At 40.0% G+C, this 236,674-nt stretch overlaps 4 protein-coding genes and 1 long non-coding RNA gene across 10 annotated transcripts; 3 read left to right on the top strand and 2 right to left on the bottom strand.

Moving 5' to 3' along the window:
- Positions 1–16,226: 16,226 nt before the first annotated feature.
- USP6NL (USP6 N-terminal like) lies at positions 16,227–147,012 on the bottom strand. 4 transcript variants are annotated; one of them, XM_052789924.1, is made up of 15 exons: positions 146,796–147,012; positions 141,391–141,480; positions 88,968–89,041; positions 86,395–86,477; positions 67,308–67,347; positions 62,331–62,411; positions 50,458–50,565; positions 47,488–47,597; positions 44,719–44,767; positions 42,747–42,867; positions 37,857–37,951; positions 35,055–35,120; positions 34,867–34,966; positions 32,116–32,268; positions 16,227–19,837 (listed from the first exon to the last, which is right to left on the bottom strand). In XM_052789924.1, the coding sequence occupies exons 2-15, from the start codon at positions 141,392–141,394 to the stop codon at positions 18,396–18,398; spliced, it is 2,526 nt and encodes an 841-aa protein (XP_052645884.1). In that variant the 5' UTR covers positions 141,395–141,480; positions 146,796–147,012; the 3' UTR covers positions 16,227–18,395. The 4 variants fall into 4 exon arrangements, with proteins under 4 accessions (XP_052645884.1, XP_052645885.1, XP_052645886.1 ...); XM_052789925.1 differs by lacking the exon at positions 146,796–147,012 and adding an exon at positions 146,461–146,559; XM_052789926.1 differs by lacking the exon at positions 146,796–147,012 and adding an exon at positions 146,291–146,399.
- Positions 147,013–156,136: 9,124 nt separating this feature from the next.
- Positions 156,137–167,487, bottom strand: LOC128143167 (uncharacterized). The gene is made up of 3 exons (XR_008235662.1): positions 167,389–167,487; positions 166,471–166,668; positions 156,137–157,750 (listed from the first exon to the last, which is right to left on the bottom strand). It is a non-coding gene; the product is annotated as an uncharacterized LOC128143167 (long non-coding RNA).
- A 283-nt stretch (positions 167,488–167,770) lies between these two features.
- On the top strand, positions 167,771–176,898 carry ECHDC3 (enoyl-CoA hydratase domain containing 3). The gene is given in 6 exon segments (XM_052790129.1): positions 167,771–167,976; positions 167,979–168,261; positions 168,383–168,504; positions 170,768–170,865; positions 174,656–174,856; positions 176,405–176,898. Coding segments are annotated over 6 exon segments (1,230 nt in total). The 5' UTR covers positions 167,771–167,780; the 3' UTR covers positions 176,735–176,898.
- A 20,640-nt stretch (positions 176,899–197,538) lies between these two features.
- Positions 197,539–198,303, top strand: LOC128143595 (uncharacterized). Its single transcript, XM_052790956.1, has 2 exons — positions 197,539–197,599; positions 197,798–198,303. Exons 1-2 carry the CDS (start codon positions 197,539–197,541, stop codon positions 198,301–198,303), a joined length of 567 nt encoding a protein of 188 aa, XP_052646916.1.
- Positions 198,304–198,317: 14 nt separating this feature from the next.
- Positions 198,318–225,046, top strand: PROSER2 (proline and serine rich 2). 3 transcript variants are annotated; one of them, XR_008235699.1, is made up of 5 exons: positions 198,318–198,555; positions 208,099–208,314; positions 220,077–220,332; positions 221,243–224,056; positions 224,702–225,046. XR_008235699.1 is itself a non-coding variant. In XM_052790346.1 (4 exons), exons 2-4 carry the CDS (start codon positions 208,135–208,137, stop codon positions 222,226–222,228), a joined length of 1,422 nt encoding a protein of 473 aa, XP_052646306.1. In that variant the 5' UTR covers positions 198,318–198,555; positions 208,099–208,134; the 3' UTR covers positions 222,229–225,046. The 3 variants fall into 3 exon arrangements, 2 of the variants coding, with proteins under 2 accessions (XP_052646306.1, XP_052646308.1); XM_052790346.1 differs by having other exon boundaries at positions 221,243–225,046; XM_052790348.1 differs by having other exon boundaries at positions 198,319–198,555; positions 220,077–220,329; positions 221,243–225,046.
- The last annotated feature ends 11,628 nt before the right edge of the window (positions 225,047–236,674 follow it).

The following is a 236,674-nucleotide window of genomic DNA, read 5'->3' as shown; positions in this document are numbered from 1 at the left end:
ATTCGGAGACCAAAGAAAGCATTATATATCCTACCCAATGAATCACCTCACGGCGAATGATTTTACGTTCACATAAAGTGAAGTTTCCACTAAGGGCTGGAGGGAAAGGATGCGCAAACAGCTTGACTTCGCCAAGGTAGCACTAAGAGGCCAAAAGTTGTTGAAGCCAATAATAAACTGTTGATTTCAGCCAAGCCCCGTGTGACACAAAGAGGTTTCAGCAACGCAGGCAGCAAACTCAGATCCCCAGAAGCCACACCAGGGATGCTTCGTTAGAGGGAAGCTATCAGGCTAAACGCATTTCCAATTTCAGTGCTACCATCTTTAATTAAAATTAAGGATATTTAAACCGCCTAATTTATTCTTCCCTCCTTGCCCTGTACTTTTTTGAGGATGCTTTATGCAGCCACCTAAGCAGCTTAAAGACTTTGCCTTTCATGAGCTCACATTTTGGCTCTCCTACAATGTACAAATGTTGCACCATGAAAATACCATGCTGGAGAACAGCTGAGCAGAACTTTGTCTCGGATGACATTTTAAATCATTCAGGAAACATTGATTCCAACTAGATTTTTCCAGTAGTCTTTTAAATAAAATAAAATCATTGTCTCCGCCACAAATCATTTGTGTTCATCCATTAGTGGCTAATAACTCCAAAGTGTAATGATCAACCTGTAAGTGCGGTGTGATGGGAAGCACCGGTTTGGTAGCAAGAGATAGCGATAGGAGACAAAGTACTCAACTAATGTTTCTAAGAAACCAACCTGAAAGGCTTGTAAACTGTCACAATACTTATTTTTTCCGCTATCATACTTAAATTTACTTGCATTAAAAATTCATTGCTGAAGAGCACTGTAGACTTGGTGCTGGCTTTTTATAAAGCCATTCGTAAAAACATTTCACACAAGGTGAAACAGAAATTTAACAAAAATCGTAAGGCCCTGCATGTGATAGCACCCTTCCTGTTGATGCAGTCTCTCAGCCTGGATTTGGTCTGCTCTTGACGACAACGTATGCAATAATTTCTGCATGAGCCATGGGAGATAAAGACCCCATGGTTCTGAATTGCCGTCATGCTGGACTGCATGTGAGTGATAATTTAGCACTAGCATTTTGGGATAGAAAATTACTGTGTATTTTTACTCTCTTGCAACCTTGTCTTCATCTTAAACTGTCTTTCATATGCTAATGTGAATTATTTTCCCTAGACCTTCTATCTTTAATAAAACTTATTAGTTTTATTAACTAATAAAGCCTGAATCATCCTGCAAGTTTGGTAAATGTTTTGTTACAGATGCATTTTTAAATAAACAACTTATTTGAGGATCCCAGTGCACAGTGTTAAAAAGGGATATGCTACTGTAATTCTTCACATTTCTGCCCAAATATCTCACTACATCCACGATGTTGCTGCGTCACCTAATGTTAGCATGTGCAATTTATAGGCAAGAAATGGAGAGAGAAGGAACGTGCTGAAATAACTTGCCTATAGCAATATACAGAGAGAGACGATGCCAGGGCTGGGAATTAGAGCTCAATTGATTTCTGGTATCCAGCCCCTTGCATAATTCACTAGGTCAGAGTGACAAGATTTAAATATGGGACTAATTGAATGTTCATATAGGAACTGCTGCTCTTTCGGTCCAGCTTGATGCGAAGTTGGAGAGGGAGAAGGGTACAGAGAAGAAACTGAGGTCTCTCGAGATAAATCCGGGGGGGGGAGGGAAATAGCTGGAAGAGAGGGCTGCTCTGTCCCTCTCCCGTTATCTCAGTGGCAGGTTAATTCTGCATGACAATTTAAATGTCAAACACGGTCAATCTATTTCACCAGGGAAAATAAACCATCTCCTCAAATCCCCGGTGACAGGGGCGAGAACAGAAAGCACCTGGCCCTCCGGTGGGTTGCTATAGAGGAGCACGCTGAGCTACCCGAGAGCCGCAAAACCGCCTTCAACAGCGGGGCCATCTCCAGAGGGGTGCCACCACGCACCCTGGGGTCACGCTGGAGTCATCCTTGAGTCACCATGAATAATTACAAGCAAGAACACATGAGATGATAACAAATATAAACGTTAGGGTGAATGTCTCCAAAGGAAAATCCTCTGAAAAACAAAGACAAGTGGGCCAGGGGAATTACAGCTTCCTCCTTTCCTGGGCTGTCCATCACATCCAGCACAAGATTCCGCGTTCTATTTATTGGGCAGATGGTTTTAGTCCTACCTGCTTTTGCTTTCACCTAGCCCCTGAAGAGCGTGATGGTGCCGTTACGCTTGCTGGGAAGATGCTTTCTCTGAGCAGGACGCCTTACAAGCAGCTTGTGGTACGTAACACGGCTCCACTGAGCCGCTCAGGTTTTGCTGCACACATAAGCAGACATACTACAACTATCCCTATTCCTCCCTGCCAGAAAGCCAGGACCAGCCTTAGACTCCTGGGGATCTCCGTCATTCTGCCGGCACAGGAGAGGACTTGCATTGCTAACTACCCTAACCGTGTGCCTTGTCCCTGGGGATGGATCCCGAAGCAACTGCCCAGGTATCTTCCCTTACCTTGGCAGTATTACAGCATATTCTTCCCAGGACTTTCTCCTGCAAGCCAGCAAATGCCAGGAGCTTGGGGATAGGATGAAGCTTTAAATGTTTTGTAATCTCCAAAGCAAGCAATTCTTCCTCAACCACATGGTACCCCTCAACCTCCAATTAATGGAGGATATCTGACCTCCCCGGGACACTTGGAAAATGTTCTTCCAGGTATGTTTCCCACTGTAAGACCTGCAGCAATACCTGCTTTTCCTCCTATGCCATAAGTGCCACTCATTCTCCATCTGCTCCCCTCCCCAGGACCTCTGGGATCTGGGCTGTCCACCAGGTACTTCCAAAGGAGTGCAATGGTGGAAAGGTGAAGCGTACACCGAGGTCAAGTCAATGCAACACAGTCTGCTCTCCAAATGTGGTTGCTATCGATTCCGAATGGTTTTGTTTCCTAGTAGCTAAATTATCAGCCAGTCTTCCTGAAAGACCATCTAGACAAGCTCTCTCCAAAAAAATCCCTTTATTTTTGGACTGCCCCAGGGAAATATTTACTTTTCAGAGTTCATTCAGGAGCGGGAGCAAACCATGGTTGTTCCCATCAGCAAAGGTGAAGGCTGCTTAGCTGCAGGTCTACGAACCCTATTCCAATTCTGCAATCCCCATAAAGAGGGCTTTATTGAGCTTGGTAATATTTAAGATTAGGGTTAAAAATTAAAATCCTCCGAGTCCACTCCCATCCCCCAAAAACACCCAACCTGCCAGTAACTGTGACCAAAAGAAAGAAAAAAAAAAAACCCCTCCATTTAAAAAAAGAGAGAGAGAGAAAGAGAGAGGGGAGTTCTTAGTGTTTTAGTGTTTGCTTTTGTGGCCATAGTTGGTTGGTTGGTTGGTTGGGTTTTTTTCCAATTCATCCAGCCAAATATATCCAACAAAATTATTTCAGGAAAACTTCTGACCAAAACCCATTGTTGTTTTTAAAAAGCACAAACTATTTATCATGTATCAGCCAATGCTAGCAGGAGAGATAGGTGACCTGAAAGAAAGGAAATGCTTCGTGTTCTTTTTATATGTCACTACCTGGGGCGTCTTCCCTGTTCTCAGCTAGGCTGTACCAATTCCTGTGCTGGCCAACAGCGCTGGAAACTCTGGACATGCCAGTGGGGACATCCAGTTCTTCCAGATCCCTCCTGCTCTGATGCCTTCTGAAGGTGGGATCTGCTTCTAGAAATGTAAATCCCTTGGCTGGGCTCTGAAATAACTTCAAGCAGTTAAGCAGCTACTGACCAAAGTCATTACAAATCTTGCTCATCTTCACAGGGTAATTTGGAGATGAGCAGATACAACTCACCTTTGGGCTGTCACCAAAGCAATATTAATAATTATGAAAAATAACTTATGCTTTGCACAACATAGCAAATCTGCAGTGCCACGTCCGGAATTAGCCTTTCCTCGGTGACAAATTCTGAACAACAAACATTCATAATACAAGTCTATGAACTATTGACTGTAAGAGATAATAAATCCTTCGGCAATATGAGGAGGATAGGAAAAGCTTCCCGGTACAAATATTGTTAACTCTGTGTATGTATTCAAATGGCAAGCTGAGATAGCCCCGGTTAGCAAATACAATGAAAGCTTTTACAGAAAGGCTTTCAGAGAAAGGGAAATCCCAAAATGTAATGCAGGGCTTTTTTGTGACAATGCGGAAAGGTCAAACACTCGCAACCCACTCGGTGGAAACGCTGAGGGGATTGTTCGCCGAACCAGCCGAAGAAGAAAGAACAAGTGCCTCCATCCAAGCCTGGGACTGGAACTGCGTACAGGTAACCGCAGCAACGAAAAGTGGTGAATTAGCGCTTTCAGCCGTGCTCACGAGAGGAATGAATGCCGCAGAGGGTCTAGCGACACAGCCGGACAACGCACCGATGGCTGTCGTTTGTATTGAAACACTGATGAGGGTTAAAGGTCCTGACACGTGCCATCACTCCCAGTACAGAAACACACGATGCTTTCATGAGTGGTGGCTTCAAACACCATTGTCTACAAGCGGTTTCACAGCTCTGGAGGAGGATGTAAATAAGCCCAGCAATTATTATGCAAAATGTCTCAGATAAATGCTAGTTGAGCCACACATCCACCTACTGTTTTAAAAATATTTACACCTGTAATAGGTAAAGAGATAGATTCCCCCCCCCCCCCCCCAATATCCCATATATAAAGGCTTGCTAGCACTACTCAGCCAGCCAGAAGTCATCTTCTACCCAGGTACACAATCCTGGATAGGTAGGAATTTTTTTTAATACTGTTTGCCTCTCAAAATCATTATCGACTTTTAATTCAGCTCCTTGTGGGCAAGTGTCCACCCTATAGCTAGGTCCTCCGAGATATTCAGACTCAGCCTCCTAGGTGTTTGAATACTCAGTGTTACAAGCAGTAGAAGACTGGCATCTGTAATACACAAGCAAATGTTGTGAGACAACAGGGTGAATTATTCTTTAAAAATTGGTCTATGATGTAGAGAAAGGAAAGCTAATCTATCATGAGTGAGCATTGCTGGACATAGCCTGTGGCTACCTAACAAAATTTAGAGTTTCTGGGGAAAAAAAATAAGTTTCATGGCATGCAAAATCAAGGGACAGTTTGATCAGATTGAATTCCCAGGAGTAAATCATTTATCAAGAAATTGGCATTGGCCTCAGTGCTGGGAATTGTAACTCGGTGCAATTCACTGTGTAGCCAGGCATGCGGTCAACACAAGCTTATTGGGAATTTTTAAAGGGCAAATTTTTCAAAGCATAAGGGAATTGCTGGCGTACCTAACTGGGAACACCACATTTGGAGTGGGAAGTACATAAACAGTAAATTGTTCAAGGACTTCCACTTGACAGCAAAATAAAAACAAACCCAGCAGACACGTAAAAAGTTATGCTCTGCAAAAAATCCACCTAGTTAAAATGAACAAATACTTCAATAAAGAAAAATGATAAAAAGCAGAACAGGAAATGGCAGAGTTTCAATCAGCTTGATAATATAGACAAGTAATAATGGAGACTACAGAATTCAATGAAAACTTTATAAACTTCAAGAATTAAGAATAATAAAAAAGGCAACTTGAAACAAAGAAATCCCAAGTGCCAGGTAGAGCTTTATTGTTAGATGTTAATGTTAAAATTGTAAACACTGATATAAAAAGGCAACTTTACGTAATTGCATTAGTGGAAGATATGAACCGGTGGGGCTTTTTCCAGCAGATTCCCCTAGGGACTAATTCTTGGCTCAATATTATTTAATATTTTATCAATGTTCTAGATGTTCATATAAAAATCTCTGTAGATCACAAATAGACAGGATAGTAGCAAATGATCAGAACTTAGTTTTACAAAATAAACTGGTGTGGGGTTTGGTTCATTGGAGTGTTTTTGAAGGATCACAATACAAGCAAATCAATTCAAACATAACCAAACACAAGGAAATCCTTCTGGAAACCAGGAAGGGTGACTCTGGGATTTTATCAACAAGGAATCAGAAGCCAAAGCATTATGAATTCTCTTCTGTCACAGGGGTCTCAGTTCAACTGATCTTTGCTTCAGAAACACGCGTTTAGTTTCATGACTACTTCATATTAACACACTTATTTAGCCAAAGGATTTGAGTTTGGGATAAAAAAAAAAAACAAACAACAAAACTACTAAAGACCTGTGATATGTAGCACAAACTCACCAGTCTAACAGCCATTAATTACATTTCCAAACAAAGTAGTTTGCAGATATAGGACAGCAAATGTCCAAGGTCAAGGACAAGTAAGGGCTTGTCTACATCAAAAGCAGCCTGGCAGTCTGCAGAGCTGCTCCCAAGGAGCTCTGCATGGGCACTCCCAAGGCATATTAACAGTTTACTCTCTTCTAAAACATTTACACACTGGTATGAAAAGCACATGCACATCCTCAATTTTGCAAACCACAGAACTAAGAACAATAAACTCATTCACTCCACAGTGAAAAGATGTCACTTTTCTGTTCTTCTGTTTTAAAGAAGGAATAAGCCACTGTATACTTACCTGCACGTGGGGAGCGGCTCTTTGGAAGTTAGTGCATTTGTAAATCTGCTCTCTACTCTGGAAATTTATTCTCTTAGACAGTATCTAAGCGCTTCAGCTGTAAGTTCTAAGATGAGTCAACTAGAAGCTGAGAACTGGGAGATGTCTAAGTTCCCTTGATTTGTTCCCATTTTTACAGCCAAATAACAGGTATATTCCTGGAATTTTTTGTTACCCATAAAACACATCAAATATTGCTGAGAAAAAACTCATAGGAAAGGCAGGTCAATAATTTCTATGTATGCATATATAATGGGTACACCCAGCCAGATCCTGCCTGTCTAGTGGCAAGTGATGACCTTATTAGGCGACCAAAGTCACAAACACCGACTGTACCTCGTATGACAACTGTCTGTGACTATGTCTAATTATCAATGAAAAAGTTCTTTCAGTCTCATAGCCCAGAGACTTGTTCAGCCTTTGTGTTCAGAGGTGTTGCTGAGTGCTTTTTTTATTATTATTATTGTTATTTCTCTGAAAGAAGCCTGAGTGAACAAGTCTCACTTTCATAGGAGGTCTGGGTCCTCCATCTTCCACAAGTCTTTGTTGGCATCTTCGTCCTTGATTTCAATGCTCCTTTATATCCGAGACCTCTGAACCAAAGCTGTAAAGAACTTTCAGAGATATAATAAGTTTCTTGAAGTTTGTTAGAATTAATACAATTCATTTCCCTTCTGCTACATCTTTGCATTGGACTGCCACTTCAAACACAGAGCCCACTTAGCTTCTTCTGGAATACTTCAGATGTCAAGGCTATGAGGTTTTTGAGCCTCTTGGAGCAGTTACAATAAAAATCTCATTTCAAATACATGCTTTTAAACAACAACTTTACAGAAAAAAAACTCCCATTAAAAAAAAAATGTTTTTCAGGGTGAATTAATAAATGTGTTGCAGACCAACAGGTTCGTCTGAATTGAAGAGATGAAAATATTTGGTATCATGCACAGAAACTCAGAGAGAACCAACACTTAGTTCAGTACTTCTGAAAAGACATAAAAGCACTATCTCACATCTGTGTACGCAAAAAGAACTCTGAATGAAATTAATACTGAAGAAATGTAATTAAAAAGAAAAATGGAAATGGGATGAAGAAAGAGCTGTTTGCACAGTGCCAAGCCTGCATGAAATACATTACTAACAGGTATGAAGACCTCCCCAAAGTTTTCAGTCTCAGGCACCAAACATTCAAAGACTGATGGGTTTTTCACTTTGCATATGAAAAATCCTCTCACGCAGAAATATTGCGGTTCTGCCGAGCTCAGCGGGCTCATGCACTTCTGTATTTAGTCTTGGAGGACTGACCATCTGCCGTGGGAGGCTTTCCTCTCCAGGACAGAAAGACCTCTCCGGCCCCAAGCAAGCACAAGCTAAGAAGTAGGAAAGCTTGGGCAGATATCAGGCAACAAGAGCCGTCCAAATCCGTACCGACCTTTGCCGTGCCTCTGTCGCTGGTGGTTTCTCAGTTGGTACGGTGAAGAAGAGAGTGATCAGGGTGGGCAGGGCGCAGCGCAACAGAGGATGACGGTTCCTGGGCCGCCTGTAACCGAGCTTACGCAGAAGAGACCTTCACGAGTGGAGGGTGGGCTGGCAGCAGAAGGGGCTGAGAGCGAAAACTTGGCAAGGAAAGACTAGGCAGGGTTGCAGAGAGACTAAAAAACTGCTCAGAGGGGGAGGGAGAAGACATCCCACGGCAACAACTCTCTGTGGATAAGAGGGGGCTGCTCAGAGCTTGCAATAACCCAGAAAAACACGGCTGGGTTGACTTAAGTCCTGGAGGAAGAGACCTGCACAGGAAGAGACTTAATGGGCAAGGGCAGAGAGTGCTTAAATATTTAAGAATGCTCTTCGTCGCTTTGAATTCTAATTAAGGTAATTAAGTATTCTAGCTGACATTCTAATAAAGCTTTTTGAATTCAAAAAGCCATTCTCATTTCCTTTTGTAAGCTCGCTGTAGTGAGAGGTTCAGGTATACCCGCCTCAAAGCACCAACAGCATCCTCAAGGTCTAATTCAGTTCCTAGTTGGTAGAGAAACAAAGGAGCTAGTGACCGAGAAACAACGCAGCTAGTGACCGAGAAACAATGCCTCAAGCCAAAAATAAGTCCAAAAGGTCAGACTAGACTTATCGCAAAAAGATCAGATAAAAAATATTTGAGAAATTCTGTTCAGCAGAACAAAATGCCGTTACAAGGATACCTTAGGACTTAAATGTTGCGAAGTACGGGAGACACCTTACATCTTGTTAGGCTGACAAGCACTTACTATTTTTTCCCAGCAAAGGCAAAAAAGCAAAGAGGAAATTTCTCCCTAAGAGTTCCCATCTTTAACACATGGAGTTAAAAATAAAAGAGCTGTGGGTTTTTCTTATAAACAACGCTAGAAAAGAAGTGTCAGACAGAAGGTGCAGGCTGGGAAGGTTTTATAAAGTGGCTCAGCTATGGGCTAATGGTAAAACTGAGCATCTGTTAAATGCCAAGGATACGAAGATAGCATTTCTCCCTTGCCTTTGTAAGCAATTTTGACATTGGCTCCTCAAATTCTATGAAGAATAGCGGGTGCTAAGTCACTTGAAAAGTTGGACACAAGCTCTTTGACCTGCTTCATTCATTTAAAATAATTAGACCCAACTCCCTCACAGGAGTACCGTCACGGAGAGCGCTCTTTCAGTGCTGCATAAACGTTGAGCGTTTGCTTTTTGGATGGAAACAACTCCAACCCCACGGCAATTGACGGCTACTGTATTGCAAAGACAGGAGTTCAGGCAGTTCACCTTCCTTATTCTGAATATAAAACCCTTAAAAATTACTTATAGATCCCCAATGACCTCCACAACTTGTGGCTTAGGCTCGTGGACAGAAACACCGTCTTCAGTTTACCTCTGGAGACTTCTACTGAGGGGGCCAACTTGTCAACTAAGATTTTGCTGAACCCCCTCCAGCAACCACTGCACACAAGGATGAATCCTTCTGCGTACGGTACTCAGAGAACGATATACCAAAGGTAACTTAAAAAATAAGCAACTCCAGTTCAACTACTTTGTTAGTAGCTGACAAGTCCTTTCAAAGGTGCAGCTAACTCTCCATCTTTGGATGGGTAGTTAAGTAATTTTCCTTTATTAATCCAATCTGATGATAATTAGAGGTTATGGAAGTTTGGCTTCCCTCCCACAAGCCCCATTAGTCCAGCTGGAAAGGAAATTTGAGATCTCAGCTTAGGGTCATTCTAAATATCAGAACATGATTCACTCCTAAAAGGGGAGGTAGGCAAGGGAGTCTAGCCTTAGAGTTAATAATAAAGTAATTATCAGGGTTGCACGAATTGTTATTCTGGAACTTGAAGGCCTCTGTAAGAAACCACTTAAATGAACAGGGAAAAACACCACCTGACCAACCCTATTGAGCATAACAAGAGGGTTGTAATAAAAGTGATCTGCTTATGTGCCCAAAATCACAAGTTCTGAAAGCATTTCAAAGCCTTTCAGACATAACATTTACAATGATAAATGTGTGCACAGCGTGACACTCCACCCATTCACTGAAATCATGCTTTCTTTATAATGGCATTTAAAGAGCAAAACTATTTTCATCGTTGCTCGAAGTTTTGCCATCAGAACTTTTCTCTGTGGGGAGCAGATAGAGCTGCACAACTTCCAGCAGGCCGAGTCTGCAGATGTTTAAGCCAAGGAGAATTTATGATCTTCCCCTCTCCGTTAGTGTTTGGCATAATTTGGACAGAGAAGCGAGGACCAGGAGAAGACGATGTTGTGAAAATAGAATACATCCTTAAGCTTTGTCACAAAACAAACAAATGAACAAAAAAATCCCCACAACCAGCACCCAGGAGGAGCCACGAATACTTAGAGGAGACAAGGGGCTTATTTCTTTCACCGTGAGACTAGGCGTGCTCAACAGAAATTGAGCGCATCAGTAAAACGACTGCCGCAGGCAGGACGTGTGCTGCCAAACTAGCTGCACAACTGCACAGCAAAAAGAACACCTGAGGTTAATGCTACATTTGTACGCGTTATGTAGCAAAATTACAATTTACAGCACCAAAAAGGTTGAGGTATAGCTCTGCACAATAGATGAACTTCAGCAGCTACAAATGACTTTCTATAGCTGTAAGCGTACTAATTCTATGGCTAGGAGAGACTTCTCTTTCTTTACTCACTATATGTGATTAAATATTTACAAAGAGCGCTGCACTTAGCCACCCGGTAAAGGCTGGCTTGCTCCTTCGTGCTGGCCAGCATAAAGATCTCAAATCACGGACGTAACCTCCCACTCAAGCAAGGTATCACCGAGGGATAAAGCTCAGCAAGCCACCTATCATCCCAGTCCTTCCAATTAACTAGATAATATAAGCACTCATATCACTTTTCATGATATAGGTGCTGCGTACTGTAAAGCACAGCAGAACCACCAGATAAGTCTTTCTGAAGTGTCTGCGATTGGCTTTTATACTCATATGTGCCATTTTCTGTTTTATAGTCTCCAAATCAAGACTTTGAGACGGATCGGAAAATGCAATGAATTGATACAGAGCAAGTAGCCCATGACAAGGTGACATAAGAATTGGAAAGGAAACTCATTCACTGGAGTAGCAAACAGGTGGACATCTCTACTGGAACTGAAATAACTGTGAGGGAAACAATCTGACACAGTAAAACCTGGGGAACAGAAGGGGACAGAGCTGTGAAGGTTATCAGGAGTTACAGACACAAAGTTTGAACAAATGAAGGATGTCCAATGCCCGGAGCATCAGTTGACATCAAATAAAGATTTCTAACCCCGTCACTTTCTTTAGAGAGCAAAGGGTTAATCGGTGCGTTGCCTCTAAGGAAGACTGAAGCCAAAAGGACTGTTTTAAAACCACTTTAAAAAATACAATGATACCCAGTCTGTTCTAGGTTACCTTTACGGAGCACGTGTCCCATAATTTGAAACCCGTTGACTTGTAGAATGGACCCAACTCCTCCTTTTCTGAGAGTATGGGTTCTCCATGACGTGCTTCAGCCAGCGTATCGCTCGACTTTCAGAGGAAGAAAGCCCAGGCAGGGATTGCTAGAAACAGGCTTTCTACTGAACTCCAACTCCATTCCAAAACATGAAGGCAGCTAAGCATCACCACCTTTGAAAATCCAGCCCTTTTGCTTCTAAGCTTTGTGAGTTTTAGTATAAAACCACACATTACCGCTGGAGTCAAGTAGAGTCTTCAGCTGGTAAAGCTTTTCCACTTAAGCGCATTGCAAAAACCCAGTTTTGATAGCTGGGTGCCAACTTGCCTGAAAACACCATCCAACCTACCTGATGGTAGTACTGGAGATCACTTACTACCTCTGGTGTCACTCTCAGTGACACACAGCCCTCCCTATCAACCCAGTTATCTCCGGGGAAAAAAGTCTGGGAACAGGTAAGCTTAAAAAGAAGGCACAGAGCAGACAAAATAATCTAACAGAGATCTTTGTTGTAAAAAACAAGAGAGAGGTGTTTTTTCCTAAGGGATAATACTGCAAATGATTCTAGAAGATCCTGTTAAACTTGCAAACGCAATGCTCAAAGTGGATGGTTTGAACCAGAAACCAGCTCTAGGCCTCCAAAGTGAGGAGCACAGGTGTCCTAGTTCAAAGCACAGGCTTCAATTCTCTGCCTGTCTCATTTCGAGCAGAAAACCTGACAAAAGCAACATATTATCAGGAAACGAGGGGGTATTTACCTAACCAAATCAAGCATGTTGTAGCTACATCTGACCTACTGCCAGTCTGAGCTGGCATGTTTCTGTGGCACGATACAGCATTTTGCAAAAAATGCTTGATTGGCCCAGCATGTAATACAGCTTTTGTTGCTCAATACTGAGCAGAAGCAACCTATGACTTTGGATTGCAGAGACTATAAAGTGCCTCCACACTACAGCGTCCTTCACCAATTGCTAAATTAAATTGCTTTGTCAGAAAAAAAAAAACAAACCCCTCTCAGAGAATTTCTGACCAACTGTAATATTGAGAATATAAATGATTTTTTTTTTTTTTAATTTGCGCATTGTCTGAAGAGAGGAAAAGCCGGAGAGGCAAACAGTAACCTCTGATATTAACTGTTTTATCATGTTCCCAATGACCAGCAGAAACCGCAGCAAAAAGGCATCACAAAACCTCTGAAAAACACAAGTTGGCACATTATCAGACTAAGTGAGGAGACAGAAAAATCAAGCACAGCTCACCTTGACAAGGCTGACAATAAAATCATCAGTAAAAGAACCATACTAAAAAAAAAAAATTTAAAAAAAAAAAAAAAGAAAAAAGGAAGAAAGAAAAACCAGAACAAGACACGTTCACTTTCAGATTATTCACAATGTGTGGTTTTGGATCTTCTAAAAGCACAATTGATTTTCTACTAACATATTAACTCCATAAGCACAAAGAAAGGCAGTCGGTGTCAGCAGAGAGTTACTCAGGAGAGGGACCTACACGTTCCCTGTTGCAGTAAGAAGTCCTCTTGGCACAAAGAAGCCAGAAAACGGTGTCTTTCCCCAGCTCACCAGATTTGGCAACCACTTAAAGGCTATCCTGAAATGACTGCAATTATATTTCCAATTTCAGTTGCTGGCCTAGTCATCTCCTCATTGCAACTCTGCCATTAAAAGCATTTGGATTGTCTTAATATTGCCCAAAAGAAAAAAAAAAAAAAAAAACACCAAACCTGCAGCAAACTATGCAGTAGCTTCATGCCATCTAAAGAGGAGCCTAAATGATATTTGGTTAAGTAACTGTTAAACTGTAACTATGCTACATTTACAGAGCTTTACAAAAATGCAGTATTTAAAGGACTACAAAAAAGATTATATTTTCCTCTCACTGAAGTATTGAAAGCAGAATGTTCTCTGCTGGAAATGAAACGGTGGGCGTTTGATGGTGTATTTTAAATAGTATTCCTCTTTGTGGATGCAGTGTAATGCCACCCAAGGGGGAGATTAAAAAAAAAAAGTCTGTAATTTGCAAGTCCACTTCAAAGTCATATTGAGGATGATGTGAAATTCAGGATAGGATTCTTGAGAGAAATCTCCCTGGAAAATGTGTATGTACCTCAGGGAAGCTTTGGATTTGCTTCCAAACACTGGAAGACTGTTCTGTTTTTTGACACCTCAATGTTGTTTACTCTTGGCATCTAATTTCGGAATTATTGAGTGGTTTATTACAAAGGTCTATCTTTGACACAACAATAAGATATTTCTCTTCTGCCATCCCCAAGATTTCTAAAAATCCCTTACTATTCATCTTGAAACTTCTATCAGTAGTGAGGATATAGCAGTTACTTCTACAGTAAGGGATTGAACCTGCCGTCAGATATTATGGAGGTAACAGACATTTACACGTGTAAAGGACCTTCCTTCTTGGCCCTGGGAAAAACACGATTGCCCACGTTGGTCTGATCATTCTGAAACAATTGCAAACAATACCATGCTTTAAGGCTTTAGGTAGTCATCAACAGGGATTAGGAGGGAATAGTCTCCTTAATAGACTTCGGGCTAAATGGTTTTTCTCTTTCCTCTGTGTCACCTTCCCTGAAGCGTTACAGACTGGCCACAGATGGATCTGGGGAGAAGAAAAGGGTAAGATCATTTTCCTGGGATCAGATTCTCTTCCTTAGATGCCTGAGTGAGCAGATGCTTACTTTCAAGTTCATCACCAAATCTGACGTCAGAAAAAAATCTTCCCGTGCATCAGATGAAGAAGGAACAGGGATGGCTTCTGTCTTCACTTATAGGGCATAACATGGCTTGATTATAGAGATAAGCAATTCGATCATGTAATCACATCCCACTCATCAAGAAGGCTAGGAGTACCAGTGACACTGCGATCCTTCTTGTCTTTTTTTCCCATGGCCACAACAATTTGTACTACAGAAGACTTAAGTGCTTCAGTCCAACGCTGAAATCTTTAATCTAGCATGGCATCAGAGTGAAAGGAAAAGCAACCACAGAACACCACAGCATATATTCAAGTGATTTCCTTTTCCTCTTAAATTCTAGTTAGTTTAATTTCACTTAATTTTTGCCATACAGAAGCTGGACATCTATCCTTACTTAAGTCTTCTGTGTTCTTCTGCGTTAGTGGAGAGAGTGTGACATTAATCACTCTCCAAACCCCTACCCTGAACTTGTCTCACTAACCACAAGGAGAGCCATGACAACTAACTTGCACAAGAAACCTACAGTTCATATAGCTCAAAGCAGGCAAATTTTGGAAAATTACTAAACCATAGGAAGAAAAGGTCTCAAGTATTTTATGTTGATACTTACTTCTTGACTGTTTTCAGGTCAAAGGTAACAGTGACAGATAAGCTCTTGTGAGGACATCTAATCCATTACACTGAGATGATTCCCTCTACCAGCAAGACACTGACACAGCTGTGTCTCACTTTACTCTGCATCGAGAGGTTTTTTGTTACTGGTATGAATGACAGATTTGAATCTGGCAGTACCTTGAGTTTGGTTTGTCCAGTTAAATGAAGATAAAAGTGTATTTTGCACTACAAACAGATGACACAAGGCTTTTTTTTTTTTTTTTTAAAGTCCATACCATCCTCTAAACTTGAGACACACACAGCAGCCACAGTCAGACTATTATTTTGCACTTTGATCAATGCAACTTTGTAAGTCTCTCATGCCAATAATTCTCCTCTTTTGAATTGGTATTAGGTGAGATTACCAGAACAAAACCAGAAAATTATGATCAGTTTATACTCCTAGCTTTCACAAATGATACGTTAAGGTTTAGCAGTGTAGTAAACTATAAACAATGTGCTGGTTTTGGCTGGGGTAGAGTTAATTTTCTTCACAGTAGCTGGTATGGGGCTGTGTTTTGGGTTTGTGCTGGAAACAGCATTGATAACACAGGGATGTTTTCGTTACTGCTGAGCAGGGCTTACCCAGAGCCAAGGGCTTTTCTGCTTCTCACCCCACCAGCGAGGAGGCTGGGGGGGCACAAGGAGTTGGGAGGGGACACAGCCGGGACGCTGACCCAAACTGACCCGAGGGATATCCCAGACCATAACTGACCCAGACGTCATGCTCAGCAGATAAAGCTGGGGGAAGAAGAAGGAAGGGGGGACGTTCGGAGCGATGGCGTTTGTCTTCCCAAGTCACCATTACGCAAGATGGAGCCCTGCTTTCCTGGAGATGGCTGAATACCTGCCTGCCCATGGGAAGCAGTGACTGAACTCCTTGTTTTGCTTTGCTTGTGCGCAGCTTTTGCTTTACCTATTAAACTGTCTTTATCTCAACTCAGGTGTTTTCAAACTTTTACTCTTCCGATTCTTTCCCCCATCCCACTGAAGGGGGAGTGAGCGAGTTGCTGTGTAGGGCTGAGTTGCTGGCTGGAGTTAAATCACAACAAACAATAACCTTGCTGCTTCTGTAATAATGCAAAAGCACTATATAGATTGTATCCATATTGCTTAGTCTAAAAATAAACATGTACAAATTAAATAGGACATACATCAAGTAAATATACACGATTCATTCATGAAAAGCAATTATTTGTGCTGAGGAGCGAAAGTCCAGTTTTGAGCAGATCAAATAATTAAGAATAAAGACAAAACAACATAAGCTTAATTATTATTATTTTAACATGTTAAAAATACAGTCACATCAAAATAGGATACACAGTTATAAAACTGTTGCAGATGACATAAGAAAATAGTGTGTATATATTTTATATATAAAAATCTACAGTATTTACTAATGCTGATACATATTTTGGAGCCTCGTGTTGCTTGCACAAATAAATTGTACAGCTTTGTTATGAATTACAGAACCATCGTTAAACACAGATTATTACACTTAGCCACAATATTATATACATATATTCCTAAGCTGCTGTAACCAATTAGAACTAAGGTAAGCCCAAGTCATATTTATCTTCACAATTTTAGTTCAGAGTTTCAGTGTAGTGCTTTGCTACTGTTACTTTGCTGCAGTTTGCAATTTTTAAAATATAAAATTGCCCAGTTCATTAAAAATTACATCAAACACATTATATACACAAAAAAAGTTTTTGAAATATACTCAGTAAATGTTACTTCCATTTGTAAAAATTGTTTTACTTCTGTACCTTAAAACTTACAGAGCCAACCTGCAGCAATAATAGGCACTAAAGCTCATTCTTTAAAGGGGGGGGGGGGGGGGGGGGTGAACCCATTTCTATCAGTTAACAAATCTTACAACACAAAAGATAACAGGACAAGCTTCCAAACCATCCCAAACTGGTGTTGATACCAATGTTTGGTACTTAAGTATTAGAAAAATCTCTCTGTTAAGCGCTCCAAGGACCTCTTCTGGTGAGATGCTTATCTGCCTCAACTCCCATTGGTTTCAATGAGAGGTGAGCGCATTCAGCACTTACTACGTGGCACCCAGCAGCTCGCAGGACTGCATCCTACATGTGCCACTTAACCTGCATTTTTTTTCCACCCCAAATTCACAGTCAAGGAAAGGAAAACACAAAGTAGAAAAGGCTGCAAACACTAATTAAAAATACATTATCAGGAGTCTAAGCTTCCGATTAACAGTCAGGATCATTTTAGTGTAAAACACCGCACAGTCTCTCAGCAGCCTGATAGCACAGCAGCACATGTCCAATCACAGACATGAACCTACCGGCTCTTTGGGGTAAAAAAGGGCAAAACAAAATGGAATTGACATGACAAAGCTTAAGAGAAGGGACACTGCATACTCACACGGCTCAGGGAATATCAAGCCTTGATCAAATCTCAGACTCCTGCATGTACTTCACAAGAGCATCAAGGAGCTCTGATACCTGTGAGATTTGGCCCTGCAACCAGTTTGTTTAGTTTGACAGCACAGCATGACAAAAAGTGAAGAGTGCAGCACCATTTCTGTATCTGGCATTACTCTCACTGTGCTCCAATATTTTGCATATAGGACGACATTCTGAAGGTAGATTTGGGTGAGAAGGTAAAAATTCTCCACTTTCGATGCAACTAAAAAACTAAACACTGCCCTGAATTTTAAGCACCATTTCTTAGCCAGATTAGAGAGACATTTTTGGCTTTCTGCTTTTGCCTGCCTGGCTCCTTCTTGCTGAGGAAAACGACAAACAGTAGTCAAAGGAGAGGAAATTAACCCTCACATAAGATTAAATTAATAATCCCAAAGCATCTCTCCTGCCCAGAACAGATACTGGGATGCTGAGGCAGCTGTATAAAAACGACAGAAATTCCCATTCAAAATGAATGACTTCTCAAATAAATTACAAAGAAAAATTAATATGAAATAAAAGTACTTCACAAGCTTTGCCCAAAGTTACAACGCATTTACATTTAAACTCTAGCTCTTTGCCATATGCATTTGTGTATTGTAAGTGCACACTCACACGCGCGCACACACACATCTATACAGTGCATTAACAATGTCAGTCAAAATAAAACTTGTAAATGTGTTACAGGTTTTAGGCAGAAAGACTGTAACACAAATTATTTAAATGTAAGGAACAATGACAGTATTAACCACATTGTCTATATGATCTTATTGCTATGTCTATGTGCATCAGATCACCTTCAATAGCTTCAATGCAAGTCTAAGAACTCAACTAGCCTTCAATGAAAGTCTGAAACATCTTTGAAATAGTGTTGTTATTTTTGAGACCCATGTAAACTGTCCGCATTTCAGAGAAGAACTGAGGTGGACTACTACTAACACAGTAATGTTTAACTGGTTTTGGTTCTTGCCATTTTACTAAGTATAGACAGATTCTCAGAGAAGCACAGATTCATGCATAGACAATCCATCATTTCTATTTCGGTAGTGTTGGGCTTGAGTTGATGGGCTTGAAAATTGGTATTGTGGTGAACCAGGCTCTTCAAAGGTTGGTGAAGTCCTGTATCTTACTGGACTATCCACAGAAACAGGAGGAAGACTATGGTCTTGAAAAGGTGCTGACTGAAAATGCTGATATTTCTGGAAATTATCCAAGTGGCCTTTGTTAACATCTTGGCTCCAGGGCTGCCTGTAGGGTTCATGTCTGTAAATATATGCAGCATCTGGCCACTTTCTATCTTCTGGTAAATAATCCACTGGAGGGATTATGAATTTGACACCTGTGGGAGACCTTGAGTTGCTGGTATAAGCATCGACAGGGGCTACTTCTATCTGACCAGGGGTTGGTGAAAGGGGATTTTGGCGACTGGCAGGATAGGAATTCATTTGTAGTTTATCCGGAGAATAATCTACTGAAATAAAAGAACCATATGGCCTACCAGAAGAGCTGGTTCGATTCCCATGATAATGTAGAGGTACAGAACTTGTATTGCCTATACTGGAAACATGCTTTGGAGAATTTCCATGGTAAGTAGGTGGATTACTGTAACATGGCAGTGGCTGTTTTACATTCAATCCATGAGGTGGTCCATCAGATTGCAATGAATATTTTGGAGATCTGGGTTGTGAAGTGAAGGTGTAATTATTGGGTATTTTTAATGGAGTTGGTACTTTTTCAGTTTGCTTTCTTGGACTATTAGAGTATGTTACATGCCTAGGGCTCTGTGGACGAGCTCTCTCAAGTGTCTCTTCAACAAGATTCTCACTCTCATTATCAACTTCTGGAACATTGTCATACTGAGATGCATTAGACCCTCGCTTACCTTCATCAGCATCCAAAACCCTCATCTTTTGCTTTACATTCAAAGGCTGCGTTTCTCCAGGACTTTGTGGTGGGCCTGAAACCAAATGGTTTATTGGCCTTCCTTTCACCTCTGCAGTAAGTTTCATTGTCTTTTCAATTATTTTGATGTCAGACGGTTTATTCCACTTAGGTACAAATTCCTTTCTTGTATTTGAAGTAGCATTAGAATTTTGATTAGCAGCTGCATTATTATACTGTCTCGAGTTGTCTTGCTCTGTTGGCTGAGGCTTTCTTCTGGTATCTACCTCATTCTTAGGCATACTACTTTGTGTCTCTATTGGTCGAGTCTTCTGCTGTTTTAAGGAAGGTTTCTTTTCCAGCGAATTAATTATTTTTCGGTTATTTGGTGAACTTTCTGGTTCTTCTTCTGGGGATGGTCTCCTTTCTGTCCTTCTTGTCGTTTGTGTACCAGTGCTGTTCTGTCCATTAAGCACTGGAGTGGAGTTAAGCATAGCAGGCTGAGGTCCTGATGGAATCTGCCCCAATGGCTTCTTTGGAAATTCATCTTCTTTACCTAAAACAAGAACAGTAATAACATAAATTCACCTTTGTACAGAAGTCGTCTTTGATCTGCTGGTCATGCAAGCAAAAATAGCTACAACCTCTATTACCGGGGCCTCTCTCTGGGTCACCATTCTACTAAACACCTCAAAGGTTTTTCTGTGTACTGACATCGAACAAAGGTTTTGTTTAGGCTCTCATCTCAACGAGTTACTCTAGTCTTCCCTTCTACAGTTGATGCAATCTTGCCAAGCTTTTGCTCATTCATGACACTGCTGCAAAAAAATAATTTTCCTAGATGACATTTTGGTTACAGTACCTACTCTGTATGTAATCCTTCTCACATTGTCCCTGTCACATTCAGTAAACTACTTTCTTCACTTCAAAAATCCTTCCCAATATCCCTCTCCCAATCTATTGTCTTCCATTCATTCACCTTTTAATGTTCACTGCTGGTAAGCTATAGTATCAGCTCCTCACTCATGTACAAGCTTCCTATCAGACATCTCTGAACTTTCTCCCACTTCTTTTTTTGGGTGGAGCTCCTCATTAACATCTGCACAGTTAAGTCCTTGTTCCCCCTCAACCCCCGCCTACAAATTTCATTTTCAGTATTAAAAAGCTACAGTATAACTAAAAGACTCTATGCATAACCATATTTTTTTCAATTCAGTTTTTTATCAGTTATAGAACAATTAAAGTAGTTAATACTAATACTGGCTACGTCATGATTTCAACTGAGTGTTCAATAGACGAGTTTTGCCAAACACAAGGACATCATTTACAGAACTAGAATATGAGTGGAAAGTTCTACCAGACTGGAGCTCAATACATCACAACAGCCAGTGGTAAACATCAGTTATGTGAGGACCCAGAACAATCCACATTGCCACTACAGAAAGAATAAAGAAGTGTTTCATTGCTTGATGCTGCTCACAGAACAATTTACATTGAATTTTCCACTGCAGCCTTTCTCCTTAGCAGTCAACACCCTTCATATTCTCAGCCAAAGTCTTTTATCATATCCACTTGCATATAACTTATTTAATTACATAACACATTACTTTCCCATTATGAGCAGAAAAGGTCACCTACTTCTCATTAAATATAATAATCTAAGTTTAATTTATTTGATGTTCAGTATTTCCCAAAAAATAAAAAAAACCTTTTAAAGTCAGCATTACCAAACAACTCTTACTCACACTGTAACTATTTATTAAGCAAAAGCTCTGTTGTAAGGAGAAAAAAAAAGACTACCCTTGCTTAAATGTTATGCAAAATAAATTATATAAAATGACTGTCAGTAAAATAATTTTATTTAATCCCTGCTTCTTCCTAAAACAAGAACTGTAGAATCTTTCTCTATCATCAAAGATCAAAAAGTTAGCACCTCACTCTTTCTAGCTTCTTTTAATTTGTAATTAAAATTCCTTTTATGTGTCTATATGGGTTCACAGGAGCGAATACATACAAATGTCTCTACCCCTGACACAAGTGCTGTGGTTAGAAGTGAGCTATGTTCATTTTTACAGTCAATAGTATGAGTTCAATCTTTGATGACTGGTTCATGATAGAGATACACAGAGGAAAGCCAGCAGCCAAGGTCAGTATTATTTATTATAACAGCATTACAAACTACCATCACGGATCAGTTGCTATATAAACTAAATGAAAACTTACAGTTTGTGCCAGCTAGGACATAGCAGGAGGACAGCAGAGAAGAATACAATGATGCCATGTGTCATGACTAGATAACTAAATAAAAAGTAAACAATTAAACTAGCCTTTTCTTGATTTTCAAAGTCTTCATATGAGGCCAAAGGTCATATGGAAACCTACCCTTTCCTTTAGAAATACCTAACTTCAGAAACCTCAGTTGACATACAATAAACACAGCCTACCCAGGCTTTCTGTAGAAAACCCCTCCACTCTTATTTTCCCCTAGTTACCCTTCACTCAATTATGATCGTACAATTATTTAGATACACAAACCTATGCTCTTACAATGAAGGTACTCACTGTCTACCTTGCTACAACCTGGCAAAGGAAGATACTCATGCTGAACCCTCTCCTCAATTACTTGTCCCCAAAGGGGAGATTGCACACGTTAAATCATCTTACAGGATTATACACCTGGCACACTATACCTAGGCAAATGGTTGCAAGACAGCGCTGCAGGTTACACGGTGGGGTAGGGCCTCAGCGTTAGGCTCCAATGAGTGGCTCTTGGAATTACAAGTCTTGTGGTTTGTTCTCTTTCACTGTGGGGCCCCACTATTCACAAATCAGGCTAAAATCTGGCGCATAGATTTGTAGACTTGCGCTCCCCCGCAGCACACCATTGGAAGAACAGATGAGGGAAGAGAGGAATGAGTTGCATGGATGCTGCAAATGGATGATTTAACAGCTCTGCAATATACTGTCTGCTGCACCAGCACCTTCAAAATTGTTCTTTATTCTTTATGAACAGGAGTTCACTTTCTGAACTTGCTTCAGTTTGGCAAAAGGCATTTGTACCATCTAATTCCACTTGCATCCTCAAACAGTGTCAGGCAAAGCTGAAGATCTTGTCTTCTAAATAAAAGTGAATTTTGCCCATAATAAATATTCCTGATACTGGAACTATGTTATTACAGTGCTTTCAATCTTACTAATTTGAATGTTAAAATAGCAGGAAGTCTGAATGAAGAAACAATACTCAAAGTACATACCAAAAACTTGCCATCTAAATCATATAGAACTAGCCTTTTTATGCTGATAATCCATTTATAACCTCCAGGTGATCCATAGTAGTTATGAGATAGCATAAGAAAATGGCTCCAACATCTGTAAATTATTTCATTTCTGTCCTTGTATGCAATAAATGTTTTAGAAAAATTACTTTTCTTCCACGCTTGAAATTAAACTATTCAAGCTATATATAAAAAACCTGAAGACAAGTTCCTCTAGTAGCTGCAATGCTTCCTTCCTTTGTACAAAGACTTTAAAAGCATGAACTGATTTCCTTTCTTCCAGCTTTCACTCTAAGAAATGCATACAGAGCAAGATGAGATGCTTTGAAATATACTTGGTTGTACAATAAAGGTGGGTTTTGTGTGAGGTTTTTGTTTTTTTAATTTCACACACTTAAGGTTTCTTAATTACCATTAAGCTCTAATAAAACCCAAGTGAGAATACCGCAGACATTTTTATTGAATTCTATCTAGGCTGTTTTGAAGATTACTTTCTGTCATCTTTCCTTCACATTTCAGGGTAAAAGAACACACTACAACTAGGCATATGTGGGCTGCACTTTCTAGATGATGTATGCTATAATATGAATTACAGCTGTAAAATTAATATCAGAGAAATCTTACCGTGTCTGTTGTGAAACTGTTAAAACTCGACATTAATTCATGTACTGAGTAACAAGCAAAGCGTTCCAAGACAATAGTTCATTTAGAAGAAAACCTCTGCATTCTAACAGCATGATACCATGTTTATAGGCTGGTAATACCAGAGCTTAGTGCTTTCAGGGAAAACAAAAATATGGAACAATGAGTACGTGTGGAAGGAGGGTCAGCAGGGAAAAGAAGAAATACAGCTTTAAATCTTAGCCACAGGGCTTCCACAGAACTTGGTTTAACTTGACCTCAGACAGAAACAACTGACACAGCTTGCTTAATCAACCACATCTGCATGTGAAACTAAGAAAGGCCATACTCCTAGAGGTACTCAATTCAGTAATCAAAGCTACAAAGCACAGGCCTTGTTCTGGTTCAAAAATGCTTGAGCTGTAATCACCTCCTACCATAAAAAGCATTGGAAGGAAAGGGGTTGTATAAGGATCTATGATGCTGCAGCACAAAGACGTCCTGCAAACCGGTCACCTTCTAAAGGAAAATCAATTTGTTTTAAACTGCAAAACAGAAATTTAATTCTGATTTAAGTATACAGGTCATACATACATACACATACATACACACACAGAGCTGTCACTTTCAGTGGAACTACCAAGTACTTTAAAAACAAATAAAAACTCAAGTTCAAAAAAAAGTCCACAAAATTAAAGATGCAGAGGACAACTGAATCTATCACCATACACATTAATGCAATGCAACATTCCTCAAATGCACAAAATAGCATGCAAACTATGTCCATGAATGCTTTAAGCAGTCCACTATCAGCAATAGCAAGAAAACCATGATGCTGCATGCTGGCAAGAAAGAAAGAATGAAGATAATAAAAGCAAAAAGCTGAGGAGAAGAAACCACAATGCAAAAGGAAACAAAAGAAACCAAGTCACAACAAACATCTCTACCATTAAGAGGTACACAAATAGCTCACCAGAGAAGCATGCAAAAGCACTAGTTCTTCTTACTAGCCGCATATCTTTTATCTACCAATTTTCCACTCCAAATCTGCCTAAAGCCTCACACGCAGCTCTCAACCGTCATCTTTACTACTTCAGCTAAACTCACTGTTCAAACTCCTCAGATCTGAGCATGCAGAAATTTTATTTGGATGTTTTCAAGGACATTCAACTGAATATGTTTGTGCTGTTGATCCAAAGTCTGAGTTAATTCACTTTCTGGACATACCTGTCTGAGGAACAGAGAAGCTTTTGAATTCTACAAGAAGTATTTCTGGGGCAAGTGCTCTTCTATACAATCTATGATGTTCACACACCAGGTTTAAAAGCATTTTGAAACTAGAAGTTAAGACAAAGCTGTCCAGTTGAGCTGTGATTGTTTTGGCAGCGACCTCTACAATCATCAAATGTGCCTTTGTCTTCTGAAGCAAACCAGGCAATCAGATTTCTCCCAGGCTGCCAGTATTTGCATGAGATGCAGAACTGGGTAACTCTTATCTTTCTCTCCTTCTCTTCCTTCAACAGAACAAGTTCCTAGACAGAGTTTAGTTACTGGCTTTTCCCGAAGACAAACATAATAGCTTATATCAGAACTTACAGAGCTGGGACTATAGAATTTTCTATTTTTCCTTTACAAGAAAGGTAGTGATTTAGTTGGCTTATATGCAGTATAGCATAAAATAAGCAAACAACAAAGAAAAATGAGCGAGGAAGGAGAGAAATGGAAGTAGAGGGAGGCAATTTAAGCAAAACAAGAACAATCAGGTGCTTGTTTGCTGCTGGTAAACATATTACCTGACATGAAAAGGAGCAAAGCAAATATGAGCAGATCTGACTGTTCCCCAAAAGATAAGAAATTCAAGTCATATTAAAGAAAGTTTTAGTCTGTTGACTTGTTCCTGCTCTAACAAGTCTTGGTCACCACCCAGTGGAAGTCGATCTCAACTACAAGACTTCTACAGATAATTGCTTCAGGAGGCACTAACAGCCTCATGCATTGAATAGCAGACATGTAATTGGACTAAAGTGCTTTAAGTGCTCTCTCCGGTGAATAACAGTCTAGTCCTTAATTTCAGCACCAGAATACATGCACTTTGACTGTTCTAACACAATTTTCAAGGATGGTAATGGTCATAAAAACAACTCTTAAAATGACATCTTGATATTTTGTGTTTATTTTCCATCAGTGATGTCCCATCTTACTTCTTCAGTTTACAAGTCCAAGAGAATTTTAAAGAAATTTAAGTGCCTGCACTAGAAGCTCAAGCTGCTGTCTGAAAGTCAACCTCTGCTCCTCCTCCTTTATATGCCATCATCAACAAAGGAGTTACTAAAATGAAATCTTGCCTGACAACTTGAAGGTAGAACAAAATACACTGCTTGCCTTCCTCCTGCTATATCACTTCTGTAATACTGACAGTAAGGAAAACTTACTTTATAAACACCTGCATTTAGATAAACAATAGAAATGTTAACAAATTTGGTCATCAACCAGAAGATACAGGTGGCCAGCTCTATGTCTGTAAGCTGCTTTTGCAAAAAAAATTTCTAAAATTAACCACTCCACTTTACAACCCGAATTCCATGTTTCTTCCAGAAAATATACTTTCTTGAAAAGTCAGTTTAAAATAGGAATATGAACAAGGACCAATATAACTATCTGGATCATATTTTAAAAAAGCATGCAAGTTTTAAACGGTAAAGATTTTTAAATGATGCAAAGCCAATGTCTAAAACTGCTGAAAATAATACACTAATTATATTAGTATAATTCCATATATTAATTTCCTTCATAATATTGTAGTTATATCACACAAGAAACAAGGCATAAAAATTAGTTGATTAAAATATGAAGTGCATTATATGAAATAGCTACTTGTATATTCTTCAAGCACAAGTGAAAAATCCAAAATTCCTCTGAAACAAAACACAACCAAAAGAGAGACACCATCAGAAACAGGAAAGTCAAGCTGACTTACATATTTCTATTGTTTTGGCTGTCAAAAGGTGCATCAAAGGCAGAGAATAGACAATATTTAATAGGTTATCAACCTAGTATATACTTCTGCACTGTCACTGGTGAGTATTTAAAATAGGCAGATATTTGAATAAAAGATATTGATAAAAAATTTAATAACATATACCAGTAAAGATAAATAGCAGATAAACATTTAAAAGTTTATGGCAAATGCAAGATTCAAATTTTGCTAGTTTTCCCTGAATACAGAAAAGGCTGGCAGAACTAGAAGAACTGAGTCAGTTTAAAGCTGGTGTTAAAATGCACAAATATAGTTAAGATGATCACAAGGACAAGGGCAGATTCCAAATTTGCCAATACTGCTTTAAAATTAAGGTACAAGACCTTTATCTCTGATTTAAGGCCTTCTCAGCTTCTTAAGGTCTATTAAACTTTCAGTGATAAAAAAAATCCAACCCAGGACCCCTCTACCCTCCGTTTTCAGGACACCATATATCAAAACGCAGGTAAGAAATTGTCTCAAGAACAGACCTGAGAGCCTTCAGCCTTGAAGGTGGGCCTGTCTTGTTTATGAAGCACTAGATTAATAAACTATTTTCAGCAACATATTTTTAAGTAGAATATGAAACTTTCACTGGTAAGCACTTCTGTTTATTAAAGTCAGACACTATAAAAAAATATGTATTAATATATAAATATTGTTTATTAATCATTGCATTATTTACATAGGCCTACTGCAATAACTTAGAGCAAAGCTGGAAATTCTATCCATACCTTGTGAGTATTCAAAGAATTTTGCTGCTGTTTGGAGTAACAGCCAAGGAAAGAATCTGTATCAAGAAATTCTGGAAATCAATGGGGTGTACCAAGAAAATTCCTTTCACTATGCTCTAGACATCATCCTTGAGTTAAGAGATTGTCCACTCTGTCAAATCTGGTTCCTTGAGATGTAAACAGGAATCATACGGTTTTAGATGAGTGTGCTGTTTAAGAACCTGCCATGGTGTGGACACCCTTCATAATGTTCCAGGCAATCCAGAAAATACCAATTGTCTTTTCTACTAAATTTGCTTCAGGACATGTCAGAGAAGTACCTTAAAGGACAGTCTCTACCATAGAGCTGTCACAGCCTGCCTCTCTGAGGGCTTGATAACCAAGCGGCTCACCAATAAGTGTGCTTATCCACACAGCTTACTGTCTCCATAACGTCACTGAACAGGGATGCCTACTTTGGGTTTTGAGAACAGCACTTAAGTTCCAAGTCATCCTCTGAAGGTTGTAGTTGCTAAGTTCAGGCTATCCTATACTGGCCAGCAGTTAGACTAGAAATTACCACAAAGATGAATGAAAATCCATGGTCTGCTTTACGCAAATAGCCCTAGTATTGGCAAAAGCATTTCACCTGCATCCAAAATTAGCACGATCCCCTTAATGTCCATGTTCTGGCTGAGCATTTTAAGGGTTTTATCAGTGAGAAAGTGTTAAATTAAGTCCCTTCCTTCCTCTCTGCTCTGAAGGGAACAAGGAGCTCCTTAATTCAATGGAAGAAGCCATGGAGGAAGCAAGCCAGAGAAAGCTACATCAGACATAAGCAGACATCCACTTTAAAGTAACACAAAAGTTATTACCTCTTTTAATATCCTACTGCAGCTTACCCTACTAGGGCAGGAAAATCTATACTGCCTAGCAAAGGATGCCAGATGGAAAATTCCACTGAGCTTAATTAGCTCACTGCTATTCCTGGATGACTGATACTGATGCAACTGTAAGATGGAGATTTTTTAGTTTTTCCTAACATGCAGTTTTACTTTAGTTCTTAAAGGTGTATTGTTGCTCAGTAAGAGGGGAAAAAAAAAAAAAAAGTACAAGATAGGAAGTAGTGCTTTGATTTCAGCTGAGAAAACTAAAATAAACACTATCTTCTCAGGCTACAGTGGATACTTAAATGAACAGTCTAGTATTTTTTGTGTGTATTACTGCATGACATATAATGGTTTCATAAGTTTTACATGAAATCGGAAGAAAAATAGTAAAAAGAGACTGAAGGTATTAGAGCCAGACAGACACATATATTGGGTTTGCATGGCAAGGTTTTGGTAGCAGGGGGGCTACAGGGGTGGCTTCTGTGAGAAGCTTCTAGAAGCTTCCCCCATGTCCGATAGAGCCAATGCCAGCCGGCTCCAAGAAGGACCCGCTGCTGGCCAAGGCCGAGCCCATCAGTGGTGGTGGTAGTGCCTCTGGGAGAACAGATTTAAGAAGGGGAATAGTTGTGGCAGAACAGAAACTGCAGCCAGAGTGAGGAGTGAGAACATGGGAGAGAAACAGCCCTGCAGACCCCCAGGTCGGTGAAGAAGGAGGGGGAGGAGATGCTCCAGGCGCCGGAGCAGAGATTCCCCTGCAGCCCGTGGGGAAGACCATGGTGAGGCAGGCTGTCCCCCTGCAGCCCAGGGAGGTCCACGGGGGAGCAGATCTCCACCTGCAGCCCGGGGAGAGAGGACCCCACACCGGAGCAGGGGGATGCCCGAAGGAGGCTGTGACCCCGTGGGAAGCCAGCGCTGGAGCAGGCTCCTGGCAGGACCTGTGGCCCCGTGGAGAGAGGAGCCCAGGCTGGAGCAGGTTTGCTGGCAGGACTTGTGACCCTGCAGGGGACCCACGCTGGAGCAGTCTGTGCCTGAAGGACTGCAGCCCGGGGAAGGGACCCACGCTGGAGCAGTTCGTGAAGAACTACAGCCCATGGGAAAGACCCACATTGGAGAAGTTTATGGAGAACTGTCTCCCGTGGGAGGGACCCCAGGCTGGAGCAGGGGAAGAGTGAGGAGTCCTGCCCCTGAGGAGGAAGGAGCAGCAGAGACAACGTGTGATGAACTGACCCCAACCCCCATTCCCTGTCCCCCTGCACCACTGGACAGGGAAGAGGTAGAGAATTCGGGAGTGAAGTTGTGTCTGGAAAGAAGGGAGGGGTAGGAGGAAGGTGTTTTAAGATTTGGTTTTATTTCTCATCATCCTGCTCTGATTTGATTGGTCAAAAAATTAAACTAATCCCCCCAAGTCGAGTTTGTTTTGCCCATGACAGTAACTGGTGAATGATCTCTCCCTGTCCTTATCTTGACCCACGAGCCTTTTGCTATATTTTCTCTCTCCTGTCCAGCTGAGCAGGGGAGTGATAGAGCGGCTTTGGTGGGCACCTGGTGTCCAGCCAGGGTCAACCCACCACACAACACATGAGCAAAGCTGAATGTCCAGAGAATGCTCAGAACCTGTAGAAAAATACTATTGCCTGGAGACAGTGATTAGTAAAACCAAAATGAACATCAGAGTGGGAACATAAAAAAAAAAAATTTAAAAAAAAAAAAAATCAGAGGCTTGTCAAATTCATATGAAGAACAAATGAGGCAACCTCACTCAACTACAGATAACAGCAGACAAATCAGCTAGATTCCCAAGGATTAGGATGAAGGCATTTTATATTGATTTTGTGAAAGGTTAAGTAATGTTCCCATTTACCCCTGGCAAGAATATACCACACAGAGAGGCCTTCCCAGGCTACTTTGAAATTAAAAAGAAAAAAGCTCAATTCCTCATCCAGCACCAAAATATACTTCACTTTGGCTTTGCTTTTCCTATTTGCTTTTCCTATTTTAATTTTAAACCTCCCTCATTCATGGCGGGGGGGGGGGGGGGGGGGGGCAGGGAGACATGGACAGACAGACAACATTTTATTGTCATTGATGTTCCTTTAGCTATCCAAAAGAAAGAACCAATATGGCTCAAAACAATTACCGTCCTGTCAGCTAGCCATACCAGAAGTTACACTTGAGTGTACAAAGTATGAAACCAAACAACTTGCATTCCATTGCCAAACTGTCTCAGAAAGAAGATACATTCACTACCCTTTGCTGTTGGTCTCCACAAGAAGACTCCTTGTGTCTCACTTTCTGTTACTGCATTGCAAGGTAGATGGCTCTTACATCACCTAAAGCCTCCTTCAATTTTCTGTGAAAATCCAGAGCCTTCTCAAACAAAATTTCACTTGAAGGCATTTTACATTCTCCCAAAAGAAAAGCCTTAAAACATAAATAAGTTAGGAACAGACTGTTTGCCTTCATTTTTTTTTTTTCCCATCAAGAAAATTTCCAGTAAATTCTGTATTTTCCACAGAAACTCTCAACATGAGTTACATGCATGTGATTTTCTGGGCTGGAAGATACATTAACTCCATCATGTATCAAACTAGAAAAATCTTTCCCAACTCTTCAGCTACCACAGCTTCAAGTAGAAACTAGAAACTTCTCACTGATAAGATTTACTTTACTACATCCATGAAAAATCTACCCATCTACAAACAATTAAAAGTTTTGGGGGATAATCCCATCACCGTTCAAACATAATCACGGAGAACTCTGTATTTAAAATTTAACAGAAAGCACTCTCATGTTCTATCTTCCTTTAACATGATGGAGTGGAACTGATGCTAAAAGACAAACTTCCTCATTGACATATTTGCTTACATCTAGTCACCATGACCAAGCATCAGCTGTGACAAGATATCTGACAAAGCACACAGCTGAAGAGTAGTGCTGAAAAGAGCAACTTGCTCTGAAGAATAAGTCAAGACTGAAACCTAGCTTGTAGAAAAAGGATGGGGTAAAGGCAGGATGAGAGGGCTGGGATTAGAAAGGGGAAGCAGCAATGCACATAGTAACATGGAGAAGAAATGCAGACTCACAGAACACAGTCTGTAGATGAGAAGGACCAAGAAGACTGAGCAGACGAAAAGACAAGAGCAGGAACTAGACTTAGACCTATTGTGGGTGGGAGAAAGCGTACTGGAGAAATGTTATAGAAAGTCAGAAAAAGGGCAAACCACAGGAACAGGGAGCAAGAGAAATGAGAAACTCTGACAAGAAGCCAAGATGATAGGAAACAAATGTACAGAAAATGTTTGTACTCCAGAGGTACGGATCTGCTGAAGAAACAGATGAAACAGGTATCTATTTGTGATGAGTAGTCCTGAAACAGGCCAATACTACATGCAATAAATAAGGTCTACAGAAACAGAAGAATTAAGTTCATTAATGAAAGAACTTCAGGAAAAAAATATCACAACAATGCTACATAGGCAAGCTTTATTCTGACACTTCTTAACTTCTGAAAGCTAATCATAGCAACTTAATAAATATATTTTAAGGTAATTTCTGCCATACTTTTAAAATTTTAAAAGACATTCTTTTTGTCACATACTATTTTACAATTAGCAAGCATAAAGAAAAAGGACTCTGCATAATCACAAGAAAAATTCTAATTAAAGATTGTGGAGGTAGGCACAGAAAAGATAACAGAATCTTAATACAGGAAGAAGAGATCCTGTACACATTTCGTAAGTAGTGCCCCACGAAACAACCACCTCCACTCTGCAACCGAAAAGCACAAACACAAAGGCTGAGAAGAAACAAAGAAAATGATTCAGTTAAACACCCAGAAGGTCTATCACCTGCAAACAATTAAAAATCTGGATTTGACTAACAGAAGAAACTATTTGACCTGAAGTTTGTTCCATAGCTAATCAAGCTACAAAACAGACTGGATTCTCAGGCAACGCTGTTGCTTGAAATAATTTGAAAGCTTGATATTTAATCTCCTATCTTAAAGATTTTATAAATCCAAGTTAATAAAATTATCAAGACATGGGATGTTTTAAAGTGCTTTGCCATTAGCTTACAACCAGTAAACAAAACACCAAAAAAAGAGCAAACTCATGAAATGAAAGGTGTTGATTTTAAACTGTAAAATGGTTTTTCTGGAAAAAAAAAAAACCAAACAACCAAAAAAACCCCTAAAACCTACACAGTGATGAAGAGATAAATATTTGCACAATTTTTAACAGCATGAATTAACGCTTTAAAAATGGACAATGTGTGAATAGCTCCAAACATCTAAATCTGCATATGTTCAAGTTTCTTACCAGCTACTGGTAAATCCAGCTTTGCCCGTTTCAATTCTGATAGAGAATTTTGGAGCTGGTCTATTACAAAGTCATCTTCATAGAAGAAATCCTTGGCTAAAGACTCCTGCAGAAATTCTACAAGCTCTTCCATTTGTAATTTCATCAGATGCTCTATATAAGAAGAAATTATTATGCATTAAAATATCTTGATTATGGACATTGGAAAATGCACTTAAGACATTAGATGCTTTTGTTTTCAAAGTAGAATGAAAAACACTTAATTAAGCAGGTAACAGAATTTTACACCAGAAATCTATGAAATGCATTAAAAATTCACTTGCAAATCAGCACAGAAGTACTTTCTACTTATCATTCTCTACTTAGGACAATGTTTTCCAAGAAGGGGCATCTTCAGAAAACTAACTACAAGTCACCCTCCCTCAGCCTTATGTCCAACAGCTTCAGGTCTTTATTTTTCAGCCTGCATCCTTAGCTTACAAAATACTGCTGTAGATCTGTACAACATACATCATATCTCTTATTAAGCGCTTTGAAAAGCGGTAAAACATTTTAAAGATTTGTATTTACAGTATCTTCATTCACAACTGAATTAACTTCCAATGAAATGATGATGGCAATTCACACTTCAGAACCATTGCTTCAGGCTCTCTGAAAATTCAGGTACTTTTTGCTACTTCAATCAAATTCAGGTCATACTTTGAAAGTCATTTTACAGTTATCATATTATTTTTCTTTCCCCTTCTGCACAGCAGTAAGGCCATGTTTCCCACACAAACCTATGTGGCTTGCAAGTCTGCAACTGTGTAACTATGTAACTTCTTTAAGCATATGTATGCCATCAAAAGCTCCAGAATGTACAATTTCTATACAGAAACCATAAAAAAATGTTTTTGCACTGTAATAAAAATGCTCTTGGCATGTATTCCACAATGGCACTTCGACTGGATAGCTATACTATTAATGTTTTTAAGGGTAGACAAGAGACTGGAAAACAAATCAGAGTCGTCTTCTGCCACCTTCTCTGCCAGTCCTCTAATCTCTTCTCTGCTGCCATAAGGTACTCTCGGTGTTTTAATCGTGGAAGAAGTTGCTACGTACTTGCCAAGCAAGCAAACCTGCACTCAGACTTTTTCCTCAGGTCTTCTCATAAAAAGAGTGGTGAATAAAAAAAAATAAAAATAAAAATTCAAGCAGATGTCTATTTGCAAATAAAGAAAAGAAACCAAAATGCTAAGCCTAACAATTTGCCTCTAAATGTTTAGCTTTCTTAAGTACAATAATTAAAAAAGTAACCTTTTTCATTTTTCAAAGCAGTTTATGACACAAACTAATGAATACACCCTAGTGAGACAGTGAGGTAGTATCACCACAGTTCAAGGAGGGTAAACTAGCATGCAAATTAAGACGTCAATTCTGCAGGCTCCATGCAGACCTCTGAATTTACATAGAGTTAAACGACTTCACTAAGAAAGCCAAAGTCCCAGAGCAAGACTATCAAACTCGAGCTACAAGGTATCACCCTGAGAAATGCTCAAGTATATTTAGAAGCTAACATCCATCCTCAAAAGCTTTTTGGATCCTTCAGAACTTAAGGTGCTAAACCACTTTGGGGAACCAGGTGTAAATGCTTTGGGCAATTCTTCTGTTCAAAATCTCAAATTTTACTTTACCCAAAGGCAAGAGATGGAAGAGAAGGCCATCCAGGCAGACTACAGAAATTCTGAATTTTAATTACATTCTCGGACAAACAACAGCATAGAGAGACATGATTCCTCATTGCTGAATTGTTTGCTGATAAGAGTTTCAGGCACTTAGTGGCATACTCTGGATTCTTTGTGAGCTTTTCAGATTAATTTAAATCCTGTAGGGGCTAACAAGCCATTTCCAAAATGTGGAACTACAATATTTTTTCTCCATTGTTTAATCAGCAACACAGCTCACCTCATGTCGATGTTTAAAAAATTTCTTACTGTAATAAATATTTTTCTTTGGGAATCACACTGTATTGGGTCTGGCTGAGATGGAGTTAATTTTCCCCACAGCAGCCCTCATAGTGCTGTGCTCTGTATTGGTAGCTAGAAAGGTGTTGATAACACCCCAGTGTTTTGGCTACTGCTGAGCAGTGCTCGCACAGCATCGAGGCTGTCTCTCCAACGTTCCCCCCTCACCGGCAGGCTGGGGCTGGGCAAGATCTTGGGAGGGGACACAGCCAGGACAGCTGACCCAAACTGGCCAAAGGGATATTCCACACCATAGGGTGGCTGCTCAGCAATAAAAGCTGAGAGGAAGGAGGAGGAGGGAGGGACGTTTGTTATTACGACATTTGTCTTCCGGAGAAACCGCTACCTGTATTGAAGCTCTGCTTGCAGGGAAGTGGATGGGAAGTAGAGAATAAATCTTTTGTTTTCCTTTGTTTCCACATGCAGCTTTTGCTTTATTAAACTGCCTTTATCTTGACCCACAAGTTTTTTTTCCATCTTCTTTTCTCTCCCCACCCCATCTTGCTGAGCAGGGGAGTGATAGAGCGGCTTGGTGGGCACCTGGCATCCAGCCAGGGTCAGCCCACCACACACACATTAATAAAACAAAGATTTTTGATCTTTTTGTGCATAAGGAAAGAAAAATACCTGTCAGAAATAGCACAAGGCAAATGGGAAACTAAGATTTTCACACAAGGTCAAGCTACACAAAATAAGACCACCACCAGATGAATCTGTTTAGCATTCAGATGTTTGAGAGATTTCTTACTTCTGTGTAGTTTCAGAATTGTGTAAGACATAGCAGTGAGAATCCGCTCTCCTTCAAGTATGTAGATATCCCATATCCTGAGGCTTAATGTAAAGGGAGTCTGCAACGACATAATCAGGCAACACTGTGAAACAGTTTGTCCCAAGTCACAATTAAAAACAGAAATAGAAAATGAAAAACATACTCACACGATCAAGGAAACACTGGAAAAACCACTTTGTTGTGTAAAAGCTAGTGGACATATCCTGGGAGTCCTGTAAAAACCGCAGTTTAAAAATACTCACAAAAATCAAGTAATGCCTTGCACTGCCCATGAAAAAACATTTTCACCTTGTGGCCAATGTACCCAATACTCACCATAAAGAATTAATTTAACTACATGAAACACCGCTACTTCAATCCAACAAATACAATTTCTGTCTTTTATATTTTTTTGTCATCAGCTTCACCACCTGAAGAAACATGCATTCAGAGATGCAGAGGTATTAACACATCTTGGACCTCCATCTTATTCTTGGGACAGAGGTAGCAGAGGATTAAATCCTCTCTCAAGAAAAAAAAAAAAAAAAAAGATAGATATTCTGGAGCAACCAAAGTTCAGGCACTGAGTCCACTTAAGTCTTTTATTTCTCTACAGCAAGGCTGCCAATTCACACCAAAGGTTGAAAAGATTTTGTGACAAGAATATTTATCTACCAGAAATCAGCCTAAAACAATCAAATTCTTCAAACCCAGGACCTCAGAACAGCACTTAGACTGATAAGGAATTTCATTCCTTAATTAAGGGCCTAATTATCCCTACAGCATAGATGGTCCATCTGGTATGCCACCCCATTCAAAGATGGCTAAAGCTTCTTTGCAGTTTCATGGAGCTCTTCAAAGTTCTTTGCACAGTTAGAGGAAAAGCCACAGTAAAAGTTGAAAAGTTAAGAAATTCTGAATTTTAACTTTGGGATAACATCACATTCTATTGCTGGCCACGTTCATCTTTTCCAAAAATTTCCAGTTTACAAACCCTGAATAAGCAATGGACCAAATCTAAAAATTTCAATTATACAAACACTGAATAAACAATGGTCCAAATCCCTCTGGCTTATCTGCAGGCTTTACCTTCATCTTTCAGCAAGTTAAAATGGGCTCATCTTAGTGATACATTCACAGTAAGAAATGAGGAAAAATAATTCTTAATATAATTGAAATAATCTTTATGAGACTTTCATTTTGAGAGTCTTTAAAAAAAGCAGAACAAAAACCCACCTTATTTTGAGACTTTTCTAACCTGCAAGAATGGCCATCAGCCTACTGAAAGACAGATATAATGGACCATGCCTTTCCCTGATAAAAAAAACTGATTGCTATGAAATTTAATGCCACTAAAGTAATTCACACAAAAATAGAATTAAGTTCTGATTTAAAACTGAAAGGAAAAATATATAGTAAATATATAGAGAGAGTGAATGTTTTCTGGATCCCTCTAAACAAGTGGCCAAGAACTCCCTCAGAAGGGAGCTATCAAAGCATTTTATTTAAACTAGCTTTTTCAGTTACTAAAGCAACTTACTGCACTTTTCTGAAACTTTCTTTTTCAAGTGACCCAAGGCAGCGGGGGGGGGGGGGGGGGGGAATGAGTCACGGGGACGGATGACAGAAAAAAAGTTCTTGATTATTAAATGCAGTAATAAGAGGTATGTAAGCAATATATAAAATTTAATAACGTGCCAGCCTTACGTTTTATCACCTCAATCACATATAATTACTTTTGGATTTTTGGAAAATGTAAGGGCCATTTACCATTTACTGTTAAAACCACCCAATCTTCTTGGGATTATTTTGTATTTTGTTCCTAAAACACGAACCTCAAAAATGAGAATAAGACTGCATACAAGAATCATCATCTTGCATGTACTGTAAAAACTAAATCTGCAACTTTCATTTCAGAGTCAAGTTAGTTACAGAACTGGTCCTGATTTTTTTTTTTTTAATATGATAAGATAATCTTGCATGACTAATTTTGACTTGACCTTTTAATAGAAGAGTCGTTTTTTTCCTAACCAGATCTGCCTATTTCTATGTTATGAGCAGGTCTTACAGCATGTTGTTAAAAAAACACATGAAATTCTATTTTATAATACAACAGGCACACATTAGATGCAATTCATCATTGCCAAGGTGCTTGTCTGCTCCCAAATTGTCTTTTTTTTCTTTTTGTAAGGAGATAAAATACTAAACAGAAAATAATATAGTCCTGGGAAGGTAATGTTTGTAGAGCAGCTATCACTCTTAGATGATGTTGCTGCAACTGGGCATCATTTACGCTACCTTTTAAGTCTTGGAGATGGATTCTGGCAGAACCAACGTGATTGTAAAAGAAAATTCTTGAATGACTATTGGAAGGGCATTTTTCTCCCGTTCGAAAAATAAATTTGTTCCTTAGAATGAATACAGCCAATATTAGCAAAAAAATAAAGAGCATATTATTACCTATTTAAGAGCATTAGAAGGGACAACACTCAACGTTTAGCTTCGTGAAAATACTACTGAGTATGTGCAAATTTTAAAAGGACCATTAACTCCTTTATAAAGGTTATTTTTTTAAACAGAGATTAAAACTGGTTGGTTGCAAAGTCACCTCTGTCCAGAGATGAGCCACAAAGCTCTACACACAATAAACTCTTGATAAAATGTTTTAACATCAGCTTGCTATACAGCAGTTTGCTCAAGTCCAGGTAGGACCACATATTTTCCTCAACTCAGAGGTCAAAAGTGAGACAGACGCCCAATTTCATTACACTTAGGATCCAATTTTATCATAACTCTGCCAAGGTGCACCATAACATTGTCTATAATGAAAATAACAGCACTTTTGCCTCTTAGAGCTTTGCATTTTTTTCTGAGGTTTGAGGTATTCTTAACCTAGTGTGTTAACCTGAACTGAAACAAGGTAGCAAGCTGTAAATTACAATTGCTTTTATTGTGATATAAATACTTACCAAATGCTGCTTAAGTTTGGACAAAAATTTTTTCAGTATTTTGTCATGATGTTCTTGAAACCTCAACAGTTTTGGAAAACCAGGAATAAAAAAACCTAAGAAAAGAAGTTGACCATGTAACAGGTGTATGTATAATAAAAATGATATTAAAAAAAGGCATTTAGACATTTGAGAACATTATCCTTCTGTATGACCACTGGATCTGAACAGATATTCATAGCAGTATTATTATATCCACATACGGATATGCACATACTCCTGCCTAAATGACTACAGCAAAACATCAATACATTCCTTTAGTGACTATTATTAGTTTAGTAATGGTACATGACAGCAGATCCATCAGTCTTATGTTAGTCTACCCACTATAAGTTCATGGGGAAACCAAATTTATAATTATCCTTTAGAAAACAAAACAAAAACCCCACAACCACACCAACTAAAACTTTTAAAAGCCAAAAAGACATAAATCAGGATTATGCCCAGCAAATTCATGATAGAAGGGCAAAGAGCATAGGCAGCTACTAGAACCATCTACACTGAAGAAAAGGCCATAAAAAAAAGACAAGAGGGATATTCTACCAATACAAATATGAATATATAGTATAAAGTAAAGATTATGAGCTCATACAACTGAAACTAAGGGCACATTAAAAATCTTGAATAGCTTTAGTGATCATACACTGGAAAAGAAAAGCACTAAGATTCCCTTCCAATTGAGTTATCAGCAGAGTTAAAAAAAAAGGCTCAGAGCAAACATGTAATACTAGCCAAAAAACTTGAAATGTAAAGGAAAGCTAGTACAGCTACACAGCAGGAAAAGAAACCATTCAAAGAAGATCCTTCAAAAAGCTGAAGCTGTGTTCAGATCAGAAAAACAGATATGATCAAACACTGGCAGTAGAAAAATATGAAAAGCAAGCCTCCCCCAAAAAAACAACTTACAAAAGACATTAAAAAAATACTAATAGACCTATTTTCAAACACCTTGGAAACAGAAAGCCTGACAGAGAATTTGTAGGTTCAACAGTCTGTGAAGATTTTTAGAAGTGCTCAGAGAAGATAAAGTCAAGACTAAAAACAAGTTAAATTTTTGCATTGAAGATACTGGGAAGGTTCCCAAGTCAGAACCCTAAACAGCTCTAAAAGAACTCAAAGATCAACTAGCTGAAATACCGATTCTGTGAAACCTCTTGCTTAAAATACCAGGAGCCTGGAAAGTGGATGACATGATGTTAGCTTTTCTTAGACTAGTTTTCAGTCCAATATTGGTCCAACATTTAGGCCAATACTCTGAGAGGAAACTGACAGAAACCATAACAAATAAAGTTGTGGTAAGTGGACGTCCAGATGGATGCAATGCACCAGAGAAGACTCAACATGGTTTTTAGAAAGAGAGGTCATGTCTCTTAAATCTACTAGGCTTCCTGGAAGAAATCAGCGACCATGTAGGCACAAAGAGCAGTGGATATTGCCTGATTTGACTTACAAAAGTACTTAATAGAGCCTATCACTGAAGTAGATTCATCTCTTCAGTCCATCTCCTAAAGCAGCTAATCCAATGAGTTAAAAGATCATAAAATAAAAAAGACAAAAAGGCTTCACCTATGAATAAGAGTTTGTGCTGGGACCTAAGCTATTTGACACGTGCCATGTGTCTGCACTGTGAACAGTCAAGTCCTAGCCATCCTGAAGGAGTACTGGAAAATCTGGAAAAGGCAAGAAGTCAGAAATTATCAAAGTATACAACCACTTCTATGTCAAGAACAGATTAAAACACTATGGCTGATCAGCCTGCAGTAAAGAAACAGCTAAGGGGAAATACCACCAAGTGCCAGCAGTGTACAGGTTATGAATATTCACTGTCTTCTCTAAGGCAAAATCTAGAGGGCATCATCAAGAAACCATTGTGTGGCAGAGCCAAAACAAAAATGGAAGAACACAATCCACAGTCAAACACAATGAATTATTTAAGGAAGAAGAGTCTACTGGAGACTATTAAAGGCAAAACAAATTTCCATCTCAAGAAGCTCATCCAGAAATTCTTTCAGCCTCTAACACATTTTCCAGGCGGTGTTGATCCTTGGTTGCCTTATTCTCGACACTTCACTGACCATCTGTTGCTGGTCACTATCAGACACAGGACACTGAGTTAAATAGGTCTGGTACAGCAATCCCATATTCTTAGGATTAAAAAAGGCTACAAAAACCCCTCAACAGTTTTTACTTCTAAATGATAGACAGTATGGAAACTGGAAAAAAGTACGAACACAGAACACATGTCACTTCAAAAAAACCAAAAGAATCCCTAAAAAGTCCCAAACCAAAAAGAAAACTCTAGTTACCAAATATGTAATTCAGTACATGGTCACTAAGCTGCAAGATTTACTATCTCAATTTCACACAGGTTTAGTATTTCATAGATACAAATGCACATTCTATCATATTTAAATGTCAGGTTGCATATTACAAAATTTTGCTAATATAGGCGAGGTGTTTGGGGTTTTTTTCTTAATGTAAACAGTGAATTACTACATCAAAGCTAATTAGCCATCACTAAAAACATTCAAAGGTGCTTTTTCCATAGGAAGTTCTTTCAATTTATATATACCAACTCATTATCTTGAATTTTTAAGACTTTAAAAACCCCAAAGGAAAGAGCTTTCAAAAACCTAAATCATTTTCAAGGTCAGATACCTGTATTTTATCATTTAGAGACTTCACATTATCCATTCATTATGAAACACCACAGAGGCCAAATTCACCCCTTGATTTCAAGTGGTTTGTGCTAGAAGTTAGTCTGGCTATGTATCTGAGACACATGGGTTGCACCCAAAAAGCATTCCAGGTTTCCAGATCACAAGCAGAAGAGAAAAACAGATGAAAAACTTTGTCTATGAAGAACAAACAGTTGGCAAACAGTGCTTGAAACTACTTTCCCCAAAGAACACAGAAAAAGTGCAAACAGTTAGATGACACTGGTTAAGTCAGTTTTAAAGTTTCCCTTCCAGAATCTACAGTGATATTTACAGTAATTCTGCACTGTGGCATAAACTCATTTAAAACACATACATTCAAAGAATCATAGGAAATCTAGGTTGGAGGGGACTTCTGGAGATTATCTGGTCCAACTTGCTGAAAGCAGGACCTTAGATTATGTTGGTAACATTTAACAAATGATAAATTTGGAACATTTGAGTTATAATTAAGGTTTTGTCAGCATATCTATAAATGCAAACTTCCTTAACAGATGTTGCCAAGACAGCTTCAATGTGTGTATAAACCTACAGCATGATGGTTCGTATGCCCTGTGGAGGAACTCATCAAGCCTTAGGCTACTCAAAGCTCCCTCCTTCCTTCTCTAATCACTTAACAGGTGTGTGCCCTGTAACTCAGGGTGGAAAGAAGGGAAGGAACGAAGGAAGGAGAGAGGGAGGTCTGAATGGGGTATCCAGTAACAGTTACGCAGGCAGCGTGCTGACTCCCATAAGTACACAAGCACACATCTGCCTGCATAAGTCCATCACCAACTACCATATGAACCCTTTTGTTCATCACAGCAAGTTCAAATGATGACTACAAAAATCAGCCTGAGAAATTCATGTTAATAATTCTCCATTAGCATGACATTGCAAGGTTAGGACGCTCTCCTGTTTTTAAAAAAAAAAAAAAAAAGTGACATGGACAAAACACTGAGACATAAAAAACTGGAAAGTTTTAAAATCCTGTTTAACACTGTACGGCATCTTAAAAAGGCAACTATGCCTATGCGAAGCTCCCATGTATCAAAACCAGATCAACTGATTTGGTATATAATGACTTGATTTAGACTGACTCCCCCAAACACCTAAAATTTTCTATGACCTTTGAGGAGCTCAACATTCTACACAGTTGTAGTTGCATAGTTGATTATTATTAAATTTATAGAATTTTTTTTTGTAAGATGCTTTTAGTCCGTGTTATCATTGTGTAAAGCTCCAAGCAAGTCTTTGACTCGTGATGAATTCAGAATGTCACTTATGACACTGATCCTCATGTGAGATTGCACTTTTGGGGTTTTTTTAAAGGCGATAGCTTTGCAGAAGTATAAACAAAAAAAAATAACCAACTAGCACTTCATCTCGGGGGTGGAGAACATCCAAAACCACTGAAAAGCCAAATGATATCACAGTATGAAAAAGTCTTAAGCAGGGAAAAGGAGATAGAGCTTGTTGGAAATTTGCTAAAAAGCCTAAGTTCTAGATAATATTTACTTTTTCAGACTTCCAAGAAAGACAGCTTTTCTGAATCACCACATCACTAACATCTACAAAAGATGTTGGAATTCCTGGAGTTGTTCCATACCAATAGCCATGGAATATGCATAGATCATAGTAAATCTGGCATGGAAAGAGAGGACTATCAATAACATACAAGGAACAAGACTGTGAGAGCAGGAAATACTGTACGTGGCAGAGAAAACCAAAAAACCCAAACTTAATGCCTAGATACAAGTCCATTTTTTTACTATAGATTCCTGTCCTGCAAATTATAGCACAGCTGCAATATTATTTAACACATTCTGTATTAGGTTTCCACTACTATTTTATTGCTATGTAGATCTCTACATAACCAGCTTTCAATTGGTTACATTCCCTGAGAGATTAAGAGGAAAGGAAACCGTCTGATTTTCATTAAGAACTATTTGAAAGGTATCACATATTAAAAAAATTACTTACCATTATGGGTGAGAGCTCCAGTGACATCCAATAGCCCCCCCAATATAAAGCTCCCATTATGTCTTATTTTGACTATACAGACAGAACAGCATAGTTCCATTTTCAAATAATTTACAACTTCAATAGGGCAGGTTGAAACCTAATACATACTAAGTGACATGAAACTCCATACCATGCATAGCATGCTTTGGACCAGAGAGAAGTTTCACCAAGGCCCAGAAGGCATCTTCTTCATTCATGTACATAAGGAGTAAAGCTGTGATCTGGCTCATTCCCTGACAGTATCCAACTTCCTGAAAATCAGACAGTGAAAATGTTAAAACACAAGCCTCATAACTAAGGTTAACCTTAGCAATTAATTTTTCCTTGAGCTAGTGGAGGAAAGAGGATGCCTGTCCTGATGGCCTAAGTTCCCTAATTATGACACCACCAAGCACACTCAATATTTAAAATATTTATAGATAGAAGGGATGATGCATAACCCTCCAACTGAAAAATAAACTGGAAGTTTTGACTGTCCATTAGAACTCTCTACTGATGCACAAAATCCTTGTCAGTACTAATAATTTCAAGTAATGGCATCATCTTATTCTCCGAATGGATGCATTTTCCATTTCGTTGTAATTTGAGGGGTTTTGGGGGGACAGGGTCTTGCTTTGTTTTGCTTTACAGTCAGGGCACCATCTGAGAAACACAGGAGTTTTCAAGAGTAACCTATAACTATAAACCTGCTCAAGTTTAGCAGCCCATAGCAAGCAGATGTAATAAACCCAAAGAAAAAAATTTTATTGTTCCAAAACCGAACTTGAGTTTTTCCGCTGCTATTAATTTTGACTTTTATGGCAGGAACCAACTGTCACTATCATTTAGCTACTCAGATAACCCCACTGATAAAGTATTTGTAAGGACAATTACTTAATTGTGGAATGACTTTTTTCACGTTTACAAGTTCTTAGCAGAACTTTGCTCTAGAGATAAAACCAAAGCATAAGAATTGCTATACATTAAGAGGAAAAATGCAACAACATAAGTGCAAAATAAAAGCCTCACTGTAGTATTCCCATCATTACACTTTAACAGTTGATTTTAAACAGTATTTTTCACGCAACTTAAAAATACTAGTCCAATGTTCTATAGGAGATGTATAAAGGTCCTTCCAGAGTTTTATTTCTCAGTGTGTCAAGTCTGCTTACAAAGAAAAGCTTTGTAACATAAAACATAACAAGTGAAAGACAACAAATTCCAGCAACGTCAGTTCTTTTATAGGCCAACAATTGTGAGGAGAAAGAAACTGAAACAGGACAGAAAGGTTAAATTTCCTAGAACTTTGAAAAATGAAACAAAGTGGTATTTAATTAGGCTAACTGCTTAATTTCACTTTCTTCTTAACTTTACATACTTTTACATTGAATTCTAGGGAGCTGCTGATGGATATAAAATGAAAGATGTACAAAAATGGCCAAAATGGGCACAAGGAATGAGGGATAGTACATTAAAACCACAGTTAAATGCGGGCATGATAGCATTTCTGTTTCTTCTATTTTTAGCACGCAGCCAAAAGACATTACAAAATACGTTAAGTTTCTAACCCTTATGATATAGTCTGGAAACCCCACTCTAACTAATCCTCATCCAGGACTGCAGCCAAGACCGAGGGCTTAAGTAAAGATGATGCAACCTTTGAAACCATTTTCCATTTGGCATGGAAAGAAAGAACTACCAATAACATAATCCTCCAGGTTATAAAATATGCCTGTTTACTCCAACATGCATCTTTCTGCAGTGTGTTTTCCTTCCCGTCATTCAAATGAATGGGAGGCATATTCATATAACAGGGGGAAAATATCAGTAGTATAAAACTCCAGCACAGCACAAATTCATTATTCTTATTAGACACAATACTTGGTTTTAGTCAAACTGTATGCACAGTTCAGTCTTTCCAATAAGATACTTATAATCAAGATGCTTTATTTCAACTGCAGCTCAAAACATGTCAACAAACAATTTATTTCTATGTACTTCCAAAGGTCTCTGAAATATTTGGTTTGGTTTGTTTTAGGGAGAAAGAAGATACAGAATTGTAAGTTATTATCTTATGGTATGTTCAGAGAAACCATATTTAAGTGTGAAGGTATACAACTTACCGTATTATATATGGAATATGCAGCTAAAACATGGAATAAAGATTGTTGCCTGGAGAAATAAGAGTAGAAAAGGAAAATACTATAATATTGTCTTTTGTAAAAACAGAAAAACCTAAAAGTAGTGAACTATATTTTGGAAACCTGTTTCCCCAATTTGCCTTGTCTAGCACTAAAGAACAGGATAGACCACACCTTACAACGATACGCGCTTCTGTTTTCAGACCAACATTGTATTTAGCACTTTTCTGATGTTTTACACATTGAAAGGTTTCAGAAAAATACCTATAATACTTTGAGAAGGCAATGGTGTCAGATCATAATTTTTACAGACACGTAAAGTGAAACATAGGATGGGCTACATTTAAAACACTGATTTATTCTAAATGCCAAACTTTAAACACCCCAGACCTGATTTCTGTGCTTGCGGAACACTAACAGCTGTTACTAATTTCAAACATAGATGTAGAAGAGTTGAAATACACAAAGCAGCCACAAAGGTGTCTTAATCTTGGCACCCAAATTAAAGGCTGCTTTAGTGATTGCTACTGTCAAACTGAAGAAAAACAATACCAACTCTGATTCGGCATCCTATGCTCAGTCCTCCAGAGTGTACTGATCTCCATGTAGTTCAGAGTTAGACTTAAAAAGAGCTTTGTATAGGTCCTTTGCTTTCTGTAAAAACAGTCTGACTTGTGAAGGTACTAAGACCAAAAAAAAAACCCCACCTCAAAAACCAGCCAAAACAAAACTCTGATCTTCTCAAACTGGGTTATCAAAGTAATGATAGAGAGCTCTCATAATGAATTTTTAAACTCACACCTACTTTTTGTGATTTGTTGGGGAGAGAATTTGGAAACCTGAAACCCTACTTTCATCTACAACTAAAATTGCTAAAATTTAACTGCTGAGTTTCACATACTGTCCTTTTTCTGTCCAGTGAACTTCTCTCTATCTATCACTAATCAAATGTATAGAAATTCTCTCTATCACTAATCAAGTGTATAGAAATAGATATTACCAGGTTAAAAAAGAAAGCATAAGCAAAAAGTTGCGTATTTTCTATCAGAAAGAGGATGCATACTTGGAGAATTTTACCGTAACATCTAGATTATGACATTTTTCTTTGCCCTCTTGCAGAACTGAAGCTTAGCCATTCTTCAGTAGCCAAAGTAAAGTGTAACCTAAAGTACTAGATACTAAGCTGGAGTCTTATTTTACAAGGACGAACTAAAAGGACCCAAATGTATACAGGAACCTTCTATATCTTCAGCTGACCATATGAAACTGAGCATAAGAGCTCAATCTCATTCATAGTAAGATACAGAAAATGATGGTAGTTTTAGTACTATTTACACTAGATCATACCACTAAAGACATGTAAAAGAATGAACCCTCAAAGACATACAGTCTACTTAAAAGTCAAACAAGCTATTGATTTACCCAGGGGACTTTATTTTATTGCTATGTGAAATGATTTCTGAATTTTTCATTGAGGCATCACTGGAAATGCATAATATATGTACAGTAATTCCAAGATCTATTCCAAGTGTGAAATTGCTTTATGCAGCCAAAGGCTTTCCTGTGAAGTCTGAGGGCACGCTTACAACACAGCTACAGGGACTGGAGCTGGCTCTGCTTGTGTTAACCCCAAACTGACGAGGTAGCGAGCTTCTGGTAACACCTAAAATGTGTGCATAAAAACTAACTGGGGCCCAGAAACAACACAGTCATTTTTGTATGGTGCTGTGTCAGTACTACTGAGAGGCGAGGCACGTCAGCTCAAGTACAGATAACACTGCACAAATATATCTAAACTACAGTGGCTGCACAGAATAGCTCTCAGCTTGGGAATTTCTGCTTTGTACTCCACCCTGTGTTGCAGCCACCAGAGAAATTCCCCATATTTAGAATTTGTCCACAAAATACCTAGAAAAATAATATAAGAAAATGTTTGTTTTATTATCACATTAAAGTCCACAGCTCTTGAGTATTGCTTTTTGAAAACAGCAGACTACTGTAGAATCTGCCTTGGAAAGAAAAGGAGATTAAAAACTGAACTAATACAGTCACAGAAGGGAAAAAATACCCTCTTCATCTCAGCAGGGTGCTGATGCTGCAAGCTAGCAACAATACTGATGTTTGTATCGTCACTTATTTCACTATTAAGCATTTTTAAAGATGACAGCTGCCTAATATTCCTCATCCAATGGCAGTAAAAAAAAAAAAAAATTTTTGAAGAAATCCAAAAGCATTAAGGCCTACATTTGTAAATAATTAAATGCTAACATAAAATACTGCTTTATTTGGTTCTGAATTAGATACTAGAAGAGCAATATAAAATCCAAAGGAAGGCTAAAATCTCTGGGAAGATAAAAGTTATTAGAGATGCAACAAGTTATTTTGGTTTTGAAGATACACAGTTAAATAAAATGATTGCATAATAAATTTTAATTTATTAGTTTGGAATTCCCATGCTTTTGTATTTACAATATGTGAGACTTTTTATTAAATATGAAACAAAATGAGAACAGTTGAGAAATGGTTTTCTTTGGAATGTTACTGGCCACCTCATAGTGAGGGAAAACTAGTTGGTTGGAAGTGACCATCTGGTTTTGTGGTAGTAACGGTAATTACATCATTGCACATAGACAATCCTGCTTTGAAAGTTTGGAGCTTATATTCAACATGCTTGCATAAGTTGAAGAGGCTTGAGGCCTGATCGGAAGCCAGTTTTAAGACAAGCAAAACAAAGCCTTTTAATTTACTTACTTCACACCGTATCTGTCTCGAAACATGATATGATCTCTATATGTTCGATTTACATCAAGATCAATTTGCCTAATATCTGGCGAAGACCCTCGTGCTTGACACTTCAATTTCTGGGAAAACAGTAAAGAACAGAAATTAAGTTTAAAACTGTGAACTCTAAAATAGCAGAAACCTGCCTGACTGTACACCTATACTGAGGTATTTGCAATCTCATGACTTAAAACACTTAATATAGAATAGCAACTCACAAGATGACAATTTTAACGTATGCATGTATATGCATATTTTAGACAAGTCAGGCACATTCACACAGTATTGATGTAAAAACACCAATCCCATAACACACATTTTTGTGACACGCCATTCACTACCCATATTCAAGGCTATGTTTCAGCATTTCAAATTTATAATTGCTATTTCTCAGGTAGGCACATCACTGGAGAAAAACAGAAAGTGAATTTTACTACTCAGGAACAAGAACCTAAGATGCAAGTTCTCCAGACTGGACATCCAAATGATTTAGTGTGGTTTTCATACTTTTCCTGTGTTTTTCTTGAAGCAGAAGTAATAACTACATAGCTGCCAGTTACTATCTAAGTATAGATAATGGACATTTCTCCAGTCTTTTCCTCTGTCTTTCTGTTCTAATCTAATTTAGTTGTAGAATACCTCCACTTTAGCACTTGCTTTAACATTTTATAATTAAATCCAATTTTGCAATTGATTACTTGGGAAGCCTGCACAGGTTAGATTGCCACCTTTTTTTTTGCACTTAGAATAATTTTCTCTTGACACTCATTCATTCATTCTCACTTCTGTCCCTAGAAGTTGAGTTTGCAAGACATTTCAAACTGGATTCAACATGGTATTTTCAAAACATTACTTCTGAGTAGGCAGGCATTATTAGAGAATACCACAGACAATCAAAAGGCAGAACTCTACAGACTGTGGTTGCAAGAAAACAAAAAGGTTTGAAGACAAAAATAAGAAAAACAAAGGGATCAAACAGGGAACAATAACATCCATTAAGTCTGCTGAGCACAACCAGAAGCTTCAGGCACATCGGGAATTACCTGTAAGTCATTGAACTAACTGGTATCGACCATTAACCAGCACAACACTAACCACAATCTCAGCTACGTGCACCTTCCAGTATAATTTAAAGTACTAACATCCAGAACGATTTGTCCCCAGACCCAAAGCCTATCATTTGCTGGAATATAAAAAAAGAAGCACTCTGAGTCTTTGCCATCATGGGAGCCTCTAGCATGAGTGAAAAGAAAGGGTACCTAGAGTTTGAGAAACGGAAAGGACAGAAGATTAAGAACTGGTAATTGCCCTGCACATAGAGCTGAAAGAAGTTGTTTGACCTACAGCAAATGCGCATATTTTCCTTCTAATTTTAAGGTGTGAAATTTGTAAGTGATATGTGAATTAGGAGTGTTAATATCACTTCAGGAAATGGGAAAAAAGGAGAGCAGTAAAATGAGCCTATCACAAATAAATAAGCTAGGATAATGATGGAAGAAACTCTTTCTACTTCTATATCTGAGCTACAAACACTTTTTTGTTTTGCATTGAGCACTAGATGGCATTAATCATTTCTGAAGACGAATTCACCTATTTTTAAATGCTTCTAGTTTTACTCAGTATTCTTTCCCACAACTACATTATTCAGCATGAACTCTGTTTTATCCCTTTTGGATCTGCCACTAGTCTTACTGATGAAGTTAAACAAAATATAATAGCCAGAAAGAACAGCCTGTCAGACTAAAGAGTGATAAATAATTTAAGAGGAAGATCACAAACACCAAAATTTAGATAACATCAGTGCCAACATCGACCTTCTTTCAGGACCTTACAAGATTCCTTGTCTACTCAGACACAAACTCTCAGCTCCAAAAAAGTGCTATTAGAAAATGCCAAAATCAAACAAGCAAAGCATTTCCTTGAAACTCTGGACATTATTTCTTTAAAAGGCAGTGAACATTTAAATTCCTGTGGGGAAAAACTCTAACACTCTACAATACTAAATTGCCTTTCTGTTAGCTAAACTCTGCCTATAATCCTTTAGCAGAAAGAGAGAGAGACAGACAGGGAGAGAGAATTTTAAAGGATTCGATTCCCCTTCTGCCTAACTTACTAGCCTGCACTCACACCTTACTTTCCACTCTTGGGTCTCAAGTTTAGCTCTGATGGCCATGAGCTGTATTCACACCCACAGAAAAAGTAGAGTTAGTAGGGAAAAATTTAGAGGAATACAACCACAATAATTTAGAGGTTGTTTTAACTGCTACTCAGGTTGAAGGTGAGGGCTGGCGGGGGTAACACAGAGCTATTTTCTTTATATTCTAAGTCGGAGATATGCTTAAGTGGTCGATTTATGCCTGTAGAATTTTGTGGGTGACTCTGTCATGAGTTGCACCTCTGAGAACACAACCAAGTAACCAGACAGTGCTTTGCAAGGGATATCTAAGCCTCACTTGGAGATGAGGTGGCAGAAGGATAGCCAGCTTGTTCTGGCTTTTACAATATTAAGGCACCAACCTCCATCCCCTCCAGAATACTGCAACTCCTCTTACTGATATTCAGCCAACAAGGTGCTCCTTTAATAAACATTCTCAAAGAGCTGTAGTTTCAGAGGCTTCTGTCTTTTTACTGGGACAGGGGTTTTTCCTTACTTTGTTTTCCTCTGCTTTTAGAAGGGCTTTTGCAAGTATTTGAGGATGGGAAAAGAAATGGAAAGAAGATCAAATTAATTACATGAATTACAGAACTAAAAAATAAGCTGAAAAAGTGCTTTTCAATACATTGCCTTTTTCCTAGCTAAAACAAGCAGTAGAGTTCAATGCAACTTCTAATCCTTTTTTTTTTTTTAAACACTGCATAACAACAAAAGCTTAATAAAGCCTGTAGTCTTAGTATCCAAAATTTTAAAATTAATATTAAGTGGAAATTCTACAAACTCACATTATAAGTGTCTTTCATTTCTTCCTTCATTTTAGGGACGTCAAGTAGTAAAGACCAGACTTGTCCTCTGAACTGCAGTGGGATTCCTTTATAAATTCTCCTATGAAACTGTAAAAAGAAAAGAAAATATAAATGCAGTACAATCTACAACATTCTGAACAAAAGGAACAGTGACATACAACATGCTAAAGAGAAAAATGCAATTATGTCAATTGTCCTAGCAAAGGGGTGACCAGCCGCAGACAAAGTGTTCCAGTGTCTTTTGAGGGACCAAAAATGTCCAGTGACGCCATCTGGGACCTCTGTTGACAGAATCAGCGGAGGCACAGGGAACAAAATGGACACACAAGCCAAAACATCACTCTGTGCAGGTGACGCTTACAAGCCAGGACTTTAGCATGTAGGAAGGCCTATCAAAATTGTATCACCTTTGCTGAGCAGCACTTATTCTACAAATATTGGAAAGACTACTCCAAATTTTGTAATTTGGACCCAAAAAATCAGATTCTTAGCAACACTATTTCAGGAGAAGCCACAAATAACTCACCATAATTACAAACGATAAATGGGAATGGTGAAAGGCAATCAGCAATATCACAAAGCTTTAAAGATTACCAGTAAAAAAAAAGCATAACTGATTTTTGAATTCTTGTAAGACTGCAACAGTATGCTAAAATGTATGTATGTATGCATACCAAACAAATATGTGAGATCACAAAAAAACCAGGACGTGCCATTTCTAAAGCTAACATATTTTAGATCGTATTTCTAAACTAATAATCAGTTTTCTAAATGCATATTAAAACATTTGCACAAAAACAATGTATAAAAGATATTCTAGCTACAGTTCCTAAGAATACAGAACAACCTACCAACACTGCACACAATTCTTAGCTGTGAAATAGAAAATTAAATTCCCCTTTCCCGACACATTCTGTTCTGACACATAAAGCTTGTATTAGAAATGGGTCAGAAGGGGATAACTCAGTACCTGTGCATAACTAGAGTCGTTACATAAACTATTTATCAGTCTTGCCTCTGACATGTCACTGCCCTTGCACTCTCATTCAGTGGTTTGGTTCTTGCTGGGCTTATTTGAAAAAATCAGGAGCACTGACAACTGTCTTCCTCAGTTCTCTTCTGATTTGTATCTCTTTATGCTGCAGCATTTAGGAGCACGAAGAGCCTCTAAATAGAGAAAGATGGACTAGCTGGCTAAAGTCTTGGCTTTACGCAGCCGGGAGAGACTCAAGATAAGCAAAGCCTCAGAGCAACTGAATCCTAGTAATTCTAAAAACACACACACACACAAAAAAATGTTATCATCTTTCAGGAGACATGTCTAAGAAAAGGAAAAACAGAGAACTCTAACAAAGAAAATTAACCTTTCTGAAGTTCTGTTTTTACCATTATTTTAATGATGGCACGGGGAAACAATTAGATTTAAAAGAGAACAAAACACATGCAACCCCTCCCCAAACTATTTACTCTTTGCTTTTAACATGCAATGAAAGTTAGACCTTCAAAATTTCAATTGACAAAGCTATCCCTTCCTTGAAACATTTATAAAAGTTATGTTTGTAACATAAGAAATACTTTAAAAGAAATGTCCTCCTCAAAGACAGGATCCTTTTTTGTTTTTCATATATTTCACGTCTCCAGTTTGGAAGATTAATGAACCCCTCATTGCACTACATTTGCAAACTTCTGGCTGTTTGGGATATATCAGATCTTTGAAGGTGTCTTTAATGCCAGCAACAATTTATGTCTGGATTTTAGAATGTGTAACTCTTACACAAGTAAGGTTATGACTTTTCTTTCCCTGTCCCCTTTTCAAATGAAAATTTTAAATTGGTATAAGATGCAACAGCAATCCTGGACACTGTCCACAAATAAAATGTGCTTTTTAAAGAAAACATTGCTGCTTTAATATTATTAAGAATGCTAAAGCAGCAACACTTTTAGTGTGAGCACAGTTGTGTCAGTACAGTTTCTTCTGTGAAGATAAAGACCAACGTACAGTGCTATAAAGCATCCTTCTCTATAGATGTATATCCAGACTTCAGCTCACACAGAGAATTTCAGTGTGCGACAACCCGGACACAAGGATAACTGCTTGCGAGAGAGAGGATAATTCAGTCTTTTGAAAGCCAAGCAACACCAATTGCAGTGGAGTCATCCTGAGAAGAGATTATTAGCCTGTCTACTGAAAAGCAGAATGAGCCAAATTTGCGAAATCTTTTCTGGGAACTTGAAAGAAAAAAAGGGAAAAAAAAAAATGCAGTGTGATATGTCCCCAGTGACATGTAGCTGTGTTCCTCAGACCCATGGTACAGCAACAGTGTAACTTGACAACAAACATTTTTGCCAGTTAATTATTCATTTTGTAACTCGTTTTCAAATGTCTCCGACAACCACAAGATTATTAATGAAGAGAATTGGTTGAAGAATAAATTCTCAAGACTACTGTTGTTCTAAATGAATATTTTCAGAGAAGGTCAGGTGGACATCAAAGGCCAGAAATAAGCCTTTGTAATAATCGTTTCTTATTGAAACAGAATTAAAACAAATCCAAACCATACAAAGTGTAGGGCTGTTTTGTTTTTTTTCAGGACATAAAACTGAAGGAGAACAACCACCAGTTTCAGAGAAGTCTATGGCATTTACAGTTTTCCCATCTTCCGCACTTCCCAGACTGAAACAGCTAAACACTAGAAGAGCCCTTGAAGTAGTAAGTAAAAACTGAGATAGAGAATTGTGGAAGTGCTTTTAAAAGAAAAGTTTGGAAAATGAGTTGGCAAATACAACTTTACAAAGAGTGGAAAGGACAGAGAGTCTAGTTTCATCAGCCTGCTATAGTCATGCCAAACAAAACAGAAGGAAAGCAAACATTTTCAGTAGCTAAGATCAGAATTATTGCACTACCTGACAGAATAAACCCAAATAACATTCAGAGCTCCTTGCAAACCATTTTAGATCTGTATCCAGCTGACTCTGCTGTTTCAACTATTCTTTAATTTAGGCATAGAAAAAACCTCTCAGTCATCCCAATTCATTACAAGATCCTGCCTACAGACTCAGCAGAACAGACTAAAGACCTTCACTGTCTGCCCTGTATATGAGAGAGAAATGTAACTGAAGAACAGAGCCTTTCATGGCACATGCTCCATTACACAGACGATGATGTGGAAACAAGCATGAAAAATTTTATATACAATGGAAAACAGAGGAGTGGCTGATGCCTGAGAGGGTCATGCTGCCACCCAGAGGGACCTCAACAGGCTGAAGAAATGGGCCAACAGGAATATCATGGAGTTCAACAAGGAGAGGTGCAAAGCCCTGCACCTGGGGAGGAAGAACCCCAGGCACCAGCACGTGCTGGGGGCCACCCGGCTGGAAAGCAGCTTGGCAGAAAAGGACCTGGGGGTCCTGGTGGACACCGAGTTGGAGAGGAGCCAGCAATTGTACCCTTGAAGCAAAGACGACTAACGGTATCCTGGGCTACGTTAGATAAAGTATTGCCAGCAGGTCCCCTCTACTCAGCACTGGCTGAGGCCACACCTGGAGTACTGTGTCCAGTTCTGGGCTCTCCAGTACAAGACAGACATACTGAAGAGAGTCCAATGAAGGGCCATGAAGATGATGAAGGGACTAGAGCACCTCACACATGAGGAAGAGCTGAGAGAGCTGGGACTGTTCAGCCTGGAGAAGAGAAGGCCCAGGGGGATCCCATCAATGGACTTAAGTACCTGAAGGGAGGGTGCCAAGAGGAGAAGACAGCCAGGCTCTTTTCAGTGGTGCCCACCGACAGGACCAGAGGCAATGGGCACACACTGAAACACTGGAGGTTCCCTCTGAACATCGGGAAACACTTTGTCACCGTCGGGGTGACCGAGCACTGGCACAGGTTACCCAGGGAGGTGGTGGAGTCTCCATCCTTGCAGATACTCAGAAGCTGTCTGGACATGGTCCTGGCCGACCAGCTGTGAGTGGCCCTGCTTGAGCAGAGGGGTTGGACCAGATGACCTCCAGAGGTCCCTTCCAACCTCAACCTTTCTGTGATCCTGTGTGATTCTGCAATTTTGTGGAAAATGACACAGCTGCACTGCATCTCAGGGGACAGGGGCGCGGCAGGGGGAACCCACACATATTTCACAGCAAAACTCACTTCTGATAATCATTCAGTCACCAAACAGTTAAAGAAAATATAAATGAGCAAACTGATTATTAGCTAACTGAATATCTTTACAATAAGTTACCATACCACTGCCCTCAGCTCTCTTTTATTTCCTTATGTAATATAAGGTTGAAAATATGTTGAGAAATGCTGGGTTAGGTCTGTATACTTGCAAAACCCTAATCTAATCTTCTGTTCCCTCTGAATCAATAATTAAAATAAAAAGTAGAAAATTCAGCAAGTTACTTTATTTTTTCTTCTACTTCTGGGGAGATGAAATGAGTCAATCATCAACAAATTCTTTAAAATTAAGGCTTTCTTAAGATAATAGCTCAAAACAAAATACAAGTATATAAAATCAGAATTCAGATAATTATTGTATGCAAACATGCATCATTCAAAGAATTACAGAATCTGGGATGTTTCCATCAGCGTAACACATAGAAAAAAGGAAGTCATCCTCAGTAGATATAATTATATAAACGCAACTTAAATAAAAATTAAGTTCTGTATCACATCTAAGATGATCATCAGCTAAGGATAGTTATCATAAACTCTTGTAATTATTACTAATATTGTTGAACCTGAAGTAGATAGGACAAGTGGACACTAGATGAGGCCCTACCACCTGGGAATTCAAAAGGAGCTTCTCATGCAAAAAGAAATTGGTCCTGTAAATTGGACCTTTCCATTGTGAAACAAGAGAATACATAGAATGAATTAAAAAGCTTACAAAGCAAGGAGAAAAAAAAAAAAAAATCTCTCAAATTTGGAATATTCCAAATTAGCTATCATCTCAAATATTGAAGTCCGTAACATCCAATATTCAATGTGGCCTCCACGCAAAAAACCTGGAAAGCAGCCAACCTCCCCCCTTCCTTCCACTGCCCCAATCTCTCCAGCTCATAAACCCAACTAGTTCCTGGACAAGAAACGAGGCCACTATCACACAGCACTGGTCTGAAGAGCAGGAACTGGCATTCTTGCTGCTACAAGATATAAAACTAGTTTTCTTGAAAATAAAACTTTCTCAGTTATGTCAGGAAGAATTGCACAAGCAGCAGAGGAACTCTGCCACCTCAAAAAGATTCAGTGATGAGAAGCATAAGAATTAAAATCTGAAGTCTCACAAGAAAGTATATTTATAATGAAAAGAAAGTATATTTATAAAGACCGCTGCCTTTAGAGGTTCTTCAACTTCTGTGGGTTGAATAAAATGAAGAGAAAGTGCAAATACAAGAGTTGCTCAATCTCATTCAAAAAATCTCAGGAATGTGAAGAGGGTTCTTCATTAAGGCTCTGTGTTCAGACTCCAAACTAAGTGGAGACTTGATTATTATATTCTGTGTAAATGCCAGAACAGCTGGAAATTGCCTGCTACCCTGATTGTTTCTCTTCTTCCTTTCTCTCTCAATTTAGGTAACTTCAATCACAGATAGATGAAGGTAGATAGTGAAAGACAGAAATACTTTGGTGGAAAAGCTCAAATGGGAATATAACATATAACAGTTTTATTTAATCTTTCCTGAAAGTTATGATCATACTAAGCCAGGAAGGATTTACTGTCTGTGGTGGTTGATTGTACACTGGATTACTAAGCAGTAGAATACAAATAGAAAATAAAAGCATAAGCTAGAGAAAGACCACATTGCAACACAAACTTTGCTGCTCTACGACACTCCCTGCATAAGAAATGACTGATGGGGAGATGAAAGCTTTGTTTTGACAAATACCAATCACACAAAGACACAAGGGTAGTTACACACTCCAGAGACTGGTGTCTGTAAGAATCATGATGACTCCACTGAAAAGATGCCTAAATAATTGTATAGGAATCAAGGAGTTTTATACACAAAGAGGAAGTCAGGCAAACGCCAGGAGGCCTACATGGGTGAACAAGTTGCTCCTAGACAAACTCAAACACAAAAAGGAAGCCTACAGAGGGTGGAAGCAAGGACAGGTAGCCTGGAAGGAATACAGAGAAATTGTCTGAGCAGCCAGGGATCAGGTTAGGAAAGCCAAAACCCTGATAGAATTAAATCTGGCCAGGGACATCAAGGGCAACAAGAAAAGCTTCTATAGGTACATTGGTGATAAAAGGAAGACTAGGGAAAATGTGGGCCCTCTCTGGAAGGAAACAGGAGACCTGGTTTCCCAGGACATGGAGAAGGCTGAGGTACTCCACAACTTTTTTGCCTCAGCCTTCACCGGCAAGTGCTCCAGCCACACCACCCAAGTCACAGAAGCCGATGGCAGAATGGGAGAACGAAGAACCACCCACTGTAGGAGGAGATCAGGTTTGAGACCATCTAAGGAACCTGGAGGTGCACAAGTTCATGGGACCTGATGAGATGTATCTGCGGGTCCTGAAGGAACTGGTGAATGAAGTGGCTAAGCCACTAGCCATCATATTTGAGAAGTCAGGGAAGTTCCCACAGACTGGAGAAGGGGAAACATAACTCCCATTTTTAAAAAGGCAAAAAAGGAAGACCCAGGGAACTACAGGACAGTCAGTCTCACCTCAGTGCCTGGCAAGACTGTGGAGCAGATCCTCCTGGAAACTATGCTAAGGCACATGGGAAATAAGGAGGTGATTGGTGACAGCCAACATGCCTTCACTAAGAGCAAATTGTGCCTGACAAATTTGGTGGCCTTCTACAAAGGAGTTACATTGTAAGGGAAGAGCAAAGGACATCATCTACCTGGACTTGTGCAAAGCATTTGACACTGTCCTACACAACATCCTTGTCTCTAAATTGAAGAGACATGGATTTGATGGACGGACCACTCTGTGGGTAAAGAATTGGCTGGATGGTCACACTCAGAGTTGTGGTCAATGGCTCGATGTCTGAGTGGAGACCACTGACGCTGGCGTTCCTCAGGGGTCAGTAATGGGACCAGCGCTGTTTAACATCTTTGTTGGCAACATGGACAGTGGGATCAAGTGCACCCTCTGTAAGTTTGCCGACGACACCAAGCTGTGTGCTGCGGTCGACACACTGGAGGGAAGGGATGCCATCCAGAGGGACCCTGACAGGCTTGAGAGGTGGGACTACGCGAACCTCAAGAAGTTCAACAAGGCCAAGTGCAAGGTCCTGCACATGGGTTGGGGCAATCCCAAGCACAAATGCAGGCTGGGCAGAGAAGGTATTGAGAGCAGCCCTGACAAGAAGGACTCGGGGGTGTTGGTTGACAAGAAGGTCAACACAACCCAGCAACGTGCACTTGCAGCACAGAAAGCCAACTGTATCCTGGGCTGCATCAAAAGCAGCGTAACCAGCAGGTCAAGGGAGGTGATTGTCCCCCTCTACTCTGCTCTCATGAGACCCCACCTGGTCTGGGGCCCCCAACATAAGAAGGACATGGACCTGCTGGAGCTGGTCCAGAGGAGGGCCACAAAGATGACCAGAGGGCTGGAGCACCTCTCCGATGAAGACAGACTGAGAGCATTGGGGTTGTTCAGCCTGGAGAAGACAAAGTTCCGGGGAAACCTTATAGCAGCCTGCCAGTACCTAAAGAGGGACTACAAGAAAGCTGGAGAGGGACTTTTTGACAAGGACGTGTAGTGATAGGACAAGGGGTAATATTTTTAAACTGAAAGAAGGCAGATTTAGATTAGATATTAGGAAGAAATTCTTCACTGTGAGGGTAGTGAGACTCTGCAACAGGTTGCCCAGAGAAGCTGTAGATGCCCTATTCCTGGAAGTGTTCAGGGTCAGGTTGGATGGGGCTTTGAGCAACCTGGTCTAGTGGAAGGTGTCCCTGCCCATGGCAGGGGGGTTGGGACTAGATGATCTTTAAGGTCCCTTCCAACCCAAACTGTTCTGCAATTCTATGATTCTATATGGTTATGGAGTTGTACGTGGGTTCATTTTACTATGTCATCCTCATTACCTCTAAATCATTACTCAAATACGGTAGAGACTGGCACATTTCTGGTTTCAATCTGACAACTCTTCCATCTCTTTCCAGTTCCTCATGGTCACACATTGCTGGCCTCCATTCCCGTTCTCCTCCCCTGCCCTTTTTTTTTATTAGGTTAAGCACAGAAGTTCTAATGGGAAAACAGTGTGAAGTTCCCAGAGCCCCCATCCCATGTCTCTCGGTATATTCTTCTGCAATAAAGATCAGGGGAAGATGTAAATTGAAGCATCTCGCACGCACGCACACACACAGCAGCGTGTTAATGTTTTCTCATTAATTCTCCTTGTGAAGTTATGATGGAAAAAAAATAAAGCAGCAGCCTATAGGCAGCTCTGCAAGAGTATTAAATGAGAACCGTATTTTGCAGTCAAGCATATGACAGTTTTGGATAATGTAATCAAATACATGGATTCATTTACAGTATGTGTACAGTATGAACAGTTTTCTTCAAGCCAAAACTCTCCCAGCTGTATATTATGAAGGCTCATTACAAACAGGCTGTCTAAAGTCCTGTACTTTGTACATACCTGCTCTATCCCTGGGACCATCACCTTCTCTGACTCTCCCTTGGTCTCTTTTTAAGAACAAAAGCATCTCTCAGGTACGCCATTGTCCAAAACCAAGCCATCACTACAATTATAATCTACAACCCCACAACATTATTACTGTTGTTGTTGCTGCAATGTTCCCTTCAGTGCTGTTTCTAAACAACGCTGATTTCAGGAGCAGCCTGACTGCACAGAAACCATGCAAGTGTCAGGTGAAGTGAGTCTTTTAAGATACAAGCTGTTAATTTTCTTTAGCAATTTGTTCCTCCAGTGTTAACGACTTTAACCAATCAAGTGAAGACAGAAAGCAAGAGTCAGGAATTGTTCTTGCAACTATTGCTCCCATGCTTCAAGAAGGTGAGCATGGAAAGCTGGTGCATTCTTCCAACACACTTTCAGATAAAAAACTGTCTTTATTTGTGAGTTTTGTACAACCCTGAGAACACCACCAGGCTTTCCATAAGGAGCAGTGACAAATAATGTCTGACTTTCCACTGCATGCTTGGGAGGAGGAAGAGGAAGCTGATTCTTTATTCTGTATGTTCTGGTTCACTTACCACATAAGATGTGAGAAAGAAAAGGAAAACACCCTTCTTTTTAAAGTTTCTTGTGCTCCACCGGAGTTCAACAATCGGTGAGAATTTTTCCTAGCCTCAAGCAAAGTTCATCCCCTTTATGAACATATTGAATTATTCCTGCCACTATTTATAGTTCAGCCTGTAATTTGTTACATGAACTGAAACTCTTTCTGCTCAGCTGATCTGCTATACCTTCTGCATGCTTGGTGAATAAAAGATTATTCAGTTAAGTCAGTGTATCATGGACTGATGTTACAAATGGCTGAAAAGGAAAAGCGATGCTGCTTAGACAACATGTAGCTATTGTGTTACCTGAAAGGTCGTATTTATCATTCTCTTTGCAAACAATGTAACTGTAACACAGGTTTTTTGATCATCCCTTTGACTTGGGAACATACTTGATCTTCAAATTACCCAATCACCACAGTAAAGAAACAAAGCCACCAGTGTTATGACCTCTAGCTTCTCCTTCCAGAGAAGATGACAGGACAGAAAGTAGGAGTGTAAGAAAAACTTGGGAAACAAATTATTACTTTTTCATGCATTCACTTCATATTTTAAGAAAATGAATTTGCTAGCTTCTTAGTTATACCCTGAAAAACATCAACCACTGGCTTTGGTATTTTTAACAAAAGCTAAGTGCAAGACATAGCTTCTAGTCTCAAAAATAAAGGTAGTAAGCCGACATGATGAGTGGGGGACATGCTGAGTAAATTTCTCCCTCTACTTGAATTGTAGTATCTCAGTTCCCTGCTCATCAGGCTAACAAGCATACTGGTCTCAATCTCTCCCTTTAAAGTTTTCCACTTTGCACAGAATAATTTACTAAAACAAAAGGCTAATCAAGGAGTAAGCCAACGCTGCAAGCCAGCCATCCAGGCAGTAACCTAGGATCCATAACAGTTGTCCTCTAGTCCTCAGCAAAATACAGGTGGATCAGCAGCATCAGAAAATACCAACAGAATCCCCAACAGAAAATGCAAGTTTTAAGCCCTATTGAGGGGAAGAGGGAATTTGAATTTGGGAACCTCATACTCTGTGCATTATCCACTAAACGGCCACAAAAACAGTTATGAAAACCTCCTCAGAATAGTGTTGGGAATATAGCCTCTCCAGAAAGTTTTTTCCCAGCTGAAATTCTTCCATAATTTTAAGATGACCAAGACTACAATTCCAGCAAATAAACTATTCACATGAACTTCCCTACCTAGCTTTCAAAGCAAGTAAAAGCACTTAGCACTTAATGGTATACCTAACATAACCCCCTTTCTGTCATTACCTTCAGAACATTATTTGTTTTCTGAGTAGGATAAAAATAATTCTGTAACTAAAAATCCCAAAAGCAATTTAAAGATTATTAATGGGCAATTCACTACCTTAAAACTCACCTGCAGCTTCACATAGAAAATGATTTTACTTTTTTTTTTTTTTTTTAAGTCAAGAAATGTTGTAGCACTACTGGGCACTGTTAAGCAGCTGCCAGCAGATTTCAGTTCTTCTCTACTGATTCCAAAATAAAAAAAGCCCACCAAGTTATAAAGTATTCTAGTCAAAAGTAGATCCCGTTCATACTATCAAAAAATTCACTTCTCTTGAAGATTATGAATGCTGCATTGCATATTATTCACAGAAAAACCAGACTTAGCCCAAGGGGGACAGGGCACTGAATGGCTTCCTGTACTTTTTACCTTCTCACTTACTCAGTGCAACTATCCTTTTAACAAAGCAACCAGGTATACTGGGATATCCTAAGATATCTGTGCTGGCAAGTGTGATAGTTTAAGCATCAAACTATATGCCCCATGTGATGACTAATCAGTTTCCCTGGACAGTTACTCAAGGTGGTTTTCACTTGTCCATAACAGTAAGTTATCCTAGGCCCTTCAGTAAACCTGGGCTGCAAAAAAATAAAGGAAAAAAAAAAAAAAGGGGGGGGGGGGGGGGGGGGGGAGGAACAGGGAAGACATGACCATGGAAGAGAAGAAGATTAAGAGTAAAAAAACCCTCACAGATCTTAATAAGACACCACCAGTAACTCAGAAGAGTAACTTTAAATTTAAATATTAATTAATACAATATCCAGCATACAAAGGAATAAAAAAGGTAAAGTTAAAAATCATAACCCTTGAAAGGGGATTTATAATTCCTGAAGAATTCAGCTATACCCATTTAAAGGTGTCCCCTCTTTTCAAGATTATAAAGATTTTTCTTTTTTTCCTCCTAGCATTCTCAAAGCCTAAATCAAACACAACTTCTAGCTCTCTGCAAGACAAGACAAGCAGCTCTGATGCTTCATCCACTCCACAGATTATTTTGCAGATGTGAACACAGTATGCTGTGTGATCCTAGTTCCAATCCCACAGTGCAAAGCAGTACAGCACACACTTATTACTACGAATATGTTAGAGAGCCTACGCAATATTGCCCTTAGAAATTCCTTGCATTTGACCACCAGTTTTCTTGGGTTATTATTATTATTGGGTTATTATGTATTATTGCATTTTGGAAGAATAAAAAGCCTTTTTCTTTCAGTGTGTGTTGTTTGTTTTTTATTTTCCCCAGATCTCATAAACAGAAACAATCTAATTTAAGGTTATACATTCATTCAAAAGTGACAGCTAATGAAGAAAGCACGCATAACTTTACCTTTTCACTATTCTTGTATTTTTCCCAGCTTTTCAGCATCTTAAGCCATTTTGTAGTTCTTTCAATTTCAAGGTGCTTTTGCTGAAAAGAAATTAGAATTTTTTAATCTTTTCAAAATGAATACATTTAAAATTATTTATGCTTTTCTAAAAACACTGAAAAAAAGTTTAACACAGCATCAGCAACTTTTTATCCAGTCATCTAAGAACAGCAACAGAGTAACATCAGTTCACCTAAAACATCCAGAAAACCAGCCAACCAAAATCCAAGTAGAAACCCTTATTTTCAGCACCATGTAAAGAATTGTATTTTGTAAGAGGAGTTTAAGTACCAGATTTATAAAGGTTTCTTCTCTACACATTTTTGGCAAGTACAAAAAACTTCAATTTGTTTTTATATTCAGTAAATTTTCAGGCAAATAATTTCTGCTGCAAGCTTCTTAAAAGCTATTTCACTCTGAAATGATCTTTACCCAGACTTTCCCAAACATAATTAGCTACTGTTTCCCAGTGATCACACAAACCATCCCTTCTTAAAAGACACAAAGTTAAAAAGGCACAAAGTACATGAACAAAAACAAGTGCAAGAAAGAATGACAGCGCAGCAGCAGAAGTGGGAATAAGGTCTAATTCTGGACATTAAAAGCTTAGAAAGCCTTGCTATAATTCTGATCCTTGGCTTGGTACATTTCTACGTACATGGCTCTAAAACTTAACATCAAGGATTTCTTCTGAGATCTACTTGTTTACATTATATTACTGACAGGAGTATCTCAGGAACAAGGTGATAAAATGGGAATTCAAAACAAAACAAACCCCACCTTCTTAAAATAAATAGTTATACTAAGTAGTACAACATGTAACATAAGTATGTGAATTCCATACATTATTTATATTATATACAGCTTTAAAAGCATGGGACAACCCTACTACCTTAAAGATTACCATTCTGCCTATGAAAACCTTGCTACAGTTGCCATCATCTTCTTGAATTTGGGAACCAAACAAGCACTTGGAATTAGCTATTTTAGTCCCTGGAATTTCAAGGCACTTGGGCTCTTCACAGCCAAAAATCTGTATTTTGTTGGCTCCAATGATAAGAAGATTTTTAGTACGTATTTTTACAGCCCAGTTTTGCATGCTGTAAAGTAGGTGAGGTGTCTCTGATTGTACTACAAAGTTAACTATTAACTGTATTTTTTTTTATTTTTTAAGGACACTATTTCAACTCTTTCATAATGCTTTGGAGCTGTGGACCAACACTGGAAAAGCTAAAGCAGAAAAATGTATGTGTGGCTCTTGCTTTCTCTTCAAAGATGAATATAAACAAATATTAAGGGTTTTTTGTAAAGGACAGCCTCTCTCCCTCCAACTTCATATTCAGGGCTTAATAAAGACAGGAAGGATATTCCGTTTCATATGGTTAGTGATACAATCTGGTAACAATGTAAGAGTTTAATTTCAAAGCTCTGCAGGATACTGAAAACTTATTAATACTTTCATTAAGTATTCATTAAGTCAACTTGCATCTGAAATGTTGGGGAAAAATATAAAAGAAAATTATTACTTATTGTCTCAACAGAATTCTAATTTTACTTCTAGCTTTTACTCATCAGAATTTGTGCATTCCTTCTTGGCTATCAATGCAACAAAATGGGCAAAGGACTTTAATCCAGGAGCCCAAACCCTTGCACTTCCAGAAGTACAACTTGATGACTGTTTAGGTGCACCCCAACCATGATTCAGTCCATGAAGTATCCTGGAAATAAGTTGGTTTGGGGTTTTTTACGTTTTTTCTATTTGAATCCAACTGACATAAGCCTTATATTTAAGTATAAGAAAGTTATGGGGAAAAGTGTGCCTCTATTCTTTCAACCTTAACTTATCTAAATATTCATGTTGCAATCAACTGCGCACATTCTTGTTCAGGTTCCACGCTGTATTTGGTAATACCTCAACCACTTGCTTTTTTTTTTTAAATTATTTAAAACACTCTTCTTAAAGAGTTAGGTTAGAGGGGAACTTTAGAAAAACTACTGCTTCCCAGATTTCATAGGTTTCACAACACTGTTTCCGATTCCTCTCCACACTCGCAACCCCTTTAAGAAATAACCATTTTTAACATCTCTTAAAGCAGATGTTCTCTAGGCATACTTTAGATTGCAGGAATAACACTGCTATCACGTCAGGAAAGGTCTCTGCCCTCAACAGGTTGTTCAGATAATTGGTAAGAAAAATAAAACCCTATCTGCTCCCACAGTCTTTTTGTTTGTATGTTTGATCTACTTTCAAGATTTTTGGTCTTTTGAGCCAGAAGCTCACTTCAATTGTATGTTTGTTCAAGCTTTTATGTCTTCTATGTCAATTTATCCCAGTTCTCAAGTGATGCTACTGTAGTCAAAATAGCAGTTATTTCTGTGTTCAGTTGTTGAAAACTTTTAGCTATTTTTTTCCCAGTCTGAATTATGTTCACTTTCATGTCTAACAGGTGCAACACTGAAAACATGGATAGATCTGACGCAGCTCATTGCAGAGTAGAGGGATGCTGCTGCTGCTCTTTCAGGCAAGTTCCATGTAGTTGTCACCAAGAAAAAAAAGAAAAAAAATCCTTTTATCTGTCTTCTGAGTACATTTTACACTTTGAAGCATTTTTCCTATTGGGAATAACAGAATCCCTAACTGAAGCAGAGAAGGTTTCTTACTCTCATGTCAGTAAATAATACACTATGGAAAGCAAAAAAGGATGAAGTTAAGTTGGCAAGCATCCATCTTTTGTGCAGCACTCTACCTTCCTGTAGAGCAAGTGTACTAGAGCTGAGGCTTAAAGCAATACTTTAGCAGAAGCCTCAGACAAAACCAGAACTGGCTGCACTGCTCCCTGGAGAATTTATAAACAAGTAAACCAAAGACAAAAACCAAACAAACTGAAAATGACTTACAAAACATTTCATAGCACTTCAAAAACAGTCAAGACACAGACTCCAGATTTCCTGAGGTCAGTTCTCTGCCTACTTTTCCCCTCTAGATGATCTTTCCTCCCCTAGTTTTATCTCAGATGGGCTGGATGATTCATCTGAAGGTTAACTAGTTCATAATGTAGGACAATGATCCAATGCATTTAAGTCACCAAATGCCCAGCAAGGTAATGAAGCCTCAAAATTACTCTGCATTCACAGTAATAATGCCTATTCTAAAAGTATTACACACATACACATAAATACACACACAGAAAACCCAGCTTAAACTTTACACTAGAATGTATATGAAGAATAGAGATTCAAAATTCACAAGGATACACAACCCTTTACGTAAGTTGCAAATGAAAAGAAAACATGACTTAGGAATGTTTTTTAAAATTTGCAAGTAAGGCAAAAGGAAAGCATAAATAGTTCTGCCAAGTAAGTGACTTCAAAAGATATTGCACAGAAAGCTTTTAGTCTTAGCCTACATTAAGATGACACGTTAATTATCCTATGAATGGTAATCTTGAAAATTGTAAAGATTCAAACACTGCTGACAGAAGAGAGATAAACCTCAAACCAGCAGAGGTCAGGATATCATCAGGAGTATAAACAGGAGCCTAATAGAGGAGTATTACTGTATGATTATAAAAAGGCACTAGATTTGCAATTTAACATTGACTCAATAAATACAGTTTTTATGCTGACATTTTGTCTGAGACAGCATGAATACAATATGGGACAGAGAACTGAGACACTATTTCCCCCCAATAATTCAAGGCTAACTACAAAGCCCCAGTGAATCAGAGCTTCAAAACACATATACCACAATAATTGCAAGCTGTCTAATATTTATGCTCATAGACTCACCACCCTGCTGTGTCCTTCTGATGGAAATGAAATTACATATACACTCAGTATGTTATTAAATGTAATGAAACATGGCAGAAAAATACAAGTATTTCAGGCTGCATACGCAGAAATACACACGAACCAATGCAAAACAAAAGGGACTCAGAAGTTCCCTTCTTTTACAAGAAACATTTCTTAACTAGCTCTATACTGAAGCTCAGAATAATTTATTTTCAGAAGCACTGCTGCTCTTAACACTGGGGGAGCTGAGCTGACTTAGAACAAGTCATTCCATCCCTTTTCCATGCACTCTACTTATGTTTGCAGCCAAGAGGGCTAACTTTAAACTTCCAGCTTCAAATATTTTGTCCCAAGTTTTCTGACGATACAGAAGATCAATATGGACAAACAAGAAGGATCTGATCTGGTCTTGGAGACAACAACAGGCCTGACAGACCAAGGGGAAACACCAATAGTAACTAGGCCCAGACAAATAGAAATTCTGTTCCCGATGATTTTAATAAAAGCTTTCCACATTCCCAAAACATCAGTTCCCAAACTTCTCCTCTAGTACCCTCCAGCAGTAGAAAGATTTTTGAGCTAGGGCCTGCACCAGCTGCTGACAGGTCTTGCACGTCCAGAATACACCTGGCTTGTCAACTCAACATTACAAGGGAGGTCATCACGTTCCAGTGGCAGCCAGGATATTTGTCACCATTTACCAAACTAGAAAAGCACGCTACACTCCTCAGGGGACGGCAACGTACACCTCAGCATCAAAGGCACCACCTCACTTGGACAATCCATCCACCCAGCACAGCTGATGACAGCTCATGACAGAGACAATAGCTCTTGCTCTTTCAGGACAGAGCCGGGTGTGATCTCTTAAGTAGCTCTGTTTCCTTTACTAGGTCATATAATGGGTGAGGAAGACTCATGTCTCATTGCAACTAGTCAACATAAGATTACGGGGCCCCAACGTATCTGTGGGCAAGTTAACACAGCCTCAAGGACCACAGTCCTTATGGGACTTAGAACATGTTTCCTTGGGAATGTAAATTGATAAAACGCTTCATCTCCTCATTTCACAATGACTTATATTTTAGAAGTTGTAAATCTGTAAACGTTTACTGCCTAGTCAAAAAACTGGAAGACACTGGACTTACCTTTTCTATTGCTGCATCATGGACAGGAAGCTCCTCTGGACTGAAAACAAAGACAAAGTTCGTATTACTCTTGGTTAATCTTGGCAAAAAATCATTTTTGTATAGGTTCTTACAAGTAATCATTTACAGTAGCAATATGTAGTGACAAGTAAACAAGAATTCTGAACTTTAAAGAACTAAGACAATGACACACAGGAACCCTTGGAGTTTTTTGGGTTTTTGTTTTTTGTTTTTTGTTTTTTTACCCACAGTGAAACTTACAATATTTTAAGTACAGAACCAGAATTATTTCTATCTTAAATCTTCTAAATCAAAGGAGTTGCGTAGCTTCAAAACACAAGGACTTAACAGAAAGTTCATTTTTCTTTAGTAAAAGCACCCTGTGCTGTACTACTGAACTGAAACCTAAATGAATTTTTTTGTTTTTTAGACCATACTATTGTTAGCTGAAATGCCCCTATAAAAGGTTTTCCTCCATTACTACTGTGCCCTGAGTAGGCACTGAGGCACTGCGACTTTGCTTGACTTCGGAGAGTTAACTTCCATTTTCTCAAAACTCTACAAAATTCACTGAGTAACAGGGAGGAGGTGATAGAAAAAAACCAACAAAAATCAGCTTTATTAATAGATATCTAATTAATATTCAAAAATACAGTGCTTTCACTTCTTAGCCTAACTCTAAAAAGGCAGGTTATTAATTGAAAGCTTGAAAAGCATCCTTTGAACAGATACATTTTCAGACTTTATATTATTATTTATTTATATTATTAGTTTCATTCTGAGGGCTCTAACTTCTATTTTTCTCAGCAACGAAACTTGTGTTTTCCTTATCAAAAGTAACTGGACCACTCTGATGCCAAATCAGCCTGCCTTCCTTTGCCTGCATCATCTGCAGCTTCTGAAAACATAGCAGCTCATCTGTAAGTAGCAAGGCTCCCTTTTTCTGCTCAACAGATCAGATAAATAACACGCCCAACAAGTCTTGTTTAAAAGGGACTAAAAAGCAGGCACTATGTGAAATCCTGTAAAAAAAAAAATTCCTATTGAGTCTTGATATTATGAAAAAATTCCTACCCACACCATTATAGCTTTCTATAGCGAAGACATGAAAACCCAGTATTTCAGACCTGTATCAAACCTGTGCAAGGGCGAAAAACACACTGGGGAAGGCTACAAAAGTAGTTGCTGCTGCAGTCAATGTAAGAACAGTCTGATGCAAAAAGCCTGAATTATATTTGAACTCATTTATTTCATTTAAAAGATGCAGTTTCAGATTCAGAAGTTACATTTGAATAAAGAAATACATTTGAATTACCTCATCTAATGGAAAAGCTTGCTCCGATCAACACTTTTTCAGAGACCACACACACAAGTCAAAGTTTCCAGTACACAGCCTAGAAACTAATTTAAAAACCAAGAAAGTGTTCCTTTTGAACAGCATTGCAAAAAGCAAAATCCATTCATTTAGAAGCACTTCCCAAGCATCTGAAAGTTTTCTTGACGAACAACATCAAAATAAAAAAAAAAATCTGATTAACATCTGTCTAACACACTGGAAATAGCCTATATTCAGTGCTACCTGAGGTTGTAAATGCTATAAAATTGTAGTATCGTGCACAGTCCCATATAACTAAATTAATAAACTGAAAGTAGGCCCTTTGTATGCCAAGTAACACCTAGAAATTAAGCTTATTTGAACAGAAATGAAAAAGCAAAGGAGAAGAAAAAATTCAATTTAATAATCTGCTTGGGGGGGTTTCTTGGGTGGTTTGGTTTTAAGTACAAAGATTGCTAAACCTTTCAAACGTCACTTAAAAATTTCAGTTCTTCATTGACAGTTGCAGGCACTGTCTACTTCCACCAGAAGCATCAGTCTCAGAGCAAGATGAGCGCACAGCAGCCTCATTCTTTGTGGCCCTACAAGATCACACCAGCAGCTGGCTGCACACACAAGAAACTCTTTTTCCTCCAGTGCTGCCAGCAGTGTGGAAGTCACCAATCTGATGGCTCCACATCCCTGCAGACTCACACCGGACACAGCAACTCCTCTGCTTAACCGGTACCACTTGACAGCTTATCTTCACATTTGCTAATCCGTCATGGAAGCTAATCACATGAAAGATTAATCAAATCTTACTTTATCACAAAGGAAGAATGAATCACACGATTTACTACGGAATTGCTCTTTGCTAATTTTGCAAGTTACCATCGGTTTGCAATCAAAAGGCATGGCTGAATCTACTGAGCAGTGAAAAGAAGGCTCTTTTGTCCTGGGAAGCAGACACCATACTCCCTCACTAAATTAATTTAGCAGCAAATTTATGACCACATTCCTCGTTATTTCTTTAGCTGCACAGCTATGCATTAATACCACGTACCTATATATTTTTAGCACTGAAATTCCACAGGAGCACATTAAATCAGCCCCATGTTTTTATTCCCTGAGATGGTGCTAGCAGCTGAGCACCAGGAAAACAGCGCAGCAGCTGAGCGAATTGCCCCGGGCTGCTCAGTAACTCGCTGGACTGGAACACAGGGGTTCCTGGAGATCTTCCTCTCAATTAACTAGATTGCACTAACTACGCCCATGTACTCACATACATAATATTCAAATCTACCCTGCAAGGACTGAAGGAAAGGCATAGTGGGCAAACAAACTCAAGTGTGGTTTTTATGCAGAAGCACCTTGTATTTTTTTTTTTCTAAAAAGGATTAGGTGGGATCAGACACAAAATCCATTAATGTCTATTAGGCAGTGTAATTTTATTGTACCTTCTTTTTTTCTTTATAATGATGAATCTTCCCCTTCCTGCTCCAGCCTAGCCAATCTGCTATTGTTATACCTTCATTATTTCTTTTAATCTTGAATCTTCTCCCGTCATGCCCAGCCTATTTAAACTTGTATTTTTCAACATTTTTATCTGTGTACTTCACCAAGTAATAACGTGAAGTAGTAAACAATATTAACATAATATAGCCACATCCTGCCCTAAGATCACTACTTTCCTTTAATAGCTCAAGTAATATTCATTTAGGGGATACAGAGAAAGAAAACAGGACTGATTAACCTAATTAGCTTGGAACCATACAATACTTGATATCCAAAAGAGGAGTCATCGACACAGCTTTTAACTGAACTCAAGTAATTAAGGTCTCACTTAGCAGAAACGAAATTTTAACACTCTATTGTCCACAATAAAGAAAGAGCCAAACTAGTTAAATTCACCCTTTTCATCAGACAGGAATCAAGAATCATTACAAGTGGTATGTGCCTTTGCCCCAGGCATAAAAACTACAGCCTTCCACCTGCAGGCTGGGCAGCCCACATTGCAATCCAACAGCAGCTCAAGGGCTCTGGGTGCCACTGCCAAGCAGCTCTGGTGTTACAGCATTAAGAGAAAGTTCTGATGATGTTGTCTACAGGTTTGGGACCTGCAAAACGCTGGGACCAAATCCTAACTCCAATAAGGAGCAGGGTCCACATGAAGGTGTGCTAGGTTTCCTACTAGAAAGCTCCTCAAAGACATTTCACTGGGAGGAAGTACTAGACTCCAAGGTTTGACTGGAACTCAGGACCTCTACCCATGATCCTCACTGGTGGTGATCTGCAGTGCTGGCCCAAAGTCGTCTTCCTATCTTTCAGTCTGGACTATTACCACCTTCTGGTGAGGATTATAAGGCCTGTAAGTTCAAAGAAACAGGATTTCATTTTGAAGAACAAGGACTTCATTGAAATTTTAATTAGATTATAAGTGATGAATGGATTTTACCTCTTTAAATCCACCATGATGGTTAACACAGGTTTTCATGAATTTTTCAAGATAACTTAAAAGAAATATTAATTTTAAATGCATAAATATCTGACGCTTCAGAACATTAAACATGCAGATATATGTTTCTGACTATTAAGCCATGTGTTGTAATTAGCCTCCTCGAGTTACAGTGGTAGTTTAAATAAACTGAAAAGTCTCAGACTTAACAAGCTTACAGTCACCTACCCACTGCTGCTGTTTAAATCAGTCTTCTTTAAACAGCACTTTGATATATTTGTTCGAAATAAACACAAGGAAAGACTTTCTCATATTAGTCACTCATCAGATTTATTCTCTTCCTACATTTGTATTTAAATCCCAAATATGTTCCCTGCTGGCTCAAATCACAGCATTTTACTGCTTCTAGTTTGGCTTAAATAAATTTAAGAAATGTAAAGCCTCCTCCATCATTTGCAGCTTCAGTTGAGAATGGAAGATATTTAGTGCAATAATCAGCAGTCTTGATATGTTGATAACTCCAGAACTGTAAATTCCAGAGGAACAATTCAATTCTTCACAGTTGCAAGTTGTATAACACCTAACACTCAATTTTTCATTGGGAAAAAAAAGTGGCAAAAATTGACCATAATAGACTAAAAATCTTTACCACAAAGCTTACTTGCCCAAAGAGCTGTTACATTTAAAATTTTTGTAAGCTCTATTTTCATTTCTCTTAACTTCTATTTCAAAACACATGACTTGCTTAAAAATCCTCTCTACTTACTGTAGTCTTTCTTACCCCAGACAGAATTAGCCACTGCACCATGAAGAACTTTGGGGTCCTTTAGGCCAAAACATGTTGCAGGAATAATTGTGATATGTGCAAGTCATTATTTAATTAAAAAAAAAAAAAGTCAATTAAATTCAATATTCCTATACTACTGAACTCACTATAACATGACTATTAAAAAACTGGAATCCTCATAAAATCTGTGGTGCGGTCCCTACACAAAATAGTTTCTCAAACTATTTGTCAATTATTTTCTCATGCTGTCCTCAAAGTACTACTAAGTGGAATAGCATCACCTTGTATCACTGCATGCACATTTTAATTGAAAAGTATTTTGAAATCATATTTGGTGTCACATATAAAATACAATGTGGGAAAAGTTTCTTGCAGAACACTTATCTTCACAGTCTCACTGACTTAATCATGAATAAATAGACGCTGTGCGTTCAGTTTTTCATTTGTGATGCAACATTAAGTATTTAAATCCATGAGGAAAACATACTTGCTACCACCAAGGAGAATTATTTTGAAGGAATTCTTAAAAAAAAAAAAGTCATTTTGAAACTTCTATGATCAAAGAATTTATGTGAAACATCCACAAAAACGTTAGCAAGGCATAAAACTCAAAAGCGAAAGTGTCATGAAATAAATTTATGAAGACTGATCATGCACACGTAAGGTATGAGAAGGAAGGGAAGAATTCAGTTGACATATCTGAACAAGAAAGGCTTTAGTACAAATGGAATTGTTTTGCTATACAATATAGAACTCAGATTGTTGAGTAACAAATTGCAGCAACATTTCAGGACTGAGATGTATTAGAAAAAAGTAAATCTTCACAAGTATGAACAGTTTTTAGGCTCTGTAATTTGTCAGAATTGAGTTGTAGGAGTCTGTAGCTTTACTAGACAAAAAAAAAATTAGTATCTTCACACTGGGAAACCAATTCTACAACAATAAACACCGAACTGACTAGGTGTCCTCTTAGGTCTGCCTCCCTTTCAGTGTCCAATATACGGCACATAAAACTGTCAAAGCAATACACAATATTATGGATAATTACAACAGTGCTTTGGAGCAGAATGATACCTTATGTTTTATATATATATATATACACACATACTGTTTCCAGGTAGCTTTTACTGCGTCATGTCATATAATATACATACTGATCTTTGTTCTAAAATTAGCTGAAAAGTGCTTCACAATCATCTCATAGAAGGGAAGATAAATAAAACTAATTGTGTAATTCACAGGACGCACAGCATCATTACTTATAATGACTACTTTTATGTCTGCATTATGACACAAGATGGGCTACAAAGCAACATGTTTTCTGAAGTCAACTGAAAAAACCTCATTAACCATTATAAGTAGAAATAAAACAATATTTCAATGTCATGCCTTTCTTTAGACCTACGATTAAGTTATTCTACTCTTTATAGCACAAATCTAAAGCACAACTTAGTGTTGAATTCAGATCCTTTAGTCCAAACAAGTTAATTTACAGAAGAAATCTGATTATGAACAATTGCTTTAGTCTTCCAACCTCTGAATGGAAATTAAAGGCAATAGTGTCATTTTCAAAACCAATAATACATGGAACAGATTTCTGAAAATATAGAGAAGAACGTAAGAAAGCTGGTTTTTAAACTAAATGATGGATTTTTCCCCACAGAAAATACTATGGATCGCTTCCTTCTTTCCATTACACATTTTACTTATATAACTCACAGTTTTGATTGTGTGTGTGTCTATCAAAATAATTGCAGCTCTGCTACTGTAATCATCCATTTTTAATTTTCACCAAATAACCTCTGCTCAGTATGGGGGTGGTGACTACAGCAGATTAAGAAACAGCTTTCAGAAGTTTTGTTAAAATTCATAAGCAAGCCAAAGCATTTAATTAATATACGGGATAAGCCAACGTGATATTCCACAATACAATTATCAGGAAATATGCTGCAAGAAAGAATTTAATGCTGGCAAAAGACTGGATCACATGTGATTTTGTGACTAGGTTTTAGTTACAATTTTTGTTTGTGTATTCTGTGGATGTTGCTGCCAATATGCACAACACAATGCCATGAACACGTACCTCCTGTCCAGAAAGTCTCAAGTAATGCACAGAGATAAGAAAAAAAGATAAAATAAAATCAAAAGATTTATCAAATTCAATTAAATCTCAAAGTGGTGACTTTTTAGTAAAATACTTTCCTGATTAGCAGAAGATAACTTCACTATAAAGTTTTTATTGCCAATATAAAAAATGGTCAAGAAATTCATAGCAAAAAAGATACCTGTATTTTCACGGCCACACCAAAATACATGCTTTCTTGTGTCTTTAGTAAAAGATGTGTTCTATATGCAAACTTTAAGGTTTTCCCAGCTTGGAATCAGAAAACCTTTGAGTAAAATCCATAATCTGCTTAATTGAGAACAGCAGCATGTCTAGTGATTTCTGATGTCACTTTAGTTGAACATAAACAAACACTGAGGTTAAAAACATCTTCTCAGAATCACATTCCAAGTGTTTTTAAAAAAGATAAAAAGTAGTCTACCTTAAAACTCTCAAGAGGCTAAAAGACAAATGAAAAAGAATGAACCGCTTTGCTTCTGATTTATATTTGATATATAAATGTCTAAAACATCTAGGATTTTTTCCTTAAGCACATATACACATTGCTTTTAAGTACTGCTTGAAGGTTAGTTACTGTTCAGATCACTTACAGTATATATTAATAGCGATCCAGGACTTGCATGCTGGCAGCTTCATCTGAATTAAAATTCATGTGCTATGCAGAGCACATTCCAACATAAATTAACTAAGATGGTAGTGTTCCAGCAATATATGCTTGTTCGCTGCTGAAGCTCAATGCTTTATGTACCTACGCTTGCTGCTTTTATGAAATAATCTTCTGCAGTCTAAAATTCCATTTTGATGGGTTTTTCACTTGGGTCAAGAGTAGCAGCAGCTTTACACTTCTAAAAACTGTTACCCCCAGACCTCTTTTAGCACTCTTAATAATCAGTGCCAGTGAAGCAGACTCTGGCCATTCCCTATATTCAGTTACTTTAATCTTCTATAAATGCTACATATAGTAGGAAATATATGTGGTAATAATGATAATGTTAAATCCTTACATTTTAGAGCTTAAGCAGTAACTCAAAACCAATGCATATCACTAAGTATGTTGTATAAATTAAATCATACATTACCATATTCAATCATTTTTTCAGTTCTGCTACTTAATAGCTCTTTCCATAAAAGGAAGTAGTTCATGAATTCCTGGTACACAGTGGGTGATCTTTTACTCAAATCAAGTAGCAGCAGCTGTTAACAAAAAACACACTATTTGTCCTTAGTTGGCAAAATTATCCTGCAGTTTACTTTTGTGTTTGCAATCAAATCTGCGGGACTGCATTCACCTCATTTCTTTCTGTATCTGCAGAGGATTGTTGAAGTGACAGCCTGGACTAACTCAGCTGAAAGAATGGATTTAAAATTCAAATTTCAACTCTAGTCCTAAGAATAAGCTAAAGAAATGGGTACAACCGTGACACAGTTTTAGGAAAAAAACATAGCATTCTGAATGACAGCAAATAACAACAGAACATTCCTTCCTTCCATAGGAAGAACCTGCATGAAGGGAAAGTAGCAGAAGAACCATACACTAGATCTTCATGGTAACACAAGGGGGAAAAATAAAATAAAATTTTAAAAATAAAAAAAAAAAAATCAAAACCCCTTTCAAATGGTTCTTAAAAAAAAAAAAAAAACCACACACACACAAAAAAACCCCAACCAACTTTCACTAAGATGAACAAAACTGAATTAAAGAGACCTTCTTAAATGATTTTGTAAAGGAACTGAAATTAGCAGTCCAAACCACAGAAAAATTTATTGGTAATTTCTAGACACATGGATATTAAAAAAACTATTGCAACCGTGAGAGCACGGCACATGGGCAAAGCTGCTCATTTTCCAGTGGAAGCCAAAATTAACTAGACAACAAAAACATGGCTGAGAAAGATACACCTGAAATCCTACTACTTTTGTGGCTATAAATATGAATCCAGGAAGCAGGTTCTTCAGCTGTTATTCAAATTACAGGTGGTTGACTGCTTCTCTTCAAACAGGTCCAAAATAGGTGATTTCAAGCCTTGCATAAAATGAGTTGATTCTGGGTTCAAATAGCCTCCTTAGCTTTACAAGGTTCTAAAGCAAGCGTATCTCAGACAATGACCTAGCCAAAACCAGAAGTAAGGCACTTCCTCCATCTCCTGGTGAAGTTCTACCACCAAGAACGCAAGTGGTGTGCAAATACTGGAAGATCCTGTATGATTGTGAAGCTCACAGGTGATCATCTGGGAGAGAACGTGTGGTTCCTCTCCCTTCTGCTAGGTCTGGTTCAGGCAATCTTCATGGAACAGCTTTTGAATAAATGACCACTTTTGCCATCAGGCTGGCAAAAAAGACTTGTTTAAATAGCAAGTGTGAAGAAAAGTGAACAGCAAAAGCATTGAAGCGTGTCTCATAGCAACCCAAACACATTTTAAAGCCACATTTCTGACCACATGCTATTATAAAATAATACTGATTTAAGGAAGCAATGCAAGTTCAAACGCATCAACGTAAAGAAAAAGGACCACAATGCAACTATCATCATAAGTGGAGACAAATGCAGAGATCAAAGTTCATTGTCCATCATGGAAGCAGAGCTGTAAACTAAAACAGTCAGAACGGATAACGACTAAGTAAAATTTACAGGAAGTCCAAAGTACTCTTCCACTGTCAGTGATGTTTAAATAAAATTGCCTATTTATCTTGGTCTCTGAAAGGTCTGTCTCTGAAACTTAGCCCCATGACTTCACAACTGCATAGTAAGCAGAGATTCATTTCAATTTATCAGGAGTTCCATAACTGATAAATAGTAAAATCTGTAAAACCTCTTCATTAATGTTTATTATGTATCCGTCGCTGCTGTGTTTTCAAACCAGGCTTTGTCATACAGAAATGCAATTAAAATATTCTTTTAGAAGTAGTTCCCTGAGAAAGTATGCAAAGAAAAAAAAAACAGTTTTATCTAATGCTAGGAAGATGGACCTAAAAAAAAAAAAAAAAGGCATTCTGAATCTCAATTACTAGCCCAAGAAAACTTCCATTTCTCTCCTTAAATAAAAATAATATTCTCTGTACATTAGGGCAAAAGGAAAGAACATTAAATAGAGCTGAAATTTGTGGTGTTTGTTTTTTGGTTTTTTGTTTTTTTTTTTTTTAAAGCAGTTCCTCACTAGATTGATTAGCAATAAGTATTTCAGAGAAAAATCTGTCCAGGGAAGTGTATCACATATTAGAAGGCAGAATCCATTGCACACAATGCAAGACTACAGTGGAGTTTTCGTAATAAATCTTTATAATGCCACATGAAAAATTCTACTCAAAGTGAGGCATATTCATATATTTAGTAAGAAAGAGAATTAAGAGAAACACAACTTTTCTCTAACATCTGAGATCTGAATTTTTTTTAAAAATAAAGATTTGTCTTTGGCAGCTGAAAGAGGCTGAACTTAGCACACTTTTTTCCCCAAGGGAAGGAAGAGTTAAGCCACGTTCCTGACAAGTAGGTCTGACCCTGTCTCACAAAGCTGAGAAGAAAAGAGAGGAAAATGACAGCAAGTCCCTACTGAGTGACCATGATATATCAAATGCAATAAGATTTACATTTATAATTGAACTGTTAAGAATAAACATTTCATTAACGTGTTTGGCAATACTTTAGTGCCTAAAAAATTAAGAATAGTGTCTGTGTGTCACTATGAACAATAACTTTGCAACTCTCTTAGTAACCTTAGAGCTCTTTCCTTAAGCTTTGATGTGCAGCCTTTTCTACTAAAAATTTGAAATAGGAATTATATAAAAATCCCTATTTTTTTAATATTACTTTGATTATTACCAAATTACAGCCACCATGCTTCTTTCTTTACTTTCTATCACCCAAAACTTCTGGCATCTCAGCATAACTGCTTTTGCTGCCAAGAACACTCAGAGACCAGTCCTTACATCTCTTATCTGGAGAGACCTCACCTGTGTACCTACTCGAATCAGCAGGGTTAGTTGTGTAAGAAGTATTGTTCCTGGACATGTGGTTCCACAGGCACATTGTAGAAAGTATTAAGGAATGCACAAAGAATATTTTAGAGACAAGGACTATTGTCCAGCAATGCTATGTATAAATTACCAAGAAACAGAATGAGAGAGAGGATAACGAGTTGTTCATTATATTGCTCCCAATTAAAAAGTTAGGGGCAAAATAACAACATGGGGGGGGGGGGGGGGATTCAATAGCTTCATTTGGAGACATTTAATGGAGTATCTCACAATTCCTGATTCAGCTTTCCATTCTTTGCTCCCCTAGCTCAGTTTTGCAGCATGCTGCAGAAATGCATTACAGAGCTAATAAAAACGCAATACATTTTTATAAAGAATAAAGTTTGATGGAGAAGAGCAGGTAGGCTTCTATCTTAGAAAACAAACAAACAAAAAAAAAACCCCAAAAAACCCAACCAACTCTGCTATTTGAAAAGTGCCTCTGGCAACGAAATAATCTGCAGCATTAGCAAACTTTTCTAAAAGCATGTTCACTGCTTTAATAGACTCATGGGATAAAGAATAAGAGCATGAGTCAGATTCTCAGATTCTGTAAATTGGTACAATTCCATCAAAATCAGTGCAGAGCCACTGTAACAGTAGTACAAGAATCTAACCCAAATTTTTAAGAAAGCTTCATGAATGGGCGGGGCAGGGGGGAACCAAACGCATCTGTATTTTCTACCATTAGCAGAAGAAAAAAAAAAAAAACCAAAAAACAAAAAAACCACCACCACCAAAAAACCACAACCTTGCAGAATAAACCTCCCATCTGCCCAACCTCATGATGCTCATCCCTGGATATTTATCGACATAAGAGCATCTGCCACGCTGCACATAAATTCCCAGTTCCCATTTATTGAACAGGTAGTAAAAGAAAAACATGTTTAAGCTCAATCACCCAAGTTAGACCACAAATTGTGACAATACTGGTTACTGCTGTAAGGTAATAATTATTAATACAAGTTAACACAGACCTTGATAATAACAAGACCTGAAAAGAATTCATATTGTGCAGGTTGGAGAAACAAAAGTCTTTAAAATAGTTGCTGCACTTTTTAAATGATGTCATGGTGGCTTATGATTTTCACAGCTCATTATCAAAAGTTAACAGGACAATTCAGTTGATGGCATTCATCAATGAAGGATGGAAAGAAAAAAGTTCTTGAGAAGTTGCAATAAATAAATTGTAGTTTATTCTGTTATTTCTACCTTGTATCTGTTAAGACTGGAACAATTATAATGCTTTCCACAACATATTAGTCAGCGTATATTAGTCATAACCTATGCTTCCCAATGTAGAGTAGTAAAATTTGGCCTTGAGCTGTACCTGCCCCAAATTCCAAAACGCAATGTTATTTTCTTCTTACTTAGAAAAGCGTAACTGTGGTCTTAAAAAGTTTTCTTATAAAAGAAAACTGAACGCCTCCCTCATAGCTGGGTGATATACAGCGAAAGATAAATAAAAGAATCAAACAAGAATATACACACAAGTGTGGCTAAACAAGACCAGATAATATAAATTCTAATTGCTAGCTAAAAAGGAAAGGTGTGGAATTTTTTTTTTTTAATACTTTTTGCTTGGTCACTATCTGATGAAGGACTGAAATCACTAGTTCCAACAGGTACCAAATGAATGATCCCAGCTGATGTCTCATCCTCAAGAGGCAATGTCCTTCAATGACTTAGAGATTTCAGTACAAAGAAGCACAGAACCTGGCAGTATATTGAACAGGGGTATATTGGTGTGGAGACCTAAGTAAAGGAACACAACTTCTAGCTGTTTGGATTTGCTCACATTTTAGTTTTCTGTGCCATCCTAGGAAGATGCTGAGGCCATTATCCTGCTCTCTGACTTTTGGCCTGGTGCTGAAAGGCCCGAAACAGGACCAGCTCTTTAAACATGAACTTGGTGTTGACATTTAGAGTTGCAAAATGCTGCTTTCAGCTTCTACCCTATTTTAGGAGCATGTACAAAGTTTAGGCTGTTTTGCAAACCCCAATCAGCCAATGCTCTTGTGACCATTCAATGTTAACATTATACAGGGCAGGGAGGAAGGGGAAAGAATAAAGCTATTTTGTCCTTGTAGCTAGCTAGAGAGTTTTGCAAAAAATAAATACAAGGATACATTCGTGAAAATATATCTTTAAATATGTGCTTCAATGATCTTCAGTTAAAGCTTAAATTCTTATTTATTTACAAAACATTGACTGTCATTTGGATTTGTTTCTTTAAGACATTTAATAATTTTTAACTATAAAAATCATTCATATAATTGCCACTTCTAAATAGACAAATTAATATAGATATTATTATTTAAACTGGAAGCTTGAAAAAGAAATTAAGTATCTTTTAAAAGGTTTCTAGTAGTAGTAGGGAACTTGCTACCACCCAAGGAATAATGTATCAATTCTAGTAGCTTTTTTAGCTATCCCAAAGCAGTAACAAATCAACTAAAGAATTCAAGGAGGGGGAAGGGGGAAATCCCAGATCCCAAGGCATTACTGGAATGCCTGCTATGAGCTTCAAGACACTCAGAAAGTCCTTTACGTTTTTCCCTGAAGTTATTCCCTTATCAATGACTGCTGCTAGAAAAACTGCAAATAGAAGTATCTACAAGGTAAAGTTTCTACCAAAGAACAGTCCACAGTGAAATGATTAAGAACATTTACTTTAAAATTTAGCCAGGCTAAGATAAGACAGAAAAGAACTGCTTTTTTTGTGGGGCACGGGGTGTTTGGAGTTTGGTTTTCTGGGGTAGGGGGTTTATTTTTGTTTTCTACTTGTTTGTTTGGGGTTTTTTTAATTGCAACATTCTGGTGCTCTTTTGTGTGTGTATTCTGAGCATGAAACAAGAACTTTTTATTAAATTTGGAGAAAAAAAAGAATGAAGTAGCTTGACACAATGTTGACCAAAAAGGCACAACAAATCCAAGAGGAAAAAAAGAAAAAAACCACCAAAAACCTTATTTTTTATGAATACCAAACACATTCCATCTTTTTCATTTCCAAAAACAGCTGAAACACTTTTTGTTATGACTATCTGTGAAAATATCTGAGGCATTTCTCCCATTCCTAAAATACTTTCTTGAAGAAGTCATATATTATAGACTAAGGCTTATCTGAGCACTACTGTGGTGCCCTGAGATGCTCTGCTAGACTTCAATCAATTACAGGTATAGAACAAACTATCCGTCAGATACAGTTTCAAGCATGCATTTTCTAGAAAAGAATATTTGATCTTATCAAAACACTGGCAGACTGTATGTACAAACACTGGTGCTAGACTTCCTGGATGAAAAAATGTTCCTTTGGAAAATGAATGGTATTTTTCAACATCAGCCCTACTGTTTAGCATTCCCGCACTATAATGTGAAATCAGGAGACCAGCACATTTTTCACTGGAAAATAAATTGTATCAAGTAAGGACCATGCCTGAAATTTTTTGGGTAGGGGTGTTGCTGCCTTGGGTTATTTTTTTAAACATATTTTTAGCATTATAGGTAACCACAGTGCACCTGTAAAAAATACACTGGTCTGTTCTCTCAAGACTCTTGTGGTTATGACTAAGATGAGCTCCCTGACATGGGCTTCTCCTAGACAAACATTATGTAAGTGAAGAATAAAGTTTGAATAGGCACTAATCCATGTATACCAGGTGACATTGAGGAAGACCAACAGTACTTCCTAGAAACAAGTCTGTATTAATTAAGATGAACAATGCTAATGGAATTAATACTGTATGAAATGGTATCAAGATGAACCAATGCTACTTCACCTTTCTTCTACTGCTTTCTAAATTGAGATTAACATAACACGATTGGAAATAGTGCTCTGGAAAGCATGAACAGCTATCAGCTGGGTCCAGGTGGCACACGTGCAGTATAATCTCAGCTATGAGAAGGCACATCAGCATCCAAAGGGTAGCGCCCTCGGAACTGCTCTGTGTTCTCGGAGTTCTTTGAGACCTCTGGACTCTGAAATGGCCTTTTTTCACTTGGAAAATAGTGCACTGAAAGCACCTCTCCAAATACATCCTCAACCTTACAGAAGGAAGCAAACACACAGTTGGATTGTACAACAATCTAGTAACTATGGTCATGCCTACAGTGTCCTGGTACCAACACGTCCAGAAGACACAGGCTCCCTTGGCCAACATCTCAGTTACTTTCTTTGTGCCAATGAGTTTCCAGTGCTTGACTCCACACCCAGGGTGGCAGTTCTCATTGCTACACGTATTGCACAGAACTGGCAGGGTTTCAGTAGCTGGGGGCTGGAGGGGTGACCCATGTGGGAAGGGGCAACGACCTGCCCTGTGCCAGTCACGGCTGCTCCAGCCAGCTCCAAAACTGCTACAACCAAGCCATCATGTGCCAAAACTTCAGTCAGTTGGAGGAACCCATGATGCCTCTACTAAAAACATATTTTTAAAAGCATGACAGCTCCTAGAGGCAGGAGAAATGGAGGAGATATGGGGAGAAGCAGAAGAGACACATGGAAGGAGACGATGTTGGGGACATGGCTGGAGATGCACTCTCAGGAGGCGGCACACCATGCCAGGGTGGAGGGGACGCCTCTGAGCGGACTGCAGCCCACAGGAGACCCACACTGGGGTAGCAGAAAACGCCTTAAGACACAAGGAGCAGTAGATAAAAACAAGTAAGAAACCAGGAGCAGCAGAAAGAAACCATTATATGCAGGACCTCAACCCTCTGCACTGCCTATCGCCTCACCATAGGAACTGGGGCAAGCCAAGGGTAACCCACAGCAAAATCAGGGGAAGTCTGCCCTGGAGGCAGAGGGGAGAGAGGTATTTCCCCTAGGTGCCCATTAAAGTTTTATGTTGCCCCCCCCCCCATCCAAATCAGCAATCAGAATGTTGTGTTATTTGGCAATAAATTAAATTATGTAAAAAATTCCACAAGTTGAGACTGGCTTGCCCGCAACACCATATGGCTTAAATAAACCATGACAACCACCACTTTCTTACAGCCTCGCAACAACAGTAATCGGTAAGGACAAGTTTTCTACATTTTAGCGAATAATGAGATTTTTAACTCTTTCTGGTTCATGCATGCCTCTCATCTACAATTTATGAGCTACTCTACTGAAAACATACCCATTACAATTTAGTCAGTCCCACTGACAAAACTCCTCATAGGTGCATTTTGTTTTGTACAATCTGGTCTTAAACATCTCAAGAGACAGACCCCTTCAGCTCCCCATGGGGTTGTTTTGCAGCTTAGCGTGTCTGCTGGAAACCTTCTCCTCATATCCAGCTTCACTCTAAAACTTCCCTTTATTCATTTCAAATAAGTCTCATTATTATAATGCTTTGGTACTTCTCACTGAACTTACTTTCCTGTTCCCTAAATTCATTAGGTATTAACTCAGGTTTTTTGTTTTAAATAGCTATTTTAATAAACCTGTCCACACCAATTTCCTTTTAATATCCAAAGTCAACTAAAACTTCCATATTCATCTGCAGAATTGCAAAATTTAAAAAAAAGTACTACAGTGAACAAATTAAATTGTGTTCTTAAGGCAGCAGCTATTAAAAATTTAAGACAGTGCTAGGTAAAGATAGTCCTAACTATTGCAAACAATAAATACTACAACAACAATTATAATCGACCAAAGCAGTCAGATACTTCAACAACTGTGGATCTTAAATAAAGGTTAGCCTTAATGTGAGAGATTTCACCTGAAGGGAAATGTCATATGTGTTTCCAACCACTACCAATTTCAACACTGTTACATAAAAAGGCACCTCCCCTCAAGTTTACTAATTCCCAGTTTGACACACAAATGAGGACACTGGAACACCACAAGAATCATAGATCCAGACCAAAACTACTTCAAAAGTCTCTAGCCTTTACTTTCCCCCATCTTCTTCTTGGTGGCAAGTTACACAGACAGCTGGAGTGCTTCATCCCATCAAACTTACCTTTTCTGCCCTATCAGCAATCAACTGAAATTTGAATGCACCTTTGCAGAGCCAAGGAAAGCTGCAGCCAGGTCATAGCCAAGGAGAAAGAGAAGTTTATAAACTACTGTTAATAATCAAGGCCTATTGTGCTTGAGAAGACAAGCCCTAATTTTCCATCAGGTTCCCCACATCCAGCAGCCTTCTGATACAAAAGACATTTTTCAGCTACTTAGTATTTTGTCAGTGTAAACAAGATTACAAATCATTGCAGATCTCATCTAGAGTACAGTAAGTTTGATACTGTCCCCAGATTTCCAGTTTTCAATATGCACCAGCCTGTTAATTTACACTGTAAACACCTGACATATGGGTCATGGGTAACTATGGCTCTAATGGATGATAACTATTTGAGGCTTTTGGTACATACTGCTTAATTTCAAATTCTCATAGGAACAGGAGTTTCTTTCAGAAATGGTAGATTGCACAGGCTCAGTATCGCAGTACACATGAACACAGACCATAGTTAAAATCTATAGTGCAATATAAATTGTCTTTTCAGGGAAAGACAGTCGATATGCTTATCCTAATTATGTTTCTCCTATTAGGAGAGACTTTATTTCTCAGGAAAATAAAAACATCATTTGCGATGAATTTGCTTTAGAGAATCATAAAGCAGGCTTGATGGCACTCAGGTGAAATCTGCCTTAAAACGAGACATCAATTAGCATATAAGCAACAAATATTGCACAATTAGTGAAAAGACAGAGTATCTATATACATTGTTAATTTTTGCAGTCTTCACGTATTATAAATCTTTCTGATTTCATCCCTTAAAGTTGACTATATAGAGAACGAATTCTGCATTGGTGACTGAAGACATTACTAGGGAGGAAGTATGGTCTAATGACTAAGGTCCATCTACCCTGTCACATCACAAGAATGACTGCAGTGTGATGTAAGGGTGCCCACAGTATCTTTTAAGTTACAGCTACAGTAGCACAGAAACTGGCACATGTTGATTCACCAAGCAGCACCTTCGTAACTGCATCTCAAATACACTACGGCATTGGAGCCATGACATGCAAGACTCCTGAAAGCTGTCTGCAGCAACAACTGTAGCAGACATGAATAACATTCTTCAATGCCTAACATATAAAAAGGCAAATATCACAACAAAAGTAACAGGAAAAGTTCAGGAGTTCATAAGGATACCTAAATCCTATGATTCTAAATCAAGAATCCATTCGCAAATTTGAAGGCACATGATTTGATTCCCACTGAAGTCAGTGGTGAACTTAGCACTGTCTTCAATTACTTCTGCACATTAAATAATTCTGACATCGATTCTCCATTAAGAATGCATACAATGGCAGCTACAATACCAGACACATCATGTTGCAGCTGCAGTTCACCAACACAAAGACCTCTCTGTGTAAAATAGAACTCTTTTGAGGTCACACATCAAATTAACTCACCCTATTGAAGCAAAGGCAGTCTACAGGTAAAGATGACTGTTTTAACTGACAGCTTATAAAAACAATGGCATTACAAAACAGAAGAAAGAGGGGGAAAAAAATCTCCCCCAAAACACACACACCCCTCCCCCCCAATACTATAAAAGGACATATTTATTGCTCAGTTTTCCACTTATCACTGATTTTTCTGGATCTTAACTGCATTTCATGTATTCAAATATAAATGCCAAACACCAAGAATGGCAGAGTCTTGACTAGATATTATCAAAAGTAGCAAGAAGCTTGTGTTCAGTTTCTGCAAGCTGGATATTTACATCTGCCAACCACAACAGTCCTACTACAATTTAATACTCTCATCTTTTATTTGCCAAAAAGACAGAGATTATTTATTACAAAGGAGGTACCTGTAGGGTAATTGGATCTGGATTCTGGCATTTTCTGACTTGACTTTAAGATGCAACATTAGGTCCCAAAATAACAGAGACTTCAGTAAGGTTACTAAATACATGAAGTTAAAAAATATTTATCTTTGAAGGACTAAGATACACAGTTGTTCATATACAATCATTAAGTAACCTTAAACATGTTGAGATTTTTTTTAAAGATCAACATTACAACAAGATTTTTTAAAATCCTTCCAAGAACTTCAAGTTTGTTACATATAACAGTTACTTAAACCCAAAATTTATCTGCAATTTAATTCAGCTTGAATTCATCTTTTTTCTAGACTATCAATTTTCATTCCCAAATAAAATATTAAAAAACATTTCACTCCCTATGCAGGATGAAGTTACAGAACTAAAAAACAGACAGAAATGGAATTAAAAAGCACAGTGAAAGATTACCCAAAACTTACACAGAAAACAGTTTCCAGAAGATCTATTAAAAGGCATAATAATACTTTCACCTAATAGGCAATACAATAAAAAGCATAAATAGTAATAGTAGCAAACCCTTAATCTTATTTTCTTTGCAAGCTTGCTACTTACTGTAGAAACCCAAATCTATCTGTGACTTTGTAAAGACGATAGTCAGCATCTTCCCATGGTTCAATCTGCGCACCCTCCCGTCCCTAAAGGGAAGGGAAAAAAAGAACCAAAATAAGTTTTATGACACAATAAGCTAAGACACAGAAGACAGGATTCAATCACTCAAAGCACAATCTTTGGGACACACTGGTAGTAGGGTAGAGGTGGGGAAGAAGAAGAACACTAGTCCTAAACTGACCAACCAAGAAAAAGGAGAGCAGCACGCCTCTCCCACCTCCTATGGACAGTATTTTCATCACAGGAGATCTCTTTTGGTCACCGCTACACACACAATAAATTTCAACCACTCGTTACAACCACAGACTCATAATAATCTCACAGCTGTTGTTAACCTTCACAATAGTCCATCAAGGTCCCCAGAGAGTGTCTTCTACTAGTTTTATTTCCATAGTCCATCTTTCCTGAACCATCACCTGACAGCAACACATACTGCAGACAGTCTTTAGATAAGGTCCATGCTGACTTCCAGCAGCTGTCAAACAGAATGCAACACCAAGTCTTCCCTCAATGAAGCATTCATTCATGTTCCTCTCTTCTACTCCAACTGCTAATTTTTGTAAGACTTGCAGAAATTTAAGTATATTTCAGCTATATATTCTTCCAGTGAGGGCTATGCACAGGTTACTGGGTATGAAGAGAGGCCACCACTCAGATCACAAAATATATTGGGTTTGCATGGCAAGGTTTTGGTAGCGGGGGGGCTACAGGGGTGGCTTCTGTGAAAAGCTGCTAGAAGCTTCCCCCATGTCCAACGGAGCCAATGCCAGCCAGCTCCAAGATGGACCCGCTGCTGGCCGAGGCCGAGCCCGTCAGCGACGGTGGTAGCACCTCTGGGAGAACAGATTTAAGAAGGGGAAAAAGTTACTGCACAACAGAAACTTCAGCCAGAGAGAGAAGTGAGAACATGGGAGAGAAACAGCCCTGCAGAACCCCAGGTCAGTGAAGAAGGAGGAGGAGGTGCTCCAGGCGCCGGAGCAGAGATTCCCCTGCAGCCCGTGGGGAAGACCATGGTGAGGCAGGCTGTCCCCCTGCAGCCCAGGGAGGTCCACGGGGGAGCAGATCTCCACCTGCAGCCCAGGGAGGACCCCACGCCAGAGCAGGGGGATGGCCGAAGGAGGCTGTGACCCCGTGGGAAGCCAGCGCTGGAGCAGGCTCCTGGCAGGACCTGTGGCCCCGTGGAGAGAGGAGCCCAGGCTGGAACAGGTTTGCTGGCAGGACTTGTGACCCCACGGGGGACCCACGCTGGAGCAGTCTGTGCCTGAAGGACTGCAGCCCAGGGAAGCGACCCACGCTGGAGAAGTTCGTGAAGAACTGCAGCCCATGGGAAGGACTCACTTTGGAGAAGTTCGTGGAGGACTGTCTCCCACGGGAGGGACCCCACGCTGGAGCAGGGGAAGAGTGAGGAGTCCTGCCCCTGAGGAGGAAGGAGCGGCAGAGACAATGTGTGATGAACTGACCCCAACCCCCATTCCCCAACCCCCCTGTGCCACTGGAGGGGAGGAGATAGAGAAAATCAGGAGTGGAGTTGAGTCCAGGAAGGAGGGAGGGGTGGGGAGAAGTTGTTTTAAGATTTATTTTTGTTTTCTCGTTACCCTACTCTGATTTGATTGGTAATAAATTCAGCTAGTTCCCCCAAGTCAAGTCTGTTTTGCCCATGATGGTAATTGGTGAGTGTTCTCTCCCTGTCCTTATCTTGACCCATAGGCCTTTCATTGTATTTTCTCTCCCTGTCCAGCTGAGGAGGGGAGTCATAGAGCGGCTTTGGTGGGCACCTGGTGTCCAGCCAGGGTCAACCCACCACACACATGCATGTTCTTTTCTTATTAAAAAAAAAAAACCACAGCCACGCGCTTAAGTGCACACTGTGCAAAACACCACCAAATCTAGCATGTAAAATGTTTCATGAACTCTACAAATGAGTCTATTGCTCAGTACTCCAATGACAATTATAAAGCCCATAAGTGTTACGAGAATATGTGAATACAGTGTAGGCATTCTAGGCATACTCTGTGCCAGGCTTTTACTTGACAAGTGGTTCAAGAAAAAAAAAAAAAAAAAAAAAGATATGACCAGGGTATTTTTTGAATTCCTCACAGCAATCTGACAAACAATGCAGTTCAGTCATCTTTTAAGTTCTCTGTTATGATTTAAATGTTTCTATTACCATAACCAAAAATTAAATAAAATGAGTCCTTCTGATCTCACAGATATATTAAGCATCCTCAAAACACCCCGGTTTCATTACTTCTAATACATTACACTACCTTAAAATAGCCCCAAAGCAACTTGCCATGCACCTGAAAAAATGAGTTGATTGAGTCATTATCCAGAATATCCCCCACAGAGGGAGAATTTAATTCACCCAGAGGCCAGTGTATCATGAAACCATCAGATTAGCACTGCATACAGTATTTTAAACAAAAGCTAGCGGGAACCATGATTCATTCTTTAAACAGACATATTACTAAGATTAATTATAAAATGTCTTTAAAATTATTATCAAGTTGACTTACTCTGTCATACTTGGCAACTATCTCTGCTCGTTCTTGGGCAAGTTTGATAGCAGCATCCTGCTCGGCATCTGCACCTGTGGAGAATCAAAATAATGCTGTTCACATTCTCTCCCTCGTGAACAAAGAACTGCAGCTAAATACTTGGAAAATAAACTTCAACTTCAGAGAGACGACTTGGATGGAGAAATGCCAAAACAATTGTATCAAAGCAAAATATGACCTTGGTGCATGTCTTGAATACTGTTCAGAATAAAATACAATTATTGGATGGTATCCTAACTGCTGAGTTTAGAATGTTCCCAACTCTCCACCAAAGCAGATATTAAATAAAGTTCAAAAAATAATACCCCACAAACCATTAACTGAAAGACTGAAGAAAGTAGTAAAAGCTACTAGTTGCCAATTTCACAAATATTCACATAGTCAAAGAAAGCCGAAACATACGCTACTGGTTTAAAAAAAAAGTGTGAACTATTTACAGGATTTGTTGAGAGGGATTAGAATGCTGATGAATGCTGAAGAAATACTGCATGACTTCATCTTAGAAATTGCCTAAGACTTATTTCTCAGAAAACAGGGAAGGATGTCATTATAGTGTCAGAACTGCAACTTGAGCAACCCAGAGTTGGAATAAGCATAAGGATATGCAACAGGAAGGTTGACAGGCAAGAAAAAACAGATGCATGGGTAAGCACTGGACATCAGTACACTGCAGATGCAGCAGAGTTTACTACAGTAGTGAAGTTAAAGTTTAGACAAATCTGGTTTGATTGAGAGAAGGTGAAGCGGACTGCGTGTGTAACTGAATTAGGTTCCTTGGCATTGTTTCCTTAGCAAAAACCATCTCTAGAACACGGACAGGAATGTAAAGAGGGCACCAAGAAAGGAGAAGTAAGAGAGATGCTGCTTTGAATATTCAACAACATAATGCACTTAAATATCCCAAATGCAATTATGATTTCAAAGCAATGAAGCAAATCAGTTTTAATCAATGATAAGTTTGTGAAAGATTCAAAAGTTGATTTGTTTCGATTATTAAAAAGCAATGAACTCTAGATAAAGCAAAGCTTTAGAAAGGTTTGAAATAGTGTTCAAGCACACACTGTTACAAAAATAACTCCAAGTGTTTTTTCTTCACTATTTAGTTCACAGCAACATAATGAACTTCAGGAATTGTACATATCAACCATCTGGGCCAGGAAATAGAAAAACAGATCAGATATTATAGTTTTCTATTGTATGACATTATTAACACATTTATTTGTTCAAACCCAGTATTTCTTTAATAAAATTTACCTACCTATTTCTTAGATATTTAGACAAGAAGTTGTGCCAAGGTGGCCTTCTAAGCCATCTGTTACGAGATTTAGCACGGTCTCTGCATGTTTTCACTTGAAGTTTCCTTAGGGGAATACACAGAACCTCAGTATGCCCCATCACGGACACAAGCACCAGCATTCAGGCAACAGCAACACTTGTCACAAACTTCCCCTAATGGAAAGTCTGACTGCTTCTTTAAAGCTTTTGTTTATGATCTCCAGAAGTTACACTTTGTTATGCTCATTCTGCCCCCCTTCTGCTTGCCACCATCATTTGCCAATCATATTACTCCCATTTATTAGTAAGGGCATTGAGCTCTGTCATTTTTTCCAGTGTGCACCAGAACCAGCACAAATGTATTTACACAATTATCTGAGGAAGAAAAAAATAAGAATTACATTTGCTGTATTTGGAAGCTATGCATCTCTGTGACAACACTGATAAATAATTTCCTCCCTGTAAGGCAAGAGGCGAGTAGACTCCAAGCAGTGCACAGTTCCTCCTGCTCCTTCAGGTGCTGGATCCACCTTTATTCCTAAGCTTAAAGAGGACTACAAGACAAAACAGTTTGGTTTCAGGTTTGTTTTTCGCTGACACAGTTTTATAGCAATCACAAGACTCTTATCCCAGCTACCTATGTGAACTCTGACCAAGACACAACTCTTACAGGCCAAGTGCAGCACCCTTCTAGAACCGCACCCCAGCACTGTCACCACAGAAGGGCACAGACTGAACTCTGCGCTACTCTGGGTGCATTCAAGCACTACATATTCCCCAACACAATTATAACAATCCCGTTTTTATCCTTTACTAGTTGATGTACTATGCCTACTAAACTGACAACGTCCACTAAAGCTACCAAATCTACACTGACATAAAGCAGTAGGTGAAGCCTAGTTTTACCTTCAAAGTGAGAAGCTAAAGGAACCATAATCAAAATCAAATTCCATTTTCTTTTATAAAACACAGAGATCTGTGCTTACGGTAAGTTTTATAGAAGGCCAATTATGGGTTTTTAAAAAGTAAACTTTAGGCTTGCTTAGAAAGCTGACACTCCTTCAGAGAATTCAAGTACCAAGCAATCCTAATCTTTACTTCTCCAATGGACAGATGTGGGGGAAAAGCTTACTTGTTTAAAGTATGACTGCTGCTGGGCTTCAAGAAATGGGGAAAAAAAATCCCATCAGTATTTTCCAAGTAAAAGAGAGATTAGATTTGATTTGAAAAAGAGTGTGGCTGAATAACAAGTAGTCAATATTGTAATACATAGTAGTCGACACATTCAAGTAGTAAGTAGACGATACGTATTTTATTAGCAGAATTAAAAAATAGATTACTACATTTATTTAAAAATCTACTCAAAAGGACACGCACGGCTCTTCAGCAACACAGATGGAATAAGTGGCGGAAGTTGGAACAAAGTCTAAACCTTTGCTTAAAAGAATGCAAAACTGTATTTGCACCAGAAACTGAGTCCTGATTTATGCTGAAAACATGGCCATGGCTTACCTTCCTTTCCTCTGTATAAGTAACATATGAATGAAAGTTTGGCATGTTGTATGCCTCATGACAATTCAATTACATTTAGTGTGGAAATTATCATATTCATTGCCTTTAAAGTAATCCTCTTCACTTTCTGCCAGAATCATCTTAACCTTCTAGCTGCAGTGAGATGGTTTTAACATTACATTAATCCATCCATACTGAAAACTCAGAAAACAGCTTGAGATGGGGACAAGAGGTTATATTTTGGGATATAAGCACAAAATATGATTTTTTTTCTTATAAGAGGAATTATTTAAATATCTCCAAGTTAGAAATTACACAATGATTCCTGATAAAGTAAAAGCTAAACATGGGAACAAGAAAAATTCTTCATGAAATATCTTCCCAGGCACAAAAATATATCACTACATCACTATGAAATTAAAGACAAATAACCGGTATTCTAAAGTCTTATCAGTTTTATTCACTAAGTCTTATCTCACTGAAAGCAGTTAAAGATGTGAAACAAGTATGATTAAATTTTCTAATTAAAAGTTAGCATTACAGAAGATCAACACCACATTATACAGGAAACAATGCAATCTCAGATGAGGCTGACATTAATATACAGTCAATTAACTAGTACAGAGAACTGATTTTGACTAAAAACTGAGGAAATATATTATCAACAATCTGGTGATAAAATCTGCCAATGATGGCACGCTAAACAGCACATTTAAGCCCCCCAATATTGGTCAGGCTTACAAGGTACAACAAGCGTGCTTAAAACCCTGCCAAGCAGCAATGTCACTCATCTAGCTTTTGAAAAAGGTAAATCATAAAGAGAAAGGCCAGGAACAAAATTTTCTGAAAAGATAGCCTGATACACTTAACAGTCCTCATTAGAGAGTATTTTTGCCTTATCACTCTGCCACGCTAACCCGTTGTCTATATTTACAAATATTACAAAATTCTAAGCTTTGAAAAGCAGCATGCAAAGGAACTGAAGCATCATTACAGTCAGAAAATCGAACAGAAAAATCCCAATCTACGATGACATGAAAAAGGACTGACATAACCAGATTACTGCTTTTCTGATACACTTGGAGATCAGATTATCTTACTTGTCAGTGCTGCTGAGATGACTAGTAAACTGCTGGGTTTAAACTTTCAAAAGGATACAACTAGAATTGGTCTCATTTTGCAACTCCCTGATTTTAAACTGCTAAAGAATCAGGCCTGCTATATTAGACACCTATGGACTGCCATCAGCCCTACAAAGCTAGAGGAAAGCATTGCCTGGCATCAGTACAAGCTTTCTTCCTTTGTCACTCTAATAAGAGTCTCTCCTTACCTCACCAATTACTGAAGAGTTGAAAAAGACACAATTTCTTCAGGAAGAGAAAGTGGTGATGGCATGTAAGAAATGTTAAGTGGCACAGGCAATAAATTAAACTAGTCCTACACAAAGACACAATTCTAATTAGTCTCCAGTACTTATTTTCTGAGAGAGGAAATAAGTGATCTGGAGATGCCAGCATTACTTAGTAGCAACAAATTTACAGATGAATTCTGGGTGTTTTCCTGCCATCCACTATTAGGTGGTGTCTGTGTGCATCACAATTGCATTTAAAATAAAACCCCATATTTTTAAAGCTGGAGGGTTTTTTTAAATTTCAAAACTGCTGTCCAGTTCAGTCAACTGATACAAAAATTGAAAAATGTCACACTAAATTAAAATAAATTCTTAAAACTGACAACACACAGGCTTCTTACAAACTTAAAAACTAACTGGAAACTCCCAGTTCCTACTAAGCAGCTGCCATTCTAAGTATCTTGCAGCTTGTGAGGAATATTGGGGAGAACAGTTTACTCTTCCAAAATTCGAGATTCTTCCAATCGTAAGGAACAAAAGCAAGTGTCATAAACCTGGGCGAGAAGGAACTAATAAAATTAATAGACATAATGCTAACAAAAAATACGGGATGTTCTGCTCCAAAATGAATGCAAGACTAACTGGAACTAACGCCTTACTGCCATAAGTGATGTATTTAATGGCAAAACAACAGATCCAAGTAAAAAATAAACACTATTAAAAAGAAAATAAGGATGTGCCCTACAAATAGATAGAAAAATGAAATTTTGACTATTAGTAAAAATTTTTTAAGGATAGAAGGTTTTGCAAGAAACCAGGTACTGATACAGAGCTACAGTTTGACAGATCCAATCCAACTAAAAAAGAAATAATCCTGCCTTACTCTTGCCTTCATGCCATCTTCTCACTTCTGTTTCACAGGGAGAAAAGGTAGCTGTAGGTGTAGGCATCTACAGACACCAGAGGACCTTTGATTCAAGGTCCCCCTATCACCCACCTAAAATACTTTTTTTTTTTTTGGGGGGGGGGGGGGAGGAGTGGAACTGCAAAAAAAGGAAAAAATAAAATTGCCAATAATGTATTTGTGTATTAATTTACATTACCAAGCTAAACACTGAGGATCCTTCTTTGTAGCCCCAGCAGTGACTCAGTTTTCCAAAATAAAGGAGGGGAACTGACGACACTATCCCTTGTGTTTCCAGCAGCCAAGGAGCAGCTGAACAGCCTGGCAGCAGCTCGACTGCTCCTGGTCAGGGGTGACTAACACAAACAGCCCATACTTACACCTGGTTTTCCAATGCACAGCCTGACGGAACTGAGCTGCTGCTGAGTGAGGAATTGCCAAGACAGTAAAATGCTGGTCTTTCCCACAAGAAGAAAAGCTTCTGCTCTTCAAGGTTTACACTAAGTAGCTGTAGTTTGAACTCTGTTCGCCTAATCCTGCATGGCTTCTAATCCTGTTCAGCTACAGAACTACAAAACAGTAAGGCACAGCATTTTAAAAAGTGACTTTCATCTGCAATCCACTGGGAATGCATCTCTAGTCCATGCAAAAGTAGTCATACAACTTATGGGAATGATCTTTGGGGTGACTCAAACTCACTAGTGATACTCTCCCTGAAACAGCCTAAAAATGACTAGTTAGATACAGTACCTCACCTGGAAAAAGTAACAGCTGAGCGCTAGCTCCCTCCTCAAGGTAGCACAAAACAAGTACCACCAGGAGCCTCAGCGTGTTCTTTACACATAACAAAGGAGTGTATAGGTACAAGGCACATTATAGTGCTTATGCATTATCAGCAGCATAATAAATTGCCTCTTACAGATGTGCCATAAATTTAAGTAGAATCATAGAACCATTTAGGCTGGAAAATACCCTTAAGATCAGAGGGTCCAACCACAAACCTAGCACTGCCAAGTCTACCACTAAACCATGTCCCTAAGTGCTGCATCTACATGTCTTTTAAATATCTCCAGGGATGATGACTCCACCACTTCCCTGGGCAGCCTGTTCCAGAGCTTGACAACCCTGTCAAGTAAGAAATTTTTCCTAATATCCAATCTAAACCTCCCCTGGTGCAACTTCAGGCCATTTCCTCTCGTCCTATCACTTGTTACTTGGGAGAAGAGACCGACCCCCACCTGGCTACAACCCCCTTTCAGGTACCTGTAGAGAGTGATAAGGTCTCCCCTCGGTCTCCTTTACTCCAGGCTAAACAACCCCAGTTCCCTCAGCTGCTCCTCACAGGACTTGCTCTCTGGACCCTTCCCCAGCTTCGTTGCCCTTCTCTGGACACGCTCCAGCACCTCAATGTCTGTCTTGTAGTGAGGGGCCCAAAACCGAACACAGTACTCGAGGTGCGGCCTCACCAGTGCCGAGTACAGGGGGACGATCCCTGCCCTGCTCCTGCTGGCCACACTACTTCTGATACAGGCCAGGATGCCGTTGGCCTTCTTGGCCACCTGGACACACTGCTGGCTCATACACAGCTGGCTGTCGACCAACAGCCCCAGAAATAATGCCTCCTTCTATGTGGCTGAGGGTCAGTATACTAATAGCATCCTGCATAATCTTATCCCAAATTCTGAAAAGGAGATTTCTCCCTTTTTTGTACTTTGACCCATCATCACTGCTTCCTCAACTGCAGAGCAGTCTAAAAACCCCAAAAGACTTGGAACATGCTAATTTGTTTTCCATTACTTCACTCGAATTCTTACTTGTTTGCACATTACACATTCCACTGCACAAAGAGCTCCACTGGCACAAATTCCTGTCTGCAGGCACTACCACCAGCTGCTACGCATCTACACATTCAAAGCACATATCAGAGCAATAAACAAAACATTTTGTAAGTCTCTGGTCATATCAGAAAGTCCCTTTAATACCCAGGCTGTTTATTTTCCTTCCAGTCCATTCCCACAAACAATGAAATAAAAGCCATGACGTACACTTCATAGTATTTTGTTGTGGGTAAACGACATTCAAAAAGAAAAATCTTGACAAATACCTGCACATAGATATTAAACCTGCCCTGAACAAAAAAAGATTAAGCATCATTTATTATACTTTATTTTTCTCTTCATGCAGAGGGAAGAACTTAACATAGAGTGAAATAGTTAGAAAAGCAACCCCTTTTACCTAGCAACACCTCCTCACGAAAACAGTATTTCCAAAAGTTAACTGAGCTACGTTTCTTCCACCATTAAACATAATTATCTACCTTAATAGTATTAAGTATTTAAAACTCAAGAGTTATCACTAATCTAAAATGAGAGAAGTAGAACAGCACATGATATAAACAGCTAAAGACCAGTACATAAAATAAAATGACATTTTACCAGTCTTCAGATTGTGATTTTCTGCCCAGTCCTTGTAAAGCTCTGTTTTAGTCTTCATGAAGTAAATCTGTTTGTTTCTAGACCATATTCTAAATCACTTTATCAAAAATGAACAGGGGAAAGTTCTCCTCCTCCATGTGCAGCACTTGCTCCACATAACCGAGCCACTTGACACATGCTCCTTCTTTTTCAAGACACGGCCCCTCTACAGTTACATGAGCTGCAGATACTCAAACAAAGATGCCGTTTGTGAATAAGAAGTGTCATGCAGGCACCATGTTAGTGTTCTCCACTGCGGCCCACAGCCCTGCATTCCAGCTAATAATAAACAAGAGGATTTGAACAAACAGCCTCAGAGGACACAGCCTCTGTAACACATCACTGTTATGCTCTTGGGTAAGAATTCTTACTAGTATTTACCAAGTGCTGCACAGAAAGCATCTTATTTAAAAGACTTGCTACAAGCCCCATTTCTAGTACCCTATTTCTGGCTTATCACTTAAGAAACCATGAAATTAAGTTACTTTAAAAATACAGTTTAGATTTCTGTAAGTGATTGGCATTCCCTACTTACAGAATGGAGATTTTGCATATTTTCTCTTTAAAACTCCTTTACTGTTCAGGATATCTTGGGGACCTGAAATACCTAGGATGTCAGGAGTTGACAAGAATGTTTTCATTGACAGAAGTATAAAAATTCAAGATTTAATATTGGTAGAAATTGTCTGCATCCTCAAAACCTGAAAAACAAATCTCCATGCCAAATATTCCAAGAACACACGCATTAAGCCATACTCCTGCATAGATTTTAGTCCTTATATGTGCTCTCTCAAGCAAAATGTCAGCTGCTATGTGACACTTACAACCAGGAGCCAGCCAATTCCATTTCTTAATCGAAGCAGGTCAGAGCACACACACTACCAGACCTGGCTTGGAAGACTTGTGTGGGCTTCTAGCTCTCTATGAAGCCAACAGAAAGATGATTAGTGGGACTGTTCAGCCTGGAGAAGAGAAGGCCCAGGGGGATCCCATCAATGGACTTAAGTACCTGAAGGGAGGGTGCCAAGAGGAGAAGACAGCCAGGCTCTTTTCAGTGGTGCCCACCGACAGGACCAGAGGCAATGGGCACACACTGAAACACTGGAGGTTCCCTCTGAACATCGGGAAACACTTTGTCACCGTCGGGGTGACCGAGCACTGGCACAGGTTACCCAGGGAGGTGGTGGAGTCTCCATCCTTGCAGATACTCAGAAGCTGTCTGGACATGGTCCTGGCCGACCAGCTGTGAGTGGCCCTGCTTGAGCAGAGGGGTTGGACCAGATGACCTCCAGAGGTCCCTTCCAACCTCAACCTTTCTGTAGTTTCCTTGTACCCTGAAAAGTGTTAAAATGCCAGGAACAGGAGATCTGATCAAGTGCATTGGACTATTCTTTTTTCCCCAGGGACTGGGACTGGGGGCAGGGGAAAAGTTCCTTCAGTTGTTTTAATGTTCCTCCCCATATCACCTGGCAGACCACTGAGCCTGGAAACGAGCAACAGCTCCTTTGTCTTTACCACTGACTACTACTCATGGATCCTACCAAACCCAGGTGTCAATAGTTTAGTCTATGGATTCAGTAAGAGTTTAGACTGAGCTAGTGTGATATCCACCACTACACACATTTCCCTCAAAAGCGGTGTTTTCTTACTGCTGACATACACATGCACACAGTAGTAATCTTCTTGCTATACAAAAATCGTCTTCCATTTTTGTCATGGTAGAACTACTGAACTGGTTTTATAAAACCAACTACTTTGTTTCCTTACCTGAGAGCATATTTGTGGGAGAGACAAAAAGAACTCACACACAATGAAGACAAGCACTCGTTCCAGGTTAACTCTCTCAACAGATACCTTCACAACCTGAAAACAACTTGCTTTTTAACATCGATGGTACTTTTCTACCACGTACTACCCTCAGGCAGCAATGAGTTAGGAGCTGTATTACACTGACATTTTTCACATATCTTTAATTGGTTTTCAAATTTAGCATGTCTATTTTTGTGGGTGTTTTCAAGTAAAGACTTACACAGAGAAAAAGGAAGATTTTGGCTTAATTGAAACTTTTCTCTGTTCAGAAACAAACAAACAAAAAAGCTAAAGGTGGAGTAAAACTATTCCTAAGATCAGTATACTCCACTATGCTCTGCACCAACAAAAAGCCATTCCAACAGCAAAACACATGCACCCTTTCCCCCTTAATGATCAGCATTTCTTCAGAGTAGAACCTGTTGTAGTTTTACTGCATGAGGAGGAGTGGAAGATATGAAAGTAAGGATTAAACTTTCCTGAAGTAACATCACTGAACTCTCATCTTAATGAAAAATCAAGTTTCACTACAGCAGAATACTTGCAGTTCTGCAACATTCCCTATGAGACGCTGCACAGTCACCAATGGAAAATGGTCACTTTGGAAATTAGTAGAATTAACTGCTACTAAAATAAGATAAAAAAAAAAAAACAAAAACACACTCTCTCAAAGAAATTTTAAAGTGATCCCCAAAGGACTCAAAACAAGAGAAGGGAAACCAAGGCAGCCCTGCTAAGCAATATTCCACAGAGGAAACCTGTGTCAAAACATGAAATTAGAATTTAGTAGTCTAATATATATTGCAAAGAATTTAAATCGACTACTCTCTACTATCTCGCTTTTAAGCAGCAATTGACTAAAGGACTTACAGGAACGCTACTAATACTAATCAGTTATTGCAACATATCTATGACTATTTTTAATACACAGCCTTGCTAATACATATTAGTTAATAAAGCATTTAAAGAACTAAACTCAGAATAAACCAGCAATAAAACAGAAAAAGAACATAGTCTAATAAAACACAATTTGGCCATTTACTTAGTCTTAATTTGCAATTATTTTTTATATGTGTTTCACATATGTAAGTACACCTTAAAACTAAATCACCTCCATCAGCTATGCCTACAACTAACCCAGCTGGAAGCTGCAGTTTGAATGCTCATGTCATCACCTTACTACTAAGACTTATGAATGTTACCACAAGGGTTACAAAGTGGAGCGACAAGACCTGGCAGGGTTCTACTGTAATTCCATTTTACAAAGTGTTGTGTGTGCAGTCATGAGCCAGAAGATAATTAATTTGCTGAAGGTTAACATAATCAGTTGCAAAGCCAGAAGAAACCATAATTGCTAATTTGCGACAAGCTACACTGAAAAGAGTAAGTCCAATTTTGAACAATGCTCCCTTCTTGAAAGAAAAAGGGGGAAAAAAAAAAACCAACACACAACCCACCCTCCTGCCCAGGACTCTGTCAACACAATCCAAAACATTTATGGCACCTCTTAATAGACTTAAATGCAAAGACTTGGGCTGGCTATAATTTGGGGCTTGCCAGTATGTAAAGACTGGTCTGACTTGTGCAACAACTAGGTAATGTCTTACGTCTAAGCTTAAGTCATCCTTTCTTCTCCTTCTTCCCAAGGGTGTAGTTGGTATCTGGCCTTTTCACTAGTTTATTATTATTTCTTCTCTTTCCTCACTGCTATGAAAGGACAGCACTATGACCATTACGAAGTGGTCATTCACCTACACATTTCATCTTTAAGGAGATGTAAAGGCTATGCTGACTTAAGTAATGTCAGCCCTACAAACAGCTGTTCAAGTGGTGATCAGAGCAGATTTGCATTCTCACTGTTCAACGAGATAGAGAAAGCGTTGTTTCTGAAACACATTATAACCCAGCAGCAAAGAAACGACAAAGATACAGTCTTCATGGAAAAAAACACAGGAGGTTTTCTACTACATGGAAATCATTTTACAGTCTTCCACCAAAGCTTAAATTTCCTGGAACTGCTACTGTGGATAGAACTGATCCCGCTGTAACATGTAATCTGTTTCATCTACAGCCCATGAGTATTACTCCCACACTCCCCTTGAAATCCATGACCTTTCCCAGTACTAGTCCTAGACTTTATAATTAATGTCTTAATAAAATATGCTGCAAATCAGCTGCTGTATTACATGGTAAGATCAGACACTTGACCACAAAAGCAGTATTGGCAGATAAAAAGCAGGAATATTTCAGGAATTTCACCCTCAACCTAAAGTAAGTCAAGTCATCCTTTCCACACGAGCACCTTTTCAGGTATTGGTTATGACTTCATAAGCAAATGTAGCTGAAAAAGACAGTTTTTTTGATCCCTTGTACTTTAAAAGTATATTATGTCTACAGTCCCCAGAGGCTTTTGAAAACTAAAATATCCCCTCTGCATATTGACGCTACTCATACTTCTTTTAACCGTGACAGGCTACTAAACATACAAGCAAGATGATCTTTCTGAAAGATTGAACGTAACAGTTCTCTGCAATAAATATCCTCTTCGTTTTCCCAATGCCATACATCAGGATGACGTATAAAAATCATTTTTCCCAGCAACATAAGTTGAAAGAACATTTAAAAAAATTATCTGAAGTTTTGACATAATTTCAGATTTCCTGTATTGTACATCTTCATTAGTAGTAGACCATGAATGTTTTCACAGCACTAAGATTTGCAGTATCAATTTAAACAGTAAAATGGTTCTAATATTTTAGATTCTGACAGAAGCCAGAACATTTCATAAGAAGAGTTATGCTTCCCACACTAACAGACTTACATTTAAGCAGTCAGATGCCACACTGCACTAATTATGTTAAGTCTCCCGATTAATCATTTTTATCTCAGCATTAGTCAAAATTAATGGAGCAAACAATAATTATATTTTAGAATTCAGCATTAATGATGTGAAGTCTATTTCCAGCTTAAAGCATCACCAAAACAAGGCTCACGTATACCCTGGAAGAAGTTTTTGAAAGGGGCTCTTCATTTTTGAGGAAGCTGTTTCATTTCTTCTCTAAGGCTAGAGAAGTTACAAAAATTCTCTAGTTACAGAAGTTTCATCTGTATTTGTATCACTTACTGGCTAAAATAAAAAGGTTTGTTCCTCTACACAGACAATCTTTGAATACTCTGACATACACACAGTCCAGCTCATCATTTAATTACACAGCCAATTTAACTGATTAAAACAGGAAGAAAAGGAGGGTTTGTTTTTGTAGTAGATGTTATTCTGCCAGTTAATAAGACTAAAAAGCTCCAAGCTGGCTCAGAAAAACACCAGCACTGACTCAAGATGGCAGGAGTAAAACTTTACCAGCACCATTGGGAAGAAGAAGAAACTCCCCTCAACCTGCCCGGTGACCACAAAGCTATTACCTAATGGCTGACACTATGTTCTTGCTCAGTTAAACACACTGCTGAAACCTCATTGGACCTTGCATGATACGGAGAAGGAACCTTTCACAAACAAGCAACAGATGAGCAGTTACTGATAACACTAGCTTTTACTTACCAGCTGCATATATACCACCAGTCTTTTATTTTTCTGCCTTCTCCTAGAAGAGACCTCATGAGGTACCCAGGGATTAGTCCTTCCCCAAAAGCATGAGAAAACCAGCTTTCAGCCTCTGTCCACACTTCAACTTGAGCCTCCCAGATGCCAAGTGAGTGTTCTGCCTATTTGGGTGCAGCCTGTGCATGGCGACACCTCAGGATTTATTTTGATGTTTTAAGCTCCGTTTCATCCTGATACACAACAGGAAAATAAAATCTTAAATACTGCAAAAGTTCTGGCAGGATGAAAAAGCATTTCTTGCTTTATTCCAGCAAAAGTGTGTTACACTAGTTACTATAGGATCCTGGACAGGCTGTTGTGATCCTTACCATACAGTGTGGGTCTAAGGTGACCCTCCACCTACTAAAGAGATACACTGAAAGAACCATCAGGAACCACAGTACCAGTGACAGAGGAGCTGCAAGGCCCTGCCATATTCAACTTCAATTATAATCTTGACATATTAAAAGTGTTTCCACTAAAAAAAACTGAGTTACATGCTACAGCTCTGTTCACTGTAGCTGAACAGCTTTCTTCAGCTACTATGTCTCTGAGCTATTCATCTTAGAGCAGATAAACATTTTAACTGCAGTAATACCCTAAGTACAAATAGGATCCTCTAAGTAAATCCTACGAAAAGTCTGAATGGCACCAAGAAGCTCCTATGACATTAAACCTACTCTTGGTGACTCTATGATAAGTTTGAGTAAGTCTGCAAAAACACATCAAGGCAAATTTCGATACCTGCCTACTTATATCATCAGTCATGTCTACGGCACGAAGTAGAGTTGCTTTGAAAAATCAGCTACTTAAAATATCTGTCATTCACTTTATTAAAACCTAAAATGAAATTTGGGAGAGAGGAAAAAAAAGACTGAAATCCCCTCTGAACATTTGAAATTATCTTAAGTGTCATGCAGCAGTATATCGATGGTTTTTTACATTTGTAAAGTGGTTACAGGAAGGGCTAGAGGAATAAGAGACAGCCAAATGGCGGGTAAATAAGTTTGTTGAGCAGCAGCAGAAACTGGGGAAGAAAATGCTGTCAGTTTCTTCATCCTTGCTACGAGAAAAGGAAGTTAGTGATAGACAAGAAGGTTCTGTTGTTTTCATTTTCACTGATTGAGGACTTGTAAACAAAAGAGAGTAAACAGCTATGGCATTTCCCATGCAAAACAGGAATTAGGGCCTCGAAGGCTGTCCTGTGTTCTCTGGGTCCCAGCCTCAAGCTGAGGGAAAACACAGCAGAGCAGCTGCAATAAAGCCCAATGACAGACCCACCAAATTGAAATCAGGTTACATTCATACTGGTATGTACCAATACCAGTACAAATTTGTTTGCATCCATTTAGTTTGCATCAGCTAAAACATTTATTAATAAAAAACAAGTCCGGAGCTTGGTTAAAACAACATAAAGAAAAAAAAAAAGAAAAAAAAAAAAGATCAGTCCCTCAAACTTTGTGGCTGTTTATCCACAAAAATATTATACCAGTATGATAAACCTTCTGGCTACATTATATCCATCACCTTTATTTCAATTAATTTTTGCTAGACATCACACCTAATTAGTTTTCAGATTTAATCTATCCATAAACCTTAGGACAATCTGGCAGAAAAGTCTGGGTTTTTTTCCCCAACCTGTGCCAGGGAGATACCAGTTAAGCACAGACAGCACTGAGATCCCATTATCACTGAGAGGCAAGCCCAAAGCTGCAGTAGTGTAGGACCACAAAACAAAAAAAGACAAGACATTTGTTTGAATATTTCATTTTAAAGGATAACACAGGTTCATCAGAACAGAATTCGCCATAGAGGTTATACATCTCCTTCAAGTAAGAGATCACAGCGAGATGTACCATTTGGCTCATTCTTTGGATACTCTGAAAATTTTTTACAAATGTCTGGTGTTCACATAAGATGACAATTATTCAGTTATTCTGCTGTTGCACAGAAACAATGACTTTAGTCAGTGCAGTAACAGATATATCATTAATACTTTCTTTTTACTGCTTTAGAGGGAAGATTACAAGCAGTGAGGTACTTCAATGACACTTACAAACCTACCATCAAGTTTTCAATGCTACTTCTCTCAAAATCAGTACTTTTATTTCAGTACTGATGCAAGATGAAAAGCTACAAGCACACACTGCAAAGACCTTAAGAAGTTTCTGTTACAAGACAAACATGAGGTTAATTCTAGTCTAGGCCTTGTGCACAGGCATCAACCAAACAATTCATTTATTTGTTAATGCTGAAGTCAATGACAAACAAAACAGAAGAATCTGATCATTTGTCATAGACTCTCGTACCTCAGCAGAAAATGACCTGAAATGGCTAAAAAGTATTTTTTAACTTGGTACACAGACAAAAAGTCTACTTCATCTAATCTGAACACTGACACCATACTTTGGCAACACCTGTTCCAAGTTACAAGGATTAGCTCTAGGATAATAGACAAATAAAGCCTTTTATGGCTTTCAGTCCTGCTCAATAACCTATTTCATTCCAAACAGATTGCTCTCAGCCTCTGCAAATTTCATATCCCTTACAGAATCAAAATCCATAGTAAGCGTCAAAACTTGGGTGAGCCCACGGAGCTGCATCTGGCAAACAAGCATCCTGGAACCTGCTAAAAGCAGACTAACTGCAGAATCCTCCCAAAGAAGGGCAGCCACAAGCTGTCCTCTCTATTAGAAAGCAATGGGAACAGCCCATCTGTACTCAGTGAAGCACAAGTTGAGATTTAAACATAGATCTACCCACTGTCTGCACTGTGCTTGTATACAAGCAATTAGGATATTCAGCACTGTGGGGAGGGTTCAAGTTCTCAGTTGTGCAGCCTGTACAGACCAGGAGCAACAGGGCTGACTAGTTACCCAGACATCAACAGAACATCAGAACTCAACTCTTCACAAGAAGATAGCTTTGAGCTCTAACTACAACCAGCAGCTGCAGATAGAAATCTTACTGGTCAAAGCACTTGGTACGCCTAAATTGCCTTTAAATCCTCTTTTGACTTACAGATGTAGCCACAGTGGTCAGACAGGAAACCTTCCCATGAGATGTAACACTCATTCTAAATTTCATCAACTTCACATAAAAGTTCAGCAAGTTCAAGTCTGAAATTTTCATCAGTGAAGTTAAACCCAAAATAACTTGTGAGGGAAAAAAATGTATCTTGATTATGAATTTTGGTTCCCTCTTACCTTACCACTGAAGACATTTCTTCAGTACACATTAAAATCCCAACTTTGCATTTCTGATGTTACTATAAACAAAGCCAAAGTATCTCCTTGAAACAAGGAACGGTAATGCAGTAAACCAAGGCATCACCTCTGCAAAGGTATTCCCGAAAGGTCTAGCAATAGGATAGGAAATGAAGAGGTTGAACATAAATGTGGCTTCAGTTACAGCATTTCAGAAGGATTAAGAGTTATCGCTCCAGTGGTTTCAAACTTGATGAAAATCCAATAGCCTTTCATCAGCTCTTCCTTCTTCAGCAAAAGTACAGCTGTCACCTGCCATCACATAAGTCTGAATGCTAGTGAAAATGACCAAATGTTTCTCCTGGTTTAGAACAGTTTCTGAAATTGGTTAATTTACCCACAAACTTCTTGTTATGACAGCAAGTTCTTGAAAGAATTTACAAAGAACTCAGCCTACCTTAAGGCTGGGAGAAGAAAGATAATTTTCAACTTAAATTTATTTTAATAGAATTCACACTAAAGACAACAGCTTTTGGTGTGTGTTAGCCATCAGTACAAACCTCACTGTACTTAGTCTAGAAATTCTGCTCACTCTTTTTGAATCCTTCCATACCTCACTTTCTTCCCTGGCATAGAAAAAACAAGGGGTGTAACTACTGAACACTATAAAATTACTCACACATACTCTCTATTTGCCAACAGCTGCTGTTTTGGAAGAGCACATGTAACCTAAAAATTGACAATAGGGACCAACAGTTCACATTAGTGTGATAATGTGTGCTATAAAAATGTAGAAAAACAAAAGCATCAGAGAGTACTCCGTACCTGAGGTACAATAGGCTGTTTAATCCCAGGGTAACATTCAAGCCATCTCAGACATGCGATGTTAACAGGTTTCTCTAAAAAATGAGTCAGATGCACATCCTGGGGGAAGTTCTCTGATTAAAACAGTATCACAAACAGCCATTATTCTTCAGGTGCTATTGAGCTGAGGTGGCGTTTCACTGAATCACAGGCTCCAACACAATCTAAGTCACATTCTTTTCAGATAAACAGATATATCATCAAGGAGTTTAAGCAAAGGCACAAGACAAATACATGGATTTGCAATCCAACTAATCGGGTTTTACTGAATCAAAAATCTTTGGTGGGAATGTAATGAAAGGCTACTACTGTTTTGAGTGGCCCAAATCTATTCAGATACTGTGGATGCAAGCGCAGGCTATAACATATAGCTATAGCAGCCAGAATATCAGGGCTGATGGAAGTACAGCCTACCAGCTGCGGCTTAGACACTTTAACCTGTACCCTGACACACAGCACACTGTAAAGAGGCAATGACCTGTATAATTGCTTTCTGGAAATATAACACCTTCTGAGACTAGAAAAGCAGAAGAGTGACAATTTACAAGTCATACCTAATTAAAAGTACAAATGCAAACAATATGAAAAGAGGATATGGGGCGGGGGGGGGGGGGGGGGGGGGAAGTGTGATATTTAGGGAATGGCATTTTAAGAGGATGATGTACAAAACTGCCAGAATTTAATTAGCTGTCAAGTTAAAGCATGCAGGGGTCATCATCAGTAAGGAGTAAGGGACTTAAAGCCACTAGAAAGGCATTTTAAAACTCTACCTTGCATCATAGGTAATTTAATGCACAAAACTATAAGCAAGCAACCCAAAAATTAAACTAAATAAATGAAAAAATTATTGAGCTGCTTTAAAGTTTTACTACCTTGTTATACAACTAATTCCATCAGATTTGAGTACCAATTTTCCCCACTGTCTTGCACCTGTTTTCATCCTTCACACCTGTACATTAGATCAGCAGTATTTTGTATCTTTCTGCATACACAGTGCTGAAACAAAACAAAACAAAAAAAAACAAAACCAAAAAAGCCTAAAGGAAAACTCATGGAAATTTCCTTTCTGTGAGTATGAAGGCAAAACAACTGCACAGGCTTAGAAAGACATAGAAGAAATATGACACACAAGGCTGTGCCAGATGATAGTGTAAAGGGGTCCACTGAACTATAAGTAACTTTCAGAATGACAAAAAAAAATCCCATAAACAGAGAGAAAAGCACAGCTATTCTCCAAAGCCCACACAGCTGAGACCTGTGGAAAAACTTATCAGCACAAAAGGGATATAAACAAGATGACTCTAAATTGGTTTCATTTTAAAAACTTTATAGCTACCTTTTAGGTAGCTCCAAGTTAATCAATAAGATACCATACAAGTAGGGAGCTACCATATTTATAAGCTACTGTGGTGGTCTGACTGCCAGACACAATTGCTATGTGGCCACTTCAGGGCAAGCAAGGCAAATTTCATATTCTTAGACCTCAGAAGTAACTAATTCTCAGTGAAATTGGTATGCCATTGCTACTCCAATATCACGCAGTTCCCTGATACATCATTTAGCCATGAGTATTTTAAGTTCAAGCTTGTAAGTTCATATAAATAGAATACCAAACAGGTACAGCCTTTCACATGGGCCTACAGGATTTAGACCAAGTTTTAACTGAAGGACTTTTCAGTTTTGTCTCAGAATGAAGAAGAATGGTTTGGAAACAAACTCATCTGCAGTTGTTTTAATTGTGGAGGAAAAAAAAAAAAAAAAAAGATTTGAAATAATAAAAGAGAACTGAAACAGTTTTCATGTTACAGCAATTTTGTAACACCTTTGTATTAAAATAAATTATTCTCAAAATCTGAGGCTGAAAGGTTTTTGTTGGTTTTGGGTTTTTTTTTTTTGTTGTGAGTTTTTTTTTTTTTAGTTTTTAATTGGAAACAACTGTTTTCCCACTAATAAGAAATCTATGAACTCAACTGATGAAAGACGCATGACAGATAAAAGGCAGGCAAAAATAGGTTGTAGAGGGGAAGCGCATAGAAAATACTGCATAAAAGTTGTTTTAAATTACAAAGGAATCACAAATTGCCAAGAAAGGTAGCTTAGTCAAATAAAGCCCAAACCAAATACCTAACAATTGTACAACAGCAGGAATGTTTAAGATATGTCAAATAAAACCACCCCCCAAAACCACCCCATATTCAAGTGTATTCCCATTAATCCTAATTTGATCATCTCTTCTACAAGCCTCCCGTATCATACCATTTCTGTAACTAGGACGCAAGAGAGATAACACTTTGAGTTTTCCTAATGGAAGTAATGACTTCAGTAATTCTAACACTTACCAGCTAAAATTGCTCAAAAAATCCACTGGCATACCAATAAAAACTGTTTCAAAACCAATTACTATAGATCAGTAGTTGGAAATGTTAAGAAGGGGGTTTTTTTGACAAGATTTTTGTGGTTTGTTTTTTTTTTTTAAATTAACATGGACAGATGCTATCTAGTAGTACATTAAGAGGGCAAAAAGGAAAATGTAGGAGGACATCATTCAGACATCCTGTCCTGGATTTACAGCACTTGTTGAACATGTCATTGCTCTTTGTCTTCAGCTCTGCTGGAAGTTACTGCTCTGGGCTGTGCTGGTAAACAGGATCATGTGAGTGCATTGTAATCTGCAACAAGAAAAACAAACCTGCTGAATTAGCTCATGCTACCATCACTGGCAGTTTAAGTGAAGTTGGACTGGAGAGAACTCGCAGGAACATATGCTTGCAAAGTTTAAGTGTGTCCAAATCCTCAGGGTATCTGTAGTGGGTGGACCCTTGGCTGGCTGCCAGATGCCCACCAAGCTGCTCTCATTCCCCCTCCTCAACAGGACGGGGGGAGAAAATAAGATTAAAAAGCTCATAGGTCGAGATAGACAGGGAGATCGCTTACCAATTACCCTCATGAGCAAAACAAGACTTGGCTTGGGGAAATTAATTTATTGGCAATTAAAAATAGAGTAGAATGGTGATCCTTCCCAGGATCAACTTCACTGCTTTGGTCTTAATTCTTCTATCTCCTCCCCACCCTGAGCAGTGCAGGGGGATGGCAAATAGGGATTGCATTCAGTCCGTAACACTTTGTCTTTGCTGTTCCTTCCTCCTCACGCTCTTCCCCTGCTCCAGCATGGGGTCCCTCCCACAGGATACAGCCCTTCACGAACTGTTCCAGTGTGGGTCCTTCCCACGAGCTGCTGTTCCTGCCAGAAAACCTGCTCCTGTGTGAGCTCCTCTCCAGGGGCCGTAGCTCCTACCAGGAGCCTGCTCCAGCGTGGGCTCTCCACAGGCTGCAGAGTGCATATCTGCTCCACCATAGTCCTTCATGGGCTGCGGGGGGACAACCTGCTTCACTATGCTCTTCTCCACAGGCTGCAGAGGAATCTCTGCTCTGGCACGTGGGGCACCTCCTCCTTCTTCACCAACCTTCATGTCTGCAGAGTTGATTCCCACACATTTTTCCCCACTCTCCTCTCTCGCAACTGCTGCACTGTGGTTTTTATCCTTTCTTAAAAATCTTATCAGAGAGGTGTCACCAGCTTCACTGATGAGCTCAGCTTTGACCAATGGTGGATCTGTTTTGGAGCAAGCTGAAACCGGCTTTGTCCAAAGCAGGGGACAGGCCCTGGCCTTTTCTCATGCAGGCCACCTTTGCAGCCCCCGCTACCAAAACCTTGCCACGTAAGCCCAATACAGTGGCCAACTAGAAACTTTCTCATGAATTTAGTACTTAATCTTGAGAGAGCATATACAAACACAAGCCATAAATGTCAGTCTTCAATACATTAATGCATAATCTCTTGATCCCCTTTCTGCCCCTGAAATATCAACGCTACTAGAACTTCCACTTATTCCTAAAAAAATTCATTAAGATATTCTATCCAATGTCAAGATCATAAATATGGGATAGAAGACTGCTGATGTTCCATGCAATTCTATAAATACCATTTTAGTTTAGATTGGAAGAGTGCTTTTGGAACAAATCTCCAGATCATCTCTATTTACTGTTCTTCAGTTTGCACTGGGAAACAACATGGAAGTATGCAAAACTGGATTCCTTCCAGGTTAAACTACCTGTGAGATGCACTCGTAACTCTAAGTTATGTTCTGCCCAAAGAATAAGGCCAAGGTTTCATCTAGCCTGAAAAACCTGCTGAAATACAGAGGGATGTTGGACCCTCAGTTTTCCTCTCTAGAGCTATGACTACAGTGCCATGCTACCTGCTAACACAGACACGGTCTATAGGCTGCTGTTACATTAAATATGCAGCACAGGCCCCAGCACAACCAGTCATGCTTTGATTTGCCTAAGCATATTTGCTCATTTTTCCCTTTAGAGCCTATCTGCACTATTTATAGAACGGCTTTACATTCTTATTAGTTACCAGACAATGATTGTTAATACATGTTCCATCGCTACAAATACTCTTCTGTGAAGCTTTATACATTATGTAAAATAGGCAATTATCACTGCACAGTTTAGAAGGTCATTCCAACGCCTATAAACTAAATAGTAATGGGAATTGGAGTCTGTGTAGCTTTTTTTATTTTTCATCTATAGATTTGGCAAGCTCCAAACTAGCATTCATCCCACATATTTTAAAACCTAACTAGGGTACTAATTCATAGCACAGAATTGACAAAAACATGTTTATTGATCTACGTATCTGTGATTTGTGTAACGCACGCTCCACACAACAGTCTGTGAACATAACATTTTCTTTTACTGAGTGATGAGACATGGTAGCTCCAGGACTCTATGCAGCTGCAGCATAGATGAGGAAATTTTTCAAAACATGTTAAAGTCTTTTCAATGTACAGCTGTCATCAGAAAAAGGGAAGGATTAATCAGGTTTTTTTCTTTTTAGAAGGAGAAAAATTAGGACACAGAGCAACGGTGCAGCCATTTATCCATCACACAGAAAAGTGCAATGCCTGAAATCAGCAGTATATCACACACTGGGGAGCCCTGGAATCATCCCAAAAACACTGAACACTTGAAAATGATGAAGAATTGTTCCACTAATCCAAACAATGTGACCTCAAATGAAACAGAAAATATTTCTCTATGAAAGATCACAGCATATTCATGTTACCAAAGTCCCTTCACTGGTACAAACAGTATTTCCTTCTCCACCAGAAAGAGGAAGTCTCAGATCAAGGCAACTTCTCACATTCCAGTTGAGACCTGTGAACTGTACTGTAACTACTGCTATTTCCCACTCAAAAATTAGGTTTAACAACAAAAGCTACACTTCTACTCTGTGACAAGAATCTGTGTACCAAAATTATTGAAGTTAAAATTCTGAAGGATATATTTCTAAAAACAAGCCTGAAACTTAGCTTTAACCTCTCGAAAATACTCCTGAGAAAAGGGAGATAAAACATGGCACAGAAAAGAGTGCCCTTTAGTCAAAATATTCTGGAGGAAGATCTAGCATATAGTGTAGACTAACAGACACGGTGAAACTTGCCTATTTACACTCAGGTCAGTCCTGTCCTCCCCCGCCCCCAAACACTTACATATTAACTTGCCTGGTACATTAGATAAATCTCAAAAGAAAAACATGTCTCATCTGAAAACAATGAAAAGAAAAAACAAACATTTTCCCCTTCAATTTCCAGGGAATAAAAATATTTGCCAGTCAATAAATGCAGATAGTTTTGTGCAACTTGATTAACCCATAGCTTACAGGCCTCTGCCACTTGCTTTTGGAGAAATAATGGACAGAAAGATTGCATTTTGAACACTTCACTTTCAGATATAACTGGTGCCTGCATTGGTACAGGGAAAGGAAGGTACAGACATCACTTATACCACTATGACATGAATGCTGAGAAAAACACATTTGATTTTTATATTCTTAAGTAGAAACCTATTTTTCAATGAAGAATTAAAAGGCACATAAAGAGATTTCTTTTCCTACCATCCCACTTAGATTTCATTAAGATCTGCATTAGACTACTGTCAGAGTGAAGACCACCTGCTAAGGTGCCATAGGAATGGAGCATCTGTATTGTGATAACGTGTCATTCTGAATGCACAACAGTGCCATACAAAGAACAGCTATGTTTAAAACAACAACAAAAAGAACACACTCAAAAAACCCCACCCAAAAGCACCACAAAGACAGTGGGAAGGGAGGGAGAAATACCAACTACTGCACACAACTTTCACTCCCCAAGGACAAGTGGTTTCAACTTCGTGCATCAAGATCATACCTGGCTGAAAAGCTACAAAACCCCCAAAGACTTCAGAACACCCTGAGACTAAAGGCACAATTAAATCCTATATGACTCTTCAAGTAACTCTTGCAGATTTATTGTTCAAACTGCAAATTCCACGTTAAGTATGGACTTGAGCTATTTCCAAGTGGCAGTAGAAGACACCTGCAATCCAGTAGTGATACTGCAGTGATATCTGGCAAACAAGAGAATCAAAAGTATTCTACAAGCTGAATATCAATGAGCTTCTCCATATGGACAGAATATGCTGACAAGTGCTACAGTCAGTGAGCCCAGATTCATTTTACAACAAAGCCTACCTGCGCACACAGAGCCCTCATAGCTGGCAGGTTCCAAGATTTATATCACACTCATCACAGAGGCCTGCGGTGAAGAGTTAAGTGACCATGACTAAAAACTGTGACACCTGATACGGGTATCACACTCTTCTCCTGGAGAGGAAGGTGTGCAATCAAGTATCTTCACATCTATTTTCTTTTATTTGTTTGAGTATGTTGCCACGTAATTATGCTACAGAAGATAACAGTAAGAAAATGAAACCTACATCACCTGGGACATGATGCGGAAGGTAGTAGGGTTTGTTCCTCAAGGAAATCATTCCCACCAAGGACCTGCCCCCTCCAGGTACAGCTAGAAAATGCTTCGTCAGCTGCTTTTTTAGCAAAGAGACAGCCGCAGTCTTGGGCATCTGTGTACTTATTTTCTCATTTCCACTAAGAATTTAATTAACTGACATTAATTAAGTTTTCCATTTGATCTGGAAATTCAGTTCAAATTAACATTTTTATGGATAGTTTAATACTAATGCTGACAGATAATTTCTTTTAGAAGCAGCTGCTTGGACTTGCAACAAGGACGAAACAGGGAAACCTATTCCACTGAGAAACCAGTATTTTTATTTGCTGTTAGACGTGACTAACTAAAAAAAATTGGATATGTTACCTCATTTGAGAAGTCTGGATGTTTTGCTTACCAGCTATACCAAAAGATCTAGAAACTCAACAGGACATAAAAATACTTTGGAGAAGCCAGATAAGATGTCCAGGAAAGTTGTGAATTGTCAATATACACGAAAGCACTATCTAAGCCTGCTATAATTATCTATCACAGAAAACATCCAGCTGAGACCCTGTCACTTTGAAATATTCACCACATTAAGTTATTAAAAACAAACTAGCAAACTTACTAACATCTATGTCTGCACTGTTGCTTATTCCTATCCACTGCAATTTAACAAATCAAACTGTCACCTTCTTAAGCTCCAAGTGTATTAAATAAATTCTGTGCAAGCTCCATGACCAATAAACATGGACACTAGCATTCATATTTAACATTAGATTCCAAATTTCATAAGCATGAGGATAAAATACTAGAAACTCAACAATTTAAGGCAAAAAAAAAAAAATCAGATGATCCCTCATTGCTTTAAGTGTGCACATCTCAACAGCACAAGTTTTTCTTTAAGGAAAAAAAAATGCTTTGTAGTGTCAAATAATATCAGCATTATACTTTGAGAGTCCACAAGAAGAAAAAAGTTGTACATACTTGAAAATAGCATATGCACAATTGCTATGATCTTACCAAAATCAAGGTCAGAAAAATATGTTCACCTTAACTATGGAAATGCAAAACAGCGAATGAGGCTTGTTTTTCTAGATCTTTCCTGCAGAGCTTCCCAGCCCCTTCTCAAAAGTCTCCAAATCCGAAACTAAAATGTCTGGGCTTAGTTGTAAAATTCACATCATGATAAAAGTACAAGAGCAGCTACAGAAGGAGAGGTACAGGACACAAAACACCTTTTTGCCATGTTCAGATCCACGCTTGAGATCTCATCTCTATTCCAAACATATTGGACAAATGCCTCAGGCAAAACAGAATCCTTGTCTCGGCTGCAGTATCACTGAAACCAGAAATCCAAATACATTCATCCTACCAGCTCAAGCTCAAAACTATGTAACCCATTAACCTTCTGAAACATTAAGCAAATACTTGAATGAATCCCTAACTCCACACACACAGCTGTCCTCTTCTTTCAAGAAACCCAATAAAGCCACCTTGTTTTCAGTTGGTCTTTCCACCCAGCTGCCAGGTTCCCTCTCCTGCAGTGAAATCACAAGGGCAAGTCTGTGCAAGTACTGCTGCTCCAGGTCAGCAACAGTCCCATGCTTCACACGAACTAAGAAGTCCAGACGGATTTAACAGCATACATGTGCATACTGCAACAGGCAAAGATTAAATTGATCCTCAATACCAGAAGTTTTAAAAAGAGATTTAAAATGAGGCTTTGTTTCTTTTGTTTCTACTTAGCCAGTAGCTAGGACCAAACCAGTGAATTTGTATTGTAAAAAGCTCTGAAGGCCACACAGGGGCATCCCATTGCCCGCGGGATTTAAAACCACAAGATGGCCTATTGCCAGAAGAGGATAAACAGCAACTTGCAACCATATATCATGATGCAGTCCTTCTAGCTTGCATGTTGCTTGCTTCTGTTTTTTACTATTTTGTGTCAATAAAAATTTTAAGGAAAGCTATACTTATATTTGAGATTTTTGACATTAGCTGAAGAAGAGGCTTGTTCAGACTCTTTCAACATCAGTGAAACCAGTGCAGGGCTTGCAGCTCACTATTACTTTACATTTGACTATCCTTAGATGGATTGAAAACAACCACAGCAGTCAGCAATTCCAGCAAGAAAACCCCACGCACCAACTCCTTTCTAGTATTTTTTTAAATGTGCAGTTTCATCTACAGGACAAGAATTGTGAACTCCGTAGCTACGTACAAACACACACACCTCTAAAGAAACAACAGGGTTTCTTCTTGGGAGTTTTTTTATTGTGGGTGGTTTGTTTTTAAAAAAAAAAAACAAAACAACAAAAAACCACACAAAACAAAAAAACAACCACCACACACAGATCAAGTCAGATCAGCTTCACTGATGCCAACACAGCTGTGCTGATTTATACCAAACTGAATTTCTGTCCCATTTAGCAGAAACATTACTGTGAACCTGTTGTGTTTTTACCCATTACATTGCTGTACTGTTCCTTACTCTTCATTCTTTTTCAAACATACTTTTTAATAGGAATATTTTATGTTAAGCTGCCACATTCCCCATATGATACAAATAAGAAATTAAAGTTGTATTTCAGGATTATTGAGAATATTACAGGTGACAATTCATGGGTTTAGGGTCCCACCCCCACCACCCCAAAATAACCCACCACGTATTGTACTAACAAATCATGGTATGAAGCTGGAGATCAGCTGTCTTTGTTGTGCTTTCCTTCTTGTAAATTAGCTCATTTCAGCTGACTTAACATTATTGCATAAAGAAAGAACAAGAAGTACTTCATTTTTCTGTAGTTCCTCTATAGCTAAATCAAATTTGAGCTGTCTGTATTAATTTTGTTAAGCCATAGATCAATTCCCAACATACATCATCTAAGTACTCTGTTAAATGATGCTACCTACTTAATAATCAGACCAAATAAACAGACACTAAAGTCAGTTATTAACAGCTACATATGGCTAAGCAGCACTGCAACCTTTCTTAATCACTGCATGTGGCATCACACAAATGAGAAGAATGAAATATTTTAAGCATTTATTTATTTAAAATAAAGTAAAAAGGCAATAAATTGTCAGGATAAGAAATGCAATAGAAAAGCCATAATCTATGTATATCCCATGAAAGTTGTTACTAGTGAAAGTGAGAGGGAGTGAATGCCAGCCACAGAAATAGAGTATTTTAGGTAAAAATCCTCTAGATGAGTAACTAGTATCTAGTTGTTCAATGATCCAACTGTATTATTACTTGCTTCTGTTTGTGTCATCCTATGAATTCCTCATACTCTTGCAGTAGCAAGTCTCAGCAGCAGCTAGCATCAGCCAGCATCACCACTGAAGGAAGGCTGCCCACTGTCGTGGTTTAATTCCAGCCAGCTGCTAAGCTCCACACAGCTGCTCGCTAACTCCCTCACAGTGGCACGGGGGTAGGAATTGAAAAAAAAAAAAAAAAAAAAAAAAATTTAAAACTCATGGGTTGAGATAAAGACAGTTTAGTAGGACAGGAAACGAAGAAAGGTAGTAATAATAATAATAATAAAAGAATTAGAATATACAAGTGATGCACAATGCAAATGCTCACCAGTTGCCGACTGATGCCCAGTCAGTTCCCGAGCAGCAGCCCCTGGCCAGCTTTCCCCCCAGTTTATATACTGGACATGATGTCACATGGTATTGAATATCCCTTTGGCCAGTTTGGGTCAGCTGTCCTGGCTGTGTCCGCTCCCAACTTCTTGTGCCCCTCCAGCCTTCTCACTGGCTGGCCATGAGAAGCTGAGAAGTCCTTGAGGTAGTATAAACACTATTTAGCAACAACTAAATACATCAGTGCGTTATCAACATTCTCATACTGAATCCAAAACACAGCACTATACCAGTTACTAGAAAGAAAATTAACTCTATCCCAGCCAAAGCCAGGACACCCATGTATTTACTCACATCCCACTCCACTCCTGGCTCCTCCTTTGAGCTGGCATGCACATTTGTGAACCTGCATCAGCAACTGGATTGGTTGAATCGATCAAGATTAAAACTAACTCAATAAGAAAGAAAAATATAGTTTAATTTGGATCAGCTTCCCAATTCAAATCACTATATGGCTACACAAATGCTTGTGAAGCTCTATAGAGATTTGAATTGGGATGAGGAGACAAAATGAGCAGCAGAAGCAAGGCAGGAGTGCATCTTTAAGAGGAGTCATTTATGCTAGCATTAATTATCTGTGAAACCACAGCCGAAAGGCCTAACTTTAATACAAATATAATAATGTCAGTAGAGCCTGTTGAAATACAGTTAAATTTTGTCACATTGGTACAAACTTAGCCATGGTAAATAATGAATTGAAGCTCTATATGTACTGACGAGCTGCAGAATACAATAAATTACCTTGACTGCCGTGGGCAGAATTTTGTATTTAATGACACCAGGAAAAAGAAAAAAAAAAAAAAAGAAAGATTTAACTCCCTATCAGACTTTGCAGCTCACTGAAGAGCTTGCCAAGTTCATTTTTATTTTAATTAATAAATAAATAAAATTTACAGTTCATCCACATTATGGCCTTTTGAAAAAAAGATCGCTCTTATCCCCTGTCCATTCTACCGCTAAAAAACAAATTCAAGAACAGATATACAGGTCTAGAAAGCTTTTACTTCTATCCAGCATTTCCCAGTTAAAATACTGTTATAATCCAGATTGGGTATTTGTTCAACAATAAAATACCCACGACTACCCAACTTTCATTCATATTTACACGAACTGCAGTAACACTGGTTGTACGGAGGAACTACTATAGTCAATAGTTCATCTTCAAGCAAGAGGTCACACTAGATTATCACAATCTCACCTACCCTTTAAACATACCAATTTTTCACATCAGCTTTTCTAGGTACACTTGAATGAGAAGACTTATTTTCTACCTTCTAGATACAGTCTGAGGAAGCTGAAGTTTTAGGTTGAAAGAACCCTACGAAAAATACCATTAAATAATGTTTTTGTCAATCAGAAGACGCTGCAGGGTATGAGAGATGATGGTTTTTGAAAGAAAAGATTGAGGGAAAACTCTATGTATAATGAAATCACATGAACTGGAAGAATTCTTGAAGCAGCTCCAGGAGGGGAAGAAAAAAAAAAAAAAATCTGAATTCCGTTCGATTTTTTTTTAAATGTGAGAAGAAGCCATCTCCATCTAGTCATTTTATGCAGAACACCATTTGGGTTTCATTAACAACTTAAAAAAAAAGTCTCCAAAAGTTATCCAGTCCTGCTGCATTCCTTGTCTATGTTCAGTTTCCCTGGAATATAACAGATGATTAGACCATGAGGAAAGGTGCAAGATCAGGACCATGGGAAAAAGTTCTGATAGAGTAAGTTAGCACCAAACAGATACAGGCAAAAAAAGCCAGTGTATTTTTTTTTTTTAATATATACTCCTGAAAAAATCTAAGCAATCTTTGAAAGAGTTACTGATTTGTTCAATATTTTGGTTCTGGCTCAAGAGTAAGAGGGAAGCAGAAGAGCCTTCTTCAGAAAAATAATCATCATCTTATTGGTTTGCACTAGAAAGCATGCATATGCTTTCACAATGTCACTTGCTCAATCCAATTACATAAAAAATACCAGTTATCGTGACAGTTCTTGCACACAACAACTCTTTGTGGGACTAATCCTGTGACTGAAAAGAAATCAGGATCTTCTGTCACCTGAACTGGAGTAAGAATCACAGAAATTGCATGTTGGGCTATGATGTACGTCAAAAACTTGAAAAATTGGGCCAAGCTTCGCACAAGTGAGATGATGGTCAAGCACTTGTCCCAGAAATTCCTCGAGAACTTTCCAAGCTTCAGGCTGCATGCTGCATTCAGTCAGCTCATGTGCATGCCTGCAGAACCCTACTTGAAAGCAAACAGCAATAACATATAGCTCTGCTCTTAAGAGAGTCCAGGGCAAAAATCAAGAAGTCTTAAGATTTTTATTTTAAATAGACATTTCCTACACAGTGTTCATTGCAAAGTATTTAAAAGTGGGACAATTCTAAAGTAGTGAAAGAAATTCCTGGAAGCAGACACTGAAATATTAAAAAAAAAAAAATTGAAAAAGAGTAAAAAATGGCTTATCACATATATAAAACAAAAGTCAGTTAAGAATAAAATACTGAATTAAAAAAATCCTAAGAAATAGAAAGGAAAAAGTAAGTAATTCTTTCTGAAGGAAAATAGGAAGTTTAAAAAGAAATTAAAAAAAGAAATTCAGGTAACCCTGAAACCTCCCCTAAGAGGCAAAATTCTCAGCCTCCTGTGCCAAGATATTAAACAGAAAAATCAAGAGACTGTGAAGTGAGTTTCTGCTGTTTCACTAGTTGCCTTGAGGGAACGCATTTGATTACACCTTTCCTCTATCACCAAAGGTAACGAGAAAACACCATGGCTACTTGATGTGGGACCTTTATTTTATTTTCTCTGTCTTGCAACTAATCAACTTAGCCCAGCCCTAAAGAAATAAACCAAAAAAAAGGCAGCAGATTTCTTGTCAAGTCTAACTGGAATATAAGGTTCTACCACAGTACCACCTGCAAGTGAATTCAGGCAGTAACTTCTGAAGTGTGAGCTATTACTGGCACATTTAAACATGATTATCCTTGTCTGGCCCAACATTTAAATACCCCGTAGGCTCGCACTTCCAGAATGAAAATTATCTTTGAAAATAAAGATATCCATAAGCTTTGTCTGAAACCTCAAAGGCTGCGATAAGATATATCACCTAAAGAAATATAGGGGGTTCCTGATTATCATTATCTTTGGCTTACAGCCCAAATATTGCAGTGGCCAAACATATGTCTCCTCTTGCAATTCATAAAAAACTCAAACCAAAGTTTTCTCTCAGGTATCTAACTCTTACACTAAAACCTGCATACCTTTTTAATTCTATGATTTCAATTTAGTTGTCCCATCTGCTAGAAGTATTTTAATAAAACATCTCTTTTTATATCCTAACATCAATGTGATGTTGCCAATTAAGTTCTGCTGTGGCCATCTGTAAAAGGAAGGAGGAAGGAAAAAAGTAAACATGAATATTTTTTTATTAATTTTAAACAACTTGGATTTCAACCAGGATTTCAGTGGTGGAAAAAAGAAAATCATTAACAGATTTATATTCTATATGGATTTCTCTAGGAGAAATAATATTTGAATTCTTTTTTTAAATCCAGAAAGGTTTCTGATCTTGGGAAATGTTTGGCTTTAATTTAGGACTTTATCCAGACAGACTTTCATAAATTGTTTAAGAAATTCAAGTCTTATGAAATAAAATCATGGCAACGTCTTCATAATTTCTTTACTTTCTTTACAACTTCATGTTCACCTTCAAACTTAGACAGAGCATGTAAAGTGTTATCCCTTTGACAACAAATGGACTAGAGGCAATTTTTTCCTTTAACTGACTTGATGTTACCTAAATATGGTAAGGGACTGGGTTTTCCCAAAAACAAAAACTGTAAAAAGCAAACAAAAAAACTCTACACACCCAGCTTTCACTGCAGTTAGAAGATTATGGAACACGATTACAGGGTGGGGGTTTTCTTAAACAAACACCACCACCACAAAACAACACCCATCTCAAGTTTTAAGCAGCACAAGATTAAAAAAAAAAGGATGGAAATGTGAGACATTATAAACCAGAACTTACTGTTTAGCTCATTGCGTGTATCACTGAGCAAGAACCTAAGAGGCCTACTGAAGGATTTTCTGATCTCAGCCTCAACAGTCAAAGACTAAAGACAAAACCATAGCCCCATGACTTGCAAGTGGGAGACAACGTGGCTACTCATACTCACACTGCTTAAGTATTTGCAGGATTTAGTCTTGTATTTGTAAACCACCTATTTATCACACTCTTATGATACAGAAAATTAAATTTAACTAGTGGCATGGGTCATGGCCACAATGAGAACAAACTCTGGCCTGTAAAAAAAACAATTAGACTCAGCAACTTTGGCAGGCTGTTCAACTATCCCATTAAATCCACATCTCAACCCATCAAATGTTAATAATGGGGTTTCTTTTAAACAACATTCTGCAGGAATTTCTTCTGCAGGGATTGAATTTTCTTTTCCATCTTAGCTATGCTTACCATAGACCTTATAACAAGCTATTGTTATTGAACCATGGATGCAAAAAGACACTCTCTTGGCTAGTAACTGTGTTTCTAGGTCTGAGCCTGAAAATAAACATTGGGAAAATTGGAGGTTAGAGGAGTCCTTTCCCCCACAACCTTGTGTACTATCTATAAAAATAGTTATATGGTTAGGACATTCATGCAATCTTAAAAAAGAAGAGTTTTAAACTAGGTACAACAGGTGAAATACGCAATTAACACATTATACTACTTTGTAACATTTGTCTCCCTAGTGCAAGTTAGGCCCCTACTGAAGGTTATGCTCTTCCTCCACTCCCCACATGCAGTGACCCTTCTGCAAGTATCTGCTCAGTTATTTTCAATTTCAGTTACTTGAGTTCCTATTTTTCACAACAAGGGACAGAGATTTTACAGAAGATTTTCACACACGTCAAAAACAATGAATTTCAGACTTCTAGCCCCAAAATTATATTCTAATGATTAACACTTTTAAGGGGAAGAAGAGGGTGCATCTGAGGGGCAAGATTAAAAACCTTTGCCATTTACCAACACCAGTCTGAAAGCACATTGGTAAACACTTCACATGTCATCCCTCATGTCTCAATGAATTCACCTCACATTCACACTGGGCTTCCTAGCAACTCTTCCTTTACAAATACATTTTTCCATTTACTGAAAACAATAAATGAGAATGAGTCATTTCTGTAGAATACAGTCCTTCACATACACCAGATGCCTAATGTTGCATGCTGTGGGAAAAAAAAAAAAAACCTAATGCCTACTCAAATTGCTGTATTTATCACAGAAGTCTGTCAGCATTTTGCATCTTTTTTAAATGTTTTCTTCAGAATGGTTGAATTTTTTTTAATGTTAAGATCTTAATATTGCTTGTCAAAATGTACTACCAAGTTCTGTAAGAGCTAACATCTAATTAGCTCAGTTACTAGCAGCTTGAGAATACCGCCCAAACAATGACCCAAAATTACTGTCTTTTAATAAGGGAGTAAAACAAACGGAGAAGAAAAAAAACTGAAAGCTTTAGAACTGAGAAAATGAGCATTTCCTTATGTTTTTCATGGCTTTCCCTTCCAATTCCATTGAATCTGTTCCAATAAACATTTTTTTTTTATATGTAGTTTTTGGTGTTATCTTTTTAAACCAGTTCTTACACTACTTCAATAAAAATCAAGCCTGACTAGCTAGCTACATGCAGAACAGACAAGTAGAACTCCTGTCCCCTTCATTTTTCTCTGTAACTAGTGGAGCATAAGTACACAAATCAAAAAATGAACAGTGAACAGAACTGAAATAGAGTAATTCACTCTGATGAAATTATAAAACTGTTGGATGGGATGTTCAACCAATAACTGCAAAATCTAAAGGAGTAATTAGGAAGCTTGCTTTTATGAAATGCATGCCTTTTTTTCAGAACAAGAGGGTAACAGCAAAGCCCAGTTCTACCTTTACTCATTTTGTTTTCCTACAGAGCTGTTTCATTAACTAACTCATTAGAATTACAGTAGGCTGATGTTATTAGATGAGTGACTAAAAATAAAGGTACTTGCCTATAGCCACACATTACATGCAAGGGCAGAACAGAACAATGACATACTAACAGGCAGACACAGATGCTGTAGATCCTAAATTATTCATGACCAATTCAATACAAACGAAAGCGGTCCCAGAAAATTAATTCTAGTAAGGAATGCAATTTTTAAGACATCTCTACAAATCATTTAGTTCCTCTACAGACCATATATTCAGCAATTGCAAATAATTAAGATGTAAAAGTAAAGCTGAAAAAAAAGTGTTTATTCAGTTCCTAATTGGATAAGTATGCCAGATACCACAAAGGATGGCACTACTTTAATGAAGAAAAACCAACAAACATTCAACACACTGAAGAGAACAAGAAAAGCATTTAACATCAATTAATTTCAAACGATAACTGAGTATTTCAAGTAATGTTTTGTACACTTGCAAGAGCCATTTCAGATTTTGAAGTTAGTTGTAACCTAGAAATAATCTCATTGTAAAACCTAAACAGCAGTGCAGCTGTGTACTTTCAGTCTCTCTCATTTCCATAAGCACCAAGGAAGCCTATTTTTGCTCTTAGTCTCATTTAGAATATTAAGACTCTAAAAACTATTCTGATGGGATTCCACAGAATACAGTTGCTATTTTCACAGCCTGAGCTATCCGGATAATAAAAAAAAAAAAATTTTTACCACAGAAAAATCAGGAAAAGATCTTTAGAACAGCAGTAGCAGTTACAAATGCTGACATACACTCCATCTTCAGCATAATAAACGTCATCGGGATTCTCTTTGGGAAAGCTGCAGTTCCAAAATGATAATAATTAGGCTTAATATAGTTCAAACCCAAATCATAGCAGCTGTACATGCCACAACAAAGAACATTTTTAAGTATGAAGTACACAATTTAACTACAACCAAACTCTAAAATATTTCTGACTTACAATAAATTACTCAGAACACTGAATATATCCCAGTGCTGCTCTTACCTTTCTTAGCAGCATCTGTTCTCCTTCTTGCTGGTGACACCAGATCCTTTACAATCTGTAGCACTTGAATCATTGCTTGTTAGCAAGATCAAAGAGACTAGATGCTCCTCTAAAATTCCAACAGGTTTCATTACTACATGTTATTACATGGCTGTCTTCAGTATGCTCAAGCAAAACTGATGCAGGAACAACTCATCCACCTTCACAGAAAGATTTCTGCCTGACGACTCCACAGGCTGGGGTGATGGATTTAAAGTGACTTCAGCACAAGGAGACAAAAAACTGCAAGCAGTCCTAAATGTATTTCTACTGAACATTTTTAAATTATTTGCTGCAGAGAATGCATACCAATTTCTCTAAATGAAGTTTAAAGGAAACATTCACACCACAAACTATCTAAAGAAAACACCACTCGAAATGAATGCCGACAGATGCAACGTACTCCCCTAGGCTCAGTATCTAAGAAGCATGTCTGCATCCTCTTTTAAAGTCTGTCTCAATTCATGAAATTTCATGTAATGCTTTAAGAGAGCTATCGGTGCAGTGTAGAACCAGTATCAGACCTACTAATAGAATTAAAATTAAATCTAGTTTGCTAAACTTCATCAGACACAAGAAAGCACCTGCTAAAGAGAGTCATTCGGTTCCTTTTCTCCCCCCCCTTGAACACACACCTCTGATACCCTTGTATGTGATGGGAATTCTTGCACGCTGGGAGGCACGCTGGAAATCCTGGGAGTAATTCAGGCATTCTTCTCTCTCCCACCACCAGAGGCCCAGAGAACTGTTTCAGCTAAGGTATTATCATTACTTCTGTCAGGTAATTTTAAGCAGACAAATTGCAGCATGTGCCCCACAACATTTTTAATGGCATTTGGAAAACGTACAAAGGCACTTCAGAAATGCCTTCTGTCAAAGCCTCTACAGAGCTAACAAAAAAAAAAAAAAAAAAAAAAAAAAAAAAGAGAAATCATGTTTTATACGGTCACGTTAAATAACCGTCATCCCTGAAGAGGCTCTGTGAATGTTTTAGGAAACCAAATTCCTACACAGCATTGCAAGGCCTTGCCTACACAAAGAGAGCAATTTAGGAAGCCAACTACATTTTCTGAAAACCGTAACATTAGAACAAACCACAGGCCACAACCAAGGCACAGCAAGATGTATTCTCTGGCCTTTAGACCTTCTGTTCCCATTGCTTAAGTGTTAGATGGTAGGGGGGAGAGGTCATCTCTTTCCATTTCCAGCTGCTGGTCACAAGCTTTTCAGATTTTTAAAATTGCTGGCGTATTTATCCACACACATGTCAGTCTCTTGAAACACATACAGCGTAAGCACAACAAACTGTTTCTATTATGTCAGTCTCATTTACAGCCTGCCCATTAATCCACCTCTGCCAGAAGTAATAGCAACCCAAACTACTGTCATATTTGGTTTGGCAAAAACAACTAAAATCATTCTCTGTGACAAGCAGTCCGATTTCTTCTCCCACCCTGCAAATATTCAAGTGTCCACTCAATAGGAAGCCTGTAGACATACTGTGCAACTGTAATTTATCTCCTCCTGAAAAAGGATTCTTCAAACCATTAGAAACAGGACTCCCAACTCTCTATATTAAGAAAAACTTCTGACTTCTGTACATAAAATTAAATTCCAAGTTTCAGACAAATTATTTTCTATGTAGAGAGGTAGGGAAAAGTCTACCATAAACAGATGTTTCCAGAACAACTGTAATTTCAAAACATTTAAATAAGATGTAGAATGCAGGGTTGTCTGGTAAAGTTTACCTTAAGGTCCTTTACTTAATAATCTGGTCCTCCAAATTCCTGCTGTAAGATCTTTCCCACCATTATCTTGCCATGATGTGTTCGTTCTTTGTTTAGTTGGGGTATCAAACAACTTGTCTTCAAGTTAAAGATATAAACTGTCCTGGTTTCAGCTGGGTTAGAGTTAACTGTCTTCCTAGTAGCTGGTACAGTGCTATGTTTTGAGTTCAGTATGCGAAGAATGTTGATAACACTGATGTTTTCAGTTGTTGCTCAGTAGACTTTAGACTAATGTCAAGGATTTTTCAGCTTCTCATGCCCAGCCAGCGAGAAAGCTGGAGGGGCACAAGAAGTTGGCACAGGACACAGCCAGGGCACCTGACCCAAACTGGCCAACGGGGTATTCCATACCATGTGACGTCACATCTAGTATAGGAACTGGGAAGGGGGGGGGCGAGGAATCGCCGCTCGGGGACTGGCTGGGTGTCGGTCGGCGGGTGGTGAGCAATTGCACTGCGCATCATTTGTACATTCCAATCCTTTCATTATTACTGTTGTCATTTTATTAGTGTTATCATTATCATTATTAGTTTCTTCTTTTCTGTTCTATTAAACCGTTCTTATCTCAACCCACGGGTTTTGCTTCTTTTCCCGATTTTCTTCCCCATCCCACTGGGTGGGGGGGGAGTGAGTGAGCGGCTGCGTGGTGCTTAGTTGCTGGCTGGGGTTAAACCATGACAAAACTCAAAGGAGCATCATTACTTACGGCTACATTACATTGCAAATTTCCTCTGAAAAGCTGACTTCTGAGCTTATGCTTCACAGAACACAACTACCTCTACAGCTCTAGTAAACTTTTGATGGTCTTTATATAAACATATTAAAGACAGAAAAAAGAAAACTGAAAAAAAGAAAAAAAGGAGTAAGGTAGAATAAAATCTTCTAATAACATCTGCTTAACCACCTAGAGCATGAGTATACCTTGCAGATCCTGAAGGTGATTTTTAACTGAACTAGATTACCTCATTTCTATAGCAAGGTTCTCAAGTGCTCGAATAAGGAGAGGATGGTGGACTGACAAAGAGCAACAGTGGGGAAGGAAGAGTGGAGGAAGAGAGAAAGGAATAGAAGACATTCTTTGTACTTGGTTTTGGGTCAAAATTACTTAAAAAAAAGAAATGGGGCACTTCAGTAGCTAGGAGTTAACACCCAGGAAAGGGTTACACCTATTCCCAACTGCAAAAAGGACAGTTGCTCCCTTTTCTTCGAAACTAACGCTTGTCCTGCTGGTAACAAAGATGAACAACTGAAAAGGGACTCTTAGATGATTTGCAGGTCTAGTGGACCATGGTGAGAATACAAAACTAGTACCTACTGAAGTTTGCAGAATAGCCATCAGAAAGGCTTTCATCCCATCCCATGGTCACCAGTATCTCTCTCTCTCCATCAGTGGTAGGGGCATTTTAAACAGTTGAAGCCTGCTCTGAGCTTTTAGGAGAGACACAAAAGAACTTCAACACTAGAAATAATTTTCACACACACCTGCCTCCCTTGACATGCAATAATCTCCAAAGATGGTATAACAGTAGTTTACTTCTCTTCTTTGTTATGGAAATTGTCATGTAGAAAGAAACTGGGAAAAAAAAAAAAAACCAAAGCTTTAAAATGAATTCAGGAAAACGTAAACAAGTTTACTAAACATCCTGTGTGCAACGTAAAGAAAGTAAATGGTGGAAGTATGAAGCAGGGCCATAGCGTTTCTGATAAACAACGTAACAAACTCAGACAAATCAATCAAACTTTAAAGAATTATACAAGCAGCATTGTGGCTGCTATTTCTCTTTCCTCAAATCAATTTATACACCTACCAAGACAATAACACTAAACCTCCTTTAAAAAAGTAGCAACACCAAGAAGACTTCAAGAAACAAAACACACTAACTAGCTAAATCTCTAAATAATTTCACATTACTCATGAGTGATAACTTGGTTCTAGTTCACTCTTACCTTTGAATCATGAAACCCAACTGATACTTCCATACAATCCTTCATTTACAACTGCCTTCTCTCAGACCATACCCTAACAAAAACACAAACTGTGGGCAAGGTTATTCACCAACCAGAAGTTCACAACCATTCTGACACAGATATCACAAGGTAAACCAAAAAGAAACCAAGTGTCATAAATTTACTGTAACAATTTAAGCAGATTCTGTTTGAGGAGAAAAATAGTGTTACACATTCTGTGCTTATCACATGACTTTCTGCTAAGCATTTTTCATCTTTGACAGTTAGTTTGCTAAGCAATACGTGCTTGATTATGTTCTTGCGTTTTGTTTTTCTTCCTTAACTTCAAAATCATAGGGAATACAGAAATCATGCAAGTTATCAACCTGATGAAATACACTGGCATGAGAAGGAGCAGTTAACCAGGATGGGATTTTATGGATCACTGTGCGGAGCCTTGACCTCTCCTAACCATAATAAAAATAAAGACCTGCATCCTGATTAGTCAGCTGTCATCACTCAAAATAAAAATGCTTCCATTTACATAATTACAATTAACTGGTCTTTGAAAGGAGTTCTTTTTCATAAAGCATATTGCCAGGAGGTAACATATTTAGAGCACAAAAGATGGTGCAAAAGTACAGCTGAGTGGGTAATTGTCAAATGACACTTGGAAAGAAAAAAAAAAATCAGAATTTAAGTTTAAGGAAAACTTCATATTTTCTCCTTCACTCTCTTCTTATAATGTTTATATATTCCTGGCATTCTGTCTAGGCTTTTAAAAAAACATCAAGAACCCTCAGGGTAATCCTAGGCAGCACTGCAGCTACCCGAAAAAGAGCCTGCTTCTTGTGCCCTCCTTTACAGAAAAAAAGATGTACAAGCTACTAATAAAAAAAATAAAAAAAAAAAACACCACCAAACACAAAAACACACAACCAAAAAAAAAACCACTAAAATGCCTTGAGGGCATTCATTCATATGAACAATAGGCCTGCACACATTTTATTTGAGATGCTAAGTTATTGTGACCCTTCTTTTTCTATTTCACATCAACCTGAACTGGCCAGAATTCAGGCTGCAAATGGATTATTCCACCACTTCTCTGCAGAAACCTATGCAGATCTGTCTTCATAATCCTACCTTATGCTCCTCATAGCCAGGATTATCTATGTCCTTTTCCCTACCTGCTGGACTCTAAACGTGGTTAAGATACCAAGCTTTCAGGGCCAACACACACCCAAAGAAATGGACAGCCCATAACGCAATAGCCAGCAAGGTACCAGCCTGAGATCCAGTCCTCTTGCCATCTGTTTCAATGGAAGTGGGATCAAGCCTTACGTCTTGCCGTTATCATCTAGAAAGCACATAAATATCCATACACAAAATACTCCTGGTATCTCTTCAGTTCTGCAAAAGAGCAAAGTCTGACGTCACAGGCAGGAGATGGGGATTTACAAGAGCGGGGGTCCCTTTTCTCTTTGGTCCCTTCTTTCTACATCTGTAAAATACAGAGAACACTACGATATGTTACAAAGTCAGTAGGACTATTCACAGAGGGCGGGCAGTGGTTCTTCATGACCAATATGAAGGTTTGCTTTAAAAGCTGCAGTTTCAGAAACCACACATGGCAGAACTGCTTCATCCTCCCTCACATCTTAGCAAAGGGGCTCATAAAATGAAACAGATTTTCTTACCAGGAGCAACAACTATTTCATAAGCAGGAGAAAAGTTTTCAACAGTAGATTAGTTTAAAGGATTAAGGAAATACAAGTAAGGCACATTAGCCAGGAAAAGATGCTTTAAATATCAAATAGAAGGAACAGCATATTGTAAAAACATTTGCATAGTGAGTTCACAGTAAAAACTGCATATTTCTTGCAAAAAATAATAAATTCAGATAAAGTCTACCTAGCAACTAAGTCCCAGCAACACCTTACGTATCAATAGAAACATTTAGTTTTACGATACTCCTCTCTGACTTTTCCTGTCACAACTGGTCTTCAAATTAATATCTCAAAATAAATAGGCATTGAGCTCTAAGACAGGCAATGTATCATGATACAAATTATTACTAAAGCAGCTATAAAGTAGGTTATCTATCCTTTCTTACTAATATTTTGAATTATTTTTCTAATCTAAGAACTGAAGCCTAGAGTTTTCATTAAGTTTCATATAATCTACTGTCCTTGGAATAGGAGAATTCTAGAGTTCCAGATCTATAACTAACCCTCCCCATAAATCTCTGAAACTTTACGTTTTGATCTTCATTATTTTCTACAGATTATTCTTTGACAGTAATGCACTAAAAAGCACCATGAAAAAGACAAAAAAAAGAAAACCTAATGCTGTCAAGAAATCATATGTGGAATTCTGGTAGCCTTTCCTGTGAAAAAGTTTACAGTAGTGATATAACTCCATTTATTATTCAAGGCATTCATTTTCCAAAGACAACTGCTTTTGGCTATGCATTTTGCAAAGCATCCATAAAAATAAATAAATAAATAAATAAATATCCTCACAGTCTTCTGAATGGTCCTACATTCAGTAAATCTCAGTAACTGCTTAATTCAACAGAATTTGCATTCGCTTTGGAATATATTTATTTTTTTCTTCACTTTTGGCACTTTTGCTACAATTTTTAAGGCATGAAAGTATGGCTGCAGTTTTTAAACCAACTGATGTAGATATATGAACCTCTTTTAGAAGAAATCTTGAGAACAGAAAGAAGCTTGATCTAGAGGCTGGAGAAATCATAAATAATTGTAACAGAAAGCTATCTAAGTGAACACTGATCAGAGGATGGGAGGCATTTGTTCACGTGTTTTTAGCTCCTTAATTTCTTTCTACTTTAAACACACAAGAAAGCTGTTCATTACATTCAGGATCATTGAGAACTTCAATAAAAGGTGAATGAAATTAATTCCACCTGTTCCAGGGAAAAACTTATCAACTCAAAAAAGAAAAATAAATGCTAAAAAACGGGGAAAGGTAAAGAGAGAAAAACATATAGCTACATTCAGCAGCCATTATTGCACACTTCGAAGTTTTAAGGAAAGAAACTACACACATTGCAAAATCCTGTCACTGCACAATACCCTTACTGTTATCCTTCTTACTCAATTTATGTTATTTTTTTTAACTCCTTAGCTCTTGCTACAACACATTCTGCAAGTGGATCTAGATGATAGCAAGAGAGACAGCAACTTTCCCAGAGAGCCACAGTGAAGAAAAGGGAACTGCCCACGCAGATCACTTAACATCCTCCTGATAACAGACACCAGACACTAATGGAGATCAATATCAGAAGTTTGTGTTCAAATGTGTCTTGGTACACTCTAAAAAACAAACAAACAAAAAAAAAACCAACAAAACCCCCATGTATGTATTTTTTTTTCCTCCTGATGTTTTATACTTTCACCTCCACGAGCAAAGGGCACTGCTTAGTCTTTGTTCATATATTTACTGTAAATCTGTACCATGAATGAGATTTATAATCTCTCACCTCCTTAAAGCAAAGAAAAACTACAAAATTCTGTGCATCACTATTTGTTAGCATGATTAAATCTTTTACTGCATGTAATATTTCTATGTTGGCATTTAATCCAAGTAATAAAATGCAGCTGTCCACAGCCACCAGGAAGAACATCAAACCTTATTAGTCCACTGCAAAATACACAGTACTTTTATTAAACTCATGTATTTGCAGGCTTAATTTGTGTAGCAAATGTATGTCTGTCTCTCTCTGCAATAAAATAAAAAATTTTAAAACAAGTTTTTGAATACTTTGTAATAGGCTAATCTAACACTAAAGAAGTATCTATTCCCACAAATACAGTTTACCTGTTGATAAAAAAAACTGTTATAAAGAAACATATGCTAGGGAAGAAAGAATTTATCGCTTCAAAAGTAGCTGAAAGAAATTAGCCTGAAGGTCACACAGATCAGAAGTGATCCACCTTCCTTTGAAGGAAGCCTACCTGGGTCTGTTTGCTTACTACGGTTGTGTTCTAAAGGGAGGCACCATTAACTGTTGTTCACTTTCAGACTTCTGCCTCCTGCTCTCCTTGTACATTCACTCAAAAAATGCAGTCTTTTAAAATGTACTTTAACTAACGTATTTAAAAAACCCAAGCTTAGTACTTGAATATGACAATCACATTAACCGTGACTACTTAAGGTTAATGCTAGAGTTATATTTGAGATATGCATTGTGTTTAAATGGCTGGTTGTGGCTATCTTTATGATTATCTGTTCTGCCTGTGTTCTTGCAAATGGATTTATTTAGTAGTGTGCTGTAACTAGCACGTCACACTTGCTTCATATCCAATCCTATTTCCCATAAAGCACATACGTGCCTTGGCTACTAACAAAGAGTTCTCCTATGCCCTCATCAATGAAAAAACAGGGGAAACACCTGGGCATCTTAGTGACACTGCTTGCAAATAAACTATGCTAGACAGAGACAGGAAGCAGCAGTGTAAAACAGGCTTCTTTATTCAGCTTCGCTTTTAAGACAATCAAACTAACCAAATGAAGAGCATCTTACCTACCTATTAGAAGAGCAAAGATAGAGGAATTGTACATGCCCTAGCGACTCAAGCCCAATTTTGGCAGACAGAAGACTGCAGTACATTTACTGTTCTCCATGCTCTCTCTGTAGCTGTAGAGAACTTAAAATCATGCCAAGTTTCAACCAACAATTGCCCATGGTCCAGACAAGAAGGGCCTGAACTGAATCACTCTACCCAAAGTTATATTCAGGCATTTTAATCCAGTATTCTAACTACCAGCAGTACTACACCAGTGCTAAAGGAACAGAAAAAGAAGTGCCACCATCCTCCATTTGCAGTAGATTTATCCTTGACCTGTTAGGTTTCACTGGACAGGTAACCTAGCCTTGCTATACCATCTTGTAGGACCACCAAATATACAGCATTAAACAAAAACACAAATTAAGAGTTAGCTCTCCAAAATGGATGTTCCAGTTAATGATTGATACAGTAAATAAAACCAAAAAAAACCAAAAAAAAAACAAAAAACAAATCACAACAACAAAAAACACACCCAAGAGCCTTACAGTGAGTTTCACATAAATATTATTTCTTTTAGTTTGTTTTAATGCATGGGGAATAAATAAATATTGAAATGTGACTCATTAGCCTTTGCCCTAAAAAGAAGTACTTTCCTACCACATAGTTAAAGTAAAAAATAGACTTTTTTGTCACTGCTTCTGGTATAGAAAAGAGCATGGTGGGGGGAGTAAGTGAGGAGGAAATAAAAAGCAAAATTGACACTTTCCAGTTTGTACCTAATCTTCTCAAGGAAAACGATAAACCTAATATTTCTTCTCCCATCCTCTAAGACCAACCCTGACTTCCTTCAAACACACTTACAGTAACTTGCTGTAACGGGGGGGCAGGGGGGAAGAGGAAGCTAAAAGCTTCTTTAGTTTTTACAGCCAGGTATAAAGTAATACGAAATACAACCACTCTGAAACATGCAAGGCAAGCAGGGTCTGTAGACCAGCCTGGACACAAAGTATGGCTGTAGCACAGCATCACTGATAAGAACAGAGAGCTGCCCCTGATAAGTGTCACCTCCAAAAACTAAGTTTGGAGGAGGGCAGGGAAGGAGGGTTATGTCATTATACTGTTTGTACAACTCAGAAATAGTAGCATCACAAAATAAAACTCCTCATACAATGCTGGACAAAATTCTACTACCAAAAAAAACCCAAACAAACAAACAAAAAAAAGACTGAAGGAAAAAGCTTTATATTGAATGCAACAGAACACATTCTGGTGAGAGACTTATTCCCTATGTCTCTCAAAATTCTGGGAAGCCTAACTACTGCTCAAAAGAGCTCTAAGTGAGCCTTTCAGCACTCTACCATGGAATTAGGCAGGTTTTCAAAGAGCTTTTCATGGGTAAAACAGAAAGACTGCATTCAAGAAGCCTCTCCTATGGCAAACCAAAGTGCTTTATTAAAACAAAAGTGCCCTTTTACATTAGTGATCTATTATATTAATGACTGCACTGGCCAAAAACACTGGAGATTTTACAGTATGTTCGTATGCTTTTCATTCCAGACAATAATTATGTTACACAAAATAAAACGGGGGGGGGGGGGGGGGGAACAGGAAAAAAAAGGAAAAAGGAAAAAGAAACCATAACACACCAGCTTTCCAAACCACCCTGGAAGTCCCGCACAGCCTCCTGCTCACTTGAGAAATTTTAAGCAGGATAGGTACAGGCATACCAATATCCTTGAAAAAGTACCAGTGCTATCTTGTCAGCCTCCCACATAATTTTAATAATTTAAATCTCTTAATTATAGGGAGTTTTTTGCAATGAGAAGTTAAACAAACTTTATAACCAGCTGACTGATAGGATATCACCTAAGTGCAGTTACTTTGTTTACACAAACATCTGCAACCATCCTTTAAATACTGAAAGGACAACAGATTGGATAGTTTAAGTAAAGAAAAGATCTTAAATATAAACAAACACAGAGCCAGTCATGGAGCCAGTAATCCTGCTGGGATTACTTGCATAACCCCATTTACGGCAACAACCCCAAATATTTTCCATCCATGCTAGAAATTGAAGTTATTTCCTATCAAAATTGGGTAAAGAATGTCAGAGTAGTTTTTCTTGAAATACAGTCAATTTAGCTTAAAATAACCACACATCTTGTAAATCTGGTGTTTTGTTTCTTGAATATGAACATAAATAATATAACATAACATAAAATGAGGCTGCAGCTCACTCATTTTTCTTATCTGTGATAAAGTTACACTAACGAGCAGCAATAGCTTCACTTTTCCAACACAGTGGTGCGTATTATTCAATCATTTGTACAGAAAGGGAGAACAACATGACTCACAACAGGCAAGGAAAGTCCTCTAAATACCTCATTTAACACTGCTGTTGGAAAAGTTCTTCTTCAGCCCATTTCTAATCCTTCATCTGACTCAGCTGTTGTTTTGTGAATTCTCTAATTCAATAGGAAATTATAACACCACTAGGGAGCTTAATACTGCAGCCTCTAGAAAGTCCTTCCTGCAGTAATTAGAACAGCATTGTTCTGCATCTACATAGTGCCGTATGCATAGTGCCTGCCCAAACACCTACATTTATAGCTCTCACTTTTCATCTGTATTTTAGCTGTGTGTTTCTGCATCCTTCCCCTTTGGAATGTACTTGAACACCACCCTCAACTTATCACAGGATGAATAGGATCCAAGAAAAATGAATGGCTTACATAGTGGTGGATACTTGATACTCACTCCAGAGAACAAGGTTGCAGTGTTCTTTTGCTACTTACTCCTTCTGCTGCAGCAGTACCAAAGACCCACAATAAAGACATTATTGTTAAAATGTTCTATATGAAGGAGTACAGAGATAGGCCCAAAGACTAAGATTTAAATAAAAAAAACCTGTAATGGGAGAAAATTATCATGCCAAAGGCATGTACTTCTGTGTACGCCAATTAGTCATAATAATTCAGCAGTCCTTAGTGGCCATCAATCAAAACAGTGAGAGGCAGACAAATTTAGAAAGATGACTCTCTCCCCCTCTACATATACACACATAAATAAAAAAATTGTTATATATTTTAGGTAAGTATATAATTTATAATATAAATGGAAAGTAATTCTATAAAATATATAATACAAATGTAACAGGTAACGAATGTTTAAATATGTTTATAATAATAATGTGTATATATCATTTTTGCTATTTTGGACACACAAACACAGAGTTAGAGTGTCGTAAAGTGAATGATTTGTAAATAATCCAACCTTAACTTTCGTTGCAAATGTGACAGAATAAATTTGAAGTGCAAGTGTCTAAAAAGGACATACTCAGGGAGCAATAAGTGTGTATAGAAAAAAAACTGGTCCTCCAGTAATATTCATGACAGTAATTTTCCCGCCACAACTCTCCTGTCAGTTCAAAACTGTTAGTTTCCAGACAGTGCCAACATCTTGGTTTACAAACAGAAATTACATTGGTTTAAACGTAGGTGTCATGTTGCACTGACTTATTTAGAGAAGCCCCATCAATCTGACCAACAATTTAAACCTGCAGGGAGAAAGCCCAACTGAAAGAAGATAGCTTTGAAGTTCTCTTTACGGGGAAGAAAAAAAAAAAAAAATCCAAGGCACCAGCTTTTTTAAAATGTTCAATAAATGTATTTGAAATATATGCAAAGGCTTTTAAAAAATTTAGCTTTACTATATATTATTAACTAATTTAGATGAAACAGTAAATACTACGCAATACCTGTTTGTTGACAAAGCCTTATAGCAAGTGAGACTACTAAACTTGAACATACCACCTGCAAGCACAGTTTCTGAATGCGATAAATACGTTTTTGGTAGCTGCAGCCTCCTGCAATGCTTAAGAAAAGAAAGTGACCTCACTTCAGTCTATGGAGATTGAAGACTTATTTTGTTCAGTTAAAAAAGTGACAGAACAAAACTCATAACGTTTGTCTTCAATCTAAAAATAAAGTCTAAGTGCAAGGAAAGCCACAACTTACCAGTCCTCAATATCTTAAAGTGATCAAAAATAAAGGAAGGATTATAAAAAAAATATTAATCTAAAGTCTGTTTAAAAAAAGCTTTCATGTTCTGATATACTTAAATGGCTGTACTATCAGCAAAAAAAAAGTCACAAGGTCTGAGAAGTCGCATCATTATGTCAATTGAATAAGAAATCCAACATCATAAAATGTGAATATTAAGAAAACAAGTAAGTTTCTACTAACATGCCTACATTTCCTCAATGTGATGCATCAGTTCCCCTTGTGAAGCATTTGGGTTTATATTTTATTGCAACTACTGCACCCTCTGTATTTAGAGGAGCAGTTTCATTACACCATTGGTAAGAAACTGGGTCATCTAAGATCTGATTAGCCCTCCGGAGATGCCTCTCCTCACTTAGTATAGAGGAAGCCTAAGATTACAACATTCCTAAGTAACTTAAACTATAGTTCCCTTCAAGCGAGGGAAAAAAAAGCATTGCCACTGGACAGGACAGTCTCACCCACCAACCCACTTATTCTCACCCCTGGGCTTCTCTCCCTGCGTTACAGCAGCACAACCATTTACGCAGCTATGTAGTAAACAGCTTAGGGAGCCCACCCAATTCAAATCAACCTCATGAATGCTCCTGCAACAAGGAAGAATGCAGGAATTCAGACAGGGAAAGGACACCACCCCCTCTATTGACAAGGGCAACATTTTAAGGGGGTCATGGAATTTTAAAGACCCTCAGTTCAGCTTTGGCTCCTACAGGCCAGACCTTTCTAATGAAACTCAACTTCATTCAAAGCTTTTCCACAAGTCCATACAAGTTTCTGTAACTCATTATCTGACCTCTGAATCTGCATTTTAAGTCAGAAAACTATCTCCAGCACGCTTGCTGATAGTCTCCCTCCAGTACTTGCTGCACTATATTAAGGGGACAGATATATATGCAGATACAGCATTAACTAGCAGTATCTGAAGAGAATAGAAGTGAAGAGTTAAGACAACACAGAAGAGTAACAGTGAAGCAAGATTAAGAATGGTAAGCACTTCTCCTGACCACTAGGTTCAGGAGCCAAACAACTTTATATACATGTATTTTTCAAGCTTCACCCTCCCACTACAAAAGAAAAAAGTTACTACACTACTACTTCTGATCCAAATGCTCATGTGTCACTACAGCTACGTACCGTGGTAAATTCCCCTGACAGTTTCAAGGAAAAAACAGAGCAAACATAAGATAAATGCAAATGTTATCAATGAAGTAATTTTTACCAGTTCATTAATATACAGCAGCTTGCTATTTTAAGTTTCTTGTGGGTTTCATTCTTTTGCAGATAGTTGAATTGCAGGGGGAGTTATCATTTAACTCTTAAAATATTTTAAACATCCCATTTTAAATATGCTAAGTCTTCAAACCAACCTTTTTCAAATCTGCATTATGGCTCTTTATCCCCTATGTCCTACAATTCTTTACCATTCAGACCTTCAGGTTTTCATAAAGAATTACTATTTCAAATTTCAGTAAAGATGACCTAGGAGACAATAGCTTCTTCTGTATTTCTGAATTCACAGTATTTCTACAGATTAGATGATAACAGTGCTGTGAAATCAGAAGAACAACTGTTAAAGAAAACACTTCACAAACTGTATCTTCAAGCTTGTATTTTATAAATGGGTTTTCAGGGTTCACGGTTCAAAAATAAAATAAAAACTTTGCATGTAACATAATAATCCAACATCCCTTAGCTATTCATTATTATCCTTTGTTATAAAGGTATTTTAGCTTACTTCTAAGCTTTCCTCCCCAGTATGCAGTTTTACGTATGAATCAGAACTTAGTCTTTTTCCCTTCTTTCAGTCTCAGCTCACTGGAAAGAACTGGTGACTACAAAGCCTCTTAAACTACATCAATCAGCTTTATAGTTATTTGCAACATTTTACTCCACAGCCACCTTACCCTTTGTATAAACCACAAAAAATTGTCCATTTCCCAGCATTTATTTTATGAACAGTTTGACTTGGTCCTCAGTTCACTACAAATTCATTCTGGCATGTAACAAGGGGAGATTGGACTTGAAGGGCGAGAATTAAGCCAGCCTTAACCAAACAGACTTTTCTTAGCCTAGGAAGCTTTATAAAAGCCCAGAACACACTTGTCTCAGTTGCCAGCAAAGGAATAATAATGCATACTTGCTAAAGCATTCTATCTTTATTTATCAAGGCTGACCTTAACATTTGTTTTAATTCCCAAGTTTACTGCTCATGAACAGAGAAACTGACAGCCAAAACTATTTCTTTACACACACTGCAACACCTCAAAAAGAACGGAAAAAAAATTTTTTTTTTTTTTTTAGAAATCACAAAACCCTAAGGTACCTCTGTGAACACAAACTAGAAAGCCAGCTGTAATGAGAGGTCAAGATAAATAACCAACCATCAAACAGAAGCAGCCTTTAATCACACCATTGTGGTCTTGATTTGAATTGGTGAACCAAAAAGTTTCCCACCTCATTATGAGGCCACACTGAACATTTTCAAAATGTAAGATTACACTGCATAGTATCTCTCCAAACACACAAAATGCGCTCCTACACTCAATTGCAAAAAAAACCTGAAGGGATGATACGGAAGCATGAAAAATAGCAGGTTAACTTCCCAGCTGCATGCAGTGTTAAGTTTTCAGGGTATGGGAAACAAAACTAATAGCAGAAAGACAAACCCAGGAACAAATTATTCTGTACAATTTATTATGACAGCAGAATAATAAAAAAAATTTTAAAAGTTGGCACTGCATCCTATACATTTAAGGGGAAAAAAAATAATGAAGATGTCAGCAGCTTGTTGTAATTGTATGTACTAAAACTTGGTTTAATTGTTTGCAAACTGAGTTCACTGCAGCAGCTTAACTAAGTTCACTGCACTGACCTTTCTTCAAAGGAGAAAGCACAGGAAAACTCCCAAACATTAAGAGCACAGTTTATAATCGTAAGAATTTATCATGACACTACGCATTTTCTGGCAGCTAAATGTCAACAACTGGAGAAAACGTAGATTAAACCAACTCTTTCTGCAGTGTGACATTCTAGGAAGGTTACATACAGCCAGGATTTCTCTGACAAGTTATCTTTAAATACAAAATAAATTGAAATCAATCTAACTTAGCTATACTGTATACTCTTACCCACCCTTTAAGCGTGTGACCTCACTGTCCTATGGGGCACACAATGTTAAAGTATAATGTGAAATACAAATTTGTCTTATCCTGATTTATGAAAACAGACATTTATAAGGCATTTCACAGAAATAAAAGCCTTGACAGCCACTGCTTCAGTTTTAACACCCTTTCAGATTCTCTGCATTGCCCAACAACTACAAACAAGTACCATCAACGGTGGACATTGCAATTCTGTCAATACTCTTCCCCAGTACTGGAGAAGATCCAGTACAACAGGATCCAAAGTACCTACCTACACACCTGATAACTATTAGAAGTTATACAACAGTAGTTCCCCTATTTGCTTCCCAAAAAATTTTAACTGATCATTTGCTTAAAAATAAGCTTGTGTGTGCTTCTTCTGACATTCCCACATTTTAGATAATCATTTTAGACAGATTTTTTGGTTTGAATTACAATAGGTGATGCACAAGTTTGGAATACTAGAGACTCCCATCACTTTTAACACATCTAGCTATTCTAGGTGCCCACAGATTTTGTGAATAACCTTACATGTACAGAAGTATGCAAATAAATGCATCTTCATAAGATAAATACCTTATACACTGAGGTATTTAGTAGAGAGGAGCCTAAAACTGTGTTGACCATGCTTATAGTTCAAGTTTCTCTGAAGTAAACCGTAAACTAAGAAATCCAACACCAGCTGAACATAAACTTCTAATCTTCTCTAAACCATATTTTCAAAGAAAGCAGCATTTTCTGTTGTGCCCTTGAAGCCCATCACTTAGCATGGACTTCAGCATCTAATCTACCACAAGAATGTGGTGTCCTGCAAAGAAGAGACTGTATTTTGAATAATATTATTAGCCACCACAAAAAGTACTGCCAAAGTGTTATCCTTCATTTGAATAAGGGTCTTCATTCTTCCTAATATAAAGCTAAACTCTCCAGTCTGGAGTCACATCAAAATCTCACCAAAACCAATGGTGTTTTGCTCAAGTCATGACAGTATTTGTTGTACTCAAACCAACATCACAGCAGCACTTTGGTGAGTCACACTTAACACAGCAACTATGATTCAAAAGGTAAAAAGACTTAACAGTTGTTACGTTCAAGACTACACATAAGGCAATGACAGCACATGAGATGCTCTATAAAACAAATTAAGATTAAGATAGCAGCATTTGACAAATCAGGATATTCAGGTACTTGAATAACTGCCTGTAAAGTTGTCATCTACGCAATACAGCAAATACTTTAAACATCAGAAAAGTAAACAAGCGTGAACAGCAATACGAAAGAGAAAACAAATATATTTCTATATATATACTAGAATAGTTCTTTCTACACTACGCATGAACCCTAGAGTTCAGCAATTCTTTGTCATTTTTTTGCTGTAGCTTTCCCTTTGCTGCATTTAGCAAGCATTTCCTTCATCATTCTTTTCTCTTCCAGATGTCAAGAACAGTCATTTTTCATTTAGTTTGAAAAGAAATTTATCTAACAATTTTCTTTACTCACTTCCTCTCAGAAAATCAAATGGTCTTATTTTACTAACATAGGATACAATTACCCTGTGAACTAGATGCTCGTTTTCCAACAGATTCAGTACAGTTGTGCTGAAACTAAGCTACATTATAAATACAGTTCCTGCATATATGAAGTTATATCCTTATTTCTACATGATGTAAGGCTAGGTAATGTTGCTGCCAAGAATTACACTAGAACTCTCACATCCACAAAACTGTTGAAAGACCTTTAAATACTCAAAACGGCTCGCTAAAAGGAGATTATCTTACCCATCAGCTACAGCATAAAACAAAACTTATGGTGTCTTTCATCTGGTTTTTTTTTTCCCCCACCAAAACAGATCTTAAGTCACAGTTTTCTGTGGCTCAGATCTTTCCAATGCATGCCAAAATTCCTTTGGGATCAGACCTCTATACTGGAATTTGAGTAATATATTTATTTTTTCCCATAAAATGAAGTCCATTCATTTTATGTTGGATTTTTACCAGCTATTTTAATTTACTGGATGGTCACATATTTTGGAGGTCTTGGGTTTGCTAAGAAATTTTCCTCTCAGAGTTACATGTTTTATTTATACTGAAAAAAACAAACATCAGCTTGTTACAGAACTCACCTTCTTGGAAATGATACCAGACTACCAACACAGAAGTCTTACAGAACACACATTGATCAAAAATTTGCAGATTAAGAACAGCATCTGCCAAATCTCAGCTTTATTTGGTTATTTTTAAAGGACTGAAGAGACAAAACTCAGTATGAATATTTTTGAGGAAGAACCACCTTCCAAAACCCACTACAGAAGTACATTTCTTCTTAACTGCAAGCAAAGGGTTTCTTTTTCTTAAAAAAGAAAGCTACTCACTCATGACTGGAAACTTCTTTGCATATAATCCAAGACAGGTCTTGAAGCAAGGTATCTTGTTGGAGAAGGTTTCTCAGAGGTATACATGTCCTGATGATGGTAGGAAAATAAAGAGACAAATCAATTTTTCAACTTCAAGCAACTAGAGTAAATGTTTATATATACACTGTCTTTCCTACTACCCTTTCATCCTCCTTATTAAAAAAAGGAACACAAATATGTGTTTGTTATGACTGAGGAACTTTACTGCTTATGGATATATTTTGAAGTTTATCAACTCAAAATGTGTACTTTCTTCTAACATTTGTATTATAAACTTGTGTTCATAAAATATAACTGCTCCCAAAAGATAACAAACATTCTTAAAAAGTTAAAAGTACAAGACTACAATATGGATATAGTTACTGAAAATACCATCAAAATAGTATTTTCCTTCAGCAACCTCAGCTAGCAAGAAGATGCAATATAAAGACACTCTTTAAAACACAACAGCTACGAATAAGTCTACTAAATAAGCATGGGTTGGCATTCGCATCCAACACTTCCTCCTCAGAAACAAAACCTGAAAAAGTTACCATTTCTAGCAACTGTAAACCATCAGATCAGTCAATTCATAATGAAAATGGAAAAAAAAGATATCCAAGTAGGGCAGATATGGGTTCACTAACAATATGCCTGGCGCTCTCCAAAGCGAAATATAGAAGACTTAATCTCCAACAATGACAGCACAGCGAGTACATTTTGGAAAATTTATTATATAATCTCCATCCTGCTGCTAAAAGCAAGTTTCTACAAGTCTGATAGAACAGTTAAACAAAAGTAACTTCACCTCACAGCTGAGATGAAAAGAAAAACCCAAACATATCTATTAAGCTACAAAGAGTTTTCCTCTAATACCTGCACAAATAGAGTTTCTGTAAATTAAGGAATATTATGCGATTTATTTCCTCTTTTCAGAGCCAATTAGAACTTGCTGAACCTGACCACCTGTGCTAATCCAGCCAGATAATATCTTGTGCCGACTCAGATTTCAAGTCTCAACTCTCCTGATCTCTTAATGTTTAAAAAAAGATAAAATACAAAAAGACAAAAGAAGAGATCTAACTTTTTCTGAAGTATGACTTGTGTAACATTCACAGACTTCCAGCACATGCCAAAGAAGTAGAGGAACTATCATAGGACTGGATTCATATCACAAGAAGGCTCCTGTATCAATTGCTAAAACAATTTAAAAAAAAAAAAGAAAAAAAAACAAACAAAAAAACCCCCACCAACACAACACACCAAAACCACCCACACACCACAAAAAAATCCAGCTGCCAAACGGAAGCCTTCGGTAATGCTGCAGACTGAAAATTACAGCCAACTTTTTTTGCATTGAAAAAGTAACACAGGGAAGAAGCTTAATAGGGGAAGGAAACAGTATCATGCTGAAGAAATACATATGCAAACGTTATAAAAAACCCACAGATGAACACAAAGACATTAGAAAGTGCAATCACTGAAGAAAGTTCAAATTGCAGGTCCTGTCAATTCTCTATGAATGGTTGCTAAATTAAATATTTAAGCACACACAGCCTAATCAAAAATAAAGTCTCTGGTTAAAACATATCATTAGAAGAGCAGTCTTGACATCAGTAATCAAAAGGACGCTGACAAAATTAGCAAATACAACTTCCATGACATTTAATTATTTACTAGACTAATTACAGCTATTATGTTAAGAACATCAAATGAGTCATACAGACGGCCCTCAACCCAGGTCCAAAGCACTTTTGACCAGAGCTCCGTACTACCGTTGGGCCCAAATTGTTCTTCAATCTTATGCAGAGTCGACTGGAAGACTGGAGTCTCCCATCCAACCTGATTTTCCAAAGGTATGGTCTCACCTTAGTTTTTTAAATATGAGCTAACAATACTTTGCCTCAGAGACAGCGCGTTACATGATATTTTATTGTGTGGACGTACAGGAAAAGGCTGTTCATTAGGAAAAAACAAAACATCAGTTCTGAAAACCATTTAAGGCTAATAATAGCATTATTATGCACCATATCATTTATAAAAATCTAGTCACGTAACACTCAGGAAATGAGTAGGGGAGAATATAGCAGCTATATACTACCTAAAAACATGTCATAACCATGAAAAGTGAATGTTTTGGTATGCCACAGCAACTTGAACTCCAACTTTCAGCTATAAAATGTTACTCCTATCTTGCCTTCTGTGTCTAAATATTTTGCTTAGCTATTGCTAGTATCTGTTTACCAGCCAATACAGACTTCTGGTTGAATTCAGATTTTGTTCTTTGAAATAACACTGCATATGTACTTTATAAAATTTCCCTGGTTCACAACTTTATAATTGTGCTAAAGGCCATTTACTTGGACTATTTGAAAGTGCTTAAGTCCCTATAAAAGAAAAGTTTCATCTTTATCTGTAATTTCTAGTATAGCAATAGCAAGCAGTATCAGAAAGTCAGGAAAAGTCAACACTGCCAAATATCAGAAAGTCCATACTTTGTACTGCACTACAATATTGACACTTTTTCCTAAGGATGTGTGTTAGAAACTAAATGGTTACCACTTAGCTCTCTCAGTCAACCACCTGCTTTATTTCAATGCTTGTAGGGTTCTCTCCTGCACAGAAACACTACCAACTATTACAGAACAGAAAAAGAAAGACTATTACTTGTTGAATGTCTTGCTGAAAGATACCATCTTGGAAAAACTGTCTTTTTATTCAAAATAGTACCCAACATCCTTTATGCTTTCCCTTGCAATTAACAAGGCTATAAAAAAACCCACACATACCTTTGATCTTTCTCTTTTCCTGAAGAGCTAACCCTTGTATTCCACCCAGTGTTTCCTCTACTAACACACACCTACTAGCCCTTGGTGGTATTCACCTTAAGGAGTTGTGAAACTATCAGCATTTTAACTTAGATTTGAAAGGAATACCTGAAGCAGGAGAAGCTCTTTACAACTTCAAATTCAAGCACACTAATAATGCGTTCAATTTTCTGTTTCCACACCTAGTGCCAGGTCTCTTTCTTACCCAATACTCTGTTTCAGGAGAATTAATATGAGCCAGATTGCAAGTAAATTACAGCATATTGTAATTCTATGCACTATGACTCTACCCAGAGAAAATATTTTCCTTTAAGTTGGCAATTAAAGATTCAGGTCTAGTCTGTGTGTCTGTTATTGTAGTATCTACTTAACTTAGATGCTAAGGAGTTAACATTAAGAATTTATATCCCCATTTCCCAAGAACCAGAAATCACAGGAGAAGCATGCAACTGCACTGTTTAAACACACACACAAAGACAAAATAGTCTAAAGCGAGCCTGCCTGGCACAAAGCAGTATTTTACTGTCATTTACTTTCTTCTTTAAACCAAAATGTTATGGCCTCTCAAAGACAACAGATACAGAGATTTCAGAAGCACATGTTTTAAGGTTTTATAGATAGCTGGCTGGCAAAACATTAAGTCTGAATTATTGGTTTCTGTGCTGTATAATCAGAGGGCAAAAGAACAGCCGGTTAAAAGGCAGTTCTACTAAAATACTTATTTTACACTGCATCCAAGTTGAATTAACTTCAAAGTTACAATCAGTAACAAAGGAAGTTAAGAAGAAGCAAAAGTAAGTCACTTAAGAGCACAGCTATTAAAAAGAACATAGTAAAAATTCCTAATATACCATCAAGCTTCTGAGCATCGCAGCTCAGTAAAATGCTCAAGACAGCGCAAATGTAAAATTCACACAACCAAGTAAGACTACTACTGTTTAAGAACCTACACAAAATCATTGACTGGCCACAAATGAGGAAGGACATAGAAGTACAAATGAAACAAGCACAATGACACACCCTCCTCTTTGTTCATAGCAGGAATATTTACACTACAAAGTGCTGAAGCAAATTGCTTTTAGTTTCAGGCACTGCTGATTGGCCACCGTATTTAATATACACACGCCTAGCAGAGTTTGAGTTTCGACTGTCACACAGCAGCTCTAGATTGCAGGGTACGCATCAAGCTAAATAACTATAGAGAACAATTATTTAATAGAATTATTCTAATTGAACCGATCCCCCACAAAATACATTAGTTGTGAACAAGGCAGATGCGCATGCGCTTTCATTCCACTGTAATTCAGTGAAAGCTAAAAACTAGTTACACTCATAGCCAAGCTTTCTGTGCAGCTGCCTGCTCCAAACAGAAAACGGCACAAAGAAAGTTATTCTCAAGTGTATGCGGGCAAACGACTGGTACAGGAGTTTGGCAACAGTGTTTGAAGCCACCACTTGACTCCCATTCAGCTGGCAGTTCAATGGCTTGGATGGTTTTCCTACAGGCAACCATCCACACCACAGAAAGAACCCGAAACATCTGATAATTGGCTCTTTAGCTGATAGTCCCGGCAGAGACCAAGGACCAAAACAGGGTTATAGAGACTGAAGTCTGTTGGCAGCACAGCCTGTGGGAAGCACACAGGACTGCGGGCCCTTTCACCACGTACCTGAAGTATTAGGAAAAGCAGAGGAGGGAGCAGGTACAGAGAGCACTAGTGCCAGAAAGTCACATTAAAACAAGGGTTCGACCATCCAAAGCCTCCCTGCTCCCGACAGGGGTTGATATTACAGCCTCCCACCTTGACAGAAAAGGCGGGCCCTCACGAAGGCCCCAAGGGGTGTCCGACCCACAGCCGTGACCCCCCCCCAAACACACCCCCACCCCCAGACTCTCCCGCCTCAGCCTCATCCCCGTTCTGACCGCAGACGTCCAGGCCGCCACAGCCCCCCACTCCCCTGAGGGGAGCGCACCCCTCTACCCCCCTGCTCGGGGGTACCTTCCCCCGGGGCGGCCCCCCCATCGCCACCACACCTCACTCGAGCCTTACAATGGGACCCAGGGGCATCTCGAACAGGGCCTCCCTCGGGCTCCCTCAGCACACTCGACTCGGCTCAGCTGCCTCCCGCGCCGCGCCGGCTCCCCACAGCTCCCCACACGCTGCCCCCTCCGCCTCCCCCCCCCCGCAGCAGAAATAGTAGGGACCCTCCAAACACACACCCACACACCCCTCCGCTGGGAATGGAACAGTCTGAAGCACCCCGGTACCCTCCGGGAGCCGGCTCCCGCCTCTTCCACCTCCCCACCTCCGCGGGTGGTGCGCGCATCCCGGGCTCCCCCCGGGGGGGAGGATGGTATTGCCCGCCTCCCCTCAGCTCTCTAGGAACTGGGTCCCACCACGCCCGCTTCAATGGAGAGGTCCGGCGCGGCATCTACCCCACACACGCGCCCGCCCCCCCAGCGCCTCGGGAATGGAAGGCTCCAGCCGGCCACCCCGCCGCGCTCCCTCACCCCGGGGGTCCGCACAATGGCCGGACGTCCCGGCTCGCCCCTACCTTTGCTCGGCTTCCTCCTCCTCTTTCCGGGGCCTCCGTCCGCCTTCCTCCCCAGCGGCGCTTCCCTGCTTGCTACCCCGGGACCGGCGGCCTCCGACCAGGAAGTGCCCCGGTGTGACACCGGCGGCCGCCGCTAAGGAAACCCTCCCCGCCCCTCCCCCGCCGGCGCCGTCCCACAGGGCTGACCCGCCGCCGCCGCCATCTTGGACTCACAACGAGGCGCGGAGGTGTCCGACCCCGCCGCGCTCTCTGCTGCCGCCGCTGCCGCCGCCATCTTGGGCTGGTTACGAGGCCTCGGCGGCGCCGGGCGGGCCGGTGGCCGGGCGGCGCGGGGAGCCGTCCCTCGCCGAGGCCGGAGCTGCTGTGGCAGCCGTAGGGATGGGCGCCCAGTGGGACTCAGATGTTTGGCCCCCGGGGCCGAGCGATGCTCCCACCAACACCCAGCTCAGGCATCTGCCCAGGCATCAGCCGCAGGCTGAGCCCACGGGTCAGCGCTGAGGCACCTGGCAGAGGCGGGCGTCCTGTGGCAAAAAAAAGGGGGAAGAACAAAACGGGCCTTGTGGCCCTCGGATTTACCTTGGGCTAGGCCGTGCTGCGTGAACTACCAAGACCCTCCTGCAGAACACCCCGTTCTGCTGTCTTGGTTTTCTCTGGCAAACCACTAGCATTGGATATTGGAGGGTTGAAGTACACCTTTATGGGTGAACTTCACAGGCTTGTGTGCGAAAATACATGCGACAGGATAGGCAGGGTTGCTCGTTCCAGCTCTCCTGGCATCCAGCACACATCACAAGAGGGATGACTTTGATCCCAGCCTCACCTCTTCCTTAAGCAGAGTGCTCCCACTCCCTCTGTGCAAATTACTTACACGTATACATCCCTGTGCTTTGCATGGGGCAGCAAACCGAGCTACAAACAAAACTGGAAGGGAGGAAGCATAGGAATGCGACAAACAGCTGCTTGAGGTTATTTGACATCTCAAATGCCACAGGGGTGTCATGACCAGAAGGGGTGACTTTGGTTTAAAAAGAAAACCGTTGTGGTTAAGAGGGAATTTGGAGTAGCAGTAAAATATGATGTTACATTTGAAGCAAGATTAAAATAAACAGTAGTTAAAATGTACTACCAAAAGACATCCAGTAATGATACAAAGAGAGCAATGTTCAGTAAACGTTTTGAGTGTTTTAAACAATCCTGTGTTTGTGTAATAATTATGTTTAAATACTTCCTATTCAAATAGTAACCAAGGAATTTAGCATAATCTACTAAAGATAAACTCTTTCAAATAAGCAGTTCCAGACAATTTGCACTATGAGTTGTGGGGCCCTCAACTTCTGATACTAATTTTTGCTAAATCTTGTAATGCAGGACATTTCATGACAATTTGTAGAAAGCGCTGCTCCATTCTTCCAGGGTAGATTGGATGAGTTGAATAATTATTAACTGGTTAGCTGAAGATCAGTACATCTTCTCCACAGATACTTCCATTTTTAATAGGCTTTCTGTCCTCACAGTTCTCTCTCATTTTAGGTGAAAAATAGCCTGAATAATGTTACTTCTGGAAGAACTGGAATTACAATCCCTGACATAGGAAATACCCATGCCAGCACATCTCACTGCTCTGAGAATCTAGGAAATCTATATAGCTGTGTATGAGCATGGTTGCATATGACATTCATTTCATGTAGGAGAAAATGGCTAAAGGCAGCAAGACATAGCAGCTCAGATCGCTTTTGTCTAAATGTTTCCTCTCCTTGTGCAGAGGAAGTGTAACAGAAAACAGAAATTATTTATTGCTTTGCAATACATTTCAGAAAGTAATTGTGATTAACTAGCCTGTCAGTATCCCATAAATCCCAAGAGGGATACTGTGGTTGGATCTGACTCTTTCCAATTTCAAGTCTTAATTGTCTTTTTAAAAATTTTAGAAGGTGGTGTAATATAAAAACATACTTAGGTTTCTTCCAGCTAGGGATTTGTTTCCTCCCAAAATGGCTAATTAGTTAAGATAAATGTCTTCCACAGGGAGCTCTCTACTTCATCTGAACCATCTCGTCTCTATTTCATACATTCTCAAACTATATATCATCATTTTTGTTTCCCCATATGCTCATTGTTTCCTGTTGTACTACTATAACTAGGATGTGGAACAGTTCTAAAATCACAGCTTTCCAAGTGGCTGACAGTGATATCATACTTGTTTTATTGCTACTCCCACATACAAATCCTGCAATATCATTTCTACCAACACTTCATTTCTTATTACAGTTCTTAGTCTGAGAAAGTATATGCAATCATTGTTATTTATAATGCCTAAAGATCTATGTGGCATTGCAAGAACATAGAGGAGACATTGCCTGTGTCTTTGCTGTCTTTGCAGGAGCGTACCCAGGGAAGCAGGCATGGTTCTCCACAGTCTTTGACCACTGTTATATCTACACTGCTCTCAAAACTAGTCCTGTATGTAGCTTGCTAGCTGACCCCATACTGCTTGGCTTCGTGCGATTCCCAGCATCCTGATTTATTCTCCATCTCATGTAAGTAGGATGAGCAGTGTGGGTTACGTGGTAGAAAGCTTGCCTATGTCAAGTCCATGTGCTCTCTAAACGGCAAAGCTGCAGTTTGCTCGCTGAGTGTGAACTTGGACTGGAGAGATGTAAGGCACATTTGGATTTGTGTTGGGCATCACGTTTATGATACAGTCTAGAACTTTTCATGAAATTACATTCTGAACTGGTAAAACCTGTTAGTGTTAGGGAACGTTCAGTGGTTACCTCAAAAGATGACCTGGTCTGTGTTTAAGTTCAGATGTTGCAGCCACCTACAGCTGTGACTGAAGCCATAGAAGTGAAGACCTTGCAAACTAACACTTCATCTCATCGAGCCTGCAGTTAAGATATACTGCATCAAGATGCTGAGCACTCGGCATGGCCACTGACATTACTTGGCAGCAATATTACAAAGCCAGAGTCAAAAGAAGAGAGTATTAACATTCCCTTTTAAAGTATCCTATTCCCCATAACGTTGCAATCCTTCGTACTGGACTTCAAAGGAATACAAGAATTCATATTGCAAAAATTATGAGATTTTCATCAACAATTATTTCTCAATGTGCTTTGCCCTTTGTTTTTTTTTTTAAGCTATGAAGCTTATGAAACCCATTCTCTTCAATAAAACAGCATTTTAAAAAATTAAGCAGAACACAAAGCATGTGTGCAGAATTATATGAGCTAACTGCAACATCTCATGGAAATAAATTTGTCTCTCTTCAAGTTCTGTTTACAGTCTGCCCTTACTCTATCGATGGGCTTCCTAGCTGAATCAACCCTGTGAGATTTGAGTCTTGCAATGTGACAAGGGAATGAAGTTGACGGCCCCTCAAGATTCCTTCTTGAGTTTCTTTCTTCCTTCCTGGGCTTCCCAAGTCTTCAGAGTACACTCAGCTCTGCAGGGCTGTGCGCTTACTGGTACATAAGTCTTTTGCCGTCAGCTGCCTCAACAAGTCACTGATAGAGCTGTAATACCTGAGAGAGCGAGGTTTCAGAATAACAATGGCTTTGAAAATCAAAACCCAGGCTTTGAATAGGCAATTGTAGACTGGAAGTCCATGAAAGTTTTGGAGAACTTTGCTGTGGTGGCCTATCCCTAAGGCAGCCCATTGGGCTAAACATATAAATTGACATAAGGACAGGGCTGTGGCCCTGAAGAGCTTGATTTTGACTTTACATTCTGTGAACTGAAAAGACAGCAGTTAGTAGAAGTTTGTGGGTCCTAAAATAATTTTTAAAACTGGTTTTGGACTGTTGCTTTTCAAATTGTGTTTATGCTATAGGTTTGGCTTAGCTTCTGTGGTGTGTAGGGTTTCAATGTATTTTCTGTGGCATATGGCATTTCCACTTCTGCTTGCAGATCGTTTTTAAGGCACATGAGCTAATGGGTTTTTTTCTGTGTCATTCAGAATACGAACTATTTATGCACAAGCATGTACCCCAAGAGTGAGTGACTCAGAAGATCCTGCAGGTATCTGAACAAATACAAGCCTCTCTATTAGTCTTAAATTCAAACAATTGCCTGTTCAACCTCTGAGGCTTGTCACTTTTAAAACCTACACTAATCATTACAAAGGATATCACTCAAAATATCTGATTTGATATGAAGTGTTTATAGGACTATGAACAATAGGTGGCAGATGGCTATTCTTTCCATTATCATGAAGTACATCAATATTTTATAAGATTAAATGTGCTCAGCTGCTATACCACCTGCTAGTTTTGCTTTTGTTTATTTTCCCCAAAATGAAAGTTGTGGGTGACTGTGTTTCAGGTGTTACTTTCAGTCCATCACTTGCCTGATCATGTCATAGACATTTCCAGGATCTTAGGACCAGCCAGTTCTGCAGCACTGACGATTTAGGCAGAGGTTTGCCTGTATACGCGTGGTAGCATCAGCCCACCATCTTATACTGAAACACTGCATTATATTGAGGAAGGGATCTGTTAAAAGCAGGGATGGGAGTGGGACTCGAAGCAGGAGGGTTTGCCCTTTGCTTCATTGTTGACTGCTGATGTAATTTTTCTGGCTGCCTAAAAGACTGTTTTCTCTTCCTTTTGGTTCTGATTGTTCGCTTGCCCTCACTCAGTCCCATTGTCTACAGGCTCCCTTGGTTTGCTGAGGTTCAGGTTTCACTGATTCAGGCCTCTCTTCCTGCTTTTGGTGGCTCCTGCCATGGGAATCAGATTTGAATGTATGCAGCGCTTGCTGTCGCTGCCTGATGAAAGGGGCTATTTCTGTCCCCTCTGTCTGTCAAGATAGATTTTCTTCATCTCCTTCCTTTTTTCCCAAATTTTCTGTCTCCTAGTATTTTCTTGCTTTTTTCCATTTGCCTCATTCTGTTTTATTCCTTCCATTACTTCAGTATTCTCTCATTTCTTTCTCTCTCTCCTTTTGAATGTTGATTTAGCTTTCAGTATTCTTTTGTCTATGAAAAGTACACATAGAACAAAGCTTAATAGACTCATACAGTACAATACAACTTTTGAAAATGTCTCCTTAATACCAAGTAGTTTTTCAGTGAATAGAAAAACATCACAATACCAAAAATGTGTCACTTACCTGTATATCCCATGTCATGTAACTTCCCGGAGATGCCTTTCCACATTGACTAGACAGATAATGCAAGATGGCTACGCGTAGAAAATGCAAAAGTTAGAAGGCCTGACTGAAGAAGGCACATGTGGCTGTATCAAAACCAAAGTATACAATGGGTTTAAAACATGAAATTGGGGTGTTTTCCTAAATCTGAATTTTAGATTTTTGTTAACCAGATTTCATCCTGCTCCCACAGCAGAAGGAGAAGGGATTTGATGAAAGAGAGGGAAAAGCTATAATCAAATCATACAGCTTTCAAATCAAGGAAAAGTAGAACACAGAACAGAGAAAGAAAAGGAACAGATAAGAAGACAGCAGATTAAGTCTTATTGGTAATGATGCACAACAAAACAAAACATTAGCTTCATCTTTTGTGTGCCTTAGTGTGGTTTTCCAGGACAGTCACTGGAAGATACATTTTTGTAAACTCTGAAGAGCTGATGGAGACTTACAGTAAGACAAGGAACCTGGAATCTCTTATAGAGTCAGTTTTCAGAGCACAGCTACTATTAGAGTAAAGTTTATTATCACTCACCTGTAACCACCAGAATGTCAGAAGTAACTCAAAGTTAACAGAAATAGAATTTCTTAGATACCAATAAATTTAAAAACCTCAAAGGGATACATCTTCATGAAGTTACAAGCAGATGAAAACGGCAGCCCATAATAAAATGTGTAGATGCTCTGTGCTGTAATAGTGTATCCTGCAAAAGGTGTAATTACTTGTCTAATGTAGTGCAAAAGTTAAATCTTTATGACCTTTTCCATTTGCTGCTGAAACAAGCAGACAGAGAAGTGTAAATGACTGATGGAGAAGAAATATATTCATTTTGTTCAGGTAAAGCTCCTTGTGGAAGATCAGAGTCATTTTTTTCCAACAGTGTGGTATTTAGAGTCTTTTCCCAGTTCCACTTCATGCAGAATTTTTACAGCACAACACGAAATGGGGGATGCAAGTTGGGCTTTTAAGCACATTCTTCCTCCTCTGCCTTGAGCCATCTGTGTTCGGTCAGCCTCCTGTTCGGGGTAAAGCAGTGTGAAGGTTTCCTATGAAGCCTTAACGGTAGAAATAGCTTGCCAAGGAAATGGAAGTCCTATCCGTTTATCTTTTCCCTAACCAAGCCCATATGTCAACTGTAGAGTGAAACAAGCCAACTAGAGGGTGGCCAAGCTCTCTCAAGCTGTTTCACACCAGTAAGCAACCGAGTTCATTTCCCATAGTAGGGCCATTGCACAACTGGCAGTAAGACTGCCCAAATACGGGGACTGTGGGGTAATTCACATTCCTGGCTGATGAAGAAGATGTGCTCACAGATACCACTGAGGCTGGTGTTTACACCAGGTCTTACTAGGAGCCAGTTACCCAATTTCATCCTGTAAGGAAGCCAGGGGACCCTGTAGACAGCCTCCATTATTAATAAAGCACCCCTCGCCTTTGGCAAACAAAGCCAGGTTTAGGTGGTAAAGCAGCCTGAAGCTTCCCAAACATTTGACAAACACCTCCAGAGTGTAAACATGCTTTATCCTGTCACAAAATTTTTATGCAAAGAAGAGCTTTCTGAAAGGTGAGGCACCAACCACCAGATAACACTCTTTTTTCCTCAAAGTTTCCTTATAATCCAATAATTTTCTATCACATGTGGAGTTTTTTCTCCTTCCCTAACCTCAAAATAATAAGCAGGATTCAATCTGACCACACTTCAGATTGATCAACATCATGAAAGGTGGATTTTCTTAAATACTGGGTTGAGGGGAAAGTGAATTTGTGCAAGGACACACATACCTTGAGATATATGAGCCAATCGGCTTAAAATGTTGTTTTGCCCTGACCTGACAAGGCTTGCTGTCTCTGGCAACGCATAATCTCTTTTAATATACTACCAGGAAGGTGATGGCTGTTTGAAAATGCTTCTAAACTGCAGTTTATCTAGAAGGCTGACACCTTAATAGAAACTATACCATCTCTTTGGGAACCCTGTTAGGAGCAGATATTAATAAGGGTTTGTGTTGATTCAGGAGAGAAATGGATAAGGAAAGACTCTGAATCAACTTGTTACAGGTTTTGTGCAGAAGTTTAAAAAATTGTGTGTCGAGGATTTTAAAGCGGACACTGCCAATGGAGATACCTATTTCACTCGATAAAGTCATGAGGCTTTGTCCTGCACATCAGTATGTTTTCCTAAGAGTGTGCTTCTCTTATTCATCACCGTCAGCATGATTTAAAGTTGTGCATTTAAGACTCAAGTAAGCTTCTTTGCAAACACTCTTGAGAATAGGATCAAAATGGGAAGAGATTACATGTAATCTAATTATGTTAGGTTCCATTTTAAATCCTTCAGTGCAAAAATTAAAAGAATACGACACAGCTTTACAATATGCTATAGTTCACATGGAAATTATATGAGCATGTATAAATGAGCCAACATGTGAGAAAACGTCATGTGTTGGGTATACAGCAACATTGCTTTAAAGACTCTAAATCTAAGGACTAGAATGGTTTGGTGAACTAAAAATAAATTATAAGAACTTTACTCCCTATGTCATTAATGTGAAGCTAGTGTTTGCCTCTTATTATCTGGCCACAGCTTATATGAAAAAGCTGGCAATCAAAAGATGTGTATCAAAAAGTCAACACCAAACATGACATTGGTCAGCAAGGTTGTGGCTGGAGCAGCACCAACACTGACGATTAACATCTGTGCACGGGACAGACAGTGAATCTCTGTTGCTAAGTGGTCTGTACATTTACACCACAAAATTCACTTTACGGTAAGGGCTGGTTTGAGTAATTCTTCATGCTCACAGTCTTTTCAAAAACACACAAGTGAATTAAATTAACTTTGGCCATAGGATAAGGAAAGGTAGTTTCACTGAAATTGCACGACCTTAAGATCCACACTGAATCAGGCCTCAAATTATGTATTAAAAGTCTGATATTCACATGTGCTCCAAATCTGCTTGGAGGGAGGACCTAGAGAGCCCTGTAGTCTCACTCACTTCATGCATTAAGTGCTTCAAATGATCTGGGGAGGGGCTCAGGTGCAGTACTTCCCCTCCACATCACCACCAATGCTCCCAATCCATGCATGATCAAATTCAGAACTGGACTATGCTAAATTTGTCACTTGGGTTTCGGAATGGAGGCTGTCCTTCCTAGGCTTGGGTCTAGAGCACCACCCAACTTCCCAAACTGTTCTGTGAGATTCCTCAAAACTGGGATTGTAGAAAGCTCATGAAAACTTGTCCAGCTATATTTCCATTATCCTGAGTTATATCAAAACTGGATTCAGAAAACAGGTTCCTTTCTCATTTTGAATTTGATCTATGAGCTTAAGAAGTTTCTACAAAGTCCCCTTAAGAAGGAGAAGGTTGGATTTCTCTTCAGATTTTTCTCTGATTTTAGAAAATGGATCAAGCTGCAAAATTCAGACCTGCATTTTGCCCTCCACCACAGGACTCACATTCTACTTCACTGTAAGACTACAGATCATTTGCCAAGGCTATTTCTAGCCCAGTTCCAAACATTTGGGCACATCTTGATCTCACATTGTAGTCTGGGTCTGTCTGATCACAGAACAGCAGCTAGAGAATCCTCATATTACGTGCTCTACAACCAAAAGAAACAAATATATTTAAAACAATGAAATAAGTTCTGTACCAGTTGCTGGCCAGATGGTATTGTGAATTGTTACAATTCATCAGCAAAACAGAGGAAGGAAGTGTTTTAAAGCAAGATTATATTATTTTCCTTAAGTTCTTATTATGAAATCTTCCTGAAGTGAACTTACAAAACTCGAAAACCCTTCCAGAGGGAATGAATGGAACAGGGCAAACCGGAGACTCACTGGGGAGTAGTTAAAAACAAGGGCAAAGTATAGCATGACAGTGAAATAAAGGAAGAACCCATTACCAAGTTTTCAGTTTGGGAAGATGAACGAAGAAAAACACAAGTAATAGAAGAAAATAAGTTGTACATAAAAGTATATGGTGTTTCTGCCCTCTTAATAATTATAGATTGGAAAGCACCCAGGGTCTTCCTTCACGCTGGAGGGAAATAAGCCTGAAAGCTGAGAAAGCAGATAAGGCAAGCAGTGATATATTCACTGTATAGGGAGACCGCAAGATTTAGCAAAATACTGCCAATAAAGTGCCTTGAGATCCTTAAGAAAAAATGCTGAGAAAAATGCATTTTATTTTTGCTGTCATTTAAGAAACAAAATACATTTGAAAACCATGAGAAAAAATGTCTTAAATGAAAATGACCCCTGACCATTAAGTTCACTCCAGTCAAATAAAACACATCCTGTTTTTGTAACTTTTTTATACAAGGCAGATCCTGGTCTGTATACACTCTTTCCAGCCAAGGATTTGACCCATAGTTGAATTTTAATTAGAAGCAGAGGAGATAATGGAAAATATAAGGTGCTGCTCCCTCTTCAGTTAAGATAAAGGGTGAAATCTGCATTTGGGAAAAATGCAGAAAATGGACTAAGTTCATTGTACTGTCTCTCAACTAAAATTAGTTGGTACAAAGAGTTTAGAAGTACCCTCTGGCAGGGCCAACATATCCACTGTATCAGCTAATTAAATGACACATAATTTGTCACTTCAAATACATCTCGGACTTTCCATACAATCATGAAAATCTGTCACACAAGCTGCATCAGCCTTTTCTTGATAATTTTGTCTGAAACATCTACATTGAGCCAGAAAGGTGTAATCATGTTGTGTCCTGCATCAGTCACACCCAAGAAGGAATCGTCGGTGACCCCCTGCCTTTATTGTGCATAAAGGAATCTTTTTTCTCCTTGTCTAGACTTTGTGGAAGAGCTGGGAAAAGCCTGGTATGTGCAGAGTCTCCGGGCAAGCCATAGATGAGTGGGGTCGCAAGTGTACCTAACCACCTTTTTTGTGAGACTGCTTATCCAGAGACTGCTGAGCTCAGTTCTACAGCCTGTTTCATGCAAGAAGTCAGACAAGAGGATCTCCTCATGTAGTAGCCACATAGGGCAGGATTGATCTTAACCTTAGGTGTCTACAATGTGCCTATACATAAACTAGGTGTCTAGGCTCCCATTCTGCTTGCTGGAGGGCTAGTCAAAGGAGTTTAGGGTTCAGCTCGTTATAAAACAGACACTTACAGTTGATTGGATTAATCACACCCTAAGCTCCACTGACCAGCTCTTCATTGATTATACTGGGAAATTACTCAATAAGTACTTGCTCAGCTTTTGACGTCTATTTTATAAATGCCTGAGATCAGGTTCAGTTTGCAGTTTGAGACACTTAACAGTATGTGTTTTCAAGATGCGAGTTAGGTGTCTAAGCTTCCTTTACAGCTAATGGTGATCTGATCAGTAGTCAATGAATCTTGAGCGCTATCAAGCTAACCAACCATAGGTGCCTCCTCTGACCGCGATGGGAGCTACGACAGCTAGCTCACATGTAAACACCTACGTGCAGACACCTAAATTTAGGTATCTTAATCTGTGTGCTGAGTCTAACCTTTACATTAGGTAAATGAAATCTGCTTCCAGTCAACTTTGTAGAAACACAGGTTTAAAATCCAGATTTGAATAACTTTGATGAACTAAATGGAGAGAAGTAAATGGTTTGGAAAATATCATCTGAACTGCATTTAGAGCTGAATATAAACCAGTATAAGAACCAAATAAGAATCTGCTCTGTATGCATAGCATCTTGTCTTTAAATATATACATACCTCCTACTCAGCTGTTCAGATGCCAGAACAGGATCTGCCTTTGTAGAAATAGATCAGGATCATTTGTCCTCTTCATGATTATAAGCTGATTATCTATTTTTGAGTAGACAAAACACATTTTGTGATCATTCATCCTTACTGACAATAAAATGTTTACCTTGCAATGAAATCTGCTGCATGATTGATACTTTCAGTCATTTCAACATCAAAATCAATGTTGATAATTTAACAGCCTTAATGATTCTTGGTATTTCTGTTGCAAATGAAAATCAAGGATTTATAAGTTTTAGTGTTCTCGGGTGATGACACTGTGTGCCCATGTAGGTCTAAATACTTAGCATTTAATACAGTGTAAAAACCATCAGGCACACAATCGATTTTTGACAGAGAGAGTGTATGTAACTAAATGTTTTCAATGCTAATTAAAGCATTCTCATACAACGATGATGAGTGTTAGACAAATACCTTGTAATCAGGCAGCACTCCAACTCTGCTCCTGTGTTCACACTGGATATTGCTGATAATTATCCTCTTCCCAATCATATTATCATAGAAAACATAACTGGAAAAGTGACTGAGATGGGCTCATCCACTGCATTCTCCTACCCCCAGCTAGATCAGCTATACCTAAATTTTCTAAGTATACCTTTTTAAAAAAAAAGTATTAAAATAATATCTTGTTCTTTATTGTTTTCTTTGCAGGATTGGACATTGTTTTATTTCCTTTTGGGGGACAGGAATTGTTTGGATCAAAGAAACAGGTCAAAAAAACCCATGCTTTTTGGTTTATTCAGAACCTTGGGCAGAATGCAGCTACAAATTACTTCTCCATACAAAGAAATGAGACTGGCTTTTTTGTCCCAGCTGTCATGGTTGGATGTAAATGGAAGGGGAACAGTAGGCTTGAGGATATGGAGAGGAGAATTACTCGTTGTCAAAAGCCTACCTCTTCCTACAAAGAGTGAGAGTCTCGTAATGATAATAACAGGCTTCCAAAAGCCAGGAAACTATTTCTGAGCAATATCAAGTCATGCAGGTCTAATAACAGGAACAGGACCAAATTATCCTCTTGGATGCATGTCAGTCTTTTTTTACAAATGAGTGAAAGCTGTAGGTGTACAGCTGAGCAGGATATAGTTCACAGCCTGCAACTTTCCTCATACCTGAACCCCTTCCCATGGTGAATCAGCGTGAAGCTATAAAAAGAAAATGGGGATTCCTCAAGACAAATTCTAATCCCTCCTCTAGAAGATAGGAGCAGATGGAAGAAACAAACAGACAGCTCAGTGTGTTACAGGAGAACTCTCTCAGCGGAGGACAAATCCTGAGGTGGCCTAGAGCTGATGTAATGAAGAAACAAGGGGACATCAAAGTATCTCTGGTTTTATGTCACTTGATAAATGAGGCTGTGAGCAGGCACATTTAATTTAAAACCAGCATTAGAGTTGCTCTAATTTAGCTTGTGGATACCTAGCTTTAGTTCCTAAACTTGAAGATCTGGGCCAATATTTTCAACACATTACTGCAAACGTCCCTTTGTGTACGCTGTGTGTTTCACTCCTTAAATCTGCTTAAAAAGGAAATTCAGAAAGAGAAAAAAAAAAGCTATAGATGTTCTGGCTCGCATCTAAAATGACAGCAGTCCCCATTTCTGGGGGAACCAGGTCTCAGACGAGGAGAAAGCAAGCCATGAGAGCAGCTGCTGAGGCAGGAGTGACAACCACCCCCAGAGCCATTCTGCAGTTCTGGCTCGACTTTCACCCACGTTCACTAGTTGTTTGTTCCAGCCCCTGCGCTCAAAATCTCTTTACATCAGCTTCATTCCACTCCTGTTACTGTTACTCCAACAATCCTCTTTTCAGTATCTCTTCTCCTTTCTCTTTTCTTTCCATTTGTATTCTCATAACTACTCTTACATCACCAAAATACTACATAACCTACCTACTTGCTATCAGATTGCAACCTTCATGTTTACATATACATTAAGCTGCTTTTCTCCAGCTCTGAGCATTTTTGGAGCAGGGAGTACAGTATCTTGTGAGGGGGAGCCTCATACTTTCTCAGCCTTAGGCACTCGTGTAATAAACTTGATTTACCTTCCTAATGTCCCTGTAGTTTCACTTCTATAGATTGATCCAGACCTAGACAACTGATTAATGTTAATGTGCACTGAAGAAAAGCAGTTGGTCTTCTACTATCAAAAAGCTGTGCAATTATGTTGCAATTATGCAATTATCCAAAAGCTGAAAGTAAGTCTTCATGAACCATCATGAGTTGCCACTAGTGTCAGTGCTTGAGAATTGCTGTGCCACATCCAGAAAACTGGCAGATGGGAACCTGGCACCAATGAAGTCCATAAGAATCCAGCCATCAACTTCAAACAGGACTGAGATTCAGCTGGCTGGCAAAGTCAGACACTCTTCCATTCTCAGCAATTCAAATGAAACTTCATGCCACTGTCAACAACCAAATCTGTATGTTCATGAAAAACACGAAGAACTTGAAAAACTTCACAGCCACAATTAATTCGTATAATTGTATTTCGTCTACCTCAGATGTCCAAATATATGCTGTTCAGCTCCCTGAAGGTTCCTGCTGAGAATAGTAGTATCATTTGAGGTGCCCAGGTTCCTACAGCTGAATGTGCCAAGCACAAAAGGTACTCCCGAAAGAAGAAGAAATAAGGAAACCTGGAATTTAAATAAATTACTAGATAGAAATGGTCTTTTTTGGCCTCCTCCAGAACTAAGCACATAAATACTGATGAAGAAGAAATGCAGGTAGCTGTGTTTTAAAATAAGTGATATATTAAACTACATTATTTTAAAAAGGCCTAGCCAAACCCTCATATTTTGCATACTGTGCAGATCTAATTGGACAAATAATGTACCCAGGTTTAAGTAAATTAACATCAGTGGGATTAAGTAGGATGTAAATTGGGGAAGCATTTGATTTCCTTGCCTCTGATGAGAAGAGAGGGGGAAATCGGTGTGCACACGTCTTTCCTGCTGTCTTGTGAAGCCCAAGCACAAGTTTCTCATACAAGTGGCATGAAAAATTGAAAATAAAAACAAGTCAGTTGGCTGTTTAAAATAAATGGAACTCTAAAAATTCACTAATGTGATTAGTTCATTAAAATGTTCATTGATAATTGATAAGTCCATTGCCATATTAAGAATCTTTCCAGTACTAATCAGCTCAGCTCTCACTAAAACAGTTACATAGCGATGAAAATCTCTACTGTAGTGTTGCTATTGTGCAGGAGGCTATTCTTTGTTAAAACAACAGCGTAATTTTAAATGCAGGAGATTGACATTATCATGGAGGTTATTTTAGCCTGGTTTCCTTTGGAAATATGATCACACTCTTTGTCTCCTGCTATATTTGACAGCAGGTTGGTGTTCTCAGTGATCTTAAGTATCCACCTCTCTCTTAAGAACACCGATGGCCGGACAGAGACTAGAGACCCAAATTATTGCCTCTAATAAGAGAAAAGCTGCAGACTTCACTGGGCATTCATCTGTTGTGTTTGACCTGCCAAAACCCTGCACTCTTCACACCATAGCACGTCTTCCTCAATTAATGGACAGGAAGATCAGGAGGACTGGAGGTACAGGGGGGAGTGAGAGGGGAGGCAATGCAGAGTATTAGGGAAGTAGCAACATGAGTTTATTTCTTCAATACAGAACTAGTAGAGACTGTTTTCTACAAATTTGAATTCAGTCATCCACTGTCACAGTAACCCGAAGGTCCCCTTATATATAATCCCCTCTCTTACAGTGTCTCTGTTTGGCACATACACAAACACACTGTGTCTCAGCTTCCTTCCATGGCCTGTAACTCATCGCTGGATGAGAGGCAAGGCTGGGTCTGGCTCCAAGCGATGCATATTGATTGGCACACGCATGCCGATTAATTGGTCGGTAGGTCACACGAGATAGATGATCGCTGAACTTGTGCTGCAGCCTTTTCCTCATAGCAAGCATTCATTTCTGTCTTTTTGTTCTCCTCAGCAATAATTTTCCTGCAACTTTTAATCTCTTTTCTCTTCCAATCTCCTTGAGAGATCTGGTTGACAGACATAATTCCCAAACCTTTTTTTTTTCCTTCAAAACTAAAATAATCCTTTATTATAAAAATGCCCCTTTTAATTTGTGGGTTAGTATTCCCTAAATACAGAATAATTTTCTTTGCTCATTATGTATTAATATTTCCTCTGCCTGGAAACAGGAACCAGAGCACTTTGACACAGAGAGTTACAGGATGTTTCTCCACAATATCGGACAGCTGTGTTGAATCAGGCCGTCGCCCTTTCCTTAGTGCCAACACACTGCAAATTTAACATGTGTGGCCTTGATAAGATAAAACGGTGCAGTGAGAGTATTTGGGCCAGCTGGCTTACGGTCTCAACCCAAACTCCTACCTGGCGTTCCCTCCTGTACGAGGGAAGAAAATATACACAAGCAGTGGGCAGCTTCACTGGTGATTCCTTGTCCTGCCTCATAGCTGCCATTTGACACAGCACAGGGGAGATAAGATGCAAGATAAGATGAGGTAAGATGTACGACATTAAAATACATAAGTCACTGACAACCCATTAATGAGCAGCATTCTGGATCAAGCCCCTTGAAAGAAATGTTTCACCTGGGGACACTTGAAAGCATCCTTGTCCTCTTGCCCCAGTCTGGTATTGACATGGCTGGCTTCAGCTCCTAACTGAACTAATTTTTCCTGTGACTGTGTAAACTTTTCTGCCGAAGGTGGATTTTATCTGTTATCCCCATGGACCTTCTGACTTTGGTGGTACCAAGGAACCGTTAACTATTAGGATTCTGTCATTCTCCTACTTCCCTACAAAACTCATGCTCATTTGTAAGTATCTGGTATTCTTATTGGATAAAAATCCTATTTAATTGAAAATAAATGAATATTTTCTCCAGTTCTAATACCATGCCTCTGGTGGTTGTTATGGGGTGAAAAGGAATGAAAGAAAATGAAATGAGCTGAAAATTGGCCAAAGGGCAGGAAACAGGTGAACCGGAAGAGTCCAGAAAATTGAACATATTTTCTTATGGAAAAGAAGTTACTAGCAGAGGTGGGGACAAGGTGGGTAGAGGGTGTAATTCTGTGGTGAGAATTGTCATTTGCAGACGTGGCTTGGAGCAAAGCCATGCAATGACAGTGGCTCTTCCCAAGTACGGAGAACTTTTAGGCAAATTTTTGCTCTTGGCCCCAAACAGCAGCTACAATTTACCTCTTCTTTCACAGGATTGTTTTTATCCGTAACCGCAGCAGAGAGACACTGACATCTGGAAGTGAATCCCGAGATACAGTCAGAGGATTGTCAGGCTGAGAGGATTCTGGTACTCCATTCCTCCAGCAAGGTCCCTGGGCTGAGATTGGCTTTTGTACCTTTTGTGTGGGTAAGGGGAACATTCATACCATCTGTGAGACGCATCTGACTGGTTTGCCTTGGTTCCCTGCGCAATCAATAGAGAGAAGCAGGCAGCCTGGAGAGGCACTGGGAGCAGGCATCCAATTTAGACACTCTGACCAGCCCTGCGGAGGAGTACACGTCTCTATTGATTGTGTAGGGAGCCTTGCAGGATTAAGTATCTAAATTGAGAACCTAAGGTTAGATACTCTGAGGGCAGGAATGAATACCACCTTTTTTCCCAAGCCTGTTAATAGCCTTCCATATATTTCATAATTCTGATCATTGTTCACATCTTAAGAATCTCATAATTGGAAGGCACATATGAAAAATCTAATGCTAAAGCCAGGGAAATATGAATCACTGCAAAACCTCTGAGGAAGTGAGGACAATGACGGATGAAAAATGAGCGTGGGGAGCATAGGAGAAAAACAGCAAATAAAGAGGAACAGGGATGGGTCTAGTGACAAAAGGCCTTTGATCATTCACCTGGTTCTCAAGCTGAAGGCAAAATAAGTAGCATCCATTACATGGAGCAGTGCTGCCACACAGTGACAGAGGAAAAGCTCTGAGCAGTCATTGCAAAAAACTGCAGCAGTAATAGCACTGAGAGCTTTATGTTTAAAAGTCAAAGCCAAACAGGACACCGGCTTGTTTGCAGAAGGAACGCAAAATGTAATTACAGGAGGCAGCAGTACTGCCAAGTAAGGACTTAATCTGAGCCTGACTGGAGTGGCAGGTGTTGAGCCTGGTTCACAGGTTATTACAAAATATCAGCAGCAGTCATGGAGTTAAAACTAGATTCAAGTCCCTTCTTTTACAGAATAATCAATAATTTTTTTTTAAAAATCACTTAGAGTACAGGCTAAAATTTTCTGATAGTCTGCTATACATCAATCCTACAACTGATTTTTAATTACTACTACTAGTAATTAAAGCCTATCAGAAGGCTGATACATGACATATCTTTCTGAGACTAAAGTAAAGTAGAATAATATCTTTTCAAAGAAAAAAGACAAGGCTAGGACCCGAAGAAGGTTAGGTAGCAAAGTCATATGAATTCCAGGCATGGACAGAGAGCCCTTAGCTTCATACTCTTAGAAAATCCCAGCCCGAGTGAGTATTGTCCTGAAGTTTCTGTTCTATTTCTATCTTAATACCAATACAGAAAACATAAATTGTCTAAGGATACAGTAAAAAATGTTACATGGACAGCACCCATCATGTGGTGCTGGGACTCAGCTCAGAGTCCTGGCTAAATAGGAAGAAAAATGCACAACCTTTTTTCATCTTTTCTTTAGGCAGTCCTGGAGGGTTCTACATCAGAGAAACCGTAATGCGCTAATCTATCTCTTCGCTAGCAGAATTCACAAAGCAGGAAAATAATTTATTTTCCTTGGCCTGGGTGCAAGAACAGGGCCCTGCTCTCCCTGTTATCCTGGAACTACTACACACCTGACAAGAATTAAGCAGTCCTTGAGTTTTAAAGGTGCTGAACCCCTCTGGCTCCCAGTGGAATTTTAATGCCTTAGCAGTGTTGAAAATTGGGTCACAAGATCCTCTGGGAATGCCAACGTTTCACAAGAAATAATTTGCATGAAACTCAGCTAGGGATATGCCTGCCTCACATTCCATAAAATAGTCCCAATTTTTCATCACAGCATCCCAATTAATAGGTATAAATGTCTTTATGTATATATTTACTCATTTACATATGTGTGTGTATATGTGTTTTACATTTCAGCCTCATCCCAACAAGGTCTGCCTTTGCCCTGGGATGAGCTGCTATTTATACTGACCATTGAGGTGAAGCAGGTACTCTTACAAGGTGCATGTCCCATCTGGGCTCATCGAAAGCCAAGAAAATAAAGACCCAAATAAATACTCGTGCTTCATAAAGAAGGGGATCCTGTACACTATCTTTGTTGTCCATGCATGCTATCTAGCAACATTAGAGTGGAGACCCCAGAGTGCTTTACAGCAGCTAAGCAACTGGAATTTCAAAACATCCTTTCGTTGCACACCATGATACCCTGAAAGTTTTTGTAATGATCTCATGATGAAGTTGCGTTACGTCCATTATCATCTCCCTTTTTATTTTATATGAAGGATCAATACAGCTAAAGGTTAGAAAAGCCCTGTCTGGTACTTGCAATCCTGGCTCCCAGTTGTCTCCAGTTGGAAGTGCGAGCTTAGTCGTAATCACAATGCTGCTAGCAAATGCTATAAAAAGGAAAGCTGCCCGAAATTGGAAAAGTTTTCTCAGCACTTTCTCAGAGAAGGCAGCAGCAGGTCTGTTTAATGCATTGGGGAAGCTGCAGCCAAAAAAAAAATCTGTAATGGGGGTGGGTGTGAAAGGAAGCATGAGGTTGTCAATCAAAGTGAAAAAGAACAGAATTTCCAGGGAGCTGCAAACACTATATTAAAAAGAAGCTTTTTGGAGAAGACCAAAAAAAATTCTTTCCTTGGAGATGGACAGAAAAAGGACAAGAGGACAGAGAAAAAGAAAGAACTGGAAGAAAAAAAATAAGATTGTATTCACAAGGCCAGCTTGAAAGGGGTCACTGGTCAGAGTTGCAGGGGACTGAGAACTCCTCCCAGAGCTAACACACACATTGTGTTCTCTGTGTGCTGGCCTTTGCCACACCAGGCAAGGACTTTGAAAACTGCTATGATCTATTTAAGATGATCTCGTTTTCTTCTAAATGGGCATTTTTTTTGCTACAGATTCCTACCACATATTAAAAGTAAATTTTGGAAGAACTTTTCAGTGAATGACCATGACGTACAAACAACCATGAGAAAATGAAAATGGGCAAGCGGGGAAAGACCAGTGCAGACCCGGCTCTCAGGCCTATCAGTGTCCTTCAACACTTGAAAGTGTACATAAACCCACTGTTGCTATTACAGTAGAGCCACAAAGCCCAATGATCTGACGGGTTATTGTTTTAGGCAATATAAAGTCAGTAAGCAGAAAGTGCATCCCCACACTAAGCTATTACTGTCTGTATACGTAAATACATTACTGAACACAAAATTCAAGTGGTTCTTTTATGAGGCTGATGCTCAGAACTGAAAAGCCACAATTGCCACTACAGTCAGAAGAAGATGCCAGGGTTCAACAGACACTGATGAAAACTAGAGACACATTTGGGAACCTACAAGTATTTTGCAAGAACTCACAAGAGTGGGGCAATCAGGAAACAGGAGTACAGATTTACCTTTACAAGGAACATATGCTGGACATATATCTATTTTATTTTAGGGTACCTACTGCTCTGCCAGAAAACGGAGCACAAAAAATGAAGACCTGCATGTGCGTAAAACACTTCAATTATTACTACTTTCCCCTCGCATTTAGGAAAGGATACGTGACGAGTAAGTGTGATAAGGAAGAGGAAGGAATCATGACTGGGGCAGCCTGTATCTCCTGGAACAATGCTGCTTGGTCTTTGGGCTTGTCAGCATCTCATGGCAGATCAGATTGTTCACTAGCTGCCTCATCCACACAGCTGCTTCTTTCCCAGGAGACTGCCTGAGCCAGGTGTGAAGAAAGAGAGGTCATCGCTCTTGCGAGTAAACAGAGAACAGAAGAATGAAAGAAATGTGAGAGGTTATATTGCAAAGTGACATTTTCTGGAAGAACTGTTTTGAGTAATTGGGGTCTGCAGAGAGTTGTGCATCTCTCAAACTAGAAAGACTTACTATGCATCATACTAGTAGCTGGCAAAGGAGAGTTTTGGGGTTCAGCAGAAACACAAATGGAGAGCGACCCACTTCCCCAGATACATCCCTCTGGTAACCTAGGCAGAGACATCATATAACCCCTTTCAGAAGCCTCCTGAGCTCCCTCTTAAAAAAAAAAACCAACCCAAAAAAAACAGATTTTACCCATGTGGCTTCCATGGCAGGGCTGTCCCACAGTCTCACTCCTCTAATGGCAGTATCTTTGCTCCTTTGTTTCTGGCTCAGACGTGTTAATGTTCAGTGTATACCCGTCTGCTATAGTGCCTGCATAGTTCTCCATCTTACATAGCTTTTTTCCTTCTCAGATTGCAAAATGCCTGTCCTCTGGACACAGCAGTTGTAAGTCCTTTCATATTTGTTTTGCTAGACTCAGGGAACAATGCTCCTCTCATCCCTCATAACAGTCTCCATTCTGTGCTGTATCCGCTCTCTCTGCCCCTCTTTTAGTTTGGCTTCTTGAACGTGGGTGGCCAGAAACAATAACCAAGATGAGCTGTGAATGTACCTGTATGTCCCTAAAATACTTTGAATTTTAAACTCACCTCTTAAAATCACATCTTTTTGTTTCTTGGACGCGTCGTACAGATTACAGACTGCCTCTGTGGAACCAATGACGATACGCAAGGTCTCCTCCACTACCATTTCCAAATGATGAGCTTATTGGTTCCCAAGTATATGACCGCAAACCCTGTAGTACTGAATTTCATCCCATGCCGGTTACTCTCGGCCTCAATGTGATCTCATGCTTTCTGCACATCACAGTTGTCCTCTCTGCTGAGGATACATCCCACCTTCGTGTCAGGAACAACTTTCTCAGCACAGCCCTATCTCCATCCCGTGGTCCTAGACGCAAACGCTTAGTGGAATCTGAGGAAATTATAGCAAAACCGTCAGCATTTTCAGTACCCCTCCGACACCCCCAAGCTACCCGCTCATGGATGCCAGGAAGAACAAGAGGTCCCAGGAGGTCTCTCGCCGGCTCTACAGCCAACGCGCTGGGGCCATCGGGCCCGAGCCCTGACCCGACGGCCGAAGCGGGGTGTCTGTACCGGTTTATTCTCTCCCCTCACAGCACTCACCGCCCCGGGGGCAGACCCGGGCCGTCCTCCCCCCGCAGCGTTACCCGAGACACCCCCGCCTCCCCTCAGGGCCGAGGCAGCACCGCCCCGCGGCGGCCCGGCCCCGCGCCCGCCAAAGCCGGCGGCTCCGGCTCGGGGCGGGCTGCAGGCCGCCGGCCTAGGGGACGGTAGCGAGCCGCCCGCCCCGCCTCGCCCGGCAGCCATGGCCGCCGCCGAGCTGTGGCGGCTGAGGCGGCCCCTGGCCGCCGCCTTCAGCAGGGCCGCGGCGGCGGGAAGCGGGCGGCCGCCCCCCCCGCCGGAGAAGCTGACGGTCCGGCGGCAGGCGGAGGGCGTCCGGTGAGGCGGGAGGCGGTGCGGGGGGGGGGGGGGGTGTCACCGCTGCGGGCCCGTCCGTGAGGCTCTGAAGGCGTTTGTTGTTTGTTGTAGCGACCCTCTTCGCGTTTCGCGGCTTTTGCAGAAACATTATCTTGAACGACCCGAGGAAGAGAAACGCCCTGTCCCTCTCCATGCTGCAGTCCCTCAGGGAGGACCTGCTGCACGACGTCAAAAGCAAAGACCTCCGAGTGATCATCATTTCAGGTACTTCCGTCACTTAAGGCCGACGGAAGAGAAGGGGGGGGGCGAGGGAAGGAGCAGAAACGGGATAGTACGGAGTTTAAACCGAAATCCCTCACAGAATCACGGAAAATGGGACGGGAAGGGACTTGGGTGTTGGTTTCCGTGGAGCTGGCCAGGACGACGCAGGGCATCCTACGGGTGCCCTCGCCCTTCAGACCTGGCGCTCCTGCCCTTCTTCTGTACTCATCCCAATTTCCAGTCTCACGCGCTTAATTCCTCATTTTTGAACGCGGCGTTAACAACTGACTTGGGTTTTGTTGCGTTTTTGTTAACATGTCTAAGCAGAAACACTGTAGAAACACCTTTCAAAGTGTCCGTATTTCAGTCGGGTTGTGCAGTGTGTTTACAGAGTCGATAAGGAGCTTTTTCCTTTTGTAAAAACAATCAGTAGATGAAATAATTGGTTTAAAAACTATATGTAAAGAATACTTTAAACAGAACAAAAGCCAGGTTCTAACTGGTTCTATCAAACCAAAGAAATAACATTCCCAGATGCGGGCTTTTGTGCAGGAACAGGCTGAGCTGGTATGAGAATTGTTGCCTTCGGTGGCAGGTATAGATTGTAGTAAACGAGGCTCACAAAGGTTCCTTCAAATTGTGAACTCTGTTCCCCTGCTCTAAGCCTGGATCAGCCTTGTTATTTTTGCCACTGGTTTGTCAAAACTGTTTTTAAAACTCCCCGGTGAAGGAGAGAGCATAATACGGATACTGCAGTTACCTGTAACCTGCAGATGTAAAACATTCTCTCTCAGAGCCTATTACAGTTTTCTTCCATTTAGGTATTAACCTGCAGAGTTCTTAAAGATAATGAAACTTGAGCTGTTCTTAAGCCATCTTTTTTTCCTCTGCTATTTTAAGATAACCTTCCCCTGCCCCCCTTGCAACCTCTTGGAGAAACAGGTCTATTAATTTAGGATGCTGCTGTTTCCTGTACGTAGAGGAAAACACTGTGTGTTAGTGCACGCACATGAGAGTGGAAGTATGCTAACTTCACAGGGATGAGTTTAAATATATATTAAACGTTTCAAACAGCAGTTACAGTTTTTGTGAAACACTTCAGGTTCTTCCTTGGCAGTACAGTAGTCTGGGAGTTTGTGAGCACAAATTCATTTGGTTTTTTGTTTTAGTTTAAAAAGAAATTGCATGTTCCTGTTGATTTCCAATTCCCTTGCTAAATGGAATGCAAAAGGAGAAATCTCAAGAAAATGAAAGACTTCTCAGGGAATGCTTTGGGTCTTTAACACAGACTTTGCAGTGGATTCTTCATCAATGATGCATAAATGCAGATGTGATTAATTTCCAGATATGTATTGCTGATCCCATGAGCTGACTGATGTTAATCATGTGGTTATTTCTGGATAGACTGAGTCGCAATAATCTGATCTGTAAGAAACAAATGCATAGGTAAGGTTGTGTCTGCATAGTTGTAGCTGGAAATTTCATGTCCATACAAATATCTTAGAAGTTCTGAAGGATTCAAAAGCATCAAAGTGGTTTATTCTTATGGCAGATATCCTGATGACAAAGGAAAACTTGTAAAGATTGTGTACCCATAAAGGCTGTTTTGATCTTTGCTGCCACTGGAGGAAAGCAAATCCAAAGCTTAGGTCCACAGAAACCTGCTCTTCTGCTGCCCAAACCCTGGACATGCTTTTTGGCATTCTCTAGGTGACAGTTTTAGCAGTGGAGGAAAAGATGCCCCAATAACCCTTCTGATTCTCCTCTAGCAGAACAATCTTTGTTTTTTCCATTGTGGCCTTGAATGCCATGGCACAAAAATCTTGATGCTTACTTAGCAAAAGTTAATCATTAATGCTAGGTACAATAAATAGGGACTAACTGTATTTATTAGTCTGAGAGCAGAGTACTCCATCCTTGCTCCAGCTGACTAGTTTACATTGTACCAAGGAGCTGTTCAGAACAGTATCCTTACAAGAAACGGGTCTTAGAGGTGTGAAGTGCCTTATTTTTAACGGAGTTAACTTGGAATGGAAGTAAAACTACACCTTTAAAAATGTTTATGGATGTGACTGTGGTTAAATGTTGCATTGTGGCAATTGAAAGTTGTTACAAAACCCAAAAGACAATATTTTGGAACTCTGTGTGAAACTCCCTCCCCAAGCTCCTTTTTGACCGTTGACATACCTTTAGCTGGGGTGTTGATATGCCGCTACCCCTGGTTTCTTGATTAACTCCAACTGACTTTTCCTGAAATTCTTTGCAGCTGAAGGACCTGTGTTTTGTTCTGGCCATGATTTAAAGGAACTGTCAAGTGAAGACGACGTGAAGCATCATTCCCGAGTATTTGAAATATGTGCAGAGGTAAGCAGTTCTTCTTAAGTGCCACTCCTTTTGCCTGGTATTAAGAGCAAGCAATGACACTTGTTTAAGGAGGGACAGCATTACTCATCTGCTAGCTAAAGCACAGACTGTTGCTCCAGATTCTTTGCTTTTTGCTGCTTTGCCATTTTAATACCTGATCCTGGTGAAATTATGTTTTCCCTGGATTTCTCTAGGGGATAAATAAGAGAGCTAGCATGCCAATGTGCATGTCTCCTAGTCATGTTCCTTAGTTTAGCCAGTGTTCCTTGCAGCTGAGTATTTGGGCAATGTCTTGCCTAGAAATCTAGGGATAACCACCTTCAAATCACTTGTGAACAAATGTTCTTTCCCAGCATCTAGCTAATAATTCAAGACCAGCTTAAACATCAATTAGACAACGTGAAAGTAAGATCTGACTTGCTGGTTGCCCAGTCAGCAGATGTCGTGGTTTAACCCCAGCCAGCAACTAAGAACCATGCAGCTGCTTTCTCACTCTCCCCCACCTAGTGGGATGGGGGAGAGAATTGGAAAGAAAAAAAAAAACAAACTCATGGATTGAGATAAAGACAGTTTAATAAGACAGAAAAGGAAGGTGAAATAATAATAATAGTAATAGTAATAATAATAGAATATACAGAACAAGTGATGCACAATACAATTGCTTACCACCAGCTGACCACTGACGAGCCAATCCCCAAGCTGCGGTGCCCCCCAGGCAACTCCCCTAGTTTATATACTGGGCATGATGTCACATGGTATGGAATATCCCGTCGGCCAGTTTGGGTCAGCTGTCCTGGCTGAGTCCCCACCCAGTTTCTTGTGCACTTGCAGCCTCTGCTGGCTGGGTAGTATGAAAAGCTGAAAAGTCCTTGACTTTTGTTGTAAGCACTGCTTAGCAACAACTAAAAATTCAGTGTGTTATCAACATTATTCCACCCTAAATCCAAAACACAGCACTATACCAGCTACTAGGAAGAAAATACACTTTATTCCAGCTGAAACCAGGACAGCAGACCATACAAGTTCTTGTTACAAAGGCACAGACCTGGAGGTCGGGAAATTATAGTACATCCTGGAGCCTTTGCAGAGAATGGCAAAAACGTCTTTGATTGTAACAGCGCTGGAATTTGACCTCTAATCCTGCTCAGTGTGACCACAGAAAGTAATTTGAAGCCTTTTGTTCTAGTTCCTCCAGTAATAATGATCTCTTATACCCATTGTCAAGCCCATATTTAACAAATGCTGTAAAAGCCATGTGTGAAAGTTACCGCGGAAGGGCCTTCAGTGTAACATGAAGGAATCATCCTGGCAGCTTTGCCTGGATTTCATCTTGGTATGCTGATCACAAAGAGGTAAGCACAAATATGACTGAATGACAGGTTAGTCCCTTCCTCAGAAAGGGGCCAAGGTCCAATAGTTTAGCAGCCAACAGCTGAATATGAATTTTGCAGTTGCAGGGCACAACAGCAGTATGTCATCAGTGGAAAACTGAACCATGCAGCTTCTGGGTGACAGAATAGGAAAGATCAGGCAGAAAAAACGTGAAACTTATTCCATAGAGCATGAAATCAAGAGTTGGTAAATTTCTCACATCAAGGACCAGAAGAATTTAAATTGTCCTGTATATATATCGAGCATTGTGGCTATATTCAGGATTAATGAGTATTATAGCAAGCTTAACTTTGATTAATAAAGAGAAATAGCAAAAAATAACAATGTCAGCATTTAGAGTTAAAAACAAGCCTAGCTTTCTTTGTGAGAATGGTGCCCTACTGTATAGTAAGTTTAGTAAAGGAGCATTATTACCAATAAAAAATGGTATACCGATTTTAGATGAATATTCCTGAGACCATGAAATTCAGAGATGGGGAGATACTCAAAACCCAACTGGACACAGTGCTGGACAACCTGCTTTACCCGAGCCTGCTTGAGTAGGGGGGTTGGACTCGATGACCTCAAGAGGTCACTGTCAACCTAAATGCTTCTGTGAAATTGGCAAAGCAAGTTCAGGAAGAAATTAAGTAGAAGAAATGACACTTGAAGTGATCTCTTTTCTGATGCTCATGGTAGTGATAAGTGCTTTAAACTCTCTACCTGAGTATCCTAAAGGGATTTAATTTTCTTCTAAATCACAACTGACTGTTATCCCCATGGAGGAAGAAGGTCTTACTGTTAAATAATAATGGCACTTTACAGGGAAACAGAAATAGAGAAATCAATTTAGGCTTTATTTAGGATCCTAACTAATATCTAAATTTTAGTTATCTGGTAGAATAATTGACTTTGGCTTTTTTTTGGTCAATAGAGAGAGAAAGGTGCTTTTGAGGGCTTCCAAAACAGGATCGTGTCTTCCTAAATTTCAATACTTAAGTAGAATGGATCCTACCCTGAATGACATGCCTACAGCATTGTTGACTAGGGGGTCCAGAGCATTGGACTGGTTTTCAGGAACTTTGGCTTCTACATCTGTCTATGACTGGTAATCTTAGGCAGATCATCTCAGCTGCTACACCTCTGTTTCCCCATGCATATAACAGTGTTAGCAATACTATATAATGCAGTATCCGAGAACTAAGTACTTGCCACATACACGTTCGAGACAGCTGAGGATATCACTTCTCCAGATGCTTTTCAAATACAAAACCACAAGTACCAGGGTTTTTTTTCGGAGAAGCAGTTGACTTTTTGAATTTTTATAACTACAAGAGTAATCTATAGCTATTTGTCTGCACACATGCACGTATTGTTACTCTTTTGTTGTCTGCTTCTCAAGATCCACTGAAAAATCATTTTTAAACAAAGATAGAAGAACGGAGGCAAAGACTGATCAAATTCAAAACTGAATGTAGGTAATTTTACCTAAGCAACTTCAAAACTGAATGTAGGTAATTTTACCTAAGCAACATGAAATTTGCTAGACTTCATCTACTGAAGAAATTGAAGTAGCAAATGAAAATTTGTTACCTTGCTACACTGTGCTAATATGAGATTATTTTTTTTTAAATCCGGGTAATGACTGTAATCATTTAACTAGCATTTTCTATCTTCAGGCGTTAAAATTAGGCAAGTTTGTTGATTCCCACTGTATGGAAGGAGGACCTGAGTTAGAAAAGTTAAGACAAATTCATCTTTCTTAACTTCAGCTATCTGAAGTTGGATGTCCAATCTTCAAGAATTATCAGAGAGAGAGAGAGAGAGAATGAGTGTGTTTTCCCATCTTATGTCTAATGCAAGCAGGAAAAATTGTTTCCTGGCAGGTAGGTCTTTCCTGGGAATGCAGAGTAAGCCTAGAAGGACATCCAGTGATTGTGTTTGGGCGAGATCAACCCAGGCTCGAGATCATGCAGAAACCAGCAAGAGGCTGGTTTAATTTCTTGGGACAGAGACTTTTATTAAGTCAGTTTTCCATTATGGGGCAAATGAAGGTGGGGATGGTGTGTCTTGGATACACGTCTTCCCATAGGCACAAACACTAGACCTGCAGTGCAGAGGCACCCAAGCTCCATGCAGGTCTGATAACAAGTGTTTCTGCCTTTCATTCTTGCGGTTTCCATTTCCACTGGAGTTAGCAGGATCAACTCATGGTACATAAACACAACTGAGCAGATACTGGAACAGCAGGGGTCTTGTGCATTAGAACAGATTTTGCACAGAGCTTGTTTCTTTTACTAAACTCCAATTAATAAAGCTGAAAAATGTACACATCAGGTGTGTGAAGCAATTGCAAGTTGTAGAACAGCCACTGCTTAAATTTCAGGGACTAACTGACCACTTTCTTTTGTGCATGCAGGTTATGACTTTAATCCAGAAACTTCCAGTACCAGTGATTGCCAAAGTAAATGGCTTGGCTACAGCAGCAGGCTGTCAGCTTGTGGCAAGCTGTGACATCGCAGTGGCAAGTGAGAAATCTCAATTTGCTACTCCTGGAGTAAACATTGGTCTGTTTTGCTCCACACCAGCTGTGGCCTTGGGCAGATCTCTTCCAAGAAAGGTAGGCTTCCTTCCCAGATACTCTTTGTAATTTTGCAAGAAGTAGGTTCCCATGTTAGGAGTTTTAGTTCCATTGCCTAAACTTTATTTTTGTGCAGAACAACATTCCAAATACTTTATTGCAAAAGACATCTTCATAACTCTTTGGATTGGGAAAAATAATAAAGGGATGAATTCTGTTTAGGGAAAGCAGTTTCATACTGTTGCAATTGCAACCAGCATGAACTCATACCAGCAGCACACCAGCTCAGCGATCCCTTTCCTTTCCAACAGACAGCTCTGTGCTTTAGACAATGATGTTCTCCCCTGATGAGGAAACCCCTGCTAGTTCAGGATATCAGTCCCACGGAGGTATCAATTCTTGCCAGGCAGTGACATTTCACTGCCAGCATGATGTACCTGGGTGTAGATCAAGATGCTTTAAATAGCATCTAAAACCCTCCTATACTTTCTTCCTGCTTTATTTCCTACTGATTGTGACTACACATCTCTCACTGCATAAACAATAGTATTATCTGTAAAGCTTCCGTAATTGAGAAAGGAAATTCTAAGTTCTGATCCAGTTGGATTCATGCGGACAGACTCTTCAAGCCCAGCAGGGCTCTGCTGAGATGCAGTGACTTAACTGCACAAGTCCAATTGCTGGGTAAGAGCTTCAACTTTAAATTTCCTATCTGTAAGGCTACCCTGTTCAAATATAGTCTGTCTGTGGCTTTTTTCCCCAAGTGTGCTGCAGTGTACAGTTATAACTGTTTCTGAATTAGTATTCCTTGGGTTTGTGATTACTTAAATGCATGGGATATACTTTTTTCTGTGCCACTTTTCAAAGTAGCAAGAACATTCGCTACAGTTCTTGGGTTTTACCTTTTATCAAATGAAATGTTGCCATTGTTTGTAGGTACCAGAGCAAAGATACTAATGAGGATAATCAGCTCTTACGATTCATGGCATTGGTCAATTGCATCAGAAGTCATGGAAGAAAATTCTTACTGATATATAACATTGAATAGTCACTGAGTATTTGGGTTTTTTTTTAATTTGAAACCTCAAGTACAGGATGCTGGAAGCAGCAAGAGACTGAAATAGATGCAGCTATAAGAAGGACATATTTAAAAACACCCCGACCAAACTTAAAAGTAAGGCAGGTATTTTCAAAAACTACACATTGACGTAGTAAGTCTTTATTTATTATTATATGCCCAGCTTAAAATACTGAGTTCAGTCATTTGACATTGTGGACCATCCACATCTCTCTTAATTCCTACTGCAATCACTAGAGATTGTGGGCTGTTGAAAAGAAACCCAGAGCTGTCAGCCTAGGACAGCTGGAATCAGCAAGCAGGTTTGGAAAAAAGGCCAGCTTTAGACCCAGTCCTTCTCTTTGCTGAAACCTCTTAACAGTTCTTGGCAGTTTAAGAGGCCAAAAGATTTAAATCTTGTGTTTGTCAAAACAGGAACTTGTAATTGAAGGAGGCGGCTGAAATTCCCCAAGCAGACCAAAGCAATAAAGCAGCTGAATTGACTTAATACGATATTTTTTCTTGTTCAGGTGGCATTAGAGATGCTTTTCACGGGTGAACCTCTTTCTGCCCAAGAAGCATTAATGCACGGGCTTGTCAGCAAGGTGGTACCAGAAGACAAGCTGGAAGAAGAGACCATGAAAATCTCTCACAAGATATGCGAAAGCAGCAAATCTGTCCTGGCATTGGGGAAAGCCACCTTTTACAGACAGATGACGCAGGACCTCGATGCTGCTTACAAAATGACTACTCAGGTCATGGTAGACAATTTGACTTTGAGAGATGGGCAGGAAGGTATTGAAGCCTTTATTCAGAAACGTAAGCCTGTCTGGTCACACTCTCAGGATGAGAAGAAATGAATCTTGTTCCTAAGATAACCTTAGCTGTGCTTTATGATTCTTCACACAGTTGCCTTTGGGAACTGTATTTCTGTTCTTACTGAAAGTTAAATTTTTCTTCTTATATATGCCAAAGACACAATAAATTTATTCTAAGTATATAATAAATGTTAAGAAAAATCAAACCAGATGGGTTTTTTCAGCAGTGAATTTAATCTAGGGCTTTAGAGGGAACTGTGTGCTGCAAAAATCAGTTTAGTATGTCCCAGGTTACTTAGGGAATCACAGGAACTGGGAGAGAGCTCAGATCACCCTGTTCAGTAACTGTCCCCATAGTTCTGGATGAGAACTTCCATTTATTGTTATTAATAGAGAATTAAAAGGCTTGGACACATTCCAGAGATGATGGTAGTACATATTATAATGGATTCCAGTACTGTTTGTATGTTACAAACAAAAGCCTGCAACAGTAGTCCATTGCTCCTTATGAATATATCTGCTTGTGAACTGTATGTATTACTAGTTTGTCTCCTGCAGAAAATCCTGTTTTTCCACCATCAGTTCAAGCACTTGTCCCAGCTCTAGAGAATTTTGCTGTTGACTCCAGTGAGGCTGAGCATGGCTTGGGGGTGTTTAGTTTCACAAAGGGCACACTGCAAAAGCCACTGCCTGTGGGCTTCAGCAGAGATTCTCAGCTAGCAGTGTTTTGACCCAGCTGTAATTTTGAGCCTGTATGTCTTCAGCTTATCACAGAATCTTAGATGTGTTAGTTGGAAAGTCCATCCTTGTGCTCAAAGCTGGGCTTTTACCGACACCGGAGCAGTTCAGCCATGGATCTACGGTCTTGACAACCTCTAACAACAGGGATTCAACAGCTCCTCTGGGTAATCTGTTACAGCGCTGTGCAATCCTCCTGGTGAAATATGTTTTCTTAATGTCCAGTCTGAGCCTCAAAGCAGCATTTTTTTGGCCATTGCCCCTTGTTACATTATCTGACATTACTGAGAAAACTTCACCTCCATTATCTTTGTAACGGTCTTCAAGCAGCCACAGGCTGCATTTAGACCACACTTAGACTCCTCTGTGCCAGACTGAACAAGTCCAGCTTCCTCCAGTCTCCTTGTAGGTCATGTTCTCTAGGTAGCCAGCTTGGTAGCCCTCCAATGGACCAGTTCCAGTTTCTCCACATCCCTTTTGTACTGGTTGTGCCAAAACTGGGCTGTATTTCAAATATGGCCTCACCAGTGCTGAACAGAGGAGAACAAAATATTCCCTCCGTCTGCTGGCCACCTTCAGCCAGTCAGTATTGCTCAGTATGCATTTTGTCTTATTTGTGATGAGAGTGCACTGTTGGCTCACATTCAGTTGGGCATCCACTGTAAGCCCGGTTTCAGCAAGACCGCTGCTCTGCCAGTCAGCTTCTAGCCTGTACTGGTGCTTGGGGTTATTCTTCCCCAGGTGCAGAAGCTTGCATTTCTCGTTAGATTATGGTTCTTCTGGATTGAAGCCAGGCCATTCGGTATGTCAGCCATTCCCCCAATTTCACATCATCTGCAAATTTGCTGAGGATGTATTATTGATGATGATAATGATATGAACCTCGGTATCAATCCATGGTGATCAACATGGGATGGCCTCTTGGCAAAGACATTTTTTCTGAAGTTCCACATAGCCAAATCATGCAGGCTTATCCATTTCATCCTTAAATAGGCATCAAAGAAAGACCAGGTGAATTACGGTATGGATGGGCCTTTTTTTCTTTGTTGACAGTAAAAGTAGCCTAAAGTGCTTAGCTCATATCATAGAATCATAGAATCATAGAATGGTTTGGCCTGGAAGGGACCAGATGTCTTAAGTTAGATCAGATTAATCCTACCTACAGCTACTAAAACTCCAAATGTGGAAGTATCATGAATCAAGAAGGATTTTTTTAAGGTATGTTTTTTCCTGTGTCCGTGGTTCCCTGTCCATATGAGTGTTAGTTCATTCCTCAGTTCTCCTCTGGAGTGAACCAGATACCCAGTAAAATCCTGGGACAGTTCTCTCCAGACATCAATTACTCCTAGGCAGTATGGATGAGCCCGCGTGAGCTTTGGCTCACTCAGCCCTTTACAGCACCCTAATACTATCCCCATAGGCCTTGCTTAACACTCCTGAGCATTCTCAGCATAGTGCTAAAAACCACACTGCTGGCAGGCCTGCCTGTTATTTCGGGTACTTTGAACTGAAAAACTGCTGTAACAAAAAGTCAACACTTTTATCTCTGGGCCTTTGGGCCATGAAGGTGCTGTACGGAGCTAGAGGAAGCCCAGGCCAAGTGCTATGCAATGCAGTTGCTGCAGGTCTGCTTCAGAATGATGTAAGCATGAAAGCCACCTTGCAAAGGCCATTGTTGGTAGTGTCAGCCTTGTCATTGTCCCTCTGTTATGAGAAATGGTCTCATGGTTCAGTCAATCTGTCTCCCGGGTAGTAGCAATGGGCTATACTCTGTCAAGTGCACTGCTGGGATCAAGGCGTTGAATGACACTTCGCTGCCTGAGTAGCATCATTAAATTCTGTTATTCCTTATACTGGAGCAAGACCTGGATAGTTTGGAGCAAAAATCAGCCCCTTTTCTTTCTAACAACAGGCCTACATATTTTCATTCAAGCCAGTGATATAAATATCCGTATCATTTATACATATACAGCCCCACAAAGCAATTCTCTTTTCCATCGACAATGCATACTCAGGATGAAGAGAAAGCAATTTCCAGTTATGCTGCTATTTTTAATTTGAGGAATGGAAACTGAAACTTGAATCACCATTAAAAATAGTTTGTTTCTATAGGAATGTGAAAAATGTGGATCATTGGTAATAGTTGTTTTAAAAATATAAACTTATATTGTGACCGCTAGGAAAAATGGGTTTTATATAAACTCACATAGTTTATATAGTTTAGGAACTGTTATGAGCAGTTAAGAGATAGAAGGGTTAAATCTGGAGCCCAATAACCTTCATCGTGTCCTTTTTAATGCAGTACGATGCTGCACTTACTTAGACTCTGTTCCCACATGCTGCTCTAAAAGCATTAGGAAAGAGTAAATTGTTTTTAAAAATATTTATATTTAATGGCTATCTTGCAACTACTCAGCAAATCTCTACTGGCTCTTTTGTTCCAGGCTTTTAGAAATAAGTACATTATCTGATTTTTGCAGAATAGTGCTCTTTCCAACTAACTGCATTAATAAAATGGTTTCACTGGCCATCTTAACATGAGTGATAGTTTAGACGAGCACATTCTTTCTGATATTTAGAAATTCTCCTGCAATTGATTGCCATCAACACAAGACGGGGTTTGGCATTATTAATAACTCCTGGTTATAATTTTTGAAGAAAAAATACTCTGCATTTTTATAGAATAATTACTTCATTTGAAATAGTTACACTGCAATGGAATCAAATTCTGATCATGTTATTCCTGCACATGGATTCATTGAATTTGAATGGCCTCGTAAGACACTAATATTACAAAGACATATAGGTATCCTTAGCATTATTCATTGTGAGCAGACTGACATTAATGGAAGTGCTATGTAAAGTTAAGAACAGGCATGCTTTAGCAAGACAAAGTGGTGATGGAGGGGAAGTTAAGTAGCAAAAATGTTGTTCTGGTTGTTTATATGATAGGCAGAGGGTAGGAGTGTTACCTTATCCTTGGCTTTCCCTGTAAAAGACCAAACACCACAATGCCTTGAGCTCCTTCACAATTCAAATCCGTGGAAGTCGAGGAAGCACAGCACTCTTGACGACCGAGTTCAGATCCTTAAGAACACTGCTTTTCTAGGCTTGTGGTCTTTTTCAGTCCAATTCACAGGTGTGACATATGTTTGTGTTGTACTTTCAAATCTTGAAGAGAAAAAATATTTGTAAATATGTTTTAACTCAGTTTTCACAGTATTTGTTTGTACTATTTCATGCAGTAATTATGTAATTAGTAATCATCAGTTCCAAAAATGGTGGCGTCCACAGGAACATTTCCTTCTTGCTTGAACCACTAGACACAAAAGCTTCAGAAGGTTTTAGAACACTCCTGCATTGGCCCCTGTGGATTGACAAAGCAACATCATTTCTCATTTCTGACTTGTGTGGGATTTTTATTTTTGCCCACATCTGCCTTTATTGTTTAATTTAATTGATTTACAGGCTATTCCTGGGAAACAGACCAATTCCAGAATTGTTACTTAAGCTCTCCAGCCAAGAAACAGCAAACCAACTGATAGATCAGGAGCCTTACTGCTGTGGCTATCTGCTGCCTGAGGAAAGCGTTTGTCCCAGAATAGCAAGGAGTCTATCCCTTGTCACCCCATTCATTTTTATTAAAGAATCTGCTCTGCAGAGATGTCTGCCAGGTAATTAGCCTGGTTTCAAGTGGCCCTAATAGCATGTGGCATACACTCAGCCTTCTCTGTAAACACGACTCCATCTGTGTACAGCCTGTAGGATGCAGCTTATCACTGCAAATGACAGACAGGGACATGTTTTCTATTCATATACACAGAAACAGCTGGAAACTGGTCGAGAAAATGCAAGCAAGGAATTGCCAGTATGAATGTAATGAACTATCCAGCCACTGACCTCAGAGTCCATTGTGGCCTTAGAAGAATGGCTTTGAGCCTTTACCTGGAAATTTTAGAAAAGATACAGAGGCAAAATCTGGAGGATACACAAGGTTGTTCCTAATTCATGGACCAGGCAACAATCCGCCTCACCACATTATTTAGGGGATATATGCTGAAGATAGAGTTAAACAGAGGACTCGGGTGATGGGCAAGGTATTTATACGTTCCACGTTGCACAGAGCCGAAGAACAGAATGGGACTTTATATAAGCTCTTATATAAACTTCATGTGGTTTTCTTAAGGCCACCCAACCCAGAATTCAGCAGACTGGGTAAGAATTAGTTATGCGTTGGTTTGAAGTAATCTCCTGCAGCTGTGGAGGAGAGAGCTTGAAAATATGTACTACAGAGGCACAAAAAGCTGGACGTAGTTAACATTAAAAATACATGACTAACTCATTGACAAAAGTCAGCATCATAGTTTTTACCATCTAGCTCATGATTTCTGAGCATTTGGATGGCAATGCTGTGTCCTTCACAGAATTGCCTCTGGGTAATTCCTATACTGTCATTCCTTTATTGCAGATGGGGAAATTGAGGCCAAATGTGCTCTGCCTGAGGTCTCACGGTGAGCCAGTGGCACCGTAACAGTAGCATTCAGAATGCCGACACCTGCTCCTTGTACTTCTTCAGCAACGAAGTTTTCAGTAAAATCAGCAGAAATGCGGGATGATTGCATGCCCTGAAGAGACTGCAAAGGCTTCTGAACAGAAATTATGAGCTACTGCATCAAAGGCCCCATGCTTGACATTTATTGGCTTTTTGATGAATGTTGGGGTAATTTTACTGTCAACAGTTTCTCATTAGGAGCCTGGCAATGTTCTTTCTGACCATTATTTTGCTCAATATCCCATTGGGTTGCTACAAAGAGCAGAGATTTTGTGTAAAACCCATCTATCTCTGTAGCTGCAAGATTTTCTAATAATTCTACACTTAAATAATCTCATGGAAATGCTCGTTGCCTTCTCTAAGCAATAAGGAGAATAGGCAAATGGTTAAATTTCCATGAAGAACTAAAGCTGTAGGACAAATCTCATACTACAATGAGTAGAATTCATTTGTCTTGATTTCATTGTCATTGCACCTCGATTATACTAATTCTGAATTTAGCCACTGAATAATGCATCCCCATCCTGTTTTACACTCACAAAGGAGGGTAAAAAACATCAGAGCTATACCTTTCTCGCTCTCCATTGTATGATGTACCATTTCCTGGCTGCTTGTTGTCAGTATTAGGAATTATTTTTGTCAAAATGCATAGCTTTTATAAAAAGAAAATAGTAGAAATGTACCCCTAATACTACTGTGTATTTGGAAAGGGGAAAATGATTCATTAAACTTTGATGTGCCAACTGTATTAATTTTCATTATATGACTTTTAAAACATTAATACTTATTTTAAATATTTATATCCTGGAGTCGTGATAACGGGAGCATCGCAGGGTTATTGTATATTTTATTGATTGTTTGTTATAGAGAAAAAATTGAAAACAAAACCAGATATTAAAATAACAAATTGAATTTGTACTACTAAAATTTAAGCCAGATTCATGGGTTTGATTCATGACTGTTGTTCATAGCTACTTAATACATGAGACTATAATTTTCCCTCCTTAGGTAAGACTGTTTTCAGTCTGCTGAAACCAAAATTTGTAACGCTGTGGAGTTAACTGAAAATAAGAAGCAGTCCTGTAGCCTAGATCAAAACACAACCAACTCTTTAAACTAACTTTCACAGGAATACAAGTTAACCTGTTGGACTTAATACGGATATAGGTATTGATCTCATCCACCAATTCTGCTGAAGGAAAGTCACCTCCTGGAAAGGCAGAACAGGTATGGATGGCAACACCTTAGACTATCTGCAGCTTGGCTCATTAGAGCCATATGTCAGTGAGGTCTGATGTAATGGGTCGTGTCTAAGAGAGCGGAAGCTCCACCCTTAGTCTGCTTTCTGAAGGAGTTTTTAAGGACAAATTAACTGCAATAAGAGAATGTTGACATTCAGGCTGCCTCAGCTGCTGATGACAGAGAAGGCGTTAGGTCTTCCAGAGTGGCACTCGGGTTTTATTCCAGACCTGTCCTCCTATAAACAATTACAGAGGATGAAATCATTTTTTGAAAGATGAACAATGTTTTCCCTGTCAACTCTGCCCTGTCAGCATCAAGGATAATGTGGTATATACCTGCTCCAGTCTTCTCCACTTCCTGACCCAAAATCATTCTCAGTGTAGGCACCAAGTGATGCTTCTGGAAAGAAACAACAAAGAATTGGTAAAACTTATATAGAACATGGGGGAAAGAAGAAAGCAGATGAACACAGGAAGGCATTTTCCTAATGTGGTCTTTAATCTAGATATCAATATTTTGTTTCTTGTACCTGTTTAATGAAATACACCCTTCATGCCATTAAAACTTTATCGTCTGTTGTTTAAGGGAGTTAATCCTATAACAAAAAACTCTATTCTGAGTGTTAGGATATTGTATAAATATAGACATGGGGAATACTTCCGAGTTAGTCTCCCTTCTCTTTCAAGACCTCACTAGATTAGGATGAAAATATTTTAAAAGTAGTGTGCTTTTTCTTGCCTTTTTTTTTTTGAGTCCTTAGCATGAAGTCAAAATTCTTATTCTGTTTTTTTCTCTCCCTGCTTGGGGGTTAATTTTTTTTTTTTTTAATGAATGCTGAGATTCTTATATAAGTGCACAAATCTGGAAAGCTTTACAAAATACCACATATCACATTTTAACAACTGGTAGCACTACCATAAATACTGGAGTGGGGGAAAGCATCAGGTTTTAATGCAAAACCTGTAAGAAATGAAAGAGACATAACATGAAAGAGCAAGTTAATGTGAAAATTTGGTTCTCTGAAAGAAGGCCCTGCAGGAGAAATGCTGAGGTGCTCTCCAGAGCACCCATGCTGAGGACTGGAAAACTGATCTAGTTTACCCCTTTTTCTTTGGGACCAGCAAGAATATTCATGCAAGGACAATCAGTCCCTTATTCATTAGCCTGAGGTTATTATTAATTATCAAGATTATTACATATTATTATTGTTGCTATTATTCTTGCTAGAACCTGCTTAATACAGTGACACCACTACGGTTCAGGAATTTAAATTTTGATGTCTTCTCCCCACAGCTGGGCTTGGAAACTGGTCTTAATCACTGAAATCAGAAGCCTCTGCAGCTTGAGTTGGGGAATAGCATTTGTCTGGCAGCAAGAATGGATTTTTAGCCTTTTACATAGCCTGTGAAAAAACACTTAATACTTACCATGTACTCAGCATGGTAAAATGGAAGTCGTCAAAGATAACAGTGCTTTTTGTTTGCTGTCTGTGGATATTCCTGTAAGCTTTTAGTCTTTTTCCACGTGAGCATTTATTCAGAGCAGACAATCCAGGAATATTTCCACAGCCAGCCTGAAATCTTTATGAGGCACTGGATGGTTGAAATGGAACACCAGTTTATTCAGCACTCACAGCTACCAAACTAGCAAAATCCAAACAGTAAATTTACCACAGCAAAAGTCCTGGTAAAGAGCTCAGTTGCAGTTCATAGGCTAAAAAAAAAACCTGTTAAAATGCCCTAGACCTTTCTGTCCCATTCATCCCTATAATATTTAAATACATTCCTATAAGCCATTTGTTAGATAATTCTGAAATGTAAACAAGAGGAAAAAAGATTTTCAAGCCCTGAACAAACCAAAACCAAAACAAAACAACCCCCTCCCAAAAAAACCAACCAAACAAAAAAACCCAAACAACAAACAAAAAAACTGGATTAACTTCCTGGCTTTCTCACAAAACACTGGTGTGACCTTGGGCAAGCTGATAGAGGCAGAAAAGAAACGTGACTGTTCAGTCCAACCTCCTGTTTATCACAGGTCATTGCTTCTTGGCCTGCTTATCCCCATATGGCATTTGACTGAATTGCAACTTTGGTTGAGCTAAGGAATTATTTAACCTTGTGAAGAAAATAAGAAAAAAAAAAGAAGAAAAAAAAGAAGATGCCAACAGTATGATCCATTCTCCATGCAGTCAGAACTTGTGGTTTATTTCTGCTTTGAATTCGTCTGACTACAGCTTCCAGGCAGGGTAATAGAGCTGCCTTTTTGCAGGCTCAGCTAGATCTTTCAGTATCTCAGTGGCCTATATGTAAAATGGGGCTGATCATTCTTTTTTTTTTCCACTACCTTTTATCTGTCTTGTCTCTGTAGACTGCAAGCTCTCCAGGGGAAAATTGGCTCTCACTATGTGTACACTCAGTGCCTTGCACAACAGCTTAGAGTGGACTTATCTTTGATGTGGGGTGATTGATATGTCGCATCTAAGTTACAACAGTGAGAAAGGACATACAAAAATCAAGCAATAAACCCCAAAAATCTCTGCCTGAGGGAGGTGCCTTCAGTTTACTACAGATCCTCAGAAATCCTTGTTTGTGCCACAACAGAAAATACTTTATTTTAAAAGTGATGGCACTATATAGCAAACTGTCAGCAGAGGGCATTAACAGCTCACATCTTGAAGCAATTCCTGGTTAATGTGTTGGGCCAGTTCTGCCAGTGCTGTTTTTGTACTCCACTGCTCACAGGGAATGAGCCCCTGGTTTATTCAGGCAGCTCTCTGAACAGCATGTGTGAGAAAGTACTCCTGGAAGTCCTGCAAGTCGTGGGTCTAAACTCTCTTCTCCCACTTTCCCTGCAGCCCCTGTCTTTGCATCCTCACTGATTATGTTGGAGGACCAGTTGCAATCCGATAGTCAAGATGGGTGATGGTACCAAATTCTAGGAAGATCTTTGGAAGCATGAGGAGACCCTGTTCTGCTTTAAGAAATACACCTCTGAGAAAGACAGATGTGTTTGGGGGGACCTGGACCATTCAGCAGAGGAGTTTGGGAAAGCCTGGCTGTTCTGGCTTTCCTAGGGAGTTTTAATTTTAGATCCAAATGAGTTTGTGTAGATTGGTAAGAGGTTCTGGAGGGAACAAGTGATTCAGAAAGACCTGCCAGGAGACTGGATCAGCAAGCCAGGCAGAAGAGGTGAGTGGAGTGTGACAATCGTGCCTTCATGCCTCAGATTTTCAGGAACAGGTAGCAATCCAGAGGATAGGTCTCCCAGCCAGCCAGGATCTCAGTGTCACCTCTTCCACCCTCCTCAACAGGTGAACTAAGTGACACCATCTCTTCTCTCCATGACTTGGTTTCCCCACCTGTAAAGGAAGTTATAAAGTTCTCTTGTGACACACTAAAAGCAGTGAATGATAAAAACTAATCAACTGTGCTACTTATAGCTTGGTGATAAACTAATGTGCGTGTCACACTGCTGGCCCAAAGTCTGCTGGGTAGAGAAGAAAACTGCTGAAGATGTTAGTCCAGATGGACTGTAAATGCCAAGGCACAGCAGGAACTGTTGAAAAATAAAAATATTCTCTGAAGTCCTCTCCCCAGCAGGAACAATATTCCAATTGTAATGCAGATATCTTCCTGAGTCATTCCATCCTTCAGGGCAGGTGAACACTTTGCAAGACTCTGCAATGGTAATCATTAGACTATTGTAAATATTAAAGAATACAAATGCCAGGTGTCTCTTTATCTGAGCTTCAGCCTTATGCCTGGCTTCATGAAAAGTAAGAAAGTGTGACCACCCATAATGATACCACTAATATATTTGGAGTTTCAGAGAACACTGATTGTCACCCTGAATTAACTGATTCTCCCCAAATTCCCATACTGTAGAAAAAGGATGGGGAGCAAGTACATTGTTCAAAGCCACCACAGTGAGGGAAGCCTATAACTTCAAACACCAAAAGAGCCAGTATACCGGGCTGTGCTGAAGCTGCAGAGGAATTCAAATAAAGAACATTCAATGACCAGCTCTGGAATGCAGTGAACCCAGCTAGGTCAACAAGCACACCGATAAGCACGCAAGGTGGCAAGCAGGGTGCAGCCCAGGCTAAACCTCCAGGAGCCTGTGGTAATGGGGTAGAGGTTCTGGACAACTCTCACCAGTAGACTGAGTGGAAGATGTAATTTAACCGCTTCATCAGTTTTTACTATGAAGGCTCCACTCAGACCAGAGCCATCCCTGTCAGTCATGATTCAATGCCTTTTCCGCTAGACAACCTTCAGTCCTGTTGTACGGTTGTGCTCCTACACAGCTGAGACAGAGGTGATCTGTGCCCTCTGTTTCACTTTCCTCTCTGCCACTTTTGATCCTTCTCTGACTCAGTGTGGAGGCTTAAGCTGGTTCACGCAGAAGCCATTTCAGGCTATGGCCATCTGAAATTGAGTCACCACCAGTAATAACACTAAAAGCAAGCAATTGAAACTTTGAAACAAAAAGCAAATGTTACCTCAGAGTGATAATCAGCTATAATAACAGACCTGGCAAGACAGTATTTTAAGCCAAAAATGTGCTAAAGAAATGCTTTTGCAACCTTTTTTGAAATCTTTTCTTCAAAGAAGCTAAAATTTTGGTTCTAAGAGAAAGGTGCTGAACATCAGCTTTAAGCAAAGGGGTTTTTTTTCTTCTTAATTAAAAACTAAGGGGTTTAAACAAAAGTTTATGCAAGCATTTCCATATAGATAAAAAAAACCCCATTCTTTTATGTGGACAGACAGTTCCTGTTAAGGCGGTGGTTGCATAGAGGATACAAAAATAGCTGGTAACATAAGTATATACGGGATGCCATTAGGAAATCAGGTGCTAATGAGACTGCTCAGGACTGATTCACGACTGCCCTGTGGCTATTCCATGACAGCTCTTCCAGAAGGTGTCTCTAGCAGCCATGAGTCAGATCCCTGCCTCTGTGTCAATCCTTCTGCAGGAAACTCCCTACAGAAAAACTGGCAGGTATGTCCTTAAAGGCAAAGGAACCAGGGTCTTCCCATGTTTTAGCTCTTCCAACTGCAAGAACAGATCACAGAGGCAGCTTGGAGTAAGCACAGATAAAAGCAGCCTGTCTCTGTACACTGGCACAGGCAGGAACCCATCAGCATTGTAAAGGTACAAAAGATGGCTGTGAGCCAGTTTTGTTCCTCTTCGTCCTTGAGTTGATGTTGGCTCTGACACTCCTGTGATCTTGAACATAGGCCTAGAGGACAGACTCTTTACTGCCTGAATTTAAATCCTGCCCTCAGTTACCCTAGGCAAGGTTAATGACTATAATTTATTAAAAGGCCTATAATGATTTGTTAAATGATGTTGAAAATGGTAGTTTCATGAAAACAAGTTACAAAGTGTCCTGACAAACAAAAGGTTTGCACTGTACTTCCTTTTAAATGGAACACTTACAAGCCATGCATTTGCCACCTCTTTTGGGCCAAGAACAGTGCATTAACCTGTACCTACCGTATACATACAGGTGCCCTATACCATACCATTTGTTGATGTGCCAAATGCCACTGTGTGATTGTTTCCTTCCCATCATCTGCATTCCGTAGACTTCCCAAGAACGGCACCTATAGCTGAGCCTGCATGGAAAGCAAGAAGTGAACTAGCTGTAAACCACCTCTCTCATTGCTGTCTTCCTCTAGCAATGTGGTCTCAGTGAAGCAGCACCCTTCCTTGTGAGAACCAGCAAAGTAACCACAGGAATAACTCCCAAGAGGCAGGGCTGGCAAGAGAAGAATGGATTAGTGCATAGGTGAACCTTACTTGTCCTGTTTGTACCAATGTTATTCATAAAACACTTTATAGCTGTTGAAGAAAAACTCGATATTAAAGACTGGCAATGTTACTGTGGTGGGTTGACCCTGGCTGGATGCCAGGTGCCCACCAAAGCTGCTCTATCACTCCCCTCCTCAGCTGGACAGGGGAGAGAAAATATGATGAAAGGCTCGTGGGTCGAGATAAAGACAGGGAGAGATCACTCATCAATTACTGTCATGGGCAAAACAGACTCAACTTGGGGAAAAGTAATTTAATTTATTACCAATCCAATCAGAGTAGGAAAATGAGAAATAAAACCAAATCTTAAAACACCTTCCCCCCACCCCTCCCTTCTTCCTTGGCCTAACTCCACTCCTGATTTTCTCTACCTCCTCCCCTCCAGTGGCACAGGGGGATGGGGAATGGGGGTTGGGGTCAGTTCATCACATGTTGTCTCTGCCACTCCTCCTCAGGGGGAGCACTCCTCACTCTTACCCTGCTCCAGCGTGGGGTCCCTCCCATCGCAGATGGTCCTCCATGAACTTCTCCAACGTGCGTCCTTCCCACAGGCTGTAGTTCTTCATTAACTGCTCCAGCGTGGGTCCCTTCCCCGGGCTGCAGTCCTTCATGCACAGACTGCTCCAGCGTGGGTCCCCCGCGGGGTCACAAGTCCTGCCAGCAAACCTGCTCCAGCCTGGGCTCCTCTCTCCACGGGGCCACAGGTCCTGCCAGGAGCCTGCTCCAGCGCTGGCTTCCCACGGGGTCCCAGCCTCCTTCGGGCATCCCCCTGCTCCAGTGTGGGGTCCTCTGTTCCCGGGCTGCAGGTGGAGATCTGCTCCCCCGTGGACCTCCCTGGGCTGCAGGGGGACAGCCTGCCTCACCATGGTCTTCCTCACAGGCTGCAGGGGAATCTCTGCTCCGGCGCCTGGAGCACCTCCTCCTCCTTCTTCACTGACCTGGGGGTCTGCAGGGTTGTTTCTCTCACATGTTCTCACTCTTCTCTCCAGCTGAAGTTGTGATTGTGCAGTTTTTCCCCCCTTCTTAAATCTGTTATCCCAGAGGCACCACCACCACTGATGGGCTCAGCCTTGGCCAGCAGCGGGTCCGTCTTGGAGCCGGCTGGCATTGGCTCTGTTGGACATGGGGGAAGCTTCTAGCAGCTTCTCACAGAAGCCACCCCTGTAGCCCCCCCGCTACCAAAACCTTGCCATGCAAACCCAATACAGTTATTCTGGTATTTAGCATTTGTGAGAGACCCTGCATGGCTGGAACACAAAAAAGCCTCCAGCATTCAAACCATTTTCTCCTGTTCCCAGGGTCATATTCTCTCGCTAGCCCATTGCAAAGACCCTGATATCCGGTGTCTAGCATTCAGCTGCCCAGCCAAAAATGATATCCAAGCCCAGAGCTAATTGTCTAAGTTCCTTCTATAGTTATAAAGAAAAATAAATGCTTCCAAAGATCAAAACACCCGAAATTCTGGAAGGTGCAGAGCTCCAGTGGCCGGTAGGGAACCGATGTCTCTGAACACTTGACCTTCACCAGGGAGCTCCTTGGGAGCTGGAATCTGACACATTGTCCTGAGCGTAAGAATACTTTCAAGAGCAGAGCAGGGCCGCTGTTTTCTTCTTGAAACCCACAGAAGATGTAAAAATAAACTTTTAAAATGTTGTTTTGCACTTATATATAGTGACTTTGCACTTATTTAAGGGCCTGAATATTGCTCTCATCTTTATATAAGCCTTTTTTGATACACCTTTTTTTTAGCTGGGAATGCCTCTCCCATTCCAGTTTTAGAGGTGCACATGACAGCAGCATCCTGACCTTAGAAACTGAGCTGTTTAGTGCAATATCTGGTACTAATTGTCACACTGCCTCTTCCATCTGTCTTTGCACAGCATCAAGAGGAAAAGGGGGGGTGGGAAGGTGGGGAAGCAGTAAGAAATGTGCTTTCATTCCTCACTTTTAAGGATGAGATTTCCCTTTTATGGGGAGATCTCTCAAATTATTTACTTTAAGAGACTGATATCTTTAATGGTACCTTCTTCTACCAAGAGAACAAATTATTCTGTAAAAAGGCCAGTTCTTTTCTTGTTGCCACTGCCAGCTGCATGCCAGTACAAAATTACAAAGCACTCACTTAGATGAAGTGAATACTTCATTAAACAATTAAGCAATAAGGCAGAACAAAGGCTGTGGTTTCCAGGCCTTGTTCTGTAATTGTATCCTACAGCATTAGGAGAACCAATGCTCAAGCACAGGGTTGCAATTTAGGCTAGGATTATCCTCTAATAGCTTTGTCCTGTGGGATTAGAGGATTGCCATGATGGGGAATTTTTTTATCCATCGATGGCAATGTAAAATACATGATTTGTCCTTGAAGGTCTGGAGGTGAGGATTTCCATCCTTCTTTCCTCCTTCCATCTTCTTGTAATGCCTTGATTAGAAGCTTTTTTCTCTGCCTTCACTTTCTGAACCATGAAGGTTATCCACCAGCCAAGTTTCTGTGAAGGTACAGTGCATAGAAACCCAATTCATAAGTATCACCGAGTCTCCCCAAACACACTGTGGACACTTTGAGCCTGAGTGACACTGAGGATGGAAAATGTGTAAGCCACTATGGTGAACAAGGTTAAGTTTGTGCTGAAATTTTCTGTTCAACTCATACAGCATATGCAGCTAGTGAACTTTCAGGTCAAACTGAGAGGCACCTACAGAGATAAGACAGATGCAGGTTTAGATGGCTGGCAAGCAGAGATTGTGCAGATTGCAGATGAAATTTAAATGTCTAAAGTCCACCTACATTCTGCTACAGAGGTCTAAACCTCGTTCTTGATTTAGTAAAAGCCTGATTCAGCTCCTAATGAAGTTGCCAGTATTTGTTCCACTGACTTGAAGCTGACTGTAGACAGAGCCCACAGCCCTACCAGAATCCCTTTCCAGAACAGTTACAGAACATCCTGATGACAACCTCAAGTCCTTCCCTCAAACATGACATATAAGGAATCCCTCCATGCTGCTCTCCTTCTCCATAAACCATTCAGTTCTGCTGAAACAGAAAATACAGCTCAAATGCAAAATACAGCTCACTATGACAGGACACCCTGTCCTTGGGAACTGGAATTAAGATCATCCAGACTCATATCATGGGCCAATGGAAGACCATTAGAAGAATTAACTTTCAGTTCTAAGAGGAATCAAACCAGAAATTAAAAAAAAAAAAAAGAAAAAGGAAAAAAAAAACCCCAAACCTGAAAACCCCACAACAATTTAAAGAGACAAGTTTACTTCCAAGTATATGTATTTTATGCTCTCTTAGAATAAATAATTTTCTATATTTCTTTGATTCTACTTGCACTCCTCCCCTTTATGAAATAATATGATTAATATATAATTCAATTCAGTGACATATGTCTCCATTCCCCACAGGAAAATAAGTTGCATTCATTTCAAACTCACTGACACTGGAAAATAACTAGCTGGGATGTATGGGAGAACAAACTACCATTAAATGTCAGAAAACATATGTGTTAAATCGTAGAAGCCAAGGAACAGCTATTAGGTATACTTTGTATTGCATTAATGCTACAGGAGCCTGCTAAAATTGGGCCACTTTCAACCAGATACTGCAAAACCAGTAGAAGGCCATCCCCCTCCCACGCCCTAAACAGACAAAACATGGGAAAAAGGAAGTATTTGCTCTAAGAGTAGGGTCTGCTGAAGGAAAAGATGGAGGACTAGATCAAATAAAGGATTTAGGAACCAAAACTAGAACTTAAGTGAAACTGAGGTACTGAATGCCAAAAATACACCCCAGCTCCCCTTTCTCTCCCCCCCCAGATAAACTGCAGACAAACCCTGAGGACAGCACAACTCATTAGGCAACTTCTTACTCTGTAGAGTTCTCCTCATACCTTGAAATCTTGTCTCAGCAGTGAGGTGCCCTAATATCAACAGTAAGGTGATGAAAGAAATTAGGTCCAACTTACTAGACAGCTCACTAGTTTGCCTATCAGATTAGGCTCTGGAGCCACCAGCAAGGAAGAGGGACACGGCTTGATGGAGAAAGACAGTAGGAAGCCACAAAGGCAATATGGAGAGTTCTGGAGAAAGAGGGTAGGTCAAGAAGCACCGGTAGGGTGAGGGTGATGGTGGAGGAGGCAGAAGGAATGGCCTGGGGACAGTGAGATGGCCTCAGCAATACAGGAAGGAGATAAGGCATTGAAGAGACAAGGGGGCAGGGGTGAATCTGGGGATCCAGAAGACAAAAGGAAGACTGTAAATGCTGGCTGGTGAGAAGTCAATAACCACAGCTCTCGATGCCTCCAGCTCTGCTTCTGTACAGGTACAGAACGGCACTGGCCACAGCAGCTTCAGGTTTATTTCTCAATTAATTTAGAACATAACCTGGAAATTAGATATTCTTCTGGCTTAATCGCAAACAGGACTAAATGCTAAAGGTGTTCCTAGAGAGTGCCTAATAAATGCTGACTGTCTCTGCTCTCCACAGATCCTATCTTGGCCATTTTTTACAGCATGTGATGGTTATCTCAGGGGCTTGTCTAGAAAGTGTCAGTCTAGGAGACTCAGTTGTCTCTGAACCACCAGACTGTTCAAACTCATCTCTCACTTTCCACACATGCACCCCGACCACCCAGGGGAGGAATGGAAGTTGCTTTCGGCAGCTCAGAGATATTCCTGTCCCTATGGCAGTGGATCTGGTTTCAGAGGTTGCTGTCTCCCTCAACCTGAAGTTTGGTTTTGTCCCATGACACTCTAAACCAAATGCAAAAATATATGGCTATAAAAAAGATACAAGCTTCTTCCAAAAATGTTCATAGAATCATAGAACAGCCTAGGTTGGAAGGGACCTCAAAAGATCATCTGGTCCAGCCTTTTGTGGGAAAGGCAGCGTAGATGAGATTATCTAGCAACCTGTCCAGTCACATCTTGAAAACCTCCAGCGACAGGGACTACCACGTTCCTGGGGAGGTTGTTCCAGTGAGTGATTATACTCACTCTAAAGAATGTCTTTCTTATATCAAGATGAAACTTCTCTGGTGCAACTTGTACCCATTGCCCCTTGCCTTCTCCATGTGGCTCCTTGTGAAGACAAAGCCTCCACCCTCTTTGTAGCAGCCCTTTAAGTGCTGGAATACCCTGATGAGATCCCCCCCGAGTCTTCTCTTCTCCAGGGAGAAGAGACGTAACTCTTTCAGTCTTTCCTCACAGGGCAGGTTCTCCAGCCCTTTGATCATCTTAATGGCCCTCCTTTGGACCCTCTCCAGTCTGTCTGTGTCTTTCCTGAATTGCAGAGACCAGAACTGGACACGGTACTCCAAGTGTGGCCTGAGAAGCACTAAGTAGAGTGGGATGATCATGCCTCCTCTGCTAGTAATGTCTCTGCAGATGCAGCCCAGGATCCAATTTGCCTTCATTGCTACAGCAGTGCACTCATGACTCGCATTCAGCTTGTTGTCCACCAGGACCGCCAGGACCCTCTCAGCGAGGCTGCTCCCCAGCCACACAGATCCTGGCCTGTACTGGGCTCTTTGGTTATGTTGTCCCAGGTGCAGGACCTTTCACTTGTCTTTGTTAAACTTCACACAGTTCTTGCTAGCCCACTCTTCCAGCCTGTCCAGGTGTCTCTGTAAGATGGCTCTCCCTTCTGACACATCCAAGTCAGCACCCAGTTTAGTGTCATCAGTGAAGCTGGTGAGGGTCCTTTCAATCCCACCATCCAGTGTTGAACAGCGTGGGGCCCAGTATCGATCCCTGGGAGACCCCACTTGTGACAGACTGCCAGCCTAAGTAAAGACCATTGATCACCACCCTCTGAGTGTGGCCTGTGAGCCAATTTCTTACCCATCTCACAGACCACCCATCTATCCATATCTTGCCAGTTTGTCTTATTTGTTTTAATCTAGATCACTACACAGACCTGACAGCACCACAAAAGCCATTGAACTGGCACGAGAGAGGCAGCAGTGACATCTGCACTGGGATGTCAGCCTGCTGCTGAGTCACAGACAAATCCCAAAGTTTTGATACTGTAGGTTTATCTCACTGTTCAGAAATTCATTCTGCCAGCTAGGCACTGAAAAGCGAGGCATGCTGTGACATCAAAGTCTTTCATTGGCTCTAGCTGTTAAGTGCCTTGCCAAAAAAAGGACATGGTCAATCATGAGGAAAAGTTGTACAAATGAGTCATGAAGCTTATTCCGTGTGGGATTACTGATTGTAAACAAGAATAACAGTGACTGTACGCTACCTGGTATTTGTACAATAAGCCATGGTCTTGTCTTGAGGTTTCCAATGGCCACTCTTATACAAATAACAAATCATAATACCATGTTTATCACAACAGTAAGTCAACTATAATGACCATAAACGTAACTCAATCTTCACCTTGGCTAAACCCTGTTTCTTTCATGGTTATCTCATACATTTGTTCCCTATTTTGTCTATCTGTTGCCTTATGTTCAAAATGTAAATTACCAGCTTTCTAAAACAGGATTTTTTTTTTTTTTTTTTTTTACTTTACATGCACTGCCTTGCACAAGGGGGCTCTGAATTTTAACTGTGGAGCTTTCTAAGCGTACTGAAATTCAAATAAATAATAGATAGCTTTCCATCGTTCTACACTTTCTGACTGCTCAGTTCTACCAATTGCTTATCAAATCCAGGCCACATGCAGAGTAAAAAAAAAAAGACCCAAAATGAAAACTATTTGTGAAGGAAGTCCAAAACAGGTGAATAAGATCTTCTTTGACCACAGTTGCTTAGTTCAATGTGTCTAGTCTCAGCTATTTGCAGTTATAACTGTAATAAGCACATTCTGTGAGAAGATACTTGAATTTTGGCTTTAACACAAGGAAAAGGAGTTAGATTGCCAAGAGGAGTTTTGCAAACATGGGCTTGTTCTAGTGCCTCTGGTTTGGGCAGCATTTCCAGAGGGGCTGCAGAATGGGCTTCCATACATAGGACTGTACTGACACTGACAGTTGGGTATGTTGTGACGTTTATGTTGGAGTATGACAGAAGTTAGAAGTGCACATTTTGCTTTCTTAAGTAGCAACCAGAAATGTCAGTATCACATGTTAATTAATGATTAATGTTAGAGGAAGGAGATGCATGCCTGACATTTTTAAACTGGTATAACAAGTTTTCACAGCACAGAGGAGGGAAGTTCTCCATAATAGATAGTAATGGACTGTGTACTTGGAACTGTGCACCATAAATTTCCCCACCTTCAGGACAGAATGTGTCAACACACAGTTGCTCTCCTAGAATAAAGTCAGTGCTGGGATTAGCAGTCAGTAATGTTGAAGAATGAGGAAAGAAGAAAAAACATACAAATGATGATCAAAAGGACAAAATCTCTTTCAGACACACCTGGGGTAGAAAAATGTGGACAGAGCACATTTTTAATGTGAGATTAGACCTGATATTACAAGGTGCTGAGAGTAAATGAAGAAATAAAGAAAATAACACTGTGGAGCTGACAAAGCCCTGGAACTGTAAGATCTTCCTCAAGGTGATGTCCTACTTAGCAAGGAGAGCTTTAGCTCAGGCAGGGTGAGTTAGCATATACTTAAACATAATGCTGTAAGAATAATACACTGAAGTTATCTAAAACAAACATCCCACATTGATGAATCTCAAAGCACTCTGCATCTGCGTATTGATGTTTCCACACTGGAAATCAGCAAAGTACATGCTTGCCTTTAAGTATATTCTTGAATTAAATGTTTCCTGAAGAAAGATGTTCTCCTTAACCAGGGTCTACATGCTATATGTAGTAGATACCACTCCCACTTCGCTCCTTGATGAAATAAGGCACTGCCCTCTCCTGTACTATTGTGTAACAGATATTACACGGAACAGTCATATGATCCTGTACCAAGTTGTTGGCAGAGCCAAGAAAAAAAAATAGAGGTGGGATTCATCTAGTCTAACATTAGAAAGCTATAAAGTAGGCCTCCAGTCAAGAGAGACACGCAGGCTTTACCACACTACAACCACTGATGACACATTTCCTCACAAAGTGATTTGTCCAACCTGTCTTAAGCCGGTGGAGATTCCCTATCTCTCTTGGCTGTAGAATGACCAAACAGCTTAGATTAGAGACCAGCTTTAAAATAACCAAAAATTACCTCAGGTAAATCCCTCTTTTGGGGATCTCAACCATTTGCTCTCCTCCTGGACACCACTCCTGCAGCTCTGGGCTCTGGAGGACGCTCAAGATAAAGCTGCAGACTGGGGACGGTGTTACCATTTCCCAGCCCTTGCTGACCCACGTTGCACAGCTCCCCCTTCCTGGTTCCGTTAAGCCATTTATTTTGGGTAGGGTTGCATCTTTTTGAAACATCTCCATCTTCCATACTTTGAGGTACTTCCTGCTCTAGAAGTATTTCTGCCACCACAGCATGGGTGAGAAATAATGATTTCTGAGAATGGCTTGAAACTTTTACAGTGTAATATAAATCAAATTGTTAATGTGATGGCTGCCATGGCCTTGCGCAATGGAGGGAGGGGACATGATTACTTGATAAATACCAGCGAGTATGATGGTATATTAGCAATAAATAAGAGTACAAATAGGCAGTATTTGTTACTGAGCTGTTAAACATACGGGTGGCACAGATTAACAAGGCACGCAAACACCGTTCTTTTCCTCACTGAAGACGCGGGCGCATGTGGCCCGAGGGGGAGGCAGGGGGTTGGGCCAGCCATTTTTGACCCTTGTTTTTCACCCCTTTTACCCTCAGCATTTCCCAGTAGCTCAGTGGAGGGACAAGCCTCACAGACACCAGATCCAACACAATTTATGCCTCATGATCGGGGCCGTCCCTGCCGCCCGGAGATGCCAGTCCCGGGCAGGGTTTTACCTCAGGGTTCTCGGACGAAGCCACAGGTATCCCTTCCCCCTGGCCCACTGCGAGCCGTCATGGCGCCCAGCTCGCCTCCCTTCCCGCCCTCCCAGGGTGGCTGTGGAGACCCACGACCCCCACCCCGCGCACGCTGCTGGGGGGACGCTGGGGACCGCTCCTCGGCGGAGCCAACTCAGGCAGCGCTTTGGGCGCGGGGACACGCGTTTAAACCGCGCTCCGGGGGATTATGTGGCAGCACAGCGAAGCCCCTCAGACCCGACCGCACCTCAGGCTGCCGCCCTCGGCCGCCCGGCATAGAGGGAGGGAGGAGTACCGGCCTTATGCCCTGCCCAGAGGGCCCGGGACAAAGGCGACCGTCCCGCCCAGGTGAGGCGGAGCCGTGACGGGACGCCGCTCCCCACACGGGGCGAACCACCCCAGCCCAGCCTGGCGCAGCGCCTGTCGCTTTAACCGCCCGCCGTGGGTGGTGGCCGGGCGCAGTGCGCATGAGTTCGGGGCCGGCGGAGCCCCTGCCCGGCGGCTGGTACCGCTCCGGCCACCTGCCCGCCGCCGTCCTTCGTCCGGGCTCCTTCCCGCTCTTCGTTCTGCCCTCCGCCGCCCCTGCCGGGAGAGGTGCGGACTGCTCCCCGCAGCCGGTGAGTGCAGCCTCCCCTCGCAGCGCTCCGGCTGAGGGGATCTTCGCTTCCCCCCGCCGTCCCCGGCTCCGGCGCTCGCCTCCGGGGAGCGGGGGCTGGCGGCGCGGGGAGCCGCTGGCGTGAGGCGATGAGCTCCCGCCGCTCCGCCTGCCCCTGCCTCGGTCTCGGTCTCCCTCAGCGGCCCTTTCGAGGAGAGGCCGCGGAGCGCTCCGCGCGTTTGTCAGCCCTTGATAAGAATGGGTCAGTATTGTTCTTATTACCCAATAATGGGTTGGTTGGGGTTTTTTTTTTTTCTTTTTTTATTTCCCCTCCCCTCACCCCGCGGTTCCGAGAGCAGCAGTCGGGACGGCGGCTGCTCCGTGTAGCTGCGCGGGTTGTCGCCCCGCTCTTCTCTCCGGCCGGGTCGTTCCCCCCGCCCGCTGCCCGGTGTCCGTCCCGGCCCCCTCCCGCCCGCTGCCGGGTCCCGTCCGTCCGTCTGTCCTCCCCCGACCGCTGCGTTGTCAGCGAGGAAAGGGAGACCGGCACAGCCCCGCAGAGGTGCTTTGGGGAAAAAAAAAAAAAAAAAAGAGTTAAGAAAGGTTTCATACCCATGCATTGTTAAACTTTGGATGTGTGGTATTACTGAGTGACTAAGGGTGATGGGAAAGAGCTGCCTTATTCTTCCTCATTGTTTTCTGACTGCAACTTAATGTTGCCATTGGAAAACCTGTTGGCTTAAAAAGTAGCAGATTCTAGTTCAAAATACTTTTTTTTCCCTACCCTCGTGTCAGGTGCCTTTTGCATCTGGAGTCGGTGAGCATGAGATGGCTGGTGCTTCTTAAGATCATAATCTCAGGTAGTTCAGGTGAGGTTTAGCATGTGTAAGAGAAACCACAGCCTTAAAAACACTCTTGGGATTTTCAGTAATCCGGGATCTCAAGGGCATGTTTCCTGAATAGTTTTTGTTTTAGTGTGGCACCGAGAGGAGGTAGCTGAAAGTAGAGCTCTGTTGTGCTTGGTCCTGTGCACGGGTGTAGCAAGAGATGATTCCTGCGGTAACAAGCATGCAGGTGAAATAGGGAAGAAATTCGGAGGAGGTTGTTTATCTTTCTAAATATTTTGCAAGGATTTTAAACTATAACAAGTATCAGAAATGTAAGTAACAGTTATTTCCTTTCCCCTTCCTTGTATGAAGGGCACAGAAGGAAAGACTTGTTTCCAAACCCTAAAGCGTAAGTCTTTGTTTTAAAAGCTTTTGCAATTTCTGGCTTAGGCTAATAAAAAGGTATTATTTTAAGACACTTCTGTGGATCCTTGACTAATGCAGCATTGCAGATGGACTTCCTTGCACAGGTACTACTATAAAGAATAATGGTTGTGGCTTTTCTCCTTCCTTTGCAGTAATTACTGCTGTATAAGGGGAGAGCTGATGTTTAAACAGCAAAAGGAAAAAAAAAAGAAGTTGCTCACTCGGGTCTCCAAGAAATGAAGATGCTAATTATTTCTCAGAAATGGAATAGATTTTTCCAGCTGTGTCTCTCTTATCAAGGATTTGTTTGGGGTTTTTACAACAGGGAGTGAATGAGTAACATGAAGTTTTATGACTAGAAGTACAAGTAACGCCTGACATTGGAAAGGAACAGGAAGAAGCTATATTACATCTCTCTACTGAGAGATTCTGTATTACATCTCTCTGTTTTGTCAATAGTAAAACTCTTCTCCTCATGTTGGTCATAGCTGCTTTTTTTTCTGCATGCCTCTGAGAGAAATATTAACCAAGAATGTTGGCAGAGGGGTTTGCTGGTTGGATATAGTAACTGGAACAACTTAACTCCTGAGCAGTTGACAAGTCTCAGGCTGACTGACCTTCTAAAATACTGGAGCATGAAAATAAATGAGCATATGAATGTGGCTTTCAAAGCCAGACAGACAGGCGGTGTCAGATACTGTTACCAAGTCCTCCCTCCTCCTTTTTTTTTTTTTTTTTTAATTAAAAAATAAAAGCAAGGAACTTTAATTTCCAGTGTAACTAACTGCTTAAAGATATCCTTTTCAATTGGGTGTGTATGGTTATCCTTGTACCAAGGAAAGTCCAGGGCAAGACTTCACTGCTGTGTTTTGCTGGTGCTGTTTTCAGCTCTGTTTGCCTTGGGCAGGCAGACCTTTATGTACTTACATAGGAATGAAATGTGCATTAAATTAGCTGCTTTTTAAAGTAAACACCTCTGCTTTGTGCTTCAGATATCTTTTGCCCTCCTCCCTATACCAGCACAGCAGTCACAGAAGGAAACACAGGAAAGCAACCTAAGATCCAGCTGCGAGACTGTGACACAGCTGTACTGGGGCTGAAAATTATCTTGCTGTCTTAAATACTTTGTAAAACAGGATTTGGTTCACCTTTGCTATGACTGTAGCAGTAGTTACATAATGAAACCCTAAGCCCCAGTGATGCTACACCTGTAACAAGACAGAAGTTGACTAATTACAGAGGAGTCAGTGCCTGAAATTGTTTATGTGCATTTCATGTTTTTAAAGTGTTGGCTGTCATAGATAGCACCACCCTGATGTTAACAGGGGAGATTTAAAAAGAGTAACTTTAAAGGAATTGGACACTTGTTGAAATTTGCATAAGGACATTTGAAGTCAGAGGAGACCTCAGCCATCACCTGGATGTGTTTAAAGCCCCATATAATACTGGACTACACAGTTCTGGGTATCATATGTAGTGTTGCCACTGAACAGCTACTGGTCGTCAAATCTCTACTGGAGAGTACCAGTGAGAGCCTTATTATCCTTGGGTATGATGTTAATCTAAAGAAAAATAACTACTTGTCACTGGCTGTAGTTTTATTTTTAGTTGGGGCAGGGAGGGATTCTGTTGCTCTAAATGCAAGGGAAATGTGAGTACTTCAGCGATCTTTCTCTGGTGGTTTGATCAACAATATTGAATATGAACCTTTGCCACTGGCCTTTGCTTTAGGCAACTGGATTCAGCTGAACTCTTGTTGATGTAGTGAACAGGGAACAGAGTTTACTTGCAAGGGATAAGGCAAAGACATGTGAGAACATGCTTCACAGTTTTTTCCCATATAAATTCTGTCTTGAGGGTGGACCAATGTGCTTAGCATCATCAAATCCTGCATTGGTAGTCCACTGTCTGTTTTAAGAAGCAGCGTTTCCCAGACACTGCAGAGAGGATAATGAGGTAATGATGATCTAGGCTTTCGCAAAAGGTGTCTTGTGTTGGCTTAGTTGTTTTCAATAGGTAACAAAGTTCTAAAGTACGAGGCTGTTCTTGAAAATCCAGAAAGATCAGTTAAGAATGAAGCACAGTATCAAACCCTCTTTTTCTGGTATCTTGAGGCTTGGATTAACATGGTCAAAGGTGTGACCTTAAGTATTGTTTCTGAGCAAAGCATGATTTGGAGAATTCAGTGTAGTAATTGAATTATTACTTAAGCGATGAAAATGTTGGTTTGTGATTGTTTCCTTTCTTTTCAAGTGGTTGCTAAGTTTAATTTGAGATCTAATTCACCAAACTATTTAAGCATGTGATGAAATATCCTAGTGAAGTCAGCTGGATTTAAGTTTTACTGAATTGGTGCCTTGCCCATCTAGTTCTTTTAAAAACTTATATACACAGGATTAATTATTTCACTGTTGGCATCTCTCGCAAATTCTAGTGTGAGTTGTATGAATGACATTCAGTGTGTTCCTTGAGGCTCCAGCTTCCAGATTTAGAGGACTGAGAGAATCTTTGTTTTTGGTTTTAAAACTAACGGATTTTGTAGCTCTCCAGCCTGTAGAGGAAAGTTTGAATTGTCACAAATGCACCACAGAAACCAGAAAGTTTAAAACACAATATTGGGGTCACTTACATTAAATTCCCTTGAATTCTGGGTGTTTCACATGGCTGTTAGCACTCTTACTACTTTGGTTGTAGCTGCATGTCTGTCCTGGCCTGCTGTGCTACCATGGGAGTACCCCGAGTTCCCACTTTGCTAAACATTGTTCAGATTTACTTGACACCTGTTCTGAAAATCTCAGTCAGAATTTCTATCCAAGGAAGTGTCTATAAAAATGCTGTTAGCCTGGCTCTTGTCTAGAGGACCATACTGTCATAGGCTGGGGTGTATTTTTTGTTGTTGTTTTTTTTTGTTTGGTTGGTTTTAATAGTCAGCTTTCTATTTGCTGGCTGTACTATGGTGGCAGTCCATCTCTAAACAAGGGCAGAAACATATTCTGGTTACTGGATGTTAAATAGCCATGACTATTTTGGACAGACAGGATTTTTCATGAGCAGATAAGGAACGTACATCATAGTAAAATGCATTAGCACATTATCATGAGCATCTACACTTATGATATGGAGAAGAAAAGTCAGAATTTAACTGTGTTGGCCAGTTTTAGTTTACCTTGGTTCCTAAACATAAAGTATTGTTGATTGTTACTTCAGTTTTGTTTTGACTCTATAAGAACAGCTTACAAATTCACTGTCTGATTTGGGTTTTTTTTATGTGCTCTAAGCAATAGCTCTTCAGCCATCCTGTGTGCTCCTAGACTTAGTCAACTTGCCTGTGAGGTTTGTCCTTTGTAGGCAGTACTGTCACTTAGTCTGTTCTTCTACCAGAAAGCTTAAATCTTGCTGTGTGTCACAAGAGTAGGACATGGGTTACCTCTACAGCTCAAGGATTTAATCTGTATTTAATATACTGAAGGAGATAAGAAGAATTCAGCTGCCGATAGCTCTGTTCATAAGGAGGAAATATGTCCACCATACTGGATCAGTTAGTTTTGAGGAGTCTGTAACAGCAGTGGCTAGGTGAAGACATGTCATGGGCCAGTTGGTTTTGTTTAGCTGTGATCTTGTACAGCAGGTTCAAAGGTATCTTGCAGGAGCACTTAATACAAGGAAAAATTCACCAGGTTTAGACACAAATACCTGGCCTGTTTTGGGAAGCCCTGTGGTCTCCTGACCACAACGTGCAGGAATCTGAATGAATTCCTACTCTCTGCTTGCCTTGTTTTACATACTCTTTCCTTAGCATCTGCTGCTGTCAGAGGCTAGTAGAGATACAGGTCTCTAGTCTGCCCCTGTACCATCCTTTTTATAAAACCTATCCCACAGTAGCACTTTGAATGACCTCAGAGTACTTTCAGATGTTTTTTCCAGATGCTTAACTCTCCAAACTCAAGCACCACCATGGAGTCAAAGATGACTGACGGTGTGCGCACAGTTGAGTGTGTGCATTGGTATGTCTGTATACAGCTGACAGATTAAACAAACCTTGAAGTTCACTGGCCAGTTCTTCTGTTTTGGTTGTATCACTGAGAAATAGCTGTTTAAACAGGCAAAGTGTGTGTGATGCTCGGAGTACTGTCTAGGCTTAGAAATCTAGCTTAAGAAATGGTTTGTGCAAAGAGCGTTCTAGAAATTGTATGTATAGTGAAGAGAGGGAGAGACTGATATTGTGCCCTTTTAAAAATGTATGAGAACTTTCTAAAAATTGTTGACTCTACTTACCTTAAATATATTGTGCAGTAAATGGCATGATGCTGTCTGTTTGCTGGCTTTCAGCTCCTGGCTTATGTAGTGGTTGACTTTTAGCCTCTAAATGTCTTCCATTTTTGTGGGATTGATCTTTTTGCCTATTAAGGTAGTCTTCAAATAGGATTGTTAATAAACAATTTTTTCAATCTCCTGCTACTACAGAAACAGTCCCTTGTAAATGCTAACATTGAACTTCAGTGGAGAAGTAATTTTAGTCAGCAAAACTATAAAAATACCCTTTTTAAGAGGACAGACTGCACCTTATCTTTGATGGCAACTTAATACAGTCTCTCTGAATTATGTGCCTCTGTCAAAGCAAAATTAAATCTTTGGAGGTAAAATTCAATGTTAACTTCAGAATATTTCAATTTCCTCCTACTACCCTCTGACAAACAGGCATGATATGTGAATTGTATCATTTTAAATATCTCATGAAGGCTAGCTCTAGTGTAACCGAGAAGTCATCATTTCAGCTGATAGAATCACAGTTTCCCTAAGATGCCTTTTTGGTTTAATATTTGGGATCTTCTCTCTAAATAGTACTGTTCCTGTCACACTTCTGCACTCTTGTATCATGGTCTGATTTTTTTTTTTTTTTTTAATTAATCCCTAATGGTACAGGCACACATCTCTTAAACCAACCAAAAAAACCCCTGCTACAATGCATTTGAATAGACCAAGCAACAAATCCTGTTGTGAGCAACTTTCATATTTAATGCATCTCTGAAGGTCAGGAGGAACAGCCGCCTGTCATCCTGCTGTTCTTGCTCTCTCTGAGAATGGTTACCTTATTTTTGAACCCTTGCTTGTTACCTAAGCAATCCTACTGAAACAGGCAGTGGGGTCTTCTTGAAATTCATTAGATTCTTGGCTATTTCTATCTTAAATCCACTAAGTCTTTCACTTAGAGGGGACATAAAAAGGGTGAGGGGACTTCTATGTTAGCTGTGGTTAGGTGGGGAATTTGTAAAGCATGCTGTGTGTATTGCAGCAGTGCCGGGCAACCTTACAACAGCTGTAGCTGCACTAGGCACTGTACAAATACGTAGGAGTTTCTCCCTTAAAGCATAAAAAACACAGCAAAGGGGAGAAGAAATAATCTATGTGAATGGGTTATGATCTTATTCATGTGTACCCTTGAAGTGTTAAAGATGATGTGAAAGACAGAAGCCCCTTTCTGCAGGATCACAGGCTATCACACCTGCTCCCGAGCTTTTCTGAAACAAGTAAAAGCTCCAAAAAAGCCACGGCTTACGTGCAAAAGCAGAACCAGTGCCATAAGGCTTGCTACTTGATCTTGTGTGTGTGGCTTTCTTAACCAGTTGCAGTCACTGCCTTTTATTCATTGTTCAGGAGCTTTGTGAAACATCTGAGCTTGAACTCCAAAATGAGTAATAGGAGCTTGCTGGAAGCAGTTATTTGTTGTTATTTAGAACTTGTGGCTTTAATGTTTATTACTACTGAATCTGGGTGTTCCTGCTGTCCTGGATGCAGATAGCCCACTATGAAGCTTAGACCTGGTTATGCTAAGGTTTTGCTGTTGGAGAAAGCAGAACAGTACTCTTAAATACTTCCTGCTCCCTCAAAGTTTTGGCCCGTTGATTGGTTTTTTGGTAACTTGGATTAATACCTTCATTTGGTTAGTCTTTAAATGCAGGTCTTGTGATATCTATTGTAATCTGGAGCTATGACCTCTCATAATGTAGTCTATAAAATATTCACAAACAGTTTTGAGTATAATTCTAGCTAGAAATCTAGTAGTTGTCTATAATACATCACTGAGGGACTGAACAAACATGGCATATCCAGTTTATACTGGGGACAACTGGATAAAAATTGATGCTGCAGCTTAAAAATCCTGAGGAGAAATAATACTCACCTTATGTTGGATGTCGGTAGGAGTACTCACCTCTTGCTGGTCCCTCCTTAGAAAAACATTCTTTTCCATCTGAATATCACCTTGAAAGTCATGGGATGAAATCTGAAGTCGGTGGGAGTTTTCTGTGAATTTCAGAGGTGTCAAGATTTTCTGATAGTCTTGCCTTCTAAAAATTATATATATATATATATGTTTTTGTGTGTGTGACTTTGTGTGTAGCATTTCAGAGGAGTCAAGATTTTCACTGATAATGTTGTCTTCTAAAAATGATACATATTTTCTTCTGTGTGTGTTTTTCTGTGGCTATTCAGTGCCACAGGGTTTGTTGTAGATGGAGCTGCTGTTGCAGGATATGTTCTAGACTTGGGCTGCTCTTTTCTGGTTAGGCTTTCTGCAGTGTAGTTTTTTGGTTTGAGCCTGGGTACATGGCAACCAGAGGTACAGCAGCTGCTGCAGTGCTCTTATGTCTGCCTGTCTTGTGATTCTAAAAACCAGGACCAAAAGCATGTTTCTACCTCTGTGGTATCACTTAAAGACCATTATCCTGAGGATGCATTGTATCTTTTGTAGCTAATGTTATTAATAGAAGAAAGGAAGAATGTTCTTTCTATGTAAAAGCAAGGCTAAATCTTAACCGTTAGACCTAATGTTCGTAAGAAAGGCTATCAGATGCTTTAACTGTGGCAATCCAGTGCTCTGTTCACATGGATTGTGCTTCCAAGAGTTGACGGACTACAGCCTAGCTAAATTGTGTGGGAGCCTTTGCCCAGACACATGTTGGTGCTATGGCATAGACGAGGGAGCGTTCCTATGTACCTCTGGTAATTTCATAGCCTTCTCCTGGGAGGAAATGATCAGCGGGATGGAATTGTTGCTCAGTATTGGCAGATGTTATCTCACTGCTATGAAACGCTAATCAGCTTACCAGGAGGCTCTGGTTTCTCAGCCCTCAGCTGACGGGTAGGGAGGAAGGAGAAATAATCCAATTGAATTGGAAATGCAGGCTTGACTTTGCTTCTCATGTCGCCTCTCGAACCATAATAAAGGGAGAAGCACTTGGGAAGCAGGTCCATCTCATTTCATTTGCACAGTGTCAGGGTAGTGGTATCCAGTTCCCAGCTGGCTGCATATAATGTGGTACCTCAGAACCAACTGTTCTGAGGAACGCATCGCTGCTGTTTCCTGGTCACAGGCAGGGCGGGTGAAAAGATGGACTGTTAAAGAACAAGGCAATTTCTTGTTGCAAAGGATGTTTTAATGTGTTGGAGAGAGAAAGGAGCTAGGTTCTGCTTTCTACACACCCTCTTGTTTGTGCTGTTAGTGCACAAGGATGACTCTTGTCTTTGTGATACTTTGAGAATGAAGGCAGAAATTCTGTCAGAGTGTTTTGGGAGATGATGACAATTCAGAGAGGTATTACGGAACTGAGCACTAGGATGGCTTAAAAAACTGGGGGCTTTTGCTCCAGTAAGCGCTGGTGCATATGTCTGTTCCAGCAAGTGTCTTCCAAATGTACAAGCACTGTTTCTTCATGGCTGAGTGAAATAAAAGCTCTGTAAGCTTTAAAACGCAATTTTGCTATGTAATGCGATGGTGCAAAAATGGCACCAAGCCCTGTTCATGGATTTTTCACCAGATATAGTCGGCATAGAGCTGCTTCAGTAACACATGAGTTAACTGCAGCAGTGTTAGGAAATGAACTGGATTTTGTTTCCCTCATGATCTGATAAATAGAATTCTTGTCTAAAAGCTAATAAAAGATGAAGATATTTCAACTGGGTCAGTTGGTATCTCAGCTGATGGGATTTTATTACTGTTAATGATGTGTCATAATGGAAAACACAAACTGAATCTGTAGGACAGGTATGTGTGCAGGGTCCATGCTTGTAAATTGACATCTGGTTTGGAAGCGCACGAGATGGGGTACAGAACCTTGATATGTTGTATTTTTAAAGTCACCTTTTAGAAGACCAATTTTTTTAAAAGGTGCCCATAGGTGGTAGATGTGTTCCAGAGCATAAAGATATGCCCCTTATTAACTTGTGTGGGATCTTTCTTTACTATTTACTTCCCACTCCTTTTCAAGTATTTTAAAAACCAGATTTCAATGTAACATATTGTTCTCTGTTTTCAGAAATGAACAAAGCTAGCAGCCCTACGTAATACGCTGATGGCATTCTACGCTGCATCGGGATCGATAAGTCAAGAGAGTGTGATGCCTAGAAATCTCCTCTCAAATTCTCCTGAAATGGCATCCGAAATCTCTCCAAAGCACGCACCTGGGAGCATGGAGAGGAGTGGCAGTGTGGAGAATCATGGCAGCCAAGTTAGGTGCAGAAATCTTGCCTTGGTAAGTGTTTAATGAGCCTTATGCTTAGTGATACGAATTACATTAGTAGTTTTGTTCACATCACAGGATTTTTTTTTTTTTATTACGCATTGATTTTTGCCATTTCTATTACTAAATGGTTGCTTTTGGTTTTGGTTGTTAACAAACTGAAAGGCCAGAAATAACTGCTCTGATTTGGTACAACAGCTTGTTGTTCTGGTCTGATTCTCTCTGAGAGCTTGGAGAGTGCTTCTTTCTAGCCACCTCTCCCAGAGAACTGGGAATGGCAGTAAGGAGCACACATTACACTGGGCTACTTGGTGCAACCACCTGCTTGTGGTGCACAGTTTGGTGCACGTCTCTGCCCTTACTTTAAGTAGCTTGTAAAGGAACTTAAGGATAGTGTTTGTTCTATACACTGTTTCTTGCTTAAGCTCTTTGTTGACACTGCTGAATGAAGGTCTCGGCTTATTCCACCTTCATATAATTAGGTGAGTAACAAATACATCACCATAAACAAAGCTGTCTTGACATTAGCGAATATGAGTCTGTGGCCATTTAAATAGTATGTGAGTAATTGAGGGAGTAGCATGCACTTCTGCATTTTTCCAGTTAGCAAGATGATTCAGGCAATGAACTCAACAGTAGTGTTTGTACTGTGACAGGCTAAGCCTAGAAAGCAGGTATGGTTCTTTGCATTTTTTTTTTATCATCACAACCATTTGAAAAGCATCCATTTTTAATTGAGGAAAGAGCATTCTGGTAAACATGCTTTCCCTAAATGGAAATCTAAATTTCTGTCTTGCCTTAAACATGGGATTAGGCTTTCTCTATCTTTGTCCTCCCTGCTAGCTTCCTTTTAGTGAAGTAGTTTTCTGTGAACGAGTAAGTGCTGAAAATAAGTCAGCAAGTTGACACCTGTATTTATATACCTCAGAAATGCTCAGTGTTTTTGTGGTACTTTGTGAGCTTTTTGGCAACTGGAGGTAATTCTAAAGATGTTCCTTCTTGGTTGTTTCTAATGAAAATACAACTCTGTTAATACTATGCTCTATCCTTCAGCTTGTGTTGCTAGTTGAAACACAAAACAAGTATTACTAAATTTAGTCCCTTAACTGTTTCTGACCTGCACTAGAAAAAAAGTTGTGAAGCGTCAGGGTAGGTGAGGTCCAAGAGCATAGCCAAGTATACCTTTGGGACTCAGGTATTTAGACTATGTTGTTTATTATATGAAAACTGCTTGGATCTTAGGGAATTACAGTGGGAGTTGCACTTTGTTAAAGAATTACAGCTTAATTTTATCCAGAATTACAAGGTAATTTTATGGATTACTCTGACTCCAGTTTTCCAGGTTCTCAAGGTAGTAGCCAATCATGTTTCCATGGGTTTTATTCTTAGCTGCAGTAGCAGGCATGAGACTAGTCATTTGAAAAAATCAGTATTGAATAATGAAGCTATGTATAAATCAGTATGTTTGTACAGTCTTATCGTCAGTCGGCCATGTCAGAAAATGACATAGATTCCCTTAGTCTAACTTAGTCTACCATGTGATAACCCATATGATGATGCATTAGCTAGAATTGGAATCCTGCTGTAATGCAGTAATTTATGGATGGAGTAAAAGCTGGCTGCAGGTTTAGGCATTTCCCATCAGACCTGTGCATCAGCAAAAGAAGTTCCCAAAGCCTTTAGTTTGTCTTATTTGAGTTTGTGCATGAAGAAAGTGAAGCATGTACCAACGAGTTTACAGATCCCCTTCCATGACTGTTCTTCCAGCATAGTAGGTGGCATGTCCAATGAGGCTGACAACTAGTATGCATGGAGTAACAGGTTGAGGAATGGAAACTCTTTTCAATGAAGGTATAATTTCAGTTTATGAGTTTGAGAAGGGGTCTGTGTTGATCTGAATATGAAGGAAATTCTGAATAATCAAGTCTTCAGTGCTGCTCAGATCTTTCCTTTTTGTGATCTGATGTAAGAAAAGAGTATTGTTCCACTGGCTGATACCTTTTGTCTGTTCAGCACTGAAGGAGGCTTTAAAAATCCTCAGGATGAAGAGCAGTATTCTTCAAATATTTCTTTTTCTATATCCTTGTGTAACTGTGTACTAAAAGCATGATTTTTACAGTCCACTAAGCAGATCAGGGAATTTGTAAGAGGAAAGCTAGTTGCTGGAATGTGGTCCTGGACACCTTAACTTCTTGTTTCAGTGGTTTTGTTACAAAAGTTCACAAGATGCAGAAGATTTGGTGGTGTAATGAGAAGGAGGGGATAGATAACTCTGTGTAAACGAAGAATTTGTTAGAGCAATTCTGAGAAAGGAAGGGGCAGATTTTCAGGCACACTGGACCTTCATAGCCCTGAAACAGAAGCAACTACAGACATACCTGCCTCTTCATTCTCGCTTTTCTGGGTCTGTTCACCTAGAGACACAAAAAGGAATGTCAGAGTCAACTAATTTTTTTTTTTTTTAATGGCCTTGCAAAGGAAAGAAGTGTAGCAGTGCTTTTTATGACAGGCCTGTACTCTGCTGCAGGTTTCTTCCTACTTGATTACAAAAAAGAGGCTCTTGAGCTTCTTGGTGTTAAACTACATTAGTCACTAAATATAACCTTTGTGTTGCATCTGTGGAATTCAAACAAACCTAGGGATGTGATAATAGAGACAAACACTTGGACCGGCTTTAGCCTATGCTGACTGCTTAGAGCTGGTTTGGCTGACTGCTGGCTGTTCTTGCATACTGTATGTCTGTGCTGGCATTACTTGCTGTGGAACTGGTTGTTGTTTTAGGAATGACTAGGAGATGGACATGAACTGCCATGTGCCAAAAAGGTCTTAAAATTCTATGTGTGTGATTTTTCTTACCAGTCAGCTGTTGTCAGTTCAGTTTAATTTTGCCAGATTTCTCAGCTTCTTACCTACACAATCCTGCTTTTAGTTAATCTTTGATAATTGCAGTCCTTAAAGCCATGTTTGTTTGTTTGTTTGTTTTAAATGGAAAGCAAGGTGCTCATGTCCTGTCTTGATTGCAGTAGAATTTTTCCATATAAATGATGTTTGGGTCCAGATTTATGCTGCCAAATTTATCACAGCAGCTGAAGACAAGTACAAGAGCCTACATTTGGATGGGAGGAATGTTTGCCTTGATATTTTCATCTCACACCATCACCTAAAGCTGTTTCCTGCCCCCAACTTTTCTCTGTATCTTTTAACCATAGAAGCTCTTATATATGAGGACATGAATTTGCACGTATATTCTGTTTTCTTTTCAGTGAAGGTGGTTTCTATACACATGCTCGGCAAAAGCATGAGACAAGTGTACCTTCTTGATGTGTGAAATCAGTTGCACTATCCAAGGGGGAGGGTAAACAAAACCACTCTGTTCTGCTTGGTAATACTGACTTCCAAAACCCAGTCTTGAATGACACTCCCTGTTATGTGGTATAAGAATTAACTTGAAGTGAAATACAGTTGCAGCAATTTAAGGACACTTAATACAGAGATAAAACTAGTTCTTAGCTTTTTTTGAAGCAATTGGTCTTGTTCCATTGACTGAATAGGCACAGACTGACTTCTTAAAGCCAATCCTTCTTTTTCAGTGCTTCGCTCTTGTAATTGTACTGTATATCTATTCTCAGCCATGAGTAATTGCTTTAGTTTCTAGGTGTGAATAACATGCTAGGACAATAGTATCACCTGTGAAAATCATACCAGAAGGAGCAGGTTATACCTAAAGTGAGCTGTGCTACTTGGAACTGCACTAGTAATAAGCTGTGTCAGTGCCCTGGATCTGTTGATAGGACTTCAGTACTATACCTTCTGTATATGAACATGTCTTGCTGAGTGATAGGTTTGAGGGATAGTGAGTTCTTGTTACTCGCAATGGATCATGCTGTGGGGTTTTTTTGGTTTTGGTTCAGACAGATCCTTGGTTAATGATGCAGTTCACCACTCTTTTTGGGGCAGTGGTGACCTCCAGAATTTGGTCAAGTGACTATTTCTTTTGGTCACTAATCAAGTGGCTTAAATCAGCGGATAGCTGTGATTCTAAAAAGATGCCTTGATTATTCCATTTGTTATTTCTAAAAACAAGCTTCCTCTGTGGCTCTAACAAGACTTGATACACAGTCACTGAAGATGGCTTGTCACTACCAGACACCTTGTATAGTACAGGTGACATTTTGAACATTGGTTACACAGACAAGAAGAGCAAGTATCTTGTGAGTAGTCTGAGCTAGCTCAGTATCTTGTTTCACACACTCAGCCATTTAACTCAGGGTTGACCTGGTTATTTTGTAGTTATGGTGTCTCTTGGAGCCTAAAAATTAGTTGCTATGACCTTTGTCCTTTTTGGATCGGTACAGATAATTCAAATGCAACAGGCCTGGTCTTCCAAGTGCACCGTGTTACTATCTCTTTGCCCCAGCCTCTCTGAAGAGGTCCTGGGATTCCAGTGTGGTTTTAGGAGTTACTGGAAAAGGACAGGTTGTGTGTCTGTGTCCTGGTTTCAGCTGGGATAGAGTTAATTGTCTTCCTAGTAGCTGGTACAGTGCTATGTTTTTGAGCTAGGTATGAGAAGAATGTTGATAACACACTGATGTTTTCAGTTGTTGCTAAGTAATGTTTATACTAAGTCAAGGATTTTTCAGCTTCTCATGCCCAGCCAGCAAGAAGGCTGGAGGGGCACAAGAAGTGGGGAGGGGACACAGCCAGGACAGCTGACCCAAACTGGCCAAAGGGATATTCCATACCATGTGATGTCATGCCCGGTATTTAAACTGGGGGGAGTGGGGGCAGGGGGATCGCCACTCAGGGACTAACTGGGTGTCAGTCGGCAGGTGGTGAGCAATTGCATTGTGCATCACTTGTATATTCTAATCCTTTTATTATTACTGTTGTCATTTTATTAGTGTTATCATTATTAGTTTCTTCTTTTCTGTTCTATTAAACCGTTCTTATCTCAACCCACGAGTTTTACTTCTTCTCCCGATTTCCTCCCCCCTTCCCACCGAGTGGGGAGGGGGAGTGAGTGAGGGGCTGCGTGGTGCTTGGTTGCTGGCTGGGGTAAAACCACGACAGTCTGTTAGCCCACTGCCACCTTTTTTTCTCACAAATTGAGTGTCCAGAGTCTTGTGATGCTGCGCTGCATTTCAGGCGCATTCAAGGGAAAGTCCTGAGAAAGACTTCTTTCATAAAATTAAGGTGTTTTTTCCCCTTGATACTGATACACTGCAGGCTTTACTGTACTACAAGGTCTTTCACCATGTCCAAGTATTTTACCAAACAATAATACACAAAAAATGAGAAGAATTATTTTGACTGTTAGATACTTTCTATGGATACAGCTGTCTTTGGGCATGTGGAAGCCATTCCTTACAGGGTGTGGAGAGAGCTGTGCTATGCTTAATCCACTTTAAATTGATATTAGCATGACTTGCAAGCAGTATGCCTTAGAAAAAGAAGAGTCATTGTTCCTACCAGCAGGGCAAGAAATAGAGAGGAAGAGGGGCTGGAGGACCACTTGCTCTGGACTGTGAGTGTAGAACTAAGGTAAAGAACCTGACTCCTCCTAGCAAGGAATGACCTTGCTGTAAAATGTGCTAGTGAGAATGTGCATAGAGCACAGATTGCCTTCAGGATCTATAAACTGCATCATTCTGCTTCAGAGTGGGATCTGGTAGATTATTCCAGCAGGTGGGCAGCTCTGCTCTTTAAACCTCACTGATAGGCATTCCTGAACTTCCAAAGCAGTTTCTTTGTATTGCACTACTTTCTTTTTCAAGGAATACTTGGATTAGAGTTGCTATAATGTGAAAGCCAACTTTAACTTGTCTCACCTTCAGTGCACATAGTGGTCAACATTTTATGTATTAAATTACATACAGGGCTGCATCTGCCTACTACCCGTTCTTCAGTTTTAAAACATAATGTGCTCCATTCTGCCAGCCTTACTGTGCAGCTAAACTCTCAGCGCTCCTTGCTTTGTTCTGGACCCTGTCCAGCTTGGCTGCATCCTTTCCAAAGTTCAGCGACTGAATCTGAACTCTGTGTTCCAAATGAGGATGTGCTGTTATTTCATCATCTTGGTTAATATATCCCAGAATGACATTCGCATACCTGAACAGCACTTTCTTTCTTCTTTATGGCACTTAAACTGGCCTGCAGATCTTTCTGTCTTTTATTGCCACTTAGCCATTGTTCATCACTCTATATTCATGCATTCAGTTGAATTTCATCTTGTGGACTACCAGCACACTTACATGGTTTATGAAGGTCTCATTCTGTCCTACCTAGTTCTTGCAGCAGCATCTTCCAGCATAAGAGCATCAACAGATATTAAGTTAATTGTCTACTCTTGTTAGTGAAGTATCAGATAATAGAGATGTAGGGATAAATCTGTTCAGGGGTTGTCTTGTTTCATTATTCAATTTATGATACATCATGCTGCTTCTCAAAAATAAAAATCTCTCCCCTGCCCTCCATTTACATGGGTACCTTGCTGTAACTTCATCTAGGCGTAGCTTCCTTATTTATCTCAGAGTGTATCTGGGGGGGGGGGAGCATGTAATAAAGCCTTCAAATCAAGGCTTATCACACCTTGTGCTTATGTCTATTGGCCAAGTCAGTAACTCTCTCATGAGAAATGAGATTGGTGTATTTGATTTTTGTAAAAAGTGTTCAGTGGCTTTTGCCTCAAATGTCTCCCAGTTTTTCTCAATGTTGTTCTAACATAGAAATTAAAGGGAAGAAGAAATTACAAGCTGATCAGCCTAACTTTGATAACCAAAGAGATGTCTTCAGAGTTTAAGTAGATCTTGCATTGCTTCAGCTTGCTTTTTTAAAAGTAGGTTAAGAGTAATTTAATTAGTTTATGACTTCAGTTCATCTAGTTTATTTTTTAAATTCTTCTGGATCATTTGTTTCCTCACTTACGACCTATTGATTATATGCTTTGCTAACTATTATGAAGCACACAGGTACAATTATGTTAATAAACTGAAGAAAACAACATTCAATATTATAGTCTTCTTCACCAAATGAAATGGTATTATCAAAATCATCAGATAGTGGGTTGTAAAGGAAGTACTTTTTGACACAGCACACAATTAAACTATGAAACTCATTGCCACAGAATGCTGTGAATGCCAGCCATTTAAATGGGCTTAAACAATAAGATGAATTCATGCTAGAAAAGCTCATTAAGGGCTATTAGGTACACAGATGCGGATGCAACTGGGAAGTCCTTAAGCCATGTATTGTTGGAGACTGGAAGGATGTAGGGAAGAAAAGTGCAAATCCATCCAATTTACAGCAATACTGTTCCCCTGTCCTGTGCATTACTGGTGGCTGAAGGCAGGCTACTGAGCTAAATGGACTTTTTAGTCTGATTCTATATGGTAGTTCATGTTCTTATCTATAATTCACTTGCTTCCAACTTAAGAAATGCAGGGGTACAATCCATTCTGTTTCCCTTTTCTGTAAATATAATCAGAGGTACGTGCCTTTTTCTTCTGTGCAGAAGCTTTTGTACCTGTTCTGATACTGTTCCTGCATGCAGGGCTTGCTTTCCCCCCCCCCCTTTCTTTTTACAAGTAGAACTCCCTGCCTTGTTATTAAGAGGCTAAGGCCTAAGTGGTGCTACATTGGTCTCTTTCTGCTACATATTGGGATTGTTCGTCCCTTCATGTTTTTTTGAGAACATCCAGTCACTTCTCTTCTGCGGAACTGTGCCTATTAATTCTTTGGCACTGTCAAGTGATTGGTGATGAATCAGTTGAATCTGGTGTTCTCCTGGTATTTTGCTAATTGAAGTTTGGTTGTCTAGCAGTTTTCAGAAGACTTTTTTTTTTTTAACCACTGCAGATGTCTTGAGATTTCTCCTGCTGTTCTGTTTCAGTCAAAGCTGTGCTGGCCTTAGGATTCTAGGCCTGGATGTGATGTTAAGAATTCCTTCAGATGCGTGTGAAAAATTGTGGCCCTTTGATACTAAGTCACTGTTTTGGACAGGTAGAAAGGGATTTTTTTCTATGAAACAGATTCTGTTCTCTTCTTTTATCTTTTTTCTTGTTTCTTTTTTCCTCTTTTATACCAAACATCATCTTGACAGACTCTTTGCTGTTTGACGTAAGCAGGAAATGTTTGGCTGCACAGGGATCTAAAATATTAATGCCAGCTGAGCATACTCAGCTATTTCAGCTGTTTGCATCCCAAATTTCTTCTGTCTGAGCAGTCTTTTTAATCCTCATCTAAGACACAATTTTCAAGTTTCAAATTTAGGCTGTCTTTTGACAGTAGGTTTAAAGTTGGTAGTGTTAGGTGTATGTGAGATTTAGTTTTGGGAGGCATGTTTGTGTATTAAGAGTAGGGAGTTGGTGGAAAGTATGAGGGGAATAACTCAAGTAATTGAAAAGACTGTGCTTTGACTGTTAAAAACACAGATCGCTCAAGGAGACAGGAGGCCTGGAAAACCAGCCCAGAAAGAATATGAACTGTTCCAGTACTTGGAATATGTGGCAAATAACTAAGGTTACCAAGTCTATTTCTAATTAGTTTAAAACTGGCATCAGTTAACCACAACAAAATTCCTCCAAACTTTCTGAAAGCTGTACTATAATGTAAGTAATGCAAGTGGACACTTTATAATACACCACTGTTTCTCAGACCAGTGGTAAAGCAAGTCAGTGCTTGCTTTACATCTCTGAGCTCCTTTGGTTTGACCAGCTTAAGTAGGTTTATCTTCACTGTGCTTGTGTGTCTAAAATGGGGTTATTTCTTTGTCTCACAAACTGAAACGTGCCTTGCCTGAGGGAGTTTCTAGCCAGGCTGGATGCCTTGCATCTCAGTATGGTGACCTGCCATAATGCTGCCTAATCTCTAGAGCTGCTGTCTTTTTTGGGGGTTTTTTTGGTCCTTTTTTTTTTTTTGCTGAGGAAATGTGACATTGGTCATCTTGAAGGAAAACTGCATGAGGAAAGAGGTCGAAGTGCTAACTGAGATGAGGTTGGCCTTTCAAATCTAGGTATGCCATTTACTACAAATGTATTTGCAAAGGGATGGTTAAGTCATTTCAGATCCTTCACTGATCATTTCAGCCAGATCCATGAGAGATGGTAAGTCAGGCAGAGCTCTGCTGAGCAATCCTCCTGCAAATCTTACCTGGCATGGAAAAGCGCTCAGTCTTGCAGCACAGAAATGGATGGAAGGGTGGGCTTCTGAAAGTCTTTGCTTCAATTCACATGCTCTTTTGCTCAGCTCTTGATCAAATGAGTTAAGCTCACGTGGGAGCAGTTGTTCTTTTAAATGAACAAAGTGTGGTGCAATCACTTCTGTACTGCACTGCAGTCTGGATCTGCTGCTACTATGAACTTCTTAAACACAACCCCCTTTTTTTCTTTGCCTGCGGAAGTCTGGCTCTTGCAATGAGCTCACCCGCAACAAACGCTTCTTGGAGTCCTGTTCAGCTCCAGCTAGGGCCTACCTAACAGCTCCTTTCCTGTCATTCTCTTGCCTACCAGACATAGCAGCTGTATGAGTATTTGGGTGGGGAAGGAAGGAGATTGCAACATCCATTAAGAAAGAGAAAAAAAAAAAAAAAAAAAAAAAGCGGCTTGTCTGTCTCTCACTTTTCAAGTGCAGCTGTAAAACTTTCCTTGGCCTTTGAAAACTGAGCTCTGCCATGTGGTGGGTGCGAGCTGTGGAATACGTCAGCCTTTGAACTTAGTCCTTTAAATAGGCAATTGCAAATGGCATCCAAATGTAAGCTTTTACAGCAGTTTTACTACAAGCTGGAATAAGTTACTTATTCTGACAGTACACTGTGGATGCTAAGACAAAGTTGTAAGTATCCATGCCTTTGTATGTGTCTCCCAGCCATCGAACCATGTTCACCCTCATGACAACAAATCTGAATCTCTAGAAATGTAGTTGTAGCATGAGCCTCTTGTAGAAATCAACTTTGTATTTTCCTGCAGGTCTTCAGTGTTAACAAAAAAACTGTGCCACCTGTGGCTGAAGACTGCTGTGTTCACATGATTGCAGCCACAGATAAGCAAGCCTGTCCTGAAGTGTCTGAGCTAAGAGTGGCTGAAAGGCAGTGTGACTGTCTTCTGTTATTTCATTCATTTATTTACAGGGAAATGTTCTACAGGCCGCACCAGAGAAGGCAACTAAGAGCCTTAAAGCATTTACTTTCTCATCTGGAGTGTTCTGAGTGCTTAGAGACTAACTGCCACTTGGTACAATGCAGCACTTCATAGTTCTTAATCTATAGGCATTATTTTTCTACAGAGGTACATTGTTCTTATTTTTAATGCTGGGGATGGGGATAAAAGCTTTGTTTGCGCAAGGAGCTGAGTTAACAGGTAGAGCTGCATGCAGTTTTTTCTATTCTAATCTCATGTAAGATGATCTGAACAGGCATGGTGAGTTTGAAGCAAGTTGTGCTGCCCTAGCAAGAATGTGTCTACCTCTTGGATATTTGCACTGCATACCTATATGTATTTACCTACATTTCCCCACCATTGAGAAGTAGCCTTGTTACCTTACCTGCATGCACAATCAGATGTTCTTGGAGAAGTGAAAAGTAGAGATGAGAAAGGAAACTGTCTTGTATTGCTTTGCTGGTGCCTTCTTGTTAAGTTACTGACAGCAAAGTTTCCAGTATATGCCTGGTGGGAGAGAAATTCATTCCAGAAAAGGGAAAACCTCACTTACTTTTCAACAATACTTAGTTACATTCCAGAACTTACACAGCTCTCTTGGGAAATGTCTTTCCTGTATCCATTGTCTTAATGTAGCGCCTTTCCTAATCGTTCTTTGTCATCTCCAAGCTTCTGGAAAAGTGAGTGTTTCCCAGGGTGTAGGTGGAGGGAAAAGAGTTTGCGTGTTGCTGCCTAGCTTCTCATAGCGATATTGTGTTAAGTTAATCAAGAGCAGTGACTCAGAGAAAATGAAGACTGGATAATCCAAGTGATTATTTATCACTTCTGTGGTCTACAGGATTGTTTCCTGCTGGAGAAAATAGTCCAAGGCAGTTTACTGCTAGGGAACACATCTTTATACTTATTCTAAATTTTTCCTTTCTGTAACTCAAAGGTAAAATCATTAGAAACCCTCTCCCTCCTTATTATTTCTTTGTGATCTACCACGTAACTCTGGATAACTCAGAGATTGCAGTGGTAGAGCCAGATTTCATCTCCAGCTCTGCCTCTAGAAGCCAAGTCCCACTTTGGCCTAGAGCAAAAAGGGAATCGACCCATTCAGGACTGGCCTGAATGCACCCTTTCCCTCCCATGCTGCTCCCCAAGCCTTGTCCCTGAACCTGACACAGCAACTGTAAGAGCTTACTCCAGTTTGGAGCCTGAAGAAGCTATCTTAACCTTTGTAAAGGGACAGGTGTGGGGGGCTTTTTTGCCCTTTTTTTGGTCTGATTTTATGATCTTTCAGCAATTTGTTCTGTCCAACTCAAATGGACACTTGTCTGCTGAACTAAAGTTAGGTACTTTTAAAGGGTGAAATACCAGTTGCTGTTCTTCAGTCAAAACTAGTGCCCTGTAAACTCCTGGCTCTTCCCCCTACCCCAGCCCTTGCATTGTAGTGGCTGAATTCCTCTTTGGGAAGCGATGAAACAGCAAGCAGGAGATGCTTCTGATGTGACTGCTGCCTGTTTCATTCTGCCCCTTTCTGCCTTCAAAAAGAGGGGTGCTGTGTTTGTGATCAGTGTACTTACCTGTACTCACCTGTAGGGTATTAATCTTTCTGGCTTTTTTCTTTTTTCACCCTAGGATGATGAGAGTCTGAAATACTTAACTCACGAAGAGCAGGATGTCCTCATGTTCTTTGAGGAAACCATAGATGCCTTAGAAGATGACTTGGAGGAGCCGGTCCTACATGACAGTGGCATCCACTGTCAGTCTCCAAGGTCAACGGAAGAAAATGTATCCAGTCATTCAGAGACTGAAGATATCATCGACTTAGTACAGTCAACACCTGAGAGTAGTGACCATGAAGGCCCTGCTAGCAGAGATATAGAACCAGGTAGTAGTATTTCTTGAAAGTGTGGTTTTTTTCCCTCCGACCTAGCCCTGACGTATTCCAATTCTCATTAGAAACAGCTAAAGAAATTCTGTACCTTCCTTACTACCTCAAGATGAATCTATTACACATCAGGAGCTCTAAGGACCGTGATTTTAATTTGACTTGGGATTTTTGAAATTCTTACTTTACTATAACTTTTTTTTTTTTTCTTTTCCCCTCATGGAGGTCATGCACATAATTAAGTAGTTGGACTGCTATCTCAGTCACCCTACCTGGTGACTGAGTTGTAACAGAACTGAGTATTATGCAGAGTCATTGCAGCAAGGCAGACTAGTATTTATCAATGTGTTTATGCTCTGCATCTCTCTAAGACCTCTTAAGACTTTCTCTAAGAGTTTTAAGATAGCAGATTGTAGAGTTACTTTGTGTGGGACTGAAAGGCACATGATCCTATCAATAAGTTTGTGACAAGATAGTGTATGGCATGTTGTTTTCTTCCCCCTGTAGAATTTGCTCTCTCTGTTTTTGGAGAATGGATTTATCAGCTAATACATACAGTGGGATGTAATGTGTCCTCTCCTGGCTGTTACAATGAAAAACAAGAATTGCAAAACTCTTATAGAAAAAGCAGCCATTGAAACACAGTGAAGCTAACATGCAGATTGTGAATGAATGGCAGAAAGAGGACTTCTAGTGAATGCATTGTAAATATGGTGATTTGAACTATAGCATCGCCTACAAGATGCCATTGCTAGGAGTTCAGTTATAGTTTCTTCTGACAATGTGGGCTGAGTTTGAGTTAGAAGGTTTGGGGGAGGGAAGTATTGATGCTTGCTAATCCTAGGTGAAAGAAAGCCTTGTGTTCTGCTCTATGTGAAGACTTAATGACGTTATTGCTGCTTTATCTTTTAAGCGTTGGACGCTACCTGGAGAACTGAAAGCCCTAAGCCAGCTGTACCTGCTGACCTTCCCCCACATCCCCCTGTACCACCACCAGCAATGTCTGAGGCACTTCCTCCTCCACCCCCTCCTCCAGTGCAGCATCCAAAATTGCTTCGTTCTGTCCCCACTCCGCTCATCATGGCCCAGAAGATGTGTGAGCAGCAGACAGAGAGCAGGGTGCGCTTCCCCAGTGCCCTCAAGGAAGGGAATTCAGACAGGAAGAAAACCCCGGTAGCCAACGGTGATTATTTTGTGGGTCCGAAGCACCCTCCCGCACCTGCACCCAAACTGCACCGATTCCCGAGCAACATCAACATAACAAATGTCAGTGGCAAAGAATTCAATGAGACTATTTCAAAAGCAGCAGTTAACGTCCAGGAGCGGAGAGCTCAGGTGCTGGCCAACATCAATGGAGGAGCTTTTCTGGCAGCTGAACTGGAGGAGAAGCTGCAGAAAAATGATTTCTTGTCACGTAACAGAAGTTCTTCCTTAAGGGATCTCTCCTCTGAGCAAACACGATATGAGGCCCTGACAAAACTTGGCCTTGTTAAGGGAAAACCAGCTCAGGACCAAGTGGACCATGCCCCAAGCACTCAGCAGCTTGATGTGCAGCCCAAACAGGCAGATGCTGTTCCCAATGGATATCAAAACATCCATGAGATTTTAAAAAGCGAGCCCAGCCCTTTCCTTCCTATGGGCAAAACGGTAACAATCAAACCAGAGGTAGCTCTTGCTGCTAACAAGGTCAGCAGCACACAGCAGAACACAGCAAAAAATTTTAATGATTATAAACAACCTAGTCTAAACCTGGATATGAGGAGGAGATCAGGCTCACTGCCTAGGCCTTCAGGATTTCGATCCCAAGGGATAACGGTGAAGTTTGCTGGCCGCGGCTCAACGGAAGAAGCTAGGAGGGAGGCACTTCGGAAACTGGGACTACTGAAAGAGACTGCATAACTTGGACAGGAATGTTGTGGCAACAGGGGGGAAAGTCATAGCATGGCTTTGTGCTAGAATAGTCCCAACTGGATTGGGACCAAAGAGATTGGAAGAAGAAAGGGGAAGTTCTCTGCTTCAGGCAAGCTAAGGAGGTACTAGACACTGTGGAATGACCGCTCGTGTTTATCCCAGAAGGACTGGCACCACCACGTACAGTCACGTACAGCAGTGGGTTTCAGCTCTCCTTCCTTCAGAGATACTCATCTGTTGCTCTTAGTCAAAAAGGAATTTTATTTAAGTAATGATGGACTATAGCAGACAGCATCTTGTTAATGAAGTGTACAGTGCAGTATAGTTGTACACAGCAAACTGGATGGCAAATCTTCCTTTTGCTCTTTCTGAAGCCAAAACAGAGCGTTCTGTTTGTCTCGCCCACGTGTGTGTATGTTTGTGGGAGCTCGAGATAATGTCAAAACTGAAATTTCTGGCCAGCGTGACACACTTCACTGAATTTTTGTTGTTTATATTATCTGGCTTGGCTTTGTTCCCTACCAGTGGTGGAGTCGTCTTCTTCCTTGCTCTGTGCCCACTTGACTCAAGACTGTACAGAGGGTGGTTTCAGTTTTGACCTTCTCCTTGACAGTGGCCCAAGCTTCGAGTGGGTGACTGCATCGCTCTGCTGCTTCACTTGAAGTCTTGCCTTTCTTCCCAGCCACCTGCTTCTTGGTCATGCTCTAGCAACCTACGTGTCCAGTGAAAGGCACCAGATAAGCCTCAAGGATATGCACCATGCACCAGTTTTCGCACTGACAGCCAAAGAGTCTCCTGACAATCTGTGACACCAACTGTTCTGTAGCAGTGATGATCTTATAGCAGAGAAGCCATAGGAACAAGTTAACTTTGTACCAAATGCGAGAACCTTATGTCAAAAGTCTTATCTTTTATGTTAGGGTTCCTGTGAAGAAACTGTTACTTTTGAACAATAGCTGTACTACACTGAATAGTTGTAAGTTCTGTTACTTCTAAAAACTGTCACTTGATCTTCCTGTAGTTTGATAGCCCTAATAATGCTCTGTTCACAGCCTTATTTGATTCTGCCCTGCCAATGCATAACAGAAGTTACAGCCAAAATTCTTGCAGGCTAAGTGGAGTTACAGGAGAGAGCTGTATGTGAGAGCACGTTGCTCCTGAATGGTCCAAGTTGGCGTTATTTTGCCTTTGTTCAATAGACATGCTTTTAAAGATGGTCCCAAAATATATTTGTGTGTTGGTTTGATTTTTTTCTTTTATACGGCAAAGCTGCTCTTCCACATTAAAACTCCCTTCCCTTTTTGTACGCCTGAAAACATAAAGAATAGCCATTTTAAAATCAAATGCCAAACTCCAGACCCTCTAAATTTCTTGTTGTTATTCTGCATGTTTAAGAGTTCTCAGTGTTTTGTGTTTTTCTAAAGGGAAAAACTCACTTATTCTCTGCACTTTCTAAAGCCTCAAGCAACCCCCTTTTTCCCAAGTAGCTGACTAATAAACCTTGGAGAAGAGGAGGGGAGCGGCTATAATGGAAACTGACACACCCTTCAGCAAGGAGCTCTGACATAACTGTGATAAACAAGTTTGTAGTTCTTGTGATAAAGTATTTCAAACTTGCTGAGCTGTACTTGCAAATGAAGCTGTCATGAAGAAAAAATCTTTGCGTCATTCTCAACCTGCCTCATAAGTTAAAGTTTTTTGTTTTTTGTTTGTTTTTTTTTTTAGATTGTCTGCTTGCTGCTTAAATTTTTAATTGTGTTGTTATGGTATCTGGCTGGTTCTGTTATGTAGTTATTCTTTTCAACCTTTTCACTGGGTAAGTGATCATGTTCCTCATTGTGACAGGCTTACTATACATAAGCAATCAGTAATTAAAATATGTGGCCATTCTTCAGTCTGGCAAAGCACTTACGCATGCATAATCAAATGTGAGAAGTGCTGCTGAAACAAAAAAGGCTGCTTGTATGCTGCAAGTAAAGCACATACTTATTTTGCTGGGCTCTGAGTCTGTAGTGCTAAATCAGGAAGACAAGGAAGCACATAAAATACATCCATGCACCTGCTTCAGTGCAGCCTGGAATGGAGTCCTACATGTGGATGATGCATCATAATTTATTAAGATAACCTGCTAAGTAAATTTAAATGTTTCATGACCTTTGTGCTTTTAAATCCTGTTAAAGCAAATTCTTCATTATAAATGTGAAGTGCGTACAAAACAATCTTCGCATCTAATAATTTCTTGCTCTTCTTTGAGTTGTTTACAGCTGAGAGTCCATGCTAAGCATATGGGGGAAAAAAAACCCAAACCCTGACACTAATTGTTTCATTGAAATTCAGTCTTATTCAATAACTCTGTAACATAACCCTATTTAAAAAAAAATAAATTAGATGTTTAATATCTGAAGTATAAAGTTGCAGTATGCTGAATTAGCTGGATCATGTTCTTTCATTCTTTGTGCAGGGCTGCGTCCTCAACCAGTGGGAAGTTAAGAGTTAGATCTTCATTAGGTAAACCAATTTCTGCCCAGTGAGGACTTGGAACGAGGTATTCATTGTGGCCCTTCATTATAGCAAATATCCTACTGGTAAATTCTTCTCTGTGCCTAAAACTGTAGTAAGTAAAGCCATGTACTAAATGAAGTTAAAGAGTCTAGCTGCTAATAACCTGTATATAAATTTAGCTCTATTTTGTGTATCTTGTTTTGTGTGTATATGTTGCTGTGATTTCCCCCCCCCCCATGTTAGAAGTAACTGTCTTGCACAAATCTGATAAATCATCTATTAAACTGGGATAAAATCAATGAAACGATGGCTGATGGGAGGTGGAATTTTGTTCTTTGTCTCTTAGTAGCATGCATCTTTCTTGGAGGAGGGAGTGTGTGTGTGAGCCAGAGCTCAATCCTGTCATGACATGGGTGAAGAAGGAGGAATAAAAAAAAAAAACAAACCAAAAACAGAGGGGGAGGTTTATGTCTGTTTTCTGCCAAGAGATGCATATTCTCACTGCTGGGCTTCAGTAACTGTGACCAGGGTCCTTGCAGGAATGAATTTCATCCTGAGCAGTGTTTGAAGTAGGCAAATGCCCTCCTCTGCCACTGTTTTGCAATATTAAAAGGACTTTTCCAAGAGGAATAGTGTATACATGAAAGAATAGTAACTCATCTTTGTGTTTCTGTACCTGCCTTCTGTGGGTGTTACCATAAGCGAGTGTGATCCTGCTGAGGGTAGAAATCTGCCTTGTTGCACAGGTCAAAGTTCCCCTTTAGAGAATATCCCCACCCATCCCTTCTGAGCACGTGCATGTGTGTTTACTGCCTCCCTGTCTTCTGTTTGGATACTTGCACATCAAGACTGCTAAGATAGTTCCTTGGTTGGAAGCGCTGACTCTGGCATGTGGTACTACATACTGCTGCCAAGTAAAGTATAGAGGCGAAGGTTTCTTAATGAAATGCTACATAGCTGAGGTGGTGGCTAAATGATCTTGCACTGGGACTTGTCCCACTTCAAATAGGGAATGGTTTAGAGCCAAAATTAACCACCTTTGATTTAATAAAAAACAACAGCAATGACAAAACCCTCAGAAGAACAGATGTTCAGGAATGAGTGGCTGCTTTTTGCTCAGACTCCCCAGGGTAAGGGCCACCTTCAGTGGCTTCAGCCCCATGTTCTTCAAGCAGGCTGCCCTGAGTAGGAGGCTGGAGGGTGGCTTTACAACTCCAGGTTGAGCCTGGGAGCAGTTGGGACCCTTGAAACAATTGCACTGTTTTGAAGAGGGATGGGGGTTTTTTTATTGTATCTTAAATACAGGTCTTGTAGAGCATTTGTCCAAATATCAGGGGTTATGTGTCATAAAGGGTAGAATGGAAATCACTCTAGAAAAAAAAACTAACTCCCATTTGCACGAGCCACTTGTTTCTCCCCCAGGCAGGATGTTGGTGGTAGCCAAAAAGCATCAGCAGGTCTAGCAGCCTGTCCCCAAGCTTTCCAGGGCTGCCTCAGGGCTCAAGTATGTGTCTGAGCCAGGACAGGGCAAGTGGCCTCTCATAACTGTGTCCAGCTGCAGCCTGGAGCTGGTGTGAGACAATTTAACTTGGCTCAATCTAGAGTGAAACTTAAACTATGTTACAGTGCCTCACCTTTGCTGTAGGGTAAAACCTTACACAGCTGCCCAGTTACTGTCAGCTTTTCAAGTGGCTGCAGCTTTGGGAATAAGCTTTTGATGTTTTGACTCCTTATGTGCTTGTTTTATATATTTTTATATATATATATATATATACACGCACACACAGACAAAATTGGCTTCTCCTTTAAAAATAAACAGCTTCAGAAAGTGTTATCTGTAACTGATCAGGGAAGGCATGAGGCTAAAGGTAGGTCATAGTTTTAGCTCAGCAACTTGGGCTGGTTTTCTGTGTGCCTCCAGCAGTAAACAGAACTGTAATTTTCAGGGCTCTGAATGAACTCAGGCTGTTTTGTAACTGAACCCATGAAGGTAAAAATTACAGAACACATTCTTTAGCTGCCTGGTTGGTTATCATTATTGCTGGCAGAGTAGGAGCCCAGGGTAGTGCAGCTCAGAAGCAGTGGTGAGTGCAGTGATGTGGGGGATTGCTCAGGCTGTGCTGGAGGCAGATAGAAAGCCAAGCCCTGATGGTTGTTTTCAGGTGTATCCCATACCCCTACAGCACCTACAACTCCAATGGACTTGTTCTTGATGACTTGGATCCTAAGCAAGTTGTTTGATGTCTTTAATAGGTCAGCACTGAAAGGTGGGGGGTGAATGTGAAGCGAGTGGAAAAATTTGGAAGTCTGTTTACCTTACTTAAACTCATTTACCTCTAAATGGTATCCTCTAACATTTCTTTTGCTCTAAGAATCTGACAGCAGGTTGGCTTGGCTTCATCTACCAGTCTACTTTTCATATTTTGGGATGTTATGAACTTAGATCTGTGCTGGAATAGCACTGGCTGCAGCTATGTTGGCAACAGTCACGCAGAGGATGGTTTGAGAGGTATCTGGGGGCCTGTGGTCAGAGGCTGCATGGCTGCAGCGATGATGGCAGAGCCGGGGGAGGAAGGGCCTTGGCACAGGAAGGCAGCGGTGTGACTGCTCAGCCCAGAGGGAGAGGAGCATGGTCCCTGCCTGCAGCGAGGCAGTTCTGCCATCCCCTTAGGCCTTCATTTAACGTTGCTTGGCCACTAGCTGGAGAGTGAGTTGCGTTAGATAGATATCTGGTTTGTATGTAATTTTGTCCTATACTTACTCCTGTTAACTCACCAGAACAAGCTATACCAGCATAAGCTCATGTACTGGCACTAGTAATTGAGTTTAGCAAGGCGATTTTAAAGTAGATGTGGATGCTCCCTTAGATGTGGATCTTAAAGGCTTCCTCTCGTCTAATTCATTGCTTCTTGCATGCAACCCTCTACCTGTGCAGGGTCTTGCTTTCAGATAATCCCTGCAACACGTAGAAGCAAAGGCAGGGGAATCTTCATGACAGTGTTGACTCCCAAGCTATAAATATCTTTTCCCCTGAGGTAAGGAGGGTCCTTAGACTAGATGGAGCCAAATCTTTCCAAGGGAACACACCCTTCTCTTGCGTGTTTTGTTTTTGTTTGGTCTTTTTCCCCCTCAGAACAGGGCTTTCTCTTCCCATGTGAGGTGACCCCTCCCAAATTAGGAAATGCCTTCCTTGAAAAATTGTCAGTGCATCCCCGACTACACCAACTGGTCCAATGCTTTCTTACCTTGGGGGATCTGTGAGGAAAGATTATTTTTGTTAAAAGGGCTAGCCATTACTTCTTGGCCTTTGGAGTTTTCTGCAGGGTCATAATTACCTCCTGCTACTTTCAACAGGCAAGATAAAGAAAACCAGAAGAGGCTTCAGTAACTTTAGGATTAAACTGAACAGGCATGAGGAACAGTAGGGAAACCAGCTGGCAGGTGTGAAGGAGGAACTCTGCTTCAATTTTTCTTTGTGAGTCTTCGCACCTGTTCCTGAGCTTTAATGAAGGTTTCACAGAACCCCAGGAATTGCAAACTAATTCTGAGAGGTTTGCCAAAGCTGCTGAGGCACTGTTATCCTGGGACCATTATTTTATTCTCAGATGGGTGTCTTTGTGTCACAAGGAAATGCAGCTGTAACAGTGTCCTCACCTGAGGGACAAACAAAGCCCAAGTTTTTGGGGTCTTTTTTCCCCATCATTAAAAAAAATAAAAAATAGTTCCCTTTCCATAGAAAATAACTTGATAAAAACTAGAGTGTTCGTTGAAGGTTTGAATTTAAAAGAAAACAAACCCAATCCTTTGCTTATCCATCAACTTTAGGTGCAGCTCTACTTTCCAAAGCCTGTGAGCTGGAACATCCCCGTGGCCACGTGCTCTAGCCAGCCAAGGACTCTGACAAGCTGCTGCCTCAGGTCTATCACAAATATTTGCTTTAGTCCCTTCACTTGCAGTCACTGCACCCAGTACTGTGTCCCCACAGATCCCACGTCCAAGCTCTCCCAGTAAGCCCACATCCACCTCCCAGTGTTTCTGCGCTCCCAGTGAGAGCACAACACAGACGCCAGGGCAGGTCCCATCTTCTTGAGCCGTGGCTTGTTCAGCCCAGGAGCGACTCGGAAGCCTTACGGAGCTCAGTGCAGCTGTGCGGCAGGGTGCAAGCATCCTTCGTGAACCTGGAGCACCAGCACCGAGCTCCACGGGGCCTTGGAGATCCCAGCTCTTGCTGGGCACAGTGCACACTGGTGCTTAACGGCAGCTATCACAGCACTCCCCTCTTATCACTGACTGGTTTTCCATGCAAGTCACTTCCCCTCTCTGATTCAGCTTCAGAGATCTCCATTATAAAACTGGATCACTCATTTCCTCAGAGGTTTGGGGAGGTCAGCTTTACCATCAAATGTTTGTGATGTGGTTTTTCCTGTAATTTCAACGAAAGCTCTCTACTCTCTTGGCTTTTGTTATTGTAAGCATCAGAAAATTGTGTAATTTTTTTTTATCTGTTTGCTGCTTACTTATCCATCCCTGCAAGGAAGGGCAAGAGCTGTGTTTCCCAGCTGGGAAATGAGGGCAGTGACGTTAAGCTAAGAAAAAGGGCGCAGAGATGAGCTTGACCTTCCAGTTCCCAGGCGTATGCACTAATCCTGAATCACCCTTCCTCTCCCACCACCACACCTACTGCTTCAGGAGCATTTACTTGCCAGCCCAGGAGAAAAACCAGCAGCCCAGAAGGTTAGACTCACGTGTGCAATGAGTTGTTCATACTCTCTGATTAATGATGATAAGCCACCCATTATACTGGTGGTCAGAGGGTGGAATGACACCAGAAGGAAAAGACCATTCGTACAAGCTGCCACAGGAGGAGGGAGGTTATTTCTTCATATTTAAATGTCTATTAGGAAATAGCTGTCAGCGCGTTTCTATTTCCAATATACAAGCCAGCACAAGGTTAGAGGATCAACAGGGTCTTCAGGCTTCATGACACAAACTTCATTACTGTGGAACATTTCCTGCCTCCTAAATGGATTAGTTTGCCTGATTAGGTTTACTTTTTATTTACAGCATGAGTTTTCCAGTGCGCTCAAGTCCAGGAAATGGGCACTGTGTGCCCAGCACGGTGGTTCCTGGTATGTCCTGTAATAAACCCCTGGGCTCTGCGCCAGCCAGGCCAAGAGCGGAGACTTTCCTCTGCGGCGTGTCTCCCTGCAGGCAACAGCAATGCTTTCGCTGAAACCAAAAGCTGGTTTGAGTTTACATAAGGTAAGACTCGCAGCTAGTAATAAACCCCTAGTTTCACAGGGCGTGGGATTTGGGACCAACCCGAATAATAAACCACAATTACGCCTCTCGGGTGTTACAAGAAGAAAGGGAGAGTTTGTCTAAGGCTTGCTGTTGCATCCATCCTTCCCCTGGAAAAGAAAGGCTGCCGCAGGAGGGATGAGGAACCGGTGTCTGCCTGGAACAGCTCAGCCGAATTCCCGGAGAGAAGCGTACTGATCCTCTCTGACCAGGCTGACGGCCAGGTCTTCCTCCCAGGAGAGGGCTCTTCCTGCCATGAGCCCGAGGAGGAAGCCAGAGCCCCCATCACCACATGAAAAGCTTCTCAGAGCGGAGATAAGAAAAGCCAAAGCCGCCTCTGAGATCCTTCTCCCCGCTTGGTTACCTGGGCCTCATTTCCCTCATTCCAGGGATGCAACTTCCAGCAATTCATAGCAATTTAATAACCACTTACTGGATTAATACAACGGAGACACCAAATCTCTCTTCAGGTGGGTTATGAAAGCCTTACCGATGCAGTCAAGTCTTGCTTCCCAGGAGAGAACATCTGCTTTTTAGCTTACTGTGAACAGATATGAGAGAGATGTATGTGTGCATATATATACATAGTATATAATTTAAGAAATTGGATACTGGCATAGCAAGGAGGACAACCAGCTCAGCTGGACAGTGACACTGAAATACAGGGCAGCTCTGCAGACAGGAACAGCTCTCCCTTGTGGAGCAGACTTGGGCTTCCCATGACAGCTGGAGGGGGCTTCCAGCAATCCTCTCCCTGAAGAGACGCAAGCAAGGACGAGTGGTGGCCCCGATGCCAGGCACTCCTGGCCCCGCTGGCGTGGAAGGGTTTCTGAAACCGGCTCCCTCGGAGCATCCTCTGGCTCAGAAGTCGGTCAGTCACTGCTCTTTCATGGCATTGCTGTTTTCAACCAAGAGCTGCCCAAGAAGTAAGCCAAGGGTTAAGAAATTGATGTCTATCTCCAAATGGGGATATTTGATTTAATTTGATTTAATTTGATTTAATTTAATCAAATTAATCAGAGAAGAGGCTTTTAAGGGACAGATTAGTGGCTACAAAGCCCTAGGAGGTAGGACCAGCAAGTGGAAAACTGCAGTCCTGAACAGGCTCCTTGGGTATCCCTGACTCCTGTCTTTGGATGGGCTTTTCCTTGTTTGTAGGGGAGATAGAGCTGACAGTAGTGGCTCATGCTAGCAAAACTAAGTCTCTCATTAACACTGTTTCAGCATTTCTTCTCCCAGAGCGAGCTGACTGCAGTCAGAACTACCCAATTCATTTGCTCACATATATTTAGAGAAGTTTCATGCCCTAGCATACCCTGTCCGAGCCTCTGCTACCACTGGAGAAGGACGCACATCTGCCCCAAGCCCCATATCTGCCAGTCCCACAGAGACGCCTTGGGTGACACCTCTAATAGCCCCAGGCACCTACAGGATTCAGCTCCAGACGAAGGCACCTGAACTTCGGTGGCGATGCACACACAGGACACCTTGCTCCCACTGCCACAACGGAGATCTCACCCTAAAGGAGCTACTCACCGAGTAGCTGCTGAGGCTTCACTGATCTGACCTCTACCAACTGTAACAGGACTTCGATGCCTCGCACACAGCGTAGACATCTCAGCCAATTTCCACACTCAGGCACCCGTTAGAGGCGAGAAGTAGCGCCTGAGCAATTTTGCATCTATATGAGGCTTTATGGGTACCAGAGGGGTTTTTTTTAGTGGAACGAGCAGGACACAACACGTCACTCTTTACAGCATCACTCCCTGACCGGTCACAGCACCTTTCATGGAGCTTCCTGCATTTTAAGGTCTTCTTCCAGTTCAAATTCCTATTTTGAGGAAGAGCAGTACACAGAGGAGTCTCCTCATGCACATAGAGCTCAAATTCCTACATCTAGGAGGGGAATTTGCAGTCTCAAATAAATGAGGTATGAACACCAACAAGCTCTGTCTACCCCAAAATGAGGCTTCTCGCCTGTTTCACTGCAGGATGCCAATACTGATAGAGGAGTGGGGACAGCCAAATGACCATCAGGTGTGATGGAGCTTGCCTAGGACAGGCAGCACTGACAGGTTTAGCAATACAGCTTCTTAGATGGAAAGGTAACACCCTGCAGTAGTTCCTGGACGGTGAGTGATAACGCATTCAGGCAATCAGCACACTGGAACGGCTCGTGGCCATGCAGAGAAGTGACGGTCCATTAGGACAAGCTGCCACAAAATCATCACTGTGCTATCAAGGGGGCTCCACTGGCAAGAGGAGAACTCACTACAAGTATTTTCTGCAAATAGAGCTGAGTGATGTAACCAGCCTTGAAGTACTGGATAATTTATCAAGAGCAGGCCACTGGTGTTATTTCTCAAGGACACGTGTAGCCCCAAGGATTTCACACCACGTAGATAAACTCAAAGTTATTATTTTTCCCAAAATGTCAATAAATTACATCAAACGGATGGAGCAGAGCCCACAGCCTGGTACCTACCACAACCATGCGACCCAAAACACAGACACATGCTGGCTTTCTCGTCCTGCTGCCAACTCCAGGGCTGCACCGGTCCGGCTGCCCACACTGCGGCGGAGGGAGGTTGTTCACCCCTGTGGAGTACTGGGGTTTGCAGGACAGCGATGATGCTTACCTCGATTTACCTAAAAAATGCTACTATCAGAATTACAAGGAACAGATGTGGGATTGCAACAAAACTACAGAGTCTCCAGAAGCTAAAACATAATGCCGACAGCCATATCGCAGCGAAAAAGTTGGTCCATGATGGTACCTTCAGCGGGCAAGAGCATCACCAGCATCCAAAATCACTTCCCAGGTCCCACTCGTGAGCGTTACAGCTGTGAAACACGTTAATGAGAGTACAACAGGGGTGTCCTTACCAATACAACCCTGAGGTACTACCAAAAAGTTGCAAAAAAAAAAAATTCAGGGGTAAATATGATAAAGTTTTCAAGCTTTTGGGCTGTCAACCATGACTTGTTTCTAGCAGAAAAGGTCGCTCCCCTTTATCCCATGCACAACAGAACAGGTAAATGTCAAAGAACAAATAAGCATCAGCAAAATCTACATTTCTTCCTCCTTCTCAAGTGTCTCAACCATTTTTTTTATTTGCCCAATGGCTTGGATCCAGGTAATGGAGGGAAGGAAGGAAGGAATCTTTTTAACAAAACAGTTTGTTCTTCTAACAGCAATCATAAACACCAAGTGTTTTAATGGCACAATCGTACCCTGACAATAACTTAAAAGCAAAGTTTATAATCCAAACAATACAAGTAAATGTTTTGACATTTACTCACTTGTTTGATTCTTGCCCAAATAGTTTCCTACTCCCAGTTCGCTTGGAGTGGTTGGAAAAAAACTATTTATAGTTGAGTTCTGAAAAGAGACAGCAAAGTATCATCTCAGAAAAGCATCTTCAGTGAGGCAGAATGGCACGCAGCCGAGGAAAAACCTTGGTGTGGAAAAAATTAGTGACGAAGCTCAAAAGAAAAGGATAAAAAAAAGGAAAAAAATTAATATATTTATCAGGGGGCAACAGCAGGCTCACAGTATTATTGTTGTATTTATTTTGAAAATATTCACTTACCCAGCTCGGATACGTTGTCTTAATACTACAGCACCACTTTGAGGGGGACGATAGTAATTAGCAAGTTTGTTTACTCGCTTTTTCGTTTATACCTCCTGACAGAAAGGTACAACGACCATTTCGATAACAAGCACATAGCCGACAGCGGCTCAGCGACCCTGCTCGGTCAGCACGGTGCCTCTCCCGACGGTGTCGGAGGTCTTTCAGGTCGAACGTGCACGGACTATTAATTGCTGGCCCTTGGCCGCAGCCGTTTGGAGTCGGTGCTGATGCTGATCGGCTGCACAGGCTGGGAGAAGCCGCGCTGCCGGCCCGCGAAGCCCGTCCCGGGTTATTTCTCCGGTTCAGCACTTTTCAACAGCTCCGCGTTTACTAACAGTAAAACAGTTACAGTCAAACGTGTTCCCCTGTAAAGAGAAGGCTGCATCAGCAAACTGCCGGAGCCGAACACAATAACTCCTCGCAGCTCTCACCGTGCCGCCCTGCCAAGCGCACAATTACTGCTTCACTGGGAAGGGCAAACGAAAAAAAAACCGAAAACTTGAGCAAATCAGGCAGTCTCCACCATACCTGAGATGGTTTTCTAAGCTTTAGTGTTTATAAAATCACGATGCATGTGTGCCACGCTGTATGTGCCTTGATGTGTTTGCATGTATTTTTAATCTCTGTAACACAAACAGCAGAACTGACTTATTTCTCTGAAGACTTGGAAAGCTAATAAAATTAGAACAAGTCTGAAAACTCAGCATTTCATTAGAAAAAAAAGATTTATACCATTTTAAAAATTTTATCATATTACAGCATTGTGGGGTAGAAGATGGCCAATACTGCCAGCTGGAGTTCCAGGTGTTGCCTCTGAGTGTTGACATTCCCAGGTGCACCCAGCACATTCCGATTTCAGAGCTTCCCAGCCACCTTGGCTCCATCCCAGAACAAGGACTAACACAGCACCTCAGCTCAAACAGGCTTTCACAAGATGCACCATAAATGATAGAATTGCAGAATGGTTTGGGTTGGAAGGGACCTTAAAGATCATCTAGTCCCAACCCCCCTGCCATGGGCAGGGACACCTTCCACCAGACCAGGTTGCTCAAAGCCCCATCCAACCTGGCCTTGAACACTGCCAGGGATGGGGCATCCACAGCTTCTCTGGGCAACCTGTGCCAGCGCCTCACCACCCTCACAGTGAGAACTTCTTCCTTACATCTCATCTAAATCTCCCCTCTTTCAGCTTAAAGCCCTTACCCCTTGTCCTATCAGTACTTGCCCTTGTAAAAAGTCCCTCTCCAGCGTTCCTGTAGCCCCCCCTTTAGGTACTGGAAGGCTGCTAGAAGGTCTCCCCAGAGCTTTCTCTTCTCCAGGCTGAACCACCCCAGCTCTCTCACCCTGTCTCCCACAGGAGAGGCGTTCCGACCCTCTGATGCCCTCAGGCGCATCTCATCAGGTCCCACGGACTTATGTGTGTTCAAGTTCCTCAGGTGGTCACGAATCTGATCTCCTGCAATGGGAGGGACTTCATTCCCCCAGTCCCTGCCTTGAGTTTTAGGGGCTTGAGAGATGCAGGAAGAGAGATTACCACCAAAACCCGAGGCAAAAAAATTGTTGAGTACAATCATGCAATACATTTTCTGGTTGTCAGCAAGCCAGCTCAACGAGCCTCACGTCAGCGAAGCCTCAACTTCAAATGCCCGGACCTGACTTTAGTCCAAATTCTTTCCAGAGAACGATAAGATAACAGAAATCCTTTACACAATCAAGGACATGAAACCATTTCTCCTTCATCTACGTACATTTTCCCAGATTTAACTACTTCCATGCATGCTTGGGAACGCTACTTTAGAAATGCTCTTTGCAAGAGCACCTTCGGCTAGCATCGCTTGAGAAACATCCTCTCTCCCATCAAACGATGCCACAGCTTGAATTTGGCATGATTTCCCCGGTGACCCATCGCACCTGTGGGTCACTGCACTGTAGGAAAAGAGGAGCAATAATATTAGACATAACTTCATTAAAATAAACATCCTGTAATCTGGATAAAGCAGCAATATTTTTATGTAACAGAGAAGCACTGATCAAAATACAGGTTATTTCCCTGTTCCTGTATCAAAACCAGGCTGCTCACCTAACTGTTTTAATTAAATATTCTTTAAAGGAAGACAAAGCATTCTAATGACATAAAACGAAAGGAAGCTGTGCAATCCCTACAGCAGCAAATTGTACCTGAATCGGGTGGCAAAACTGCTCTGCAAGCAGCAGGACAGCACCTAGCCACACCACCAGGTTGTGAGGCTAGCAAACGAAGAGCAAAGAATAAATAGGATGCAAACCATTTTTTTTTTTTTTGCTGTATATGTTCAACCCCAATTGTTTCACTCGCAATGATTTTTGCCGAAAGATTTTTATTCAGCATAACATTGGAATAATTTATTTTAAAATTAAACTTCAAAAGCTTTCACTGAATTGTTTTGTGATTTCAGCCTGACATCAGGCAAATCCCCAGCTGACCCCAAACTATTTTCAGCAAATAATTTTATAAAGATATTTCCATTGACCCAAATTCCATCCAAGGCATTAGATTGACACATACAAAATAGAGCTAATGTGAATTCACATTTTATTTTTATGCAGTTATCCAATTTGGATAAATTAAGTTCTTTTGAAACTAAGCAGCATGTTGAGAAAAGGAAGTTGACTTTAGTTTGAACCACAATTAGATGCTTAATTTGCTATTAGGAATTGGTAGGCATTTTTCATCAGGGAAATGGAATTAGATTTGACCAATGGATATGGTCATACTGCTGTAGAAGACATTCCTGGAAGAGCTCAGAGTTACAAACGTGATTAATAAATGTACCCATAAATTTTATGTGGAAAAAACTGATCTGAGAAGAATCACACAAGACTTGAAACAAAGACCTGGTCTTCCTACAACATACTCCTCCTTATAGGGCATGTACATCGCACAGCCACGGCACGGACAATACCTTCTCTGAGCACAGACAACTGTACCTGGAGACAGTTGTGAAGACACAGGGTTT

The sequence above is a fragment of the Harpia harpyja genome, chromosome 6, assembly GCF_026419915.1.
Source record: "Harpia harpyja isolate bHarHar1 chromosome 6, bHarHar1 primary haplotype, whole genome shotgun sequence".
Taxonomy (NCBI): Eukaryota; Metazoa; Chordata; class Aves; order Accipitriformes; family Accipitridae; genus Harpia; species Harpia harpyja.
This window is presented reverse-complemented; position numbering and strand designations above follow the sequence as displayed.

Excerpts from the sequence above, each read along its gene's own strand:
- LOC128143595 (XM_052790956.1), top strand. The coding sequence starts at position 197,539 with ATGGCCTTGCGCAATGGAGGGAGGGGACATGATTACTTGATAAATACC. Across the intron at positions 197,600-197,797 it reads AAATACCAGCGAGTATGATG|CATTTCCCAGTAGCTCAGTG; the intron begins GTATATTAGCAA and ends TTTTACCCTCAG.
- PROSER2 (XM_052790346.1), top strand. The coding sequence starts at position 208,135 with ATGGCATTCTACGCTGCATCGGGATCGATAAGTCAAGAGAGTGTGATG. Across the intron at positions 208,315-220,076 it reads GGTGCAGAAATCTTGCCTTG|GATGATGAGAGTCTGAAATA; the intron begins GTAAGTGTTTAA and ends TTTTCACCCTAG. Across the intron at positions 220,333-221,242 it reads CAGAGATATAGAACCAGGTA|CGTTGGACGCTACCTGGAGA; the intron begins GTAGTATTTCTT and ends TTATCTTTTAAG.
- USP6NL (XM_052789923.1), bottom strand. The coding sequence starts at position 96,544 with ATGAAGACTAAAACAGAGCTTTACAAGGACTGGGCAGAAAATCACAAT. Across the intron at positions 50,566-62,330 it reads AATACAAGAATAGTGAAAAG|TTTCATAGGAGAATTTATAA; the intron begins GTAAAGTTATGC and ends TTCTTTTTACAG. Across the intron at positions 44,768-47,487 it reads CGAGACAGATACGGTGTGAA|GCAACAATCTTTATTCCATG; the intron begins GTAAGTAAATTA and ends TTATTTCTCCAG.